Source organism: Zootoca vivipara, chromosome 12 (genome assembly GCF_965207765.1).
Source record: "Zootoca vivipara chromosome 12, rZooViv2.hap1.1, whole genome shotgun sequence".
NCBI lineage: Eukaryota > Metazoa > Chordata > Lepidosauria > Squamata > Lacertidae > Zootoca > Zootoca vivipara.
Window position 1 is genome coordinate 36,505,837 of NC_142595.1, and position 218,575 is coordinate 36,724,411.

The following is a 218,575-nucleotide window of genomic DNA, read 5'->3' on the forward strand; positions in this document are numbered from 1 at the left end:
GAAAGCAGGAGAGCGGGCGGGCGGGCGGGTGCACCCGCGGGGGAAGGGGGAATTAGTCCCTGGAAGTGTGTGTGGATTTTGGGGGGGGGGGGTTGGAAGGGCTGCTGCAACTGGGACCAGCGAGGGGAGAGAAAGAGAGAGAGAGAGAGAAAGAGAGAGAGAAAGAGAGAGAGAAAGAGAGAGAGAAAGAGAGAGAGAAAGAGAGAGAGAAGAGGAGTAGAAAAAAGAGGGTGGTAAATGGGGAGGGAGAGAGGAAGCTGAGGAGGCAGATGGCTGGGGCGGGGGGCGGGGAAGGGACTGCGTGAGGGGCTGAGGTGGTGGCGGTGGGTGAGTCACGGGGGGGAACCCCGCTAATTAATTCTAGCACCCATTAATTTAACGGGCTTCATGATACTAGTATATCATAAAGACGCCACAGTTTTTGCTGTGCCTCATTGTCCAAAAGGAAAGACAGACCCTGGTAAGCATGCCTAGTACCCCTGGAATCTCACACCGCTCAGACATTGGGGTGGTGTGTAACAAGATGTTGAACCATTTAATGTGGGTGGGAGGGAATCCTTTCTTTGTATTTTGTTTCATTACAGAGTTTTCTGCAATCAGTTAGCTTCCCATACCTTGGTCGCTTTCAGATTACCTGTTTATTGAGCACTCATCCTGATTTGTGTTATTGAATCCTACAGTCCAGTTTCTCACCTCAAGGGTATGTTAAAAATATTTACACATTCCGGAGTAGTGAATATGCTGCCAGAACAGTCCTCCCTTTTCCTTTTGTGGAAAATAAAGTACCCTAAACTGCAAATAAATTGTAAGTAATCTGAGCTTTAATTTCTTCATGATTTTTTCTACCATTGCTAGGAACCAGAACTTGGATTACAACTGTTGATACTATTAATCATGCAGCTATCCACATACAATAAATTAATTACTTGTGTTAATGTCTTTGTTAATGCCTCCCAAAATGTTTTAACAGACTGTGTACACACCATACATTTAAGGGCACACACATGAATTCTGGGATCTATAGCTTATCCCTCACAGAGTCACAGCTTCAATTCTTAGCACCTTTTAAAAACTATGGCTCCTAGGATTCTTTGGGAGAAGCCATGTGTTTTAAATGCTGATGTAATATTTACATTTTGTTGCATGATACAATTTATTCTTTAAATGTCAATTCCCAGAACAAATAATTCTGCCCCATTTGTATCTTTTCTTACTCTCCCATTAATAAGCTAACAGCAATGTACAGTGGTACCTTGGGTTAAGAACTTAATTCGTTCTGGAGGTCCCTTCTTAACCTAAAACTGTTCTTAACCTGTTCTTAACTTTAGCTAATGGGGCCTCCTGCTGCCACCGTGTTGCCGCCATGCGATTTCTGTTCTCATCCTGAAGCAAAGTTCTTAACCGGAGGTACTATTTCTGGGTTAGTGGAGTCTGTAACCTGAAGCGTCTGCAACCTGAAGCGTCTGTAACCCAAGGTACCACTGTACCTAGGTTTCTAGTGCAATACCATGTACATTTAAACAGAAATGTTCTAGGGTATTCAGGGCAGCGTACTCCCTAATAAGGGTATTTACTATTGCTGCTCTAGGTGTGCCTTTAGATTTCCACCTGATCTTGGTGCCCCATTGTATAAGTTGTTGATGTGAGGCAGAGAAGTATCAGACTTGGGTAGGATGACCCACTGGTGAAAGTGAGGTAGTCTACACATGCTTGGGGACACATTCATTTTATTAATACTTTGGGGCTGGATCACCATAATTGTTTTGGGAAGGAATTGTGATGAGCCTTGTTACTTCATGGGATGGATGGATGATGAGGCCCAGGCCCAGTAAATTTTAGACTGTCCTAGGAATACAATAATCCAGATAATTGGACTAATGGTAGAATCAGGACAGATTGTAGAAAGCACTTCTTTATACATTTTATAATTATTATATAAAATGTATAATATCAGGGCTTTTTTCAGATGGAACTCACCGGAACTCAGTTCTGGCACCTCTCATGTGGGCACCATTGCCATTATAAGAGAACAAGGGAGGCATTCATGGTGAGTTTCAGCACCTCTTTTCCCAGAAAAATAGCACCGTATAATATGTACGCAGTGGCGGCCACTTAACTGTCCTAGGACACTTCCAGAGAGTCACTGTGGGACTCCATCACATACTAGCAAATTCAGGTTGTGCAGTTAAAGCTTATGTCAGGGGTCCCCAAACTAAGGCTTGGGGGCCGGGTGCGGCCCAATCGCCTTCTACATCCGGCCCACGGGTGGTCCAGGAATCAGCATGTTTTTACATGAGTAGAATGTGTCCTTTCATTTAAAATGCATCTCTGGGTTATTTGTGGGCATAGGAATTCGTTCATATTTTTTCCCCAAAGTATAGTCCGCCCCCCCCCACAAGGTCTGAGGGACAGTGGACTGGCCCCCTGCCGAAAAAGTTTGCTTATGTGGTGGAGTCCTTGCACAACAGACCCCAAACTCCAAAAAATCTGATTGTTTTTATAATAAGGAGAATGTGGAGAAAATGCACTGGATAGTGTCGGGCAAGATTTGCTTAACCTCACCACAGACAAGGCAGAAGAGTGCTCAATCAAAAGATTGTCTGGAAATGACTGTAGGAGAACTTTAAAGGGAGATTTATACAAGTAAATTGAGCATAGGTCTATCAATGGTCATTAGTAATGAAAGCTGCTCAGACACAGTGGAGAGCCTGCCCCCTGCTTGTGGTCTTCCTAGGGGCATCTGATTGGCCACATTCAGAAATGGGATGCTGAACTAGATAGATATTTGACCTGACCCAATAGGACCCTTCTTATATGCTTTCCAGCTTTTCTCTCCTATTCCAGTAAACATATTTTCCTTCCAAGGCTCCAAGGTTGAATGTGATTGCAGTACTTCATTAAAGATTAAACGGAGACCAGGTTTTCATCTCCCTCTACAAGTAGCATAGCAAAATAAGGAAGATGTCGTCTTTCTACTGGTATGGACAGTTGTTATATACTACTTTTAAGCTTTGTAATGGAATGCCAGAGTGTACCTATTTGCCTTTTGTGACTTTTTGGCCCCTCTTTACATTTATGACCCCTCTCTGTGGGTGCTTCCAGACTGTTGCTAAAACGAAATTCAATCACAAACGAGTAAATTCAGGTTGTGTATTTATAGCTGAATGAGAGGTCTTGTGCAGCTTCTTTGAGTCCAATCCCCCCACCTTTTCTTTCCAGTAAGGTGAAAGGGAAACTTACTGGAAAGTGTGGGATAACACTTGTTTTTGCACAATGGTCATCCCAACCTCTCCTCCATCTAACCTCCCTGCAAACAAATCGGGATGAATGTCCAAAAGCTGGTCTGGCAAGTCCACACAGAGGATAATTCTGAAGACAATTCATTTGAAGAAGTGGGCTCCAGTCCACCAAAGTGCATGTCACAATAAAATTGTTGTGCGGCATGTGTGTGTGTGGGGTCAGTAATAGGAAAAGACCCCCCTTTTCACCCGGCAGTGCTTCTGTGTCTTAATAGTTTCATGACAGGCAGATTAAGGTTCTCCCCACCCCACCCCCTTTCCGGAAAAGAAAGTGAAATGGTGAAAAAGACTGAGTAGTTTCTTCCTTCCGTGCAGTTGTTGAAGCACAGACCGAGCCCTTGTCAGCCAGGAAGAAAAGCGGCAAAAGAGAGACACGACACAACTGGAGGAGGGGCGCTACAATTTTCAAGAAGTCGGGCCCTCCCAAATGAGCCACCCTTCCCCAACTCTGTTCTTCGGGGCATCTGGCCAGCCACGCGCTCTCTGGTCCCACCCACGTGGACATTTGCCAAGGGCAGGGCTCGGTGAGCCTGGTGCGATGTGGATGAGCTAAACTGGGGATTTTTGGGTTTTTTTCCCCCAAGGAGGGGGTGAAGAGAGGAAACTTCAGGAGCAACAAGAGCAGCAGGAAGCTGCCTCCGTCCTAGACCCTCCATCAGCACCTCCAGGTACCTATCCAACGGGCCAGGGGGAAAGTTGGGTGCCAAAACTCCTGGGTTCTCGAGGGAGAATTTGGGAAACGAGACCTTGGGAGGGGGGATTAGAGCAGGGTGCTAGGTAGGATCCCATAATGTTCCCGTTTGGGGGTGGGAAGAGAGACCTAGAGATCTTACCAGTTAGGCTCGGAAGAGCTGACAGCCAGATTTTTTTATATATATATAAAGGAAATAGAAAGGGATTTGAGAGAATTGAACGGGAGATGCATCAATTTGACGCCTGCGGCTGGGGCTGGGGGGAGGAGAAGCCTTAGCAAACCACTCCCCTCTGTCAGATTGCCAGCCCCTCCCCCTGCTCTAAACCTCTGGACCCTGCGTTCTCTCCCCAAAATCCTCTCTTTTTCATCCGCTCGTCGCTATGATCCATTTCCTTCCCCGAGAGAATTCAGGCAGCCTTGCTTCGGACAGACGATAGCCCCAATGTCCCTTAGCAGCGCTTTTTATATGGAGTCCGATAAATGCATTGCTTAGGCCGATACACGAAGGTCGTTGTAAAAGGCAAATTTTGCAAATGGAGGTCCCCCCCCCATAAAGCTCACCCGCTCCACCTCCTGAATCGTCCACGTTTTAGCCAACTCATGGCGCACCATAAAGGGGTAGCTGCGAAACTTAAAACAAAAGCGGGGGGGTGTTCCCTCCCCCCCCCAGACCCCTGTCTGCCTTCAATAACAACGTGCTTGAGGTTTTGGAAATCAGGGAACCTCTCAGATCCCCAGATGCTGCCCCTTCTCCAAAGTAGCGTGTATTGCATTTTGGGATAATGTGATACGTTATGGGGGTGCGTGCTCCTTCCAAAATGGGTTTCCTAGCATCCTATATACTTCAGTTATTTACCTAAGATCAACATTACAGCTGACAAAATCCAGCCTAGGTTTTTAAAGGGACTTTTCATGTATGAGGTTTAAGATTAAACTGGATGGTTACAATGGAAAAGTAAATGCTGTTGTTGGTCTCTCTTCCAGTTTTTTAATTCCCCATTTGCAATTTTCATATGCAGCAGAAATGAGATGCTGAAATGCCTTTAATTGTGTGAAAATTACCCCAGGCCTTAAATTGATGGAGATATTCATTCCTAAAGATATATCTAGGACAATGATTTTGTTTTTTGCATTTGTTTAAAGGATTTTGTATCTGTTTAAAAAGTAGACACCGCAATCCTAATCAAGACTTCTCAGAAGTAAGTCCTGCTGAATTGATTGGGACTTATTCCCAGGCAAGTGGGACTATGATGCTGCAGTCCTGTGCACATTTGGAAGTAGGATAAATCTCACTGAACCTTGCTGAGTAAAGTTATGCAGGATTTGTGCTGCATTGCTACTGTCCTAAACAAATTTTCTTGGATTCAGTCCCATCAAATTCAGTGGCGCTTGCTTCTGAATGTGCATACTTAGGATTGTATTATATTGTGCCCTCCCCATTTTGTGAATTCTAATATGTTTTTATACCCATTATTTTGTGGATGCTTGTTTATTGTTAACATTGTTTTTAGTATTCTCACAGAAAAACTAAGCAAGTTATTCTAAAGAGCTCTTCTGTAATCAAGCAATTTAGGTTGCCTATCCATGCATTCTGACCTCTCTGCCTAGGAGTCAGATGTTAATTGCCAGTGTCAGAAAATTTTAGTGACATATGTGTATGTGTGTTGGCAGTGTTCAAAAGAGGAGTGCGTTTTCAATCTGGAATGAGTCATTTGCAAATGTTATTCATAGGAAACAAAAAGCAGAAGAGAACATTTTTTTCTTTTTTAAAAAAAACCCCAAATATAAATTCTAGACCATATAGCGTTCGTATCCAGTTTACAAATTAAGGGCATGCACACACAATTTTAAAAGTTGGTGGAAGCTAGCATAATTTTGCAGTTTTGTAGAGGAATTAGAATAGCGTGAAAACCTAGTCATGTGGTGCATGGTAAGATACCCAGATAGCAGAGAAACAGATCAACCCAAGCAGATACCAAAAGTTCTGTCTCTCACAGCTAGCATACCTTCTCCACCCTATGAGCATGGCCCTGCAAGTTGCTTTGAGTTTAGATTTTAGTAACAATTTTAGCTACAATTCTCAGCATGGTTTAACAACCCAATACCCTCTTCCCATGGAACTATGGGAATTGTAGCTCTCCTAACAAGCACTTGGGAAGCTGTGACCCTTTAAAGTGCTACTGCTTCAAATGAGAGCATTGAAGTTTAACTGTAGGAGCTAGAATCTTTTAAGTTTTCTGAGATGGGATCTTTTTGGAGACAGATGAAAGACCAGGAGGCAGCATTTGTGGATCTGGAAGGAGAATGGACTGGGCTTAATTTGAACCAGGATTCAGTCCAAGCACTTGTTTTCAGTACCAGGCCATGATATAGGACTTCAATACTTTACAGTGGGGTGGGTGGGAGGGATGTGTGTTTCAGACATGGAGGCCAAAGCTCACCTTCTAGACCGCTCTATCTGGCCCCTGTGACTTTACCGAGATCACACCCTTTTTTTAACCTCAGGCCACACCCTCTCACTAACTTTGCTTCACATCCCTCTTGACAGTTTTTGCCTGGCTGGAATGTGTCATTGAGCTCTGATAATGCCTCTTGCTTGCCTAGGTGGAGGCTGGAGCAGGATGTGAGGGTCAGTGCAGAAAGTAGCTTAATGTACACAGGTGAAATTTACATGAATATCTCAGCCACTTTTGCTTCTGGTTCCACGTGGCACTGGCATGTGGTCCCCAGAAAGTTGCCCAGAAAAGAATGTGGCTTGGCGGCTGAGAAAGTTTTCCCATCCCTGTTTTATAGGTATTGACTGTTAAGCCACTCTAGGGATTGTAGCTTCATGTGAGAAATATGGGTCTCCTAACAACTCTCAGCACCCTTAGCAAACTAAAGTCCCCAGGATTCTTTGGGGAAAACCGTGACTGTTTAAAGTGGTATGATCCTGCCTTAAATGTTAATTTAAGAAATTAACTACTGAGAATATGTAGTCGGAAACTGTAGAATTGTTGCTGCTGCAGGCTGTTGTTGTTGTTGTTGTTGTTAAAATTGACCTCATGTTTGCAACTTCATTTTGCCTTTCTTGCTGCTCTGCAGTTTCTGATGTATACCATCAGGATTCCCTTGCTGCTATTTGAAAGGCAGGGCCCCTTGGTGGGACTGAAGGAGGAGGCAGCGACACAGCCAGGCTGTTGCTACCTCCACCCCTGGCGTGCCCAGGGCTCACATGACTCTGCAACATCTGGATCACATTAGGGCAAAGCCTAAAGCCACAGGAATGTGCGCTGGGTGGATGAGCCCAGCTCCTTGCTTCTCTGGGCTGGAGGGGGCTGGGAAATATGGCGTGTCCAAGGAGGGGCTCGGAGCTCTAGATATCCCCAGACAGACCCAATGAGGTATGGGTAACAGCTAGACAGAAATGTACAGTATGTGCTTAGAAGCTGGGGCTTGCAAGTCCTCTGGGAGTGATGCAGTGGGTGAGAATAGTGGGGCTGAGCCTCAGGACTCCTTCTGGCTTCTCTTAAGTGGCAGGGGAGACAGGCCTTCTGCAAGTCAAAGACTTTGGGGGAATGGGTTCTACTAGTCTGAGGAGGGGAGGGAGTTAGAATGGGAAACCAGGGGCCCTTACATTCCAGAGGAGGAACAGAGTGGTGTCTAGTTGCTCAGGCTGGAGCTGGAAAGATTTCTGAGTGAAGAAGGTGGGAGGTATGGAGTTGGAAAGTCTGTTAAGATTTAATCAGATTTTAGACACCCTCACCTATCCCTAATATTAAGTGCGGGAAACAGGTTCGGGTTTTTTTCTCTCCCCCCCCCCCGTTTTGCAAGGGTTTGTTTAATGCTGCCCACCCTTCTCTCCCCAGCATCCAGCTGCCAAGATGGGTTTCCTTCTCTTCGCAGTCACTGCCCTCCACGTCCTCATTCTCATCTTACTCTTCGTCGCCACGTTGGACAAGGTGAGAGAACGCAGAAGCTGTCGCTCCCGGTCCATCTTGTTTTCCTCCTCTGTTATAGGTTTGTTCAGCTGGTAGCCTGTTGTGAGCCACATCTGGCTCTTGGAAGCAACTTTTTATTGGCCCCGTGCCTTAGTGGGCATACCAATCCTTAATCCAGGTGTGGTAAACAATTTCATTCACCCTGGAAGCAACCAATCTCTGTGTGCTTGTAATGTGATTCTTACTACGTACATTGTTCTTGTGGGCTGCCTATCCGGGGAGATCTTTCATAAAGCCCATGCAGTACTGCTACGGTAGGTGGTGCTGAATTTATTATTACAGAGCCCACCATCTGTCAGGGACCCTGGAGCTGGTCTGGAGAATAGAGAAGCCCCGACTGAAAGTGTTGGTGCTGGCTGGCTCTTCCTGCTCTGGATACCGAATCCTCTCCAAGGGCCCAGCCCAGCCCTTAAATTTCTCCATAGTCCTCCCCCGCCCCACCCTCACAAAAAAGGACAGTCAGTTTCTGAAGGTGCTGAAAGGAAAATGTTGATTCACTGAAGCTCTCCAACTTATTGGATAGTAGCATGTTTCAAGTACATGGAACCCATCAGAGGGTTGTAAGCCACCCAGAGTGGCTGGTGAAACCCAGCCAGATGGCTGGGGTATAAATACCGTATTATTATTTATCACTTCCCTCCTGAATGAGGCATTTAATCTTTGGGAACACAGAGTTAATTTATTGTGGAGGATAGCTTTCTTTAGAATGGGATTTCTGCTTTTGACATGGCATAAAATAGGCTGCAATCCCAACCCCACTGACTTGCAGGCAGTGCTTTTTTCTGGGGGGACGCAGGGCCGTGCATACCCCTAAACATTTTGTGAATCTAAGTTTAGCCTCATTTAGGGGCAGTACAATATGAGTAGGAAAATGAGAGTACCCCTAAACATTTTTTTTAAAAGCACTGCTTGGAGGTATGCCTCACTGAATATAATAGGATTTACTTTTGAGTAGACATAGTTAGGACTATGCTGATAGGTGAGAAATTGGAGCCAATTTTCTTTAGTACTTTTTGTGCTTTGCCTCCTTTATTTTGATCTCAATATTGATTTTTATTTTTATTTTTGGTTCTGTACTGCTTTATTCTGGTCCCTGGGGACAAAAAAAGGAAAGGGAAGAAGAGTCCTAATTTTATTTTGGTGTGTCTTAATTTGGCAGCTGTAGCCTTGGAATCTTTTTGTCGCTTCTACTCCTGACTCAAGGTGTTTTGTTAACTTTTTAAACTGATAATTGTGCTAGAGCCTGCATCTTCAGCCAGTGTTGGGGGTGGACTGACAATTTATTCATCAACTGTGTCTGTGTGTACTTCACTGTCTTCGTTAAGCCCTGACACGCATTTCCGTGAGATGACAGCTTATTGAAAATGAAAATGGAATGGCACACCCATTAACATAAGTTATGGGCTGTACTGTAAGTGTGGATGTTTCTTCTGCTTTGCACAGACTACTTACATTTGTCATTATTCTTTTATTCGTGCAGATACTTCATATTTGATAGAATATGACATGCTCCTTACCAAAAAAGGAACAATTAAAACTCAGACTCTGTATAGCTGAATCCCCAGGTTTTCATGGTGTATCTGGGAGTGAAACAACACATTATGAGGCTAACTTTGCATTTGCTTCATCATTGGAGCCAGCAGGGTTTGCAAGGGAGAATCTGTAGGTTAGATTCCTATCCATTCCCCAATCTGTCAGCTCTCCCCTGCAGCCCTTTGGCTGCCCCCACCCCACTCCCTTGCCTTAGAAAATAAGGTCCTGCAAGAGAAGCAAAAATAAATTATGGAGGAGAATCAGTGAATGAGACAACGATTTAAAAAGCTTCCCCTTCCACTCACTCATTTTCCTTTCCCCACTTCTACATTACTTTTAAATAGAAAGATTGGGTTTGCAATCATGTGTAATTCCACTCTGAGCTTCCCCGAGACAGACAGACAGACAGACAGACAGACAGACAGACAGACAGACAGACAGACAGACAGACATATTTATTTATTATATATGCAGTGTAGCTTATTAGGAGGTCTCAGGCAAACCGCCCTCTCTCAAACTTGGTTCCCTATCTGCAGCAGGGGGATAATAAAGCACAGTAAAGAAGGGCAGTGCCATTAGCCCTGGGAATTTAGGCACAGTGAGTTACTGACCCCATAAATAAATACTCGATTGGGAGTCACCCAGAGTGGCTGGGGAGACTCAGCCAGATGGGTGGGGTACAAATAATACATTATTATTATTATTATTATTATTATTATTATTATTATTAAGAATAATAAACACGTTTGGAGACACACATTATCATACAAATCATAGAGATACACTTGAGAGCCATGGTTAATGCTAGTTCCCTCTTATGTGGTCCCAAACTCATCTCATGTTTGTTGGTACGTTAGGTGTGGAAAGGCCTTGAGAAAACCATTACCTTGGTGCTTATCACTTTCAAGATTGCTCTCAAAAGCAAACTCCCTTTGAACTTTGAAAACTAGTCTTCCAAGCATGTCCAGTAATGTTATCAGCCCACTGGCCACACTGACCTGTGCAAGCCATTTGTGGTGGGAAATAACAGGCTTTTGTAAAGTTTTGCTGACTGCTTGGTTGGAGTCAGTTCTTACTTGGCTTCCCCAACAGAAAAGCTCAGCCAGCCAGCCAGCCCTCCTTGGAGGCCTGCTTCTAAAATCTCCGTTGCAATTCTCTTCCAGTCTTGGTGGGTCCTGCCTGACAAGGAAACCGTGAACATCTGGTATGATTGCTTACATAATAACCACAGCAGCGGCTGGGACTGCAAACCTGTCTCTGAGAGTGGTGAGTACCGCAAAGGCTATTGCACATCATATTAACTGCTGCTTCTCTATTGCATGTACAGTATACAGTCTCCTCCTCTCTCACCACCCCCACACTTATCTTTCCCCCACAGCATGGCTTCAGGCAGTCCAAGCCTTCATGGTTTTAAGTCTTCTCTTCTCCAGCTTAGCCTTCATTATCTTCATGTGCCAACTCTACACCATGAAGCGGGGAAGCCTGTTCTACGCCACTGGGATCTTCCAGATACTTACATGTAAGTATGGTGTGGTAATTTGCTGTTTAGAGACCAGTTTAATTAGCTGGCGGCGAGTAGTAAATCTCACAGGGAGAGATGCAGCATAGGGGCCAGAAAGGAAGTAATACTTTGGATGGGGAGAAGTATGAGTGCAGCCCGGGGTAAAGCAGTGTGATGGAGGGGGACATGTATATGTGTAGCAGCTGCTCTTGTGAGGAAGTGGTGAGGATATGTAGGAGGAAGAACCATGCAGGTATACCACAAGATCCAGCAACACCAAATTACTAACTATGCTGCCACTTTTGGGGTAATTCTACTGGATAAATCTGAAATATGTTATAGTTCTCTTCTCTTCGATGCTGAGACGCAAAGTGCAGATACCAATATGGATGCCGGTGAGATTTGTCCCCTGGGATCTCATTGTCATGTTGCAAAGGGATAGTACATTTAAAGCGCTTGGCTTTAATCTATGGTTTACATCTCAAAGAGCTACAATTCCCAGCACCCTTAACTACAGTTCCCAGGATTCTTTGGGGGGAAGCCAGGAGCTTTAAATACCTGGTGAGGATGTGAGCATTGAATGCAGCTTTAGGCAGTCAGATGTAGCCAGGGATCCAGTGCTAATTGTCTGCTTGGATCTGTTTCCAGCTATCTCCGTGTTCACAGCTGCCGTGATCTACACCACCCACGTGGAAGAGTTCCAGCATCACCGACCATTGGGTGGGTCTTTTGGTTACTGTTTTGTGCTGGCGTGGCTGTCCTTTCCTTTGGCTCTTATCAGTGGAATCATTTACATCCACCTTCGGAAAAAGGAGTGACCATCAACTGGATGATCTCTCCCACTTGCCTTGGAAGGAGCCCTGTTCTCCTCTGAATTTAGCTATGTATTAACTCTTTGCAGTTTTCAAAGGCAGTTACGGTACAAAATCCTATGCGATACATGGATTGGTCCACTGGGATTCTGCATTGTGAGTGTATTACCCCTTGTTTGCATGTTATCGGGTACTTCCACATAATACAGCAAGTTAAAGGGGTGTCATCTTGCACTTAGCATTTCCTAGGGCTCTTTGATTTTTCAGATTTGGCAAAAATGGAAATACACATTAAAACTCAAACTTGCAAACATTTCTAGCATTCTTTTTTTCTTTTAATCCCCATTTTTAAAAATGGAGGATTGAATATGTTTCTTGTGGGGTTTTTTTAAAATAAAAAATAATCAGTGTTCTTTCCACATTTGCAACTTGGAAGCTAAAATATCAAACGTGGGGGGAACCTAATAAATTCATTGAAATAACTGAAGCCACAAAAATAATAGAAAGTAGGACTTATATCACATTGTCCATACAGAACTTTTTGTCATGAACTGAAAAATCTGCAACTCTCTCTTGTTTCTTAACTGCTGGGACATTATGCACAGAGCCTGCAAGATAGCAGAGTTTGAAATTGGTCATTGATATCACCACAAAAAATGAATTTCATCTTCTGAATTTCAACCATGAAAGATAAGGGCATTTTTGCATGTGATGTTACGCACACTTAAAATCATGTATTTTTAGGTTTTCACTTAAGACTTTAAGCGGCAGCCTAAAAATGCGAGTTGTGATTTGGACAAAATCATTTGCTAATACTTGCAAAATACCTGCCCACTGTTCAGGGAGTCACAAGTGATTATAACTCCCTCTTGAGTCCACCTTCAGTAACAAACCCCCATTTTTCTGCAGAATGTGTTAAAATGACCCTGGTGAGAACTCAGCATCACTTTCTTCTTCCCCTCCAGCCAGTAACCACTTTAAAGGAGTACCTCACCCCCCACAGTCTGAGGTTATACTCTGTACTTTCCCCCAAAACAGCATAGGGTGGGGGATTAAAGCTAATCATATCCACCATTTTTCTTAAACTGGGAGGATTAATCCTGGCTTCCTGCCCCATAGTAATTATGCACAAAATTATTTGGAAAACATGGGAAAGATTTCGCTTCTCCAGTAGCAGCCTGCTTGCAAGTTATTAAAAACTGGTTCCTTCCAATGATATTTCTGTAACAGTATTATATATGTGCTGGCTCCCCCAAAGTCCCCTTTCACCTTCTTGACCTGGCCTTTTAATATTTTATATGCATTTTAAGAATAAAAGAAAACCTAATAAACAAAATTCAGCAGAGCCATGTGTTCCTTTGTGGACTCAAGTGTTTCACATTCTTGTCTCACATTCCCGTAGTCTTCACAAGGAAACTTTCCTTTGGCGAACAGAACAGAGTATCTTTTCTAATAATCTGTTTATTTACAAACAGTGCAGGCTGAGTGGATGAGAGTGCAGAAGCAAACATGCTGTTCCAAATCCACAACACCCAACATCATTAAAAAAAGCTTTCCTCCTTGCAGAAATGCTTGTGGCACCTCTTCCAGCCAACTCTGGACTGCTGTTATTCATTCAGTCCCTCCTTGCCCAAACTCTCTGCCTTCCGACTGAGCAAACTTGTTTTTATTGCATTTCAATCTCCCCTTCATAGAAGCTTCCTCCTCCACCCATGTTATTCTCAAAACAACCTGTGATATCGGTGAGGCTGGAAAAGATGGGGATCTGCATGGCTGAGTGGAGACTATGGTTGGAATGCAGCAAAGTTTTACTTTGAGTAGACTCAGTGAAATTAATGAACTTGGCCAAGTTGCATCATTCACTTCAGTGGCTCTGCCCTGAGTAAAACTTAGTTGAATATAAGACCCTACGAACCTTGTGTTCGCTGGTCCTGATCTGCCAGCAACCCCCACCCCCACCCCAGTTCCCTAGGTACAGCTGCTTTCCATCCTCACTGTGCACTTGGGCTGAGATAAAAGTGCAGCTTAATGCCTGCCAAGAGCACTAATATACCATCTGCTGATGCAGAGATCTGGGCACGTGAACCAATAAATATTTAACCTAATTGAAATCTGAATGTTTAACTATCCACCAGCCACCCTAAAGCTTGTCTTTTCACAAGAGTAGAAGCAAGGGAATGCAGCTAGAAAAAGGCAGCTGACACCACGGCGGGTGGGAGTAAGCTAATACCGTAGGACAGGTGTTGCTAAACTACAACTTCCACTAGCCCCAGCAAGTCAGTGGCCAGGGATGGAAGTTGTAGTTCAGCGACACCTGGAGGGCCAAAGGTTCCCCACACCTGCCTTAGAAGATGGTGGGCTTTGCTTTGTTACAAAGTTTTAAAGCAGAGGCTGGATGGCCACCTATCGGGGTGCTGTAGTAGTGGATTTCCTGCATGAGCTAGAGCTTGGATTAGTTGACCTTTGATTCCCTTCTGATTCTGGTTCTATGCGTCTGTCCTAAATAGAGGAAACGTAGCCGCAGGGAGCAAAGCGTATCTCTCACAAGTACAAAACACTGCTGCGTATCCATGGTTCATCTGACGCAGATTGCCAGCCTTTTCGAAGGCATGCTTCTAGTCCTCAAGTTAGTCATGAAGGCAACTGGGAAACAAGCAGGCAACATTAAGGGGTAGAAGGGCAGTCCATTCTGGATTTTGCATACTCAGCGGGGATTCTCAGTTGGGGGAAAAGAGGGGAACTCCTAATATTCTGCTACCAGCCACACTGGCTGTGTTCTGCCTCCACTGTCAGAGGCATCATGCCCCTGAATACCTATTGCTCAGAATCACAGGTGGGCAGAGTGCTGATGTGTTCCTGCCCTTACAGGCTTCCCAAAGGCACCTGGTTGATCACTGTGGAAACAGAATGATGATGTAGATAGGCCTTTGCCTGACGCAGCAGGTTCCTTATACTGTAGGGCTGAGATGATTACCATAACATGCAATCTGTCTGACCTGTAATCTTCCATTTTAATTAAAACAAATATAGAATTACATTAGGGGTGGGGAACTTGCGGCTCTCCAGATGTTGTCAGGCTACAACTCCCTTCATCCCTGCCCTTCAGTCCTGCTGGCTGAGCCTGATGGGAGTTGGGAGGCCGCCAACATCTGGAGGTCCCCCATCCCTGAATTAGAGGCTGTGCAGCTGCTAAAAAGAGCCCATAGCCCAGGGATGGAGAACATGCTTAACTTAGGGGAAATCAGACTCAGTACCCTGCACCTCTAATTGAAAGGGGGCAAGGCTGGGAAAGATCCCTGCCCGAGGCCAAGGAGTGCTGCTGCCAGCCCATGTCAACAAAACTGGTCTAGATTGACCAATGAGCTGACTGCCACAAAGCAATGTCCTGTGTAGCGCCTTTATCAAGGAGACAGTTTATTAGTTCCTCTCAAATATCTGTTGGTGTCTAAGATGAGGGGCTGGTAATCTGTAGCCTGCCCACCTCATTTCAGAAGTCCTCTGCAAGCTGTGTGTTATTATCTATCTATCTTCTGGCAACCGGCTGACTGGGGAGACAGGAAGAACATGGCTTCAGCCCTACCTCCTGCTAGTATGCTGCCTCCAACTGATGAGCACCTCCAAAGGAATGTGGTCTTTGACAGGGGGAGCCCCTTCCCCGAAGGTTTTAGGTGGTACCTCCATCATTAGGCAAGGTCTAAGATCAGAAATCATGTACATTGCTCAAGAAGCTATATGACTGCAACAGAACCTCTCCGGCAACTTTCTTCTTGAAGGAAACATCAAGATAAGAGAGCTCAAGTAATTTTTTGTCAGCAAGTGGCAGGATACTAAACAATGAAGCAGGCTGTTTTATTGTGTCACTTGTGCTAGTTTTCTTTTTTAAAGCCATAATTGGCTTTTTTCTAAGCTTATCACTGCTGAAAAAGTGATATATTAGAAACAGAATCTCCCCTCCACCAATCTGCCATAAAATGTTCAATGAAGCCAAGAAAGTCACTCAGGGGTGGTAGTTTGTCTCTCCCCCCCCCCCATATAGTGTGTCTGCCCCAATAATGTGTCATTTGTTAGGAAGGGGAGCTGTGTGCTCATTGGTCCCATAGCAAAACCCAGCAGCATGAAAATCTCCCACGGGCCACCTGCCATAACAGCAGGCATCTCCCAACAGAGAACACACAAAAAACGTCATCGGGGGGGGGGGGGGCATGATCACTGCCTAGGACTGCCGAGCTTCCTGTCTTGCTTGCTGCAGGAACAAGTGGGTGCCTCACCATGATGGATCTGTTTGTTCTGTAATGTCCTGGAAGGGATTCAACTTGGGTCTAGACAAAACAGTTGCTACTGAAAGAATGAGTTAATGGTAAAGTAGGAACTCATGGGATACAAGTGAGACACACAGCTACAGGGAGTCAAGGAAAGCCAGAAATAATGATGTCGTCGTTGAATGAATGTTAACGTTTCCAAATACCTGGCTGTTATTTGCTCAGTCTGCAACTTCAGTCTGCAAAATATTATAAATAGGGATTGTTAGAGGGGCTCCTGGTGCCCCAATTGCACACAGGATGCTTTGAGGGTGTGGAGCTACAAGGAAGCTTTAGGCCAGGCACCCCCAAACTTTGGCCCTCCAGATGTTTTGGGACTACAATTCCCATCATCTCTGACCACTGGTCGTGTTAGCTAGGGATGATGGGAGTTGTAGTCCCAAAACATCTGGAGGGCCAAGTTTGGGGATGCCTGCTTTAGGCCACTGTGGGATGTTTCTAATGCATTTCTTTTCTCCTCTTAGTTTTAATGCATCTATGTGGGTGGGTGGGGTTGTCTATCTTTAGGTTTAGTTGTAAGGTGCTTTGGGTTGCCCTGGGCAAGAAAAAGCAACTAACAAATTTAATAATAATAATATACATCCAAGCATAACTAACCACTGCCCTCCTGGCTGTTCAGTTCAGTGGAGTTACTTTAGGACCAAGCAGTGCAAAATGAAACAGAATAAAAAGTAGGAGAAAACTTGTCAATATGGGAAAATATTTATTTATTGCGCCGAAGATACAGACATTCATGCAGTTTCCCCTGAGCCACAATGACTTCCAACATGGTTGGAGGGTTAAACAAGCAAACAAAAACAAAAAACCACCTCCAACCACTGCTATTTTAAGACTAAGAGCTCACTTTGGGCATGAGAAACTCAGAACAAGCTGTTGTTAGAGGGCCTTCTCACACTACACACACCTGTACTTAAGAGTGCTGTTTAGGCATGTTACAAGAGACAAAAACTTCAGGTAGCACTCTCTTGGGGATGGGAAGAAATCAAAAGTGAAAATCAGGGCAATGCTACCATGTAAAATATCAGAGGCATTGCCCTGTTGTTGCTTTTAGACTGTGAAACAGCAGACCAGGGTCCACAAACAGCCTCCATTTGGCTCATATTTGCAACAATTTGAGGTTTTGCTGGCAGGTGCTACTTCAAATACCGCATCATGGCTGATGGGAGACTGCATGGCTGGTACATGCACTCCATAAAAAAAAAAGGACAGGAGACCTCTCAGGGGGGCAAGCTGGCCCCCAGTCTAACACAAGAAACAGTGAACAATATCACATCTGCTCAGTTACAAGGGCATTCATTAGGGTGAAGTCGTTTCCCCCAAGCACACATACATACACTGAACATACATGCACTACATTTAGAGATGGAGGCAGCAGAAGTCAGGTACCCTCCATGAGGGTAGAATTAAGACCTTATTGCATGCATTAATAGGAGGTAGCAGATGCCTCAACTTCAAAATCCATCAGCAACAGCCCTCCCAATAATTCCTACTATTTGTGCAAGTTTCTGAACTCCAAACCTCAACTGTAGACTGTTGACCAATTGACAACCAGAAAACAAAAGAGAGTGTGGTTCAGTGAGTACAATACTGGAACTTAAAAAACACATAGAAACCCTAGGCTTAAATCTCAATTCATTCATTAACTCGCAAACGTAAATTTGTTCCAAGGCATCAAATCTGTTCTCAGTATAGCGGCCTGAAGCTGGAACATCTGGGGGCAATAATATGGAGAAGTGACTCTAGAAACGTGCCGAGTGCCCTTCCCTAACAAGTCAAAGCACTGCATGAACTTACTGAGTTGTCCAAGACCATGCAATGTGAGTGTCGTCTCAACCTCCGTGGTCTCTATAAAACAGGCAAAACGAAAACCAAGTGCGTAGTATAGTCTTCAAATATTGAAAACCAAGTGCGTAGTATAGTCTTCAAATATTGAAAACCAAGTGCGTAGTATAGTCTTCAAATATTGAAAACCAAGTGCGTAGTATAGTCTTCAAATATACTGTGAATTTCAAAGTGCTATAGAAGTGATTTAATGTTTTTTAAAGCCCCCAAGCAGCAGAGCAAAGGAATATTTCTAAAACCCCATCTTGCCCTAAACGCAAGCAATTCATTACTTTATGCCATTCTCATTTCAAATGTAAACAGCCCTGCAAGGAACTTCATCCCCGCATTCCTCAGATACAAGAAAAAACAGGCAGACCCCCCCCCCCCCGGAAAGGCAGCAGCATATAATAAAAGTGTTTTTGCAAAAACAGGGAAACCTTTAAAAACAAGCTCCCCCCCCCAGCCTTCCAAATAGTTGAGTCTGAGGTGTAACATGTCCCCCTTGTAATAAGGTTGAATGTTGTATGCCAGGTGATATTTACACCTCTTATGGTGTTACACGCTTGAGTTTCCTTCCAACATGGATTCCTGGAGGAACATACACATCCAGGAGAGATACAGCAGCAGTAGTAGAAGCAGAAACCCTGAGGTTTCTGGGCAGCATCGACAACTGCAGCCCTGGGCACAGCTCCCATAATGCCATGGGAAGCAAGAATTCCCCTGCCTGTGCCTTGAAAGCCCCGCATGCTCAGCATTAGGGGCCTTAGCAGGAGGCCTGACAAAAGTGCTGGCCAGAACAATCCTAGGAAGCTCCTAACCAGTCACAGGATGGGTCCCCGTTGCGGGAGAGCCCACTGCCCCAACTCCCAGTTCCCTGAGATGCCTGCAGGCACGGTCGGCACAGAAGGTTACATCCAGACCAGAGCGGAGGTGCAGCCAAGCCTGAACCTCTTGCCTCATGTGTTCAATGGTTCTGGAGTCTGGGAGGGAGGGAGGGAGGGAGGGAGGGAGGGAGAGAGAGAGAGAGAGAGAGAGAGAGAGAGAGAGAGAGAGAGAGAGAGAGAGAGAGAGAGGTGTCAGAGAACCTTTCACAAGCTCAAACCTGTTCCAGGGGATGGCTTAGTTTTTCACTGCTTCGGTCCTGCCCCCACCCAAAGAACCAAGGCCAGGCAAATACCTATGTCCAGGGGGTGATAGCGTTGCTGCAGCTGGAGGAGGAAACTGTGTGCCAAGATGACCTCCTTGGCATGTTCTTCCTGGGCACGCAGAACAAGGGCATCCAGTAGCTCAGAGTTGTTGGATGTGCTGCGGTAATACAGCATGTGCACCAGCTCAAGGGAGTGGATATTCCGGCGCTGGCCAAAGACCTTTAACAAGAAGAAAGGGGTGTCCACAGGAAGTAAGACTGCTAAGAACAGCTCTCCTGGATTTCGCCAATGGCCCATCAAGCCCAGCATCCTGTTCTCACAGTGGCCACACAAGTGCCTGTGAGAATCCTACAAGCAGGACCTGAGCACAAGAGCCCTGGCCCCCTTGCAGTTTCCAGCAACTGGTATTCAGTGTAGCCATCATAGGTACTGATAGTAGCCACTGCTATCCCTATACATTAGTTTTGTCTAATAATCTTTTAAAGCCATTCAAGTTGGTGGTGATCGCTGCCTCCTATGGGAGCGAGTCCCATAGTTTAACTATAGCAGTGGACAAGTTGGGATTCAGGCCTCCTGGGTTTACAGCTAGTTACTGCAGTGCTTTTGAGCAAGGTTGACATGTATTGCGATTCCCTAGCAAAGTGTCCATCAATAGGAGGGACAGGGGTTGAGAGGAGGAAGGAGGACTTGCAGACTGCAAGTACCCACATGGGAAGCGTTGTGCATTTAGAGTTGTGTATTACAAGTTTTGTCCTGAAGGTAAAGGTATCTTTAAGTGCATCTTCAATGGGTAATTCCCCCAACTACCCCACACAATGAAATAAATGGTAGGTACTTCTATTTGAGAAAATGACGGGGTGCGTATGACCATGTGGGCCTGTTTTATCCAGAAAAACCGGACAATTGTTCCAATCTGTCTACCTGACAGCAGCTCTCTGGAATCTCATGGAGAGATCTTCACCATAAGTTAAAAATGAGAAGTAATAATTATGTTGGGCTTACTGGCTTTGTGACCCACAGATTGGGAAATGCTGCGCTAAAACAGTGGTAGAAACCTCCAGATCTTGCTGGAATACAGACTACGTTATTTTATTTTTATTTTAATCCCTGGCCATTGACCATGCTGATTGTTGGACTCCAACTCCCATCAGCCCCGACGTCAGAACTGTCCGCTGCTTCCTTAAAGGCTATGTAACCAAAGGTCACATGGCTGGCAATCGGTTTTAAGAGGCAGGGCCAGTTTTCAGCATCATGCATACCTTCCAAGCCCGGAAGGCCATAAAGGCAGCGAAGAAAAGCAGCAGGGAGGTGGTGCCAATCTTCAGGTCAGAAAGCACCACCATGCCCACGTTGACGAAGAAGGCCAAGCCGCTCACTATCAGCATGCTGTTGAGGAGGGCCCTGTAGAAGATGGAGGTGCGGACTTTGACCGCAGGCAGCAACTGCTCCAGGCCTTCCAGGGGAATGTCCTTAAAGCATTTAAGCATGAGCTGAGCATTCTTAATCCGGGCAGCCACCACCACCCGTTTGAAGTACTGTCTGGTTTGGGAAGAAAAGAGGCAAAAAATAAAACAAAAAACAAAAAAAACCAGAGGAAAGAAAGCATTTGCATTTTATTTATGGATAAATAAAATATTTCTGTACCACTATATCAAAAAATATCAAGGCAACATGAAAGATAATTCAATTAAAAATATAAGCAGATAATCATTAAGGTGACTCCCCTCAAATAACCCTGAGAACGGCAGAATGTTAAAGGCGCTGAGAGATGTTAGGAGATACCCCACCAACCCCCCTCACAGAGGTACAGTTCTCAGAGTGCTTTAAAAACTGGTCCCTCTTCCCAGGGAACTCTGGGAATTGTAGCTCTGTGAGGGGAGTCCTAACAACTCTTTGCACCCTTAACCAAACGACAGTTCACAGGACTCTGAGAGAAGCCCTGACTGTTTAAAGTGGTATAATATGGCTTTCAATGTATAGTGCAGATGGAACCTGAGCTACAATGTATAAGCACTCATCAAAACCCTGCAAACTTTAATCAATACTGTATATCAGGGGTGGCCAACTCCCAAGAGACTGTGATCTACTCACAGAGTTAAAAACTGGCAGTGATCTACTCCCTTTTTGGGGGTTCAGGTCACAGTTGCTGAGCTTTTATTAGGGAGGAGGAAAGCCCTGTTTTTCTGGGGTGCAGGGCGAAAATGTTGAGCTTCTTTTGGGCGAGCCTAAGTTGTTGAGCTTCTTTGGGGGCAGCCAGTTATCTACCACAGACGTCCAGTGATCTACCATTAGATCACGAGCTACCTGTTGGACATGCCTGCTGTATATTGTTGTACATGTATCATTTAAAGTTATAAAGTATTGAATAGGAACCATAAAATACAATGTTGACTGAAAGACAGAAGAGATTATCACTGAATAAACTGATGTGGATAAAACACCATACTAAGGCCAAACACATTGTGTCTTCTCCAGAGGCAAATACCAATAAAACATGGATACAGCACACATACAGGACTGTATGTTTCCTTTTCAAACAGGGATCATGCTCACATAACTTTAAAAAAAGTTAAGAAATTCCTTCAGTCTCCAAACTATTGGTAACTGCTTTGATTAAAAAGTGCCCAGGCATCCACAGTACGCTATGTCCCTGAATTATCCATCCACATATGAACAAAACGTATTCACTGCCTATCTTCCTATCCAGTTAATGCAGAGCAGACTTCCCCAAGCTGCTGCGATCCAGATGCAGTTGATCTCCAACTCCCAATAGCTTCAGCCTAAGGCCTAGATTTATGGGAGTCTGAACAGTGTAACAAGTTGGGAGAGGCAAATGTAGAGTCAGGGGAATAGCTCTCCCCAAAAAGGATCTCAGGGTGGGATTTATTATTATTATTATTATTATTTTTCACTTGCCTGTCTGCTGGAACCCAAGATGTGCCAAATAACCCCCTCTGGTTCTGAAGCGTAGACATCACACTCAGTGGTCCAAACCGTTGGCCAAGAGCCCAGAATCTTATGTATTCATACTGATCCAGATTTACTGACACCTGCAAAAAGGAAGGCATGGAAATACAACTGCTTTTTGGAGCAGGGGGGGGGTCTTGTGTTGCAACTACAGCAAAGGAGCATTCCATACCGATAGTGCGAATGCTTTGAGGGTGTGCGCGCTATTTTTTATTTTAAACATTTGTACATAAATGTTACAAAGAGGCGTACAAAATTTAAGAAATAATAAATAAATAAAGCCAACCTGCATATAAAATAAGGAACAAAATCTACAATGGTGGCAAATAAAAAATAAAAAAATAAAATCAGTGCCAAGCATGTTAAGTAATCTGAGCAAATGGATTGGCACGGAGAGCACTTTTGAATGTAAAAATGAGACACAGGGGCTGAAGTCACAAGGCTTTTATGCAGAAGTGCATGAAATCTACAGTCCTCCAGTCAGTGGCTGTTGGGAGCTGGAGTCCAATGGGTTCACCTGCTCTAAAGGTGTGCATTTAGCTTCACATGGGGGGGGGCTGTGCTGTTGATCTCTTCAACAATATTCTGTACATTTTAATATGAATTCCTCGTGGTTCTTGTATGAATTCTATTGCTGCAAGCCCTAGGATAATAAACTGATGACAGGAAGGCTAATAGTAACAGTAGTACGAAGAAGCTCAGACACAGGGAAGCTGAAGGGCCTCTGGTGGAGCTGTGCCTGAACTTAATCTCTGCAGTGAGAAAACCCCCGTAACATGTATGTACAGAATCTGGCTTTGTTAAGAGTCACATTGAGTTACGGTGAGGAAGAATGGCCCTATCCCGGGACAGGTCTCACCTGGACTTCATCGTGAGGATGCTGGACCACAAGGGCATAGGCCAGGGTTTCCTCTGACAAACTGTTGAAGTTGGCCTGGTCCAGCAATGGATCCATCCTGGCCAAAACTTCCTGTTCTTTTGCTAACCGCTCAGCATCAGTCAGAGAGAACTCCTCCAGTGTGTCCTGGTCGGGATTAATAGGAGCATACAGAGCCTGGGAAGGGGAGAATTAAATAGGCAGTATTAATGCCATTAACAGTGTTATTATTATTTACAGCATTTATCGGTCATTTTACACAATAAAAAGCCTGGAAGCAACTTATCAAGGTAAAATAGAATGCATAAATGCAACTTAATACCATAAGAAGTACAAAACAATGGGCCCTATAAAATTCCTTTGACGCTCATCCTACAATATAGTAAGGACAAGTCCTACCCATCCCACTAAAAGATGACCACCACCTCAGCAGGCAACACAAAAAGGCCTTAGTCTGCCAGCTAAAGATTGACAAGGATGGTGCTAGGTACATCACCCTGAGGGAGCTTTCAACAAACAGGGGGCCACTACTGAGAAGGCCTGATTCACACTGCACCTACCTCAGGTAGAGTATAGCAAGAAGGGGTCTGTGATGAAAAACACAGGGTCTGAGCTGGTTCATATGGGGAGAGGCAGTCCTTGAGGAATTACAGAGCTGTGGAGTGCTTTAAAGATCGGTTCCTGTACCTCTGAGCCCAGAAACTAGTGAGTAAGCCAGTATCTAATCACAATGCCTCCCACTAGCTTCCAACACATACTTCTCCCCTACCCCTTCTGCATTTGGATGAGCAATTCATGCAGAAACAAGGCCAGTCCCCACAAGGAGCGTACTTTGTCATTACCTGTAATTGCTCTAGGATGGAGTGGTAACGGTAAAGAAGGGACGAGTCCACTTGAGAGACAAATGCCAGGAAAGTGGTGCGATCTGATTGACTAGAAGAGTGGAACTCCTAAAAGAGGGAATAGACAAGGTTAGTCCAAAGGTGGTTTAGAAGCAAATGACCTGTTTACATAGTTTGTTGTGATATGGAATTGCAGCTGTTTATTAAAAGGATGCCTTACTTTGTCCTGAGATATTGTTATAATTGAGGCAACGGGCTGACAGATTATTCCATGCTGCTACAGCAGTGTTATCCTTAAGCTTCCCTATCAATCGGAAACAACTTTTAAAAAAACATAGTCCCCAACTGGACTGATACGAGTTAAATCAGTTTTGTGAATTTTGAGCCCTCTGGTTGTTTTTGATTACAACTCCCATGATAGGAGTCCTAGTCTAAAACATCCGGTGGGCACCAAGTTGGCAGAGGCGCCAGGCAAAAACATTCCTTTTCAACCAGGCCTTTGGCTGTTAACAGCCCATGGCCTTATAAAACTTGTGTGTGTGTTTTTTTCTTTTTTGAAAAGTCGCTTTGAGTTGCCTGCAGCAAGAAAAGCTCCTAATAAATTTAATAAATAATAGGCAATAGTAAAGGTTGGATTAAGTTGTTGTTGTTTACAGGTTTGATCTACATTTAGTTAAGAACATGTAACACGCATACATGCACACTAATTACTAAATTCACATCCTGCATACATAAACAAGTTATTAGTTGCCACTGGACAACTCCACACACACACACACACCCTGCCACCAATTCTAGGCCGATCCAAGCTTTTGTGGTGAACCAAGCTCCCAGAAAGCTCCTTTCAGCATTTGTGGCTTGTTTCATTTTTAGCTGGGGTGCTTGGCGTCATTATGAGAAAGGCTTCCATGTTCCAAGCTTCAAGTAAGACAACGCACATTCAGCTAGATAAGAGCACCTGTGCTTCAGCTTCTTATTACAAAAGGGACCACGGTCCATTGGCCAATCCTGTGCTTTGCATGTAGAAGAGATCAGGGATCAGGTGATGTGAAGGGACTGCTGCCTGAGACTCTGGAGAACCACTGCTAGTCAATACTTAGGCTTCATATACATCATACATTTAAAGCACATGGCTTTCTCCAAAAAATCCTGGGAACTGCAGTTTACCCTTCACAAAGCTACAATCCCCAGCACCAGTGCTATTTTTCTAGCAAGAGGTCACCATGACCACCACCCTCATTCTCTTAGAATGGCAATGGCGCTCACCAGAGAGGTGCCAGAGCTCACCTGTACTGAGTTCCTGTTGAGTTCCACCTGAAAAAGCCCTGCCCAGCACCCTTAGCAAATTACAGACCCCAGGATTTTTTTTTGGGGGGGGGGGTGGAGGAGTCATGGGATTTTCATGAATGGTGCATACATAGTCTTAAGCTAGAGGAACAAAAAATCTGACCTGATATAAAGCACTTTCTTATACAGTACCCCTATGACTATACATTAGGTAATTTATAATTGGCTTTTGTATGTTTTACACCTCCCACAGAGGAGGGGGAGAAAGGAGAAGATAGTCTTCTAGTCCTTACTTTATAAGTTTCTCCACCTCTCTATGCTTGACTTTAGCTAGGGTGGCCAATTCAGCAAGAAAGAAATCCTGGATGGAAATAAAAGAAAATACAAGAGATGCTTGCTGCAAGTTTCAGACACCGTCAACATCAAGGTGGGAAAACGTATAGCGCTCTTTCTTTCTCTCTATATACACCCACACCCCACAGACCTACTCGCAATGGAACATGATCTCATCGCACACTTAGCACTAAGCCTGCTCCATATTGTTCAGTGTCGCCAGCCCAGAGGGACACCAGCTATCCCTATCTGGTTGTCAATGAAATGTGTCAGGAAGGCATTCTCCTGACCAAGCTTCTGAAGGTGATGCTCTCCAAGAACATGCAGCCACTCTGTTCTTTCCTTCCTTCTCCCAATTCACAAAGGGGGGGGGGGCTTTCCTCTCTGACATAAAGCTCCTATCAAAATATTTCACTCACATACTGAAGATAAAAATATGTTAATAAGGTTGATGATAATATATTAAGATCCTATACAATGGAGTTTCCAAGGGTCTCCAGAGTAACGTTATACAATTTCAGAACCACAGGGAAATCCTGGAATGCTAGCAGCTCTTAACTATAGCTTCTCTTTCATCTCTCCTTATATCCCTTTCTTCCTTTTCTGCTCTGGGACAACAGTAATAATAATCCACATCCCCTTTCTGCCTTCACTTCCCTCATTTTACACTTGTTCAGCAAATAGTGTAGTGGCTTCAGAGCTACAGAAAAAACCGCTTCAAAAAACTCATTCACCTCCCCCAGCCTCTTTTATTATTATTTGCTATTACAGGCAGCAACCATTTTAGGCACATCCAACTGATGCATGATCACCAATGCACGGAAGAAGGCTTAACAGGGCATAGTGGGGGTGGAATGTGCTTATACGCACTCTGCCAACATATGCAGGGGCTGGGAATCAAATCCCCTTGTGAAATGGTCACTGCCAGTATTTATTTAATTTATATCCCACCCTTCTTCCTCAAGGAAGGAACTGACGATGATATTCTTATTATACCAGATATCTGGAAATTAGTTGAAGTTTTCTTATTGCTGATTTTACACTGTTAATATTTATTATTATTTTTAGTGCTTTAACTGAATGTATTGTATACTAGCAGCCTCATACTTTTTGCTTAGAACTTCCAAGAAACCAAAAAATCAGTAGTTAAAATCAGGCTAGGTTTGAAATGTTCAGTCTGTCATCTTGATTCAGAATAACATCCAACCGTATCCAAACCATAGCTGCCAAGTATCCCGTATCCGCCGGGAAAACCCCATTTTTCTTACTGTTTCCCGGCGGTATCCCGTTTGGCGATAAATCCCGGCATTCTCCCTTAAATTCGCTTCTTCCCGGCGGCCATTTTTCTGGTGCCGCTTTGCCCTTCTATGGGCACCAGAAAATGGCGATGCCGGCGCCGGAAGTCGCTTCCGCGCATGACCGGAAGTTGCGTGACGCGACTTCCGGTGGCGCTTCGCCCTTCTATGGGCATCAGAAAATGGCAGCGCCGGCGCCGGAAGTCGCTTTTACGTGTTTCCGGTCATGCGCGGAAGCGACTTCCGGCGCCGCCATTTTCTGATGCCCATAGAAGGGCAAAGCGGCACCAGAAAAATGGCCGCCGGGAAGAAGCGAATTTAAGGGAGAATGCCGGGATGCGTGACGCAACTTCCGGTCATGCGCGCGCTGCCGATCCCGGATCTTTATGACCCGGACTTGGCAGCTATGATCCAAACACAGAAAAAAAACCTGATCCCTGATCTCAGGAACTATAATGCAAAGTTTGGTTACTATGCAGTACTTAAGTAGCAAGAACTCGGGCCAGGAGGAAGATGAATTTCAAGTAAGTCTTCAAAAGGTTTTATTTATGTAATGATAGGATGAATTCAAATAGGAATCATTTCCAGTTTGATAGTGAGGCAAATAAAAATTAATTCCAGTGAAAAAATCCCAGGACAAGGCCCTGTTTCGCTAATTCTTCATCAGCAATGTTTTAATGGTCACAGTGTACCAAGTATGTTTGCCTTGATGTCTGTGCTCTTCACTCATCCTTACTTTGGCCATCCTAGTAGAGATTAAACCAGGCATCCCCAAACTTTGGCCCTCCAGATGTTTTGGACTACAATTCCCATCTTCCCCGACCACTGGTACTGTTAGCTAGAGATCATGGGAGTTGTAGGCCAAAACATCTGGAGGGCCGCAGTTTGGGGATGCCTGGATTAAACTCTCTATAAGGGCCATCATCACTTGTTAGATTCAGCACCATGCACTCTTGTAGCATGCAAGATGTGTTAAAGAGCAACAGTTTCATACTGTTTCCACACCAAGCATCAGGATGCAGCAGGCTCTGGGATTGTGATGGGTGGGTGGGAGGAGCAGGCTTCAATATAGAATGAGTTGCACCCAAGAACACATACAAATCCTGCTATGGCTTATTTTATGGGTATGTCTTAAAATATGAGAAACAGGGTACAATAATTGTAAAACAAAACATCTTCTGTACCAAGGCAGCCCAAGTTACTGGGCCGATAAATGCTATACAGTACAGCACTCAATGATCTGAATGGCTCATGCAAAAGTAAGCCAATTGCCATATATTCATTTAAGTTTAGCTTCAGCTTAGCTGTACAATCTTAAGTAAGACAAGCTAGCTGAGAAGAGGATTCTGAGTCTGACACTTACACAACATATTGTTGCACACCACCCCAATTTCTAAGCAGTGTGAGATTCCAGGGGTTCCAGGCGCTCCCCCAAAGTTTGGTATCCCTGGAATGAGGGACAGTGGAGTCTGTGGTGTCTTTACGATGTCGGGTTTATTTACACATATATACAACCTTAGCCTACGATGGAAGGGCTCACAGCATCAACACTGCAAGCAGTCTTGCTTCTCCCAGCCACAGCTGCTTGATCAAGCAGAGATCAAGCATGGCTCTAACTCTCTGGCTTCTGCCTGCACTCTGATTCTAACCCAGCTTATACTAATGACCATACTTATATGGTACTTAGGTGGCAACGATGACCCTTGCTGGACTAATTTAACAATGGAATTCTCCAGTAGCTTTTAACCCTTGCTGGATCCAGGGGATCAGAAGGAGCTCAGGCACCATACAGTCTGACCCACCCCAGCAAAAAAGAAAAGAAAAGCCCAGTCACAGCACTATGTTCATAACTTATTATGAACCCACGCAGAGCCCCAGTTATACCTTCACTAGAGCATCAACCAGGTAGTCCTTGGAAAAGGGGATATATCTCTCCCGATAGTCCACCGTCCAGTTCTGTGGCTCCACTGGTCTCCGCATCTTCCGGTATTTCACCATTCTGGCAGCGAGGGAGGCCTTGCCACGGGATGGCAACCCTACAACCCCAGCCCCTAAGGCTAACCGTACTGCACACAGCATTCTAGCAAAGTTCAAAGTTTTACCAGTCAGGCATGTTCAGCTTCCTTTCCAAAGGCTTTCAAAAATGACCCTAATTTGCAAGTAACAGGGCACATCTTTCTTCAAAGCAACCAAGTCAAAGACTTCCAAAGACACACCATGGAGGCCAAAATCCGTCCCTGGACGGGGATGGGGGGGGGAGGCTCCTTGCAGTCAGAGCCTTGGCCTGAGCAGCCAGGTCAGAGGTCTTCTGCCCAACGGTGCCACCACCACACCACCACCTGTGCAAGTGGGCCTGGTCCTAATCAGATCAGCCAAACAGGCGGTGGGGTGAGGGCAAAGGTCACTGCCCCAAAACGCATTAAGTTGGCTGAACTGATGAGAATAGCAATACTCTCACCAATTTACAGACTAAGCAGTGATTCCTTCCTCCTCCTGGAAGAAAAGCCTTTGCATTCACTTTGGGCCCGTTTCAAACGGGGCGGAGGGCGGGAAACCCACCATACAAGGTAGTAGATTCCTAACCTCTAAACAGAAAAGGGCTGACATTGGCTTTAGTGCGCACGCGCAAGCGTCTTTCCCGCCCTTCGTTCCTTATTTGTGCCCGGGGGGCGGAGCCTCCTTTATCCCGCAAGCGCATTAGCGCCTTTGACTTCAGCTCTCCTGGACGTCAGGCGCTTGCTTAGCTGTGCAGCGCTGTGCTCGCGAGTTTATGCTACAGATCTAGAAATTTTTTAGAAGGGTATCATCCACAGGGTTTATGGGCGACAAATAAAGTGGTTTTTCACTCCCATTTCCTACAGTTTTATACAAGAGTTTCAGCATATCATTTCTATGATTCAGAGCGACGTCTTTCTACGCCGGCAAAAGGCAGATTTCCTTTCATTTTTTAACTGGAAATTCGATCGTTTCATCACTCCACCCCTTTCTCTATAAACTTTATCTCCATGACCGAGTCACGGTCCACGTTGCGGACGGGCAAAAGAATCCTTCAACTTCAGAAACACGCAGGCGCACGTTCTCTCCCCCCCCTCCTTTGCTAAACTGAGCACGCAACACGTACTCGTTCCACTTTTCGGGCTGTCGGTGCAAACTGCGCACGCGCAGCTTTGCCTGCCGTCTGCTCCCGCATACAGAATTCTGGGATCCTCGCGCGTGCCGTCGCGCGCTTCTTTGGCGCCCCGCCCTATACCAACCGTTATTTTCCAACTGCCTTGCTGAGGCGGCGGCTGTCCGACCAGTGAAGCTTCGAGTTCCCTCACACGCTCTATTTGCTTTCCTCACCCTCCGTGCGCGGTGGCGCAAAAGCACATCACAAAGGGGCCCAAATAGGCGGGAAAATAACCTCTAAGGGAATTTCTGAAGGGGAGGGAGGTGAGGAAGAAGGTGGGTTTATGAAGTAATTTCTTAAAAAAAGAACTGAGATATGGTAATACAGCGAGTTCCTCATTAGTTTTTGAGGAGGCTCAGTCCCGTGACGCCAAGGAGCATATTTTTTATTCCTGTCAGAAAAGGCCATAATTGGGCTTTCATAATATCTCCTCACACCAATCCTGGGTAATAGTTTATGTTGAAAGATAGGCACTCTTGCAAAGCAATCATGTGAGATTAATAGCCAAGCAGGGATTTGAGCCCATATGGGTCTCATCTAAACCCAACACTCATTAAGCACCGCACTTGCTGGCTCCTGCTTTTGATGGAAATGACCTCAATGCGTTTCATATTTACCAATGAGCATTTAAGATACAGTCCACTTTGTTACTTGCCCCACTACAGTGGTGCATTGGAAATGTCCAAGTAGATAAGTTCTGGTTTTGTTAATGGTGAAGGGAAAAAAGGTCAAAGGATACAGGTTCACACTAAACCTATTTTGATGAGAAACAGCGAGAAATAAACTGCAGGCATGCTCTTTATGGTGGGGGTCAGGGAATGTATCTGTGCAACATTTTGTTCTGTTTTTATAAGATGTGTGAAGCAGAAAATGTTTAAAAATACAGGAAATAAGTCAAAATAATTCTCAAGAGTTTCGTTTATTTGCTTGGAAAATCAATACATTAATTATGTGCAGGAAACAAATGCAGAAACTGGGGGAACACTTGTCTGCCGTACAAAACAAGTTCAACCATTTTTGATCAGCGCTAGTTTGGCCACTGGGACTTCATGATGGTGGGACGTGCTGTGCAATAAGCTATTGCCCATGATTTTACTGAACAATTTCAAGAAGCTTGCTCAGATTCATTTTGTAAAATATAACTTGGGGTAAATTTGGAGAAATGTTATTCAAGCCCATAATGCTTGTACAATGCATGGTAGTTCCAGTACATTAGGCCTGGAGCACATATTAGATTGGTCTAATCCAAAATGTTCATAGCCTGTCCATAATTTAGGCAATTATTTAAAGAGTAATTCTCTCAGAAGGATTGCCATATGGTGCTTGTGGAATCAAAAGACAGCAAGTATCAAAGGTTGGAATTCAATGTCGTGCTTTTCCAGTCAATTCCATCTGTGCAACACCTCCACCCCCCATTCTTCTGTGTGTTGTTCTGGGGGTTCTCCTTAACTTCCCCGGAACCAATTTCAGGGGGTGGAGGGGAGGGGAGAAGGGATAGCCTTGCTGTTCTACTGGAAGCTCTTGCACAGGATTTCCGCTAAGGGCCTGGTTAGGTGAATCCTTCCCAAGATCTATAATAAAACTCCATAGTTCTCATTGAAAAATAACAATGCAAATTTCTCACTACTGCAATTTCAGGGCAAAATACATATATATATATTTGGCAATTAAATTTAATTCTGGTCTGTCTCATCCCAATGCACTATTACTTATTGCTTCATTAAGGTTTCCCAACCAATATTATGGGCTTTTAAAAAAGCAAATGAAGCATTGCCTGAACTGAACCACCCAATCAATTTAATCTTTACAAAACTTCAACTACATTATCAGTTAAGATTATACATTTGCTTTGCTTCTTGTTAAATTCTAATCTAAACAGATGTAGATAAATTTATTAAGTTAATTTTATTGGCTTTACAGTGCTTTTGGCATGACTGGTCAGATACTTTAGAGCAGGCATCCCCAAACTGCGGCCCTCCGGATGTTTTGGCCTACAACTCCCATGATCCCCAGCTAGCAGGACCAGTGGTCGGGGAAGATGGGAATTGTAGTCCAAAACATCTGGAGGGCCGAAGTTTGGGGATGCCTGCCTTAGAGTTTGGTGATTGGGGGAGACCCTTGTAGGTCTCGGAAAGATGCCTTGATATACTACTTTTGAATTTTCAGGTGTTGGTAGGTAGAAACTTACTGTAATAGTGTTTTCCTGCCTCATGCTTCTTTTCTAATCTATTTCATGTTTCCCAACTTCTGTTTCCAGCAGCTCTCAAAATCCAGTTTTGTTCTAGTGACAAAAAGGAAACTACAGAATGAGGAAAGTGATTACAACTTTGCGGGAATTCTCAGACCATGACCTGGTGCACTTCTTCATAAGACCTCAGATCATTGCTCGGATTCTGGCAGGGGTGAGAAAAAGTACAACAAAATCAAATACCGGTTCCAATGACTTCTAAATTCAGGATCATATTTCAACGTTGATTTGGTTTTGAATCAAAACAATGCTTCCAGAATTACCATCTTTTTTTTTTCTATTACAAACTATGAAATTCCAAAGAACATATCCCAGTACAACATGCATTGTTTGGACATCACCAGACACTTTCTGGGGCATTTATGCAAAGGTTGCCCTATACCTGTGGAATATGCAAGTGTAAAATGCACCAACACCAACTTGCACTCACACACACACACCATCCATCTATACAAAAGATGTACACAATTTTTGTTACCAACTAAGATCCAGCTCTTTGGTTTTATAAGCAGGGCAGCTTTTCCTAACCCCATGACTAGATTGCCTCTACATGGAGGAGCATCTGCAAGCTTGACTGAAGCACTGAATGCAAGTGTCTCACAGCTCTCACATGGATAGGAGCAAGGGAGCTGCTGATATTATTTTCTGTCTTATTGAATCTCAGTTTAGCATGAGGTATGAACTAGGAGTCCTGATTTCAAACACACTGGTCAATTTCTAAATAAATTAACTTCAAATCATAGGTTATGAAACTGATTTACTAAACTAGCTGGGGTTTGTTTTAAATCAGAATTCCTTATTTGTACACAACACTAAGCCAAGATTCAGTGAAACTGATACTGTACTTGGCAGCTCTTTCCTCAGCTGTGGGGGAATACAGTACAGGAGTCTGGTTTTTCACTCGGGTTTGCTAAGTCTCATTCAAGTTGCACTAAACCATGCAAATGTAGCCCATGTTCTTCCATCAACTTCATTTACAGTACAATTTCCATTATATGAAGCAGAGTTATCTACCAATTGTGTTTCCATGGGCGTAGCCAGGGTTTTTTTTTTGCAGGGGGGAGGACTTTTTTGGGGGTAGAACTGATGTGATTGGTCAGTTAGTTAGGTGCGGTATTTCTATTGTTTTACTTAGGGGGAGCAGCTGCCCCCCTTGGCTAAGCCTACCGGTATGTGTGTTCCCCATGATAGTTTCGGTTTGTGTAAGAAGTTTATACAAATCTCTGACTTTTGTATATTTTCTATGCTATTAGTAAGAGTGATGTTGGTACTACTTCCATTGCTATTTTGGTTTTTTAAATAGTAACCAGCCCCTGGCATCTAGACAGTGTAGTATGTTTTGGATTTGTCTCTAAATTCAAAAGCTTTATATGAACAGCATGATTATTTTCAAAAAATGTAAGCAAAAACTGCCCAAGTCTGCTGAGAACCTGAGACTTTAACTTGAGATACATGTGGGCCATGGATAGGAAGAGCAGAAAACTAGACTTATTCATCTTCATCTCAATGCATACACTATGGGATTTGATTATTGGAGAGGGTTGATTGTAAATACATGTATAGGCAAGAGTTTTACTGATACATAATATGGTATCTCAACAACAATCATACTTAACTCTTTCTTGCTTTCACCCTTTCCAGGTTTTATCCCTGACTATCTTTGCCTCCTTGGTGACTGAAGGTTATCAGAACCTGACAAATTCTTCCCAACTACACTGTGTTTTAAATGATAATGGGACAGCCTGCTGCTACGGCATCACAGTTGGCATACTCGCTTTCCTCCAGTGTCTTCTCTTTTTGGGTTTTGATGCCTATGAACCTTCCATTACAACTCACAAGTTCAAATATACCATCCTTGTCCTGGATGTTACCTTCTCCAGTGAGTTGACTTCCTTTCTTCCAAAGCCATAGGATAGAGTTTTGATATACAGTATGTGATTAATAGATTGGTGAAGCCCTGACACAACCAGATGCAAAGCCAGCATAATAATATACTGTATTCTAACCCCTGTTGTGTCCCAAAACTAGCTTACATCACTGTGGCCATTATTTACTGTACCTCCTACCACCACTTATTGTTGTGTCTCAGCAAACCAGCCAGCAGTTTCCCTAATGTATCAGCCTCAGTTGCTTTCCCACTTATCCCACTGCAGCTCTTTGCCAGTTGATAGTGTTTGGTACTCTGCTTTACCTGTCCCAACTGCCAAGGTGGTGGAGCCAAAGTGACAGACCTAATTACAAGATGCCATTCTGAAGGCACTGTAGCTTGTTTCCTATATAAATCAACTCAGTTATTGAAATCTGCTCCAGAGACCCTGCTTTGGGTCCCCTTGCTGTTAAAAGTGCAGAGGGAGGGGGCTTATCTAAGACCACCTTAGTGAGGAGGAAAAGAAAAAAAACAAGATCCAAATTATTCTATATTCACTTTTATCAATATGTAGTATGTATCAATATGTATTTTAGATTGTATTTTTGATTGTTTTATGTATATACTGTATGTGTATGCTGATCGAGAACCGTAACAATAACTAACTAACTATGTACATACACATTTTCCATAAGAAGCAGAAGCTTTCCATGGGTGGGTTACTCCTTCCATTTTCTGGGTAGACAAGGCTATATAAAATACCAGGCACCCCCAAACTGCGGCCCTCCAGATGTTTTGGCCTACAACTCCCATGATCCCTAGCTAACAGGACCAGTGGTCAGGGATGATGGGAATTGTAGTCCAAAACATCTGGAGGGCCGAAGTTTGGGGATGCCTGTAAAATACCTTCAAGCTTATTTGTTTGGTGAGAGATCATCTACCATTTTCAGTCCTGTCTGCTTTGCGACAATGAACTTCCAGATGGTTGCTATTTTGCAGTGGGATTCACTTGCATATCTACAAATTCAGTTTGTGCAAGTAAAATGGATTTTGTGCTCTTATGAGTAAACCTGCTTTTGAAAAAAATCCAAAACTTTCTGGGTTAATGGAAGTGATGGGAAAATGAACTAGAAAACGTGAGGTAACAATTGCTTGATACAGCACTATAACCTCCCTGCAAACACATCAGAATGAATGCTCAATAAACCGGACTTTGTGTAACATCTCCACAAACGTTATGCAAACAAATCAGGATGAATTATCAATAACTAATTCATCTATAAGCAACCTCTGGCAGGGAGTGCTAATCACCAGTGGTTAATAACCAGCTGCTCAGAAAAGTTACCTCAGAATACTGAAAGCTAAAGCTCTGCAGTCTTCAAGAATCTGATTGTCAAGGGCATGGAAAAATGGCTATGTCTCCTCAAGGTGCTAGTGGAGATCCAACTATAACTGGATTTATTGGTTAGTTTTTCAAATGCAACTCAAAGCAACTTACAACCAAATAAACAGAAACACACAAGAGATACATTAAACAAAAAATTAAAATACCCCACTACCACAGTTGTCTTATACTCCTTTCCCCATCTCTTTAATAACAGTCCCTCACATATTTGCCTTACCCTAGCACATAGCTGCCAAGTTATCCCTTTTTTACAGGGATTTTCCCTTATGCTGAATAGGCTTCCTCGCGAGAAAAGGGAAAACTTGGCAGCTATGCCCTAGCAGCATTTTTTTTTTTGCACAGGTTTCCACTTTTCCCCACTCCCACACAGAATTATCAGAATTGCATGTCAAAGCTTAACTACATCTGCAGGAGATTGAGGTACTCTGCCATCATATTCAGGCAGGGAAGGGGAGGAGTACCTTTGTGAAACCCTAGAGAGCTGCTAGTAGAAATCTGGAGCTGGATGAATAAATGGTCTTAGTGGGTGGGAAACCTAAGGCCAGGGAGCCAAATCCAAGCCACAACCCTCACTGGCCCTGTTCTGCACCCTCAAGTGTTTTTGCCTGGCTAGAATGCGTGTCCATGAACCTATAGTGCTTTTCACTTGCCTGGATGGTGGGTAGAGAGGCATGTATATGTGTAAATAGTTGACTTGTGTGTGGTTGAAATGTGGCCTATTGTACAAAGGCAAGGGAAGAGTCACATACGTTACTTTGGCCACTTTTTGCCTTTGTCCCCACTCACAATTGTTCCCAAAGGTTGCCCATGTACTACAAAAGGTTCCTTTAAAATATGTGAAAGAATCTACGCTGCTGATCCATGCTGCTGCTGGGCACACTGACTGCCTTTTATACTGATTGAGTATACTGCCTTCTTGTACCTCTGCCTGTTGTTTCATTTCTTAATGAGCCAATCCCTGTGCTGGGGAGCTCACAAAAGACAACAGACAAAACATGGAGACAGACAAGGAAACAATAAGAAAATACCAGTTCCATACAAAATGCTGTCATTTCCACATGCTGTCTTATCTGTTGCTGTCAGACTTATTGGACAAGCATGATCACAGAAAATGAGTGCTTCAAGTAGGGCAATGAGTTGGCATTATATATCTGAATGAAACATTTTTCAGGCCCTGGCTTTTGGCAACTCATCAGTGCTCAATACAGCTCCAGAAATGCCACTGAGCCATCTCATCTGTTTTTTTCCCCCCCGTGGTGTTTTTCTTTTTTTTTTGCCTTCCATCTGTACTGCCTGTCAAAGATCTCCACAACTTCTGTCAGATTAAGCTATTTAGTACACTGCCTTCCCACCCCACTGGGCATTCATTTTAGGCCCTCTTTATCCCTAGAATATATATTGGTCGAATTAATTACTTTTGCCCTATATGTTGTTCTGTGCCAGTACAAATCTAGCATAGTTTCTTTATCTCAGAACCAAAGAATAAAGTTGAGTTCACTGAAATGGAAAGGTAGCATAGTTAAACCACATCAAAAGGAAATACATTTTACTATGCAAATATAAAATCCAGGAAAAGAAAGGTCAGGTGTTTCGGTGATTTTCTCAGGAGTGCAATAGATAATACTACCAAATTTGTGAGGAAGAGCAATACATTATTTTGCCTCTGTGTTTAAAGCCATATCTCTAATAATTAAAGATTAGTAGAGGCCAGATTATCCCACACCTGCTTATTATGGGGCTCTTGCCGCTAAAACATCTGGCACAAGTCTTATTTGAGATAGGATGTTTGGCTGATGCAATCTGGCAGCTTTCCTTTTCTCCCTTATTGTTCATCAGCTACAAAGGCAAAAGCTCCTTTTAATACACCTGTCAATTGTGCAGTGTTTGTTTTAGGGAAGGATTGCCCTTCTGATCCCTGAAGGCAGTTGGTTTATCCATGAATGCAGGAGCTTTTATTAAATTTAGACTTTGCTGACTTAGTTCTGAAGCTGCTATAATGCTGCTGCTTCTGCAGTTTAGAGCCACCTTCTCAATTTCTCACTATGAGATTGGTCAGATTTTGGAATATAGCAAGAGTCAGCTGGAACAAATAAAAGGCCCATCTAATCCAGTACCCTGGTCTCACAGTAGCCAGCCTATGGGAATCCCACAAGCAGGATATGAGTGCAGCTGTGCTCTCCTACCTTGTGCTCTCTAGCACAGGCATGTCAAACCTGCGGCCCTCCAGATGTTTTGGACTACAATTCCCATCTTCCCCAACCACTGGTCCTGCTAGCTAGGGATCATGGGAGTTGTAGGCCAAAACATCTGGAGGGCCGCAGGTTTGACATGCCTGCTCTAGCAGCTGATATTCAGAGGCATGCTGCCCCTGATAATGCAGGTAGTTCAGTCGCCATGGCTAGTAGCCATTGATAGAGGTCTTATTTGTCTAAACCTCTTCAAAAGCCATTGAAGTTAGTGGCCATTTCTACATTTTGTGGTAGTGAAGCACACTATGAGATATGTAAAAAAAAAATACTTCCTTTTGTTTGTCCTGCTGAATCTTCCTACATTCAGTTTCATTGGATGACTTTACCGGTAGGTTTCAGTCTTATGGGGTGGGGGACTTCTCTCTATCCACTTTCTTCATGTAATGCATAATTTTATACATCTCTATCATGTCCCCCATACCTTTTTAAAACTAAACAGTCTTAAAAATTTTAACTTTCCCTTACAGGAGAGTTTTTCAAGCCTCATGATAGTTTTGGTTGCCCAAAGCTTTTCCAACACTGGAATATACTTTTTGCAGTGCACCAAGCAGAACTTTACATAATATTCAGAGTGTGGTCACACTTGTATCACAGCACTACATATAATAGTTATGATTTTATTTTCAATCCATTTCCTAATGATCCCCAACATGGAATGTGCCTTTTTCACAGCTACTGAACACTGAGGTGACATTTTCATTGAGCTGTTCATCATTACTCTGAAGATCTCTTTCCTGGTCAGTTACCAGTCACCACCAATTCAGTTTCCATACATCTTTACGTGAAGTAAGGATTTTTGTCCCAGTGTGCATCACTTAAACTACTTTACTTTGAATTGCCATGTTAATATTTATTTAGTTATTATATTATTTATTACATTTATATACCACCTTTTTCTTCCAGGGAGCTCAAAATGGTGAACATGGCTCTCCTCCTCCCCATTTCATCCTCACAACAACCCTGTGAGGTAGGTTAGGCTGAGAGGCAGTGACTGGCCCAAGGTTACCCAGTGAGCTTCATGGCTGAGTGGGGATTTTAACCCTGCTCTCCCAGTTCATAGCTCTACACTTTAACCATTACACCATTCAGAGAATTTGGAGATATTATTTTGGATCTCCTTATAATCCATTTTTGCTCTTACTACTCTGAACAATTGTGTGTCATCAGCAAATGGGGCCACTTTCACTGCTAGCCTCTAACTGCAGTTCATTTATGAATAAGTTAAAAAGCACCAGTCCCAGTGTAACTTTTTGGGGATCCTACTTTATACATCCCTTCAATGATAAAACTATCCATTTATTCTTGCTCTCCATGTCATGTTCCTACTGATCCAAACAGGTCTTACAGTCTGCTTATTGCTAAGCTTACTTGGTGAGGGACTTTAACAAAAGGTTTTTGTACACAATGTCTACTTGACAAACCTCAAACAGCTTTGTGTGTTGTTTTTGTTTTACAATCAAGCAATATATAAAATGAAATTACATAAATAAATAAATCATCTCTATCCATATGCTTATTGACTTCTTAAAGAACTCTAAAATGTTGGTTAGAGGGAACTTACATTTATGAAAGCCATGCTTGTTCTTCTTTGGCAACACTTGTTTTTTATATGCGATCTTTAATAATATTTTCTACCAGTTTTTCTGAAAAAGATGTTAGCCTAACCAGTTGTAATTTCCCTGGTCCTCTCTGGATTCCTTTTTTAAAATTGGGGTTACATTGCCCATTTGTTAGGGTTGCCATATGTCCTCTTTTTCCAGGACACACACTCTTTTAATGAGTAGAGTCGTCATAGTGAGCCATAGTTAAAAGTAGAAGTTGGCAAATGTGTCCTCTTTTTGCTCTTCAAAATATGACAACCCTACATTTGCTATATTTTACAGCAAAGCTATCCAGAGAACTTTTATCAGTTAGAAAGAACAGAGCAGTACGGTGGACACTAGAGGCTACTGAACCTTATATTATCTTATTCACCAGTTAACACAAAAAGTCCTGCTCTAAAATGAAGCTTCATTTGAGTTTTTAACTGTTTGTATCACATTCTAACCTCTTGTTTTCTCCTCAGTTATCTGGACATGCCTGTGGTTTGTTGGGTTCTGCTTCCTAGCCAATCAGTGGATCAGATCGACAAGCCACTACCTGCTGGGAGCTGGTGCTGCCCGAACCAGCATCACCTTTGCGGTCCTCTCCGTTCCATGCTGGGTGAGTCAGTAAAGTACTCCCCTTTTATTTCAGAGTAACAAGAAAACCTGCTGAGTCAGCCACAATAAGGGGGGGTGTCCCTCCCTGCAGAGTGTCAATAGAAAAGACAAACCCATCTTATCAAAGCCAACGTTGATCCCTTCGAAGAAGCAGGTGGCACATACCCTAGTTATTTAAGGAGATGAGGGTGATGCCATAAGGGGCAGTATTTTTCCTTCTATATAGTGAATGTTATTTATTTTTCTGAAATGTCGTATGATAAGCCTAATCCTCTTTAGCATGTACACGTTTTTTTTTTAATCAGAGAGTGTTTGATTACAAATCAAGAAACAGGCAGTGAAGCTACTTTTTAGCTGGCATGAAGCAGCATATAACAAGACATACAGGTGAAACTTGGAAAATTAGAATATTGTTGAAAAGTGCATTTATTTCAGTAATGCAACTTATTACTTTTTATTTTTACAAATGCTTTCTTTTGGAAATTCCACAGTAATAAAACAAATAGTTACAATAATACAAAAATAAACATCGCTACTACATTCTATTTATAATTGACCTGCCTAACGACAAATAATTACAACTACAATAAATAAAGGCTTGACATATCTTGCTTTGCATGTCATGCATGTATCTCATATATTGGTTTCACCTTTTAAGTTGTGTTACTGAAATATATGCACTTTTCGACGATATTAAAATTTTCCAAGTTTCACCTTTACAAGTCCTTTCTGGGGAGGAAAGGTAAGTGGCTAGTCAAAGTTCAGTTAATACTGAGAAAGTGAGCTCAGGGCAGAGTCAGGCCTAGGCCAGGCCAGTTGTCTTTTGCTAATTGCAGCCTCCAGTTGTGGGTCCTTGGCAGCAGAAGTGCTTCTCTGAGACAGGTGTGTGTGTCATCCAAAGGTGTTCTCTGCAGTGGTGGCTGGTGTGTTTGGCATATGGCAGTGTAAAACATGTGAAAATGTTGCACATAGTACTTCATGGAGTGCAAGGCCTAATCCCTTTAAGCATATACAGGTATACTAAAACTGGAATAAGGCAAACTAGCGCTGTATTACTGCTTAAATGCACTCAGTTTAGAGTTTGTGCATTAGAATGGCTGTCAAATTGATTTACAGTGGCAGAAGAACATTTCAAATTATTCCCAGGAAATGAAAGAAAAAAGAGTAGTTTAGTGTGTGTTGGTCTAACGTCAGCTTTTGGTAACATTGACATTTTTAGAACCATAGAGCAGACAATTCAGATTAGCAGTTCATTGACAGGAATAGCAAATGAAAGAAACAAGACAAATAGATTGTTAGCAAAGTTAATCCAAGAATAAAATCTTGAAGCAAAAACATATTAGGATTATGCAGGTCAGAAAGTTCCAAGTTTCTGCCACTGGCCACCAAGACAATGTAAAGAAGCTAATCTTTCTTGACATTTCCTCCCGCAGAATCATTTGGTTAGAGATGGAGTACTGTACTTACCGTAATTACAAGTGTTGCTAATAGAAACGCACTGCTGAATATGGCTAGAGTAGCTGGTGAATTATAGCCACAGCAACAGTAGCACCATTTTCTTTTAGCTCTTAGTTGATAGCAAGATTTACTGTTTCAATCCAGCTTTGGGGTTAAATGCACCATAAATTGGCCATAAAATTAAAATACCTTGGAATGGCATTAAACATGGCACCACTTGCAAGTAATAAATAAATAAATAAATGAAACCTTCATTGAAAACTTTCATTTTTCAAATAAGTGAGACCCAGGTGGCGCTGTGGTTAAACCACTGAGCCTAGGGCTTGCTGATCAGAAGGTCGGCGGTTCGAATCCCTGTGACGGGGTGAGCTCCCGTTGCTTGGTCCCAGCTCCTGCCAACCTAGCAGTTCGAAAGCACGTCAAAATGCAAGTAGATAAATAGGAACCGCTATAGCGGGAAGGTAAACGGCGTTTCCATGTGCTGCTCTGGTTTGCCAGAAGCGGCTTTGTCATGCTGGCCACATGACCTGGAAGCTGTACGCCGGCTCCCTTGGCCAATAATGCGAGATGAGCGCGCAACCCCAGAGTCGGTCACGACTGGACCTAATGGTCAGGGGTCCCTTTACCTTAATACAGTTTTAAAGAATCAGGATCAAGAATGAACTTCAGTGTACAGTGCATAATACCTACAAGAAAGTTGTTTTTTTTAAAAAAATGTTCCATTAGCATACAGTTATGAGAGTATAATACAATAGTGCAATAATGAGTTGTTAATTATCTGCAAAAACAAATTTTGCAGAAGGTGCAACTATAGCTCATACAACCTATATAGTTACCACATTTTACAACTACATGGTCTAGATAAAATCATGAAACACATGATTCCTGCAATTTTCTGTCATTAGTTCGATCACAGAGGTGGAATCTGCCCCTTTTGTGGATGTCAGCCATAGCAAGCCATCTCAGGTCTGAAGCTGCCTTTCTTTGAATAGTCCCAGGCAAGCTGGCTATGTTTCTTGATTCAATCAGGGTTTGTTAAACTCCAGGCCCAAGTCTACTACAAAGCTACATCTTTCATCCCATCCACTGCATTGTTGGTTGTTTAGTTGCTAAAGAATGCAGGCATTTAAATAGGCATTATCTTCTGTATTTGAAGGCAACACTATTGGCCACAATTTGATTATGATTTTTAATGTTAAATGCAGCCCATCTGGTTACACCAAGACTTGTTTTAGGATTTGATTTGTTGTCTGAGATAGCTGTATCTATGGATTTAAGAAAGGTGGATCACTGTCATTCCTTTACTTGGCAGATAACTTACAAATCAAATCTTTTTGAAAACCAAAAATGCTGCTATTGATATTTCTTGATTTATGGGCAAGGAATAGAACCCTGCATAAGTAGGGATTCCCCTGTATATGTGAAGGGATATGGAATGGGCCACAGACATCACTTTACATAATCTCAAGCTCACAAATGTGTCTCAGTGCATGGGAGAAAGATTGGTTTGTAACTTTTCTGCAGAATGCAGTTTTCACAATTAATTGTGTTGTATGAGCCAGGTGCTATCTTAATGCCATTTGCCGGGTCCTTTCTCTGAAGTATGTGTGTGCTTGTCAAAGAAGAAGAATTATTGTAATATACAGTTACTGACTCACACTTGCATTCATGAAAGGGTTAACCTGAGCTCAAGTTGCCAGTGGGGGTAGAGCTTAGCCCCATTTCTCCCCCCCCCCACTTTCTCTTTCTGCTTTCTGGAACAAGCAAGAAGCCATGTGATCCATGGTTCCCAGTTGAACAAAAACCAAGAGAACAGAATCTCTCTAAAATGGATTTATAAAGCCTGCATCTTTCAAATATAACCAAGTTTTAATGTGCTTTGAGCAATCGCCATTGTGCTCACAAGAAAGTATGGATCTCTCTTCCAAACCTCTATCTCTAACAGAAACCCTTCCCCCAACCAATGTTCATCATTATCTGAGAACGGGCCATCTGAATGGACCCACTACCCTTGCAGGGGGAAATTGCTGCTACCAGTCCAACTTCACCAAATAATGGTCCAACCATGGCAAGAGAGTGCATTGTGCACCCCATCCTACCTTCAGACCATCCCTCAAATCACACGGGGGAAAGACAACTTCAAGGGTGTGTCCTGTCCAGTATGTTGGACCAGTGGTCATTTGAGGTAGCCTCATGGTTGTGAGAGAGTCCCATGCCAGCTCAACAGTAGCCTTCGCTTGGATGTTGAAGTCACTCAGAAGTATTCTCTAGGGGTTCTCCAAAAACTTGGATCTAGAAAATTTGTTATTTGTGGCCCTAGAAGATTAGGAGGAATATCATAGGCAACTAATCCTTCCAAAAGATATATAGCAAGTATATGTACTGTACATATAATAACTAAAATTATGATGCAGGTAGAACAGTTTGGGTCACTTTGATTAGGAAACTGTTCCTTGCTGCTGGTACCTGAAGTTTCTGGTTCATAATTAAGGGAATCCAGCCCATACTCTAAGCCTGATAGAGTGTACATATGGGGTGCCTAGTGTTCCGAGCACATAAAGAGAATACAGTCAAACCTCGGTTTACGTCTACCTCTGTTTGCGACCCGCTTCGGCGAGTGACCGCCGTGGACCCGGAAGTGTTTACATCCAGGTTCCGCGGCGTCGGATGCACAGATGCGATCTGTGCAGCGCGTGCGTGTGCAGAAGTGCTCTATTGGCGCTTCGCGCACGCGCAGAAGCATACCTTCGGGGAGCGACCGCCTCCGCGGAATGGATTGCGGTCGCAAACCGAGGTACCACTGTAGAAAGCACTTGCCTACTCTGCTTTAGTCTTGAGGGCTCAATACATTTCTACCAATTTTAGTAGTGAAGAAAACTGCCTCAGGACTGAGCTCTTTGGTGCATGTTTATTCCTTCATTCCTTGTGGAACTGAGTGACTCACACTTCCCATCAACAAGCTGTAGAATTAATCAGGAGGAGCCTTCATATAGGAGCAGTTGCAGCAGGCCTTAATTTACAATCTGGCACAGAATGAGCCCAAGCAATTCAAGACCCAGTCCAGCCTGCGGCTGGAGTTTGTTAGATCTGGAAGGCTGAGCAGCTAACAAAGATTTTAACTCCAGCAGGGACCATTGGTAATGTCTAACCTGACCCCCTGTCAAGCATAGGGCAATTGAATTCCCTCTGCTAACGGTAGCAGCCCACTAAGTAGAATTTGCAGAAAGCACACCTTTGACCAAAGTCGTATTTTACAACTGCAGTGAGAAACTGGAGGATTTGCAGTCAGGTTTTTTTAATCAATAATGAGGATACCAGTAGATTTAAGGACAGTTACCAAAACACTGAAAACAGAGTTCCCCATTTTGAATCTTTTACAGTGGAAATATAAAATTTCATTTTAAAATATTTGTTTTCCAAGAAAAATCAAATTTGCATATTTTTATAAGATTTTATTAATACTTTTTATTGAGTTATATTGCAAATACATACAAATCAAAAATTTTAAACGTGAAAAGAAAAAAGATTTTAAAAGGTTACAAATAACAAAAAAGAAAAGAAATTTAAATAAATTACATAAACTACAGTAATACAATTAAATCTTAATGAAGGTAAGAAAAAAATCATAGATGGAATAGCGTTACTTCATTCATTATTAAACTAAGACTTTGCAAACCAAATACATACACTTTAAACAGTTACCTCTTACATATCGTCTGTTTTACTAAGAACTAAGAAGCTAACACTTCTTAGGTATTTCATTTTTGATATTCTTGTTCTTTGGCCTTCCATCAGTCTCACAACAGTTCATTATTCCTAATTAAACCCAACTTATCTATATTTCAGTACATCCCTCATCTTGGTACCAGGGAGCTTTTTACCTTTGCAGGGTTATTCTAGACACAGCCAGATCTTCACTGCTGAACCTTGACTCATCAGATATTTATTTAAGTACTCCCATTCTTTCTTAACTGTCTTATTTGACTTGTCTCTTATTATATCTGTCAGCTTCGCGAGTTCAAAGTACTCGCTCAGTTTACACAACCATTCCTTTTTGATGGGTATGGGTTCCTCCTTCCAATATTTAGCCACCAATACTCTTGCTGCTGATGTAGCATAGAGAAATACTGTAGGCTTATTTTATCTTTAGGGAAATTGTTTGTCAAAATTCCCAGAAGAAATGCTTCAGGGTTTTTTTTTTGCAGAAGATTTTATTAATACTCATTGTAATACACTACATTAAAAAACAAACCTAAAGAAAAAGAAGAATGCAAAGTCCTCTCTCACAGGTAGATCTTAACTCTTGTTCAACACAGAAAGAGGTAAACCCTCCCAGCTCTCACCTGGTTTCCCTCTCTTCTCCCAGCCTTCTACCCTGGGAGATCTTCCTTCCCTGCCTTTCACACAGGGTCCTTCACCAACCATCCATCACGGTCATCTGCTTGCAATCCCCTCCTTAACCCAGAGTAGACAACAAGAAGCAAAAGCAAAGCAAATAATGGGGTTGCCATATTTTGAAGAGCAAAAAACAGGACACATTTGCCAACTTCTACTTTTAACTATGGATCGCTATGATGACTCTCACTTTACATACCCATGAAAAAGAGGACATACGAAAACCCTAAGAAAAAGTAACAAAAAGATAAAAGTAATAAAAGAATGAGAAAATAGTAAAGGAATAGAAGATAAAGAAATAAATAGGACTTCCAATTTTCCAACTGTCAGTTGTATGTATAAGAGTCATTCAAAGTACTCAAAATGTTTACTCCAGGCTGGTATCTAACTGTTCCTCCTTCTAATAGGTGATGTTTTCACAGTCTTCTAGTCTGGACATCTGGAATGCATTGATTTTTTCTTCACACAAAATGTCTAAAAGAGTTTCTCCAATTACTATTACAGATAAAAGTCACCAATAGTCTTCCTCCAGTCCAACATAACAACTTTACCTCCAATACTGAAAAACAATAACTCGATCTTTATTCCCTCAATAATCTATTCGCTGTGTCCATATATTGAGACAATGATCCATAGTTATTTACTGTACTTATCATTAATTCACACCCAGATCTGTATATTCCAATTACATTTTCCATTGGCCATGGTTTTCTATTCTACTTCCATTTCCTCTTCTTACATTCTTTTTCCATGTGTTGCCAGAGGCTTAATAGCTTTTCCCTCTAATTTTAGTCCAAATTTAAAAACTTTCTTGGGTAAGTATGTTTAAATCATGCTTTTTGTTCTATTTTATTTTCAGCCCTCTAGTGCTGCCTCTTCTTAAGCCAGCAGTAGGGTCTTATTTCAGATGTGCCTTTTAACCAGCAAACTTGTCATAATTTATAGCAGTTTCAGAAGTGATTGAAGAAAGGGAGGTTTAACTGATCTTTGCCCTAGGGACTGATCCCTAGGGTTATTAAGTGGTGTTTGGGCAATATTTTGATTCTTCCACTCCCTGGTCACTTACCTGCCCAGGTTACTTGAAGGTTCCTTGGTCCCATGATGAGACAGCAGCCCTTCCATAGCATTGGAAATTAATCTCTGTTTCCCCAATGGCTATCATTAATCACCATCTAATTATCACTGTTGATGGAGTTTTGACAGGAGACGTCTAATCAGCCATGATTCTGCTCCCGAAGTCCGAGTCCTTCCCCCAAAATTCTAATACAGTGGTACCTCGGTTTATGAACACAATTGGTTCCGGAAGTCTGTTCATGAACTGAAGCGTTCATAAACTGAAGCGAAGTTTCCCATGCAATGTAATGGAAAGTGGATTAATCTGTTCCAGACGGTCCGCGGAGTACTTAAACTGAAGCGTACTTAACCCGAAGTATGGGTGTAATTGGTTCCGGAAGTCTGTTCATAAACTGAAGCGAACTTTCCCATTGAAAGTAATGGAAAGTGAATTAATCCGTTCCAGATGGGTCCGCAGCATTTGTAAACCAAAAATTTGTAAACCGAGGTGTTCATAAACCAAGGTTCCACTGTACTGTATGCTTATTGAGAAGCAAAATAGTACAGCTGTTCTCTTGCTTACCTAACACAAACACTGTACTAGAATACCATTTTGTATTCTGATATTTGCCTTGCTCAACTGTTTACTTCCTCAAGGCTCACCCACACATCCCTTCCAAGCTTCCTTCATCTCCCAAAACCTGCTTGCCAGTTCCCCAAGAATATAAGCACTCTGTTGGATGAGACAAATGACTTATCTAACCCATTTCCCACAGTGGTCAACAATATGAATTCCTGTAATCTCATTTTAAAGACATTAATTTAGATGCCATCACATCTTGTGGTAATAAATTCCAGAGTTTTTGCATTGTATGAACAAGTACTTTGCTCTATCCTGAACAATTCAGCTTAATCGGGTGACCTCAGATACTAGCATATAAAGGATTTAAAACTCAAACAACTTTCTTCATACCATGCATAATTTTATACACTTCTCTCATGCCTTCTCTTACTTGCTCTTTTCCACCTCTACAATACAGTATACTTTTTGAGATGCAGCGACCAGAAATATATACAATATTCAAGTGTAGCATTAAAATATTAGTAGGGAGGTGTTTTGTCCTTTTCCTAATGATTCCTGGCATATACTACCTTTTCCCCAGCTGGAATATTGTGTAGATTTCTAGCTACCACATCTCAAAAAGGATATTGTAAAGCTAGAAAAGGGGGAAGGGGCAAAGACTAGGGGGTCCTAAAGTTGCAGCAACTCCCTCAGGAATAAAGGTTACCTTTTTAAGGCTGTTTAGTTCAGAAAGCTATCATCATGACCCCAATATGTCTTTCCTGGTAAGTCATTGCCAGTTTATATTTTTTTGTTTGAATGTGAATCACTATATAGTTGCTTGCATTGAACTGTGCTTGCCATTCTGATGCCCAGTCACCAGGCCTGGAGAGCGCATTTTGGATCTGTTTTTACCATTCTGAGCAATTTGGTGTCATCCACAACTTGACTACTTCACTGTTCACCCCTATCTCCAGGTTATTTATACACAAGTTAAAAAGTACTGGTCTCAATACAGATCCTTGGGGGCTTTCTACATCTCTCCGTGAGACCTGTCCATTTATTCCTATCCTATTTCCTGTTCCTTAACTAGTTACAAATTCATAACTGAACAAGTCCCCTGACTGCAAAGTTTACTCTGGAGCTTTCAGTGAAGAACGTCTTAAAACCTGAAAATCCAAGTATACAATGAGCACTGGTATCCCCATAAATATTTTCTTGTCGGCACAAATAACTCCAAAAGATCAGTGAGCTAGGACTTACCTTTGCAGAAATCATGTTAACTCTTCAACTTGTTATTCAATATGCTTGATAATTTTATCTTTAATAATGCTTTCCAGCAATTTCCCCAAAACATATTAACCTTGTAATTTCCCAGATTCCCTCTCCCCCACACCCTCACCCTTTTTTTAAAAAAATGGTGTTAAAATGGCCAATTTCCAATCCTCCAGTATGGAAGCCAATCTTAGGGACCAGTTACAAAATCAGTACTTCTACATTTGATTTTTAAAGATATCTTAAGACGGATAGAATTTCCTCTGAAAAGCCAGATACAAAAAATTATTCTTCATCAGCTGCTTATCCTACTGAAGCATACCTCCAACCCCCATCATCCTGAGGTTCAGCTGCCTCCGTAATTGGTATCCTGCTTCTGATGTATTTAAAGCATTTGTTATTGTTGGGATCAATATTCAGTCATGTCCGTCAAATTATTTTCCCCACCCCATCCCTTATTGTCTACTTGCATTTCTTTTGTCAGTTTGTCTTCCTTTTCATTCTCCACAATTGGGCAACACTTTCATTTTCAGAAGGAAGCTTTCCTGTGGCTAATGACTTTCATGATTCTGTTTGTTAACCATCTTCTTGAAGTTATTGGTACTTTTGTAGTATATGCATTTGAGCCAAGCTTTTATTGTTGAAGATTTGTATAAACTCTCAAGTGCTTTGGAGAGGTCAAACTTTCTTGACTTTTGCTTCAACTTTCTTTTTACCCTCCTTTTAAAGACATTTCTTCTTTGAAGTCAAATATTACTTTGCTGGACATTTTTGGCAATTTTCTTTTTGCATACATGTTGAATTTGATAGTGCTGCAGTCAATGTTCCCAATTGGTTGAACACTTAATGTCTTGCACCATATTGTCCTCACAATAGTTACTTTCTAAAGGCCAATACATCTCAAGTCCATAACTGTGCTGTGGTTTTAATCCACATCTTCTGGAGCTAACCATTGCCCTTCACTTGCTCTCTAAATAGTTTGTGCCATTTTCACAGTTGCATACAAGTGCCTGATCCACCACCTATTCTCTCCCACAGGTGTACCTGGCCTATGTGGCTCTGAAAAACCTGCAGGCTGAGCCACCTGTTCCTTACAAGCGGACCTTGGATGAAGGATCTGTTGCATTGACCACACTTTCATCTTCCACTAGCACTTCCCTTCCCAACAATATGGGTTACCCTGAAAATGTGGGTGTAGCCTCCTACCCATCCACTCCTGTACCCCACCGGCTGACATTAATGAATACTGATGACTAGGCAATTATTAATTTCACAGTAAATAAAAAGGGGATAGAAAAAGAATTTATTGCCAAGCATGAACATTTATTTTATATGTGTAAATCTGTTTCTGCTAAAGTAGAGCACCATGAAAAATAGGGAGACCAACCACCTCCTAAGCACAATAAGGACATGGGGCCACAGCTTCACAAAAGCAGTGGGTGCTCACCCACTCACCGTTCCCATTGTCTAGGCTTGCCCAGCTTCTGCAGCACTATTTGTTAATTCTAGCCCTTTAAAGCCAGGGTTAACTGTAAGAATAGTCCCACATTGCTGCTTCTATATGAACAACTGCACTACTATGGCAGCTGTGCACATGTGTTGTTTTCCAGTCATAAAAAGCCAAAGATATTACAGCCAGGGGACATAACAAAAAAAAGGGAGACAACCTGCATGTGCAGCTGCCACACGTTTTTTCCTCAACTGGATATAGCAAAATGCAGCTATTCTGGCTGCCAGTCCCAGCTTTAAGAAATCAAGGAAATAATGAAAGCACTGGAGTGATATTTGCCCTCTGCTACCCAACTGGTGTGCAGCACTTCAGATACAGTCCTTTCCCCATTGTACTGGTTCAACGCTACTTGTTTAAGCCTTGTGAATGTTAATGTATGGACTTGTGTGAACAATTTTAAGCCTGAACCAGGCTATAGTCACAGATACATCCTGCACTTTTGCTAACTACTTTAATCAAATAGATGTTAGCCACTGAAGGCTGTATCAGTATAGAACCTAGGTAATCCAGTAAAGTTTCTGTATGGTTCCATGAAAGATATAAATTATTAGCTTATATATGTATGCTGACACACAGACTCAAATTTACCTAGTAATTACTACTGAATGTTTCAAGTTGCTACTAGCTTTCTATAGCAAGGAACAACTCCTTAAATATCACAAATATCTGGAAAACAACTGGCTATTTATGATAACCAAAATAGAAACCTAGTGACTGCTACTGGATAATCATATTAAAGGTATAGAACTTAAAACATTACCCAGGCCATTCATTGCCCTATGAATAGTCACTCAAACTATGGCAACTCTTAGGCTTTACTTCTATTTGAAATAGTTTTCTGTCTTTGACGCTGAAAGAAGTTTGAGTGGAAATGCCATCTTGCTCATGTGCATGTCTGCTCAGAAATAATTCCAACTGAGTTCAATAAGACTTACTTCCAGTAAAGTATGCACAGGATTGCAGTATGAGTGCAATTTTCAATATACCCCAATTCTAGAAGAGAAATCATCCATATGTAAAAATCCATCTGCATAAATTACAAATGCAGATTTGCATGTGGGTGCATGTCCTCATCTGCAGAGCTCCCTCGAAGCAACATGCATGACATGTTAGCATAGCATTTCCAAGAAAGAGAAAACTTTTCATACCATTACTTGCAAGTCAGCAATTAATTATTTCCCAAGCTGCTTTCATACCTGAGATTTATAGCATTTTTGCTTAAGACTTTAATCTTTACATATTCATACATGGGAGTAAGCCCCGCTGAACTTGGCAAGATTTACTTTTGCATCAGCACACTGTAAATCGGTCTACAATGCAAACTGAGAGCTTAAGTTGACTAGAACATGCTTTCAATTTATCTTCCATATTCCATCTCACATTAACATTTACATCTGGCCAGAATAGAGGGGCTCAAAGGCCCCTTTTAGTGTCATGTTGAGACACATGACATTTTTGATTGGCTAAGATGAAAGGTAATTTTGCTGAGACAGCAGCATCTTTGAGAACCAGAGAAAAGTGGCAACTACAGAAAATGTGTTTTATTATAACACAAATATTAAGGCTACAATTGTATACAGTCATACCTCGGTTCAAGTACGCTTCGGTTTGAGTACTTTCAGTTTAACTACTCTGCAGACCCGTCTGGAACGGATTAATCCACTTTCCATTATTTTCAATGGGAAAGTTCACTTCAGGTTAAGTATGCTTAACCAATTGTGTACTTAAACCAAGGTACCACTCAACCTGCTAACTTAGAAAGCCCCACTAAACTCAGTAGGTTATATCCAACTAAGCTTTATTCAGAGTAGGCACACTGAAATGAACTGATTGAAGTTAGCCATTTCCATTAATTTCAACGAATCTATTCTGGTAAAACTTAGTTTGATATAAGCCAGGCATCCCCAAATTTCGGCTCTCCAGATGTTTTGGGCTACAGTTCCCATCATCCCTGACCACTGGTCCTCTTCGCTAGGGATCATGGGAGTTGTAGGTCAAAACATCTGGAGGGCCACAGTTTGGGGAAGCCTGATATAAGCCAATGAGTAGAGAGAGCTTCAAGAGATGAGGGAAAGCAGCCACTGTTTTAACAGAAAGCAGCAATACTGTACTGTACAGGAGAATAGCTTGGGAAATGAGGATGAATATGCAGGAATGGGAAACACAAAGATTTCAATACAAACAGGCAACAAAACAGATTTCTTTTTATTTAAATTCCCATCCCTCCCACAAAGGCACTAATTAATTGGGATGATGGTTGTTTGTTTTATTTAAAGTAGATGAGGAATTAACCATCAAATAATATTCAAAATGAATCAAGTGTAAGAATGTATTAGGGTAGTCTTTTCTTGCCAGCAATATTTTTTTAAAAATAGAGAAAAATAATCAGTATCTAAAGAAAATAGATTAAATTTGTAAGTGCTCCTGTTTATCTGGATAGACCCACGGCACTCAGATTTCTTCATAGCTGTGGTCAACCCAAAGCCCAAAACATGAGCACAATGTGAGAGGAGGGAGATGTCCAGTTGTTGTAGCTGTCGTTGTTTTTAAAAATATTTCCTACCTGTGGCAGTTCATTACCAAAATAGAGTCAGGAGTATAGAAAGTGAGGTCAGTGATAAAAAGGGCCCTTGAGAAACCTACCACCTATATATCACCAGGAGTAGTCCTTATAAGCTTGGAGTCCAAGCTGTTGCCCACCTCACCCCTTCTATATCAGTCTCTTGAGCAGAAGGACAATCCATTGTTTTGACCCAAATCACACTCAGGTAAAAGTTCAGGGTGCAAGAAGAGATCAACAGGTGACTTAACTTCGTTGGTAAGAATAAAAAAAAGAAAAAAACCCCAGAAACTTTGTTTTTAACTTCCTGTGAAGGATTCCCCTCATCCTTCTTGGCCAAAGTATCTTTGTCATGTGCTCAGTGTGAACTATGCCGGCAAACTCAACTTCTTGCCTTTTAGAACTGAAGAAAGAAAAGAGAAAAAATAATGTATGAGAATTTTGCTTTGCTATAGCTGTAGAGCTGTTGAAAGTACAAAAATACAACAACCTCTGATAAGGGAAAAATACATTTTCAGCAACCTCTCAGGAAAAAAAGGTGCTTCAACCAGGAATAGTAATTATAGCCTTGAAATTAAAGTAGCACTATAAAATGCATGGTCACATCTGAAAATTCTGCTCATTATATACTACCTATACATATAATAAAAATGCAAGTGTGTTGTCATGCTGCAGTTTGCTTGAACACAGAACACCGCAAACTACAGTGTGACAAGAGGTTGGAGGTGGGAGGCCAAAATTAGCCACAGAGGTAGAGTCAGAAATTCTGCAGCCCCCACCCAATCAACTGCCCTGCTCCACTGCCTGTGTAGTAATGCAATTTGTAATACAATAAAACAGAATGTAAGGGGGGGAAGCAATAATAATACAATCTAAACCAATATACTTAATGTGATGGATATACAATCTCCTGTCTTCAACCAAAAATCCATGGAGACACTGCAGATCACCTGAATGACGCTCATGGCCTGCTGGTCCATGGACCACAACTTGGGAACCTCTGATCTAAGGCAGGGTGTGGGGGTAGTTGGGGTTGGCAGGTGAACCCTTGAGTACCATATATATATTAATAGTGAACTTGTTTCAAGATACAGCAGCCACGTAACCAAAATGGAGCTACTAAGAAACAAGAGGGAGGTAGCAGGCTGGGGAACCATGAGATTTGCAGAAGCAGGGGGAAAAAAATCAGGAAGGGAATCCAAAACAGCCGAATGAGACCTAAGCATGTGCTCAGTGACCACAATATGATGTACATGAAGGGAACAGGACCATTCCACACTGCAATATTTGGTGTGCAAATGTGTGCACACATACACTCAGCCCAAATATACCCTATCATTATCTTTAAAAAACAACAAATGCCTCAGTTTTGAACATCCTACAAGAGATATTCCAAGTCATTTTAGTTATTGAGACAGAAAACCCAACAGGCACCCCTACATAAGTAAAAATACCACAGTAAACTAAATAACTGACAACCAGATGCCTGGTAGGCCAATTCACCTGGCAGAGCTGGACCAGACGTGCTCACAGTATATGGATAAGTTCCTAGCATTTATACTTCTTCATGTGGGAAATATTTATCTGTATCATCTCTTCCCAGTCACAAGGAGAAAGAACTAACAAGCTAATTAATTTGTTGCCTATTTACAATAAGTAAAGTGTCAATAAGTCTTTCCAAGCTACAGAGGTGGAGGCCTGATACTAGCTGTACAGCACCCTCTAGTGATCTTTTAGATAGCAGCACTGCTCATTCAAGATAAAATATGCATCTTCTTGAGATAGACTCCCAACTCATTGTGCGAATTCCACCCCACCCTAGAAGCCTTGAATCCTAGCCTCCCATTTTATCGTATATACACATGAGTTTCCTCCCCTGTTATTTCCAAAATACCTTTTGTAATGTAGAGGTAGAAGAAATCGCAGTAGAGTATGGTTTGCACCAAGCCAGCCACAATGGCAATGAGGTCGAAGAAGCCCTCAAACTGGTAACGCCAAATCCAGTTGAACAAGTAGAGGGCACGGTAGACACCCAAGGCGAAGAGATAGTGACTTGTGATGGTCTCGGCCTCACCTGTCTTACTGACCATGAAGAGCTGTGGCAAGATAGCCACCGACTCCAGATAGATGGAGAAAGTCCAGAGAATCTGGAGGCATCCAAGAGAGATACAATATGATTGTGATTTACATATTACTGATAATGAAGCACAGCTCTGGGCCAGTCCATAATAACCTCAAAGTTGTGCTGCCATCTCAACATTAGCTTGAGGATTTTAAGAAGGGAAAATAGGGAATTCTAGATGCTGAGAAGTGAATTATTTGTACTGTCTAGTATTACATAGTAAGATTCAGGACAGAAATTAAGGGTATACCTGCCTCAACTCATTTTTACATGATTAGCCACTGGAAATACTGCAACGAGTAGATGCAGCCTGCATTAGATTGCCCGAGACTAGCATTTGCTTTGGGTGTTGTGTGCAAAACCTTGTACCTCACTCAAGAGATACAAACCACTCCCTAATTCAGAAATGGAGACCAGATGTCATTGGACTCCAACTCCTATCAGTCCCAGCCATCATGGCCAATGGTCAGGGATGATGGGAACTGTAGTTCATTAACATCTGGAGGACAAATATTCTAGTCCTAGCCATTCTGTCCCTCTGCCCTTCCAATTATAGGAAATGTTTTCCTTTTTTAACAAATTGCATTTCTTTTTTGGCAGAGCAGCATATAGTCTCAGCTACATCACAATCCCATTTGAATGCCATCCAACCCTCACTGGAACTAATTTTGAATAATGAACTTCAGGTTTATTTGTCTGTGCCTAAGCACACAAGTGCAGTTGAACATATTATTTGTTGCTTTAGAAAACAAAACAGCCCAATCCTATAATCCTAAAAAGAGAAAACAAATATATAGAGAATTAGTACCGAGGCAAAATAAGACAAAGTGCAAGAAGTCAATGCCAACACATAAGATGGAAAGATATCCCATGACATAGGTGCCCCTTAGCCAGAACACTAAATGATGCCAAAAGTTGGTGATCCCTGACTGCTCCCTGTGTAGCTTTGCTCCAGGAAACACTGCAGTTTCCCCCACTGCTCAGTTGATCACCCAAGAAGTGGGGGATAGACTAGATTAAAATTAAAAATGGTTGAGCTTTTCGTTTTTTAGGAAACCACCCAAAAACCGTGATTTTCTTGGTTTCCGCAGCTTTTCCCATCACATTGCCATACATCCGATTCAGCAAAATTTTCCCCTTGCGCCATTTTTACACCCCAAAACCACGACATGTCAGGAATTTTCAAGCAAGCCTAGACTAGAGTGAATTTGGTTGCATAGGGTGAAGGGCTTTAGAACGCAGTCATCCTAATAGAGAGAAAGCAGCACAGGATGGTCACCTTTACATGCCTTTCTCTGCATTCAAAACCCCCTGCCTTCCAAACTTCTGACTGGGAGGCTCAATTACACGCGCGGGGTGGGGTGGGGTGTGAAATGCAAAGGGAGGGACATCCCTGCATACCTTTCATCTCCATGGGTTTGTGCACTTGTGCATACACAACTGGACACTGCTGTATGGATGCGTTACTATGTGGACAGGCAGGACTGAATCCTGCTACATTTGCTGGCATGTGGCTCCTACCAACCCCTGCATGTGTGGAGTCAAAAAGATTGCCTTCCCCTGTTTTATGAGACAACCGTTTGGAGGTTTGGATCTTAGTGCAAAACAAGATCAACCTATACATTAAATTACCTCTAGGGGAGTGAAATCATGATTCACTAGGAAAGCTAACACTGCTGTGGGAATGACCAGGAACTCCACTCGGAAGGTGTCATGGTTGCCATCATAGGTAGCTTTGAATTTGTTATAGATCATCCACACTGTGGCATAGGAGCACGCAATATAAACCACCTATAGGAGACAAAATAGATCAAGAGGGATCACTGAGATAACTATCACCCCACCTCCCCAATTCTTAATGTAAACTAGCCCTCCTATAGTCTAATCATGTTATAGAGAATCCCTAGGAAACCTGTCTTAAGGATTAAATAGTCCCTCTCTTATTTCTAGATTCAAAAGCCCTCTTTAGCTTCTAACCAACCTCCCCCATGCACCCCAAGTCCCTTATAACAATGTATTCCCCCCCTTTTCCTTAATTCTACCAGCCTCACATCGAAAAATGGTACACCATGCTTGTAGATCTTCTCAGTACATTCTGTAACTTTTCAGTACTCCTTTTCAAAGTTTTAGTTCATTGTTTTGCTTTTAACCTTCTGGTATAATAATATGCTGTCGTTAAGCTTGTCCAGAAATATGGGGCAGAAAGACTTCAAAGTCTTAGACTATAATTATTCCGCTTAATGAAGTGCCCTGCAGAACTCAAAAGTTTGCTTCCTCTTATATCAACATTTTACAACTGCATCCTGCACACACATATCTGGAAATAAGCTTCACTGAGCTCAGCAGGACTTACTTCTGAGTACAGTACAAAGGCTTGCACATGTCACAGTTGAACAGCGCAACTCTACCTAGTCAGAAGTAAATTGTATTGAGTTCAATGGGGCTTACTCCCAGGTAAGTGGGCATAGAATTATAGCCCGCCTTATCCTATCTCCTACTATTGTAACTGACTGTGGTGTCAAGGTGTTTCAGGCGGAGTGAGGGGTAGAAGCTGAGAACAAGGCCTTCTCTCCTACCTAAACATTTCCCTTTCTCTCTGATTTATGACAGACCCACACTTCATCCAAGCCTGTTATCCTCTCCTTCCACCCATCTAACCCATTGTCGAAGCCAGTACCTTCATGGAGGTGTTGTACAAGGAGATGTAGTTGGTGAACAGGTCAAGGTACCGAGTGGTGAAGACAATGGCAAAAAGAATTTGGCTCTTCCCAGAAATCCCTGCACAGAGAAGCACAGGGAAGTGAAACTCAGAGATAACCACAAGGGTTCTGTGAAATAACAAACGTTTAAAGTAGCCATGTTCATTCACAATAATTTTACTTACACACGCATACTCTCTCTCTCTCTCTCTCTCTCTCTCTCAAAAGCAATATAGTAATCAATATATTTATTAGGATCAACTAAAAGATAATGAAGAATTAAGCAAACTCTTTAGGATTTCACCATCCAGCATCACAACCGCTCAAGCCTCAACACAAAAAATACATACCGTAGGCATACAACACATAGGCACATAATAAAAACAATCCAAAAGAGCTACAGAGGCAGGATGGTAGTGTGCTGTGATGCATCTCCGACTGGGCCTAATGCATGATATAATCCACGGCCTTTCCCAGTTCTGCCCAGCAGGAGGAAGTTTCCTATTCAGGCCTTAGGAAATCCACACATGTGCAGGGCCCCTGGCTTCCCTCCACCCAACCCTTTTACTCTCTACAGACCACCTGGCACCACCCAGACAACTAGAAAATCAGATTCTATTTTTTTTCAGGAGGAGGAAACCGAATAAACTTTGCCAGTCTAATCTGAACTATCTTCCACGTCATCATCCAGCCTCTGTCAAGCTCCATGCAACCAGCTTCTCCCCACTGAATTCCACAAAGGATAAAATTAAAACTTCCACTTTAATCCCCCCTCATTATAGCTTTCTTCTCCACCCCAAAAGCCAATTAACCCATGCCTGGCCAGGATAACTATGCTACTTTGGCGGGGGGGGGGTATCCTTTCCTAAAAGCAAGTTTCATATACTATGTTTTAGTTATAAAGCATTGCTATAAAAGATGGAAACAGAAACCCACAAATGAATGGTGGATCTCCTTTTAAAGGACAAGTTGAATTCAACACAGATACATAGATCCTACACATAGAAAAAATTACTCCACAATCAGTCACCAGCTTTAACAAAATCATTTTTTTCTGTAAGGAAAACTCCCAAACACATTTAGGAACATAGGAAGCTGCCTTATATGGAGTCAGGGGCATCGTTCAAGAGAAAGCATACTCACAACATTACAGTAGTAAAGTTCCTTAATTACTGAAGTTTATATGAACTCTTAAGATGATATGGAAATGGATGTTTAAATCTACTATCTGAAGATAGTACTATCTACTACTACTGTACTATAATTTTTTAAAATGATAAAGGGGGGACATTTTCGTATCTTTTAAGATTGCAAAATTTATGCAGTTACTTAAAAGTGATCCTCACTGAGCAGTGGGGCATGACTTCAAGTAAACATACATAGACTCAAGAGTCTGTACGTAGTTTGAGAAGGAACTATTTAGCAAAGGAAAGGTTTAACAAATAATAACCAGCTATATGGTTCTGCATTCCTTATGAAAACAGATTTTGTTGTGCATGATGTTTCAGCGACAGAGAAGAAATAACTTTTCTATTATCAAAACCCAGTATCACATTTTTAAAAATTACATTTCATAAATCTCCAAGTCAGGAAGAAAACAGAATTGCAACAGGACTGTCTTTCAGTTCCTGAAATACAAACCTGGAAAAAATAAAGGGAAATTGCTTAATTTTAATAACCCGATAGCTAAAAAGTAAAGCTAAGTTGTCACTATGCAATTCTGTGACAGGTTACTCAGAAGTAAGCTCCAGTGGGGCTTACTTCCTGGTAAACGTGCATATGATTGTAGCCTTCAAGGGAAAGGAGAATGAGTAATTGCATGAGTAAATTACAAGCGTAAACTAGTCAATTACAGGTTGTCTCCCATTGTTACGTGATCACTTTCAGGCCGAGAATAAATAACATTTTACATTCCCACATAAGAGGGTGAGCAGCGGAACGCCTTCTTTCTTACCAGCACATGATCTTGTCTTCCAGATCTTCAGCAGCAAGATGATTATAGCTAATAGATGAGAGATGTCTCCCAGGAAGCGGAATACATTCATGGTGTTCCGGGTGTGTTGTGGAGAGGTTTGCTTAGCTTCCTAGCGGGAAATCTGCGGAGAAAGTAGACGAATATAACCTTTGGGAGCAGGAGCAGATCCCAGGAGGATGGGGGTTGGTAGTGTGTGATCGGGAGGAAAAGAATCTTTATAATTATTGTTTCTTCTTCCTTTTTGATCTAAGTAAGCTGGCGTGTGTGGATGTAAGGATTCTTGGGAAAGAAGGCCACAAAAGGGGGAGGAGGAAGTCTCGCCACACCCACAGCTGGGCTGGGTTAGGCAAGCTGGAGGGTTGGGACTCGACTGAAGAAAGCAGCGAGAGTTCCAACTCCTATTTCTGGCTTCCGAGCGGAGGGGCGGAATCACTAGCTTAGGGAGGTCAGAAGGGTGTTCCAGAGCCTAGAACGGAAAATTCATAATAAACACCAGCAGCAGATAATAGTTTACATGCATATTGAAACGGGGGGAGGAGCATGGACGACAGACACACTTTTGGTAATCTCCAGGCATCAATATTGGTGACTACATGCTTGAGGTGGTAGACGATTTTGTCTACCCGGGTTCCACCATAACCAGCAACCTCTCCAATCGACGCTGAGCTGGACAAGCGTATTGGCAAGGGAGCTATGACAATGCCAGCCTTCATGTCATGTTTGCAGACACCTTTGTAATGCAAAGATGGTCTTGTACCTGAAGCCACCTCCCCATAGAACATGTCCCTGGGGATCCTGCCATCTTCCATTTTGTGGACATGACCAAGCCAGCAGAGACGTCGTTGAGACAGACGTGCAAACACGCTGAGAATGTGAGCTTGGGAGAGCACATCATTGTTTGAGACTCTGTCCTGCCATGTGATGGCCAAAATCTTCCTGACACAGTGCATGTGGAAGATGTTGAAGCATTGCTCCTGTTGTGTGTTAGTGGCCCACGACTCACTTCCATAAAGCAGCATGCTCAACAAGTAAGCCTAGTCGACCTTCATCTTGGTATTGAATGTAATAGCATCACATTCTCCCATACTCTTTAGGAGAGGCGAGCCAATATCAACTCCGCCCTGTGGGAATCCTTTGCAGATGACTGCAGTGCCTGCAGACCAATGACCACTGGGAGGAGCACAGAGAGAAGAAACACCGTGGTGCATCTGCAATAGAACAACTTCATCTACCCCAGATGCAACAAAACATGTCTCTCCTGTATCAGTCTCTACAGCCACCACCACTGTAACTGTCCAGCGATTTGACTTCACCCCCAAAGGTGGTGGTCTTCCAAGACAGACAGATGCCAACCAACCATCTGATCCACCAGAACAGGGACTGGAAACCTGTTGCGCTCTAGGGGTTGCTAGATCACCACCCCCATCATCCCTCACCCTTGGCCATGCTAGCTAAGGATAATAGGAATTAGGAGTCCAACTGGAGAGTTACAGGTCCTGTCCCTCCTGCATTGCAGCCACTTCCCATCCCAGTAATCACAAGAGCTTGTTCCAATCCACTCTCCAGAGTTTGTGTTTGGTAGCATTCTGTCTTTCTCTTTCTGTGCTGTGGGGAAGGGGTGGCAGCTCAACTAGGAGAGAGGTACATACTGTAATGTTACTGGGTATGGAGTCTCAATAAGTCTTTAGGAAGTGAGCAGAAAAAAACTTGGCTCTGGTAGGGGCAGCTGTGCTTCATAGGAGGCCCTGAGCCCAGCAGAGGGCGCTGTTGCCAGCCAGTGGAATTTCTGCAAAACTACAAAGCTCCCCAAAGACCTGCCCTTTCCCCCTCAGTTATGATGGCATTTTGGTAATAAAAAATTAAGCTAGTTTAATTGTCTTGATGTAGCCAGTTATTAAGGGTGATGCGCACGCACGCGCGCACACACACACACATCGGATATGTCTGCATATATCTGTTCCTGTCCTGTTGGATGTAATTTTTGCTGCCCCCTCCCAATTTTCAAATTTAGATACTTGATGTAAAATATAATATTAAAAGTGGTTTGGAACAAACAGTTCAATGAAAATTACAATCATAATCATAATATATGTCGAAACAAAAAAATTCCTTCCAGTAGCACCTTAGAGACCAACTAAGTTTGTCATAGGTATGAGCTTTCGTGTGCATGCACACTTCTTCAGATACACTGAAACAGAAGTCACCAGAGCCTTATGTATAGTCAGAGGGTGGGGAGGGGTATTACTCAGAAGGGTGGTGGGAATGGGTGATTGGCTGATAGGAGTGGTAAACCTGTTGACAACTGTTAACGACTGCAATTGGTCTTGCAGGAAAAAGCAAGGGGTGAGATGGCTAAAGAAAGCTTATCATGTATAATGAGATAAGAATCCAATGTCTTTATAAGAATTAATAATAATAATAATAATAATAAATAAAGAATAATAATAAAGACATCTATCCCCACCCTCTGACTATACATAAGGGTCTGGTGACTTCTGTTTCAGTGTATCTGAAGAAGTGTGCATGCACACGAAAGCTCATACCTATGACAAACTTAGTTGGTCTCTAAGGTGCTACTGGAAGGATTTTTTTATTTTTTGTTTCAACTACGTCAGACCAACACGGCTACCTACCTGTACATAATATATGTATACAATACAACATATATACACGTAGTGGGAAGTTGCAGCGAATCATGTCTTCCCACCACATGCACATATAGCATATGTCACATGTTTAGAATCATAATACAAGACAATCTATGCACACTTCACATAAATGCCTAGGCAGCAGTGACTCCCATGCAGGAGTTTCATCATTTGTGAAGTGTTCCTCACTTAACAGTGCCAAGCAGAGAGGGTACCGCAGGGGTTGTCAGAACAATGACTTAAAACAGAAGGCGAGAGGCAGGGGGTGTCAAATTTTGGTGTTGCACAGGACACCACTGAAATTTGAAAGCCCAAAGTCCGCCACTGCTGAATCCCACACCAAAATATTGAGAGTCTGGAAGCACCCCTAAAGAGTGAAAAAGTGGTTTGTCTTTTCTTCATTGGCAGTCTCCTTTGTGGACAACAGAGGGCAGTGTAACCTCAAGATTGGTATTTAGTCCCTTCCTGTTCACACTGGGTTGTTTTTTTTAAAACACTTTATCCACAGGTGGACATAACTCCATATCAGTTGAAGAGTGTTTAGGGACATGTTTAAAAGCTTTGAAGACAACTACAGCTGTGGATGATTTCTGCATTTCTCACAGTGCTGTGAGACTTTCTGGCCCAGACATTCATAAAACAGGCAGCTAGGATAAGTCTGCTCTAAATCCAGCGAGCGCTTTCTTCCTCCCCAGTTTGTACTGTCAGGTTTGTGGATGCTGAGCCTGGATTTGACAAGACCCTGCCTAACTTGTGGCATCTCACTACAGTGCTGTAGCTCCACATTTGAGCAGTTCTACTCCAACAAATTGGGGCAAATCTTTCACCAAGTCAGACCACTGATCCATCAAGCTCAGTCTTGTGCTAATTGCCAGCTGCTTGTTGGGATTTCTGAGAGCAGGGTCTTTCCCAGCCATACTCGGAGCTGCCAGACATCAATGGGACTAGGACATTTTATATTCAATGTGTTCCTTCTGTCGCTGAGCTACAGCTATTCCCACCCCCACCCCCAGTTGCTTCCCTTGCTTTCTTCAGAGGTGCCCATCTGACCAGTAGTCTGTGCCTCTGGTTTTCCATTCAGAAAGAATGTATTCAAGGTCCGAGTGCAAGTTGTGGTAACCAGGCCTGTAGTTAGCCGAAGCGGAAGTCATCTGGTTCTGCATGCAGATTTAGCTTTGTCTTCTCCAGAGCAAGGGTGGCATGTTTTGCGGCCTCCAGATTGTTTGAATCCTGACAATCCCATCTTTCTTTTTTGAAGAGACAACATGATTTTAATCGGGCTGTTGAAGCATTCAGGCAAATCAAAAGACTCAGGAACACAAATCTCTATTCATACAAGGACAATTCACATTAAAAGCGTCCCTTTTTCCCTCTTTTTCATTTAGAGGGTTGCAAAGAAATCTCCAGAGAATGAGATGATGCCCTCCCTCCCCGCTGTTTACCCTGTCCAAGTTACTGACCTATTGCCGCCTTACATCTTTTTTCTTGCTGTTCAAGTTATGCTATTTCCAAGATTAGCATAAAATAAGCACAGCACCCCTGTTGACTGCTGCTTGGCACCTGCCACATCCACATAAACTGTATGAAAATGATATGCATTTAAAATGTGCCATTAGCACTGGCTCTCCAGCTCACGGCATGTTGTTTTCCATCTGGTCCTCAGAGGTGAACAAACAAACCAATTCCACCCTTCCTGTGGAACTGCACAAAGGGTAAGAAAGCTTGGAATGGGGGGAAGCCAAGAAGCCTAGCTCCAGAGAAACCCTGTCCCATCTATAGATTAATTAACAAAATGCTAGCCTTCCCCTTCTGATCATCCAAAGAGCCAGCACCCCCCTTTGTGCCTCCTCCTGCCATCCCCCCTCCATGTTCCGACTCAGTAGACTGCAGACTCTTGCATGGCCAACCCCCAACTCTCCCCTCACTGTATAGCTCACTAGGTTCTTCCAGTGAACCCAAAAATCCTGCTTCCCAGGGCATAATAGTTATTCTGGCCTCATTCGTGAGGAGCAGAGCGTATCCGAAAAAGCAATTAACAAAGTATTTAAAAAGCAGGGAGACATGAATTTCACTAGGCAGCAACTGCCAATGGCAACCACCATGGGGTGGGGAAGAGGAATAAATGAATCACTCTCTTTCCCATTCACTGCCACAGAGACCCCCAAGGCCAGATGGTACCACTTTCCTCCTCATATAGGGGCAATAAACATAATGGGCCTTCCTTCCCTTCATCGGGAGCCAGCTTCCACCTACCACATCCAATACCTCCCAGGAAATGTCCCTGCCAGGTGGGGGTGGAAGAGGAGCACACACCATTTTGAGGGAGGGAGAATTGAGGACCTTCAGGGGCTTGTGAGGGCTGCCTCCTGCATTAAAGCAAGGGATGTCTGGAATCAAAATATGAGAGGTTTTCTGGGACTGAGTCAAATTTGGTGGGCCAAAGCAGGGGAATTTTGAGTGCAGGGCTTCCAGGACGTATCTTGTGATAGGGCTCAGCCAAGCCTCAGCCCTAGAGCCTGTTGTCAATGCAAGGTCCACCCTGGAAGAGTGAACAATAGAGAAATGGGCCTCTAAACGTTCTTCCCTAAATCCTGAGCAATTGCAGCCTGCCTTTACACAGCCTGCCTCAAGAAGTGAGGCTTCTGGGGAAGATAAAAGTGCTGAGGCTCAAGTCATGTCAGGTTAAAAAGAAAAAACCTGAAGGCATGCAGGTGAGCGCATGTCATTTGGATCAGCTGGAAGCCTGGAATTCCTGAGTGGAGAGGAAGAATCAAAACAAAGAAGCCAAGCGATGTACACATCAGGAACAAAGTCGTTCCAGATAGGCTTGAGTAGTGTAACGTTTCATTACACTTCCAGGTGTCGCCTGGGATGTACATTTTCTAGCCTCCACCTTGGTTGTAGGCCTGGCTTTTTTTTGATGGTTGTTGCACCGGCTGCTGCTGTGGCAGTTTTAATTGCGTTGGAATGATTAGGGGGCTCAAGTGAGAATGTTGCACATCTTCTGTAACATGATGTTCCCACATCTACAAAGAACACACTGTTCCTGCACAAGCTCCCATACTGGAGCTGGAGAGAGAGAGAGAGAGAGAGAGAGAGAGAGAGAGAGAGAGAGAGAGAGAGAGAGAGAGAGAGAGAGAGAGAGATAGGAAAGAGGAGAGGGATATGAAAGAGGAGTGGGGTGCAGGGAGAGACTGAGGAAAAAATGTGTATGCAGGAGTCTCTGGATTCAAGCACCTGTGTGAATGGGGAGCATAGCTGCCAAGTTTTCCCTTTTCTCGCGAGGAAGCCTATTCAGCATAAAGGAATTTCCCTTAAAAAAAGGGAGAACTTGGCAGCTATGATGGGGAGCACCTGGCAAATGTGTATGAAAACACGTGCAGATTAGTACTGTATATTTATCTTCACACTGTATACACATCTACTTGTGTCTCGTTTGCCCTGGGTGAAATCGAGAGCCTAAAACATGCTTTCATAATAATTGTATAATGTGTGTATCACAAACCTGTGGATTGTTCTGGTGAGCGTTTGCTTGTGAAAAAGTTGTATCTGCAAGCAAATGTTTGTGCACAGCAGGGAAAGTGTATGATTGTGTGGCTCTTGGTGTAATCCCACAAGATAATTCTTCTCACATTTTCAGTTGGGAGCTTTTTAGTTCTGAAAAAAAGGAAGGTGGGATAGGACATGAGAGAAATTCATAAAATTATTAACTGTGCAGAGAAGAGGAAATTCTTAAGAACAGAACTCAAGATCACCCAGTAAAACTGTTCAGAAATTGGTTCAAGATTGGTGCCAGGACATCTTTTTTTCCAAACAGCTCATATTTCACCTATGGAGTTCACTACCATATGAGGCAGCAATGGCTGTTACCTTAGGATGCTCTAACAAAAAGTCTGATTAGACAAATAAGTGGAGTTTAGGGTCAGCAACAGCTTATTTGTCATGGCTGTGAAATGGAACCTCCATATATAAAGTATACCTCAGAAGAACAGGGGCTGGTGACATCAGAGAGGAAAGCCACTGCCTTCATGCCCTCCTTGTGAGCACCCAGCAGCTTTTGGCTTGCCTGCTACTGGGAGCAGGATGCTAAACAGAAAGGATGCTGGTTTGGTTCAGCCTGGCTATCCTCCTCCTAGGATTGGGGCATATTCAGCCCTCAATATATACATACTGTACCTGAAAATGTAAAAATAAATAAATATGTGTGTATGACTGTGTGTGTGTGTTTCTGTATCAACATAAATTTCCCCCAGGGGTGGTTTTTTTTTAATGAGTGGCTTAGTTTTACACCTGTGTGTCAGTAGATATTTATCACAGCATGTACATGTGTGTTGGACAGGTGGATCTGTATGCATGCACAGCATCTTAGACACCCATCTTCTTAGACACCCATCTCCAGTCTTAGGCACACCACCAGTCTCAGCCATCTCCAGTGTTAAGACACCCCACTTCCCCTCAATGACTCCCCAGTAGCTCCCCTTTAAACCACTAGAATATTCTACCATGCTGCCAAGCATGATTCCAATGTGGGCTTTTTCTCTTCTCTGTCTGTAAAAGAATACATATGGGAAGGAAACACACAAGTGGGGTGTGTGTGGAAATGGTACGTTAGAATACAGAGAATCCACAGGGAATTTCCAGGAAAGATCTGTGAGCAAACACAAGCAGGAATTGTGTCTCCTACTCATGAATTTTGCCTGCCAAATGTACTTGAATTTAAAAATCTGACGTAAAAGTATCTGTGTTCCTGCTGGCCCCTGATCATGGATTTTTCCTTCATGTGGATTAATTCTGATGTCAGGCTCTTCCTTACCTCCACCCCCACCCCGAGTGCTCAGAACCTCAGTTCCCAACACCCCCTGCTGCTCTAGTCCCCTGTCACCTCACTGCTGCTACTCAGAGAACCCAGGAGTCCTGCCCTCCTTCCCTATGCTATCCCATTACCCCCCATTCCTTTCCCTGAAGGGAGGACAGATCTCTCTCATTAAAGGCAGCTGGAATCCTGGTGCTGGACATTTTCATTCTCTCTTGTGTCTATTTTTCTCTCTCTTTCTTCCTCATTCCCTTGTTCCCTGCCAGCAGAAGTCGAGTGTCATGAATAGAGAAGGGTTCCTTTGTTCCTCTGAGCTGTTCTGCTTTCCCACTGCTGCTAGAACAACTCAGCCAAAATGCTCCCCGTTTTGTGGTATCTGTGTTTCAAACTTCCCAGCCCTAATTCTATGGTTGCAGCTGAAGCCGTGCACTGTGGAAGAAGAAGAAGTGGGGCAGGGGGACACAAGTGAGAGGGAAATAGGCATCTCTCAACAACCTGGAGGTAGCTGCATCTTAGCTCAGTGGTGGAGCATCTTCTTTGCATGCAGAAGGTCCCAGGTTCAATTGCTGGCATCTCCAGGTTAGGGCTGGGAGAGAGCCACTGCCAGTCAACTTGGACAACATTGAACTAGATGTGCAAATGGTTTGGCTCAGTATAAGGAAGCTAGAAAAAAAAATCCCTGGAGAAATAACTGATCCCACCAACAGCAGCATCAAGGAATGAGGGTGACACCTCCATACTGTTGTGAGTTTGGGGAATACTACATTTTTTTAATTAGCCAGGCAAGGGCCATAATGGCTCCTAGGTATGGGTCCTTAGTGTAATAAAGGAGGTTGCTCTGTGCCAGAGGGCAAATGGGTTGAGTATGTGAGCTGGGCTAGAGGCAGGCAGAAGCCTGAGAGTGAGAACCATGCTTGATTTCTGCTTGAATCCAAGGCTGTGACAATGGGAGAAGCAAGATCTCCTGCGCTGTTAATGCTGTGAGCCCCTCCATCATAGACTCAGGTTGTATACATGTGTATACTGTATAAACCATATACCCTAAAGACAGTCTCTGCTGTCCCTCATTCCAAGGAAACCAAACCCTGGATAGACCCCTGGAACCCCTGAAATCTCGCACCGCTTGGAGACTAGGGTGGCGTGCAAACTATAAACAGCTACCCCAGCCTGCCAAAAAAGCTTCTGAGTTCAGTGAGTATTTAGATACAGTATAGGGACTGGACTGGAGCCAAGCAAGGCTTGGTGCTAGAGAGGAGGAGATAGGTGAGTTTCACAGCTTGTAAGTTTTGGTGAAGGGAAGGGAAGCAAGGGTTGGGTTGTTGTTTTAAAAAACGTTTTTACGAAAAAGCATTAAGATGGTAACTTTATGTAAATATAAATTGCTCCCAACCCTGTATTGATTAGATTGCTGTTTATCCTGCTCACTATTCCAAAGCAGTGGGTCCAAAACTCAAAATATATTCCAATCTCAGGTTAAAGGTAAAGGTAAAGGGACCTCTGATCATTAGGTCCAGTCGCGGACGACTCTGGGGTAGTGGCGCTCATCTCATTTTACTGGCCGAGGGAGCCGGCGTACAGCTTCTGGGTCATGTGGCCAGCATGACTAAGCCGCTTCTGGCGAACCAGAGCTGCGCATGGAAATCCCATTTACCTTCCCGCCGGAGTGGTACCTATTTATCTACTTGCACTTTGATGTGCTTTCGAACTGCTAGGTTGGCAGGAGCAGGGACCCTCACCCCATCGCGGGGAGCTCACCACGTCGTGAATCCCCGTCACGGGGATTCAAACTGTCGACCTTCTGATTGGCAAGCCCTAGGCTCAGTGGTTTAGACCACAGCGCCATCTGTGTATTTAGCAAACTCAAACAGCAATGTGTGAATTATCTGAAAGGAACAACATCTGCACATAGACACAGATATACTCTCTTCCCAAAACAGATGAGGAATACTTTCCTGCACTGAATAATTACTATACTGCACCAAAATTGTGCCACTTTTTATAGCATGCTGCTTCTGTTAACATGCCAAAAGAGTAGCATCTTGATTTAGGAAGTAGAGAGGTCTCCCACATCCACCCCTTTTATTCCATATGAAGAGTTAACGTTGGAGTTTTGAGCATCTCTGGTACACAAGGGCTCTGCCCCAATGCAAGGGAATTATTTTTATTTATCCTTACCATTATATTTATGGCATTTATATACCATCCTTCTTTTCATTAGAGCCCGGGTTAGGCTGGATCCCCCAAGTTCCCCTCCACCCCACACATTTTATGAGTCAGATATCAAACAGCTACAACCAGTAAGAAAGTTTTAGAGGAATAAATTTGTAGTCCGAGCCACAAGATGAGTAGAGACAGAGGTGGCTATCCAAGTATGAGACTCTTCAGAATCTCAGGGGTCAAAAGTGATGGAAACTCAGGAAATCAGAGACCTGGATTATTTCAAAAGGACTTGCTTTTATTCATATTTGCCAAAGCAATATTGGCTGTTGCAAAGTTCTGGAAAGCCCCCATCTCCAATATGTTTGAAACCTGATACCAACAGATTTGGTTTTTAGCTCTAATTGAAGAACTGGCCGTACATAGAACTACACATATACGTAACACCTAGATTGACAACTTCAATATGTATTAGTCTGGTTTTATTACAAATGCAGCTACCGTATTAAAGAACACAACCAACCACTCTCATAGCCGTAGCCAGGATTTTTGTGAGGGGGCAGAACTGACATGATTGGTCAGTTAGTTAATTATTTTATTGTTTAACTTGATCCGGGGGGCAGCTCCCTTGGCTATGTCCATGACCACTCTCCACACATGGATTGCTATGGCAAGATGCCTTGAGATATCAGATATTTTCAAAATCTGATCTTTTCACATAGAAAACAGTTTTTGTACTGAGTGGGGGTTGTGATTTCTTTGTTAGTGTTGTTTTTGTTTTGTTACGGTATATACAAAAATAAACAATACACATATGTAAAGAACTATAGACAGCAAGCTCTATAGGGCAGGGACCTATTCTCTTTATGTTTCACATTGATATATAATAATTCAGCTATTGACTAGCAGCCATTGACTTTACCTGCCATGAAATGATTTTAAAAGGAAACTGTGACCCAGAAATTACTATTTTCAATTTCCAGCGGAGGATTTTGGGGTGGAAACTGTGTCAAAAAGGAAACAGAGATCAATGAGAACAAGAAGTGGGCCATTCTAGCACTCCATAGAAAATTCCAAAGGGCAATTGCTCTTCAGGCCTGGAAGCATGGGGGCGGGAAGGCACCCAAAGAGATTTTGCAACTAGAGTAAGTGGAACACTGGGTGGAACAGACCCGAGTTCCAGTAAAATTCCCTCAGGGTGTATGAAATGGGTGAATTTTGCATGGCACCCGTGCCTCCCTGACCAACTCACCTGGGTCCAAAAAAGAATGTTTGGTCCTGGGTCAAGATGGTCAGGGAAGCTGAAGGTGGGCTTGAGGTGTGTGCACCTTCTCTTAGTGTGTGTTTTGGCTCACTCACTTGATTCACCTGGAGCTCTCCTGCAAGCACGTTGGCAAGAAATCTTGGCAAGCGGCAAGAAATCTCCCCTTCTCTCTTACTCTCTGCTGCAGCCTGGATTATATGGATGAAGGGTAGAGCTCAGTTGGTAGAGCGCAAGACTCTTAATCTAAGGGCCATGGGTTACAGCCCCACGTTGGGCAAACGACTCCTGCAATGCAGGGTGTTGGGACTAGATTACCCTCGTGGTCCCTTCCAGCTTTACAATTCTATGAATGGTGTATGTGTGTGCATGTGGGGAGAGGAGGGTTGGACTTCAAGAGTCTTTGCTTCCCACTATCTTCTTGATCCTTAGGGGGCAGGTGCTGAATCACATTACAAATGGCAGGTGGGAAGAGTTTAGAACAGTTTTGTGTATGTAGTGCTGGCTGGGTTGTAAAAAGGGATGGTGCATTTCTCTTGGGCAGAGCCAGGGAAGCTGATGGCTTGGAGGGAAGTCCACAGCTCAGTCGTGGAGCAGTGCAGAATGTCCCACGTTCAATCTCTGGCATTTCCATAGAGGGAAATACTGGGAAAGACTTCTGCTGGATTCTGAAACCCTGGAGAGTCAACGGCGGTCAGGACGGAGACATGTTCCTTGCAACCCACCCTGAGTCTTTGAAATAGGGTGGGCTATAAACCCACACAAATGACAGCAGGGCTTCCCTACCTTCCAACTGTTACCGCCAAAAGATCGAACACCAAACAGGATTCTTTTGCTCCCTCCCCAACTTGGACTAAACCTGCCTTTGTTGTCAAATGGCTTCCCCGGCTCTCCGTGGCTCCTGCACTTCCTCTTATACTCCGCCCCCATCCCTCCCGCCTCGCTCCCCAGGCTGCCAACAGAGAACCAAATGGCAGGTGGGGACCTGGCCGTGCAGCGCCCTCTAACGACGCCCGGGCCTGTACTACCACAGCCATTTATTAATTTATTTGACTTCACTTCTTCTCCCATCGGCGGCTGTGTGACAAGATCTCCCCTGCTTGGCTTCTCATAGCCCTGTGATGTCTCTCTCCATCCTGCGTGACGCTACAGGGACAGAACCAAAAAACCTGTTCTTACTGCCTACCTTTGGTAACACGGGATCTGTATGATCTTTTTCACTCCCTTCCTCTCCTTTTAAAAAATGCCTTCTCCAGTCTCCATCCGTCCTAAGCATCTCTCTACAGTCTTCATGGCAGGGTGGATGGCAGCCAAAGGAAGACTGGCATGATCCCTCTCTTCTCCGCCGCCCCCCTCCACTCTTCTGCAACCCGGCTGGCTCGCCTTCTCATCGATGCTAAGCAATGGGCAAGCTATATTTGCATACATCCCAATGATTAACCATATGCAAATCATGTGGTCTTTTTACCTCCCCCCCCCCTGCGGGGTCGCCTCTTTCTTTCTCGCTCTGGGTCAGTTCGCACCTCTAATGCTGTGGGCACGTTGAGAAGGCAGCGGAGGGAGGGAGGGATTTTTGCAGGCAAGTAAGCGGAGACTGTCAAACTTCACCTTCTCTCTGCGTTGCATTTCCACCTCGGCCTCCTCGCGTGGCCGTGGTGGGAGACAGACCACATCTCCCACGCAGAGGGGGCGACCCTCCTCCCCCGGTGTGGGTCACCCCCTCAACAACACCCCTTGATTCCCCCTTGATCCCGGCCTCTGCCAAGAAGACCCACGGCTCCTAGCCTCACTTCAGTCGGAGGAGCCAGGTTGGTGCGTGCCGGCTCGCTTTCTTTTTCGCGCGCGCGCGCGTGGACGTGTGTGCGCCCCCCTTACTTTTGAGAAGGGATCCGGGGAAGCCAGGGATCCTATCCAGCTCCCCGCACCCCCCCCCCCCACCAGCGCCTAGGACTGCAGCGCTGTGCTTCGCCTGCTCTGCCTCGCTTTGCAACCTGCCTCTGCCGTGGTGCTGGTGGGGACGTGGTGTTGGTGCGGAATGCTAATGACCCTCTCTGGTTTGTGTGCCTGTGTGTCCGTGTGTGTGTGTGTCTGCGTGTGTGTATCTTTGCCTTGCGCGAGAGGGGAAAAGAACAGACGACGTGGTCTGGTCTGCGTTAAAGGAATAAAAATATATCAGTGCCCGCTCGCCCCCCCTCCTCCCCATGCGCTTCTCTTCACCTCCCCCTTTTTTTCTTTTTTGCACCGCCGCGTGTTTTTTTAGAAAGGTGACCCGGGAAAGGGGGGTGGGAAAGAAAGGAAAAACCGTGGGGTGGTGGGGGTGGTTTTGAAATAAATAAATAAATAACTCAACTCTCCCCAAGCGATGCGGAGATTTCTAGGCTCAGGGCCTCGGGGAAAGGCAGCCTGCGAGGGAAGAAGGGAGACTTGGGCTTCTTTCCTTTCTTTCGTGCGAGCCCTCCCGGCACAGGCAACCCTCCGCCCGCTCGCCCGGCTCCCCGGCGCCGGTTTCTCTGCTTTAACTTTGGGATGCAACATGTGTAGCGCGGAAGCTGCAACAACCTTGAACGGAGACAGACGCGGAGAGGGCGCGGGGGGGGGGGGAGCGCCTGAGCGGTGAATGAAGATCGGGTAGAAATTTTTGGAAGGGAAGGGAAAAGCGGGGAGGGGGGCAGAGAAGAGGACGAGGTGGGGGGAGGAAGATGCTGCTGTTGCTGCTACTGCTGCCGCCGCTCCTGTGGCTGGTTGGATTTAGCGCTCGTTTGATTCCCCGCAGGAGGAAAGCAGATTAAAGCGAGGGGGAAATGGGGATGATAAATAAAATCATTTTTTTGCAAAAACGCGAAGAGGAAAAAACCTCTTTTTTTCTCTCCAGACGCGGAGAGATTTTTGCACCCCTTCCATTCACCTCTGGCTTATTCTGTCCCCGGGAGTTGTCATGAAAAGGTAAGAGCGGCTCCCTTTATTTATTTACTTAAGACACCCCCCGTCCGTCCGCCCCCCCCCCAATGCCGAGACAAACGTCCGTCCGGGTGTTGTTTTGCAGGGTCACGGGCAGAGGGATTGGGGGCTTGGAGGAAGTGGAGGGAGGAGGGGGCTTCTCTGGCACCTCCCCCACCCCCACCCCAGCACCTTTCTCTCTCTCTCTCTCTTGACTCGTGTGTGTGTGTGTTTAAAGAAAAGTGACGGGGGGGAGCTTGAACTGCCCCCTTCCATCATATGGATGATCTCGAAACACGTCGGACTAATGTGCAGCTTTCCCTAGCTGGAGAGAAAAGCCCGCACCCCCTTGATTTTAGGATTTTGCCCTTTTTCGTGGGAGGGGGCATACCAAGGTTTGACTTCAGACTTCTAACAGCACCCTTTCTCTCTAACACGCCCCCCCCCGGAGTGGGTTGCAGGGAAAATAATAGTGGGTGACACCCGTTTCTCTTTCCCTCCCTCGTGTGTGTGTGTGTGTGTGTGTGTGTGTGTGTGTGTGTGTGTGTACACGCTCGCGCGCGATTTGTTTGTGGCATTAATCACCCAGACTGCAAGAGTGTGAGATGCAAAAAAGAAAGAAAGAGAGAAAGGCTTTTTGCTGCTGTTGTTTAAAAAAACCTTCCTTATTATTCTGAATTAATTCCAACCTATGCAACTGCAAAAGAATATCAGAGAGAGAAGAGGCGTACAGACTTGATTGCAGCGTCTGGCTTTTCTTAGCAGTCTGTATTTTTTATTTTTTATTTAGAGAGAGAGAGAGAAGGGGAGAAAAGAAAAGAAAGCCAATTGAAGGGCATCTACCTTTTTTCCGTTGAGAGATAAAAAGAAAAGCCAGGAAAGCGGGGACGGGGGGGGGTCCCTTCTTCCCCCTTAGAGCGGAGTCTTTTTCTGGTTGTATTGAACGGGTTGCGTTAAAGCGGCGTAAAGGAAGGGGGGAATCTAGCAGGATCGGGTCCCGCGTTCCCATGGGAGAACGGAAGGGTCTGGAGGGGCGAGTGGGAGGAAGACTCCGCAGGGACCCTCTGGGAGCGGAGCCTAGGCAGCCGGAGCGGATAGGAGGCAGGAGACTTTGGCAGAAGAGCGCCTAGTGGTTAGTGGGCCTGGGCAGTACTAACGAGTAGCATAAAGGGGTGCGGTGGGAAAGAGATCCAAGGCTCCTGGGTCTTCTGGGAGGAGCGCGGGTCTGAGAGCAGGAGGGAGCCCAAAGCAGGAGGGAGCCATTCGATCCTTCAGGAAGGGAGTGGATCGCGGTGGTTCAAGTGAGGCAAGAAGCCAGACATCTTCAGATCTCCACTGGGGGCTGGAGGACTGGAGCAACAGAGCACCACCCCCCAAAAGGATTCTCCCACAAAGGGGAGGGGCGCTGGAGAATCTGGGGTGGGTGGGCGACAGTGTGTGAACATTGCAGGGTTGTGCCCATTCCCCGAACACACACACACACACACACACACGTACGTCTGGGTCCTAGACGCCAGCAATGCCACGCGCCCTCTGAAATTGGGTTTGGAGGTGTGAGAAGAGCCAGAGTCAGGCCCCCGCTTGGGTCTGCCAGAGGATCTCGCTGGGTGTGAGCTGCAGGACAAAAGGAAGCCCAGCCTGAGGTGAGAGCGGGGTTGAAAAGCCTGGTGGAGCTGGGGAGGGAAAGGAGACTTTCCCCCAGCGCGGTTTGGTCAATGAATGATCATGGAGGGACCACACCTCTCATCAGCAGCAGGAAGGCCAGCAGAGGGAATCTTAAGATGGCAGTTTGCAAGACCTGTGAATGGAGGGGTCCCAAGCCAGACTATGCCAAGGAAGGGGCTGCTTGAAGATGCTTAGGAGGTATTCAGGTTCCCCACCGGGTGGCAGGCTGGCTCTTACAGAGGTAACTCTCCCTCGCAAAGTGGGGCGGGGAGGGGGGCGTTGATGGGAGGTTTGCCTAAACTGGCCTCTTAATAAGGGTTTTGACAGGTAGGATGGGAGTTAAAGGAGGATTTTATTCGTAAGCGGGTGGAAAGACTGGGATGTTGAGACAGAGAGTGATTTATCTACCAGTCATTAAAAGAAAGGAAAAATCTGCCATTTGAACGCTGGGGCTGAAACACAACAGAATCCTTTCCGAGTCTGCCGAAAATGAGTTGGGAATGGATGTAGCCAAGATCTAGCAGCAGAGGTGGGAGAGAACCCAGGCATCCTGGTTGGCTCAGGCCCCTCCCCTCCCAAAATGACAGAGGGGGGTGGTTTCCTAATTCTAACCCTGGATGCAGAGGACTGGGTTCCCCGCCTTCCCGTTCTCAACACAGAAGCCGCCTCCTACGCCACCCCAAGAGTCCAGATAAGGAGCACACTTCCTTTCCCATCCTACCCAGGCCACTCTTCCTTGGCTCCATGTGCCTGAGGTAGAAGACATCTCATAGGCTGCCACATCTGCCTTCCTCCCCAGCATGCATGTGTGTACACGCACACATGCATAGCAGTGGCTCCATGCTTCCCATGCACTTGTGGGCCCAAGGAGGAGGTAGGTGGCTTTGCTGGGTGCCAGTCAGTCACTGACTGAATAGTGGACAGGGAACTGGAAAGGGCACAGAGGTAAGAGAGAGGAAAAGAAGGGGGGGTTGATGACCAGGCCCCTGAACTCCTTGGGAAAAGGTTTGGTCATTAAGAATTGGACCCAGAATCCCCTTCCACCACCTTGTGCTTTTTCCAAAGAATTCACAAGGTGATTCCTCATATGCCCTCCTAGTACTCAAATTACAGGGTGGAGTGGGGGGCGGGTGGGTGAGAGGTATACTTTTTGTGATGCCTCTCTTTAAAAGGCATGATTTGGCTAAAATGGGAGGAGTCAGGAGGTGGGGCTTGCCCATTTTATTAAGGCCCTCTACCCTTACCCCCCCATAGCTCAAGCATGGTGTTCTCTCTCCTGTGTATGTTGGCATCTGGGCAACTCTTTTCATACATAAAGTATCGTGCCAGCCCATGGAAACAGCCATCTAACAGAAATAGCAGCAAGGTATGAGCGTGAAAAGGAATTGAAGGGAAAGAAAAGAAGGGGCCATGGAATTTAGGGAGTTGCCTGGCGAAAGGCCACAGATCCCTTCTTTTTAAGAGGAGGCTTGGGATTCAGCATGCAAAGCACTTGCACCACCTATGATCCCTCAACAAGGCAGAGGCTTGGCTGGAGAACGTGGGCCACAATCTCATGACCACTTGCATGCCAAGCAAAGGGTGAGGCAGTAGGTGAAGAAGGTAATGTTCACAGGGTGCTGTTTAATAGAGAGGAGCAAGGCAAGAGGTGCTGTACCACAGGAAGAAAGGTGGGAACCATTATAGGACCTTTGGCGCTTGAGTAAAGAAATACTGTTTTGTTTGTGTGTGTGTTCCATTCAGTATTCCCTTTTCTCTGTCCTGCTGCCTCCTGCTATGTTTGGGACATCCTTCTCTAAAAAGCTCTCCTCACACTTCATGCACAGTCCTTGAAGTACCTATGGAACTCATTGTCACCAGACAATGCAAATAGGTAGGGATTCAAAGTGGGTTTTTGTAAGGAAGGGAATCCTTAGAGAGAATAATGGAGAATGGGGTAAAACTGATAGCAGCCAACAAAGATGGGTGCAGGAACCAGCCTCTTGAAGAAGATGAGTGTGAAGCTGAATGCAAGGCGGAGGATAACATCACTTTGTAATTACTACTGTGGTTTCCTCAGGAAACAATGTTTTCCGTGTGGGGAGGTGGGGGCGGAATCCCTAAGGTGATGCTTGCTTTTCCGAAAGGATGTGCCAGCTCCAGCTTTTCTCATCCTTTTTTCAGCCCAGTTTCTTTTGCAGGTGGGTGTTTTGCTACAGCTTGCAGGCTAGCTGGACCACTTTTCATCTTTTGTGCAATCTTGGGGGCAGTCTGTGGCTGCCAGTCACAAAGATGTTTCTGCCCGCTTTTTCCCTAGGAGTGGAAATGGGGCCACACAGTGGGCTCCGCAGCTGTGGGGGCTGAAGCGCTATTTTCCTTGCCGGATTCTCTGGAGACTAGATTAAGATGGATCATTGGTATGGCCCAGTCTGATGGTGACTATGACCTTTGAGTGTGTGCATCTTTGTCTATGAGTATCTGCGCTTCGGAACCCACATCGTTGGATGTGTAGTATCTGAGCGTGTGCTTCTTTTCATGTGTCTATGTGGGCTTTTCACACCTGGAGTCTGGCCGTTCACATGTGAGATTGCTAGCATTTTACAAAGCAGGTGTGTCCTTGGCTGTATCAGTGGCTGTTTCTGCCTTTCTGATTGTGCATGTGTGTCAATGATCCTCTTTGCTGCTGTTTCGGGTGCATCAAAGGCTGCCTCTCTTTATTGATCACTGTACTGGGGTGTGTGTGTTAAATCTCACCTGCTGTGTGAACCTGTATCAGAGGCTGCCTCTCCCTTTTGTGCACATGGCTTGTTCTCTCCTCTCTGACTGTGCGTGTGGATCAGTGACTGCCTCTGCCCTCTGACTGTCTGCTTTGCCGATTGCCTCCTCTCTTGATTGTGTGTTGCTCGGGTGACTCTTCTGGCATGGGTATAGCTCGGTATCAATAACTGTCTCTCTTCAGGTTGTGTGTGTGCGTGGCTGTTTTAGTGCATCAAAGCAACCCCCCCCCCCTTTCCTGATTGCCAGCATTATTTAGCATGCAGGGGTTGGCCACAGTTCAACCTCACCCCCACCCCTGCCGCCTCTCCAGCTCAGCCATCAATTCACTCAATGGACTTGGACCAATAACTCTCAGCCATTCACAACATGGCAATATTAGTCATCTACCTCCAGAGGATGGACTAGGTAAGAATGGTTAAGCACATTTGCCCTCTTGGTCTGCTGTGGATGGTATTACAAATGAAGTTGCACTATACTGAGCCAGACCACTGGTCCATTTTGCCCATTTGTTTACCCTGACCTGCAGCAGCTCTCCAGCCTTACTGGGAGATGCCAGGGATTGAACCTGCAACCTCCTGCATGGAAAGCAGGTGCTATGCCACCGTATGGCCTTTCCCCTCTCCATACTTGGGTCAAAGCAACTGTCTCTCCTGCTTGAGAAAGAGACCACATGTGTGGTCCCTCCATCCAAGCACACAATCGGAATGGCTTCCTCTTTCCTCCTGCCACTTGTAGATTTTTCTCACTGGTTGTGCCTTTTCTCCCTTGAAGAGGTGTTGGCTGCTACAAGAGCCTCCTAGCAACAGATTAGCTGGTTTGGGTGTGGTCAGTGAGAGATGCTGAGGCGCACGTCTAACTGTGCTGCACAGATTTAGTGCCCAGAATGCATTAGAGTGCCTAAAGCAATGTTATTTGTTGAGATTTTAAATTATTGAGCTTTGAAAGGTTGGAGGTTTAATTTATGTTTTAAATTTTGATTCTTGTAATTTTATGGTTATAGGCCCTTTTGAGACCTGCATGGTGAAAAGTGGGATATAAATTTTTGAATAAATAAATGGTATACAGTGCAGCACTACTAATAGTACTATTACTAATAGCAGTAGTACTGTGAACTTGTATGAGGAGGCACACAAAACCAGGAATACACATTGAATACAGTGGGGACAGGAAAAATTTGATACTGCCTGTGGCAACAATAGCCTTCCACCTATATTCCCATGTTTTCCCCAAATATACAATGAAATTGCAGCAACACAGTTGCATAGTGAACCCATCTGTCTTTAAACACCCCGGTAGCTCTATCTGCAGGCCTTGAGACAGAATCAATAGTTTGCCCCCACCATTTTGCAAGCGATTTTCATCAAATGTACTTCCAGCAAAGTAGCTGTGTCCTTTTAATTATTGATATGTATGCACCTTGGTGGTTAGTAGTGTGAGGTGAATGGAGAACACACATGAGCACTGGTTAGTTTGCAGATTCGCTAGATGCTGTAGACAGTGTACTGAAATGAAGAGCATAAACAGGGAACTCTGCATATGTGCAAAAACTCAAGTGATGCTGGGAAATATGTGCAAACTTGATGGCATATTTCACACACTGGCTGGTCATGGTGAGTTCACCACGTGGAAAACATGTACATTCTTTGGTCAGGTGTAAAATGCTCAGATTCACTAATATCCCTTGGACTGGTCAGTGTACACAATTCCCATTTGTTAAGATATTCTCCACATTGACTAGGGAGCGTGCACTATTGCCAGCATTTGTCAGACACATTTCCCCATGTTAACCATATTTCTGAAATACAGATGCTTTTGTGAGTAGGGTTCTATCTCTACATATCTTCCCCATGTGGTTACTAGAGAATTTTAGGTACGTGATTTATCACTGCTCCTTCTTGCAACAGCTAGAGTTAAGTATACTGCCATATCTATTCCCTTGTGCAAATATGGACTACTTACCTGCTCTTGTTCATGTTCTCAAGTGCTCTGCTTACCCTCATTCAAGGAGATGTTGCCATCCTACACAGTGTGAATTGACACCAGTGTGATTCTGCCCTGTTGCTACATAGCCTCATGGCTGGTATGACACAATTTTTGTCATGCAGGATGCCAACGTTTTTTAAGACAGGGGTGAGGAAATGAGAGTCCAACAACTTTGGGGTCGAGGGGGGGTTGCGGCGGAGGACAGGTTCCTCATATGCACATCCTTTATGCCAGTAAACACTGTAACAATATTCTACTTCACACACTACTTACACAAAACAACATGGTTGCATATTAGCACACACACCTACTTAGCCATGCCATTGTGTTTTGCTGCCATAAATACACTTTAATGTAGTACTTTAAAGAGCTCCTTTGAGATGATAGTCCTCACACTGCACCATTGTACCTATATGTTAATGCGCTTTTAGATAATACCTGCCCGCTTTCACGTTCTTCAGGCCCATATTAAAAAATCTATCTACAAGACAGTAAGCTCTAGGAAGGCCTCAGCTCAGTAGTAGAGAACATCCTTTGCATGCTGACGATCCCAGGTTAATCCCTGGCATCTCCAGGCAGGGCTGGGAAGGATCCCTGTCTAAAACCACAGAGAGAGGCTACCACTCAGTGGAGGCAATACTGAGCTAGATATGGCAGCTTCACTTGCCTTCTAATGTCTGCAATTCCACAGCTGACATCGTTGCACACTAAATAACTCCAAATCTGCAACAATTGGGCTGTCAAGCTGTACAATACTTTGTAAATACATCCCCTAATTTTTGGCCCTGTTTCTCACACATTTCATCAAGGGTACTGTTTTACTCCATAACTACACATTGCTACTAGAGAGAAGTGTCTTTGCCTTTTAATGCCCAGGTCGAAATAAAGGAAACTGTCATCCTTCCCACCCTTGGACAGATTCTTTTGACTGTAGCTGCCAATATTGATCTTGTGTGTGCAGCCCATCCTATTACAAAGCTCACCCAGGTCATTGGTACAGTTTATCACAGATACACTCACAACCAAGCAAAAACCTTCTCTGGTTGCAATGTTTCCATGCTGTACACAGGGATGCTCATGAATCTAGTTTTGGGCTGTAGCTCTTACCCCTTCCCCAGACAATTCTATAGATAACACCCATTCAGAAAGAGATGCCACGATTGTAAACGGCTGTATGAGAGAAAGTGCCTCCTTTTCAACACACTCTGCCCACCCTCCTTTGCATGGTGCTGCTTATTAATACCATTCTTCAGCCAAACCTACAGGCCCTTTCTGGCAGTGCCAACACTGATTCTCACCACCAGCCACTTTTTTCATACATGCTGTCTCTGTGTTCATTCACACCCTCTCTCATTTATCTGTTACTGCCGCTGCCCGCACCCTTGTTTCTTCCTGCAAAAAGCAGAGGATTCTGGGACCATTGCCGACCCACCCCCTTCCTCCAGGTGCTCCAGTTTCCAGATCAAGCCATTAATGGACACTTATGAAAAGCTTTCCCCCCGCCCCATGCCCGGCTCACGCTCCACTAAAGAGCAAGAGTGTGTGGGCTTCACAGAACTGCCAGGCACAGCTGTGCTAGCAAAAGTGGCCTGTTGTCCGGGTTCCAGGAAACAGAGGTGATCCAGCGCGAGGCAGGGGTTTTTGGCAGCTTTGCATGGAATCTCTGCGCACATCAAAACAGCTGGGAAAGGGCCTTGCCAATGGAGGGAAGGAATGAAAGAGAGTTCAGGAGCAGTTGTTTGGGCAGGGAATCTCCTTCACCTGGCACTGAGAGGCAAGTGCCTATAAATTAAGAATGGAGTGGTTTAAGGTGGTGGTGGTTTTTTTTTGGGGGGGGGTGTAGATTGCAGAATCCAGGAAGATTTAGGCCACAAACACCTTGCCTATTAGAAGTTAGTAACTTAGGAGAAAGGTTTCTAAAATGAAAGGTAATATGACTCAAGCCTCTTCTTAGACCCTGAGACAGAGCAGCCAAATAGCAGTTTGGTTTGCAATTATATAACTGAAATGAACTCTGCACATGCTTCATCACTACTTCACAAACTGAAAAACAGAGGCCCTGGCTAATCTCTGACTCGGCTTAAAAGTAGGGTATGGTGAGGTATGTAAAGGTAAAGGGACCCCTGACCATTAGGTCCAGTCGTGACCGACTCTGGGGTTGCGGCGCTCATCTCGCATTATTGGCCGAGGGAGCCGGCGTACAGCTTCCAGGTCATGTGGCCAGCATGACAAAGCCGCTTGTGGCAAACCAGAGCAGCGCACGGAAACGCCGTTTACCTTCCCACTGTAGTGGTACCTATTTATCTACTTGCACTTTGATGTGCTTTCGAACTGCTAGGTTGGCAGGAGCTGGGACCGAGCAACGGGAGCTCACCCCGCCGCAGGGATTCGAACCGCCGACCTTCTAATCGGCAAGCCCTAGGCTCAGTGGTTTAACCCACAGTGCCACCCACGTCCGCGTGGGGTATGGTGAGGTATGTAGGGCTGCATAAAAGTAGCAGGTTAGAACTGGGAGAGACAAGCCCAAAATGGAGGTGGGAGGGAGGAGTATTAACCTGGGATTACCGGGCATCAGCAGGGAGAGATTTTGTGCGGGCAAGTCTTGAGTGTGTGCGCGCATGTGTGGCTTCCAAATTAATTACAGTCAGAGAAGAGCCTGTGAGCGTCACTTGATGGGATTAAGGGTTTGTGGGAGGCGTGAAATTGACGCATGAAACCCTAGACCCTCTCATCTCCCCTCTGGCCTTGGGAACCTGGTGATTGGTTCCTGTTGGCTAATAACTCCCCCCCCCCCAATTTCCTTCCCTGGCAGCCTTTCTTGGTCCCCCACTTTTCCTCCCCCCAAAACCTGTCGCAATCCAGGGGGATTTTGCTCCTGCAGGCAGCTGGCAGGTGGAAATGAAACCTGCCGACTTTGATTAAACCTCTCTGAGGCGTGTGTGTCTCATTGGTGCTGTGTGTCTCAAAGAGAAGCAGGGGCTGATCATCCCAGCATCACCTTCCCTCTCCCCCAAATAAGGATGCCTCACAACTTTCAACACCAACTGTTTGGATTTATTTATTTTCAGTTTAGAAAGTGAGGGGGATACAAGGGCTTTATAAATATGCCCAGTGGGCAGGGAAAGTGGATACTGATGCGTTTTTCCTCTCTCCCCTAACTTGGGGTCACCCAATTATGTCAGTTGGTAGGAGGCGCAGGACTGAAGGAAGAGTTGCTTCCGTGCAATGCATAATTAACCTGTGGAATTGCTGCTGCAAAAGGTGTGAGCAATGTGTTTAGAAGGCTTTAAAGGGGGATTGCATTGATTAATGAATGAATGAATGAATGGTAGCCTTTGCGTGGAGCTTCCAGGTTCAGAGGCAGTGCCACTGAATACCAGTTGCTGGGAAGAATAAATGTGGTGAAAGCTTTGTTTGTAGGCTTTCTGGCAGCATCTGGCTGGCCACTGTGCAAAATGGGAGACTAGACTAGTTGAGTCTTTGGTCTGATCTAATGGAGTTCTTTTTTCATTTATTTCTTGCTTAAGAGAATGATGGAGCGGAGAGTGGGACCAAAGGGTATCCACACAGGCAAATCCCCCCCCTTTGCCCCATATATGGCAACCAGCCGCATCCACCAAGTCATATCAAGGGGTCACCCAATATCAAGCTGTTCATTCATTCATTCATTCATTTCATAACATTCATACACCACTTGATTGTAAAAAACAACAACTACCTCAATGTGGTTTACAAAAAGATAAAAAAATAAAATTGAGAAAAATTCATGGCTATACTTAAAAAACATGCAAAAGTTAAAATGCTAAAGCAGTTTAAAATCGCTTCAACTTTCTAGCATCTGGGTAGACTTGTCTAAACAAGAATGTTTTCGGCAGTGTACAGAGTACAGTGAAGGCACCTGCTTGATCTCAATAGGCAGGGAGTTCCAAAGTGCATTAAACAATTGAGTTCTTATCAATGTGGAATGGGTATATGTGGCAACTGTAGTAGTGCCAATTCTGCTGATCAAATTGGTTGAGTGGGCACTTGGGGCAAGATGATCTCCTAGGTAAAGTGTTCTCAAGTTGTTAAGGGCTTTATATGCTAATAGCATATACCTTGAACTTGGCCCAGTAGCAAATGTGCAACCAGTGCAGATCTCTGAACACATGTGTTATATGCTGACAAGGCCTCACTCATGTCAGCAATCATGCTGCAGCATTCGGCACTAACTGCAGCTTCTGGATGAAGCTTGAGGGAAGCCCCACATAGGGGGCATTGCAGTAATCCAGTCTTGAAGTAACCAATGCAGGAACTACTGTGGCAAGGCTTTCCTGGTCCAGGAATGGCCACAGCTGTCAAATCAGCTACAGTTGGTAAAATGTACTTCGAACCACTGAGACTACCTGAGCCTCCAGTGACAGAGCCGAATCCAGAAGCATCCCCAAACTGTGAACATGCTCCTTAAGAGTCAGTGCAACCCCATCCAGGGCATAGCTGCCAAGTTTTCCCTTTTCTCGCGAGGAAGCCGATTCAGCATAAGGGAAAATCCCTGTAAAAAAGGGATAACTTGGCAGCTATGATCCAGGGTAGGCAACTGACCAATTCTTGGACACAGGAACTACTCTCACACTCTCAATAGGATACAGTGTCTCACTGCAGTAAGGCCCTGTATCCTATTGTGCTCCAACCTCACCCCAGACCCTCCAACTGCCCCCTTTTCCCAGGGACGTCCCTGATTTAGAGAAGCCATCCCAGTTTCTGACTTGATCCCGGAATGTCCCACTTAGGATTTCCCTGTTTTCATTGGTGAAATGTTGGAGGGTGTGGAGTTATCCGACCACCGAGCCATCTGAAGACAATCCTGTAAAGTTGTACCTTGGTTGTCGAACGCCTTGGTACTCGGACGTTTTGGCTCCCAAATGTTGCAAACCTGGAAGTGAGTGTTCCAGTTTGCAAACATTCTTTGGAACCTGACCATCCAATCAGAAGCCGCACTTTGGTTTCCGAACATTTTGGAAGTTGAACGGACTTCTGGAATGGATTCCATTCGACTTTCAAGGTACCAAGGTTTTTTCATGTTTAATGTTTTGTTATGATACTTTGTATGTATGTTGGAAGCTGCCCAGAGGGCTGGGGCAACCCAGTAAGATGTGTGGGGTATAAATAGTAAAATTATCATTATGGAGTGGGACATCCCTATTTTCATTGGAGAAATATTGGAGAGTACGTCACTCCACAATAAGGATGCCCATCAACCCTAACCCATAGATGCCTCACACTATTTTAGCCTTGTTCTACACTCAAACTGGGCCATATTTCTATCTGACAGAAGGCTCCAAAATGTCAGGAAAGGTTCTTTTCAGCCCTGCTATCTGATATCCTGTAACTTTGGGGAGGGTGGGAGCTTCAAGATGGAGTGACAGAGGGAAAGAAAGAGTGAGTGCTAGATGAAGTTGCAATGCTGCTCGCTCCGTCCACTTTTGTTTCTGCCCCCACCCATGGCTGAGTTGTCTTTTCCTATGGCTCAATGTCCCTTCACAGGGCCCACTTGCTTTAGACAGAGGTGCCAGGGGGACACAGCCAGGGTCTATGTTGGACCACTGAACTATGAGTCTCAGAATGTTTTTTCGATCTTGCTGCCCTCCCCTCCATCTGCACCTTCCATCCCTCATGTTCCCCAGACCCTGTGATTCTGCCCCTCAGACACACGGACCTCAAAGTCTTTCTGAATGTGGGATCTCCACACCAGACTTAGCTGCAGTGGCCTTTGATTTAAACAGCAGCACACAACAAACACAGGGGATTCAAGGAGGTCTTTCAAAACTTTTCCTGCAGAGGACTTGGACGCCTCTCTTGCCCTCCCTCAGCCTTGAGGTGCTTGAAGGTGTCCGCTTCATTCCTCCAGTACTTCAGCAGAATTTGTGCTTGCCATGCCAGTGAAGAAAAAGTATGTGAGCTTCGCCAAGCCAATGTCCCTGTTGTATCCCAGCTGTCCTTGAGTACTAAGCAAGGGATCCCTGTGTTAGCCCCCGTCCCAAGAGCAGCTGTAGAGGATTGCTGTGTCCATAGCCCCCTCTCATCCTAGAGCAAATTTAGGGAATGTTTTTGTGTTTATAAGTCCTCAGAGGCAACAATGGTCTAGTCCAGGCACCCCCAAACTTTGGTCCTTTTGGACGACAATTCCCATCATCACTGACCACTGGTCCTGTTAGCTAGGGATCATGGGAGTTGTAGGCCAAAACACCTGGAGGGCAGCAGTTTGGGGATGCCTGGTCTAGTCAATGCAACCACCCAACTCTACCTCAGAAGCAGCTGCCTTAGTCCCAGGCAAAAGTGTGTTGTCTGCTTGCAGGGTGCGGAGGCTGTTTGCCCTGGTGTGTGGCATCCACCCGGCGATGTCAAACACCCGGGGGCCATGTTCGTTTCTGTGTTCCTCTAACTGAGACGCGCGGAGGAAAGAAAAAGCGAGAAAAAGGACAAAAACGCAGCACGACTCGGGGCCCCGAGGGGAGAGAAAGAAAAGGCAGGAAAATCAATAACTCCGGCAGGAACCAAAGAGAAAGGGGAGAAGAGGAAGAAAAGGGGAAAGAAAGGAAAGCTCATTGAGGGAGTGGGGGGAAGAGGCAGTGCAAGGGAAGTGGGGGCAGAAGTCTTACAGCAATGGGGGCAGAGAATTAGGAAGGCCTCTTGCGGTCTTCTGGAGGATGTGGAATGCAGGCGAAAGCGTCAGCAATAGCTGGCTTGCCTTTATGTGGTGTGGGTGTAAAGGCAGGAGCTGAGTCTGACTATGTGTGTGTTATTTCACACGCATTTATTTAAGAGCTGAGACTTTGTCCATTCTATGGACTGCTTCACAATGGCGAAATTCCTACACGCAGGGGGCATAGGAACATAGGAAGCTGCCTTTTACGGAGTCAGACCCAGATGACTATCTAGCTCAGCACTGTCTACACTGACTGGCAGTAGCTCTCTAGGATTTCAAGCAGGGGTTTCTCCCAGCCCTATGTGGAAAGGCTGGGAATTGAACCTTCTCTGTGCAAAGTGGGTGCTCAACCATTGGCATTGCTAGGGCATATTAATTCCTACACAGAAGTGGCATCTCTATAAGAATTTCTTCTTCTTCTTATATATTTACCCTGTTCCTTGTCCAAAGAGATCATGGTGGTGTACGTGGTTCTTCCCTCCCCTGTTTTATACTCATGACAACCCTGTGAGGGAGTGGGGAAAGAGAAGGGGAGCAGGCACAGGGTCCATGGGTTTAACGGCTGAGTGGGGATTTGACACTCTAGTCCAGGCATCCCCAAACTGCGGCCCTCCAGATGTTTTGGCCTACAACTCCCATGATCCCTAGCTAATAGGACCAGTGGTCGGGCAAGATGGGAATTGTAGTCCAAAACATCTGGAGGGCCGAAGTTTGGGGATGCCTGCTCTAGTCACTAGACCTGGCTCTTCACCCTTCACATCTTGCCCAATGTGAAGGAGTCTCGGGGGGGGGGGGTTAGGGGAAGAGAGCAGCTCTTTATTCCTAGCCCCCATGTGGGTACATTGTGCACTGCTCACTATTCATAATTTACAGAGCACTTTTTAAAAAATCGACTTTGCAATCTACATTGCTTTCACAAACAAGCCTGCAAGGAAGCAGATCATCAGTAGTCCCATTTTACAGATGGGACAAGTAGGGCCGTAGGAAAAACAACTTATCCAAGGCTGTACTAGTGATCTGTGGCAGATATGCCTCTTGGTCCAGCTCTCTAACCACTAGGCATTGGCATATCTATTCACCCACCCTTATTCTTTTCCCCCTTTGGGGCCAGTAAGATGGTATGGTCTGAAGGCAGCCCTGTTTAGGGAAGCTTTTAATGTTTAATAGGTTGTTGTATTTTAATATTCTGTTGTAAGCCGCCCAGAGTGGCTGGGGAAACCCAGCCAGATGGGTGGGGTATAAATAATATATTATTATTATTATTATTATTATTATTATTATTATTATTATTATTATTATTTCTGTTCCTGATAGTGGTAGGGTGTCAGGAGCATGAAGGGGGGAAGGAGGGGGGGTCTTTGCTTGCTGAAGGCCCTGATGAGCCGGGCAGAGCGCCGGCTTCTGATTGCACTCCCAGGAATAGAAACACTTCTGTGATTGCGGAAATTACTGTCTCCTCAGCAAAGAGGCACAGGGGATATATGGGCTTAACCTCCTCTCTTCCAGCTGGGATCATACTTGTATTCCCACTTACCCTGGTGTCAAGCCTTGTTATCATGTGGCCCCAGGGTAGACCAAGGAAGCCCATGCGTTTCAGTATTTAGCCTTCTGTGGTCAATGTGTGGGTTGACAGAAATGGTCCAAATACAGACATACCGGTATGTGTATGTTTGCTTGCCTGAGTGTTGTTAACATCAGGGCTTTTGACTACGTATATTGCAGTTTAAAAAACCCTGGTGTCAAAACCAAAAAGTCATTATTCTGTTTATTAGCAGATGTCTGCAAGCCAACCTCAAAGCAGGGTCACCTGAGAGAAAAGAAAGCCAGCGGACTAACAGAACCCTGCCCCTAGCATGTGGGGAAAGAAGGGAACTCTCCTGGGATATAATCAGCAATTACTAGAACACACTGGGTGCTTAAGACGGTGTGGCCATCCATATACTTCCCAGCAGATTTGTGCCAGATATTGCTAGTGAGAGGTTCCAATCCTGGCCTGACTGCATTGGCTGCCAATTAGTTTCCAGGCCCAATTCAAAGTGCTGGTGTTGACCTATAAAGCCTTACACTGCTCAGGACCTCAATACCCAGAGAGGCTCACCTGGTCCCATCATTACATGTCTTTAGGCACCAGGCATAAACATTCCTCTTTACCCAGGCCTTTGGCCATTAAATAATCAAGGGTTTGTTAAAGCGGGTTTGTGCATGTCTGTTATTATGATTATATGATGGTGATGATGCTATCTATTATTATGCTTTTTATTGTGCTCCATAAATTATGTTCTTAATGTTGTACACCGCCCTGGAATCTTTTGATAAAGGGTGATATATAAGTAGTAGTAGTAGTAGTAGTAATTAATAAAAATAATAAAAATAAAGTGTATGCATGGGGAAAAGCCACTGCTCAGTCGCTTTGGTGCTAGCTAGAGGGTAGGGAGCAGGGTGTTTGCACCCGGTGATCACAAGATCATAGCATTGTGTTCCAAATTAATTAACTCAGATTGCTTACACAGCAGCCCTTTTATCTGGAACTGCCATCTTTGGATCACTCACTTTTCACTGAGCATCCAGACACCTTTGTCATTCTGTTGCATCCCGGTGTTTTCTTCCCATGTTTCTTCAGACCTGATCTGTGATCATCATCATTATTTTTGGTAATAAAACTTAATTGTAGCAGCCACCGCCAATCTAGTTTGTCAGGCTAAGCAGTACAGTACCAAAATTTAAGCAGCAGTGGAGCCCTCCTGCCACCGGTAGCACCGCAGCTTACCTTGAGGGAGCTGGGACAGGGTGGGGCTTAGCATGGGCAAGACTAGGGCTGCACAGATGTACTGGCAGAACTAAACTTGTGCTCCTGTTGGTGCATCTGTGCAACCCGGACCTTCTCTTTGCCCCAACTTTGCCAGGGTAAGCTGCAGTGGTGCCAGGGGCAGGGCATCTCCATGGCTCAGCCCCACCACACCGACTGCTACTGCTTTTCAGTCAAGGGATGGGGAACCAATGGCCTTCCAGATGTTGCAGGACTACATCTCCCATCATCCCTGACCATGCTGGCTGTGGCTGACAGGAGCTGTAGTGCAGCAACATCTGGAGGGCCACTTGTCCCCTGCCCCTGTTTTAAGTCCTTATTTGTCTTAAATTAAAGGCTTCCTATTTACAGGTTCATCCTGTTTTATTGCTTCCTAATGTGCATGGGAGCTGATTAGAGGTGAATAGCCTTTAATGCACCTTTAATCTGCTCCCATGCATGGTAATTGCCACTCGGATAGTCTCTTGGATTTGCTCCAGTGCTAATTCCTGTTCTGGGGTGGGGGAGGCTTTATATAGAGTTATTTCACTATAAAAATGAAGTGGGGGGAAATAATGAAAGGAAATCAATAATTAAGGTCTCCCCCATCAGAACAGACTCTGACACTGAAGCAAATCAGAGAGGATATTCAAGGGACAATTAAGAGGCTATTCATCACTACTCCCCCATCAACCCTCATCAGGGGGAAAAAAATAAAGCAGGCTGAATGCACAAGGAGGAAACTTTTAATTAATGTTGCTGGTATCCTCCTCCATCATCCATCATCCCTGACCCTTGGCTTTGCCGGCTGGGGCTGGTGGGAGTTGGGAGTCCAATGATAGCTAGAGAACTTACTGGTACTGAATAGGAATTACTTGTGAGCAAACATGATGGGAGGATCTTAACCATGGGGAAGTACATTCCTACATAATACAGTGCTACACTGTCCCGGTTGTTGAGCTGCCTGCCATTCCACCTGGCTGCAGCAGAGGAAGAGAGTGGCCAGTGTGGTGCTGCTGCCCTCCCAAGAGTGGCATTACCAGGATGGGGGTGGCAAGGTTGGGGCTGTGCAGGCCCACTGGTGGTGCCAATCTGGTGCACCTTGCCACCCCATGCCCATCGTGGCCTGTTAGGTGGCAGCAACACTGCTGTTGAGAGGGCCCACGGGGCAGAGAGACCCACATCATCGGTTAGCCTGTGGGGCCAGTTGGCATTTGGTTCATTCTCGCTCTGAACTGTTTCCATTCAAGTTGGCAATTATAAGAAAAATTATGCAACTTTAATAACTTGTCCGAGTTTGCTTGTTTCAGAGAGTAAGGCTGTGTGGGGAGAACCTGCTTTGTTTTTAATTGATTAGCATATTTTAGGGATTTAAATATAATGTGATTGAATGGAGTTTCTGTGGAAGCTGTTTAAAATCTGTTTCCGTCCAGTTGCGGAAAGCAGGGCTTTTCAGCTGTGCTAAGGGGCCCTGGTATGGTAGCAACCTCAGAATTATGATGGTTGCTTGGCTCTCTCCTGCAACTAGTAATGCAGATTGGCCTGGACATTCCACATATGATCTACTGCAGCAGTGGAGGGAAAACCTCTCATTTCGCCACATTTTAAACCCCTGCAATGAAGTATGTAAAAAAGGGGGAGCTGAGATGAGAGATGAATCGTCCGTATGAAGTGATCTTACGATTGTCGTTTAGATATATGGAGAGAGATGTTACTGCATAGCAGCGCTGTTGTGCGTTTGCACCTATGCCTCCTCAGAAAAGTGTTTGGCTGTCATGTGTGGCGTAAAAATGCACTGTGTATGTGTGTTAGTCTGAGGTGTGGTTATAATTGGGTTTGTCATCTGGCAAGCTGTGATGTGTTAGGGAGCTCAGCATAAATGTAAGAAGGGTTCCCTGACAAGTAGCATACATGAAGGCATAAAGTGTTCTTCTTTAGCCGTGCATTTCCAAACTGGGAATTAAGCACTATCTGACCTGCTTCATTCCTGCTTGTTTTAAGGCTGGTTTCTATTTTGGTCTTTATGGTAATTATTTACTGCTTTATTGGGAGTTTTATAACTTCGTAATATGTGATTTTTGTGACTGTAAGTGGCCTGGAGCGGTTATGCTGAAACAGGATATAAGTTTAATGAAGAGCAATATTAATAGGCAAGTGTCAATGCTTGGATGCCTGCTCCGTGGGAGCCTGCAAAAAGCTTCACTGCTGTTTGTGGATGTTTGGAAAGCTTCACCTATATATATTTACTGACTGGCATGTGCATAACACATTTTATGTTCCTGATGGTTTTTATTGTTTCCACCAACACCCTGTGAGCAGTGCTGCAAATAATTCTCAATACTTGGGCTCCCTGTCCCTCTCTGCTCCCCTCCTATCCATGCCTCACCTACTGCTCTTTGCTGCTGCTTCTCTTGCCCTATCAAAGCTTCCACTGTGAGCTCATATTTGCAGCTTCAGAAATGATGCCCCCTTGTCAAGTGAGACAGAGTCGTTGCTGTGCTTTGCTATCTTCCTGGCACAAGGAGTCACTGGGAGGCTGTCTTTCCCCTCTTCAAGTTACACAGCAAAGGGCACCAATCCAGGGGTGGGGGGGAGAGGGAGGGAGTGTGCCTACTCCATGAGTTAAACACTGTTCTATCACTGTATCCTCACTAACATTATATTGCCAGTAACTCTTCAGGTTAAGAATGATGGTGAATAAAGTCACACGTAGCTCTGTCCCTACAGTGTGTGTGCATTTGCCTTGTTAACAACCTGGAGGCAACCAGGCAAGTGGATAACTGTAAGCCTGTCTGTGAGGTAGATCCATTTGACAGATGGCAAATCTGAGGACAAAAGGAACTTGCCCAGATACTTATGGTCTAAGCAGGAACAGGCTGAGGATTCCCGAGTCCTGTTCTTTGTCCACTGGGCCACATGGGCTGGTGTGTGTGTGTGTGTGTGAGAGAGAGAGAGGGGGGGGGGAGATTTTCCTTTTGGACGAGAGTGTGATTTTCTATTTTGCTACAAAATATTGCCATTCCACTTTTCCATTAATAATGCTCAGAACAGCTAGCGTGATTTTTAAAAGAGATGATCAATGCAAAACCGAACCAAACAATAAATAAGAAATACTCAGGGTATCCCTGGATGCATGGGTCGGTCTGCATGAGCAGGGAAGGGTGGTGTTCATGTTACTGGGTGCTGATGGAGATGGATAGGGGCACACTTACAGAATTTGCACTGTTGCAATGGAGGAGTCCTCTCTCTCTCTCTGTGTGTGTGTGTGTGAGAGAGAGAGAGAGAGAGAGAGAGAGAGAGAGAGAGAGAGAAGTAGGTAGCCGTGTGTTTGTGTGTGTGTGTGTGTGTGTGTGTGTGTGAGAGAGAGAGAGAGAGAGAGAGAGAGAGAGAGAGAGAGAGAGAGAGAGAGAGAGAGAGCACACCCATGTATCTATATAGTCATCTGCAGTATGTTGGGTTTTGTGTATGCTTGCATCTACATATAGAGTGTGCTTCTCTCTAGCTTCCTCCCTAGTCACCAGTCATGGGCATTTGGCACCTGCTGTCCAGGCTCTATATCCTGGTACTTCCTGCCTTGGCACCAATTGGTTTCCCTGCTGGTATCACAGCTTCTCAGGTAGATCAGAGCCCAGAGGAGATGGGGATGACAAGCAAGCTCTGTGCCAGGGATTTGTGTAATATTCCCTTCTCAGCAAACACCTGGTAGGAATTATCCCTACATTTCTGCCCAGTTCAGCATCTGCTATATGCCCCCCTTCAATCAGCTTACCCTAGGGAGGCAATTGATTATCACCATGCTATTGCCAGGATTACAAACAGGGCTATGGAAGGAGCATGTCAGGATGGAGATCTGTGCACTGGTAGCAAGGAAGTCAGACCTCTAAACTGACCTCAAGCAGGTTACCTGTATGGGGCAACCTCCACCAGTAGGCTAATGACAAGCCACAGTTGGAAAATCCATCTCTATTGGGTTTAGGGCAACCAGGCATGTTCAGTCTGATTTCCAGGTCCTATCTAAGTCCAGGAATGCAGTCCATACAAAAAAGAAGCATGAGGTGGTGAACAACAATGAGGCATGTATGGATGTGTAGACCTTGAGACCCAACCACTGGTGCCAAGAAATGGCTCTTCAGAACCAGAAAAGAGAGTAATTTGGAATCAGGATCCCAGACATATGAAGCAGAGAACCACATGGTGTGTTCCATTCAGGATCAGTCTATTATCTGTGCTTTGGAGAAGCTTAGTGCCATGGTCAGGGAAAATATGGGATGCTCACTCCGTGTGATATAGGATGTAAGAGGAACCCTGCTGAATCAATGCAAAGGCCCATCTAAGTCCAGCATTCTGTTTCCCCTAAAGGCCAAGCAGATGCCTATGAGAAGCTCACAAGCAGGACGTAAGACCAATAGCACTCCTGTTGCTGTTCCCTAGTGACTAATAATCAGAGGCCTACTGCCTCCAATTCTGGAAGCAGCATATAGCCATCATGACCTATAGCCATTGATAGAGGCTTTGCATTTCAAATGGGCAATGACCAGGTTTGGGGAGTGGGTGCCTATTCAGCTCAATGAGGAGTGTGAGGGAGGAATTTGATGGTTTGCCTAGTGGTGCTTGGGATACCCAGGTCAGAGGATGCTTCTGAGCATGAAGGCCAATTTAGGAGGATAAGTCATAGCAGCAGCCTCTAAGGACCAGCTGACTATACACTCCAGGGTGGTTGGTGGTGGTGGTGGGAGCCTTGAGCCAATGTGACACACATTAACATAAACCAACAGTGAGCACTCTGGATTGTATGAGAGATCCAGACTGGAACTGGCAACCATGAAAGCAGGCAAGGGGAGGCAGGGGACACGGTGGGGAAAGTGGCATTAAGGTGGCTGGAGAGGTCCATGCAGTGGTGTAGTGAAACAGGAGTGGGAGGAAAACAGAGCCTTTTTTTTCAAAGCAGAAGGAATAACATCATCTGCCAGGGTAACTGACAACTTCCTTGATCTGCCAAGTGAATGAAGCAATAACAAGGCTTTCAGCTTTTACTATTGCTTGTGATTGATTAGTCAGGAAGGAATCAGGACAGCAGTTAGCATGGAAAGTGTGAGGACATATGTTATAGATGTTTGGGGTATAGATTATGGCAACTCCCCATGGGGCAATCGTCTCAATAAGGGGAAGGAGGACTAGTGGAATCCAATCTTGGCTTTATATTCACTGAGTGGGAAGAGCTCACAAGGGTGTTGGGAGCCATTCCCAGTGCTTCTCCAAACTGCACAGCCAGAAGCCTACAGCCACTGAGGCCATCAGTTGAAAGGTGGTTCAACCTGCAGAACACCAGGCCTTCCTATTATCCTTTGGGCCAAAAGTGACGAGATAGTCTGCCAGAGGGAATTCTGGTCTGAGATCAAATGGTAATTCACTTTGCATTTCCTGTTTCAGGTTTGTAGTCCCTTATTATAGGCTTGGGGAAATCAACCATACCAAGGGCTGGCCTCACCACAAAGCAGCAAGAAGCAGTTGCTTTGGAGCACAAATGGGAGGAGAGGCAGCATTCTAGTACAAATCTCAATGCAAGAAAATATCTGACAGATCCAGCATTCTAGGCATGGACACCAAAGCAGATTGAGATCCATTTTCAGATAAGCTTGGACAAAACCTCCCTGGTTAACCTTCTGAATTTGAAATGTCTGGATTTGGCAAGAGTCTGATGCAATTTTGCCCATTTTACTGCAGGGAAATATCTGTTGGCGCTGCTGTCCTCAGTGGGGCTTTAGCCTGTTGGTTTTTCTCCCTACTGTGACCAGCGAATTTGCCAGGTGGCAATAGACCAGGAGCCAGAAACTTGTTCAACACTGCGGACTGCATCAAAATAATATCATGAGCCAGAGGGCCATATCTAATTTGCATATTGGAGCGGCACATAATTAACATACTTGGCATAGGATTTTCCTAAATGTGGCAGGTGGTGGCCATATTATTATAAACTATAATCCCCATAGCACTTTAGTATGTGTGAAGGGTTTTGCAGTTATCTGTCCATCTCTTTGATCCTCACTGCAACTTGGTGAGGTGTCCCATTGGCATCCTTGTCACAGTCTGATTTGGGAAACAAGGTAACTTTTGAAAGTGAGGAGAGGATCTGGCTGCCACTTATCAATGTAATGATTTCCAGAAGGATATCTGTGTTAGTCTGTCGCAGCAAAAAAATAACTAAGGTTTTATGGCACCTTAAAAGACCAAAAGATTTATTACGGCATAAGCTTTCATGGACTAGAGTCCACAATTTAATGTGGACATTAGGGACAATCTTCTTGACCATTCAACTCTTCAAAAAAGAGCAAAACGTACAGCCTCCAGGGACTTAACTACAATTGTATCTGGTCATGTTGTTCCAATTGTTTCAATACAAGAGTTAGAGAACAGGTCTTTATTGCCTCTTATTATCCTATGCAGCAAGTTTATTTCTCAGAATGGGTATGACAAGCAAAACACCACTGTGCACTGCATTGCTTCTAAACAAATCACCCTTATTATTTCCCCCCTTTTGTTTGTTTAGAAAGCATACTTGCTGTTGTGCTTTCTTGCCTCCAGTAGTTTTTGCTCCAGCCAAAGTACCATATTTTACCTTCACATCCATCTATAGGAGGTTTTCTGTGGTTTTTGTTAGAGAGCTCCTAAACTGTGAAGAATCTATACATTTTTTTTCCAGGGAAGAAAGAGAGATAGGTTCCTCTCCCTGACCTTGAAGGTTCCACTTCCTCATCCCAAGTACTTGACTCATAATTAAAGTAATGTAAAGAATCGCCAAGCAGGAAAAAGTGTGTACCTCATTCTAGCTGGAATATGATGCAATCATTTTATTTTAAACACTTGCACTTCATTTCACACATTTTTCCCTATGCGGGTTTTATCTTCATTTTTGGGGGGGGGGGGATTGTAACTTATGAAGGGTCTCTTGAGGTTGACAAGTGTGCTAATGATTTATTTCAGAGGATTGTTTTGAGACAAAACATGCTAAAGATTTAAAGCAAGTTAAAACATGCTGTTTAAATGATAATAAATAAGAAAAGAAACGTGAGCCAGTCCTAGGGCAGGGGGAGAGATTCTAATTCAATAGACTCCTCTTAGGTGAGCTACATTAGTTGGTAAGATGGGAGGGATGTTGTCACCTTGCCCAGAGTTAAAGATGAATAGAATAAGCAGCAGCTTAAAGGTTTCTGACATCTCAAAATGAGCATTCTGAGAGAGCTTTGATGTTGAAAGACCAAATAAAGTGGTCTAATGAGCGGTGTAAGCCCTAATTAAAATTAGCATAGGCAAAATAAGACTCTTTCTTTGTAATGTCTTGTCCTATGATAAGGGTTTGTATGGAGTGGTTAATTATTTAATTAGTTTTTTAAAAAGATGGTTCTCTGAGGGTGGAACTACATGTTAGAAGGCTTGCTTTGTAACCATACAGCATCTAGCACAGCACATTACAATTGTTACAACAGGTAGAAATATCATTAAGTGGTCCACCAAGACTCTCAACAATTTTCAAGTGATCCATGGGGGGAAATATTTAAGAGCCACTGCTCTAAGCTAACTTGCTACCCCCCCCCCCCAAGGCAGTGGAAGATGCTGCCCTGCCACCTATGTTGAAGTCAAGAAACAACTTCCAGTCCACTCAGATTTTATCTGCAGAAGGGGCCACCATCTTATCCCTTGCCTCAGGCAGCAAAATATCTTGGGTGGCCCTGATGTGGGGATAGAGCATCAGAGGGGAAGGGGGGAGGATGTTGAACCTGGCTTGCATCCACTGTTCTTCCCATCAAGTGCATCCCTGGCTATTTTTACACTAGTTTATCCCAGCTGGGTTCTGGGCCTGAAAGTAAGACCAGCTGGGAGGGTTGGCGGAGGAGGGGGGAGGGCTCCTGTAGGCATGAGACGTTTAAGAGCCCCCACTGCCTGTGATTGTTTAATGCTTATTTCCCCCCCCCCCCGGCCCTCCACATTCATATTGCTTTGGCAAATGTGGGCTTGGAAACATACATATGCTAAGGTGACATGTAATGATCCAAAGTCCCTGGAAGTGTGGACAGTGTGCAAGGGATTTCACTGCTCACTTTAGAGGCATAGTGGGAGACTAGGTAGTGGAAGGTTTTATTTTGTTTGCTGACAGTATAGCTCTTTATCTGCTCCCCTTCCCTTCTCCCTCCCACCTCCACCTCAATTCCTTTGGGGCATCAAGAATTGTCTACCCGCCCATAAGGAATGTTTGAATGGGGAACACCCCACTAGAATTTATCACCGAGGATCTGCTTGATAGTTTTTGCATCGTACTTATGGTCAAAAAGCCAAGCTATATAAGCAGCAGAACTGTATATGGCAGCTTTTGCTGGACTGTGCCACTTCAGCCTGTAAGTGGGGAATTGCATATTTGAATACTCACTGTCCCTCCTCAGAAATATTATTCCCTCTCCCCCTGGAACATAAATAATAAACATGTTGGGAAAGAATAGGCTAGAGCCCTTCTCCTTGACATGCTCATTTTAAAAAAATATGCCAACAAATTATTATGGATGGGAGCATTCAAAATGTAATCATACCCTTCAATGGGAAGGATTCCACTTCAGTAAGAAGTGAACCACATGATTCTCCTGGCCACACAGTTCATCATTATCACAACACATGCTTTTTATGCAGCCTTTGGGTCTGGGTCACACCCACAATACTACCATAAAACAGACAAGCCAGGAGTCTAATTAAAGAGCCACACAGGAATTCATATCCCCTCCAGCTGATTGACAAGTGCTCTGAGGAGGCTCTGCCTGCAGCCAGCAACTTGGTTTGATTCATTGAGTAATTTGGAGCTCTCTTATTGTGTGCTGTGATTGTGATTTGTGTGTGTGTGGGGGGGGAACCTAGTGTATAGATTTGTATAGCCACCAACCAATGAGCAGATCTGTACTGTTAATGCTGGTGGGATTTGGAGTGGGATTTGGCTGCTCATGCCTGACAGACAAATAAAAAAATGAAATGAAATGGAAATAGTGCCAGTCACAGGCAAAGTGGGACAGGACCACGCACATGTGTTGGAATAAACTCCTGAGGGTACAGTGGCAGAATGAGGGTAACACACCCACTGTACATGAACCTGTTGCCTTGTCTGATGCTACTGGAACCAATGGCAGGTTAGTCAGGCCAGTCAGGCTCACCCTGATAAATAATTTGGGAATCTGCCCTAGAGCTGGCCAGGATATAAATAATAATAATCTGAGTGGGTTTTTATCAACATGTAGAAAGACTGTCTACATATTATTGGGCAAACCCGATGTATCCAAAAGGGAAAGGAAGTGTGTGGTGTGGTGTGTGTGTGTGTGTGTGTGTGTGTGTGTGTGTGTGAGAGAGAGAGAGAGAGAGAGAGAGAGAGAGAGAGAGAGAGAGAGAGAGAGAGAACTGGAATTATAGCAAGTGGAGAAAAATAAATGCATTGAGGATGCTGGGTGAGGTGAAACCAATACATTAAGTCCACTGTATGTGCGACTGGTTTCATTTAGTGCCCACCTCTGCACTTCACTCACTCGTCTATTCTGACTAATAATTGGCCCATGGAGGATAAATGGAGGGCAGGATGAGCTCTTGACATCTGGCTCAGCATAGTGACATCTGGCCAAACCAACAGCTGAAATCCTGGTGTTCTACTGGCTAGTGTTTGGGGAACTTGACACTTTTTTTCCTGGATAAAATGGCCCTTCCCGTTCCTCTACATTTTCAATTTAAAGCTTGCTGCTGGGAAGAGTCATTTCTTTGGCCAAATCATACAGCGTTCTCCCTGGGTCAAACATCTCCCCTGCTTATGTGGAATGAAGAGGGCGGAGAGCATTGACTGATTAATGGATGAAAAGATTAAAGACATTGGGTTTCTGAGATAATGTGCATCCTATGAATCTCTGTCCAAATGCTTGAATGACAAAGATGTGTGACTTTGCCAAGTCGTTCCTGTTTTCCTTGACCCTCACCAGAGCCTCAACTCTTCCTCTTCAAGACCCCAATATCTCTCTTCCAGGGGTTAAAATGTTGCCCTCCAAAGGCCTGTGGGACCCTCCCAACTCACAGCATTGCCAAAACTCAGTAAATGTATAATGGAAGGAAAGGGTGTTGCTGATATGTTTATGTTGTCACAAGGGATGTATTTGGATTGGGCAGGTGTTGAATACACTGGAGAAAAGTGAGGTATTGAAAGGCAGGAATGTGTAGAAGATGGTCTGTTATTCAAAGCCCTTGATTAGGTTGTGAGGCCATAACAGCAAGCAGGGAAGATGTAGGTGGTGCTTATGGTAGTTGCTGTGGAAGAGGTAACCTCCTGCTTAGGGCTGTGACTTTTTCTTGAGGTGATCTGCCTTTCCAATTCAGAGGCTTCCAGGGGTTTCATAGTGCAGGGGTGTCTTTAAGCTAACCTGTAACGTTCTTGGTCAACTTCACGCAGCTAATGAAAGAAGCATGTATTGTGGCACATACCATGATAATTCTAAGGTATACCTGTGCAATGATGTTGTTTTGCCCTCTCCTCCAAAGATCAACTCCAATGACCTGCAGCTCAGGCAGAGCTCTGGCTGCCAATACCTAAACCATTGGCATCCAAAAAGCAGCAGATGGGCCTTCCCACTGGTTGACAGGAGCTCTGTCGAAGCAGTGAGGGTTAGCAACTAGCAACCCAGACACCATATGCAGCCCCCTGAGGTGAGCCATTTGCTCACCTATAGTTGCTCCACAAGCTCTGATCTTGAGAGGATGAGAATGTGGGAAATGTGCAGGCAAGAGAGAGAAAGGTTTCCTTCTACAAATCCAATGACTTATTGCTTTCCTTCTCCTCCTAACCCTGATCTAATTCATGTAGCAAGGTGCATGGGGTGGCAGGAAGAAGCAGTGTGAGTGTATTTGTGCACAGGTGAGCATGTTTACACACAGGTGAGCAACAGCTTAGTTTGTTTTCAGGCCAACTGGGGAGGGAGGCTTGATTCTATGCTACTCCCTCTGCCCTGCCACCAAAGTGGCTCATCACCTGATTCCCTTTTTAACCCTCCCTTTCTCTTTGCCTGTTCTTTCCTTCCTCTCCCAACCACTTCCAGGGGGAACGTAGAGGCCCTGCGAGATGAGCCTGCCCCCGGGCACCCCCGCTGCTAGGATGCTCTTTGTTATGGCTCTGGCCTGTGCCAGCCCTTTCTTGGACCTGCGGCGGCGGACCATCAACATCCCCATCATTTTCAGTGGCTCCACCTACACCCAAGAGAGTGCCCGGTTCTCACCCGAGGACTTCCGCAACTTCTCAATGGAGATCAACCCCATCCCTGTGGTTCTGAATGACACCAACCCGCGCAGCCTTATTGTGCGACTCTGTGATGTTCTCTCCTCTCTGCACATCCATGGTGTGGTTTTTGAGGATGATACACGTACAGAGGCTGTGGCCCAGATCCTGGACTTCATCTCAGCACAGACCTCTGTTCCCATCATTGGCATCAACGGAGGATCAGCCATTGTTCTTACACCCAAGGTAAAGTGATTTATTCTGTCTATGTTCACTCTAATATCCCATGCTTTTCTCTGCCCAGATTATGTATAACTATTTTAAATTCTGTACTTCATAAAATTATACAACCTGAATCTATTACAGACATTTACTCACTGATGCTAATCTGCTTAATTTGCATACAGATAGTGCAGAACTTGCATTTATCTTAGTGCAGAATTTTGGGTACTTTGGTCAAGATTTTTTTTCATTAAGCGCAAGGCAGGCACTTAATTGAGGGACTTTGGTGTAGGGACACTGGGAGGGCTGAAGATAACAATAGATATGTCACACAAGCTCATACTATGACCCCTTTTTCAAGGTTAGATGGGCATCAGCAGTTCAGAGAGGAGGACAATTTCAGCATAATGATTTTCTGCATGCAAGCACTTTTGGAATTATTTGTATGGTGTACAGAGGTGGAAAATGTTTTGCTGGAACTAAAAGCCAACCTTTATTCCCCAACTAAAACTATTCTGAAAGCTCTCCCATGAAGGAGAGAGGTAGAAATCATAGAGTAGACCTATAATGGGATGGCAAATAGGTAGCACTTATTACCCTTGTGTCTTTTGCTCCCTCCTAAATCCAGGAGAAAGGATCAACCTTTCTACAATTAGGTTCCTCGACCAAACAGCAATTGCAAGTGATGTTTGAGGTCCTGGAACAGTACGATTGGACGGCATTTGCTGTCATCACGACACTGTTTCCCGGCTATGAAGACTTTGTAGATTACATTGAGGTCCTGACTGACAGCAGTTTCATTGGTTGGGAGCGCCGCAGCACTGTGACCCTTAATCTCACGGATGACCCAGACGGGGCCCGCCTCAAACGCCAGCTCCGGGAAATAAATGCCCGCATCTGCCTTCTCTACTGCTCCCGTGAAGAAGCAGAAAGCATCTTCCGTGCAGCCCGTGAAGTGAAGCTCACAGGCCCCGGGTATATCTGGTTCATGGCAGGTGCCAACTTTGGTAGAACTGAGTACATGCCGGAGGAACTGCCCGAGGGTCTCTTCATGGTGCTTTCAGCAGGATGGAAAGATGATCTCTACCACAGAGTTCAAAATGGTGTAGCCATCATTGCCAAGGGGGCAGAGGCCCTATTCCAAGTCTACGGCTCAGTTCCAAAATTCAACAATGATTGCCGGGCACCCAATCTCTCCCAGATCAACGAGAACCTGCATCGGTCAGCAGGGAAAGAGGCTGGGGGGATTTTGCCTGGAAGGGGGGGTGGAATCAAGAGCAAAAGAAAGTGCTGTTGTCCACAAGGGATGTATAGCAGATTTGACTTATCCCCATGCCCTCCTCCCCTCCCCTCCCTTTCTTCATTTGCATATCTGTTCTTCAAAACATTCCTAACTTGTTCCTCTTCACATCCATTTCAGCCATTTTGACTTTCTCCTTGCTTCCTTATCTCCATTTCTCATGAGTCCTTATGCGCTACTGGGCGCAGGAGTGGAATGCCAGGCTGAGCATGAAGAGGAGAGGGAACAGGGGGGCGACATGGCAGGGGGCTGAGACCAGGGTGGGGCAACAAAGGCAGGAGGAGGCAGGTACTTCTCCCAGGATATGTCTGCTCCAGATGAGGAAGCTCCTACGTCCCTTCCTGGGAAAAGGAGCACGATTGAATCTGGGAAGAATGTTAGCCAACCCACTAGTGGTAGAGAAACCTGAGTCAGTGGGGAGGGCATGGCCTGATCACTGAGGACCCAGCAGCACTGCTGACACTGGGAAAAGGGAAATCCTCCCCTATGCAGTGAGCATCTGCATACCCAACAGTTCTGCAAGGACACCTCTTCCTTACTCTCAAGTAAGAGCCTCTGTCTTCATCTGTGCAGGAGCCAGGGATTCATGAATTCCTATATATCCACTCACCCTATGCACCAACATCCAGCCAGTGCTGGATTTACACAAAAATATATCTATTTCATTACATTTATATACCACCTTTATATTCCAAGGATTGGCCCAAGGTCACCAGTGAACTTCATGGCTGAGTGGGGATTTGAACCTTCGTCTCCCGGGTCATAGTCCATCACTCTAACCATTACACCACACTGATTAATCTACAGTTAAGGTCCGGTTTAGGGCCTCACATTATGAGGGTCTCCAAATACAACCCCCCAATTTCAATGACTCTGCCTTTAAAAAACCCCATAAATGTTTTACATTTTATGTCCCATGCACAACACACACAACACATGTTGTTTGGCTCTTCCATTTAGTAAGGGCTAAACAGTGTGTGTGTAACCACTCTTGCTAAGTCAGAAATCAGAAGGTGTTTTGATTCAAATAAATTTAATATGCAAATAGGCTTATTGCAAGATAGATGATTAGTTTTCAGTTGTAACCTTGCCTATGTACTGGTATATATGCAAATATAAAAGTTTATTACTTTTATTTTCATTGTTCTTTCTGTTAGAATAATACACAGTATTATGGGGCCTTTTAAACTTGACATAGCATAGGCTTCCAGCATCTCTTTAATCTGGCCTGCATCCAGCTCTTTCACTAGCTCTGCTTTCCACTAATTGCCCACCATCCCTTCCTCCCTTCCTCCCACCTCCCCGTATAGCCAGTTATACCCCGCACTTCATCCATATTTAACTACCTCCGCACACCATCCACTCCCACTCAATACCCTGCCTCCCCTTTCAAAATGGGCCTGATTCCGAAAGGGCTTTTCCCTTCTCGGTTTTTCAAGTCCTGATCCACAGCTGCACCTGAAATACTAGACCAGTGCCCTGTGGGTCAGGCTTGAGGGGGATGGCAAAATGAGGGGGAGTGAAGCTGCGATGGCAGCATATGGAAAGTGGGCTCTAGATTGACACTGAAGAGCTTCCATCATGCCTCTTCGCAGGTACTTCATGAATGTTACTTGGGGTGAGAAGGATTTCTCCTTTAATGAGGATGGGTACCTCATCAATCCATCCTTGGCTGTGATCTCCCTCAACAAAAACCGAACCTGGGAGGTGGTGAGTTTGAGGGAGGTTTGGGGGGAAGGTGGTTGGGTTGGGGAGGAAAGTTAATGAGTCAAGGGGAGGGGGTGAAAAAAAGTTTGGACAGGTCGTAATCGGGAGTCCATGTGAGTTGGTGGAACTGTGGCAAGGTTGATGTTTGAGGAAGGTGCACTGTTATCATGGGGTAATTATGGGGCAAGTGTGAATTCAGGAGAAGGAGTGTGTTTGCAGAACTGTCCAAGGGCTATAAACAGAAAGAGCTGAGAGAGCCCCTGCTATAAGGCACAGCCGTTCACATGCTAGCATCCCACATTCCTGATGGCACCATGAAACAATAAGAGATTGCAAGTGCCCAACAAAAAAGCAGCCAGAGGAGCAAAGTAATGTAAATTTTTACACAAGCAAATCAAGCCAAACCCTACAGGGAAAGGCAACCAATCTGGCAGGGGTGGTGGATTCATTCCTGAATCTCATTTTGGCAATTGCTAAGCCCTTGGCTGTGAGCAAAGCCCATCCATCGAGTCATCACACAAGGTATCTATTTGGCTAATTTTGTTTAATTAAAAGTATTTATAAGTTGCATATTTTACACATGTCCTCCCAAAGTAAGAACATCAAAAGAATCGATACAGAAACAATAGCTATGTGGGCACATAATGCTACTAAAGAAAGCTACTCTGGTTAAGTCATTCAAAGCCTTAGATGAGGGTAGTAGTCAAGAAAAAGGTCTTGAGAGCTTCCTTAAATGCCTGAACAAGGTGTAAGCATAGCTGCCAAGTTATCCCCTTTTTTAAGGGAAATTCCCTTATGTTGAATAGGCTTCCTCGCGAGAAAAGGGAAAACTTGGCAGCTATGGGTGTAAGCCATCTGGAAAGTGAGTTCCACAGCTGTGGGCCACCACCAAAAAAAGCCCTGTCTTGTGCTCGCCAGCTTCACTGATTTTACCAGTGAAGCAACACCTCCCTAGCCTATTAAAATATGTCCTAGTTTTTAACTAATTTTAACTACCGGTAGTTTGTTTTTATCACTCTGTATTTTATCACTGATGTTTTTTAAATGTTGTAAGCCACCTTGTATTCCAACTTGGGAGAAAGGTGGGATATAAATATCAAATAATCAAAATATAGGCAAGATCATCTGAGATATGGTATTGGCTACCCAATATCCTGACTCCATGCTGGTCATGGATGTCCTCAATGGATGTAGGAAGCAGAGGGATAATGTGAATGGATAATGTGAATGGAGGATGTGATTTTAAAGACAAGAGTTTGTATTTCTTTCATGTTGTAAGCCACCTTAAGCATGGTTTGAAGTGGCCTACAAATTAAATTATGTATGTATGTATGCATGCATGTACAGTATGTCTGATGCGAAGATTCAGAAGTTGGTATAATCCTGGAGATGTTAGTTGTGGGAGGGGGCTTTCAAAACTGAGTTTCTTGAATATGGCATAAATTTAGGACCAACACTGGTGGGCTGGCAAGAGTCTGGAGAAAGGTTTGGGATGTATCTAACCTCTTCTCTATGCCCCGGGAGGCAGGTGGGAAGGTGGGAGCGCAGAATCCTGAGCATGTCACGCTACAGAAAATTCCTGCAACCTGTGGATGACAACAAGCACCTCATGGTGGCAACACTGGAGGAAAGGCCCTTCGTTATTGTCGACAACATTGATCCAGCCACAAAGACCTGCATTCGTGATTCAGTTCCCTGCCGCCACCCACTCAACCATACCAACAGGTATTCCTGAGACACTGGCCAAGTTTACCACAGTTGAGTTCAGTGTTTTCAATTTTACATTTAGATCTTTCTCTTCCTCAGGAAAGTTCAGAGTGGCTTGTGTAGGCCTCCCAGTGGAGGCCCATCCAAGTACCAATCAATCCCATGCTTGCTTATTTATTACTTAACCCATTAATATTGCCCCATTCCTCCAAGGATCTCAAAGTGGTACACATAGTTTCCTCCTTCCTTCCTTCCTTCCTTCCTTCCTTCCTTCCTTCCTTCCTTCCTTCCTTCCTTCCTTCCTTCCTTCCTTCCTTCCACAGCTTTGCTGTGAGGGTAGGTTAGTGAATGGCCTAAAATCAGCCAGTGAGTTTCATGGCTGACAGGGGACTTGAACCTGGGCCACCGCAGACCTAGTCCACTATAACCACCACACCATGCTGGCTCTGTGTTTACCTTCCACAGTGCTCCTAAACCACTTGCTGAGTTCCTTTCCCCTCTCCTTGTGCTGTTCACAGCCATCAAATGGTAAAGAGCTGCTGCAAAGGATTTTGCATCGACATCCTGAAGCGTCTGGCTAAGACTCTGGGTTTCACCTACGATCTCTATCTTGTCACCAATGGCAAGCATGGCAAGATAGTCAACGGCATGTGGAACGGCATGATTGGAGAGGTAACTCCATCCCCTCCCCAAGGAACTGGGTGGTCTGGGCTCACGCACAACTTAGAGCTCTCTGCATTCTCTTCCTCTTAAAAGAACTCAGGAATTCTGGTTTCCCACTCACACATGTGTGACTCTCAAATCCACTTGAGAGGACCCACAAGTCCTGCTGCAGGCTGTTTGGGTTGTATCCTTGAAGTAAAGGACTATTGAATAGTGCATTGATGTAAACAGTAGGGTTAACCTGCTTCAAAGGTTATGGGAGGGTTACCCTAGGTATTATGGCTCTGCCCATTCCTGGATCTGATAGGCAAACAGAATCTTACATCCTGTCTCCAGGGCTTAGGGTGGGTTACACGGTTTACTCAGAAATGCTGGACCCTCCCCTTCCTTTCCAGAAAACCCAGGATTGCTGGCTATTTGTACTTTATCCATCTCTCTGTGTGTCTCTCTCTCAGGTGTATTACAAGCGAGCTGACATGGCGATTGGATCCCTGACCATCAATGCGGAGAGAGCTGAAGTCATAGATTTTTCTGTGCCCTTTGTCGAGACAGGAATCAGTGTGATGGTGTCTCGTAGCAATGGAACTGTTTCACCTTCTGCCTTTCTAGGTGAATACCCAGCCCTGGGATGGGTCAAAGTAAAAAGCAGGAGGGAGCGTTGGCATGAGATGTGGAGGGAGTCTTCCAGGTAGTCTGGTTTCAAAGCAGGGCTCATTATAGTAGAGAAGTCAGAAGTCCTATTCTTCCCCTCATCCTGTCATCTATTGGATCTAATGTAGTTGTACACCCAGTCTTAGGGGGAAAGCCCTACTAAGGACCTGCTTTATTGCTGAGGTAGAGTTTTGAATTTTTTTATTGTCAATTTTATTTTAGCATTTTTAACCCACCATGTATGCTGGAAAGGCGGGGTATAGATAAAACAGAAAAATGTTTAAAACAATTGTTAAAATGGACATACAAAATGATGGCCTTGGGCTGAAGGAAAATGGCCTGAGAAAAGCCAAAAGCAGAGAGAGAGAAAACTTGCCCATTTGTGGGTATCAAGTGGAGAGCTGCCAATATGTATCCATAGGGGTTACATATCTGCAGTTAACACAGTACTTAGGATCACAATGGAAGTACCAGCAGACAGGTTTTTCCAAATCCTGGGAAAAGACCATTTCACCCAAATAGACCCACATTAACAAATGTGCAGTTTTCAAGGAAGACAGTTTGATCTTTCAGATCAAAATAATAGCTTTTTTTTTGCCATGGAGGGACTTGTGTAGCACCCTCCCAAAGCCATTATTCCCTCAAGGATGGTGATAATGGTAGATCCATTTTTTTTTCTGCTTTGGGGTTCATCTGCACTGTACTCTTAAATCAATTCTAAGAGACTATCTTGGAGTCTTCACACGACCACAACTCCCACAGCTCCTCAGGAAAAGCCAATTTAAAGAGGCGGCCTTAAATTATACCATTTAAAAAGTGTTACTCGTGATTTAGGGTGCTTCTTTTATGTTAAAGGTTCAGAAACCCTGCTTTCACCCACTAGAGCCTAGCTGTCTTAGGCATACCACCACCGTGGTCCATTGTTTCTCCTCCTGCAGAGCCCTACAGCCCTGCTGTCTGGGTGATGATGTTTGTCATGTGCCTGACTGTCGTTGCGGTGACCGTCTTCATCTTTGAATATTTCAGCCCAGTAGGCTATAATCGCAGCCTCAGCGCCAGTAAACGTGAGTGCACCAAGGATAAGGGAGGGGCATGTGTCTGAAACTGGGGTACCTATGGAGATAAGGGCGGCAAGCATGTGCAGCCTGTTTCGCTCCAGCCTCTACGGCAAAGTTCAAACTCTGATTCATATTCCCCCATCCCATCCTGCCTGGTAGGCACTGGAGGCTCCAAGTTCACCATTGGGAAATCCATCTGGCTGCTCTGGGCTTTGGTGTTCAACAACTCTGTGCCTGTGGAGAACCCCAGGGGCACCACCAGCAAGATCATGGTGCTGATCTGGGCCTTCTTCGCCGTCATCTTCCTTGCCAGCTACACCGCCAATCTGGCCGCCTTCATGATACAGGAGGAATATGTAGACACGGTGTCTGGGCTCAGCGACCAGAAGGTAAGAAGAAGGGAGAGCTCCGGGGGGGGGGGGTGGACGATGACAGAGGCATAGTACCCAATTTGTGGAATTCTCTCCCCAGGGAGGCTCGCCTGGCACCTTCATTACGTATCTTTAGGTGCCAGGTGAAAACGTTTCTTTATAACCAGGCCTTGGGCTGATTAAACATTCTCTAGCCTTTTAAATGTTGGGGGAGTGTTATTGGTTGGTCTGTTTTGTTTTATTATGTATTTTGTGTTCTCCTTTTGTATTTTTATGTTGTGAACTGCCCTGTGATCTTTGGATGAAGGGTGGTATACAATTTTAATTAATGATAATAAAGGTTTCCACTCCCTCCCATCATATCTATCCCTACCAGACAAAATTCCCCATTCATTTCTTTGCCACAGCTCTCATTTTATTTCCCCTTTCATTTTCTTTTCCACCACCCAAAACAACATGCCAGGAAGTGACCACCACTGCTTCCCCAGTGTTTGACAAATGATGAAAGGGAAGCAAGGGAAACCATGAGATGTGTGTATAATCCTGGCCACATGTTAAACCAAAACCAAACAACCCTAAAATCAAAAAGACGTGTACCATTGCTACAGTTTAACACAAAAGAGTAAAGCTGAGTCTCTGTTATTCACTGTACACATTTCCATCAAATCACTTTTAGAAGCCATAGTCCTACAGTGTCTGCTTACAGTGCTTTAGATCTCAGCTGTTTTGACTTCACTTGCATAGTCTTGCAAGGGCATTCTTCTTTGATTGAGCAGCTCAGGTTTTGCAAGGTTTATTTTAAATTGCTTGGGGAGGAGCTACCTGGCTGTGACCACTGCAAACTCAGCAACTGGAAAGTTTTGCCTTCGGTGCCAATAGTGCTGTTAGGGAAATGTCAGTGAAGGTGAAACTGCCCAGAAGAAAGGCAAAGCCAGAAGATCAGACAGACAGGCAGACAGGCAATTGCACATCTTTGTCTCCTACTCCAAAGTACCAGACCTGCCACTGAAAAGCCTCTGAATCCTAGGGAGCTCTTAGTAAGGATCTGGCTGAGACCCACATACCAAGTCTGTGCATTCGTATTACAGTTCAAATTATCTAGCATGAGCTCTCTGCCACTAATCTATAGCTCTTCCTCTGGGAAAAGTGCTAGCAGAGGTTTGTAGATTACCCACCTGCAGAGCAGGAGAGCTATTCACGTTGATGCACTCATGGCACACTTATCATTTTTAGAAACTAACGGTGGCACTGAGAACAGATTCGAGGTCTTACCTTCACCCCTAATTGCTGTTTAATTTTAAAATGTTACACTTGCTTGTGCTGATAGGCTTCTGGTGGGCAATGCTTACTTTCAGAAAAGCCACACATACCCACAATCATGCCAGATCCATCACACCCCCTTAAGACGACCAACAGGAAATATCTGGGTGTGCCTGTGCATGCGTACATGCATGTGGTCAAGATTAAAGGGTGGCTGACCTAAGCAGTGGAACTCATACCCTTGGTAGCTCTACACAGCCCTCCACTGGGATACTTTGCTAGTGCCCAGCATGCATAGTGTGTATTTATAAACCAGGACGTGGCTGATTATCCCCTGGCAATTAGCCCCTGACGAACAACCACAGCTGTGGGGAAGGAGGGGGGCACACAAACTGGACCAGCTGTGGCAAGGCAGCCTCACTCCAATTGAATCCCTTTCGTTAAGAACTAACGAGCTGGGATGTAATTAATGGGCATAATTAACGTCCAACATGAAACACAATTGCAGATAAATATTAAACAGCTCAGATTAACCAACTCGCACTGAGTAGGGAACAGTTTGAGGGAGAGGGCAAAGGAAGAAAATCCAGGCAAAGAAAAAGAACAAGTGTTTCTATAGTGGAATCATAGTACAGTGGTACCTCTACTTACGAATTTAATGCGTTCCAAACGCACATCTGTAAGTCGAAAAAATTGTAAGTCAAATCCCATAGGAATGCATTGGGAGAAAAAATTCGTAAGTCAAAGCAACCCTATCTAAAAATTTGTAAGTAGGAAAAATCCTATCTAAACCACATCCAAGATGGCGGACGGAGCTCCGTTTGTAAGTAGAAACATTTGTAAGTAGAGTTATTCGTAAGTAGAGGTACCACTGTAACATCTATTCAGAAATCCCACTGAATTCTATTGGACCTTACCCCCAGGTAGGGATGGGGGAGAAATTTGATTCAATTCACCTTTAAAGATGAACTTACTGAATTCACATTTTCTGAAACAGTATGTGAGCTGAAACACAGCTGCCCTTCAGACTTACCTACATTTTGCAGTGCAGTTCTCCAGTAAGGTAATGTATACAAACTTGTACAGTGGTACCTTGGGTTGCGGACATGATCCATTCTGGGGTGCCGTTTGCACCCTGAAAAGTCTGCAACCTGGGTGGCGCTTTTGCGCAGGCGCGTGACATAATTTGCCGCATCTGCGCATGCGCAAAGTGCAATTTAGTGCTTCTGCGCATGCGCGCAGGTTACAGACGCGCCGAATCCAGAAGTAACCTGTTCGGGGACTTACGGGTTCGGCCCATCCGTAACCTGAAAAGCCGCAACCCGCAGCCGATGCAACATGAGGTATGACTGTATATACTATGGTAAGATTTGCATACAAATGCATATATTAATGAACATAACATACAAAAATGCATCATAGTAGGGGAAACTGTTTTCCAAAATGTATATATTAGGCAAAACTGCATATAAAAATGTGTATCAAAGGAGAAATTCACACAAAAATGGTGACAGATTTTCACTAGGTCTTTTTTTATAAAAAAAATCAACTGATATAAGCCTAACATAAGATTGGAAAAGTGAGAAACTAAGAGAAACCAAAACTGATATATTTGCCACCCATCCCTAGTCTCAGGTTATATAGCAATGCTATCTTGTGAAATTCAAGAGTGAGAGCCATGTTATCAAGTTGCAACAAACACAACCAAAAAGCCCTGTAACACCTTAAAAACTAACAGATTAATTGCGACATCAACTTCTTTGGACAAAAACCCACTTAACACGGCGACCCCCTCTGGACTTTGCCATTACAGAAGGCACTGAATTTAGCCATCAAAAGTGAAAAGCCTCATTCTGTGCATCTGACAAAGCAGGCTTGAGTCTATGAAAGCTTCCTGTACAATAAATGAGCATGTCTTCGAAATGCTACAAGACTCTCTTTTTGTTTCTAGCTTTAGAAACGTTTTCCCCTCCCCTCTCCATCCTGATGGTTTCCCCAGTATTCTCTTCTACCTCTATTTGCCTCTTTCCATTAATTCTTTCCCCCATTGCTTTGTCATACACATTCCTCTGTCAAATTCCAGATAATCTCTACCAATCTCCCATCTTCTTTTCTCACTTTCCCCAGACGCTTTTGTCTGCCTAATGGCTTCTAAGCTTTAGACACCTAGAAGCCTCTTTCCATTATCCCCATTTGCAATAAAACCATCGCTCCCCCTCTCTTCCTCCCCACACCCATTGCTGGCACTCTCCCCAACCTGGGATGCATTCGATTTTTGCTGTTTCTTTGCTTCCCATTTCCGTGTCGAAAGGCCCAGTTGCCCCAGGAATATCAAGGAGGGACTGAATTTGCTCAGAGAGCTCTTGTGTGAAGCCAATTTTGTGATGCTCAAAACAGACCAAAGATGTTTTTCTCCATCTACAGCCTTCTTGAAGCAGACTCTTGTAATAGAACAAGCAGTCTGCCTCTGCCCTTCATACTTCTAAATGTGTCCCCGTCTATTTCAGTATCACTGATCTCTCGGTGCACCTCTCTGTCAACAATCCTGTCTGCCAACTGCTGAATCCATCTATACTCAGAATTACCTGTTCATTGCGTCTTCTATTTATGAGTCCATTCCTGGCCTCTTTCCACCCCACCCTGCTTGCCCCTTTCCATTTTTCTCATCTGACTCCATTCTGACTTTGGTTGCGGTAGTGTAACAAGCATCTCTTCACTATGGGCCACAATGTAATATCAGAAGAGCTACACTATTCCCTTTTTCCATCACATCCCATGCAGTTCTGAGCTCCCTCCCCCCCAAAAAAAAATTACCAGAAATTTTGCTTGGTATAGGGAGTGAGTTTTAGAGGCTATGTTTAATCTGCTGCTTAACTCATGCAGAGTACTGCATATCCACTGCAGTCGCCCCCATCCTTGGTATTTCTCCCCTTACCATAACAGGCAAACAGGAAGCAATGTGATTGTTGCTAAAATGCTGTTTGTAAAAGCATTTTAAAATGGAAAACATAGGGCTGGCCCATGCTTTTATTGATCATAAAGAAAGGCTCTCTGCAGCTCGACAACAAACAAACAAACAAACACACAAACATTAGTTGAAGAGGGTGTGTGTAAGCATGGGAAATGTGCAAAGATGGGTCAAAAAAGGACAAAAAAACAAAATCAACGCTGCCTGGGTACTGGTACAAACACACCCTCAAGGTGTTTCATCTTGCATAGCCTTCGAGTTCCACATCCCACTGTTCCTTTCTCACTCTGCTTCTGCCTTCGCTCTATGTCTTATTTCCCAAACTGCCTGTCTCACCCTCCTGTCCTTAGATAAATCTCTAAAAAGTTTGTTTTCTTTTCCTTGGCTTGGGCACTGGTCTCTTGGCTGGATTCTAGAGGACAAACTCAATAATCATACATGATTTTTCCTGCTCATATCTATTTAGTCTTCTCGTCCATCTCCAAATACTACTGCCTGTCTGCTTTCCTATCATATCATGGAACTGTTTGAGAAGGAGGAGGCTACAAGGCCCTTAGTCTAACCCCCTGCCACCAGCTGGGACAGACCACCCACTCACCTGCATCTTCCAGTATCAGTGTCCATCTGACATGACAGAGGTGGAATTCCCTTCAAACTCTAAACATCATGAACGATTACACCCTGTGGAGTTGAAACTGACCCCCAAAGCCATTATTAAATGAAAAGCAGGTTCAGGAGAGGAGAAAATAAGAGTGGCAGAAGGATGGACAGGAGGAAAAGGTGTACATAATCCCCTCTCTGTCTGCCATTTTTCTGCTTCAAGTCACGCACAAAAACACACATTTTTTGTCTGCGGGAATCCAAAAGCATGTTGGAAACAGAGAATCATAGAGCTGGATTGTTATGTAGTCCAAGCCTCTGCTGATACGATGTTTCCTCTAGCAGCTTCTAAATCCCCCTCTCCCAAGCTGCTCTTCCTAAAAAGAATGTATGACATGAAGGTCAACCCTGAGCATGAGCAAAACTTGTTCACTCAGGTTGTGGCAGTTCCTGATGCCCAGAGAAAAAATTAGAACTTCCAGATATCAACCCTTCCTGACTGTCCTCTTCCCCAATCCAGCCTGTTTTTCTAACCTACCTCACAGGGTTATTGTGAGGCTAAAATGGGGAAGCAGAAACCATATGCCTCACCCTTAGCTCCAAAGAGGATGGGGATAAAAAATGGAAGCTCATAAATAAATCTGTTGGCTCATTTATTCATCCTCAAATAAACATGGTATTTACCTACCCATCCATCACTATATGCATCTCTCCATTTCTTATCCATACCACTCTATGCGTCTGTCTCATCCATCACACACAACAGGGTGCTTCTCCATATCCAGAAATCATAATGCATGGGAAGGTGAACTCTGCTCTAATTGATGCCAGCCAAATTTCCGTTTTATTTCTCAGCCAACTGAGCACAACAATACACTACTCCAAAGGAGCACTAGCAAATTTAAGAATCTCCCTCCTCCCATCCTTGCTCAGTTTTCACATTTGGGAGGAGAACAGGGAAGAGGGCGGGGCGAGTTCCGCAGAAGCACTCTTCACACTCCAATTTCCCTTTACCTCCCTCTACAGTTCCAGAAACCACAGCATCACTACCCACCTTTGAGATTTGGCACTGTTCCCAACGGGAGCACCGAGAAAAACATTCGGAACAACTATGGGGAGATGCACGAATATATGGGGAAGTACAACCAGCGCAGCGTGGAGGATGCACTCCAGAACCTGCAGACAGGGTAGGTGGGGGGAAATGATGCGGGTGGAAGAAGCAGTGGTGGCAGCAGGAAGGACAACTCCAAAATCCTTAGTTCTTAGCATATATTTTCATCCTAAGCCTTTCTGTTCCCTGGGCACATGGCCTGCGGCAGGCCCCTACAGTGGGGACACATGCTCCCTATGGTTCTCTCCACATAATCCATTTTTTACACAACAGATGTGCAAATGCTTCTCATTTATGTCGCACACTCTCCTTGTCATTCCATGAGGCCACACTCCTGTTGTAGAGAAGCCACCATTTGCCCGCACTTGGGGTAAAATATTCAGTGAAGTAAATGCAGTTTCCCCCCTTTGCAACACCCTCTCCCTTCTGCAGTAGTACATTAATTGCTGTGGCAATTGCTATGTGGAATGTGACTTGTGTGAGTGACATAGGCTGCTGCTGGATGTTGCTTGTGACATGGCCAGCTTTAATGCCCATGCTGTTTTGTGAGCCTTTAACAAGTTTATAATTATAATTAGTCAATTTTCATTAGGCTGTCATCTGATTAAAGAAATCTTAGTCAATTTAATAATAATATGAGTTTGGGTCAATTAATCAGTGAATTAATTAAATCTGCAGAAATGTGCATATGAGCAAAAATTACTCTCTCTCTTTTTAAGCATACTTTGTTTTTAGATGATGCACTGCGGACATTAGAAGAGGCATCCCCACTTTCTCTCTCATATAGGAGTGAAGGCCTGTGCAAAAACTGTGCTTGCCATGTGCTGTTAATGCAAGTAATTGCATTAAAAATATTTTTTTTTAAAAGAAACTGTTGCCTTGCTCATTGGGGACTCCTTTTTAGTTGAATGAATCTAACCAATTAATTAAGGCTGCAAGCCTATGCCCACTTACCTGGAAGTAAGCTTCGCATAAAATCAGATTATAGAAACTGCAGTCCAAAAAAAACCCCAACCCACCTTTAAAGGCTGTGCACTCCTTCTGTTTATAACTCTGGTGAGCAAGTGCTTGTCTAGCCTTGGTAGCTGCACACACCAGCAAGAGTGCCTCCCCACTGTTTTCCACAACAACACTTCTGTGAACTTCTATGAACTCCTGCTGGCTCATTTCATAAATAAACCAAATAAGACAAGTCCACAGTGAGGCATTCAAGTGCAGGATTGAGCTGCGCCATCATGCTGTTAACTAGACTTCCATGTGGGGTTTTTGTATGTGGATTTTGGATTTGTGAGCATTTGTGACTTAAACGTTAATTTTTTGCTGCTGTAGGAGTGCATTGTAGCTCTGCCTGTTTGAGCGCCCTTTCGGGGTGGTTCCCACTGCTGTTGGAACTGCTGCCAATCCTACTAACAATTTTTTAAAAGCCAACTGGCAAGGTTATGGGTGCGTGATTCACCATTTAAACACCCACATTCTCTGCTAATTAACCCAGATTAACAACCACTTCCCAATTCTACACTCACAATCATTTATATATGGGTTAGAATTCCTACTCTGTACATATATGCATTTAAGTCAGGCACCTCCAACTTTGGGCCACCAAAATTTATGTGACTTCGGTTCCCTTCACTCCTGACCATCTGTCAAGCTGGTTGCAGGTGTTGGGGTTGTACTGTAGTGATGGGCTGAATGAGGGTTAATAAACTGAGTCTGAGTCCTGGCAAGATTGAGGTTTGTAGGCTTGGGAAGTCTGTAAGTTGTCAGGCCTCGATGGGTCTGCTCTCTCCTTGAAGGAGCAGGTGCAAAGTCTGAGGATGTTCCCAGATCCAACTCTGTCACTGGAGGTGTCCTCAGTGGCTAGGAAGCTTGGCTGGGAAGACAGCTACAGTTGTCCCTGGATCAGGATAGCAGTTATCCATGCATTGCTAACCTCACAGATGGACCACTGCAATGCATTGTTTGTAGAACTACCTTGGCAGTTGATTTGGAGGCTGTGGCTAATGCAGAATGTAGGGGCCAACGTGCAAACTACCACCAGCAGATAGCAACTTGATTTCTGGATTTGCACTGGCAAATCCCTCCCTGCATGTTGCCTGCATTGACGTGGTGACCTGTTGGATGTGGGTCTTTGATGTGGAGGTCTGTTCCACAGGAGGTGCAAGCTTGGAGAGTACAGACTCCTGAACTCCTGCCTTGGGTTCCAGAATGCCTGATTTGCTGGGCTCGGGCTGCGAGTCAGGCTTGGGTAGGATATCAGGGCCTGTGATCTTCCTTGGAGCTGCTGGACTGATAGTGGCCCGCCTTGTCTAAATTGGAGCTGCTCTGGCCAGGAGTTCTGGCACTGGGCCATTTCAACGGTGCTGAAGATTCTAAAAGGATGACTTTGCCACTATTGCAGAATTCAACTATTTGGTTCTTGCTGTTTCCCCCTATGCTGTCCCTGTCTGGTGCTTTGTGTGTTTACTGCTTGTTAAGTTCTTCCTTCTCTTTTTAATCAGTGGCCTGCATCTACTCTTCGGGTTTTTTTCCCCCTAAGTTCAGAGGTTTTTTTGTTTTTAAATACCACCATGTACATTCATGACCACCAAAACTATGCTGGTATGTGTGAATAGTTGCATGGGGATGGGCACAAGGGGCACAAGGGAGACACCTAATAACCCGATCTTATGCGAAGTTATAGTTATGGGCCCTGTGTAGGGTCAGTCTGTTTTTAGGACTGCGAAATAGAGGGCATTAGAAAGCAAAAGACTGAGAAGAAAGCTTGGAACCAAGATATCTAGATCGAAGTGGCTGAAGAGATGAGCCAGTCTATAATAAAAAATAAATAATGGGGGGAGGAAGTGAAGATAAAGATAGAGTGGGACAGTGGCTGACATGCAGTTCTAACAGTAAAGGGCACCTTTTCCTTATGGGCCTATTAAGAGTACCGATATCTCCTATGCTATATAACTATGGCTGAAAACTTAACAGTTTTAATGGGAAGATTAATCAGGCTCATAATAAAATCCCTGCACCCCAGTTAATTGGTCAGGCTAAGCGTATGGAAAGGCTCAGTCATGTTTAAAGGCACGCTGGTGGGCAGTCATCTAGTTTCTAGCTCCTACCTGTGATGTATTTGATGACAACGAAGAATAAATGTAAAGGTGTTTTATCTTTCTAGTTTATTACCCAAAGGCGGCCACCTTTTGGCTCTTGTATACTTTCATGTAATGCTAAGAACCAGTTTTTATTTAATTGATTTTTATACTGCTCTCCGTCTCACATTCAACTGAAGGCAACGGTGCTCTGTTGAATTAATTCTTAATATATTTTAAAAAGCCCACAATATTGATGGGCCTTCAATGTGTTTATTTTTTGATGCCATTTTGACTCTGATATGTTATTATAATGGGAAATATTCACATATGGAATAAGAAACAAACTGTTAAAGTCAGCCTCTTTGTATAACAATGAATATTACTATTTGTTTAATAGGGACGTGGGTGGCACTGTGGTCTAAACCACTGAGTTTCTTGGGCTTGCCAATCGGAAGGTTGGCGGTTTGAATCCCCGCGATGGGGTAAGCTCCCGTTGCTTTGTCCCAGCTCCTGCCAACCTAGCAGTTCAAAAGCATACCATTGCAAGTAGATAAATAGGTACTGCTGTGGCATGAAGATAAACGGCGTTTCTGTGTGCTGAGCTCTCATCATGGTGTCCCGTTGTGCCAGAAGCAGTTTAGTCATGCTGGCCACATGACCTGGAAAGCTGTCTATGGACAAACGCCAGCTCCTTCGGTCTGAAAGCGAGATGAGCATCACAACCCCATAGCCACCTTTGGCTGGACTTAACCATCCAGGGGTCCTTTACCTTTACCTTACTATTTGTTTGTTAAATGGTAAGCTGTCTCACACTTAAAGAAAGCTGCCCCCCTTCCCCCAAAAATATGCTTTCCCTTTAATTGCAATAATTAAATAATTAAATAATCTCTAGTTCTAATCAATAGGTCTGTGAAAAGGTGGACATATAAAAAATGGAGCCATTTTTAATGCACTAAATGCTGCATCCATCTGTCTTTCTCTGCCTGCCTTTCTTATCTGACTGCAGGAAGCTGGATGCCTTCATCTACGATGCAGCCGTCCTCAACTACATGGCCCGAAAGGAAGAAGGCTGTAAACTTGTCACCATAGGGAGTGGGAAAGTCTTTGCCACCACAGGCTACGGCATTGCGCTGCAGAAAGGTTCCAAGTGGAAACGGCCCATTGACCTGGCCCTGCTCCAGTTTCTGAGTGATGGTAAGGCTTAGCTACATGCCAGGTTCTAGGGAGAGCACTGGGAAGTTGAGAGATGCCCAAGTTTTTTGGATGAGAACAAACAAGTGTGGGTAACTGGAAGGTGGGGAGGGGAATATTTCCTCCAACATCTGTGTGAGTGGTATTGCTCTCTCTCTGTCTCTGTCCCACCTGCTCTTCCACTAGGCAACGGTTGCTGGGTGTGTATGCTTCAGGTACTGGAGCAGGGGTGTCTGAAATAAAGGATATTTATTACTTGCTGTGGACACTCCTGAATAGTTTGCACTGGAAAGGAATCTATGCATAATCCTACTTCCTGCTCCAGGGCAAGACCACCCCATCCTATCCATACACTATGCAAAAGCATGAAGTTGAAATGTGGGGCAACTGGTGCTCCTTCTTCAGATACTCACCCCACCCCACCCCAGCACCCATTTCTAGTAAGCTCAGACCCAGAAAGTACCAAACTGCCAATCCCAGTCCTTGTGGATGGGTCATGTTCTCTATAGTGATTGGTAAACAGGACTTTCCCTCACATGTTTGCTGGGGCAGAAGGCTTAGTCAGGTAAAGGAATGCTGGTCTGCCAAGATGAAACATTCATTACCCTTTGCTAGAAAGTGGGTTATCTGGATTCTGAAGTTCAGTTAAAACAGATTAGTTTCCTTTAACACACTTTTACTATGTATTTGGTTGAATTTATTGTTGTGTGCTCCCTGAGTTTTGAGAAGTCATGGAGCAGTGCTATATGGGATAGTTTCCTTTGAATGAAAGAGTTTTGTATTGTAAACCGCCCTGTGATCCTCAGATGAAGGAGGCATATGATGTCATTGTAATAAAAATTGTTAGCATAGTGGAAGCAAATAGGCACCCCTACAGCACACACAAATTCACTAATGCCATATCAGATGTTCAGAGAGAGAGAGAGAGAGAGAGAGAGAGAGAGACTCTACATTCCAAGCTGTTTCACCTTCAGCCAACTCACAGCTCCTTATCTGTCTGTCCCATTAAAAAAAAAGAAAATGCTTTCTTGCTGTCTCGCTTCCTCCCACACCCCAATTCTGATGGGTGTTGCATTTACAAGCTAGAATGAGATTTGATATCATTAAGGGCAATTAAAGCCCATTTGTCAAGTCCCTGATCAACGGTTGATTTGTCAGGCAAAACCAATGTGACAGGCCCATCCATGTTAATCAAGTGAGCAAAGCTCATATTACCAGCAGGAGTGTGGATTTCTCCCATTCTTTTAGTGTATGTTTATCCATGGAGATGGGGAGGGGTTTCCAACTCAAATGTAGAAGTTTGCTGAGAGGACTTATGGGCCCTGGAACTGACATGGCTCTCTCACATACACTAATGCCCCCATACCAGCCTGCACACCTTCCCCCATTCCAATGCTCTAGATAGCTGTCACAATGCACTTCCCTGACTATCTCCTAGCAGACCTGCAGGCTGATCAAAGTGAACATGCAACCAGATCATGGTATTTTATTTTGGATTAATTAATCCAGGCTGAAATGGAGTAGGAATCCCAAGAGAGGTGTGGAGCCCACTCAGTTCACGCAAGGAGGTCTGGAAGCCAGGACTCCTGCATCTCCTGGGAGAGCAAGCAATTCCTAGTGGGCTAGACTCAGAGCAAAGGCGATGGGAGACAGACATCCTGCTTTCTATTTCTAGCTCCAGGGATAATGAACAGACACAGCTCTGGTGTGTTTGATCTGAGCAGAGGAACCTGGATTCTGTCTCTGCTGCTGCTAATGGGCTCAGTCTGAGGCTCTAATTGCTGTTAGCCAACAATCTTGCTTTTCCTAATAGGCCTGACTGACTCTGGGGATATCCTAGAGAACAGCACAAGGGGCTTTCCCCGCCCCACCAGGACATATAAGCAGATGTTGGGGACGGGGCTGTGTTTCAGCTGGGCCACCCAGTGTCCGTGACACTTAAATCATTTTGCCTTCCCTGCATCTATTAGGTTGAATGAAAAAGCTACATGGTTTACTCTCCAGCTCTCTCTGCTGCGATTAACAACATTCAGAAGTGAAGCGTTCCAGACAGAGAGGCGTTCTTTGCTTCACTTGTGAAAAATGCCCTGTGAGGATCATGATGTGTAAGAATTGTGTGTGGGAGAGAGGCCGACAGATGGTTGCTTTGTAGAGTTTGGATGCGTTACAATGAATGTCCAAAATGTGGTGAATGTCAACTATTCACATGTAAATACTGACAAGTTCAGATGAATTTTATGAATGCCACAAACAGACAGACATACTCCCATTTTGGGGACAGATTTATTGCATGATGATTATCACTATTTGACTGTCGGCATTCGCCAGGGTATCTCCACCTTAATTGAGCATTCACAACAGTCACCTGGGATTGCCAACATTCATAAGTGACAAAATTCCAGATATACATATTAGAACTTGTATTTGCTTGCAATTACTCTATATTCCAAGCATCTGTGCACAAGAATAGAGCATGCAAACTAAATAAAATGCATGTATAATAATCAATGTTTAAAACTTACTCTAATTGCAGAATTTTCGCTTTAGGTTCACAGAATAGCCATAATTTTGTTGGTATATAATTCCACCAGTATGAGGGTATATAATATATACAGCAGAGATTTCATCTGTTTGGAATCCTTCAGTGTGTTGATGTATAACTTCATATGTTGAATATGTACATGCTGAGGGGTGCTGGGTATTTATTATTTATTTATAGTTATTTAAAAAAATATTTAAATAGCATCCTCTCGCAACACATCAGGGCAGTGTACCACAACAATTAGACATTTAAAAGCAATCCAAAGTAATCATCAATGTGACTGGCTACTCAAGAGACCTTTTAAACAACTGCTAAGGCCTGTCAGCATAAAAAAGTCTTAAAGAGACACCTGAAAGTCAAAGTTCCCTGCCAGATCTCTATTGGAAGAGCATATCATGATCTTGCATGGATGTATGCATTTAAAGGAGCCTGTTGCTTGGGTGTGAAGGAACACACATGCATACCATGGTAAGCTTCCAATTGCTTATTAGGGGGGAGGGAAGCAAGGAATAGTTGCCCAGCAACCCACCCATCTGTCATATCATACAAATGAAACCTGTACTACCTTTTATAGCACACACACACAATTTTAGTCTGCAGCATTAATCAATCCTGAAAGACTACCACTGCATAGCTCCATCCTTGCAATCACTCAAGTAGATCAGGATTCATAGGATCAAAGAATTGTAGAGTTGGAAGGGACCCAAACACCATCAAGTCCAACCCCCTTGAATGCGGGAATCTCAACTATATCATATATGGCAGATGGCCAACCAACTTCTGCTTTAAAACCTCCACAGAAGGAGAGTCCACCACCTCTTGGAGTTTGTTCTACTGTTAACAGCTCTTACTGTCAGAAAATTCTTCCTAAAGTTTTGTCTCCTTTCTTGCAACTTGAATCCATTGGTTCAGGTCCTAGTCTCCGGAGCAACAAAAAACAAACTTCCTCCATGTGATATTTAGATATTTGAAGACGGCTATTATATCTCCTCTTTTCCTGGCTAAATATACCCAACTCCCTCAAATGTTCCTCATAAGGCTTGGTTTCCAGACCCTTGATCCTCTTGGTTGCCCTGCTCTGCAATAGTATTAACCTTTTTTTGTTGCTTCATCACACTGTGAACTCATGTTAAGCTTGTGGTCTACTAAGTCCCCTAGATCCTTTTCACATCTACTACTGGCAAGCCAGGTGTCCCACATCTTATATTTGTGCATATTGGTTCTTCCTGCCTAAGTGGAGAACCTGACATTTGTCCCTATTGAAGTTCATTTTGTTAGTTTTGGCCCAGTTCTCCAATCTGTTAAGGTCATCTTAAATCCCAATTCTGTCTTCAGTGGCATCTGCAAATTTGATAAATACAGTATCCCCTCAATGTCTTCATCCTAGTTATTTATAAAAATGTTGAACAACAATGGGCCCGGGGCAGAACCCTACAGCACCCCACTTGTCCCCCCCCCTTTTTTGCAGGATGACTAGGAACCATTAGTGAGCACTCTTTGAGTATGGAAATGAGCTACAAATCCACCTAACAGTTATCTCACCCAGTCTAAATTTTACCAGCTTCTCTGCAAGAATACCATGGGGGACTTTGTCAAAAACTTTACTGAAATCAGCATACACTATATCCACAGCAGTTCCCGATCCACCAAGCTTGTGACTCTATCAAAAAAGAAAAGAAATGAGATTTATCTGGTACGGCTTGTTTTTGGAGAAACCCATGTTAGGTCTTAGTAATCACAGTCACCTTTTCAAAGTGCTCACAGACCGATTGTTTAATTATCTGTTCTAGGACATTGGTAACAATGTCAAGCTCACCAGTCAGTAGTGGCCCAGATCTTCTTTACTCCCCCTTTTGAAGACAGGGACATCATTTTGCCTGCCTCCAGTCCCCAGGGACATCACTTGTTCTCCAAGAATTCTCAAAGATTATAGACAGAGGCTCTGAGATTACATCTGCAAGCTCCTTTAGTACTCTTGGGTGCAGCTCATCAGGCCCTGGAGATTTGAACTCATTGATGTAGCTAGGTGTTCCCTTACCACCTCTTTTCCATCTTGGGCTTTAGCTCCTTCCTTGCATCATTTATTCTGTTATCACCAGGTTGGGCACTGCTTTCCTTTGAGGTAACGGCAAAAGGCAAAGTGTTGAGCAGTTCTGCCTTCTCTCTGTGACCCAACAGCATTTCTCCATCCTCTTCACACAAGAGACCTACTACTTGCTTGGTCTTCCTCTTGCTTCAAACATAGCCGAATAAACCTTTTTTTAAAATTAATTTTAATCTCTCTTGCAAGCCTGAGTTCATTCTGAGCTTTGGCCCACCTGACCTCCCTGCAACTGTTGGCTACTCATGTATGTTCTTCCTTTTTGATTTCTCCTTTCTTCAATTTCTTATTCATGCCCTTCTTAAATCTCAGTTCACCTGTAAGCTCCTTATGCAGCCACACTGGTTTTTTAAGTGTCTCCTACTTTTCTTGTTTGTTGGAATTTTCTGCCTTTCTGCCTTCAAGATTTCACCAACAGTTTCTTCAATTGCCTCACTGACAATGTATCTGAGTAACTGAACTCTTCTATGACTACTATATCTCTTCTTTATGAATGTTTGGGAATCTGCTGTAGAAAGGAATAATCTGAGTCCTCCACTTGGCTTGGAGGTCTATAGCAGACACCCACAATAAGGTCACTCTTGTTTCCCTCTCCTACAATTTTTATCCATATGCTCTCAATCTGTCTTCCATGCTCCAAGTTATAGATCTCTTCACAAGTGTACACGTCCTTTACATATAATGCTACTCCTCCCCCCTGTTTGATCTACTCCTTTTGAACAGGTTGCACCTCTCAAGTTCCAGTCATGAGTCTCATCCACCAGGCTCAAGTAATGCCTACTTAAGTGATATTTGTATTAAGAGCTCAAATTCTTTTTGCTTGTTTCCCATACTCTGTGCATTTGTGTAGAAACAACTGAAACCATGAGTCATTCCTCCACACACTGCTGCCTCTGTCCTCCTTCATGGAGAATTGCCTGCCACCACCACACATCTCATCCTTCTCTGGGGAGCAGCAGGAATCGTTCCATACACTGTACTTTCCACTGCTACCTTGATGTATTTTAAGGTCTGCAACTGCTGTTCTTGCTACGATGGCCGAGAACTGGTGTCCAAAGTGAGGGCATGGAATCAGTTTTGTAGCTCGAGAGACACAGCATGGCTCCTAACACGGCTCCTGCTTTTTCTGTCATGTTCCTCCAGGAGTTCGTCTCCTGCACTGTGCAATCTTCTACCTCCCTAGGGGCATTCCACCTGCATCTCTGTTCCAGGACAGTCCACTCTGGTTTAGCAAGAATTTCCTCATCTGCTCAGTAGCTCAAAGTGTGGATAGGTGGACCTCAAGTTGCTGTACCTTCTCTTCTAGCTTGGATTTGCTGTAGGTGTAGTAGGTCAGTGCTGCAGCTCCCTTGTCGTCCATGTCTCTTGGTCTATGAGACAACACTCCGGGCTTCCCCCTCAAACTCCTCCACTAAACACCCTTGCAAACGCCCCAGTTTACAAGTCCTAGTCACAAGAGCTTGACCTGCTGGATTTCTTCCTACAGAGCTTGTATTAAAAGTGCAGAAGCCCTGCCTTCCTTCTCCAGCATGGAGGTGTAAAAATGGGCAGATACAAATAAGTCCAAGCTGGCAAATTGGCTTAACGTTGGCCAGTGCTCCCCGCCCCCCTAGAAAAATAGGTGCCGGTACTCACCAAGAAATTGTTACGGTAAGTGTCACACTTTTAAACCAAAAGAGAGATGTGCCAGTACTCACCATGAAGTTGTTACAGTAAAATGCTGAAGGTTACCCACTATGCATGCCTGGAAAGATAGGAAGAGAACAACCTCTCACAACTCTAATCATGAAAGGATAATTAAATAGTGTCAAGCGGTAAGTACTTTGTGATACATGACCTTTAAGTACGTACCTAAGCTCAGAATGGTTCTGCTCCCTTGGTCTCCTGTCCCCACAAGCTCCCACTCTCAGATTCTACCGTGTTTCCCCTATTTTTAGACGTAGTCATAATATAAGCCATAGCAGGATTTTAAGCGTTTAGGAAATATAAGCCATACCCCGAAAATAAGCCATACTCCGCGGAGCGAGACCGCTGAGTGCCCCAGCCAGCCAGTGGGACCCAGCACGCTGGCAAGAGGAGGAGAAGCAGAGAAAGAAGTCACAGCGAAGAGGGATGTCTGGCAAGCGGCGTGGGCTGCCGCCGAACAGGGCCACCGAGGGGGAGGCAAGGGTGTGCGCGGATCCTCCGGGGCCCCCGCAGGCAGAGCTCAGTGCCGGACCTTGCGCTGGACTCCTGAGGGGGGGAAGGAGAGGGGGCGCGAGAGTCACACTGCTTTTTGGCGGATGCCGCTGCGCGAAGCAGCTTTCCGCGTCTCGGGATGGAGTTGCGGGCGAAGAGGCGAACAATGTGAGGCTCGAGGTAGGCAAGACGGAGGGGTTAGGAGAACAAAAAGGCTGGGCAGCAGGCGGCTGCATGCACCGTGGCCTCGAGCGCAGGCTGGGGAAGAGGAGGCGAAGGAGGCGCGCTCAGTGGGGGTTGAGGCATGGTGGAGTGCCCCGAGCCTCTGGGAGCCGGCAGGAGGAGGAGGAGGCTTGCCGGGTCGTCACCCAGCAGCGTGCGTGGAGCGCCCCGAGCCTCTGGGATTGTTGTTGTTGCTGCTGGCTGCCGGAGGCTCGGGGTGCTCTGCGCGCGCTGCTGGGTGACGACCCGGCAAGCCTCCTCCTCCTCCTGCCGGCTCCCAGAGGCTCGGAGCACTCCACCATGCCTCAGCCCCCACCGCACTGAGCGCGCCTCCTTCGCCTCCTCTTCCCCAGCCTGCGCTTGAGGCTGTGACGCCAGGGACGAGCGTGCACTCCTCTCGCTGCTGCTGCTGTCCGGGAGAGTGACGAAGCTGAGCGAGATTCCCCCCCCCAGTCCCGTTCCCGGTCCCGGTCCCATGGGGAGGCCTGACATCACCGGGGCCGGAATATGCCCCCCGCTGCCTCTGGCTTCAGCCCCTGCACGCCTTCTCCCGGGGAGCCTCGGCGCGGCGCTTTGCAGGCGGCCCCGGCGGGAAGCCTGCAGCTACGGCGGCGAAGGCGCCTTGTGTGGAGACCCGACCTACCGGGCCATTTGCACGCGCCGCAGACGGGAGCGCATCAATTCCCGCAGGTTGCGTGTGCTCGCCCTGCCTGCTCTCTCCGCAGCCCAGAACCGGCGGCTGCTGCAGTGCAGAACGCTTCGAGAGCCCAGCAGCGCCGCGGAGCAGAGAGCCTGCGAGGAGGGAGAAGGAGCAGTAAGAGAAGGAGGAGGAGGACTCCTCTGTGCTGCTTGGCGGTGGCACATTAGCAGCACGGTCATGGACACCCCGGGATAGGGGCCCTTCCTGACAGGGTGGCTGCGGCCCCTCAGCGCAAGCTGAGACCCAGTGTCGACGGGGTGCCCCCTCCCCAGCCCAGCCTGCTCCATCTGAACGCGGGGAGGGAGGGAAGGCATGGGCGTATGTGTATGTGTGTGTGTGTGTGCGCACACACACGGTCCAGCCCGCCACAAGTTGTAATACTGTATTTTACAAGTACTGTAATAAAAACAGTAATAATTTTTTTTAAAAAAAAGACATCCCCTGAAAATAAGACACTGTGTGTTTTTTTGAGGAAAAAAAGTTATAAGACGGTGTCTTAAAAAGGGGGAAACACGGTATGCTGTCACTAGATAATCACAACTTACTTCATTTGAGACCTCAGAACAAAATCCCTATTCCCTACCACTGAGCATAAGAGCTTCTGCATTTTCTGGGACTGATGCCTAATGGACCATACCAAGGGAAGGTTGTGAAAAGGCACATTTCTTATGTTCCATCTCTTCTTCCCATCCCCTCCTCTGTTTCAGATGAGATTGAACTGCTAGAGCGCCTGTGGCTGTCAGGGATCTGCCACAATGACAAAATAGAGGTGATGAGTAGCAAGTTGGACATAGACAACATGGCGGGTGTCTTCTACATGCTCTTGGTGGCCATGGGACTAAGTCTGCTGGTCTTTGCCTGGGAACACCTAATCTACTGGAAACTGCGTCACTGTATGAGACATACAGGACGGCTGGACTTCCTGCTCGCCTTCAGCAGGGTGAGGTTGCAAGATCAGCAAGGGACAGTTGGGTGCCCATTGATCCTCTCACCCACTAAGCTATTTTCACATCCATAACTGTCAATTTCTTTGTCCAGAGAGTAAGCTCTTCCCTCCCTCCACATCACTCTCCTTTCACCCAGGACTGTGATAATCTATGGTCACACCACATCTGTATGTAGAAATCAGCATCCTTAGAATCTCACCATTCTTTTCCCCCTCAAAAAGCAGCAACCATTTCCAGCCTTTATGGCTGTGAAGGTAAGCATGGAAGTGTATGTGCAGACAATGACTTATGCAGTCACAAAAGCAAAAGGTGAGGTCTCTGCAAGTTTTCTAGTGGTCTAAAGATGGGGCTCTAGAGCCTGCATCTTTCTTTGCCATTCTGCTGTGACAAAATTATGCAAAACAAGTCAGTACTGTACATGCAAGTTTGTTTAATTTTCATAGTACAAATCACAGACTTTGGGTTACCTTAACATGGAAAATAATGTATACACCTGTCTACATTTTCCCCTTTCCCTAGCTATTAATTTATGGTTGTGTGCATACAGGTGGTGACCATTCTGTGTGGTGGTTCCATTCCCAGCCCCCATGTGCATCAGTGCAGTGTGCATCAGCATGCTCCACCCCGTTACGCCCCTGGTCTGCCCTCTTCTGGATCCAAAAGGACCCATGTGTCAGCGATCGCATGTCAATTTGATGCTATAGGGACGTGGGTCTAGGGCTTGCCGATCAGAAGGTCAGCGGTTCAAATCCCTGTGACGGGGTGAGCTCCCGTTGCTCGGTCCCTGCTCCTGCCAACCTAGCAGTTCAAAAGCACATCAAAGTGCAAGTAGATAAACAGGTACCGCTCCGGCAGGAAGGTAAACGGCGTTTCCGTGCGCTGCTCTGGTTCACCAGAAGCGGCTTAGTCATGCTGGCCACGTTACCTGGAAGCTGTACGCCGGCTCCCTCGGCTAGTAAAGCGAGATGAGTGCTGCAACCCCAGAGTCGTCCGCGACTGAACCTAATGGTCAGGGGTCCCTTTACCTTTAAAGTGGTCACCACCTGTACATGCTTAGCCTGAATAGTAGGGGTCGCTGTGGAAGCACATTCCCTGTGCTTTGTTCACATATAGACAAATCTCTTCTGTGGAACTGATATGAGGAAAACCAGTTCTGCCTGTCTGCAGCAGAAGGTGGATGCACAGAACTAATTAGCTGGAACAATTTTTCAACTTTTAAAAAATTGTGTTGATGGTCTTTTAAGATTAAGGTGAAAAATTAATGTTCAGTTGAATGAATCTATTTGCTGCACTTCAAAAAATTAAAAGGAAGGTTGGCACCGTACCTGAGCAATCAAGTAGAACAGTACCAGAGAGACTAGCATATTTGCATTTTATTTGCTGGTTACTACATCCATCAAACACAATGTGATATCTAGCTCACTTGCAGAAGAAAAAAATGCAGGAAGTCCTATTTCAACATTATGTCCGACTCCATTGCTGTCTCTATATCCCTCTCATTTCTATGCTGGATTCTTAGTGACTAACTTCTAAAGAAGGGTGTTGAGGTTTGAGCCATACTACTTTATTTTAAAGCCCTGCTTTCTGCCACCAGATTGGTTGTGGTTACTAGGTAAGAAAAGACGGGCATACTCATCTTATTATGTTATGTCTACACTATAAATTTAAACTGGTGTCAAGCCTTTTAAATGGTTCTGGCTTACAGAGGGGAAACCTGGGGCACGGTATTTCTATGATATGGCTGGGATGACTAACAAAGACTTGCTGGCACACTACAGACCACATTCCATAAGGAGGAGGGAAAGCCTGGTAGTTAAGAGATTTCAAAATAGATTAAATTTGTAGTGTAGTGATGACGTTAACAGGCCATTCCCCTGGCTTTCAAAACAGATTCTCATAGCTAAAGCACAAATTGAGTTCTTTATAGTTCTCATTTGCATATGTTGATCACTTTAAATGCAGATTAAAAATTGCTGCCGCCTATCACTGAGGCTAAGTTTGTTTTGCTTTTAATCACTCAGCCAGGTGGCAAAAATCCCACCCTACTCTCTGATTTCTCTACCTGGAGAGTTTCCATTGTCTCTTTTTTGATATTCACTATGTCAGTTTCTCCACTTGTATTTATCTCCTCCTCCTCTCACTGTATCCTCCTCTCTGCTTCCCTCCATTCACTGCCACAGTGATCCATCTCTGAAATAAATGACCTACAGTACTATGAAGGACAGGCTCAGGGGTGGTGAGAGGGAAGTGCACTCTTTGTTAACAGCAGAAGGCTGTACATAGTGGGGTGTGATCTGGAGTAGCATTTGGGGTGGAAGATTGTGTGCATGTGAAGGATAGGAGGGAAAGAATTCCAGTTCCCTGGTGTTTATCATTCCCTGGTACAGGAAATACAGTCTTATACGGTAACAAGAGGCCCTTCACAATTGAGGGATAAGGGATACCATCAGGAATATGAACACTCCAGGATTTTCCAAATTGTGGGCTGTGAGTGACCCCATGAATATCACTAAGATGGAGAAATGGGGTGAGGAATCTGTGAGACTAGTTACCTGTACTCAGGGGAGAAGAGTTGTGTGCAGCAGCCAGGATGGGGCAGGGTGAATGGTGCATATAGAAAATCAATCATGGGGTGAAGTGACACAAGGAGCCGGTGAGCAGAGAAGTAGTGATGTTGTAGGTGGTGCTAGAGCTAATTATCCCCAGTGAGATTTCTAGGCTATGGGTTAGAAAGTAACTGCACTTTCATAGAACTGGAGAAACCATTCTTTATGATATTCTATAAAGAACTGCAAAAAGAGCACCCCAAAAAAGGAGAGGGCGTTATGTCTACTGTACTTTATCACACAGAGGAAGTCCTGATGGGTTTCACAAGCAGCATGCAATACAGATGACTTTTACACTCTACCTCGTGGATCCCCTCCGCCCCTCCACCCCCCAGGGAAGGAGGGGTACTATGCACTGAGCCTGCCCCCAGGCTAGTACTCAGGTTCATCATGGTCCCCACCATATTTCCCATGTCTTCCCATGTAGGTCTTACAACAAGTATTCCTCCCTGTAGTTTGGCGGTTGTGCTAGTTCCAACAGCCCCTTTATTTATCCCTCTTTCTCCAATTCGCTCCAGGGCATGTACAGCTGTTGCAGCAGTGAAGACCCCAAAGTCCCAGACCAGCAGCAGTTACCCATCCTTAACCACACCTACGGGCCGTCGCGAGGTGCAGCCCCAGCGTTGCCCAGCCCCCCTGGCCCTCCACTTCCCTGTTCTAGCTTCCTGCCTCGCGAACGGCGCATTGTGGAACGGTGGCGCCATGCTCGTAGTCCCAATTGCTACAAGGATCTGTACCCTCCGACGCCTACAGAGCTCCCCACAGCCAAACCCCCACGCCATAGCCTCAAGAGCCCTTTCTCAGATGGCTTCCACCGGTTCTATGGGCCCATTGAACCAGAAGGGCTGTCCGATCACGTCAGTAGCAAAAAGATGGCGCCCTGTCAGCTTTCTCCGCCACCACCCTCCCGGGGGCTGGAAAATCCTCCCTCCTATTTTGCCATTGTGCGTGAGAAAGACACTCCCGACATGCCACCGGTGGCATCGGGCTGGCAACGCAAATCCCTCCGTGGGTTGTATGAAAGTTTCCAAGCTGGGAAAGCGGCGAGCCGAGCCCCAGAGGTGAAGAAATATGATGGCTCCTCCAGTGGTTATGCGACCAAAAGCCCTTGTGAGTTAGAACGGGGCAGCAGTCGGTCTTTTGGGAAAGAACGGGGTCGGTATGGCTACACACGACTGTCCTATGAGGACGAACGCTCCCCACCTGTTTCCCGCTACCGACACGCCGAAGAGACGTCTCTGCCTCGAGCCGAGACAGAAGTCAAATGCCCGACGTCATCCAGCCGAGAGAGGAGCTCCCGGGCTCACATTTGCCGCAGTCATTCCCACCCGCTTGCCGTAGGTGCCAGCTTACGCAGCCAAAGTCATTATGTTGATTTTTCTGACTCTGATTCTGACATCTGTGAGAGGGATAGTGATGGGCATAGCTACTGGTACCAGTCGCCGGATTATTTCTGCACATACCCGTCCCGGGAGAGACAGCTCTTTGCCACGCATAAGCCCCTGCACTACTGGTCAGCCGACAAGTTGGCCAAGTGCCACGGATGCCACGGTCCCTGCCAACACTGCCTGAGCTTGGAAATGCTCCCGCCACCCACCCCACCATGCCGCAAGGAGGCCTTGCGCTACTTGAGCTGTTCTGAGGAGCGTCTGGAACGCCGGCTGGACTGGGAGCACCGCCACTGTAGCCTGTATGGATGCCTGGCTCCTCGGCACCGCCACGGCTTTCACCGACGCTGCCATCACCATTCCTGCGAGCTGGGGCCGGCTGGCGGAGTTCTACATCCCACCTCCCGCAGCCTGGAGGACCTCAGCTCTTGCCACATGGTGCGCTGCGGGGCCTCCCATCGACACCAGGGCGGCTTCTCGCCGGAGTGGCTGCCACGCCGGGTGAGCAGAAGCGGGGAGCTTTTTGCCCGCCGTGGTTCTGCCCATTTCTCTAGCCTGGAGTCAGAGGTATGACCAGCAACAGGTGGGGTGGGGGTGGGGTGGGGGTGGGGAAAGAGGCTTCAGATGGGACAGCAGGGGGAAAAAAGACTGCTGTAGTTGAGCCCACACAGTGGGGACTGAGGTGGTGGAGATGGCGCTGTGGTCCAACCCAATGGAAAGAAGGGAGGACCACGAAGATGACTGCAGAGAGGGGGAAGCAGAACAGTGCTACAAGTGAACCCACCAAGACAAAGGGCATGCCACCAGGATGCCACCAGGAATATATGTGATAGGACCACATCTCCTTGCCACAGAAAAGGGGAAGTGTTCAACCAAAAGAGTATCACAGATAAAACAGTGGGGACTGGAACCATCAATAATCCCATTAAAAAACCCAGGGGAATGGAGATGATATGTCAGAGAGGGGTAACACCCTGAGACTGCTACCCCAAGTGCCACCAGAATAGCTCCCTGTGACAAAACACCCAGTCCCATCCACCAGCCGATTTACAGCAGGGGGTAGAGGGGAACTGGTCTCTCCTGTGTATCCATAACAGACCTTTTATATCCAGAAAAAGGGCTTTTCTGCCACCCTGTGGCACATCGATGGGGTAGGTTCCTGTGGCCAGGGGCAATTGGCTACTGCAACAGCAGGGCTGTTACTCTCTGAACAAGACCCAAGAGAGTGCCAATGAAATGAACGAACCATGAACCTGGAGAGAGTCTGTGTCCCCACGTAGACTGGCAGCAGGGGGGAAGTGCCATCAGTCAGGCTCCGGAGGGGGTGGGGAGGGGCTTGGACAACAATAACCACAAAACTGTCTGGACTTCTGGGTGGGAGGGGATGTTAGGAGACAAAACTGTGACTTTGTTCAACAGAAAACTGTGATATTTCCCCCCCTGCACATTTCCCTCTTCTCTTTTCTTGCTTTCTTTGCTCTTCTTAATCACCACCTTCTTTCTCCTCCCCCCCCCTGCTTTAATCTTGCAATCATGCACCCATTATGATAGAGATAGCAACACATGCAAACATCATGGATGCTGAAATGAAAACACACACACACACACACACACACGTGCACTGTAATGGGCAAAAGCAATCACTGCCCCCCAAAACCACATAGACAAACCAGTCCCGTGACTGAAAGTGTCTTTTTCACAAATCCTACATCAGTGCACCAAAGCTCTCGGTATTAAGAGAGCTACTGCAGAAAATGACAGAAAACATGACTATATAGACTGAAAGGGCACCCGCACTTCAAACCAAACAAAATTAAATCTAATAGAATAAAAACCTCATTCAATAGATAATATGCTGTATATTCTCATCACTAAAATTACCACACACCATCTTAATGCTGGTTGCTCTAAGCTAAGAAGCAGGAACACTGGATATGAGAGTGATTATAAAACTTATTTCCATGCTTCCTGCTTGAGGGGGGAACTGTGCATCTCCCATTGCAGGCAAAGATAAATGTGCTCCCAATGCAGGTACATCTTGCACACCTTTCCACAGAGAAGATACACAAGTTCTCCTTTTTCAGGACACTGCTGTTGAATGGGAAGGCAGACCTTAAAGCCAGCTGAAAGCCCAGTCGCTTTGCAGTATTCTGGGAAATGCCCAGCCTTAGAATTTTGTGAGTTTCTAGGAGAAACTTTTGCAAATTTGAGAAGCCAAGTGTACTTAAGTAGCAGGTTTGAAGGAAAGTTTTTTTCACTCAGCTTGCAAATGATCTCTGAGATCCATTGCAACATGATGTGGCTATTAATCGGCAAACTGAGCTATTTCTTTTTTGAAAAAAAGAATGAGACAAAACTCATGGAAGACAGGAATATAAATGGCTAATAGATAAGATGGGAGTCTTGGCATGGTTCTAAACCTTAAGACAGCAGGAATCCAGGAGAGAAAAGGGAGAACAGGGTATTCTTTTATTATATTTAATCTCTAGAATGTTTGGAACTTTCCCTAAAGCAGAGGTGAGTAACATAAAGTCAATGGGCAGCATTATAGATTAACTTGAGTTTTGGGGGCAAACTAGATTTGAAGGCAGCAAACCTATATGATACAATCAGGCCGCTGCCAAGTCCAACACCAAAACCACTTCTCCACAAGCAGTGATCCCCTGATAGGGTGAAACCAGAAGTAATAGCTACCAGGAAAAAGGCAGCTTAGGAGAAGTGGTGGTGGTAGTAGGGTCATGGGCAGGAAAAATGTTCAGCATCCACCTTCCACCAATGCTGCACTCTTTTTCTCATCCTGCCCCTGCTCTATGGGAATTTGGCACCACCCACATTTCAACACAAGGGTCATGGCATGAAGCAGTTGTGTCATTTTGCGCCTTACCCAAGGCTCTCAGTCTTCTTCAGAAACCTTGAAAATGGGGATTCTGGGGAAATCAAAAAGACCATGCACAGGAAACAAAGCCTTGCCAGGGCCACGGGTGGCTTGTAAACTGTGTGTCACCAGTCCTAGCCCCTCTCGGAGACATAGCTACAATTCCAGGCAAGTGCCAATTTGGTTTTAGGCACAGAATGCTGCACTCTGCAAATCTAATTTTCGCAAGATCAGTTTGAAGTGCTCAGCAGGTCTGGCTACAGGCTTTAGAGGGCCCTCAGCAAAGTGTCCTCTGCTGGGGCAGGGACTGTGCATTGGGGGCCATAGGTTTCCTTAGCAGTCACAGGCAGCTACAAGGCACCATTTTAAACTTCCCGTAGTGCTCCTGTTGCAGCATAGCAGGAAGTTTAAAATGGCAGCCCACAGACCCAGCCAGTTGACGCTGGTGGACCCTGCCAAAGTGCTAGACTGCTCAAAGGACGCCACAAGGTGAGGCTGGGCTTACCAGATTCATAGGCCTCTCCAGGGCCCAGAGGGTGGTCTCTAAGTGCTCTGTGGCACTTCTCTCTCTGTGAAAAGCAGAAACAGAACGAAGCAACAAAGCAAAGAAAGCCACTGGTTTCTTTAATCTGTGTCAGCTTTCCTCGGCGCTGTGAAGGAGCTACCTTGGCATGCAATTTCAATGGACCACAGAGCAGACACAGGTCCAGGCCACCACTTCGACCCAATAAAGCAGCAGCACCTCTCCTCTCATCCTTCCTCCCCTAGCCAAGTGAGGCTTGTGCTCAGCAAGGCCTCGTTTGAAGTGCTGTGTTTGGTTTTGAGCACCTCAGTTCGAGCAGGATGTTGACAAATTGAAAAGGATTCAGAGGAGAGCTGCAAGGATGATCAAAGGTCTGGAAGGCAAGTCATATGTGGAGATGCTGAAGTAACTGGGTCTGTTTAGCCTCGAGAAAAATAAGATGAAGGGGGCGGGGGGAGAGAGAGAGAGAGAGATGTTGACAGTTTTCAAATATTTAAAAAGGCGTTGGAAAGCAGAGGGAGAGAACAGCAGATGGAGAGGACGCAAAACAATGAGCTTTAAGTGTATAGATCTGGCCACATCCTGTCAGGCTGGAATTACTGAGCTGCAAAGGGAGAAAGGAGCAAAGCTCCTCACCGTGTCTGGTCACAGGAATTGTGAGGGAACACTGGTGGAACCAGTGAATCCTCTTTTTTACTGAGGTGCTAGCATTTTCGCAAAAAAAAAGGTCCTGATGAGTACTGGGACAAGGCCCAGACCGCTTATGGGAAAACCAGCTGGTGCTGGCACACCCCTAATTATTCAGCCACCAAACAAGCCGGAAGGTCTCCTATCCGCTGAGGAGACTTTAAGTGTACAGGATGTCCTGTCTCAGGGCTGGAGTTGGATCCAAGGGTCTCTAGAGTCCCTCGCAACTCTAAAAGTTATCCAATACAGTGGCAAGAAGAGTGGCACAGTCCCAGGTGCCAGAGTCACATACGGTCACTCCCAAAATGGTGCATACACTGCCAACAGTGAACTGCAGGGAGGGGAGGGGGAACACACTCCCAATCACATAGCCACAGTCAAGCACAAAGGCATACAAGCACACGCCAAACAATCACGCCTGCAGGTAGAGAAACGAGCCTCTGCATATAAAACCCACCATTGCGCAAAACAGACTTAATGTGCCGCTTAATGGAGCTTGCACAGCAAAAAAAAAAAGGTACCACAATTTTTTAAAAAAAACAAACAAACATTGCAAGCACACAGCCTCCATCTCAGATACAGGTAGGCAGGATCGAAGCCACACAAGCATTTCAAAGGAACCCACAATCACACATGTATACAAATCACACCGACAGAGGCGTTTGCAAAAAGCAGCCGTGCCAGGACTGCGGCACACTTGATGTTTTCCCCCGGCGTGGAGATAAGGGTAACACTGTTGCTTGCCGTGTGGCAGGACTGTGGGCCTAATGGTGTAGGAAGCGACGTCACGTGTGAAGTGGCCCCTGAGTCTATAGAAGCAAAGGGTGGCGCCAGGAAGAGCAACATGTCTGTTGAGACGCGCATCTTTTGTAAGCAAAATCTGCTAAAGATTTCACTAAGTGTGCACAGGACCCACCAACATGGAGATATAAAACCACAGGAACTGTGGCATACATGAAAATGTGTGACATAAAATGCACCACAGAAGAGGTGCACCCCCCAAACCTCCAATAAATGAACACTGAGATACAACCACATGTGCAGAATCGGGACCACATAAAGTCTCCCTCACAAGTAAACTAACAACCATAAATAAACCCATAATAACCTCAGACTCACACTCCCAACCTTGCTTTCTCTTTCTCTCTCTTTGTGTCTCTTTGTCCCTTTTCCTATTTTGGGGGGGCAATTTAGTAATAACTTTAGAACTGCTGTTTTAGGGAGCGGGCTATGTGGGTGGGGGTGGTATTTCTTGGAATGGGTGGGGTTTCGCTGGGGTGGGGTGGGGAAGTGGGACCATGGGGCAGCGCCCCACGACAGAATGGGGCAGGGTTTGGGTGGGGCAGGGACCCAGGCATCCGGATGGGGGGGGGGCCAGGGTTTTCGATACTATTTTAGGGCGTTCATAAGAAATAAAGGCTTTTTTAATCCCGCTCAGACCTTGCCCCAGTGTGGTTTCTCTGCGTGTGTGCATATTTGGGGAAGCTGTCTTATTTAAGGTTTGCGTTCCTTTCTTTCTATACTGATGAGTCACAAAAAAACAAGGCAAGCTCCCCCCATCCTCTCTTCACCATCTCCCTCTAACAAACCGCCAGTCTTGTTTCAATCTCATGAAACAGCAGAAAACAAAAATAAGAAGAGGAACCAAGGAAAAAGAGGGAGCAGGTAATTTGCTTACATTAAGAACCAAACCATAGGTGGTGTTGATCACATACATAGTTTGTCCTTGAGTGAACAATTTTTATTTCATAAATAGCCAGCAGGAGTTCCTCCACTGCTGTTCAATGCAGATTGGGCCCCTGCAAGGCCTCCCCCCACTCATGCAAATTGCAGCCATGCCTCCCCCCCCATCCAATTGAGACTGCAGTGAGCGAAACAACACTTATCCCCCACTCTCCAGAGTCCCAGTCTTGATTTCTGAAAGAAAAATCATGCACTCAGGGGCAAATCATGTGATTAATGTCATGGATAGTTTGGCACTTCGTCCCAAAAATAAGCAAAGATAATACCTGATTTTTTAAATCTGGCTCTCCTTGGCACAAAATATGGAGTCTGGAATTTTTAGCTGTTCAGTGCCACAACTTTACTGTTAAATATTTCCAAGTCCCCATTAAGAAGTCTAGAGGAAGAACCATAGGGTGGCTTGCTTTAGACAAGGCAGCACTGGAGACTTGTGGCATCTATTTAACATCTGCTTGCTTATAAATATGCAAGCAGACCCTCCAGACTTCTGTTTTATTGTGGATGTATTCTGCAACATGTTCTTAACACAACAATATTAAATTAACGGTAGATTTTGTCTGCTTTGTTGGTTGTTCTGTGATGCTTCCCCGGTGTTATGGCTGTCTGAAAGGGCTACAGAGCAATAAAGTGGGACAAAAATTAACCAGAAGATTTGTGGAATAAAGTTATGAGATTTCAGTGGGACATTACACGGCATGCACTGATTGGAAATGAAGAAAACTCTTTCCAGGCATAAATAGTATTGAAAGCAGGATCAGGCATGACCACCCTGATAGCACCATGAGCACAAATTATCATGAATGCACAAGAAAGGGGATTTTTGAAGCAGGCTGCCTGTGTGTTCAGGCTCTACCACCAATTCGGCATGAAATATCGAAAGAGCAACTACCTCTCTTAGCCATGCCCCAGCTTTAAAAAAACAAATCTCACAGCTCTCTCTGAGGGCTTATCCACACTTACCTTTTGCCTCAGAGCTTTCATGGACCTTTCCCCATGAAAACCTGCTCTTTAGCACTTAATCAGAACAAACAGCAGATTGACGTTTGCTACGATTGAGCACTAAAGAGTTGGTTTTCACAGGGGAAAGCTCTGGAACAAAAATAATGATGCCTACCTAGACACGTAGCTTTAAAGTGCAGACCATGCCTGGAAAGAGCAGAGGGAAAACCAAGTGTGGATAAGCCCTGTGTCTCTGTTCCAGTTCAAACTTGCTGGTTTCCCTTTTCCTGCCAGGGTGTCACCTTCCAACCAAAGTGCATAGCTGCCAAGTTTTCCCTTTTCACGCGAGGAAGCCTATTCAGCATAAGGGGAAATCCCTTTAAAAAAGGGATAACTTGGCAGCTATGCAAAGTGGGTGGAAGACCTTTCCCATCATCAAGGAACATATTTTTAAAAATTCTGTTCCTGACCATCCATTACCTGCCCAGTGATAGGCCCATGCCTAATAAACAAGATTTTCCAAAAACCTTAACAATGGAGTCCAGCCTCTCCACTGTGTACCTTGAGTGTGTTGATTTAACCCATAGCAACACATAGCATCGGCAGAATCATAGAATCATACAGTTGGAAGGAACCCAAAGGGTCATCTGGTCCAACCTAGATGCCTTCTAAAGGTCTAGTAATTGTTGTTCTCTTTGACCTCTGGTGGGAGGGCATTCCACAGGGTGGGTGCCACTACCGAGAAGGCCCTCTGCTTGGTTCCCTGTAACTTGGCTTCTCGTAGCGAGGGAACCGCCAGAAGACCCTCGGTGCTGGACCTCAGTGTCCGGGCAGAACGATGGGGGTGGAGACGCTCCTTCAGGTATACTGGACCGAGGCCGTTTAGGGCTTTAAAGGTCAACACCAACACTTTGAATTGAGCTCGGAAACGTACTGGGAGCCAATGTAGGTCTTTCAGGACCGGTGTTATGTGGTCTCGGCGGCCGCTCCCAGTCACCAGTCTAGCTGCCGCATTCTGGGTTAGTTGTAGTTTCCGGGTCACCTTCAAAGGTAGCCCCACGTAGAGCGCATTGCAGTAGTCTAAGCGAGAGATAACTAAAGCATGCACCACTCTGGTGAGACAGTCCGCGGGCAGGTAGGGACTCAGCCTGCGTACCAGATGGAACTGATAAACAGCTGCCCTGGACACAGAATTGACCTGTGCCTCCATGGACAGCTGTGAGTCCAAAATGACTCCCAGGCTGCGCACCTGGTCCTTCAGGGGCACAATTACCCCATTCAGGAACCAGGGAGTCCTCCACACCCGCCCGCCTCCTGTCCCCCCAAAACAGTACCTCTGTCTTGTCAGGATTCAATCTCAATCTGTTAGCCGCCATCCATCCTCCAACCGCCTCCAGACACTCACACAGGACCTTCACCGCCTTCACTGGTTCTGATTTGAAAGAGAGGTAGAGCTGGGTATCATCCACATACTGATGAATACCCAGCCCAAACCCCCTGATGATCTCTCCCAGCGGCTGCATATAGATGGGGGAGCATGGGGAAGAGGACAGAACCCTGAGGCACCCCACAAGTGAGAGCCCAGGGGTCTGAACACTCATCCCCCACCACCACTTTCTGAACACGGCCCAGGAGGAAGGAGCGGAACCACTGTATGACAGTGCCCCTAGCTCCCAAGAGAGAGAAAGAGAGAGAGAGAGAGAGAGAGAGAGAGAGAGAGAAAGAAAGAAAGAAAGAAAGAAAGAAAGAATATGCTTGTACCAGAATGCCCAATGAAACTCATTGCTAAATGTGGGTTGTAAATATTATTTGATGGAGATGCCTTTGATCAGGCATGTTTATACCCAGTGCAGAACACTGGAAAGTGGGTGCAGGTTTTGTTTTATTTTTTAGGAACATAGGGGTCTAAAACTCAATAATCAAACCAGACTAAAAGTGGTTGAAGCCTCGGAGCTATACTAATCTGTGAAGGGTGTGTGTGCAGAAAAACACAACCCCTTATTGAACAAAGATGCATCAGTTTAGTTAAAGGAACCAACATTTGATGTCTATGATACCAGCACTAAGTTCCCTTTTGCAGTCATTTTGCACCACCTAAATCTTCACAACAACCATTGAGGTAGTTTAGGCTGAGAGTTGGTGACGGGTCCAAGGCAGAAAGTGAGTAAAAACAGTGATGAGTTAAGTACACATGCCCAGAGTATTTTCTTTTTGTTTATCAAGATTGGCGCACACAAACAAACAAACGTGTTTGCAGTTTGCTGACAACTGTGAAACTGCATATGTTCAGGGTTGGTGTTTTTTGTAATCCATGAATATTCTACACCATTGTAAATGTGTTTATCTGTAAAAGACTACAATATTATTTCATGCATTCGTTTTTTGGAAGTAAAGGGCCCCTATTTTGGGAACTGAACCAGGGCTCCCAACTACCTTAATCCAGCCTTGCAGCTAAGCCATATCTCTGGAGGCTAGAGACTGGATAGGAGGATGAACCTCAGCAGATGTAGCATTTAATTCCCTGGCTTGAGAGCAAGGTGGAATCTCAGAGTCCAGGCTGTCAGCCTCAATATCTTCTATTTCCAAAGTGAATTCCAACTTTTTTTCCTAGCAGGGATTTTTGTATTTTACCAGCCGAAGTTCAAAAGCTGTAACTTTCCAAGCATGGAGATGCAGTGATGGGAAAAGCTTCTTCTGAAGCATTTTAAGGTGTTATTTACTACTGTATTATATTATATTGATCTGTTTTATATTTTATCCTGCCCTTCCTCCAAGGAGCTCAGGGCAGGGTTTTACTCTGTCCACTGTATCCTCACACTGTACCCTGCAAGGTAAGTTAGGCTGACTTACTGAGAGGTCACCAAGTAAGCTTCATGGCTGAGTTCACACCCAGGTTTTCCAGTACTGTACTAGTCTAAAACTGTAACCACTGCACCACATTTCTATGCACAGAAAAAAAGAAGAAAACTAGTCCCAATTGCTGTTCAGAAAGCACTTAAACTCTGTCCTGCTCTGTCTAGCATTTGGGACTGGAAATGCATTTTTGCATATAATATAGGAATAGCTCATGACATGAAAATTGTTGATCTTTTGTGTAAGTATTATATCCCAAAGGATAACATTTTTAAAACAGAAAAACTAGCTGTGGATTCAGTGGCCCTGTTCATATGGCACAGCCAAACTGCAGTTTCCCCGCCATGCTTTGGGGTTGTGTGCTCTGCCCTCTCATCTCTCTCTGCCCTCTCTTCTCATCCAGTGTTCCAACTCCCTCTCTCACTTCCTAGTTTGCACTATTGCCTACCATGAAATCTGAATTGGGCAAACTACAGCAACCACAAATCCCAGTTCCAATTTTTGTTTGAAGGCAAACTACTGCTTGCAATAGCCATCATTTGCCTGAGGCCCTGACCACCAAACCATATTTCAACATTTGAACTAGACCAGTGGGTGGCCACAAAAAAGCTACTTTCTCCCAAAGTATGCAGCAGTCCTATCTCCCCACTTTCTCTTTCTCCTCGCAGCTTATAACCACTAGGATCCCTAGGATCTGCTCTCCCTCTCATCCTTGTGATTGTCTGTACATGTGGAAAAAAAGGAGATGTGGAAAGCATAAATCAAGAAGATGAACGCATCAAGGGACCCAAGGAAAGGCAGGGGTCAGAAGGGGGCACCAAACGCTTCTCTAACTGGCAACAGAGGAGGCCATAGGATGGATGGATTGAGCCTAACTCATTATTCGTCTTTGTCCAGATGCCTCGCTGCAAAAGGCAGCAGAGCCGTTGCTTTCTGTTAATAAAATGAAAAATGTGGGTTTTTTAGCACCCCACCTCCCTATCTGCTAGCTAGGAAAATTTATCCTCCTCTCCCACCCCCTGACTTTTTATCTGCACCAAAAGCACAGATGCTCATATTGGTTGTCTGCCTGCCTGAATCTGCAGACAGCCCGGAATAATAGCAAGAACAGGAAGGGAAATGAAATGATACCCCCACAGATATGCCTGGAAATGCAGGGCAGGGTTGAAGGATACTGCCTAAGGCAATGGGAAAGTTCGGTTGCGGTGTTTTCCAGTATGCAGCTTGGAACGTGTGCATGCATAGATAGAGGCTGCGTGTCTGTCCTAATGTGATCTAGCATATTTTGCCCCTGCATGTGACAGCGCAAAGTCGGTTTCCTCTTGGCCCTGTGCCTCCCTCCCTCCCTCCCTCTTTCTCCCCCTCCCCTTCCTCCTGGCCCAGCGTCTTGTTAATCATATTTTCCGGCTGAATTACACATTTGCACTAATTTAATTTTTCATTTCTATGTAAATGAACTTTCTCCAAAGTTCCAGACTGACGCTGCGGTGACAGAACAGCCCACAGAAAGAAAGAAAAAAGAGCGGCGAGAGAACAGCCAGCAGGGACTGGCACTTGCCTCCAACCCACTCAGCCCCACGCTGCTCTCACCACCAGCCTAAGGGTTTGAGCTCCCAGGGCTTCCCTCCTTTGATCCATGGGATCCCTCCCATTTAGAGTTGCCAACTTCTGAATTAGCCCCTGCTCCTATTCCTTTAACCATGTAATGATCATTTTTGACTCTGTACCCTGAAAAGATCCACTTCATGACTCCTGCAGATCAAAACAGTTATAGTTGCAAAAACAGGCCAAGTCAACCTTTTCTTGTCAACTCCTATTCCTGGGAACCCAGAGGTTTTGGTTAATAGGTGTCCTATCAGCTAATAAAGGGGATGTTACTCCTATCACCTCAGAACTCCACCAGAAAACCCAGAAATCCTGCCTTCCCACAGAGGCCTCTTTTATTATAACCTCCCAAACTCTGTCCCATCTACTAGGGCCCCACTCCCTATCCTAGCTGCTTCCCTTGGGGCCACACACTCTTTCCTTAGGGAGGGAGGGTTAATCTTAAGTGCCACATTCAAAATTGACCCATTTTCTGCCCTGAGCACTCACTTCCAGCTTGAGCAGACTCAGCCCCAGGAACTGTTTTCATAATTTTCTTCAAGACAGAAATAAATCAGGTAAGTCACTATTCTCTTCAGTTTGCAGATGGGAAAATCAGGCTGAGGCAGCAATTGGGCCAGAAGTGGGATATGAACCCAAGTCCTCTGCACTTCATTGTCTCTATGCTCAACTATTCTAGTTGCTCAAGACCTGCAACTGGTGTTTTTTTTTGGGGGGGGGCTATGTTAGGATCACCATCTTTCTCCCCCTTCTCTCAGAGGACAGATACCTTTCACAGCATGAACGGGTAGACTTCCAAAGGGACACTGCGTCATGGAGGAGTGTTGCCTGTTCATCCTCCTTCCGTCGAAGGGACAGACACCTATGTCAGGAGGCGGGAAAGGGTGTCTGGCAACCCAACATCACCCAGGCTGTCCTGGCCTCAAAAAAGGCATATGTTACAAGGCAGGGCAACTCCTGTCCCCTCAGCATTTGGCCGCCTCCACCCTCTCAAGCTGGCAGGCCCCCAACAAGTCTCACTGGAGCAGAGGAGCAACTTGTTGTGTTTAAAGATTCATGTTTGGCCTCTGAAATATTCAGCAGATGTCAAGCTGACAGCAGTCGCCATGCAAAAGGGGGGAGTGGACTAGAAAGCTAAAGGGATCTTTCCATTCAGGAGATAATGGGGCAGCGGAGCAGGCAGCCAGGGTTGTAGTGGGGAGAGAAACAGGGAAGCCAGTTGTGTGTGGAGGCAGGAAGTTGCGAGTTCAGGATGCAAGGGTGTCAGCAGCACATATTCCGCAGAGGAGAGAGAGAGAGAGACGGAGACATACTGGCTCAGCTGCTGGCTCAGCACAGCCTGCATCTCTGCTTAGAGGCCCTCTAATATAGGGTAATTGCCAGTAATCTGCGACAGAGCCATCCATCCCTCCATCTCGTTATCGCCTAAGCTCGTCACCTGCCTCTGAACTTGGAAAGTGATGCTGAGCGAGCAGAACCGGGCCCTGCCTGCACCGCTGGGAGGACTCTCAGCTTCCCCTCCTCTGCTTTAACCCAACCAGCCCTATTGCTTTTGGAGAAATCCTGGCCAGTGTCTTTCCCCCTTCCCCAAACCACCAGGGCAACAATTACCAAAATGATGCGCTGTGAAAGAAGAGCTGGCAATTACAGGCATCTTGTGGGCGAAAAAGTAGCCATCTATGCATGAGGATGACTGCTGCACCTCTGTCTGGTCTGGCATATTTTATTTCATTTTACTTATTTATTTATTGCATTTATATCCTGTCTTTTCTTCCAAGGAGCTCAAGATCATGTACATGCTCTCTCCCTCATTTAATCCCCACAACAACCCTGTGAAGGAGGTTAGGCTGACTGGCAGTGAGTGGCTCAAGGTCACCCATTGAGCTTCATGGCCAAGTAGGGATTTGAACTCTGGTCTTCCAGGTCCTCATCCAACACTCTTATCACTGCACCACACAATCAGCCTTCATGAGGGAAGGGTAATTCTGTTCCACCGCTGCCTCTGACACAATTCAGTAACAATGCAAAGATTCTGCAGATTTACCAGCCCTCATAGGAATATGCTTCCTAGATTTCTGCATGAGTCACGGCTCTGGGCTTGCTTCCTCATAAGAAGGAAGCATGCTCAGAAAAAAATGGCCTTTGCAGAAACACAGGGGAGGGGAGGGGTGGCTAACCTTGAGGGTTGTAAGCATGAACTGTACACTGGGCCATTTCTCTCTCCCAGAGGTCCAATTTCCATACTCTCCTAGCCCGCTTAGAAGGCACCAAACTTCTTGCATCCCAGTCGTCTCCCTTTCCCGACTCATCCACTGTTAGAAAACCTGGGAGAACCATTTTCCAGCTCCTACGGTCTTACCTCTCCCCACAAAAGCACAGAAAGTTCTCAGAAGGCTTGTCAGAGCTAGATCCTGCTGTACCCTTACAAATTAGCTAGAAGGGGAAATTCCACCACTGCTGCAATGTCTTGGGTGGGAATGAAATGGCACCTGCTGAAATCCTCCCTTTTTAAAGGTTTGGCAGCCAGACCAGGCAACCTTGTTTCCAGTCTCCTACCTCCTCTGTCTCCTGGGGAAAATAACAATAGCTCTTTCTATTTATCACCCCAGCCCTAATTCCCCTCCTGGAGAACCCAGGAGTTTTGGCACCATATCTCTGCTCCTTTCCTATTAGGCACATGGCATCCTAGGTTTTGTTCCTTTAACAAGGGTCAGGAAGAAATCGAACAGATGCACCTTTTCCAGAGACAGCAAAGAAAAGATGGGGAAACGTGCATAACATATGCCTTGAAACAGAATGGGAGACTGGGGTGAGCCTTCTTGCGCCCTCCCTTGTACAACTGCTTACAGAGTAGTCTAGCTGCACTTTTCAAATTATCCAGTAAAGCCACCACCTTGTAACATTTACAGCCCCCAGTGTAAATCACCACCATGATCTTCCATCTCCCTGCCGGAGGGTTTAATCTATAACTTTGGATCAAAGAGGTTTAGCGGGAAGGACAGGAAGAAGGAAGGAGGGTGCAGCCCTCGCTCAGGGAAAATGGAGGGGAAGGAGATCAGACTTTGTCACATGCCTGCCGTGCAGCTCTTCAAGGTGGTGTAAGGGGGGGGGGAGGTATCAGTGCAATTCTTATAACACTGGGGAAATCCTGGCTCCCAGTCCCTACACAGCTCTATCCCACTAGATCTCACTCCGCTCACAACGGATACAGCAAGAGGCAATGTTGTTTTCATTCTTTCACACACACACACAGCATCACAAACACCCCACATGGATGAAGCCAAACACAATCTGTCATCTGCCTTCTGGAACATATGGAGAGAAAGCGCATTTCTCATCCGGCTCTTTTCCTTGCTCTAAGCGCTTTTGGCTTCACACCTTCTGAGCGTGTAAATATTGTAATGATCCAGGTAGTCCAAAGGAAGCCCCTTGAGAGAATTATTGGGCCCTGGAAAGCCCACCATAGGAACCTCTCCCCCCCCCCCGCCCCCAACCCCAGCCAGACAGCCAAAAAGCCAGGTCTCCACCTGCTCCCCTTCCCCAGGCTTTTTGCCTTGCTTCGGATCTGGAAGCCTTCCATCCCATTTCCAGATATAGGAGGACTGGTTATAATTACATTGCTGCACAAGGGACAGTTGTAGATCTTGGCACTGGGGCTGGCTATGCATTCTCTTGTATCTGGAAGGGAAGGGGGCACACAATAATCAAAAGTATCTCTTGATTATTTAGATAATCAATACACTCTTCACCCCTCCTGGTTCATCCCCCCTCCCCACCCCCCGCACTTAGTGTTGATTTTCTATTTTCTCCTCTGCCGCTGTTATTTATGATGGAAGATGATTTGCTTGGTGCCTTGGCTTGCGCAGCAAAAATACAGAACGGGAGCGGAAGGCATGCCACAAAGCAAAGAACACCCAAGATCCTCCTTCCCCACTCAAACCAACTAGACCCCCCCCCCCCGCTGCCGCTCCTCTCCTAGAGAATGCAGATGTCCTGACTCTCAGCATGCACATATATATGTACATGTGCACTCACACATGCACGTAGAAACGATTATAACATATTAGACGTCGCCCCCCCTCTTTCAGCAGACAGATCCTGACAACTCCCTCCCTCCCTTTCCCTAACCTGCTACAGAACACAGGACTCCTGCCTCCCAACCCTTCTGCCCACATACTTAACCCCCAAGCCTAAACACACAGGCAGCCAGATTTGCATAATATACAAATCAGCGTCCTAATTATGCAAACTACATATGCTAAATGTATTTAATTTAGAATCAGTCCTCCTTCATCTGCCAGGAGAGAGAGACAAAGAACGGGTCTTTTCACTTAACAGTTCCCCAGTGCCAGGTGAGAGGATCTCCTTACGCCATAAGACCAGCTTCTAGCCTTCAAGGGCACAGCACAAAAGCAGGCAATTTGGGGAGGACAGGCTTTTCCATGCCAGAGTTCTTTCTTCTCCATCTCCTCCAGTCTGTGTAAATCAATTTAGTTATGAGATGTGCTAGCCCCGCCCTGAGGTCCATCACCACTTCAGCTCCCAGTGGTGGCTATCACAACCCAACTAGACCTGCCCCACACTTAGACAATGTTGGTGCCCAACTCTCAGCATGCACATATATATGAACATGTGCACTACCTCAAACACACATACATAAAATACTATACCTCTCATCCTGCCCCAAACTACCTGATCCTGACACCTCCCTTCTTGCCCTAACATGCGCTAGAAACCAGGAGTCAGCCTGCCTCCCAGTGCTCTTGCAATGTTTCATAGAATCATAGAATTGTAGAGTTATAAGGGACCCAAAAATCATCTAGTTCAACCCCCTGAAATGCAGGAATCACAACTAAAGAAACCTTGACAGATGGCCATCCAACTTATGTTTAAAAACTTTGTGGAGAAGAGTCCGCCACCTTCCAAACGAGTCCATTCCACTGTTGAAAAACTCTGTCTGGAAGTTCTTCCTAAAGTTTAGTCTGAATCTCCTTTCTTGTAAGTTGAATCCATTGGTTTGGGTCCTACCATCTGAAGCCGCAGAAAGCAAGCTTGTTCCATCTTCCATCTGACAGTCCTTTAGATATTTGAAGATGGCTATCATTTCACTTCTCCATCTTTTCCAAGATAAATATACCCAACTCCCTTAACTGTTCCTCATAGGGCTTGGTTTCCTTCTTGATCATCTTGGTTACCCTCCTCTGCACACGTTCCAGTTTGTAAATATCCTTCTTAAAGTCTGGGGACTGAAAATGGACACAGAATTCCAGGTAGGGTCTGACCAAGGCAGAATAGGGCCACCCAGGCTTCTGCCCTGGGTGGTCCAAACTCAGAGGTGAGCCCCCTACTCTTTGTGATGGTGTAAAGGATTCTGAATTGCATATTCAATCAATGTCAGCAAGACCACAAGATGGATTCACAAATTGTGTGTTCCCTAGAATACTTGGCTGCCCTCACCCCACCTCCACTGCTCTCTGCCCTGCCCTCTCCTCCCCATACTAATTTGGCTTCCATTGGTGCTGGAGAGTGTGCTTTCCCCGAATGCAAGCATTTTAGGAACATTGTTTGCTCGTTCCAATTTCAAGCCAAGTGAAAACAGCCGAAACTCTAGATGCTTTTGTCTTGATTTTAAGCACTTTTAAGGTGGGTCCAGTAAAATCAGGCTGGAAAACAGGAATGAGAAGCAATCTCAACATCCAGAGAAGCTTAAGCCAGTCAAAGTAGAAACAATAATAATAATAATCAAACAGCATCATCAAAATGATTACTGAAAGTATGCCTGGTATCTAGGTCATTCGTGGATTTCTGAGCAAAACTGCAACTCCTTCTCCACCATATATCTCCTGTTACAACCACCACAGCCCACTTAGGATCCCCTCCTTTTCCACAGGATCCAGAAGCTCCTCCCAATATATTTGCTCTAAGGAGCCACACCTTCCTCTCCAAGGGCTCGTCCACACTTCTGCTTCTTCTGTGATTTCTAGGCACGGATCCGAGAGGTTTTTCTTTTGTCCCGCCACTTTCTCTGGGAAAAGCAGCTGTTTACAGCTGAATTGGAACAAACGTCCACCCGCAGAAAACCTGAATGACATTTTTTTTGATTCAATAGTAAACAGTGGGTTTTCCCAGGAAAAGCAGTGGGACAAAACTAAAATCTTTCAGACCCATGCACACGGGACAAATGAAAGTGTGGATGAGCCCTAACTCATCATTCCTAAGAAAAACTAAGGAAATATCTTCCCATTGGGGGGGAGCAACTTTCAGCCTCCATGCTCTGGAATTCTGACTTTTTGTCCTGATACTATATTCTTATGCTGCTAGTCCTCACTCCCCTTTAAGAGCTCCCCAGAGCCCAGGCCTAGTGGCTGCCCTGAGTTCTAACAAGTTCTCTTTCGTTCTCGCCCTGTCAGTGGATTTTCACTCCTTCCTCTGGATTTAATGAACACCTCCAAGCTGCACGACAGGTAATTTAGTTTTGTCCTCGTCAATGTCAGAACTGGAGCCGAGATCCAAGACCTTGTGTGGCTTATCGGGCAACCAGGAGTCCCCTTTCCTGGGCTTTAGCTTCATCCCAGAGCTGGGCTAAGGAATTCTTGTACAAAGAGCAGCCCCTTCCCTCCCCCACTCCACCCCAGAGGCAGCTGCATCTCTCAGTAATGCCATGCAAGAATCACGTTGTGTTAGGGCTCGGCCTGCTTCCATCCTTTTTGACCTCAGCTGTCACAGAGTCTCTTTGTCTCCCAAAGAGGGAAAAGTCTCCCAGGTTCCCATCACTTGAGGGACTGGCCTGGTGCCACTGGATGCAGACAGGGCTGGGGATGGCTGTCGGCTGCCCCAGGCCTGGCAGGACAAAGACACAGCGTATCTCATAGTGATAAAGGGCCTGGGCTTCCTGCTACACATGTCACTTCCATTCAGGATCAGATCACCGAGTGTGGGAGTGTTTGTTTATGTATGATATGCGAATTCACACTTTTCCTCCTCCAGTGTGCATGCGCACAAACATTTCCTTCTAAGAGCCATTCACAAGATCACATTTTTATAAAAAAAATTAATCCTTTTAAGTACATCTTGATCTAGCTTCTGTTCCTGGAGACATTCACTGCTCTCCATTTGAATGCAGGGAGCACATTGTCCATGTTCATATGAACACTTACTTTGATTTAGCCACTCTCAAGACTCTTTACTTCCGGTTCTGTTTTCATAAAAGGAAGTTAAATCAAGAACAGGGCAGAAATACACCCTCCCCTTTGGAACAAACACCAATGTTTACAAATAGCTATTCTGCTTCCATAATAGGAATGGCTGCCTAAACATTCATTTTCTGGAGTAAGATGGAAGCAGGATGATAATGGTGCTCCCACAAGGCACTTGATATAGCACTATATTCCCCATGAAATTTCAAATGTCCATCCCCACAGGCAAGAACATGGCCACATTCACACCATACATTCAAAGCGCTATTACTAGCTTTTTCCAAAGAATTCTGGGAGCTGTAATAAGTTAAGGGCGCTGAGTTCTTAGGAGATCCTTATTTTCTTCCTAGAGCCACAGTTCCCAGCTTTCCTTGTGAAGACAGATGATAACTGTTTGATCACCCTGGGAACTGTAGCTGTGGGAGGGGAACAGGGGTCCCCTAACAACTCTCAACACCCTTAACAAACTACAGCTCCCGTAATTCTTTGGCAGAAGCCATGACTGTTTAAAGTGGTGTCATAGTGCTTTAACTGTGTGGTATGAATGTAGCCTAGGTGTCCTCAGAAGAATGTCTTGTCCAGCAAAGGTCTTGCATCTCCTAACTACTTTAATAATCTATTTTTGAACCTCAATTGGCCCTCTCATTAGGTGTTTCATATTCGTACCCTGAGCAATCCCACTATTGCTGCCTTAATTTTCTTTAAATCTCCTTTATTACCCTTTCATCAGCCCTTTACTTACCTACAGTGGTACCTCGGTTTAAGTATGGTACACACTTGGTTCCGGAAGTCTGTACTTAACCTGAAGCATACTTAACCTGAAGCGAACTTTCCCACTGAAAGTAATGGAAAGTGGATTAATCCGTTCCAGACGGTCCGTGGAGTACTTAACCTGAAGCGTACTTAACCTGAAGCGTACTTAACCTGAAGCGAACTTTCCCACTGAAAGTAATGGAAAGTGGATTAATCCGTTCCAGATGGGTCCGCGGAGTACTTAAACTGAAAGTACTCAAACCAAAGCGTACTTAAACCGAGGTACTGTATGACTGTATTTCATAGGCTGAGCCAGCTGCGACAGAGCAGCCTTGCTTGTTTCATCATGTGCCTACCTTGACCATTCATAAAGTGAGAGACCATCTCGCTTTGACATGAAAAGGGAGGCTCATGTGAAGGGAGCTGCACTTGGCTGCATCCTCTGCCTGCCCTCACTGTGCTCCATTCACTTTAAGCACCAGCAGCCTGGTTCACTTCCAGTATCCTGGGGAGAAAAGTTTCTGAGGTGCCAGAGGAGAAGGAGAGGTGTCTGAGAGATGCCAAGGTTCGGCTCTCCTTACCTGTGCATGCCTTTTCTTCTAAAATTTACAGCCACCCTCTCCCTGCTTTGTATACGAAGGGGCAAAGATGTGAACAACAAACATGGCTGCCTGTCAGGCTTACTTTGACCCTGGTTTTGTGCATTTAAACCAGGGCGCCAAGAAAGCAAATGTGCTACTGTGGCTAGAGGGCTGAACTATGACCAGTCTCAGTGTGAAATCCTAAAGATAAAGGGGACACAAAAACCATAGAGTCTTTGGAAGAAGAATAGGATTCAAAATTATTAAATAAAATCCATTAAAATAACCAGCAAAGCTGTATTTGTATCCCAGCAGTTGTCTGGAGATGACCCTTTCTGGAGCTGCAGGTACCTTTCAGCATGCACAAAAGAGGTTTTGTTGTTTGGAAGGGGGCCTTCTCCCACCCCCTGCTCAAGCCATGCTTTCCGTCATAGGCACAGCGGGTGAAGAGGACAGTCTTTCTCTAAAAACAAAATAATCAAAGAAAGCCCCTGTCACTCGTGCATAGCACAATACTGGCAAATGCTAAAAGGCAGCCCTTTGGCTTTCTGTACTGGCCACTGCTATGCCATATGCATGCTTGAGTGCCAACTTATTTCTTGAGGAATATTTTTTGAGAAAAATTTTCTGCCTCCTATGCAAGCTGACTCCCATGGCTGTATTGGAGATGCTTGGCCTTACGTTTACTGCTCTTGATTTGGGCAACCATTTAGGCAACTAGAGGGACCCAGGTGGCGCTGTGGGTTAAACCACAGAGTCTAGGGCTTGCTGATTAGAAGGTCGGCGGTTCGAATCCCTGCAACGGGGTGAGCTCCCGTTGCTCGGTCCCAGCTCCTGCCCACCTAGCAGTTCGAAAGCACATCCAAGTGCAAGTAGATAAATAGGTACCGCTCCAAGCGGGAAGGTAAACGGTGTTTCCGTGAGCTGCTCTGGTTCGCCAGAAGCAGCTTTGTCATGCTGGGCACATGACCCGGAAGCTGTCTGCAGACAAACGCCGGCTCCCTCGGCCTATAGAGCGAGATGAGCACCGCAACCCCAGAGTCGGTCACGATTGGACCTGATGGTCAGGGGCCCCTTTTACCTTAGGCAACTACCTTGTGCAGCCCCCATCCACTACATGCAAATGGCATGGGCTATGGTGGCAACAAATTCTGTAAATTAATTGTGTGTTGCATTAAGAAGCATTTTCTTTTGCCCATCCTGAATTTGCTTCTCATCAATTTCATTGGGTGATCCCAAGTACAGTATTATAGCAGAGAAAGAGAAAATGCTACCTCCCTTTTGCATACATTTCATACACTCCTTTAGTCATATTTTCTAAACTAAAAAGCTTCAGGTACTCAGCCTTTCCCAAAATAAGAGGTGCCTAAACTTGACCAAACCCTCCCAGGTCTAAAACTTCCTGACCATTGCAGTATGATCTGAAACTCTTTCAACTGTTATCCATCACCCAAAGCTCTTCCTGAGTGTTTCACTTTTTGATAGAACATGCCATTTCAGGACCATGCTTGGCTAGAAAGTCTGGAATAGATAGGTTAGTTGGACACATTGAATTATGATTGAGCATTTCCCGGGCAGTTAAGTACCATTCAGCAATATCTCGTAAAGGATATCACAGAGCTGGATAAGGTTCAGAAAAGGGCAAATAAAATGATCAAAGGGAAGGAGCATCTTCCTTATGAAGACAGTCTTAAAAGGTTTAGAAAAGCAGTGGCCAAGCCAAAGGGGAATTGAGATGGAAAATTATAAAGTTATGAATGGTATATGCAGGCGGTGGAGAGAGGCATCATTCTCAGAACACGAGAACGCAGAGTTTTCCAATGACACTGACTGACAATAGTGAGAACAAGCAAGAGAAACTGGCACAGAACAATGAGGCTGTGTACACTTGAGACACTTGAGAGTGTTAATGCACATGTTGGTGCTCACTGTGATCAACTCCTGCACCGGAAAGCTGTGTCCTCACTGTGGAAGGCCTTGTGGATCCAGAATTGGCCTCCAATTACTTACAGACACACCATTAAAAACAATCTTACTTGACGATGAGTGGTTGCCAAAGAAGAAGAAGAAGGGTCACACAAATTAATTTTTCTGTGTGAGTTTTTGTGCACACAAAAACAAAAACCCCTGCCTATGCCATGCATTTCAGTCCATTCACAGTTGGGTAATGTAAGTTCTTAATGTTAACTCTTTACTCTCAACAGAATTCTCATTGACTGCTGTAATCTAAACGACCACACTCCACCTGCTTCTCCACCAACCCATTGTATGGTTGAATATCTTCTCTACTGAAGTCAATTCTGTTGATTGCTTTTAGCAAACAATTCATGTACTTGTCCCTCCACCCCAATCCAGATCGAAAATCCTTACTTGTTCCCAAGAGTCTTTGGGCTCACCCACACTTTGTTTGTCCTATGATTTATTCTGTTTGTCCTGTGATTTCTAGTCATGGGTCCAAGATGTTTTAGTTTTGTCCCACCACTTTCCCCGGAAAAAACCCGCTGTTTACTGCTGAATCAGAACAAACGTCAATCTCCAGAAAACCCGACTGACACTTGTTCTGATTCAGCAGTAAACAGAAACTTTTCCAGGAGAAATTGACATGCCAAAACATCCTCTCAGAACCATGACTAGAAATTATGGGGCAAACAGAAGTGTGGGTGAACCCTTTGTTCTTTAGGGGTGAGGGCAACTGAATTTTCAAGCAGCTCTGTGACATGGCTGGTGTGGATTCAGGTGGGTAAAACCAAGCCACTGGAACTGGTCTGTGACTGAAATAATAAATTCAATTCAACCAAGCTACAGTTCCCAGGGGTCAATAAAATAATGTGCATGGTGTGGCAGCATCTGCATTTCTTTTTAAAAATACATATTGCCATAAACTGCTTTGATATTTTATTTTAAAAAGCATTTAGATACTGCTTTTTAAAACAAAAATGTGTCAACGTTAGATCTGAGAAAGAGTTCTTGAGGAACAGAATAGTTTTTTCTAAGTGCTTGCAAAGTTTTTGGTTGAATAACTTTCTTGTACAAAGGGTTTCACTTATTTGGAGCAGTTAAATATTCTTGGCTAGTTTGCTTTTTTCTTGTTTTTGGGGATAGGCACGTCTTGGATGTCAGGTTGCTACTGTGGTATTTCAAGAGTACTCCCTAAGAACTCACAGGTGGACTTCTTAGAACCTTATCAGAGGTTCATAGAAAACAAATTTGGTAATACCGTAGTTACAGGTAGGTAGCCATGTTGGTCTGACGTAGTCGAAACAAAATAAAAAAATTCCTTCCTTCATGCACACGAAAGCTCATACCAATGACAAACTAAGGTGCTGCTGGAAGGAATTTTTTTTTAAAAAAAATGGTAATGGAAGACAAAGACAGCTTGTTCACCATTTTATCTTCCATTTCAAGGAGCAACTTCAGGAAACCTCTCTGTTTGCATCAGGTAGCAGTGGCCTGGCAGGCTCCCAATATATGAACCAACAGCAGGTCTTAGAACATCCTCCTTCCCCAACCTGCTACCCTCCCGATGTTTTGGACTACAATTTCCATTAGCTCTAGCTTGCATGGCTGTGCTGGCTGAGGCTGAGGGGAGTTGTAGTCCAAAACATCAGGAGGGTACCAGGTTGAGAAGGCTGCCTTAGAATGTGCCCCAGAATCCTTTGCAACACACAAGAGTTCTGGCAGAGAAATGATGTGGAAAGAGTTCCTGAAGAGAAGGAAATATGGAAGCTACTGGGCTCTTGTATAGCGTTTTCCCTCACAGGAACAAAAGTTGGGGCAATTTTCGCCCATGTTGAATTGGGGAGTGCCCAAATTTTGATGGGTTTTCAAACACTGATTCCCATTCCTGTTCCCTGTATGTTTGAAACCACTTCTCCATCCCTCAAAGTCCAGAAGGCTTAGAGAGAAAAGTTGGGTTGAAAAAAGTCTAATAGTCGCATAATTTCTGTGTAGAGAACAAATCAAATTCAGTTCAGCTTCTCTTTGTCAAACTTCATCTCTCACCGACCCCCCCCCCCGCTTCTTCCACCCTCCTGCGGGTGACTTCTCCTTTGAATAATTTACACCCGCACTTAGCATGACAGAAGGTTGCTAGTCTGACAGTTCGTCTGAATGAATGATGACTTTCATTATGTCAGGGTGGATGGCAAGAAGAACATGCCCCTGCGAGACCTCGGCCTTCTGCACATAGGCCAGCAACACTCCGGAGCCCCCTCCCACTCCTGGTGCCCCTTCTGGGTCCCTCCTCCTGCTTGTTTGCGTTGTGTGGCTCCTGCACGCAGCCCCTCCCAGCAGGCGGCGTGACAAGTGCTGCTCTCATCTTGCTAGAAAATTTCTAATTAATTAGGTTTATTTATAACAAGAAACAAACAAACATCGTCCAGAGAAGAACAGGGCAGGGCACATAAGATTTGACAAACTGTACTAAGAAGCAGATGGTGCTGAGGCTGAGAGCCAGGATGCCTGATTTCTCTTGGGATGGGACTAGAGACAGAGACAGGGGGAGGAAGAGGGAGGGGTACTTGGGGGTTTGAGCAAAAGGGAGCTCCTGGGTTTGTGTGGAACTGGAGAATCATCCAGTTGAAAGGAACTTGGTGGTCATTTAGTCCAACCCCGGCTCAGCACAGCATCGCTGCTGAAACACACCCAGAGAATTAGGGCTTGTCACCTCCCAAGGCGTCAGGATCCAGAATTAAAAAGTTCCTTTCGATGTTTAGACAAAATCTGCTTCCCAGCAATTTCCACCTATGGGTTCTAATCCCGCTCACAGAAGTGACAGAGAACAAATCTGCTGAGTCTTCTACATGATAGCCCTTCCAGATATTTGAAGACTGCTATCTATCATGTCACGCCTTAATCTTCTCTTCTCCAGCTATGTGCATCTCAGTGGGGAAGGAGTGCTATAGACCGAGAGCCACCACAGAGAAAGCCCAGTCACTCTTACCTGCCAATCAAATTGACCTTGTGGGGAAGGGCTGTAGCTCAGTGGTAGAGCATCTGGCTTCCATGCGGAAGGTGTTGGGTTCAAACCCTGGCACCTCTAGGTAGGGCTGGATGAGACACCTGTTTGAAATTCTGGAAATCTGCTTCAGCCAGTGTAGATAGTTCTTAGCTAGATGGCCCAATGGTCTTACTCTATATAAGGCAGCTTTCTAAATGTTCCTCGCATGAAGTCTCTCCTCTGTGTTGCATCTCCTGTGGACATGCTTGTGGACATGTTCATTCGTTGGACAGCTTAAAATGCCATGCTGCAAACTGGACACAGTACTCCATAAACAGCTTGACCAAAAGTTAGGAATATTGTTGGGAATACAGGGTTAAAGGGTATAGCAGTCGGGAGCCCCAAGCTCTCTGGAATGGTAGTGAAGCCTAGTAGTTAGGTCTAGCCCATACTTGTGGCAGAATAGGGTGGTAGAATGCTGGATGCACCACTTCAGACTCCAGGTGGGTGATATCATTTACGAAGTCTTCTCTGAATTTAACTGCAACAACCATCTCCCCCCTTGAGAAGAAAATCGGCACAGCAAAAGTGGGATCCGCTTGGACCAGGCATCCCCAAACTGCGGCCCTCCAGATGTTTTGGCCTACAACTCCCATGATCCCTAGCTAACAGGACCAGTGGTCGGGGAAGATGGGAATTGTAGTCCAAAACATCTGGGGGGCCGAAGTTTGGGGATGCCTGGCTTGGACCATTTTTCATTGTACTTGCTTTTTGGTTTACTTATAGGAAATTCTTATACTCCACTCTAATACTTCAAGATTTTACCACCTCATGCTGCTGCATGGATAGACAGGTATACTGTGAAGGAGCTAGGAGCTGGGATTTCTGGGTTTTCAGGAAGTACAGTAGTGACACTCCCATTTACTTTTAATTCATAGCCATGAGGATGGAAAGAGGTTTTAATAGCCAAGACTCCTGGGTCTTAGAGGAAGAGCAGGGCCCAGTGCTACAGCAGGGAGGTAGACTCTCCTAGGTTCTTTGCAGAATTGCCACCAACAGGCCTCTTATACTTTAAAAAATGCATGAAAATTGAGCATTCAATGTGTTCATTTCTATACTGGGGAGGTGAGGAATGGAGGAAGCTGCAGCTGTTCAATTTCTGCCTGTCACACAGGTTAAAGAGACAAAAATAAACGGGGGGAAATTAAAAGTGAACCCACTCTTTCCAGAATAGTTAAAATTGGAAAATGCCCTCAAAAACAACTATAGAGCTTGAAAGTATTTAACTATTCCTCACTACCTGCCCTTCCCCGTCTTCTTTCCTCTTCGTTTCTGTGGTGAATGGGCACAGCTCTCTCGTTCCTGGAGAAACAGGAACTCTGCCCAGGAAAGTAAGGTGGCTACCAGAATGACGCAGGACGGGGGATTAGGCCTGGTGGGTTGGCCTGAAGAGAGACTGTGGGGCTGGACTCTCCTGGGTTTTGTTTCCCAGCTCTCGTAGGTCTTCATCTGATTTAACATTCCACAGCACAAGACCCTTATCTCTTTGCTACACAAAGCCAGTGGCTGCTTGGGCTTCCCCTGGGCAGTTAATACATAACCTGTTTCCCTTTCTGTTGTTGTTGTTTTTTTATGGGAGATTAGCGCAAGGATTAAAATAACAGCACCTCCTACCTGCTGCCATCCCATATTCCCTTAGCAGATTAAAATGGCCCAAACTTGCCTCTCCTTAGCCACTGCTGTGAGTTTCTGCACAGCGGTATCCTCAGTCACATGCTGTCCACTTCTCCCTTAGCACATTGGGGGATTTATCCCTATTTTCTCTTTTCTCATCCAGTATCTTCCAGTCTCCCACTGGACTTGCACTTTTTATGTGCACCGCAGCACTCCCCCCCCCTTTATTTGTTCCCATCCAAGGGGCAACGGGTCTTGTTTACTCGTCTAGGAACAGAACATCTGGAGCAATTCGGCACTTAATTACCGCACTTGTCACTGGCATCACCACGGATACAGCGCGCAGGGGGGGGGGGGAGAGACGGCCAAGAGGATGAGATAAATAGATTAGTGGGAGATAGAGAGGGGGAAAATAAATGGAAAAAAGAGGTGAGCAACAGCATCCTATCTAAATAGTTGTTGTAGCCCACATGTTGGGTGCTGCTTGGCACCATGTAACAAATACCAGTTGAACTCACAACTGCTTCTGAGTTCTCTGAAAAAGGAGCTGGACTAGAGAGTTTTGGGAAAAGAGGGAGCCAATTAGATGCAGGACTCCTGGCAGCCAACTGGACAGGACTGCAGGAGAGGGAAAAGACTAGTAGGTGTCATGGAATTCTACTCAATATTGATGCAGAGCAAGGATCAACCTTGCTAAGTCTAAACCTTAACAGTATGAGTCCTGGTTTCTTTGTGATTAGGCTTTGACCTGCTAGGTTAAGGCCTATCTCAAACTTTAAAAATCACCCGCCCACCTTTTCTACTTATTAGATTCTTTTTGTCTTCCCCCAACCCAGGAACCTAATTTGGTTTATCTGCCTGGTTCCTACATCCATTGAGCTGCTTCTTCCCCACCTACCTGACTACACACGCCTCTGCCATTTCTCGCCTCTGGCTCTGGCTCTCTTTCCCACATACATAACACCACCTGAAGTGAGTGGACGGCCACATTTCTCCCTTTCAGCAACCTCACTGCAGTTGCAGCCCTTACTTTGGGAGACTGAGATGGCTTATGGCAGGAGTGGAGAACTTTTTTCAGAGGGCTGCATTCTCTTCTAGGTAGCCTTCTGAGGACCACATGCCAGAGGTGGGTGGGGCTACAAGCAAAAGTGGACAGAACAATTAACGTTAATTTTACCTTTGTGCAGTAAGCTTGTGCTTATGTCCACTCAAATGTCCCTCTCTATCTTCCACTGAGATAAGCAAGAAGCATTATTAGGATTCAAGGACATATTGCAGCCAGGCCAAAACACCCAAGGAGGGTGCAAAGAAGGGCTGGTGAAGGGTGTGGCCTAGAGGGGTGGTATCCTGACAACCAGATAAAGAGGCTTGGAGGGCCACATTCAGATCCTGGGCCGAAGGTTTCCCATTCCTGGTTTATAGGTACAGTAAGAAGTCACAGAAAATTGAATGTTGTACTATTCCCCTTCCCCTACCCGCTGCTTTTTCATATTTTCTTAGGAGAGGCTGAGAATAAGGAACATAAGAACACAAGCCTGTAAGAACAAGCCAATGGCCCATCTAGTCCAGCATTCTGTTTGCGCAGTGTCTGACCAGATGCCTGGAGGAAAGCTTGCAAGCTGGGCATGAGCACAACAGCACTCTGCCCACCTGCGATTTCCAGCAAGTGGGATTAGAGGTATAATGAGAACAGAACGTCAGATTCCTATGGAAAGAAATCCTTGTTGGTTAGAGAGATGGGAAACATTGGGAGCCAGGATTCCTGATTGTAAACAAGCAGGTTTGCCACCTTTTATTTTATTGCAAGGCTCCTGTAACATAACTGTCATGTAACAGGCACAAGTTCAATAAATTCTGCCTTTTCCTGTATGGAGCTGCCGTACTGGCATATACTTAACCTGTTGCCTTCATGCTGACTTAAAAAAAAAAAGGCACAGCAACGAAAGAGAGAGAGAGAGAGAGAGAGAGAGAGAGAGAGAGAGAGAAAGAAAGAAAGAAAGAAAGAAAGAAAGAAAGAAAGAAAGAAAGAAAGAAAGAAAGAAAGAAAGAAAGAAAGAAAGAAACCTACCTACATACCTATCCACCTTTGGATGAGTTATACATGGTTCAGTGGGTTAGAGGGACTCCAGGGTTCTCCGTATGGAAAATGTGGTTTAGAAGATTCCAAGGATGGGGGAAGCTGAATTTTCAAGTTCTCATGAGAGAATTGGAACCAAATGTTTTAGAAAAATATTTTTTTGGGGTGGGGTGTGTGGTGTTATATCCAGCATTCCTGAGTTCTCCAGAAGGAGAACAGGATGTGGCAGGCAGTTTAATCTGCATTGTGCCTGGAGCTGTTGGGGGTCTCACTGGTGTTAAATGGCTAACAAGGGACTGACGGCACCATAGCAACCACTACCACCTGCCATTTGGGCATCTGACACTGTGTGCTTATGCCTAAGTGAGATGGTTTACATTATAGGCACAGATCCATGTGTATCTGTGGGTGAGCCATAATATCTGTCCTCAAGTTTGTGCAGAGGTGTTCAGGTCACTATGTGTCCATGTGTACGCAGGGAGGAGAGTGGAAGGAGAAAGAGAAGAGATGTTCTGTAGGTCATAGTGTACCTCTACATACGAAGGCACCAAAATGACAGTGTACATGTGCCTATGAATTTAGGTATATGGTGTGTTATTGTGTGCATGCAACTAATGTGGGCACATGCAGAGAAAGGCAGAGTATGCTACATGAGCTGCAATGTGTGTGTTTTTCCCATGTCTGTACAATGGTTACCTTGTGCTGCATTGATTAATTGGCAGTGGGTAAGAGTGTGAGTGGATGTGTGTATAGCAGAGAAAGAGATGGAGGGTACCTGGACTGGACAGTCTGCCATGGTTATAATGTTTGTTTACATAAGATCACTAAATGTGCAAATTCAGACATCTTTACCCCCGAGTCATCACCACCATTGATTTTAACCCACCAGTACCTATTTTCCACAGAAATATGGAATGACTGCCCACATCCTTTCACCCACCTACCCATCCATCCATCCTGGAACTATTTGTTAATACTGCTTAATTTCCTGTCTTACTTAAAATCCCCCTCCCCGGGCTGTCTCATAGTCCTTAGTCTAGATCTAGATGGCATCACTGTGAAATGTTAAAATGTTTGCGAGCAGGAAGAAACAGAAATATCCAGCAGTCAGGCCTAGCCTTTAATTGTGCTCTCAAAGGCTGGTCAAATCCTGCTGTTCCAAGGAGGAAATCTCCAAGAGATTCATCCGAGAGCTTTCCCTCCACATCCCCAGGATATGGGGGGATTTCCAGAGGCTGAGATTTGCTTATTAAATGGTTGGTCAGGGACTGGCAGGATGAAGGATGTGGGAATCAAATTAGATGTAAAGGATAAGAGCAGGGATGGAGGGTGGGGGGAGAGAAGCGAGAGAAAGTATCAGAGAAAAGGTCTCAGGAATCCTAGCTCCTGGCTGATACTGGAACATGGGAAGCCAAATTATATAAAGTCAGGCCATTGGACCATTGATCTCAGTACTGTTTACAAGCAGCAGCATTCCAGGATTTCAGACAGGAGTCTTTCTCAGTCCTAACTGGAGGTGCCAGGGATTCAACCTGTGGCCCTCTGGATACAAAGCATATGAATCAACCCAGACCCCGTGATCATCCTCTGAGGCCCTTTTTCATGTGCCTCCTCCGTTAGAGGTCCGGAGGGTGGCAACACAAGAACAGGCCTCTTCTGCGGTGGCTCCCCATTTGTGGAATGCTCTCCCTAGGGATGCTCACCTGGTGCCTTCATTACATATCTTTGGGTGCCAGGTGAAAACATTCCTCTTCTCCCAGGCCTTTGGCCAATTAAATTATCTCTGGCCTTTTTTTTAACTATGTGGGGTTATTGTTTTCCTTTGTTACTATGTTATGTAGTTTTGTGTTTCGTAGAAATTGCATAGAAGAGGGAATTATTGCAGGCAGAGTTTTTCCCAACTGTGCATGAAAAGCTATACCTATCCAAGTTTTCTCTTCTCCATAGCTACTCAGGAAAGAGGAGTCCTGTCCTCCTTGGCATCTGGTCTATCCTACCTTTTATATGCAACTTGGGTCTCCTGATCATTTGCACACATTCACAAACATGATTTTCCTTACAGAGGTTACTTTCAGACTACTGCCTATTAGCACTGTTGAGGTTTTACTTTTTTGCAATTAGGTAGACATGGAATTAAACAGAGGTTCTTTAAAAACATAATCTAGCAGAGCCCTTTCCCATGGCCAAGATCCTTCTATCTGTATACTCAAAGCAAGTCCCATTTAGCAAAGATCATCAGCAACATTGATTAAAAGTTTCCTCCTTTGAGGTTCAGTCTATGTTATTTCTTCTTCTGTTGGTAGATTGGTTGTGAATTTCCATTTAACTGTTTCCCATGGTGGGATGGTATTTTCCCCCTTTTATCATTCTGCTATTTTGTTGTAAAATACTGCTATTTTGTTATAAAATAAAGAAGAGGAAGGAAAATAATAGAAGAAAACTAGTAATTCACACATAAACAGACACACAGGGAATTTAAGGTGTATCAATCACTAACCATGCTGTACAGGATACAATAAAACAGTGACTGCAATCAGGAAGCTTTACATTAAAGGCACAATAACCCTTAAAAGTCTCAATAGCACTTTGCCTGTCATTACTGGATTACAACCTGGCACTGCAATTTTATTTCATTCCCCCCACCCTCCAAATCACCACAAATCAGGTCTGAAGGGAAAACAGGGGAAGGCATTGCAAGAAGAACTGACATGTGACAATTTAAAAATGACATCGGGTGGACTCCTTACAAAAAGTGAGTGAGGAAAGGACAGTGATTTCACAGAAAATTCTAGTGTGACTGCAACTTCTGTCTTGGGTGGCAAACAGGCAAGGCAGCAGAAGTACTCTTGCCCTACTAGAGTTGGGCAGGAGATGACATTTTGAGGACTGCCGGTCTACCGCCATTGCTGACCGGCAAGAGAATCTCGAGCTCCAAGATTCCCTGGCGCTGTGAGGGAGGGGGAGCCGCGAGAGCGTGCCGGACCCCCAAAAGAGCCCCAGATCGAGCGTTCTGGGGACATGGGGACTCAGCTGCACCCCTTTTTGCCTACTCTGCGCCCCAGTAAGCCCTATTAAGGGAGCCAAGAGCGAGTGGAGGGGAGGCGTGGGTGCCCTTGTGAGTCAAATCGCTACCCTCGGAGTTTGAAGCTCCATGCCGGCAGCCTTTGGAGCAGTGGATTCTTCCAAAATTAAAGGATCTGAAAACATTGGACACCGTGAGTAAATAAAAAGGATTTTTAAAAACATTTAATTGGACAGAATTGGCCACAGGAGGAGATTTTAAAACGGAGGTTCATCTCCCCCACTGAGTGAACTGAGACGCAGTTAATTTGCCCGAAGCTGGAAAGATTGACAGAAAGCTTTCAATTTCCAAAAATTGGATTAAAAACCTTCCCCCTGAGGCAGGGTAAGGGTCAAACTCAGTAACATCCCTGTAAAAATCTTTATTTTGGACTGGGGAAAGTCCCCCTGGAAGCTGGAGTCGGGTCCCTGGAGGGATCAGCGAGCCACCATTATGACACCACAATAGGAAGGAATTTGTTTACCTCTTTGAGGTCGGGAACTGTCAGCATTGAAGAGAGCGCAAAATATAAGCCTGTGAAAAAGAAGTTTGATAAATGCTCTTTTCATAAATGGACATAAGAGTTTTAAGATATGAAGAAGAACTGAAAATGCGAGTTTGCAACCAGTTCGGACACAATCTTTGTCTTTGAAGTTTGGAAATACAAACTCCGCCATTTCCTGCTTTGTAATCTGTGCTGTTCCCATGAAATTTGAGATGATCAAGATGCCAGTAGACATAATATCATCTGACTTCTCAGACTTTCAAGAGGAATTTCTGAAATTGCTTTGGGATCTAAGAAGCGAAGTACACAAGAATACAATACAGATTGGAAAAATAAATCAGAAGTGCGTGGATATTAAAAAAGGACTAATTTCATCAGTGAGTGTAGAGAACAAAGATGAACAATCATCAGTCCTGGACATTGCAATTGAACTTAAAGAAGAAGAGGAAGGGGCATGGAACATTGTTCCCCCAGTGAGAGGGGGTGACCAAGACCCATGCTTGACTCAAAGGGTTTTTAAAGAAGAACCAGCATGGAATAATGCCCTCCCAGTGAGAGAAGGAGAGCAAGATCCATACTGGGGTCAGAATTTATGGGGAATAAAAATTGTGAAAGGGCTGAAAAGTGGAAATATACGGTAGTTGGATGGTATTATGTAACTGTTTGAGAATTGGGGAGACAGCAGAGGACAAAGAAGGAAGTGTGGTGGATAGGTTGTGACAGAGTGGGAGTGGGGTGAGGAGTAATAATGGATATTATTTTCTGATTGATTAAGATGGTCCGAAACTGGAACAACCTATGGAACTGGCTGATTCGTCTGGGAGACCCTGAGTCCGGGGGGGGGGGCTGAACTAGATTTAAGTGTTTAGATAATATTATGGTAGAAGAATATCTGAATTTATGGAAAATTTCGGGAATAAATTTTAGCCTTAGGGGAGAATAGAAGATAGATGGATGGGAAAATAATTTTTGATTTGGATTAATTGATTAATTATAGGTTAAGGATAGTTGATGTTTTTAGAATAGAAATAGTTGAGAGATAATGAAAAAAATGTGTTGGAATGACTTAAGATATAATATGAAAAATTGCTTAAGTTGGATTTAAAAATGGACCCAGTGAGGGGGGAATTGAGGAAGTCTACAATGTCAAGTAAAAAGGAATTGATACGTTTTTCTTTTTATGTTTTGTTTTTGTATTTTGTATTGTTTAGAAATGAATAAATATTATTTGGGGGGAGGAGATGACATTTTGATAGGTACAGGTTCTTTTACCCCTGCAGCATGAAGCACTGCACAGCCCTTAAAAGTACAGGAGTACCATCTTCCTTTGTATCTCATCATCCTGCTCCAGCATCATTCTGTTGGTGGGAGCTTCTCACACTGAAAAGAAGCATCTCTAACCTACCAAACTCCCCCTATATTCCAGATAAGCCTGAAATAATGGCCAGCACACATGCACACAGATTTCTCAATTGTGACAAATAAATAGATAAACCTACTAGACCTCCTTCCCCTTCCACAAGATCCCTGCTGACCTTTCTCCCAGGTGACACAACTCAGAACCACTATTTCTCTCACATTCGCTGCATTTTTCTTTTTCTCCAGAATGCTCACTAGGTCTCATGCTTGCCAGTTAGGCACCCTGAGTCTTCAGCATCCCTCTCCTTTGCTGCAACCACTAACCCTCTCTCTCCTCCCAGAAGCTTCAGAAGCCGTGGCTCCCCTCTGAACTATAAAACAATGCTGAGGTTATGACATGCTGGCAAAATGCCAGGACTAGTCGCCCAGATAAGCTTCCCTAGGCAGTGGGATTAGAGGCTTCATTAGGGATGGATTTCTTGCCCAAACCCAACCAAAGTGACTCGTTAGAAATAATGAGAAAGCCAGCCGGAGCCCAAGAAGAGAGAGACACTCAAGAGAGAATGGTTTAAGGGAGGGCATTTTCTTCTCTAGGGAGCCCCTGTTCTAATCTGGGACCAGCTGACTTTAGACTCCCATCCTCCAGCCCCATCATTGGTCACCTGGGTCAGGTCGGAGCAAGATAAATTGGTAGCAGCTCCAACATGACACCCAAGTCCTTGAGCCCTGGCAATTTATTATTCATTAAAAGCAGTGCGAGGCAATCACCTTGGATAGAGACATCTGTCTGCATTTATGAGGCAGCCCAGCAGTGGAAAGCATCCAGCACCTGGGAGAAAGAGTGGGTGGGTGGAAGGTGCAGATGGATGGATGGATGGATGGATGGATGGATGGATGGATGGATGGATGGATGGACTCAGTTGTATTCTTAGTAATAATAAGGTTTAACCATGATAGAGAGCACATTTCAAGTGTTCAGTGTATTTCCCATATACATGATCTCAACATTCCTTTAAAAAGCTTTGCAAGATTGGCCGGTCTTATGATCCTCATATTGTAGACCACAGGTTTGAGGCTGAGGGAAGTGTTGCTCTCATGAGGTCACCTAAAAAGTGGGTATCTAAGATGGCACTGAACTGGGATCCTCCTATTATTGGCCACCAACATCACGAAAGCAGCTCACTATGCGGCAACCACAATCACGTGGAGCAACTGAAAACAGTCATTGTGTAACATATCAAGTGGGCGTCCACAAGATGACTTGACATTTCACAGGACTTAGCCCCAGAGTCTGTTTTCAGTGGCTGGGTTTGAACTTAGACAATTAGAAAGACAATTAGAAAAATAAGTGCATTGAAACATGCACAGAGTGCATTTTCTTCCGCAGCACACTGAGCAACAACAAGCCACAGATCTGGGATTAGGACTTCCAAGTCAGAGGGCATGACTTCTACTCTGGCCCTGGCCCAAGAGTCCTTCATTTTACGAATTGAGCAATTAGATGGATGGCTTGGATAGGCGAGTGGAGAAAGAAACACAAGGTTAGGCAGTTCTGAAAATGGTCTGAAATGGATGCAGGGGTGAAGACACCTTGTTTTCACCCCACTAAAAGTTTGCTAATGCACCCTGTACATTCCCCAGCTTCTTCCTGGATAAGCCCTAGCCAAAAAGCTTGCCCGGCCTGTGCATAAGCAGGGCGTAATTACTTGTTAATTAAGAGCCTAACAAGATGAGCAGATGGTTTGAGAGAATCCATCACAAGCCCTGCCGCTCTCTGAAGAGAAGAAAAGGTTACGCTGTGAGAGCTGGAGGGGGAAGAAAGACAGAGGGGAACCCAGGAGTCCTTCTTTTCACCATCCTCTCTTATAGTTCACTAGATCTGCCAACACCTGCTCCTTCCTGAACCCTCAGCCTTTCCCTGTTACATAAACCAGTGGCAAGACAAGAGTGAGCCTGAACAGACATGTATGGAGGTCTAGCAAAACATTTTTTGCCCGTGTTTCTCACTGAGCTCAGAGTTGCAGTATAACAGTAAGAGAATCCCATTAATTCTGGTAAGGGAGGGGGATACCATAACTCTATTTTTAGTTCTAAGTTACTATACCACATTCCTCAGCCCTCAAGAACCCACGGATCCAGTTTCGGCCAAACTATTCCTGAGAACCCAGAAGTCCCAGCATCTGGTGTTCCCCAGTTCCACTCGTTCCCTCTTTCAGAAAAACCCAGATATGACACTAGCAAGAGAATAAGAGTGTGTGTCAATAAACTCAGGTTAGGGAGGAAGGCGTGATCTGCTCCTAGTGGCCCCTGCTGGGCTCAGTCAGACACCACCGCTTTGCTTTTCAACTTGTCAGGGGCTTTATTTTTAAAGCCAGGTTGACTCCTTGCTCCCTGAGGATGGTTTTGGGATGGAGAGAAAAGCTTCCCTGCTGGGTTGGGGAAATGAGGGCTTGGAGAGAGGTGGGGAGAGGAGGAGGTGTTAAAAAGATCAGAGCAGTGACAGACCCATGGCTTTGTAGGCACCCTCATTTAAAAATGAATGTACAATGCGCTGTTCAGGTCTTTAAAATGTTCTCAGCTCATAATCCCATTTTGCAAAGGGTATTTAGCCCAAATATGCAGGTTTTGAATCCATATCTAAACCCCACGGTCTCTCCTCTGCACACAGCACCACTAGACTGTGGAGCAAACACCTTGTACTTGACTACAATCCCTCCTTGCCATTTCTCTGCTCCTTCCCAGCTCCTTGTCTTGGTGCTCCCACAACGCCCCCACCCCACTCTCCTAGCTCTCTCCAGGACACTCCTTGGCTGCCATGGGACTATTTTACTAAGGTGAATGATGGTGTGTGTCTTCAGAGTCATTGAAGGTAGAAGTGCATGAACTTTAGTATTCCTTGTTAGGCAGAAGGGAACATCAGCGATGTTGCTTAAAACCTTGCATACTCTTATGCACGTCAGTCTAGACATTGTCATCCTGTATCCTAGAGTTGAAGTGCAGAAAAAAGCATCAAAATTCACCAGGAGGTTAGAGCATCTTCTCTATTGGGAAAGGCCAAAGCGTTTGAGATTTTTAGTTTTGGAGGGAAGAACTATGAAGAAGGGACAGGACAGAGGTTTATAAAATTAGGTGCAGTGTAGTAAAGTAACTGGATAGAGTGAAGTTATTGTTTTTTCCTTACTTGATCTTATAATATGAGTTCATGTGGGCCATCAATGAAACTGATGGGCAGCAGAGTCGGGACAGACAAGAGAAAGTGGTTCTTTCTGCAATGTATAATTCATGGAATTTGCTGCCAGAGGATGTGGTATGATGGCCACTGGCTTGGAAGGGTTTAATGGGGGATTAGACAGATGCATGGAGAATAAATCTATCAATGGCTACCAGTTAGGGTGGCTATATGGAACATATTCCGAGGCAATGTGCCACTGAATAAATAGTTACTGCCAGACAATGGCAGAAAATATCTACTGCCTTCATGCTCAGTCTGTGAGGCTCCTGGAGGTATCCGATAGGCCATTACAAGAAGCAAAATGCTGGACAAAGTGGATCTTTGGTCTGATCCAATAGGGCTCTACGGGCAGCCAGGGTCAGAGGTGCCTTAGGGGAAATACAGTGTGAAATTCCAAAATTCGATGCCCAATAGTCACATGAACCATGACAGGCTCCACCCCTTTCAATGTTTGTTAATTAGTAACTTAAAGGTAAAGGTAAAGGGACCCCTGACCATTAGGTCCAGTCATGACCGACTCTGGGGTTGCGCGCTCATCTCGCTTTATTGGCCGAGGGAGCCGGCGTATAGCTTCCAGGTCATGTGGCCAGCATGACAAAGCCGCTTCTGGCAAACCAGAGCAGCACATGGAAACACCGCTTACCTTCCCGCTGTAGCGGTTCCTATTTATCTACTTGCATTTTGACGTGCTTTCAAACTGCTAGGTTGGCAGGAGCTGGGACCAAGCAACGGGAGCTCACCCCGTCACAGGGATTCGAACCGCCGACCTTCTGATCAGCAAGCCCTAGGCTCAGTGGTTTAACCACAGCGCCACCTAACTTAAATGTGCCCTTATGTGTAGGTTTGCTCATCAGCCCGATTCCCTCTCCCCTTCATTTATCCTGCTCTGATATAATCTTCAACCTGCAAAGGATATATAAAGCTAAGGAATGTTCAATTACCAAGGTAAGAATGAGATGCAGAGGGAGACTTCACAGGAGAGACCAATGATATTGCATGCTGTTGTTGGGAAAGGATGCAGAGCAGTGTAGAGAACAAATCTCACAAATTGGTCCAGAGCCAGATCTTTGGCTTCAGGGCTCTGGTTTGGGTTAATTAGCATATGCAAACTAGCAACAGGCAGATTTTTTCTCAGTTTCCCCAAGGAGATATAGCAAAGATCTTCCTCCACCCTCACCCGCCTCACTGTAGCAAGGAGTCACTGAATTTTGTCTTTGTTTCTGAATTTTCTGAATGTAAACATCCCCCTGGGCTCACAGCAAGCCACTGATCCAATCTTCGCCTTAAAACAGGAATCTTTCTAAGGCAGACAGTGACAGCCAGGCCAGGCCTCGTCCTAGATTCAACTCAAGAAGAAATGAAGGTGACGGCAAGAGGAGACAACAGAATATGTCTGGTTACTTGCTGAAGGCAGAAAACTCCTACAGGGGACAGCGGCTCTGGCCTGATACTTGTAAAATTAGACAGTACCAGACCTTCTACCCTAGGAGGTACCAGCTCAATCCAATTTGGCACCCTGTTTGGTAGCTGGGGGCTGATCCACAACCATAATGAACAGGGCTGGCTTCGTTTTTGTGCCAGATCACTGGCTGTTTCCTACTTTCAGCTCTTGGGTCAAGGCATAAAAACTTTGGCTTCGACCACAGAGCCATGATCTGGGCATGCAGTGAGAAATCTCCCAATGGTAATATTACAATGTCAGGATGAATACTGTTGCTATTCACCCCGTTAGGGGAAAAACAAACCTGGAAGAGTATGTGCCTCAGCTCAGGAAAGGGGAAGCAAGCCAGGTCCAAATCTATATACTGTATATAAAAATGTAAACTGGGCATTTGGGTGGGTGTCCACATTTCTCCAAAACCGCTTGACCGATTACGTTCAAATTTTGACACAACGTCCAAAGCGAATATGAGAGTGACCATATACAGGTTGCATAGACAGATGTCACACATGGGCCATGTAAAAACCCCCAAACCCCGTGTTCCAGAACTCACAAATCACCCTCAAGTGCATGCTGGGAGCACAGGAGATGTTGCAAAACAGTGCCCTCTAGCGACGGCTACACTGGAAACCTAGGAAAGCTTCCCTCTCCACAACAGCTTGGCTCAGCTTTCCAGACTGGGCCAAGTGGAGGTGGGGGCTCGCCTGGGTGGGGGATGGGGGGAGGAGGGGGTGGGATAAGCCATGGGTTGGGAGAGGGTGGGGCCAATCACAGGAAAGAGCCGGGGGTGGGGGAGGAGGGGACGGGATAGGTCATGGGTCGGGACAGGGTGGGGGGAGTCACAGGGATGACCCTGTGTAAACAGAACACACATAAAACATTTCAACAAAATGAAGGGGGACTCTGAAGGTGAGGGGAGTCTGAAGAGGGACTCTGAGGGTCCATTTTACAGACTGAGCCACAGCAACGCGATACAGGACCAACTAGTAAATGAAGTAAAATTGAAATCAAATAAATCTAAAGGGAAGGTTCACAAAATGTTAGAACACCACTATGGGGTGAGGTATGAGTGAAAACAGAGATAGCCTCATTGATGTTAGTCACCACATGAGCATTTCTAAACTGGGGTTGTATAGCAGAGAAGTATATGCACAAACTCCCAGTATTTTTTTAAAAAATGAAATAAATTTTTAAAAGCCCATTAACTTTTTTAGTTCATGGTGGTAGGGTGGTTTGCTGGGAGAGCTGTATGTCATTTGTCACTAACAACGAAACCAAAGCAAATCCCAGTAAACACCATGAGACTCCACAAGCCCATTCCACAATTTTTATTTTAAAAACAGGAGTAGATGCTCTCTGGTTAAACCACTGCATTTTTTCCAGGCAAAAAGTAGTACACTTGCTCAGAAAAAGCAACAGAGGTGAAACCTTGGGGAAGATGTCTGCAAGGACAAAGGGGTGTTTACCAAGTACTGCAATGACTGTGTAAGAAAAGCTCCGAGGGACAACTTAGAGGTCTGTATGCATCAAGCTGCAAATCATCTCATGTGACCCTGCACTGCGTAGATTGTTCGTCCCCAACCTGGTGCCCTCCAGATCACAATTATCCATGGCCATTGCCAAGGGAGGGCAGGGGAACAGCTGCCCCCCTAAATCAATACAAATCAATACAAATCAATACAAATCTGAGGTTCTGCTCCCCCAAACAAAACCCTGTCCCAACAAAAATCCTGGCTACGCCCATGCCATTATCCCTCACTACATTCAGCCATTCCTTCTTCACCACAGCTTTCCAACCAGCAATTGTTCCCTCGCTTTTTCATCCATCCATTTGTCTCTCTTTCCCTCACTTGTCCAGGCATCCATCCATCTGTCACACAGAAGAAAGCAATAGGGTTCAGAGACCCACCTTAGGACTAACAGGTCTACGTAATATCCAGGCTGCAGGCCTGAAGTGCAGTAAGACACACATGAAACTTGCTGCTTCTCCTTGTCCCTGCTGTGTAGTGCTTTTTCATTGCTGCTGCAGCAGCATGCTTCTTCCTGATTTCAGACTGGGACACTCAGCTGGATTCAGCAGGCCTCTGGAATAGCTTGCCCTTGAGGCATTCTCAGAGGAACAGAAATTGAATTTTGGATGGCATGAATCTGCTTAAATTCCAAACAAACAAACAAACAAAAAAATCCTCCAAGCAAATTAGGCAGCTACATGTGCTCATAGGCCAGGATGAGAACTTTTATATTTGAGGGCAGAAAACAACTTCACACACATATACACGTGACAGGTTATGAAGACTAGTTATTGATCCTGTAGGATCTTCCTGTAGGATCTTCAGCTTTACCATATGACAGAGCTTGCTGGTTAGAGCCACATGGAGATATTTGGCCTATTCTCTAACACCACGTCTACTACGGAAGCTGTCCATGTTGCAGAGGATTTTCAGTACATCTTATGACGCACACTCAGTTCACACAGTGCATTAGCCAGGCCTGGGGTGGCCTCATTGGTGGTGAGCCTGAGTGGAGCGCATAACCAAGAGCACAATCCATATCTCTTGTGGCTCCGCATGACAGGAGAAGGTAGGCAATGATGGGCAAGCTGTCACAGAAAGACATGCCTGCCCTTACTAATCTCCTTATGTGAGAGAATCTTGACAAACTTCTGGAAAGAAACGATAACAGAATACAATCTGAAAGAAGTTGCTCTATGATGGCATATCATGTTGCCCATACATATAAGTTTAGAGATAGGTGTTAGAGATTAGAGAGCCAAGGGGCTTCCAAATTCACCGTACTTGAGGCTCCAGGAAATATCTGGACAGCCTGATGACAATCTGCCTATATAGCGACATCATGGAGCATGGTGCTTCATAGCACAAGAGAACAAGTCTCTGCCCCAAGTAGCTTACAATCTAAAATCTGCCATAAGGGAGAAGAGAGCCATTTTACTGCAAATGTTAAATTGTGAGCCCCTTGGGGCAGAAACCTGTCCACTTCTATTTTGTAAAGTGCCGTTGTGAGGGACAAGGGATACAGGGAAGTCCCTCCCATCTTAAGTTCCAGCCCATCACCAAGCGCTGGAGAGAGTAAGGAGAGCTCTGCCTCCAGCGGAGAGTCAGGAAGTGGTGTCCGAGGCTCAGGCAGGGTTGTGGAGCCCATGCCTCAGGTGGGACAGGAAGTTGGACGCACGGGGGGGAGGCCAATCCCCCCAACTCCCGAATTGCGACGCAAACGTAGGGGGAAGAGGTTGGGTCTGCCAAAGTTGTGGTGCTGGAAGAAAACGCGCCAATCGCCATTCGGGAGTTCTGACACCTCACCTTAAGGATGCATTTTTACTGCTCTGAACACTGTAAATAATCAGCACTTAATAAAAGCCTTAAAAGACCATGCTGGAGTCGTTACTCTAGAGTAGCCATACCAGGCCCTCTGACAGCAACTCCCGAATCTTTTTTGGCTACTTTGGAGTGCAGCGATGAGCGCTCAAGAGGCTGAGCATTGGAGGCTGGAGGCTGAAGCAGCGAAGCAGGAGCTACAGACCCTCACAGCGCACGCACAGCAGCAATTGCATGCCGCTCAGGAGGAAGCGCGAGGGGCGCAGGAGGAGCTGAACAAGCTGGTGGACCAGGTGAGGACAAAAGAGGAGACTGAGAAACAGCTAAGGGTGATGGTATTAGACCTGCAGAAAAAGTTGGAAGAGGAGAAAGCCGCTAGAGGTGGGGGGGCACCCCAGCCGCAGCTAGTCCAAGTGAGAAGGGGACAGAGCCTAGTCACCAAGTTCAGCGGAGACCCGAGGGAGTACCTCGGATTCGAGACTGAGATAAATTATGCGCTGGAATTGCATGCAGCAGAATTCCCAGATGACGCGCACAGAGTCTACTTTATCATAGAGCATTTGACGGGGGCCGCCCGGGAATGGGTAAGACCGCTCATCGCGCAAAAAAATCCTTGCATGAAGAACGCAACTTTATTTCTAGAAGCTTTAAAATTAATGTACGCTAGCGACAGTGAAATGGAGGCCACTAAACAGGAGCTTCATGACCTAACACAAGGAAAATCGACAGTTAGAGACTACTGGGCGAAATTCACCATGCTGGTGCACAAACTGGGGTGGGATCTGAACAGTGAGCCAGTGAAATCAGCCTTCTACCTAGGTTTGCATGCAGACGTTAAGGATGAGCTGGCAAGAGGTCCTAGACCGCAGACTATGGATCAGCTCAGCAAAGCGGCGCTAGCGGTGGGGGTGAGGCAGGAATCCAGATGGTATGACAAACAAGCGACGCGCGCAGCAAAACCTTGGTTCCCACGCTCTCAGGACAGACCACATCACCAAAACCCACCCCAGGGACCGCCCCCAGACCCGCCCAGACCAAGCCCAGAGCCGGAACCGATGGAGATCGGGGGAGCGCGCGCGCGGGCTTTTCAAACCCCGGCGGCGCCAAAACGCAAGGAGGGAAGAGGAGGGAATTGCTTTCTCTGCAACTCCCCCCGGCATCGCGTCAGAGACTGCCCTCATCGCAGGGAGTGGCAAGGAAAGGCGGGAACGGTTGTACCTTCCCCCACTGACGTAGCACCACAGCAGGGAAACGAGACAGCCTGGCTGCAGGAGACAAGGGGCAGCAGCCAGGCACAGTCAGCAGTGAACAGCCCCAGCCCGCCCACCCGCACAGAGAGGAGCAGAGCCAGCCCACCCCTCCCAGAGCAGGAGTGGTTCTAGAAGTCACGCTGACGCTCCCAAATGGCTACCCCCTGTCAGTCCTCGCCTTAATTGACAGTGGGGCATCTGCCAACTTCTTCTCGAGAAACTTTGCAGAAGAGCACCAAATCCAACTTCTGCAGCTGGATTTTCCCCTGCATGTGGCCACCATTGATGGCAGAGAGTTGCTGGGAGGGGCCATCACTCATCAAACCCCCCCCATGAGAATGACGGTGGGAAGGCACTCAGAGACACTGGCTTTCAACGTCACGACCATCTCAGACCCCCCCATCGTTTTGGGAATGAGCTGGCTGGCGCGCCACGACCCTTCCATAAGTTGGCACCAGAGATGCATCACGTTTGGGTCGGACTTTTGTCTGGAACATTGCATGCAGCACCAACCAGGGGAGGGGCCTCCGATAGCCACGGTGGCCACCATGCACGTCAAAGGGGGTGAGGCGATACCCAAGCCGTACTGGGACCTGCAGGAGGTCTTCAGCGAAGCGGAGTCCGACCACCTACCCCCACACAGGCCTTTTGACTGCCAGATCAACCTGGTGCCAGGGGCAACTATACCCCCAGCCAAGCTGTACGCCATGTCAGACCAGGAACTGGAGGATCTGCGCGCTTTCATCGACAAGAACCTCAAGCGGGGGTTCATCAGAGAAAGCAAGGCAGCAGGGGGCAGCCCGGTCTTCTGGGTGGACAAGAAAGACACGCAACAGCGCCGCCTGGTGGTGGATTTTAGACGGCTGAATTCGGTGACAGAGCCAGTGGCTTTCCCCATGCCCAGAGTGGATGATCTCCTGACAGCGGCACGCAGGGGCAAGATTTTCACCAAGCTAGACCTGAGGGGGGCGTACAACTTGATCAGGATCCGGGAAGGCGATGAATGGAAGACCACGATGTTCACGCCTCTGGGCTCTTTTGAATATCTGGTGATGCCCTTCGGGTTGCAAGGGGGCTCAGCCTGCTTCCAGGCCTTCATGCACCACGTCCTGGGGTCCCTCCTCTTCAAGAACTGCCTGGTCTTTCTGGATGACATCCTTATCTATTCCAATGACCCAGTGCAGCATGTGAAGGATGTCAGGGAGGTGTTGCAGCGCCTGAAGGACAACCACCTGTATGTGAAGCTGGAGAAGTGCAAGTTTCACACCAAGGAGGTGGACTTCTTGGGCTACAAGCTGTCAGACAAGGGACTGGCAATGGACAAGGACAAGGTGCAGACCATCCTGGACTGGCACAGCCCCAGGACGCGCAAAGATGCCCAACGACTACTAGGCTTCGCTAACTTCTACAGGAAGTTCATCCAGAACTTCTCTCGGGTCACGGCTCCCATCACCGACTGCCTGAGAGGCAAGCAGAAGTTCAGGTGGACACCAGAGGCACAAGCAGCGTTCGAAAGCCTCAAGAGGGTGTTCGCGTCAGACCAGCACCTGTTCCACGTGGTGCAGGATGCGCCCCTACGCCTGGAGACAGATGCTTCTGATAAAGCTGTGGGAGCGATTCTGTTGCAACTGGACGCCAACAGAGAGTGGAGACCCTGTGCCTTCTTCTCCAGGAAGCTGACCCAGCCTGAACGCAACTACACAGTGTTTGATAGGGAACTTCTCGCGATCCACGCGGCGTTCCAGCACTGGCGACACTTCCTGGTGGGCGCCAAGCACCCCATCCAGGTGTGCACAGACCACAAGAACCTGGAGTTCTGGAGAACGGCCAGGGTGCTCAACCAGCGGCAGATACGGTGGGCAGAGTTCTTCTCGAACTTCAACTTCTCCATCCACTACATCCCGGGGGAGCAGAACGTCAGGGCGGATGCCCTCTCCCGCAAGCCAGAGTACATGGAGGAGGAGTTGCCACCAGCACCCAGGCACGTTTTCCCCCCATCTGCATGGTCATGCGGTGCAGCAGTGGTGAGCGAGGCAGAACTCACAGCACTGACGGCAGCGGATGAATTTGCCACCCGCATCTTCAGAGACCTGAGAGGGGGGAGGGAGCAGGCCAAAGACTTTGAGGAGAAGAGGGGTTTGCTTTTTTACAGGGGAGCCCTGTACCTCCCGACCAAACAGCTGAGAGGTAAGGTTCTCAAGCAGATGCACGACAACCCAACGGCGGGTCATTTCGGAAGGGACAAAACCACTCACCTAGTCATGAGACACTTCTGGTGGCCAGGGGTGCGGGAGGATGTTCGGGATTATGTCAGGGGATGTGACACCTGCCAGCGAGCAAAGGTGGTCAGAGCGCCACCAGCAGGTTTGCTGGAGCCATTAGCCACACCGCACAGGCCGTGGGAAGTAGTGTCCATGGACTTCATCACAGACCTGCCGTCGTCCAGGGGCAAGACCGCAGTGTTGGTGGTGGTGGACCTCATGTCCAAAATGTGCCACTTTATACCGTGTGCCAGGGCGGTCTCGGCAGAAGAGACGGCCAAACTGTTTGTGGACCACGTATTCCGACTGCATGGATTGCCTTTAAGAGTTATTTCGGATCGTGGCCGCCAATTTGTTTCCAGGTTCTGGCGACGGCTCATGAACCTCCTGCAGGTGGAGGTCAGCTTGTCGACGGCTCGGCACCCGCAGACCAATGGACAGGCGGAGCGGGTCAACGCCATTCTGCAGCAGTACCTGAGATGTTACGTCAGCCAGAGGCAAACGGACTGGGTGGATCGCCTGCCACTGGCAGAATTTGCCTACAACAATGCGGTGCACGTCTCCACAGGGGTGTCGCCCTTTAAGGCCAACTATGGGCGCGACCTCAGATCTTTCCCGGAGAGGGAGGGGGAGGAGGAGGAAGAGGGCCCACAGGCCGAGGAGTGGGCAGAGGACCTGGAGACGGTGCACCAACAGCTCAGAGAACACTTGGAGAGGGCCAAGGAAGCGTATAAGAAGGGGGCAGATCGCCACAGGCGGCCGGGAGAGGTCATAAGGGTGGGGGACAAGGTTTGGTTATCCTCGGAAGGTCTTCCCACCAGGGGGCGATGCAGAAAGTTAGCACACAGGAGGCTGGGCCCCTTCACGGTCACGCAACAGGTCAACCCGGTAGCCTTCAGGCTAGCACTGCCGGAGGACATGAGAGTGCACCCAGTGTTTCATAGATCACTGCTGTCGCCGTACAGGGAAAGTACCAGGTTCAGGGACAGCGATCAGCCTCCAGAGGGAGGGGGGGAGACGGGAAACGCCCGACAGCTCAATGAGGCAACTGAGATTTTAGACTCAAGGAGAGGGGTGAGAGGACTGGAGTACCTGATAGCATGGGAGGACACTCCGCCATCCCACAATGAGTGGATACCGGCCACGGAAGTACCTGAGGAATTTTTAGTGGAAGAATTCCACGCCCTGTTCCCCCACAGGCCCAAGCCCTGGCACATGGAAAGGGAGGGAGAGGGGGAGGAGCAGGAGGAAGGGATAGCAGGCAGCAGCTCCCCATGGAGATGGGAAGCGGAATTTGAGGACACGGAAGAAGAGGTGTGGGTTTCACCGAGGTCAACGACGTCAGAGGCAGGAGAGGACTGGCAGAACATTTTTACTCCCACCAGCTCTGATGCCACTGACTTCTTGGGATTTCCGTCTTCTCAGGGGGAAGGAGAGAGATCGCAGGATTGGGGGGAAATTTTCACACCCACAGGCTCGGATGCCACAGACTTCTTGGGATTTCACTCGTCCCCAGCAAGCAGAGAGCCACTGGGGAGGAGGAGAGAGGAGCCTGGGAGGGGGGTGGATGTGAGGGACAAGGGATACAGGGAAGTCCCTCCCATCTTAAGTTCCAGCCCATCACCAAGCGCTGGAGAGAGTAAGGAGAGCTCTGCCTCCAGCGGAGAGTCAGGAAGTGGTGTCCGAGGCTCAGGCAGGGTTGTGGAGCCCATGCCTCAGGTGGGACAGGAAGTTGGACGCACGGGGGGGAGGCCAATCCCCCCAACTCCCGAATTGCGACGCAAACGTAGGGGGAAGAGGTTGGGTCTGCCAAAGTTGTGGTGCTGGAAGAAAACGCGCCAATCGCCATTCGGGAGTTCTGACACCTCACCTTAAGGATGCATTTTTACTGCTCTGAACACTGTAAATAATCAGCACTTAATAAAAGCCTTAAAAGACCATGCTGGAGTCGTTACTCTAGAGTAGCCATACCAGGCCCTCTGACAGCCGTGTACTTAGGTTTCACCACAGCAGGATATGGTGGATAAGGGGTTATGCCAAAGGCTTCATGGGAGAGGTCCTCTGCCATGCTTCCCACTTCCCTAACCATTCTCTACACACCCTTCCTTTCTTTCGATCCACTTACTCCAATGTTTGCAACCAGCCACCAGTCCTTAACATGCAAGTGCATGTGACTCCCACTAAACAGGTTCTTCTTCCCTTGAACCCCTTTCCTTCTTTCTTTTCTTTTGCTCTCTGTCTCGTCTTTCCCCCCTTTTCTGATTTAATCTCCAGGATCTCCACACTTCTTGGCTGCACGATGCCAAGTTATTATCAGCTCAGAGACAGAAAATGATTCCCTCAGTCATTCTCTCCCTGCTGATGCAGCTGAACATTGCAGTTATTTCGTAGAGAGCCTGGCGATGAGGGGTGGGATTCCCGTACAAATAGCTGCTGCCGTCTCCCCAGAGTCAGCTGCATCTCAGCTCCCTGGAAGCCTCCAGGTGCAAATGAGAATGAAACTCAGCTCAGTTACACACTAGTCGGCAACACACTAAAATCACACACATTTGGGTATAGTGGCACCTTAGTCCCATCAGACACATACATAGACATCACAGTAGACACAATAATATACTAGATAAGGTCTCTCTTTGAAGAGGTGTCTACTACACACCTCAATGTGACTGCGGGAATATATGTAAACACCAACACAAATATGTAGCACACGTGTTCCTATGTCATGCCTAGAAAATGGCTTTGGAAATGACCATATGCAGTACACACAAATACAGCCTCCGAATATACCACTGCATAAAGGCATCATCCATCAAAATTACACAATATGGGCACAGAAAATAACTTTGGGGAAGAACACACTCACACATCAGTACTACTGCAAACATTTCATAATATACCACCAATACCATCATAATGGTCACACACATTTACAGCGGCATGGTGACTATAAGAAAACAGCCAGAAATGCATCACAGCCACGCAGCACCAAGACACACAATGACACCTAGACAACATACATGTCACCAATGTAACAAATGCACAGGAATTTATAGCAAAACAAGCACACACACAAAATTCAGCCATAACACAGCCCTAATGTTAAAAGTATGATATCAAATCAGCCACTGTATGAGGATCCAGGATAGTTGTTGAGAAACAGGACTTTACTTGACATGTTACCTGAAGGCAAGCTGCTCCCAGCGCCTTCCATTTTTGCATTAAGAAACTTGGTTATAACCCAAGATTGCTCTACGCAACCTTTTGACCAACGTTTCAAGGCACAAAGACAGGTTACAAAACTGTAAAGCACACAAAAATACAATTGCAAAAACACACACACACACCAACCAGCAGCAGCTAAAGGTTTTTTTTTTCCACGTACAGCACAATTTAGCCAATGCAGACTTGAATAAATGAGACTTCAGAGGTTTTGGGGGATTGAGTGAGAGGGACCAGCAACAACGAGGCTCTATGAATCTCTGTGGGTGGGAAGTTTCCAAGGTGTGGGATCACCACTGAGAAAGCCCTCCCCCTTCATATTAATCAGCCTGATGGGTCTCGGGCACTGCTCTTAAGGCTTGGTCAGGCTGCAGGAGTGTAGCTAGCTCTGCAAGGGCTAATGAGCCTTTAGGACAGAGGGTGGATGAACTGTCTCCCCTATGGCTTGATGGTGCCCTTGCCCTGTTCCCTCTCAGACCTTCTCTTTTGCCAAGTAAAGGCTTTGACCTCGTGTGACAGGACATCTAGAACAGCCTTTCCCAACCCGGGGCCCTCCAGATACCATTTGTGCCCAGGCTGGAGAAGGCTGATGCAGAAAGAGCATCTGGTGATGTAGCAGTGACAAAAGCAGGTGGGCTGCCCCCACAATCTGCCCCTGCTCGTTTTGCTGGCCATGAGTGATCCCTTTTCACCTTTGAGCATCATCCTATGGACTTTTCTATGGCAGGGTAGCTCACTCAGCTGAACCATAAGTCTGATTTTTCTTCCTCAACCTTTTTAAAATCCCACGCCTTTTAAAGTTTTCTGATGCCCTCAAGCCCATAGCCCTCTCACCCTTCTCCCCATCCTGTCACGCGTTACCCTGAATCAGGGCGGCTCCTTTTCATTTCCCCCTCTTGCTTTCGGAGCATTCAGTGACTAGTGTTAATTTTCATGCTGACTGCAGCCCTGACAGGTGGCAAGTCCCATGGGAGAGGCCTGCAGCAAACCCACGAGGTGCCAACGCCTCCCTGGTATGCAGCGGGCGAGACCCGCAAGCCATGCCACTGCTTAATTTAGCTTTCATATCAAATTGGGAAATCAGCGGAAAAGCTACAACATAAACAGGCCCGAAGTCCCAAGGGGAGCCCGTTAAATTAACCCAGTATGCTACAGGCTGGCTTCTGTAAAATACCCCAGGCTGAGATAACAGAGGAAGGCTTGTGGGAGTTGAAGGGGGGGGAGGAATAACTCAGGTTTGGGACTATGGCAGTGGGGAAGGAGGAGGAGCTATGATTAGAACTGGCCCATAATCTAGACGGATGGGACTTTTGTCCCGGACGCACTGGCTCTGCAGAGGTTCCAAACAGCCAGCTGCCACTGCTGCGGCAGGCACAGGGCTGTGAGTTCAACCCTTTTCAGCCACCTTGCAGTTGTGAAATTAGAGTGCCACCCAGTGGCTATGACCTGCAGTGAAGTCCCTAATTTCCATTCTGGTCATTGCCCCGTATTTTCCAGCGCACCAGAGAAAGAATTGCCACTTCAGTGGAGATGGTGAGGCTGGGATGGGGCAGAATCCAGGACAGCTTCTCATTGACACAGATCAGATTGTTTAGATCCTATTACTGACATGAAAATGCATTTTTAAATGTAATAAAACTGAACAGTGAGCTAGTTTGGAGTGCCACCCATTCACGTTCCCCCATAACGTGCCCTTGCCCTACCCCCACCCCAAACAATGAATTGGCAATGGAGCAATCCCAGGTGGCTGGATGAATCCAGCCTTTCTCCTTAATTGATAAGGTTCCTTGCCAACGCAGGTGGGCAAGAAGCCTGCATTTGAACAACAAGGGTGAAGTCATTGTCTGGCCTACACACCAGGAATGGGGACCAAGGCATATTTTGCCCTCTGGCAGAAGAAGGAATGCTAGATTAAACAAGTTAAACAAGGGAAATTCAGAAGCAGAGTAGCAAAGGGGGCAAAAGGAAGTCCACACGGCCAACTTTGGAGGGGAGAGATCTCCTGCAGGTATCGTGACTCTGAAGTGGAGCACAGGCTTGGGAAGACCTTCACCAGAAACCCTAAAGAGCCACTGCCAATCAGAATAGAGAGTACAGGGCTTGATGGACCAATGGCCTAATCTGGTATAAGGCAACTTCCCATGTTCCTACTGAGATAGCAGCAGGAGCTGGAGCCACAAGGCTGCTGTCAGCACCTGACATCCTTGGGCAGCTGCCAGGTCCCCTGTGCCTGCAGGGATCCCAATGTAGATGTCCACCCTTTCAGGGTCCTTTGAGGGACTCTGCGCAACAAAAGAATGTCAAATCGAGCCACTCTTTTATTTTTCTACTCTCTCAACCCAATGTTGCTCTGGAGCATTATGGGAAAATTAAAGGGCTGAGAGACCCAGTTGCCCGCAACTGCTTGGAAGGGATACAGAGCTCCTAAGCTTGCCAGGGCTCAGTGGCAGAAGGAGGGGCTTACCAGAGGATTGTTTGCCCAGGACTCCCTCAAAGCTAGCGATCACCCATGTGTGAAACTGCCATTGACTCATTTAGTTTAGTACTGTATACTCTTGACTCCCAGCAGCTTGCCAAGGTCTCAAGACACTAGGAGCTGAACCTCAGAACTTCTGCATGGAAAGCATGAGTTCTACCACTAAGACATCACCAGCAGTTCTCAGGGAAACCTCCTAAATTAACTCAGTATGTTACAGGCTGGTTTCAAAAAAACAACAAAAAAAACCACTCTGGGTTGAGATAACTGGGGAGGGCTTTTAAAACTTGGAAGGGATGGATCATTACCTTACTCACACAAGCACACACACATGAATCAGTCATGTTGGAAGGTAACTACTGGAGCACGAGTATAAACTAGAAACTGCATTTGTATTTTATTTTGTTAAGCAACTTTGTTCTGTATTCCTCTTACTCTTTATCCAACCGGTCATTTCTATCCTAACAAAACTCTTCTTTGGTTTACCCTAATTGGACAAAAAAGCGCATTGTGCTCATGAAGTAGGACACTAAGGTAAGCTGTCAGCTTTAGGGTACTGACTCTACGGAGACACCAATTCTTTATCTAATGGTCACATGCTTGAAAGGGCCCTGGGACTGAGGCAGGCACTGCTGCAGTTCCCCACAAGTACAAATTCCAAGAGAAATTTGCTTGCAGCTTGGGATAGATGGGGCTGGGCACATACCTGATGCCCAGGTGCGAGTGAGTGGGATTCACTGGTGCCCATTTGGCGATACAGAAAGCCTGGCCAAGGGTATCAGAAGAGTTTGTTACATGTGTGCAGCAGTGGGAATGGGGCTAGTGTCGGGAAAGACTGCTTTAAAAGGAAAGTCTCTCTCTCTCTCTCTCTCTCTCTCTCTCTCTCACACACACACACACACACACACACACACACACACACGATTCTATGAATACACACAAACACATCCCCACACCTGCTTTTCAGGAATTATTGACTGCACACAGCCTTGGGTGTGAAGCACTATTTCAACTCCTTGCTCTGCCATGAAGCTCACTGTGTGACCTTGGGAAAGACACAGTCTCTCAGCCTAACAACTTGGCTTCACAGGGCTGTTGTTATGAGCTGACAACTGCAAATCCCATCCTACGTTGCAAAGTGTTACAGGCATTATAAATAAGAGAAAGCCGAGGCTGAGCTGAGCTGTAAGGAAAAGCCCAAGATGGAAAGAAAACCACCCTGGCAAATTATCTGTGCAGGTCTTTTGACTAGCCAGGTGGCTTCTAACCTGACTAGCCAGGTGGCTTCTAACCAAGGAGTGGGTGCCCCACTCCACAACTATCTTTGCTAACACTCAACTCCCCACCCCCAGCTGCATCTGGCTTCAGGACCTGGTTTGTTAGCAGATATAAAGAAGCAACTTCATGAGTCAAACCAGTGGACAGTCCAATGCAGTAATGTTTGTCCCAACATGTTAAGCAGGGTCACCCAATATTTTTGACAAGAGATGATGGGGACTTTACACAAGTAAAGCATGTGCCACAACCACTGAGCTACGGCCCTTCTGGAAAATTAGGGTTGCTGCCTTGCTCTGACAGTTCCTGGAACCTTTCATAGCTGCACCATAGAGAAAAATTCAATAAGTTAAACCATTCCTCATGCTGAGAGGAGCCTCACCTATTGAATTTCTGGCTGACATGCAGCTGTTTTAAGGCACCAGACCCTTGCCAGAAGAAATGTAAAAAAAGGCTGCAAGACTCCAAAATGTTTTATCAGCATTCAGGAACTTGACACCTCTCAACCTGCCAGAAAGGTTCTTCACCTCTGTTCTCAGAGGCAGCTCAAGACAGACAATGCAAAAATGCCACCCAGGTGAAAAGCACATCAGGTAAACTAAATCATTGCCAGTTTCCTGCCTTTTAATGGTACCCTAAAGCGTGGCACAACCTTGGACTTCCTAACTGTTGGGTTATCCCCATGTGCTGTAACAAACATATAGTAGCACCTGCCCTCGTTCAAAGGGTAGGCGTCTGTTGCCATGTTGATGTGACCCTCAAGTGCCATAGCCTGTTGCCTCTACTGTGGTGCCCCCTGCTGATGCCCTCCAACTTCTCAAGCTGCTGTTTCTCTTCTTCCTTGCCCTTTCAGCGCTGGCTTACTATCATACAGCATCCAACTGTCACTGTCACCAGCAGCCAGCAGCTTTAGCTGCCCGCCACCAGAACCTGCCGGTGCGCTGCCTGCCTTGTCACATTATGGGATGCGACCCTCCCGCTCGACTGCACACAGCAAGTTTCTGGCTGAGCTGTGGCAGCCGGCAGGCTTCGGGACATGCTTGTTAGCAATTTATGATCCTGCTGAGGATAGATGGCAGCCTGCAGGGCTGGGATTCATAAGAAACTGGGATTGCTGTAATCTCAGAGACACAAGGCGGGGGTGGGGCAGCGGAGAGAGCGCTGTACCAAGGCCAAAGCAGTAGGGAGTCCTGTAGTGTGGATATCTGGCCAAGGCGAAGCACTGGTGCAAAACACAGGAACTGCTGGGGTTGGGAACTGGTTTCCCAGGGAGCACGTTTTGTCTCTACCTGGCAGCCCTTGGATAAAAGTTTTCACAGATTTTAAGAACTCTTTTTGTTTGTTTCTTAAGCAGGCTTGCAAGTTGTTTACCAAGTTGCTTATGGTGAGTTAGAATCCCCTTCACTTTTGCAAACAAAAAGAAAATGGCTGGTGTTTGTTATTCTTAACAGAACTAAATCTAGCTATGTCTGGACAGGCAGATTGCAGCAGAGGGAGAGAAGCAAGGTAGGACCATCCTATCAACTCTGCTGAGAAACCAACTCCATCAGGCTTTCCCTCTCCCTCAGCTATCATCCAGTCACAGCCATTCCATCAGGTTTCAGCCCAGGGAGAGATGGGTTTGGCTCCTCTTCTGCTTGAACCATTTCTATTCCAGCTGGTTATTGTAAGAACTTTGTAATTTAGAACTAAAGTCTGAGTTTGCTTTTTTTTCCCCTTCTTCTTCCCTCGCAGTCCCTTCTTTCGTGCCATGACTTTGTGCCATGACTTTGTAATCTCGAGATCAGGGGCTCTCTTATTTCTGATCTTTGTAAGCCGATCTCTGGGAAGCTTTTTGGCTGAAGGGCCAGGTAAATATGTGCCAATTAAGCCATTAAATAAATATTGTTGATATCTAGGAACAATTATGGACTTTTTAGCAAAACTGGGTAGTGGTGTTATTTTAAAGAATGGGATGTGCCGCTGCCGAATGTCAGGTTTTCCCATGAATCTTTTACATTCAGTTTGTAATAAAATGAACATAAGAATGTAAGAAGAGCCTGGATCAGGCCAATGACACATCGCGTCTAGGAGCCTGTTCTTACAGTGGCCAACCAGATGCCCGAAAGAAGGAGCCGAGTGCAACAGCACTCTCCTGCTCCTCGGAGTTCCAGCAATTGGCATTCAGAGGAATACTGCCTCCAACAGTGTACATTCAGGTTTCTGTTGACACAAGGCTCTGAACTGAGACCTGAGTGTACATTGTTTGTACAGTGGAGAGGGCTCAGTAAGTACAAAAATTGGGGGACTCAATTGGGAGTTTCAATTTAAAATGTTGGGAGTGTATATGCAAGAATAAGCAAAATACACATGAATATAATGGACTAGGGTGGGTGAAAGGAGCTTATGCTGCAGCTGAAGTATTGCTTTTGCCCTTTTATTTTATTTTCACCTAGTTGAGTATGCACTCAGTGACACAGGAGATTGTAGAGTAAGATTGCCACCTTTCTTTGTCTCGACAGGGACTTCTCATGTCTTTGACAGTACAAAATCCAGATATTCTACAGTGGCATTGTCATACAGCTGTTAAAGGCATACACTTTGAGGCAGTGGGCATTTTGCTGCTCTCTCCTGCCATTTTTATACCACTCAAGAGCAAGAGGATTTTGCTATTTTATCCTTTAACCAGTGTGTGTGTGTGTGTGTGTGTGTGTGTGTATGTTGCTTTACACCTAAGGATCTAGAGGACTCTGACAACTCTGACTTGGCCAGATTAACCCCCCAAAACTTGACTCTGCCACTGCCAGATCTGTACTTGGCTCTGCATCCAGCCAACATTTTTTTTATTTCAAAAGTTGGTGATGCCAAAAACTTTGTGTGTGTGTTCCCACTGCCCCTGTCACAAAAGTAGGGATTTTATAGTTCAAATTGTCCTCTCCTTGAAAGCGCCTTATATTTTCTCAGCCACACACATATTGGCTGGGTTCTGGGGAAATCTCTTTCAGTAAAAGGATATTACATATAATAACATCTCCTCATACTTCTTAAATTCCTTGAGAGTTTGGTCAAAAATCCAAAAATACAGAATTAGTACAACTTTGTCCGCAGAATCTTCTAAAGTTCTCTACTCACACAGAGGCATAATCATTCGTAGCTAAGTGAGCTGCTTCAATGTAAACTCACCATGTAAGTACAGTACTCCTTCTCTAGCAGGCAAGTCACATCAGTCCCTATGTCCTGCTGAAATCCAGTGGATAACCTTTTGAATAAGAAAAAGGGAGAAAGGTGAATGAGACAGGCGCACTCCTATGTATTCCCTCAAAATTGAGCCCCATTGGAATCAATGGTGATTACGCCCAGGTGACCCAGTGGGTTAAACCACTGAGCCTAGGGCTTGCTGATCAGAAGGTCGGCAGTTCGAATCCCTGTGACGGGGTGAGCTCCCGTTGCTCGGTCCCAGCTCCTGCCAACCTAGTAGTTTGAAAGCACATCAAAATGCAAGTAGATAAATAGGAACCGCTACAGCGGGAAGGTAAACGGTGTTTCCGTGTGCTGCTCTGGTTCGCCAGAAGCGGCTTTGTCATGCTGGCCACATGACCTGGAAGCTATACGCCGGCTCCCTCGGCCAATAATGCGAGATGAGCACGCAACCCCAGAGTTGGTCACGACTGGACCTAATGGTCAGGGGTCCCTTTACCTTTACCTTTAAGTGCAGCATAAGCTAGGCAACAGTAGGAAAGGAGACTATTTGTGACTATTTTTATTTGGTTTTACATGGTGGAAAATGACAGTTGAAGTCATACTCATTCTGTCTTCCAAAAGTGGTTGGGATTAGAAATAATAGAATTGTAGAGTTGGAAAGGACCCTGAGGATCATCTAGGATCATCTAGGAATATGCAGCTGCCCCATATGGGGATCAAACCTGTGACCCTGGTGGTATCAGCACCATACTCTAACCAACAGAGCTATCCAGGCAATTAATTCCTAAGAAAATAAATACTGCGGTTCGCACCTGCTCAAAAAATCACCTCCTTTGACACAGAAATCCTGCCAGAAATCCCAAATGTTTGAGACCTAGCTGTGGCTATTCAGGAACACTCTGCCCATGCTCAGAGGCACAAGTATTTACAGTATTATGCATATCCCATGGCTAAAGCCTAGTAATAAAAATAAACTAATGATCTAGTTTGCTTAGTATGGCTGGCTGCTTTTGTTCTTCTACGTATATAAACTCCTATGTTTGTAATAAAAACCTTTAAACCACTTTCACAGATGTCTTACTTATATATATTTTAAATAAACCTGTCAGCAAATAAACTGGCCCTTTGATTGATGACAATGTTCCAGTTATTGCAATATGAAGGGCCATAGCTTAGTGCAAGCCAAAGGTCCCTGGTTCGATCTGCAGCATCTCTAGGTAGAGTTGGGAGACACTCGCCAGAAACCCTGGAGAGCAGCTGCCAGTCAGTGTAGACAATACTGAGCAATATAGACCAATGGTCTCACTCAACATAAGGCAGTTTCCTATGTTCCTATCCCAGTAGTCAAAATTGCGCATTTGTTTGCGTTTTAACTAGATAATTAATTCACTGAAAGTGAGGAGAGAACAACGAGAGGATAGTGATTTTTAAGTGCTGTGAAGTAGAATAATTTATAGAATTACCGCGGCTGGCTTTATGGAGAGAAAAGCAACAGGCGCCTGAAGTGGAGGATACCACTGAGCCTTTCAGTAGCACTTTAAAAACAAAATTTAAATAAATCAATAGGGCTGCGGTGAATAGTCTGTTGCCATGGTAATGGAACCAATTGCCCTTTTCTGAAATGGTGCTTCGGGATAGCGCTTTGTGGGGGAAGGGAGTCCTCTGCCCTGTTCCAAGATGTCCTTTGATAAACTTGCCCACACTTAAAATGACCGTTTCGGGAAAAAATCAATACTGTAGGTGCATCGGTATGCAGTACACGGCCTCTTTAGAGACAGCGCGGCTGGCGACTGCCCTTTTCTAAGATGGTGGCGGTCCGGGACGAGTAGCGCCTCTCAAAATGGCGGCAGGCATTCTCTGCCCATACTCAAAATGGCGCTCACCTTTTACCGTGTTTTTAATGACGAATAAAGCCGCGCAAATAATAAAAACGGGCTACCGCCATTCCATCTTCCCACAACTCAGATTTCTAGCGCTGACTTTCAGAGAGAAACTCTCTAAGACTACATTCATTTAAAAGAGCAGTTTCCCTTAATAAAGATGGCCGCACTCTTCTCTTTTAACAAATGTGACTGGGTGCTAACGCTTAATACGGCTTTTAAACTTTCTTACCTAAAATATCTTAATTTGAATTCAAAGTGCGGAAGGAAGGCTTTGACCCGCTGAGTTACTATGGGAAGGTTTTGTGAACCCCAACAGAGAGAGGGAGATTGACTAACGTTTTCCAATATGGCCACCTGCTCCTTTTTCCTTTTAACTGAATTAGCGTGTCCCTTTTGAGAAACATAGACTAAAAATTCTAGAGAGATCATTCCAATAGTCAAACACGGGACAATGCTAGTTTTGACGTAATTCCCCCTAGGACAGGCATCCCCAAACTTCGGCCCTCCAGATGTTTTGGACTACAATTCCCATCTTCCCTGACCACTGGTCCTGTTAGCTAGGGATCATGGGAGTTGTAGGCCAAAAATCTGGAGGGCCGCAGTTTGGGGATGCCTGCCCTAGGATGTCGAGTGAAAGTGATAGCAGCCCATAGGACACAATGTAGAAATTCATGAATATGTAGTGTAGCTATGGTGCCCCAAAGTAGAATCTACCTGAAACGGGGTTTTATACTCTTAAATTCTTGTTTTGTGTGACGAATGTGCGTGTCTGCTTGTATAAAGTGTTAAAACATTTGCAAATTGTGCCGCAAATGCAAATAAAATACTCAGCCTTCTTTTTTTTTCCTAACGGGTAGGATGGGGCGCTGAAGCTGAATAAATTACAAGAAGTCTGAAATTAAAGTCCAAAGATTTTATATTAAAACATTAACGCTACACCGCCTCCAGCCTTTGGCACAACAAGCAGCCTTGTTAAACGGTGTTAACAACTTTATTATTAATTTAATTTATTAATCGCTTCCTATGAAACATCCCAAAGCGATTGATGATTTTTTTAAAAAAGTATAGCTTCTCAGGGACAGAACAACCTAAACTGTATAGAAACTTATTCATGTATGCTACTACAGTGGCAAGAATGTTACTTGCCCCAAAACGGTGGCGTAAGTCCCAGCAAAGAAAGAATGGATACAAGATACAATGGAATATGCCGCAATGGTGAAGCTTACCAGAAGAATAAGAAATCAAGATAACACAATTTTCATAAAAGAATGGAAATGGTTTATTTAATATTTACAGATAAATTGTAAACAGATAAAAACATTGGCAGGATTATTGTAATAACCTGCAGTTTCATAAGAGTATATATGTAAAGATGATGAATAAATGAGCAAATTAAGTTAATTCGGACATGCAGAAGATATTAAAAATAAATTTAAGGAACCGTAGAAAGAGGGGGAAGGAAGTCATGTTTTGAAATGTCAAAATGATTGCAAAATTAGTGAAATCTATAAACTTGAAAAGTAATTTTTTTAAAAGGAAGGTATAGCTTCTCACCCGACGAAGTAATTTTGAAAATTGAAAATCTCCCTTACAAGTTACACCTCAACGGTAGTTAAAGTTTAAATCAATTTAAAGTGGTCTCTGGAATGCCTTCGCAACTCAACAGTCAGCGCTTTACATGCAGTGAAGTCATGCTAACGAGCTCTTCAAACAAAAATGTGGACACGATAAATCGAGGTGCTTGCGTTAGTCTCCCATTTCTGCGTCTATGTTGAGTATACATCGTCGAAGGAGGAAAACGTAAGCAGAAGGTTAGGGATGCCGAGCCCATAGTGGGGCGTGGCTAGGGAGAGCAGCTGCCCGCTTTCAAGATGGAGGAGCCCAGCACGTGGGATGAGCCGAGCAGCGGCTCGAGTAGCAGTAATGAGGAAGATGAGGGCATGGAAATGGAGGAGAAGGAGCAAGAAGAAGAGAAGGGTCGAAAGGGAGCTTACGTGCCAGGACAGGGGGCCCCTCCAGCACCTGGGGAAGAACTGGTGATGGACGAGGGTGCCTATCGCCTCTATCATCGCGCAGGCACAGGTCAGATCATGTATTGGAAGGAGGGTGGGGGGGTCTGTCTTTTTGGATTGGAAAGGAAGGGGACGCTTTCAAAGGTGAACGGGAAAGGATTCCAAGATTGTAGACAGGGAGAAATGCAGGTGGGAATTTGTCAGGTTATACCGGTAGATGCATTGGTTCTTAGATGTGGGCCACACAGGGGTTAGTTTGGTTGTACTGTATAGGCGAGCCTGACTCCTAAAGATCTCGGCCACAAATATTACGGGGATGTGGCGTGGCCAGAGATCTTTAGGAGTCAGGGGCCAGAAGATATGGTGTGTGCAAGAGCTGTAGCTAAATAGTAAGATTCGAAATAGATTCCACTGCATGTTTTTGCACAAAGTTAGTACAGTAATTGTGAGTACAGAACTAGGATCTGAGGGCTGTGCCGGACCTCCTGTTGTTCTAGTTATATCAAAAAGGTGAAACAAATATTAAAAACACCCCAAAGCAATTTCAGCATAAACATTTCCTGCAGAGAGGCCTAAAACTAAATCTGCAATAAATTTACATACCACCATGTAGATGTTAAGATACAAACAATTATTTGTATACAGCGAGGAAGGTTATGACTGTAAATCAACGTGAAGAAAACTCACAGTAGATATGGGGCAAAGAGGGGAATTGCCACAGAAATGAATGCTGATGTCCCTGTGTCTCCTTCGACCCCCTGCAGGTTCCCCTTGTTTGAGCTTTGACATTTTGCGAGATGCCCTTGGAGAAAATCGAACCACCTACCCGCTGAGCCTTCTCCTTTGTGCTGGAACTCAGGCTGAAACTGCCAATGCCAACAGGTGAGTTCGCGAGGAGCTTGGCTTCCATCAAGCCAGCTACACTTGTCCTGCTGAAGCCAGGACAAGAGGGCCTATGGCAGGGATGTGGGACCCCTGGCTTTCCCTAGTTGTCAGGAATGCTGGGAACTGTAGTTACCACCATCTGGACTGGAGGCCCAGAGTTTCGCCATCCTTGAAAACACCTCCTTATGTACCATTTAAATGTCTCTCATTTTCTCCCCCGTCCCCCTGCAAATAGGCTGATGGTGATGAAGATGCACCACCTCTATGGGACCAAACGCGCTGGCAAGGATTCTTCAGAGTCAGAGAGTAGCAGCGACAGTGAAAGTGATGAAGATGAAGAGAAAAAACCCCAGCTGGAACTGGCCATGGTCCCCCATTATGGGGGTATTAACAGAGTTCGGGTACGAACCATATTTCCTGCTGTTCTCTCACTCTGCTCCGGCAAAGTTCTCTACCTTAATGGTCCGTTGTTGTTTCGATAGGTGACAGAATTAGGTGGATCGCAGGTCGCAGCGGTTTGGTCTGAGAAGGGGCAAGTGGACATATACGATCTACAGCGCCCCCTTGTGGCCCTGTCCGACTCTCAAGCCATGGCAGCCTTTCTGCGAGAAGAGCAGGCCAAGATCAAACCTATCTTCTCATTCGCTGGGCATATGACGGAAGGATTTGCTATGGACTGGTCTCCCAAGAAACCAGGTAATCAGCTGGGATGGAACGGGAATGGGCAGAGCTGGGAACGTAGGCACAGGAGACCTGGACCGGCAGGACTGCAGTTCATAATAAATTGTGCCTCTCCTATTCCAGGGACTCTTTTGACTGGTGATTGCAACAAGAACATCCATCTGTGGACACCCAAGGAAGATGGATCATGGCTTGTAGACCAGCGGCCTTTCACAGCCCACACTGCATCAGTGGAAGACCTGCAGTGGTCCCCAAATGAAGCTACGGTGAGGAAGTGGTTTGATGGGTGCAGCTTGCTTTACATTGAAAATTTCTGTGCTTGGGGAAATGTTAATGTGCTTCCTAATTACCTGGTATTTAATCAAAGTACTTCAAATCAGCTAAGGCTGCATTTTTTATTTTTTAAAAAGCCAGTTGCCTATTATTTCTCTTGCTTATGCTTGGCCACAAGGTTGGTTTAATGCAGGCTTCCTCAACCTCGGCCCTCAATATGTTTTTGGCCTACAACTCCCATGATCCCAAGCTAGCAGGACCAGTGGTCAGGGATGATGGGAATTGTAGTCTCAAAACACCTGGAGGGCCGAGGTTGAGGAAGCCTGGTTTAATGGAATCTTAAATCAGATTGGCCTTGATTTGCATTTTTAAAAAAGATATAGCCGAAGATCAGATCCTGGTGTCAGGTGAAGTTTTCCTTTGCAGGTGAGCTTGAGTTTAAGCTGGTGTTGTAAAGCAAAAATGTTCCTTTGCTCACATGGTTTTCCTTTCCTCACATGCTTTGAAATCAAGCATTTTCCTTTATGCTGCCTTTGCAGTTTGAAACCAAATTGTCTGGGCAAAAGAAGCAAGGCTTGTTCTCAGCTGCAACTGCAAGCTCCACTTTCCATAGGGGTTAGCTCTACTTGAAGTTCCCAAGTGGAACCAATTCCAGTGTAGCTTGCATTTGCCCCTACATTTCAGAGGAATTGAATGTAAGCCCCGCTTGTCAAAGAACAACTCTTGATCCCCTGCAGCTGTATTTTTACCTGCACCCAGCTTGATAAGACATTGGGTGGGGATTTATTTGGGGTTGGGACTGCCTTACAGGGGCCCTATTAAGACCCCTGCCAGGCCTAATGCTATGCTCTGACTCTGCAGTCAGAGGTAGTAAAGCTTCTGACTACCAGTTGCTGTAAACCACAGGAGGGGAAAGTGCTCTCCATGGGCATCTGATTGGCCACAGGGAGGACAGGAAGCTGGGCTTGATTGGCCTGATCCAGCAGGCTCTTCCTATGGTCTTAATTAAGCCTGCGATACAGAGGTTCTCCACTGCATCACTTTGCATGGCTTTTTCCACATTTCCTTTTAATTGTGTTCCACCGCACTGGATATCCCTGTGCCTTTTCTCCTTCCTATTCATTGTGGACAAAATCTCAAATTCTGCAGAAGCTTGACACAAACAGCACAAAACGAACATTTATTATACGAAGCAAATCAATATACATTTTACTCTTCTTTTTTTACATTTTTTATTTGTATACAGTCTTTCTATTGTACTGTACGATACTTAAGGCTGTTTACAAGCTGAAGAAACCAAAAATGTACATCTTATAACAATCTAATGCAATACAGAAATGTGATACCAAAACAAAACTTTAAAATAAGCAACCTACATCAAAAAGTAACATTGAACAATTATTAGAATAGTATAAAATAATAATAATATCAACATATAAAAGTTAAAGAGAAATCCACTTAACAGGTACAATAATTTCTAAACTATAATCAACAAAACAACAGCAAGCCACAGTACAAAAAAAGAATACAATACAAATTGAGAAGCAGAGACTAGAGCAGGCATCCCCAAACTTCGGCCCTCCTGATGTTTTGGACTACAATTCCCATCATCCCTGACCACTGGTCCTGTTAGCTAGGGATCATGGGAGTTGTACGCCAAAACATCTGGAGGGCCGCAGTTTGGGGATGCCTGGACTAGAGGGTGGAGCAAGGCAGGTGCAAGAAGGCCTTGCCTGATGGAGTCTCTCCCCTCACATAGGCACTGCTTTGCCAACCTGAGCACAAATCGTTAAGCCGATTTGTAATTACCAGGTAACTGGTCCAATTCAGAACATCGATGCACGAGTTGTGATTCTAAACTCCGATGACAGTTCACAGGGGAAAGGCCGATTTAGACGACTTCATAAGGGCATACTGGAATTTGCGAGAGAAACAAGGCCTGATGCAGGGACGTGAGAGCTCTCCGCTATGTTTAACCATAACAATTCTGTGCCCTTGTTCTTGGATCAGGTTTTTGCTTCCTGCTCAGCGGATGCCTCCATCCGCATCTGGGACACACGGGCGCCACCAGGGAAAGCCTGCATGCTGACTGCCGGCCAGGCGCATGATGCAGACGTCAACGTCATCAGCTGGAATCGAAACGAGCCCTTCATCGTCAGCGGGGGTGATGATGGGATCCTCAGGATCTGGGACCTCAGGCAGTTCCAGGTTAGAAATCACTTTCAAAATATGTTAGGGCAGGCATCCCCAAACTTCGGCCCTCCAGATGTTTTGGACTACAATTCCCATCATCCCTGACCACTGGTCCTGTTAGCTAGGGATCATGGGAATTGTAGGCCAAAACATCTGGAGGGCCGAAGTTTGGGGGTGCCTGTATTAGGGGAAACCTTTAGATGTTGCTGAACTACAACTCCCATCAGCCCCAGGGAACGTGGCCAGGGATGATGGGAGTTGTCGTTTCGCAACAAGGTTCCCCACACCTGTACACATTATTTCCTCTTCAAATCTTCTTCATGAGCAATAGCCCCCAAACTCAACCCTCCTTTTGTCTTCCCCTTTCTCTGCAGAAAGGGTCAGCTGTTGCCACCTTCAAGCAGCACACAGCACCCATCACGTCTGTCGAATGGCACCCTACAGACAGCGGCGTGTTTGCAGCCTCTGGCGCCGATGACCAGGTGACGCAGTGGGACTTGGCTGTGGAGCGAGACGAGGAGGCAGAGGCCAAGGACCCAGCTTTGGCCTCTATCCCACCCCAACTGCTGTTTGTTCACCAGGGAGAGAACGACATTAAAGAGCTGCATTGGCATCCACAGTGCCCTGGCACCCTCATCACCACAGCCCTATCTGGCTTCAACATCTTCCGGACTATCAGCGTCTGAGGGAGAGCGAGGCTTTCAAAATGGCCGCCTGGGGTTTGTGGACCTGTTGCCGAGGGAGGTGCTAAGCCACCGTAACCTTCGTCGCTTCTTTCGAGATGGCTGCAATCTCTCCTCCCTGTGGAGGTGAACCTTCTAAAAATGGGTTCTTTTGTTGGTTTAATAACTATCTTTGCTTTTGGAATAGTCTTCACAGCTGCCCCGATTAAGCTTTGCAGTCTTTTGATGAGGTCATCACCTCTCCGTGTCATTCCGTTAATGAGTGATAATGATTAGAATAGCCTTTGCTCTGCTTTATCTACACTCATTCATTCCTCGAACAAATCGGATGATTCAGGTCTCATTTAGATGTTGCCACTCCACTATGGGAAAAATTCAAAACAGACTTAATGGCTTTCTCTGTGTGTGGAATCATCCAGTTGTCCGGGGGGTCCTTTACCTTTTTACGTACAATGTATAAAACAGTTTGCAAGCATCTGCTTAACTGTTCATCAGAGCCTACCACTGATGCTGCAGGGGGCGGAGGGGAAGTTGTTTGTAAAGAATAATGTATTTTAAATAAATATAAATTATTTTCGAGTGAAGGTTAAAACCCCATCTTAAATTTTGACAGGCTGAAGATTTGAAGGGGAAATAGTGCGACATAAGGGACCCAGGTGGCGCTGTGGGTTAAACCACAGAGACTAGGGCTTGCTGATCAGAAGGTCGGTGGTTCGAATCCCTGCGACGGGGTGAGCTCCCGTTGCTCGGTCCCAGCTCCTGTCCACCTAGCAGTTCGAAAGCACGTCAAAGTGCAAGTAGATAAATGGGGACTGCTCCAGCGGGAAGGTAAACGGCGTTTCCGTGCGCTGCTCTGGTTCGCCAGAAGCAGCTTTGTCAGGCTGGCCACATGACCCAGAAGCTGTCTGCGGACAAACGCCGGCTCCCTCGGCTTACAGAGCAAGATGAGGGCCACAACCCCAGAGTCGGACACGACTGGACCTGATGGTCAGGGGCCCCTTTACCTTTAAGGTACGACATACTAAGCCCACTGTCCTGCAACAGCCATGCACACAGAGCCCAGCAGGGGCTCTCTAAGCCTCATCCATTTGCCACTTACCGAAAACAGAGAAGAACTGGGGAGCAGCATTACCCTACAATAATTTCTCTGATCATATGTAATACAGACTACACGATAAGTCAGAGCTTTTTAATAATTGTATTTTTTATGTTGCGAACCACGGGTGATACACAAATTTAATAAAAATTAATTTTTCAAAGTGGAAGCTAGGAATTCCCTTTGCCCCGTGTCGCAAAGTGCCAGTGTGGTGTAGTGTTTGGAGTGTCAGACCAGGACCTGTGAGACCAGGGTTCAAATCCCTACTTGGGCTTGGCGCTCACTGTGGGTGACCCTGAGCCAGTCACTGCCTTTCAACCTAACCTATTGCCAAGGGTTGTTGTGGGGATTAAATGAGGGGGAGAACCATTAACGCCACCTTGAGCTTCCGGGAGAAAACGGTGGGATATAAATGCAAGAAACAAATAGGCCTGTGCCACCCTCAACCTCTCATACCAGAGGGGAGGGTGTCCCTTCTTTCTTATCTGGCCCTAGGAAATCTGCCTAGGTCACATACCCATTTCCCTAGGTCCGATCCCATCACCTTCACTCCACACCTTCCTTGCGTGGCTGATGTGTTTTTGAACTGTAGTGCCTCTTGCTCATCTGCATGGGAAGAGGGGTTTGTAGTTGCAAGCAGAGAGGCCTCTGCCTGAATGTAGCTTTCAATAAATAAAGGAAGACTCACAACTGTTGCTCTGGCCCCACCAGTTCACCCCCACAAAGGTTGCCTGTGGGCTGCAAAAGGTTTCCCCTGATAAGGCTCAAACCTCTTCCTGTTATTTCTGAGCAAGCGCAAACCTTGCCTCCAGGCAGCTGGGAAAAGAAAAATTACACTACTGCAGAAACTCTGCCAAAAATCAGTCCAAGTATTTCTCCTTGGCCATCTTATTTATGTACGCAGAGCTGCCCTCCATGAGACATGGAGATGTCTGTTGGGAGACTTAACTACACACACCGACAATTGTAATGCGGAGGGTTAACTGTAAACGAGGTAAGAGAACAGCCGGAGTAGACTGTGCTATAATAGCTGAAGCCCGCCCCGCACGACTGTTGGAACGGCAACCCTAAATCACTACGGGCAGCCCGTTTTCACTGCATCCCACTCCACTGCAAGGACGTAAAGACTGCAGTCCCATCCTGGTCCACCGAACACAGCAGCACCGTCTTCTTCACGTTGGTGCCGAGGCGTCCTGCACTGACAACATCACACAGGGAGAGAGGGGTGTCTTTAGAGACACACAGGGCAATGTAATGGGCATGGAAACGCATGGGGTCACCTGTAAGAGGGAGGGAGAAAGGCGGGGTTAGAAGAGGGAAATAGCCCGTCTCGTTTTTTAAAGAGCTTCCTCCTTAACAATCGCTCTTCATTCTAGAACGAAGCCGTTTTGAATTTTTGCCCTAGCAAAAAATGTCCTTGAGTCAAGGAAAGGGCAAGTCTTTTTTCCTAAGGGTAGCAGCAACCACTACCTGCCCAGCAAGAACCCTGGGAGGAGTAGCACTGCAAAAAAGGGGGGTGCTAAGTGCTTGGGATTTTGTAAGTTTGTGCAGGCAGGCAAAGTCTCTTATACCATCAGACCACAGGGGTGGGGAACTTTTCGGATGTGTGGGTCAAATCTTTCAGGCATCAAATCCACCTATCACATGACATCATCGTGATGTCACCCACATGTCAAATGCATGGCTTTGTAAGTCTTCCTACTTTACTCGATTTCGGAAGACTGCTGGCTGGCAGTGGTTCCCTAGGGTTTCAGACAAAATTTCCTGCCTGGAAGGCAAGTGGAATAGCATGGCAAGAACCTTGCGCAGAGGCATTCAACCCTGCCATAATTTGTTATATACTCCCACTTCAGAATTCTATCTACATACACATTTCATTTCTGCACCTCCCTTCATCCCAAGGAGATTTCAGGGCGATGCACAGCAAACCAAGGAAATTTTATTCTGTAGTATTTTATTCTGTAGACATTACTCCTGAAACCATTAGAGCACTCCTGCCTTCCCCATTTTCAGGAGACCTGTATTCACTATAGAAAGGAAGGCTACTATTCACTGCAAAGCAGAACAGGACTCTGAATCCCTGTGTGCAAGGACAGGGGAAGGCATTTATTCAAGACGGGGACAGGAATCCTGCCTGCCTCTCACCCTTCCAATAGAGGGCAGGCTAGGCCTTTCAGCAAATATACCATTCACTCCTGGGCTAAGAGGCAAAAATGCAGGAGAAGATTGCCCAGCTTTTTATTATTCGTATTTGCCTTTTTGACACAGGAACTTTGATATCACACTTTCTGCTTGAGAAGGCTCAGAGGGGCAAACTCTGAAAACCATAACATTTATCACGCCCCCCCCCCCCAGCTTGATTCCCCAAGATTCACAAGCCTGCCAGTACCTGGATAAACAAGGAAGTCACCGCCAAATTTGCTCCCACTAGTGACGTAGTAGCCCCGTTCCCAAAGATTCTGGAAAATGCGGTAACGTATCTCGTGGTCCTCTTGTCCAGCATAAGGCCAGTCTTGGGATTGGACATGCCAGTCCACCTCTTCTTCTGGGCCTGGATGTACTCGTTCTGTTGGGAGCTGGACCATCATAGATTGTCGAGGAAGCACAAAGCTGGATTCCGGTTCTGCAGGAGGATCTGGAAATATAATGCAGAGTGGCTTGTAACTGGGCTACCTTAAGGACTACCTTCTTCCACGTATTCCCTCCTGTGGCTGTGGTCCTTGTCTAGTCATTACCACCAGCAGCCTAAGCTCTAACAGATGGGTACCAGGGCAGGACCTTCTTGGTTGTGGTGCCAAGTTTAAGCAAAGCTCTCCCCAAGGGAAGCCCACCTAGATCCTTCCTTTCAGTATTTCATTATTCAGCTAAGATGTGGTTAGACATCTAGGTAGTCACTGAGAACAAAATGCTGGACTAGAGGAGCTACTGGCCTGATGCAATAGGCTCTTCTTTCGTTGCTTTTTACGGAGACGTTTGGGGAAAGCTGGCTATTGCGCTTTTCTTTGCTGGTGCTCCAAAAAAGCGATCAGGTTGGTTTTCCCTTGCCGCATCTTGAAAACAGCCCTCCTGGATGAGGCTGAAGGCCTAACTAGTCCAGCATCCTGTTCTCACAGCAGCCAGCCAGGAAGTGGGAAGCCAATAAGCAGGACCCAAGCATAAGAGCCCTCTCCCCTCCTGCAGTTTCTAGCAACTGACATTCAGAAGCATTGTTGCCTCCAACTGTGGAGGCAGAGCATAGCTCTTATGACTACAGTAGCTCAGTTGGTAGAGCATGAGACTCTCAATATCAGGGTTGTGGGTTCGAGCCCCACGTTGGGCAAAAGGTTTCCTGCATTGCAGCGGGTTGGACTATTTATTTTTATTTATTTTATTTTTTATTGAATATATATACCACCCTATACCCAGAGGTCTCAGGGCAGTTCACAGAACAAAATCAAAATATAAAACCACAATATATAATCAAAATAAAAACAACAACCCAATAACGTCCCCCCTTGGGGTGCCTTCACATTCCACAATTCTATGACTAGTAGCCACGGGCAGCCTTACTCTCCATGAATTTGTCTAATCCTCTTCTAAAGTCACCCAAAAATCTGTCGTTATTGTGCCCTGAGTGCCACAACTGAGGAGAAAACATTTTTCTCTGTCCTCCATAGGTTCTGGGACTACCACTCCCATCAGCCCCAACCAACACTGCCAATAGTCAGGGATGATGGGAGTGGAGTCCAGGAACATCCGGAAGGCCACTGTTTCCTCACCCCTAACCTATACCAGTCATAGTTTAGTTCTCCTGCAAGGGACGCGGGTGGCGCTGTCGTCTAAACCACTGAGCCTCTTGGCCTTGCCGACTGGAATGTCGGCAGTTCAAATCCAGCAACGGAGTGAGCTCCCGTTGCTCTGCCCCAGCTCCTGCCAACCTAGCAGTTCGAAAGCACACCAGCGTGATTAGATAAATAGGTACCACAGCGGTGGGAAGGTAAACAGTGTTTCTGTGCGCTCTGGCACTCGTCACGGTGTCCTGTTGCGCCAGAAGCGGTTTAGTCATGCTGGCCACATGTCCCGGAAAGCTGTCTGTAGACAAACGCCGGCTCCCTCGGCCTGAAAGCGAGATGAGCACTGCAACTCCACAGTCACCTTTGACTGGACTTAACCTTCCAGGAGTCCTCTACCTTACCTCCTGCAGCTTCCTGGGGCACTTCCAAATAAAGCAAAATAGTTGCCACATAGCAAACGTTGGTGCTCACCTGCCTCTTCCTGCCGCCGTTTCTTTGCCCGACCCTGGGCTATACGTTCCGCAAGAGTACCCAGCATGGCTTTCCTCTGTTCAGCCGCCAGCCGAACCTGCTCCTGATAGCTCTTTTCTTGCTCATTTTGGTAGGCGGCCACCTCAAGGGCTGAAGGATCCTGGAGACACAGAGAAGCAAGTTCAGCACTGCCTGTTTTCTGACCACATCCACACCATGCATTTAAATCACCCATGGGCACACACATGTCCACAAAGACCTTCCCTGGGTGCCCACTGGGTCCTCATGCCACCCCAATGAAATTGGGCTTGAAAGTAGTACAGGATTCTGTTTTAGCCAATATAATAAGTTGCAGTGTGCGCACGGTTGCAGCATGAGTATGGGGCCCACAACAGTGCCTCTGGTTTGCAAATGTGCCCTGGGGTTCAAAAAGGTTGGTGGCCCTTGATCTACACTGCACAATTTGCAGCAATTAAGCAGAGCATCCTTCACTTTTGCTCCAGGTTTGGTGTTTTTTTTCCTTCTCTAGAGAAGTAGCAACGATTGGTTGAACCATCACCTGGCTTTTATCATCTCGAAGGGGTTGGGACGCTGTGTTTTTGAACAAGGCTGCCAACCCCTTTTCTGCCAGTAGCCGGACCTCTTCTGGGAGCAGCTGCAGGGGCAGCCCCAACCGCACATTCTGCCGCGGCTTCCGAGCTAATGCTCCAACCAGCGTGCCGACAATACGATGCTCCTCCCGCAATCTCCGCACATCAGCAGCATTCCACACAAAAGCCTTTCCCTCCAAGATGTGGATTCGGATCATGCCTCGGCCTGTATCAGTGCTTCCCTGAGAAGATGGGAAAGGAACAACCACAAAAATACTATGACATTCACTTAACTTCAAGATTTTTTTGGAGGGTGGTGGGATCCACTCCTTTGAAAGGTTTTGCCAGCAGCCTTTGGGGTAAAGGCAACTGGTTGTCAGAGGTTCTAATATTAAGCACTGAAATGTCCCTAAAATGGCAGAGGCAGGTTACTTTACAAATCACCTTTAAAAAAAAACAAGTGGGTTGGCTATAATCTGCTCTCTCCACTATTTAAAAGGTTTGTAATTTATGGAAATAGTTTTTACTGTTTATAAGGGTTCTCTTATGCTGCTTAAAAGAAAGCAGCATAATCTCTCTTGCTCCCAGAACCCAAAAAGAAATGGTGGCCAATCTCTTCTCTCTCCCTGAACAGAAACATAGCAGCAATACAATGTGCTGTAAGCATTCTGAATAAATTATGACTGGTCCAGGGACATAAATATTAATAAAATGGGTGGCAGGGTGGGGGGGTATGCTTGGGGGTGCTTGCAGTGGATTGGCTGGGGGCACCTCTCTGGAATTAACTGCTTTATGCAAAGGGAAGCAAATATATGCAAATACATGCTTATTGTACCGTAAGTCTGAAACCACACACACACAAACTTAACTAGGCAATAAGCGTCAAATTTCAGGTAATAAGTTTCAGGCAACAGCGATCATTATGACCAACGGACCTTACGTCTGATCTTCGGATGAAGGGCGTATACAAATTTAAGTAAATAATAATAATAACAATAACAATAATATACCAGATGAAGAGTAGGCTGCTAGTAAAGGTTGGGACACAGCCTCTTCGCTTCCTGCAACATCACCCCAAAATCAAGACCCTTCACCAGCAACCCTCCCCCTTCTTCCTTCCCAGGACCCAGGAGTCCTGTCCCCTCCACTCCTAGCACCCTCCCCACCCCGTTTTAATCCCATAAACCACTTTCACACCGGATCTCCTTTTGCTTTAAGCCATGAGGTTCCTCTTGCGTGCGAATCTCGGATATATTTTCCTCCCCTTAGTCCCCGCCCCCTTGCTCTAAATGACCCTCCAATCACTCTTTCGCCACAGCCGAAGCGCTTGGAGTGATGGCTCCGCTGTCCAATGGACGGTCCGAGAAGGTGCCAATGACATGGTCTTGGGAAGACAGAGGCGGTGGAAAGGAGGAGGAGGAGGATGAAAAGGAGGGTGCGGAAGCATGAACACACCGCCTCCCCTTCCATCACGCACAGCTCATCCTGCAAAGCAAAGGAAACTGTGCAAGAGAGACAGGAAGCGCGCACCTAAGATTGAGAAATTGTTTTGCAAGGCTACTTGGAGGCGAAGGGGGAGGTGGGGCAGCCCATCTCAGAAATGGATTTTGCAAGGAGCTAAGTTCTTTGCATTGCGTTCCTAGGCTGCCGCTTGTTGCCCTTCCCTCCTTCCCTGCTTCCTTCAGCCCCGCTCTCGATTCCCCCTTTGGGCAGCAGCACGTGCTGAAAGGGCCCCCCGAAGAGGTGAGTACCGAGCGGGGTGGTTGATTTGGGAAAACGAGACTGGGTGGTGCTGGGAAGCCGGACTCCTGGGTTCAATGGGGAAGGATGAAGGGGGTTTAGTGGCTCACCAGTATGAGGCCTAAGGCTAGGAGCCAGGGCTCCAGGGTTCCCTGGATCGGTGTCAGACATGGATGGGGCAATTTTATTTTATTCTTTGCTCAGGCATAAGATCTAGATGGGGAACAGATGACTTGCCCAGGCGTACTGCGGGGATCAATAGGAGCCAGCACGTCTAGGTTCTCTATTTTCAGGTATTATACAGTGTAGTTATAGCCTTAATCTCCCTGAACCCTGCTTTTTATAGATCTTTTCCTCGCAAGGGCTACATCATTGCATTAAGTGTTTGTCTTCCCGTTTTAATCTGGTATATGCGTGCAACACCTACCTGAGGAATGACACTGCTGATTCTTTCCCCCTCTAGTTTCCCAGAGGATTTTAAAAAAATATTCCTCCTTACATTCCTCATCAGATGAAAACCCCACAGAAAACGTTGCCTGCTACCAAGGATTTTTCTTTCTTTCATTTTGCGGTTGGGGGAGCCCTGGAAGTTGACATGTCGTTGTGTTTTGCTCCTAAGCAGGCAAATGATTGACCCTTACCTGTAACCCCAGATCTACTGGGGTTGTTTAGTGCTGTTGACTGGGGGAATGCATTCTGCACATACCCAGAGGCTCTAAATTCAGGGCTGAACATTCTTCTTGCTCTACTACAGGAATTCCGCTGAAGCTTTTCCACTTTGGGTATCCTAACCCAGCCAGCCTGGTGCCCTTCAGATGTTTGGGACTGCTGCAACTCCCATCTGATGGATGGGGAGCTGTATGGAGAGTGGGCAAGGAGGTATTTGGCAGAGGTTAAAGGAACATTGCCGTGATGTTTTCTAGAAAGCCTTCCAAGCACAATTATAGCTGTACACAAGGGAGGAAATTAAGTAGGTGGCATTTCTTTTCCCAATGGGAAAAAAATTGGCTCAAGTTGTGCTTTGCTAAGAAATGAACAGATCAACTACAACATCCCTGGCATGTGGCTCTTCAGCCTTTGCTGAAGCACCCGCAGCCTACTCCACTGCCCAACAGCCGATACTGTCAGAAAGTTCCTCCTAATGTTTATCTGCTTCCCTGCAGATTTGGTTCTAGTCTTGCCCCCTGGAGCAACAGGTAACTATTCTGCCCTGTCTTCTGGATGGCAGCCCTTCCATATATGTGAAGACTGCTGTAATGGCTCTGCTTAATCGTCTGTTCTCTAGGTTAGACCTCTTTGGCTCTTATCAAAACAGAAAAATAAAACCTGTAGCTCCACTCCAAATTCCTCGGACGTATAAGAAACTAGTAATTTCATATCAGATTTTTGCTTTAGGCAAGTTCCTTAGGCAACTCTAAATCAGAGTTGTTTTCTTTTTCCTTTTAGCCCATGTTAACTCTTTTTAATGTGCACTTCCCTCCGCACCATCAAGTCTCCTTGAACACAGCACTTTCTCACCTGTAGCGGGGCATGTCAAGACGTCTGTTCACTCCCTCTCAAAGGATCCTGGGAACTGTAGTTTAACACTCACTGAGCTACAATTCTCAGCCACCTTAACAAACTACAGGTCCCGGAGACCTTTCAGTGTACGGAGCCTTAGATTCCCTCCCCCTCTTCAGTGTCTCTTCAGCTTATCTACTTCCTATTTTCCTGTCCTTTGCATAACACTCCTGTCTATATACCTCCATCTATTCCTCACACAGAAAACCGCCCAACTTTCCAGGGTTCTCTGCACTTCCTCTCTCAATTCCCTCTACTTTTCTTACCTAACAGTCTTTCTGCACCCTCCCCACTTTAGTCCATGTCTTTGCTCTCAGCAACAATACCTTTTGCCTAGTTCAGGCATCCCCAAACTTCGGCCCTCCCATCATCTCTGACCACTGGTCCTGTTAGCTAGGGATCATGGGAGTTGTAGGCCAAAACATCTGGAGGGCCGCAGTTTGGGGGTGCCTGGCCTAGTTCAACAGTGCACAAGGCTTTCACTCCCCCAGCAACTCATGTCAATGAAGGAGCCTTTGATGGAGGTGGGCCACAACACTGCAAATTTGCGGGGGGAATTGGAGTCAGCCCCAGCATTTACCTCTGAATCCAGCAAAGGGAAGGAGCTGTGTAGGATTCTCTCCTCCCTGCGTCTGATGGGTTTGGGTGGACCTTAGCTGTTCCTCCAAAGGTTTGGGGAAGGGTTGCAAGTAATGAGTATTTGGAATTCTCTCCCCCCCCCCAAAGGGATGCCAGGCAAAGTGGGATGGGCTGCGTTTGGCCTGCAAAACTATGCATGGTACAGGCCTGCTGCAAACTCTAGTCTAGTGGCTCACTGGAGGGGAAGTGTGTGTGTGCGTGCTCTCTGTGTGCATCTCGCTGGACTCCTTAGATAGACACTTGCTTTTAATCTAGCTGAAGGATTCCTATTTAAATATAGAAAGCATGGGGTGGAGGAGTGAGGCGAGGGATTATAGGGAGACAAAGCAAAGAGGAACGGGGCAAAAGTGGCAGGGGTGGAAACTGGTCTGGGTGTGTTCAGCTACAGTCGTCCCTAGCGGGGACAGGAGGAAAGGGGGGTTGCATTGCAATCTGTCTTTGTAAATGAAGCTCAGAATGTGGAAGGCTGGGAGCAAGGTACAAAGAGAGCACCTGTACTTTTCAGAGTTGCACAAAATTGGTTTTCCCCCCTCTTCCCTCCCTGCCCCTTTCCCATTGTGTGCCAGGTTCCCCCCCCCAATATTATTATTGTAAGCCTGCAGACAGGGATTGTCTTGTTTTAACTGATTGTACATAAGCCACTCTGGGAGCCTTTTGGGCTGAAGAGTGGGGTACAAATGCAATCAAACAATCAATTAAGGGGGGGGGTTGCACTCAAGTGTGGCTTTCCTCACCCAGCATGCCTTCTTGTTTTCTGTGCAACTCTGAAAGATGTGGTAGCCTGCAGCTGACAGTTCTTCCTGCTTGTGACTCAGTCGGTGGAGCATGAGACTCCTAATCTCGGTGTTGTGGGTTTGAGCCCCACGTTGGGCAACAAGATTCTTGCATTGCAGAGGTTGGACTAGATGATCCTTGTGGTCCCTTCCAACTCTACAAGCCTACGATTCTATTACAGTGGTACCTCGACTTATGAACGACTCAACAACCGAATTTTTCGACTTACGAATTGGGGGTAATGGCCGCACGCTTACGAATGTCTCGATATCCGGAAAAAAACCATGGCGATTTTAGATAGGGATTTTTCGACTTACGAATTTTTAGATAGGGTTGCTTCGACTTACGAATGTTTCCGTTTCCAATGCATTCCTATGGGAAATCACGTTTCCAATGGTGTTTTTCAACTCACGAATTTATCGACTTACGGTGCCTTCGGAACGGATTAAATTCGTAAGTCGAGGCACCACTGTACTTGCTCCACTCTCCTTCTTAGAAGAAAGCGAAGAGACCTGGCTCATATCCTAGACCCCTGTTTGGTCCCCACAAGCTGCCCCACCTTTCAGTAGCCTGGACAATCCATAGGGAAGATGCTTAAGAAAAAGCAGATTTGTGACCTCTTAACACATGTAACATCCCAAGGCCCCATCTGCATGATATGTATGATATAGCTTTAAAGGAATATTGTAGAAGTAGCCTTAGAATGGTATAAAGCTGGACTACTCCACCTGGGATGCTTTGAATGGGGATTCCAATCCCAAAATAGGGTGGCCAACTTCCTCCCCCTGGCAGTGCTCCTCTGTGCCTTTAACACAGGGATGGGGAGCCTGTGGCCCTCCAGATGTCGATGGACTACAACTCTAGGAACTCCTGGCCACTAGCTACATTGGCTAGGAATTGTATTTCAACAACATCTGGAGGGCCACATGTTTCCCACCTAGCAGGCAGAAGTTGAACAGGTGCTGCCTTTCCTGCCACAGAGATGAAGTGATAGAATAAGCATCAGCTGTTATATTTCTGCTGGCTGGACATCAGTTGAGGCAAGGGTGGCTAACCTGCAGTTCTTTAGGTGTTGCTGGACTGCAACTCCCAGCATCCCTGACTATTGTTTATGGTGGCTGGGGCTGATGGGAATTGCAGTCTCAACACCTGGAAGGCCACAATTTAAGGTAAAGGTAAAGGGACCCCTGACCATTAGGTCCAGTCGTGACCGACTCTGGGGTTGCGCGCTCATCTCGCATTATTGACCGAGGGAGCCGGCGTATAGCTTCCAGGTCGTGTGGCCAGCATGACAAAGCCGCTTCTGGCAAACCAGAGCAGCACATGGAAACGCCGTTTACCTTCCCGCTGTAGCGGTTCCTATTTATCTACTTGCATTTTGACGTGCTTTCGAACTGCTAGGTTGGCAGGAGCTGGGACCAAGCAACGGGAGCTCACCCCGTCACAGGGATTCGAACCGCCAACCTTCTGATCAGCAAGCCCTAGGCTCAGTGGTTTAACCACAGCGCCACCTGGCATAGGAAAAAGGCATAGGAATGCTTTTTGGGGGAGGGCCATGATTAGGGGTGATGAGTTGCATTCCAGTAATTCCACAAGCTCCCCATCCCTACCATAAGATTTGCAGAAGTACACACACACACACACACACACACACACACACACACACACACACAACCTCTTAAAATAAGAGACCCTAAGATCCTTTCTGGGAACAGGGGATAAAAGAAATTGGGGACGTTATTGGGGAAACTGTGATCCTAGACACTAAATATGTTTGATTATAATTGTTTGAAAGAGGTAATGCTTCTCTTGCTGAGAAAGTTTACTTGATGGTTGCGACCAGACTGGTCATCTCACAAGGCTAGAGGGAAACGTCGCATGTTGCTTCAGATGGATGGTATTCAGAAGTGCTTTTTATTGGTGTCTCACAAAAACTTAACTCATTACTTAAGACTTCTTTGAAGCCAAGCTGCACCAGAGGACTTTGCGGCAGTCTGGTGGAGGTTTATAATCTGCATAAACAAACCACCACATCCAACTATTAATCCTTCTACATTTGAGGTTATTTGGTGGAATTTGCAAACGCTCATCATTAGTTTCCATAAGTTTGTCTCTCCAACAACCTGAAACTTGGGTGGGAATGGAATGGAGCAGTGTTCTTCAACCTTGTGTCCCCATTTGTTGTTGGACTACGACTCCCACCATCCCTGCCCCTTGGCTAAGCTGACTGGGGTTGGTGGGAGTTGAATGCCAGCAATATCTGGAAGGCGACTGAGTTAGAGCACTAAGAAGAAGCCCCAAGCTGCATGGGCAAGATTTCCTTCCAGGTCTCATTCTGTCATGACTGGTAGCCGTCAACTAATTACTGAGAGCCAGCATGGTGTAATGCAGGCACCCCCAAACTTCGGCCCTCCAGATATTTTGGACTACAATTCCCATCTTCCCTGACCACTGGTCCTGTTAGCTAGGGGTCATGGGAGTTGTAGGACAAAACATCTGGAGGGTCACAGTTTGGGGATGTCTGGTGTAATGGTTAGAGTGCTGGATTAAAGGTAAAGGGACCCCTGACCATTAGGTCCAGTTGTGACCGACTGTGGGGTTGCGGCGCTCATCTCATGTTATTGGCCGAGGGAGCCGGCGTACAGCTTCCAGGTCATGTGGCCAGCATGACTAAGCCGCTTCTGGCGAACCAGAGCAGCACACGGAAATGCCGTTTACCTTCCCGCTGTAGTGGTACCTATTTACTTGCAGTTTGACGTGCTTTCGAACTGCTAGATTGGCAGGAGTTGGGACCAAGCAACGGGAGCTCACCCCGTCGCAGGGATTCGAACTGCCGACCTTCTGATCAGCAAACCCTAGGCTCTGTGGTTTAACCCACAGTGCCACCCGTCCCAGAGAGTGCTGGATTAGGAACTGGCAAATGAGGGTTTGAATCCCCATGCAGCCATGAAGCTCCCTGGGTGAGCTTGTGCTAGTCCCTGTTTCCCAGAGTTGTCGTGAGGATAAAACGAGGAGAGCAGAACCATGTAAACTGCCTTGAACTCCTTGGAACAAAAGTTGGTCTATAAATGTAATGAATAATGCACCTGCCCTCTCTGAATTCACTTTCTTCCCTAAATTGCATAAATTAATCATTCAGGTGGATAGCCATGTTGATCTGTCATAGTCATAATAAATAACAAGATGAAAGATGAAAAAAAATCTTTTTTTAATAATACCACTGGAATGATTAAAAAAGTTTTTTTCATCTTTCATCTTGTTATTTATTATAAATTAATCAGGCATTGTGTGTGAAGAGGTCCTGCCTTTCCTTTGTCCTGAATATAATGCTCATCCGTTTCATTGGGTGACTATCCCCTCCCTCTCAATCCCACCCCCCACCTGAGTAGTAGCATTCTGCAAGATTATTGCTTTCTGCCAGCATCTCTTAGGTTTTCCCTCCTTTGATACAAGAATCCAGGTGCCTTGACATCCTTGCTTTGACCTTTTGGGATCATATTAATAGGCAGCCCCAAGAATCTGGGCCACTTCCTTCAGAGATGTTCACCCGACCTCAAACCAGCTGCTGGACCAGTAGCACAGCTTTCTCCCTGGTTATTTCCAGTATTCCCAGCATAAATCTCTCCGAATCATTCTGCACAGCCTGTTCTGACTCTCTGCATCTCTTGCCAGCCACAATGTCACCCGATGAAGTCATCTACTTGGCAGTCCTTCTCGTTTCCATCCCCGTCGGCTTCCTCTTCAAGAAAGGGGGTGAGTGCTAAATCTGGGCGGCCAAAATGAGTTGGACGCCATGTCTACCGGGGGTGGGGGGGTGGGACTGTTGCAGAGTCAGATTTAAGCAACCATGCCTTCGGCCCAAGCATTGCCCAAGGACTCCTAAGGCCCTGAGATGAAGTTGTTTCTTTTGATATGTTGCATTTATATAGCTGTCCATCTATGCAACGGTGGTCAATGTGTGTTAATAATAATAATAATAATAATAATAATAATAATAATAATTTATTCTTTATACCCCGCTCATCTGGCCAGGTCTCCCCTGCCACTCTGGGCAGCTTCCAGTACACATCAAAATACATTAAAATATCACAGACTAAAAACTTTCCTAAACAGGGCTGCCTCTAGGTATTTTCTAAATGTCAAGTAGTTGTTTATCTCTCTGATGGGAGGGCGTTCCACAGGGCGGGTGCCACTACCGAGAAGGCCCTCCGCCTGGTTCCCTGTAGATTTGCTTCTTGCAGTGAGGGAACCGCCAGAAGGCCCTCAGCACTGGATCTCAGTGTCCGGGCTGAACAGTGGGGGTGGAGACACTCCTTCCAGGTATACAGGACCGAGGCCGTGTTGTTAATGAAGTGATACAGAAATCTTGCTAATTCCCCGGGTAGCAGGCAAACAAAACAGACAAAAGCAATTCTTAAAAATACAAAATATCATGATTAGAAGTCAACAGTAAAAGGCCATTAAGCATACCAGACCAAATGAAGCAGCCCAGATTTAAAAGCCTGGCATAGTAAGAAAAGATATTTACTTGGTGCTGAACAGACCACAGAGAAGACTCCAGGAGAGCCTTTTTGGGGAGAAGATATTGCATGGTCAGGGTGGCACTAGCAAAAATACCCTCTCCTTGGTAGGGACACCTGTCGCTAGACTTCTGAAGGGGATCTTAAGGTTTGGGTAGGCACCTGTGCAGGGAGGTGATCAGTCAGGTAACCTGCTCCCAAGCTGTTTGGGGCTCTATGGATTAAAACCAGCACTTTAAACTGGGTCTGGAAATGGACTGGGAGGCAGTGTAGCTGACAAAGCCCTGGCATAATATGATAAAAAATGCCCAGTTGCAAAGAATACAGTATTCTGCTCAGTGTGGATTTTACTATTCCAGGGCTGTAATGACAGGAGAATCCGCAGCCTTAGTAGAATTTTGTGCACCTCACAAAGGTACAAGAGTCTGCATTGGTTGCTGGTATGTTTCTGCTCTGAATTCAAGCCCTTGTCAGTAACACATAAAGCCCTGAACAACTTGGGATCTAGATGAATTGAAGGAGCATCTTTCCTGCATAGTCCTACTGAGGAGTTGAGATCTGCCAGGGAGGCCCTGCTTACCATCCCGCCACTCACCAATATACATGGTGTCAGGAAACAGGGCCTTTTCTGTGGTGGCACCCTGACTTTGAAATCCCTTGAGATTCTACAAATGTCTGTGTTGATGTTCTCCTGACATCAGCTTAAAAGTATGGCTGTTTGCAAAGGTGTTTGGGTACTGGGACTGCTTTTTTCATCCTGAACTAGTTTTATACTGAACAGGTCTACTTATCCTGTTTTTAATCGGTGTTGAACGTTATTCATTGAGGGTGTAGTGTTCCCTGTCCCAGGGTCCTTGGATTAAGGGTGGGCTCTAAACATTTCAAATAAATAAAATAATTAGGATGAAAGATTCCATTTGGGGATTTTTTTCTGGAGGGGAAGTGCAAATTAAAAATTGTTGTTGTTGTTTAGTCGTTTAGTCGTGTCCGACTCTTCGTGACCCCATGGACCATAGCACGCCAGGCACTCCTGTCTTGCACTGCCTCCCGCAGTTTGGTCAAACTCATGTTCGTAGCTTCGAGAACACTGTCCAACCATCTTGTCCTCTGACGTCCCCTTCTCCTAGTGCCCTCAATCTTTCCCAACATCAGGGTCTTTTCCAAGGATTCTTCTCTTCTCATGAGGTGGCCAAAGTATTGGAGCCTCAGCTTCACGATCTGTCCTTCCAGGGAGCACTCAGGGCTGATTTCCTTAAGAATGGATAGGTTTGATCAAAATTAAAAATGGGAACCCCCAAAAGCTGCCTTATACGAGATAAAAGTATTTCTCCCTTTAGCCTAATGTTCTTCTCTGGTTAGGAGCAGCTCTCAGGCGTCTTGGGAAGAAGTCTTTCCCATCAGTTATCTGATTTTGAACAGGAAGAAATGGGAATTGAGTGAATGGTTGTGCTGGGGGGGTGTCCTGTGCATGTAAATATTTTGCCAAGCTCTGGTCTCTCTTTCCCTGCATTCTCCTTTTTGAGCTGACTTGCAATCCCTAACTCCCGATCCCACTGTGTTGGAACTGTTCGCAATGGGGAAACTTTTTTGATCTGCTTGTTCCCCACAGACCTGAGGATCAAGCAGTTTGGAGGGGCAGCTGCGGGGCTCGTGCTCACACTGGCCACCTGCCACATCCACACCCTCCACTCGCTTATCACCATCTTGGGGACGTGGCTGATAATCAACATCTCACCAAGGTAAAGGAGGGAGCTGGGAGGCAGTGGAACAGGAAAGACGGGGGGCGCTTGTAGTTCTGTGTGGCGGGCCGGGAGGCCTAGTCAGATGAATGAAGACACCTTGCAAACGTAGTTTGGTTGTTTGCAGGTGGCTACAGTTTAGCAGGCAAGGTTGGGATTTTGGGAATCGGATCTCCCGGAATTTCTACCTGCAAGGTTTAAAAAGTTGAAGCAATGTGGGGCTTAAGAGCAGGGCAGATAAGCCAGTGGTCCTCCAGAGGTTGTTAGGACTACATCTCCTGTTATCTCTAACCATTGGCTATGCTGGCTAAGACTGATAGAAGTGGCCCTCAATTATCACACAGAAGGCCACGGACGCATCTCAGGTTTAGAGAAAAGAAGGTTTTGTCCCTTTTGATGCAGAGACATAGAGCCCTGAAAATGGGGCAAACGTCTTCCAGATTATTACTTTACTGTCATTGTTGTTGCTATGTTTATTACCTGCCCTTCAGCCTAAAGTCACAGGGCAGGTTACAAGAATTTAAAATTCAACATTAAAAACACACAGTTGAAAAAAATACAGTCTGGGGAAAGAAATAGGGCAGGTCTTGAAAATGGATATCTTCAGTAAATTTACAACATTAGGATATTGGTCAGTGAGAATGGAACAGCCAGAGTAGAGTGTGTGGTATGTGTGGATATTATTACCCTGATGTCGCAGGATGAATTACAACAACAAAAGCACAGTGTTAAAAATATACACCTCAAATGTCAAAAGCCAGGGTACAGAAGTGTATCTTTAGCATTTGCCGAAAGCTGCATAAAGAAGATACCAGACCCACCTGTGTGGAGAACAATTCATTAAAGAATAATGAATAGTTCATTAATATTTACAGCCTTTTATCTGCTTCTCCCCTCACACACACCAGGGCCTGTCACTACCTGACACTTGGCTGGACCTTTTCCTACCTGCTCTTTTTCCGTACAATTGGCTACTTTGGCTTCCCAGAGCCAACACCTTTCACCAATGCCGTGCAGCTCTTACTCACTCTCAAGGTAAGAGGGGCTGCGCTTTGGACCCGGGGTATGGGGAAGGGGCTCCCTAGGAAGCTCGTTTCCCATGATGCCTTAATCTGTGTCTCCCAGATGGTGAGCTTAGCCAACGAAGTACAAGAACTCACTCGGGCGAAGAAACAGGATGTGACATCATTTGCCAAGGGTCCAGTGATTGGCGTGATCCCTACAATGCCCGGACTGGTGGAGATACTGTGCTACAGTTATTGCTATGTTGGGCTCATGACAGGTACCTGAGTTACCTAACAGAAAGCAGTGGTCAAACTGGGTAGGGTGAAATATGTGTACAGCACCAAATTCTAGGGATGGGTTTGTTTGTTTTTTAAATCATGGTTACCACAGCTTTAGACTTCACCAAAAATATGAAAATTGATGACAGGAGACAGAGGGTCTGGGGGTTCCCATTTTCTGTTTCAGTTTTATTTTGAAGAGGGAGCAAGATAAAAGATAAGAAAAGGAAGACATATTTCACCTTTGCCTGTTGCTCTAATCGTCATAGCTGGTTTTGTGGCATGATTGTGTGTGTGTGTGTGTGTGTGTGTGTATCCGTAGAAGCACCAGCATGCCTCTGACTCTTGGTGTTTATGGAAAGAATATGCCTTTCTTCCTCTCTCCATTCATTATCTTTGTGTGACTTTCCAGTTCATGTGTGGTAACGTTGATTGTTCTTTCCTTTTCTGCTTTGTGGGAACAGCACAAAAATATCCGAGCACTACCTCTGCGACAGATAATGAGGGCTAGAAACTTGGAATGAATGCTGAGATCCTGCAGGTTCTGCTTGTGGCACCAGATCCCGTGAGGAGACATAGGGCTAGGCTACTGGACGCATCAAACTCTTACCCAGCACCCAAGCTACACATCCTCTTAAGACTTAAGTTATTAAGATCTGTGGCTGCATGATAGGCTTTTGTGTGTCTTGGTTTTTCTGAGGAACAATTCATTTCTGTCTGCTCATTGATCTCAATTTCTTTTTTCTTTTTCTTTTTTTGCACCTAGGCCCATTTTTTCGCTACCGTACTTACCACGATTGGCTGAACCAGCCTAACTCCACAATCATCCCTAGCTGGAAACCGCTGCTTTCGAGAATGAAAATGATCCCCATCTTTGGGGTCTTTTTCCTGGTGGTCTCTCACTTCTTCCCCCTCCAATATGTCCGCAGCGATGCCTTCTATGAACGGGGACTCCTGTTCCGAATCTTCTACATGGTACCCATCTTCTTCGTCTTCCGCATGCGCTTCTATGTCGCCTGGCTCTGCGCCGAATGCGCCTGCATTTCTGCTGCCTTCGGTGCCTATCCAACCACCGCCAAATCACGGTCAGGCGGTGGGCCCACTGTGGAATACGTGCCAATCAGCAGGTTAGTCAAGGAGATGTTCCCTGTCTGCAGTAGAAGATGGGCTAGATTTAGAGAATGGCATGGAAGTGTCCTGCCCCCAGAAGGCAAGGTGCCATATTCTGACACTAGCTAAATCTTTTATACAGTCTTCAAGGGTAGCCCAATGTAGAGAGCACTGCAGTAGTCAATTCATGAGGGCATTAAGATGTTCTTGTTTTGTCTACACTTCTAAAGCAACTCAGATGAAGGGGGAGCGTCCAGCATCACCTATGATTATGAGACAATCAAGAACATTGATCCACATGGCACTGACTTCTGTGTCAAGGTGAAGGATGGCATGCGCTACTGGAACATGAGTGTCCAATGGTGGTTGGCGCAGTACATTTACAAAAGCGCACCTGTCCGGTCCTATGTCTTAAGGTGAGCAAAGCACTATCATTGGGGGAAGGGGGTATGGGGGAGATGGCCTGTTGTGGTGGATTGGTGTGAAGGTGGACTCTGAGGTTCTGAGATGAATTGCAGGGAAGGTTCTTCTGGGAACAGCCAGTAAAGAGGGTTCTGGGATACGTGGTTGTTGGTTGATTTGAAGACAGGTAGAGTAGAGAAATGCAGGCATGAGGGGGAGTAGCATAAATATGCAGGTGAGAGTTATGTGAGCAAATGTTGAGCCAAAAATATTATTGCGACCTTGGATGGTAGAGTGGTACCTCCAGTTGCGAACGCGATCTTTTTCCGGAGCTCCGGACGTATCCCAAAGTTTTCGCAACCGGAGAGACCGCTTCTGCACATGTGCTTGGGGCAGTAGACCGAGGTTAACATAACCCAAGGTTCCACTGTAGATGGAGAAAGCGAGGCAGTTGGCATGAAAGACTATGAAATGGTGGGAGTTGGTATGTTCTTCCCCACCTGCTCCAGTCGTCACCCGAGTCCCTCCAAGGATTGCCCTCAAGGGCTTAGGGGCCCAGTCACAAGTCTTTCACCCATGTTGTCAACCCAAGAGGGCAGGGCTGTGGATGCAGCAGGGTCCAAACAAACCAGGGTCAGTGCAGAGAATCCATCTAGGTCCAAACATGAACCAGGGACAAACTCAGGCATGTCCTAGATCAGCATCACAGGGAGTCAAATTAAAGTACAAGACGGCAAAGCAGTGTTCACCCAATAGACGTTTATGAAATTATGCGTGGCGTGGAGAAAATGGATAGGGAAAAGTTTTTCTTTCATGACATTGACATCATGGGTGTCCAAGGAAGCTGAATGTTGGAAGATTCAGGACAGGTAAAGAAAGTCCTTCTTCACACAGTGCGTTGTTTTTTACTTTGGCACTTGCTCCCACAGGAGGTAGTGACAGCCAGCAACTTAGATGGCTTTAAAAGAAGATTGGACAGATTCATGGAGGTTAAGTGCCTATTGTCCACAATGGCTATTCCTCCACGGTTGGAGGCAGTAATGCTTCTAAACAGCAGTTGCTTGAAACCATAGGAGGGGATATTCTTATAGCAAAGGAAGGAAGCTAGAATCAGTGCCGTTAGCCAGAGACTTGTGCCGTTTCCAGCAGCTGGAAGATTCAAGAGGGAGGCCTTATATACTCTGGCCTCCTAAACCACACTCCTGAACAGCAGTTGGCATTGAAGGGCCTAAGCATTGACTTCAGGGGCCCTGCCAACTTCTCAAGGTCATCGATCTGTGGTGTTTCTGCTTCATCCTCTGCAGGTCTGCATAACATGACCTCAGGGTGTGAGGCTGGTGTCAAGTAGCTATAGTTTTTTTTGTTTTTTGTTTTTTGTGGTGGTGCCTATCTTGAGGAATTCCTTGCAAGTGAGGTCCATCGGGCTCCATCACTATACTTCGTCAGGCGATTGGTGAAAACCTGGCTTTTTGAAAAGGCCATTGGGTTAATTGTGTCATTTCGCTGGCTCAGTTCTATGTTCCAGAATAGAATTTTTAAAATAAATAATAATAATGTATCAGACATAGTATTGTTACTGTTCTTGGCAGAGTATAAATAGCTGATTGGCTGTGGGCCAAGAGAGGAAGAGCTGACAGAAGTGTAGGAGATTGGCAACTTGGTTGTTGTAGATAAACTGAACAAGGAAGGCAACAAAATGTAAACGGAGGCTTGGCTTGAGAGCTGCAGTGAAGGATTCTGGGATTGACTTGACCAAAGTGTAACAACAGCAATGAAGGAGTCGGGGACTGAGAAGTGGGAAAGTGTGAGGAGAAATAGTGAAGGGTTCTGGGATATATGCTGGGATTGGCCTGAGGGGAGGATTCTCGGATTGAGAAGGCTCTCTTTCTTCCTAGGAGCGCCTGGACCATGCTCATCTCTGCATACTGGCATGGGATTCACCCCGGCTACTACCTCAGCTTCCTTACCATCCCACTCTGCCTAGCAGCTGAGGGGGCGATGGAGAGCGGCTTCTTGAGGCACCTGACCCCTGCCGGCCGTCTCTATGGCGACTGGGTGCAGTGGTTCCTGAAGATGAGGGCCTATGACTACATGTGCATGGGCTTTGTGCTGCTCACCTTCGAGGACACCGTCCGCTACTGGAGCTCCATCTATTATTGCGTCCACTTGGGGGCATTGGCCTTCTTCCTGCTGGGGAAAAGGCTGGGGCTCCAGAGAGCGTGGGCCTCCCAGAAGGACAAAGATGGCGCTTTGGAGAAACCCCAGCGGCAGGAGTGATGGGGCTGAGGCAAGGCCGGCATAAGCCCTTGACGTGGAGTGCTTCCGAAAGGCCCTGGAGGCTGAGGGAGCAGATGGGACTCAACATAAGACTTGTTTTTTTAACCTGTGTTTCATCGTTGAAACCACCATTGAGGATCTGACTATAAGGAACCAGGAGTTGTGTCTCGAAAACTCAGCTCCTCACTTGTTCTCATACCTGAGGACTTAGGAATACCAACACCCAGTGCCATGTCATTTGGCACCAGTATTTCTTTGGGCAGTGTGTGGGGAGGGAACTCCTAGAAATCTAAACTTCTAACACCGTTGACTATTAGATTTTCCTACTGGCTTTTGTTCACCTTCCAAGAAAGGTCAGAAGTCCTGGCTCCTAGCATCTCTGCAGAACTTGGTTCCTCTTTCTTTTCTATTTTTTTTTAAACCTAAAACACACCCATGTTACAGGAAGAGAATCTGGGACTTTGCAAGAATGACCAGAGCTCCATCCCTAGCCTCATTCCCAACCGTTCCCAGATCTCACCTTGGAATAGGGGTTTACTGCCAGGGGAAAGAGAATATTGCAGATTTGCTACTGGGTGGTGGGTCATCTGAGGATACTAAGGTAAAAACACTGGCTCCCTCGGCCTGAAAGCAAGATGAGCGCCGCAACCCCATAGTCACATTTCACGGGACTTAACCGCCCAGGGGTCCTTTACCTTCACCTTTTACTAAGGTAAATAAAAGCCCCAACTTCCTTCAAGCAACTCTGCAAAAACCTGTGAGGCTGTTGCTGAGCCCCGAGTCAGTGATTTCTACCACCCCCACCGTGGAAAAAAATAGGGGTGAGATTCTTGGAGGTGTCAGGACACCTCTGTATCGAGGAGTTTAGCTCAGTAAGGCTAATGCTTTAAGTACTGTACTGTGGAATGGGAGAAGCCGAAACTAAGAAGCAAAATGAAAAATTTGCATGCCACGTCAGCCACATTTTAAAATGTATCGGTGGTGATCTTCAGTTATAGGGAGCTGATTCAAGTGCAGCAAATTTAAGCCTGTGGCTTGCAGAATTTGCTTTAGGACACACAAATTATTATCTCAAGGTTCTAAAACTTTTTTTTATGTATGTTGGGTTGGGAGCCCTGTGGGTTTTACACTGCAGAACCCATGACTTGTCTGTACTTTTTGCCTGCCTCATGGATAACGTCTTTGCATTCTGAAGAAAGTAAGATGTAAAACAGCTCATCTCTATAAACATTGTGACCCAGGTCCGATGCAACTTTATTGGAAGCCTGAATGGGAAATAAAAACCTTTTTTTAAAAAACAACAACGAAACATCTCTTATTTATTCAGCTCCTTGCTTATCCTCAAGAGGGCAGTAAATGACAATCCCCAAGCCTTGAAAATAGTTATTGCTGTTGCAAATAATTGGATTTCAGCAGTTCCCAGCATAGAAATAATTGCTACATGTCATTTGAAAGTGGACTTATATTACAGTAACTTTACAAGAATCCTTCCCTGCACATAAAAGGCAGCTCTGATTTCCTCCTGCCATCTCTGATCCAGTGATGGCTGGTGCCTATTTGTGATTGGTAGGATGCAAGGCAAGGAGCCCAAGTGGTAGGTGGAGCCAGAGAACCAGTGTCTGCCAGTGTGTTTTCTTGTTTTTCTTCCCTGTTATGGATGCTTTGAGATTCCTGCATTGCAGGGGGTTGGACTAGATGACCCTTGGTGTGTGCCTTCCAACTTTACAGTTCTATGACTTCTACAAGAGTTAACACTGAGATTAAGGAGGAGGAAGCTGGCAGACAATACTATCCCCTGGTCCAGCCCTCATTGCAGCCAGATCTCACTTTTTATATGCATAAGCAGAAGTAATCCCAGAATCCTTTGCTGTTTTGCCTTTCCAGTTCAAATCGGCTCATTGCAAGTACTTGTTCAACCAAATTCACACAAACCTCTATCAGTATCAGAAGCCTCTGC

General features: G+C 45.6%; 8 protein-coding genes, 1 long non-coding RNA gene and 1 other non-coding gene across 16 annotated transcripts; 6 read left to right on the top strand and 4 right to left on the bottom strand.

The window, feature by feature from the left end:
- Window positions 1-3,811: 3,811 nt before the first annotated feature.
- Window positions 3,812-13,155, top strand: EMP3 (epithelial membrane protein 3 (MAM blood group)). Of its 4 annotated transcripts, none has more exons than XM_035134616.3 (5): window positions 3,812-3,967; window positions 7,842-7,934; window positions 10,670-10,772; window positions 10,885-11,025; window positions 11,656-13,155. In XM_035134616.3, the coding sequence occupies exons 2-5, from the start codon at window positions 7,857-7,859 to the stop codon at window positions 11,823-11,825; spliced, it is 492 nt and encodes a 163-aa protein (XP_034990507.1). In that variant the 5' UTR covers window positions 3,812-3,967; window positions 7,842-7,856; the 3' UTR covers window positions 11,826-13,155. The 4 variants fall into 4 exon arrangements, with proteins under 4 accessions (XP_034990507.1, XP_034990509.1, XP_034990508.1 ...); XM_035134618.3 differs by lacking the exon at window positions 3,812-3,967 and adding an exon at window positions 7,230-7,376; XM_035134617.3 differs by lacking the exon at window positions 3,812-3,967 and adding an exon at window positions 7,293-7,686.
- A 3,673-nt stretch (window positions 13,156-16,828) lies between these two features.
- TMEM143 (transmembrane protein 143) lies at window positions 16,829-29,330 on the bottom strand. Of its 2 annotated transcripts, none has more exons than XM_035134613.3 (7): window positions 28,596-29,330; window positions 23,797-23,904; window positions 22,937-23,131; window positions 22,027-22,160; window positions 20,370-20,649; window positions 19,140-19,329; window positions 16,829-18,942 (listed from the first exon to the last, which is right to left on the bottom strand). In XM_035134613.3, the coding sequence occupies exons 1-7, from the start codon at window positions 28,788-28,790 to the stop codon at window positions 18,776-18,778; spliced, it is 1,269 nt and encodes a 422-aa protein (XP_034990504.1). In that variant the 5' UTR covers window positions 28,791-29,330; the 3' UTR covers window positions 16,829-18,775. The 2 variants fall into 2 exon arrangements, with proteins under 2 accessions (XP_034990504.1, XP_088512500.1); XM_088656374.1 differs by having other exon boundaries at window positions 20,370-20,645; window positions 22,023-22,160; window positions 28,596-29,310.
- Window positions 29,331-32,137: 2,807 nt separating this feature from the next.
- Window positions 32,138-49,895, top strand: SYNGR4 (synaptogyrin 4). The gene is made up of 4 exons (XM_035134614.3): window positions 32,138-32,282; window positions 33,770-34,007; window positions 39,715-39,851; window positions 49,632-49,895. Exons 1-4 carry the CDS (start codon window positions 32,187-32,189, stop codon window positions 49,848-49,850), a joined length of 690 nt encoding a protein of 229 aa, XP_034990505.1. The 5' UTR covers window positions 32,138-32,186; the 3' UTR covers window positions 49,851-49,895.
- A 1,734-nt stretch (window positions 49,896-51,629) lies between these two features.
- On the bottom strand, window positions 51,630-59,756 carry KDELR1 (KDEL endoplasmic reticulum protein retention receptor 1). The gene is made up of 5 exons (XM_035134615.3): window positions 59,439-59,756; window positions 57,463-57,563; window positions 56,418-56,576; window positions 54,558-54,810; window positions 51,630-53,066 (listed from the first exon to the last, which is right to left on the bottom strand). The coding sequence occupies exons 1-5, from the start codon at window positions 59,527-59,529 to the stop codon at window positions 53,032-53,034; spliced, it is 639 nt and encodes a 212-aa protein (XP_034990506.1). The 5' UTR covers window positions 59,530-59,756; the 3' UTR covers window positions 51,630-53,031.
- Window positions 59,757-65,612: 5,856 nt separating this feature from the next.
- On the bottom strand, window positions 65,613-188,303 carry LOC132593045 (uncharacterized). Its single transcript, XR_009558478.2, has 4 exons — window positions 188,147-188,303; window positions 186,017-186,092; window positions 124,655-124,701; window positions 65,613-65,764 (listed from the first exon to the last, which is right to left on the bottom strand). It is a non-coding gene; the product is annotated as an uncharacterized LOC132593045 (long non-coding RNA).
- GRIN2D (glutamate ionotropic receptor NMDA type subunit 2D) lies at window positions 100,276-131,571 on the top strand. The gene is made up of 12 exons (XM_035136621.3): window positions 100,276-100,674; window positions 101,279-101,871; window positions 103,546-103,660; window positions 105,186-105,382; window positions 105,883-106,036; window positions 106,483-106,636; window positions 107,617-107,742; window positions 107,896-108,125; window positions 113,962-114,122; window positions 118,130-118,317; window positions 126,765-126,997; window positions 130,129-131,571. The coding sequence occupies exons 1-12, from the start codon at window positions 100,276-100,278 to the stop codon at window positions 131,569-131,571; spliced, it is 3,993 nt and encodes a 1,330-aa protein (XP_034992512.2).
- A 1,459-nt stretch (window positions 188,304-189,762) lies between the features above and the next one.
- Window positions 189,763-195,228, top strand: GRWD1 (glutamate rich WD repeat containing 1). Its single transcript, XM_035136612.3, has 7 exons — window positions 189,763-189,999; window positions 190,694-190,811; window positions 191,050-191,215; window positions 191,297-191,510; window positions 191,619-191,761; window positions 193,779-193,976; window positions 194,336-195,228. The coding sequence occupies exons 1-7, from the start codon at window positions 189,789-189,791 to the stop codon at window positions 194,645-194,647; spliced, it is 1,362 nt and encodes a 453-aa protein (XP_034992503.1). The 5' UTR covers window positions 189,763-189,788; the 3' UTR covers window positions 194,648-195,228.
- Window positions 195,229-195,823: 595 nt separating this feature from the next.
- On the bottom strand, window positions 195,824-201,855 carry TSEN34 (tRNA splicing endonuclease subunit 34). Of its 2 annotated transcripts, none has more exons than XM_035137151.3 (5): window positions 201,772-201,855; window positions 200,544-200,816; window positions 199,985-200,144; window positions 198,130-198,375; window positions 195,824-197,020 (listed from the first exon to the last, which is right to left on the bottom strand). In XM_035137151.3, exons 2-5 carry the CDS (start codon window positions 200,790-200,792, stop codon window positions 196,833-196,835), a joined length of 843 nt encoding a protein of 280 aa, XP_034993042.1. In that variant the 5' UTR covers window positions 200,793-200,816; window positions 201,772-201,855; the 3' UTR covers window positions 195,824-196,832. The 2 variants fall into 2 exon arrangements, with proteins under 2 accessions (XP_034993042.1, XP_034993043.1); XM_035137152.3 differs by having other exon boundaries at window positions 201,585-201,844.
- On the top strand, window positions 198,986-199,059 carry TRNAE-CUC (transfer RNA glutamic acid (anticodon CUC)). The gene has a single exon. It is a non-coding gene; the product is annotated as a tRNA-Glu (tRNA).
- A 42-nt stretch (window positions 201,856-201,897) lies between the features above and the next one.
- MBOAT7 (membrane bound acylglycerophosphatidylinositol O-acyltransferase MBOAT7) lies at window positions 201,898-217,919 on the top strand. 2 transcript variants are annotated; one of them, XM_035135135.3, is made up of 9 exons: window positions 201,951-202,317; window positions 202,519-202,607; window positions 208,960-209,040; window positions 211,417-211,546; window positions 212,455-212,581; window positions 212,672-212,828; window positions 213,596-213,956; window positions 214,170-214,355; window positions 216,237-217,919. In XM_035135135.3, exons 3-9 carry the CDS (start codon window positions 208,965-208,967, stop codon window positions 216,616-216,618), a joined length of 1,419 nt encoding a protein of 472 aa, XP_034991026.1. In that variant the 5' UTR covers window positions 201,951-202,317; window positions 202,519-202,607; window positions 208,960-208,964; the 3' UTR covers window positions 216,619-217,919. The 2 variants fall into 2 exon arrangements, with proteins under 2 accessions (XP_034991025.1, XP_034991026.1); XM_035135134.3 differs by lacking the exon at window positions 202,519-202,607 and having other exon boundaries at window positions 201,898-202,317.
- Window positions 217,920-218,575: the final 656 nt, after the last annotated feature.

What these genes read in the sequence shown, in the direction of transcription:
- KDELR1 (XM_035134615.3), bottom strand. Translation starts at nt 59,529, where the DNA reads ATGAATGTATTCCGCTTCCTGGGAGACATCTCTCATCTATTAGCTATA. An exon ending in GAAGACAAGATCATGTGCTG is followed by an intron (nt 57,564 to 59,438) that starts GTAAGAAAGAAG and finishes TTCTCTGTGCAG; the next exon opens with GGATTTCTGGGAAGAGCCAA. An exon ending in TGTACAACACCTCCATGAAG is followed by an intron (nt 56,577 to 57,462) that starts GTACTGGCTTCG and finishes TGTCTCCTATAG; the next exon opens with GTGGTTTATATTGCGTGCTC.
- MBOAT7 (XM_035135134.3), top strand. Translation starts at nt 208,965, where the DNA reads ATGTCACCCGATGAAGTCATCTACTTGGCAGTCCTTCTCGTTTCCATC. An exon ending in ATAATCAACATCTCACCAAG is followed by an intron (nt 211,547 to 212,454) that starts GTAAAGGAGGGA and finishes CACACACACCAG; the next exon opens with GGCCTGTCACTACCTGACAC. An exon ending in GTCCGGTCCTATGTCTTAAG is followed by an intron (nt 214,356 to 216,236) that starts GTGAGCAAAGCA and finishes CTTTCTTCCTAG; the next exon opens with GAGCGCCTGGACCATGCTCA.
- GRWD1 (XM_035136612.3), top strand. Translation starts at nt 189,789, where the DNA reads ATGGAGGAGCCCAGCACGTGGGATGAGCCGAGCAGCGGCTCGAGTAGC. An exon ending in GAAACTGCCAATGCCAACAG is followed by an intron (nt 190,812 to 191,049) that starts GTGAGTTCGCGA and finishes CCCTGCAAATAG; the next exon opens with GCTGATGGTGATGAAGATGC. An exon ending in GGTCCCCAAATGAAGCTACG is followed by an intron (nt 191,762 to 193,778) that starts GTGAGGAAGTGG and finishes TTCTTGGATCAG; the next exon opens with GTTTTTGCTTCCTGCTCAGC.
- SYNGR4 (XM_035134614.3), top strand. Translation starts at nt 32,187, where the DNA reads ATGAGGAAAGTGATTACAACTTTGCGGGAATTCTCAGACCATGACCTG. An exon ending in TTGCTCGGATTCTGGCAGGG is followed by an intron (nt 32,283 to 33,769) that starts GTGAGAAAAAGT and finishes CACCCTTTCCAG; the next exon opens with GTTTTATCCCTGACTATCTT. An exon ending in CCTGGATGTTACCTTCTCCA is followed by an intron (nt 34,008 to 39,714) that starts GTGAGTTGACTT and finishes TTTTCTCCTCAG; the next exon opens with TTATCTGGACATGCCTGTGG.
- TMEM143 (XM_035134613.3), bottom strand. Translation starts at nt 28,790, where the DNA reads ATGCTGTGTGCAGTACGGTTAGCCTTAGGGGCTGGGGTTGTAGGGTTG. An exon ending in TGGTTGATGCTCTAGTGAAG is followed by an intron (nt 23,905 to 28,595) that starts GTATAACTGGGG and finishes TCCCTCTTTTAG; the next exon opens with GAGTTCCACTCTTCTAGTCA. An exon ending in ATCCTCACGATGAAGTCCAG is followed by an intron (nt 22,161 to 22,936) that starts GTGAGACCTGTC and finishes TCCTTTTTGCAG; the next exon opens with GTGTCAGTAAATCTGGATCA.
- GRIN2D (XM_035136621.3), top strand. Translation starts at nt 100,276, where the DNA reads ATGAGCCTGCCCCCGGGCACCCCCGCTGCTAGGATGCTCTTTGTTATG. An exon ending in CCATTGTTCTTACACCCAAG is followed by an intron (nt 100,675 to 101,278) that starts GTAAAGTGATTT and finishes TCCTAAATCCAG; the next exon opens with GAGAAAGGATCAACCTTTCT. An exon ending in TTCACCTTCTGCCTTTCTAG is followed by an intron (nt 106,637 to 107,616) that starts GTGAATACCCAG and finishes CTCCTCCTGCAG; the next exon opens with AGCCCTACAGCCCTGCTGTC.
- TSEN34 (XM_035137151.3), bottom strand. Translation starts at nt 200,792, where the DNA reads ATGATCCGAATCCACATCTTGGAGGGAAAGGCTTTTGTGTGGAATGCT. An exon ending in TTCGAGATGATAAAAGCCAG is followed by an intron (nt 200,145 to 200,543) that starts GTGATGGTTCAA and finishes CTGTGTCTCCAG; the next exon opens with GATCCTTCAGCCCTTGAGGT. An exon ending in TGACTTCCTTGTTTATCCAG is followed by an intron (nt 197,021 to 198,129) that starts GTACTGGCAGGC and finishes TCCCTCTTACAG; the next exon opens with GTGACCCCATGCGTTTCCAT.
- EMP3 (XM_088656375.1), top strand. An exon ending in CAAACCTGTCTCTGAGAGTG is followed by an intron (nt 10,773 to 10,884) that starts GTGAGTACCGCA and finishes TTTCCCCCACAG; the next exon opens with CATGGCTTCAGGCAGTCCAA. An exon ending in GATCTTCCAGATACTTACAT is followed by an intron (nt 11,026 to 11,655) that starts GTAAGTATGGTG and finishes ATCTGTTTCCAG; the next exon opens with CTATCTCCGTGTTCACAGCT.